Source organism: Crotalus tigris, unplaced genomic scaffold (genome assembly GCF_016545835.1).
Source record: "Crotalus tigris isolate CLP2741 ecotype Arizona unplaced genomic scaffold, ASM1654583v1 scf7180000019004.2909048, whole genome shotgun sequence".
NCBI lineage: Eukaryota > Metazoa > Chordata > Lepidosauria > Squamata > Viperidae > Crotalus > Crotalus tigris.
Genome location: NW_024097319.1, coordinates 2,608,838 through 2,897,195, shown reverse-complemented (window position 1 = coordinate 2,897,195; position 288,358 = coordinate 2,608,838). Strand labels below are relative to the sequence as shown.

The following is a 288,358-nucleotide window of genomic DNA, read 5'->3' as shown; positions in this document are numbered from 1 at the left end:
GTGGTGCTCCAGTTGTTTTGGGATTGCACCCAAGGCGCCTATGACTATTGGTACTACCCTTGCTTGCTTTTGCCACAGTCTTTCTATTTCTATTTGTAGGTCTTTGTATTTTGTTATCTCCTCCAGCTCTTTTTCTCCTATTCTGCTGTCTCCAGGCACTGCCACATCCACTATCCAGACTTTTTTGTCTTTCTTATTGACAATTGTTAAATCTGGGGTGTTATGTTGCAGATGCTTGTCTGTTTGAATTCTGAAGTCCCAGAGCAGTTTAATTTTATCATTTTCTATGACTTTCTCTATTTTATGATCCACCAGTTTTTGCTTACAGGCAAATGATATTTTTTGCAGATCTTCCAATGCACCATTGTTGCTACTTTGTCATGCCGCTGCTTGTAATCAGTCTGTGCAATCTTCTTGCAACAGCTTACCAAGTGGTCCACTGTTTCTTCAGCTTCTTTGCATAGGCGGCACTTACTGTCTGTTGCTGTCTTCTCAATTTTGACTTTGTATGCATTTGTCCTTAAGGCTTGTTCTTGTGCAGCCAGAATTAGTCCCTCGGTCTCTTTCTTCAATTTTCCTGCTCTTAGCCATTGCCATGTTTTATTATTATCTGCTTTCCCAGCTATTTTTTTAATGTATTGGCAATGTAGTGCTTTGTCTTCCCATGCCTCTATTCTGTTCTTCATTTGGTCTTTTTTGTAGGCCAGTTTGGTCTCTCCAGTAGTTAGTAAGCCTTCCTGATATACTAATTTCAGTGCATCTTCATCATTGTTCTTCAGATATTCTTCCAAAGTCATTTTTTCTTCTTCAACCATCTGATGTACTTGTAGCATTCCACGCCCACCTATTGGCCTTGGTAGATAAAGTCTATCAATGTCACTGCGTGGATGAAGGGCGTGATTCATTGTCATTATTTTTCTGGTCTGCCTATCCATTGCTTTTAGTTCTGCTTGAGTCCAGTCCACTATTCAAGCTGTGTACCTAATGACTGGGATTGCCCAAGTGTTGATTGCCTTTATGGTATTTCCTCCATTGAGTTTGGATTTTAAGATCTTCTTCACTCTCTTGATGTATTCACCTCTAATCTTTTTCTTGACTTCAGTGTGCTTGATGTTGTCAGCTTGAAGGACACCCAAGTATTTGTAGTAATCTTCCTCATCCAGACTCTTAATGTTATTTTTGTGGGGCATCTTGATTCCTTCAGTTTTTACTATTTTTCCTTGTTTGATAGCAAGTGTGGCACATTTGTCCAAGCCAAACTCCATAACAATATCTTGGCTATATATACGGACAGTGTTGAGCAGCGATTCTATTTCAGATGATGTTTTTCCATACAGCTTCAGATCATCCATGTAAAGGAGATGGGATAGTCTGGCAGATGTTTTTGATGTTTGATAGCCATGTCCTGAGTTATTCAGTATTGTTGACAGAGGAAACAGTGCAATAACAAATAGTAATGGTGATAATGAATCTCCTTGAAATATTCCTCTCTTGATATTAACCTCTCCCAGCCTCTCACCATTGATCAATGGAAGATCTGTGTCTTCCATTGTGCCATCGATCTTTGCACAAATTTTTTGATGTTTCTACTGACTCCTGTTATTTCTAGGCACTTTATTATCCAATCATGTGGCAGAGAGTCAAATGCCTTTTTGTAGTCAATCCATGCCACATTCAGGTTGGTCTTCCTTCTCTTGCAGTTTTCCAAGATCATTTTGTCTATTAGGAGTTGATCTTTTGTTCCTCTGCTATTGGGGCGGTTTCCTTTCTGCTCAGGTGGAAAGAGATTGTTTTCAACTAGATGCTGTTGCACTGCATCAGCTACTACACCAGTTCGTAATTTGAAAGTTGTTGGTAAGCAGGTAATTGGCCTGTAGTTACCTGGTGTTGCCCCTTTTGCTGGATTTTTCATTATTAGGTAGGTTTTCCCAGTTGTTAGCCACTTTTCAATTTCTCCTCCTTGTAGTATATTGTTGAACTGATTGGCAATGAGTGGGTGTATAACAGTTAGATGTTTCAACCAAAACCCATGCAGTTCATCTTCACCTGGTGCTGACCAATTTTTGATTTTCTTTGCTCTTTTTTCTACCATTTTTGTTGTTATTACTAGTTCTTTCATTTCAACTTCTGTTTTATTTGCATCCACCTCTTTTAACCAAGCCGCATCCTTGTTGTATTTCTTTGGGTTATCCCATATCTGCTTCCAGAACTGCACTGTTTCTTCCTTGTCAGGTACTGACTGATTCTTGCAGTTTCTCCATTGATGGATTGGTAGAAACGTTTCTGATTGGATTGAAATTGGAGGTTCTGCCTATAGTTTGCAATTCGAGCTTCATATCTACTGATTTTCCTGGCTATAGCTGTTATTTGTTGCTTTATTATTTCCAGTGCTTCCTTGATCTTCCTTGTTTCTAAGTGGTATTTCTTGATTAGGTATTGTTTGGTCTTCTTGTTTTTCAGCTTCTTTTCTTTCATCTGTTCTAGCTTGCTTGCATGTGATCTTAACTTGCTGATCTTATTTTCTAGTCTAACCTTCAATTTTTCTGGTGCACTGTTTGTTTGTTTTTCTTTTTTGTTGATTTTACATCCCAGGTATTCTGTTATAACTGCAGCTGTGCTGTCAATTAGTTGGTTTTGTTTCTCTTGCAATGAATTGGTGCTTATACTTGATCTTGCATATGTGCATCTTTTAAGCTTGTGCTAAGCGAATTTCTTGACAAGCCTTCAATGCAGGTACTTTTCTTGTTGTTTTTTGTGCTGTTTCTAGATGCTAGTTTATTCTTTTGTTTCGATTCTTTTATTTCTTTAGTTGAGGGTTTTTGTTCTTCCTGAGGTAGAGGTGCCCTTGGTTTCCAAATGAGAACAGTTGTATATCTCTGCTAGATTCCTTCACTGCCAACTCCCCCTGGTTTGCCTCTACATTCTGAATTACTTCATTATTATTATTATTATTATTATTATTATTATTATTATTATTATTATTATTATTATTATTATTATTGATCATCGCACAGTTAGCCAGATGTTCAGACTGGATTTGGCATTTTGTCTACCTATCGAGTCCTTACCCAGGACCTGGGATAGGCAGATGTGGATGTTTGATGGTATTACAGATATCGTCGCAGGATGGAAGCAGTTCCTAGTAATGCCGCCTTTTGCAATTGACTAATAGCGAATTTGTCAATGCCAATGGTGTTCAAGTGGTGCTCCAGTTGTTTTGGGATTGCACCCAAGGCGCCTATTACTATTGGTACTACCCTTGCTTGCTTTTGCCACAGTTTTTCTATTTCTATTTGTATTTTGTGATCTTCTCCAATTCTTTCTCGTCTATTCTGCTGTCTCCAGGCACTGCCACATCCACTATCCAGACTTTTTGGTCTTTTTTATTGACAATTGTTAAGTCTGGGGTGTTGTTGTTGTTGTTATTATTATTATCTCCAGTGCTCTTTTTGTAAAAAAAAAATAAAAAGGTGCCGGAACTCACACATCATACAACCCGCCTTGCCTACCCTATAAGGTTCCATCCAAAAAAGGTGTTGGAACTCCGTTTTGGGCGTTCTATGACAAAAAAAAGCCCTGATTATCTCCAAAATCCCTTCCATTGTTCCAATTCTGTTATTCTGTCTGGCACACACAAGGCTCAGCTGGGTAAACACAAATTTATATCTTCACACCATATAGATAATCAAGTCATTAAAGACCTAACAGTTTTTTCTTGTATACTTAAAAAAGCTTCCTTAGTTGTGCCTTGGTTATATTTTTTTTTCAGGATTTAGCAGATTATGATAATTGACATATCATTCAGTTTATTGCACAAAGCCAGAAATGGGCTATTTTTACAGTCTTCAATATGTCCTGTCTCAAGCTTCAAACTCAGACTCACACAGTTTTACCAGGTGAGAATAGCAATATACTCAAGGCTGAGTAGATAACAGGCAGACAAGAAAAAAGAATATAACTCAAAACAGAGCTGTGAGAAAGAAAGTTTACATAGATAGTTTTGCTTTCAACAGAAATGCACAGGAGAGAAGTCAAAATCCAGTCCAAAGTTCAGAGAGGCATGACAGGCTTGTCCAAATATCAGAGTTTCCTGATTCATGAGCAGAATTCACAGGAACCAGATACCAGAGCAGGAGATCAGACTGTTCTTTCCAACAAAGGAACATGAGTGAGAGCTACTTCTTGAATCAGGCTGCAGCCACTTAATTTTGAGTTAGTTACTCCCTTGCTTGGCAAGAAGCTTCACTAAAAGCCTTTGTTTTGCTTCCCGGTCTGTTTACTGAACCCGTGCCTCATCATCTGACTGCTCCAGCTGTTCTGATGGTGCCTGTATTTGAGCAGCCTCAAGTGACGCTTGGCTTGGCGTCTCCTGAGACTGGCATTCTACAGGTTCAACTGGAGCAATTGTTTTCAGAGTCAGTCTTGAGTCCTGGGCTATGACACTCATGAGAATGAAGGTAAATGTACAAGTCCCAGGATAATATTGCAGGATCCAATCTGAGTCAGTCACTGGGACCAAAGGTTTATTCTTCCAAGCTTTTGGGCTTAAGCTGGAGCCCATCATCAGAGAACTTCTCTCCCCTAAAATATGTGCGCTAGGGTATTCTACATGTTGTATTTATATAGTACCTTGTTGTTTAATTAGGGTGTTAATGGCTGGCTATTAATTGTTATTTCCTTGCGCTGCTGTGCCCAAAGTCACACAGCCCAGAGCTGGATAGGAGACTGAGAAACAGAATTAAGATAGTCACTTACTGCATCCAGTTTTGGTCACCATGATGTAAAAAAGATGTTGAGATGCTAGAAAGAGTACAGAAAAGAGCAACAAAGATGATTAGGGGACTGCAGGCTATAACATATAAGGAACGGTTGCTGGAATTGGGTATGTCTAGTTTAACGAAGAGAAGGACGAGGGGGGACATGATAGCAGTGTTCCAGTATCTCAGGGGCTGCCACAAAGAAGAGGCAGTCAAGCTATTCTTTAAAGCACCTGAAAGCAGGACAAGAAGCAACAGGTGGAAACTAACCAAGGAGAGAAGCAACCTAGAACTAAGGAGAAACTTCCTGACAGTTAGAACAATTAACCCGTGGAACAATCTGCCTCCAGAAGCGGTGAATGCTCCAACACTGGAAGTTTTTAAGAAGACACTGGACAGCCATTTGTCTGAAATGGTATAGGGTTTCTTGCCTGAGCAGGGGGTTGGACTAGATGACCTCCAAGGTCCCTTCCAACTTTATTATTATTATTATTATTATTATTATTATTATTATTATTATTATTAACAGACTTTCTCCCTGTTGATTCATTCCTAACCTGGTTTTTGAGGTCTTCCAGTGGTGCCTCCATCACAGCTATAACTGAATCCATCCACTTCTGAGTATGTTCTACTGCAGTGGCCCCCAACCAGGGACTGGTTCCGTGGAGAGAGGTTTTTCTGAGGGAATGGTTGCGCGTTCTGCCTGGATCCCTCTGATGGGGCTTTTCTTGTTTCCACGGCCAAGTTTCTGGCATGCTGTGGATCAGTGGTGGTCCACAGACCAGGGGCTGGGAAATCCTGCTCTACTGCTTAAAAAAAAAAAATAAGGAGGAAAGCTGCAAAAGGGAAGAATCCGTAATGCATTACAATTTAAATTGAGTTTTTGTATTCTGTTTGCTTGGATGCTTTGATCATCCAGCCTCTCTAAACAAAATGATTCAATAATTGCAGTAGATGTTTACTTAACTTCTCAGAAAAAGAGACAGTGCTTTGACACAGTCATGAGATGCTTTGACAAGGATCTGGAAAGAGATGAGTTTAAAAATAAATTTAATTGGTCACACCAAAATAGCTGGAAAATTATTCCGGGGATTTTTTTTTTTTACCTTTTGAACGTTGAAACAAATATCTCTTTTTTCCCTTGACATTCCCACAGACAGATAGTCCTTAAGATATGACAGGCCACTTAATGACTGTTCAAAGTTTCAAAAATAGATGCTCCAAAATTATATACAATTCTATTTCAAAGTTATGATGGCTGCAGCAACCCCGTGGTCATTTGCCCTGCAGATATGCTGCAGGGCCTCCCATCACCCCATCTTGCCCCAGTGGGATCCTGCAATGCTTGGGCCTGCTCCCCACACATCTCAAAAGTACCCGCCATTTTCAGTACTTCAACAATCCCTTGCCGAAATGATGACTGCTTTTTGCCTTGATCAAATGGCCGTCTGGAGGCTGCAAACTTTTCCTGGCTCTTGCTAGGCTTTGGGAAGGTGGCAAGTTCACAATGAGCTGCCCAAAAACTTTCTCTTCCTTAATCCCCTCCTTCCCCTAGAAAGCCAAATTTCTTCAATAAAGAAAACAAAGAAAGCCTAGAGCAGTGATGGCGAACCTTTTAGAGACCAAGTGCCCAAAACCTGCCTCCTGCCCCACCCCTGCTCCGCCCCATCCCACCTCATCCACACTCCGCCCCCCCACTCCTACTCTGTGCTCTGCCTCGGCCACAGGGCCACCCACCGCCTCCATGGCCTGCCGCAGCACATTGCTCAGGAGGCCCAGCAGCACTATGGCAGCCACGCCCTCCACCCACACCCCACAGCACCAACTATGCATGATGGGGCACAAGGACAGAGTCTTGTCCCCGCTGCCTGGCTGCCATGTCCTTGGCTGTGCTGCTCTGCACGGGCCACGCCCGGGGGCGACTTTCCCCCGGGGGGGCTTCTGGTGAGGAGGGGGCCGTGGAGGGAGGTGGAGATGGTGTAATGGCGCATGTGCCCACAGAGAGGGCTCTGAATGCCGCCTCTGGCATGCGTGCCATAGGTTCGCCACCACTGGCCTAGAGCAGGGGTAGGCAACCTTGGCTCTTTTATGCTGGCTCAGGTATTCTGGGAGTTGAAGTTCACGAGTCATAAAAGAGCCAAGGTTGCCTACCCCTGGCCTAGAGGAACAGATTTGATTATCTTTCTTCCCTACGCCATCAGATGCTAAAACTAAGCTCTCCATCTTTGCCTTCCAATCTCTATCCCTTTTTTAAAAAACACATTGGCTAAATTGCTGCATGTCTAGAAAAAAAGTGACAAAATGTCAGAGCGTGCTCAGTCTTATTGCGCGAGTTAACCCAGGAGTAAACACAGTAAACAGTGGTCTATAGTAAATGGTGGTTTATCTTACACTATCTACAATATCATACACCAGGAACAATATACATACACTTGCTAATACAGCAGGATCCAACAAACCACAGTTACAGCAGGGAACAGAAGAGAGAGAACACATCAGCAGAGCCTTCCCTTTATGCAAAGGCTCTTAAAGAGACGCAGACCCTGCTGAGTCATTCCCATCATTACATCTTATATCTTACATTACATAAACTGGTTAGCTGTTAAATCAATACCTTGACACAAAATCTGTAGGTTACTTACTTTGATCCAGGCTAGAGAGTAGAGGAAAGAAGCAAGCAAGCAAGCAAAGAAAATCTTTTGCAAGCTCCATTATGGTCATAACTCGAGGACTACCTATAAGAACTTTCCCTGGATAGAATGGTCATTATTTTACTCTGTAATGTGGAATATTGGCTCTTAGAGATGTCTTTGGTTACACATTTGTGGAAATGTGTTCTTGGCTTGTCTGTCCTTCCTTCTTTCCTTCCTTCCTTCCTTCCTTCCTTCCTTCCTTTCTTTCTTTCTTTCTTTCTTTCTTTCTTTCTTGTCCCACATATATTATTTTTATAAACAACTCAAGGAAGTAAGCCTATCTAATACTCCCTCTTCCTCCTATTTTCACCATAACAACAATCCTGTGAGATGGTTGGGCTGAGAGGGAGGGACTGGTTCAAAGTCACCCAGCCACTTTCATGCCAAAGGCAGAACTAGAACTCACAGTCTCCTGGTGATTGGCTTGAAGTCCCCCACTGGGTTTTCATGCCAAGATGGGACTAGAACTCACAGTCTTCTGTTGATTGGCCCAAAGTCATCCAGGTGGCTTTCATGCCTAAGGCAGAACTACAACTTACAGTCTTATGGTGATTGGACTAAAAGTCACCTGGCTGACTATTTGTGTCTAAGGTGGGACTAGAACTCACCGTCTCCTGGTGATTGGACCAAAGTCACACAGCCACTTTCATGCCTAAGATAGGATAGAACTCATAGTGTCCTGGTGATTGGCCTGAAGTCACCCATCCAGTTTTTATGCCAAGGTGGGATTAGAACTCACAGTCTTCTGGTGATTGCCCTAAAATCACCCAGATGACTTTTCTGCCTAAGGCGGGACTACAACTCACAGTCTCCTGGTAATTGGTCCAAAGTCACCCAGCTGCTTTCATGCCTAAGGAAGGACTAGATCTCCTGCTTTCTTGTCTAGTAACAATCCACATTACCTGTTCCCCAGTAGACTTGTCTTCCTAATATCAGCATCCAAAGCCAGACAAGAGGCCTCATCACCACTCGGTGTTCCCTCCCGCTGACTAATAGTTGAAAATGTCATAAATAATCATACTCCATTACTTAATGCAATTCCCAGAGTAAAAAGGATCACACAGAAGAAGGTCAAGATGTCCCCTTTTGCCATTCAGCTGCACAAGGTGGAATTATGGATTTCAAGTGCAATGAAGAAAATTTTGATTGAATGCTAGAGGGGAAAAAAATCTCAGTTGTAAGAACAATTTAGCAGTGGAAACCTGACCTGGACGGATGACGGTTCTCCTTCATTAGACATAAAAAGAGAGATTGTGGTTTCTGTTGGGCTTGATCACCTTAAAAAAAAAAATTCCTTTCAACACTATATAAGGAACGGTTATATAAACAGCAGTTGCTGGAATTGGGTCTGTCTAGTTTAATGAAGAGAAGGACAAGGGGGGACATGACAGCAGTGTTCCAGTATCTCAGGGGCTGCCCCAAAGAAGAGGGAGTCAAGCTATTTTCCAAAGCACCTGAAGGCAGGACAAGAAGCGACGGATGGAAACTAATCAAGGAGAGAAGCAACCTAGAACTAAGGAGAAACTTCCTGACAGTGAGAACAATTAACCCGTGGAACAACCTGCCTCCAGAAGCTGTGAATGCTCCAACACTGGAAGTTTTTAAGAGACAGCCATTTGTCTGGAATGGTATAGGGTTTCCTGCCTGACAGGGGTTGGACTAGATGACCTTCAAGGTCCCTTCCAACTTTATTATTATTATTATTATGGATCATCGCACAGTCAGCCAGATGTTCAGACTGGATTTGGCATTTTGTCTACCTATCGAGTCCTTACCCAGGACCTGGGATAGGCAGATGTGGATGTTTGATGGTATTACAGATATCGTCGCAGGATGGAAGCAGTTCCTAATAAGGCCGCCTTTTGCAATTGACTAATAGCGAATTTGTCAATGCCAATGGTGTTCAAGTGGTGCTCCAGTTGTTTTGGGATTGCACCTAAGGAGCCTATTACTATTGGTACTACCCTTGCTTGCTTTTGCCCCAGTCTTTCTATTTCTATTTGTAGGTCTTTGTATTTTGTTATCTTCTCCAGTTCTTTCTCGTCTATATTATTATTATTATTATTATTATTATTATTATTATTATTATTATTACTACTACTACTACTACTATTACTACTACTACTACAATCCTGTGAAAGATCCCTTAACCCTTGCTCACTTCAGAAAGAACAAAGAGCCAATCATCAGCCTTTCCAAAAGCAAACTTATTTTCAGTACATTTTGTGTGCATTTTTGTGATCACTTGCCAATAAAATCCTGTTTGGCTGCACCTATAAAGTTGTTACTCTTCTATGAAGGCATCATTTTTGCTTCTTTTAAACACCCCTTGAAAGCTGTAAACACTACGAAAAACTATTTACACATGGGGTTTTCCACTATAAAAAACTCCACATCTCCTTTTTAAAATCCTGAAGTGAGTAATTCTGTCTACCTCCAATCTTGGAGTTTAGCACTTATAAACAAGAAATTGAGGCCTCATTTATCTCTTTGTCTGTCTGTCTTTCCATCTTTCTCTTTATCTATCTTTATCTTTATTTATCTCTATCTATCAATTTTATATCTATGTCTATCTGTCTGTCTCTCTCTCTCTCTCTGCCTATCTCAAACTTTAGGTGATGCACAAAGATCAATTAATACAAAAAATGCATGAAACCAATATTATTAAAACTATACAGGTCCTCAAATTACAACCGCTCATTTAGTGACAGTTCAAAGTTACAACAGCACTGAAAAAAGTGACTTATAGACATTTTTCACATTTACACCATTACCGCATTATGGTCACGTGATCAAAATTTAGACGCTTAACAACTGGCTCGTATTTATGACCGTTGCAGTGTCCCAGGGTCATGTGATCACTTTTTGCAACCTTCTGATAAGCAGAGTCATGGGGAAACCAGATTCACTTAATAATCATGTTACTAATTTAACACGTGCAGTGATTCACTTAACAACTGTCGGAAGAAAGGTCATAAAATGGGGCAAAACTCACTTAGCAACAGAAATTTGGGGTCAATTGTGATCGCAAGTCGAGGACTATCAGTATATTGTTATTAGGAGACAGAAGAAGATCCATATTCTGGACAGAGAGGATAGCTGGTTTGAAAGAGGGGTCAAAGAGGCTACTCAGTCAGACATGTCAAACTTGCGACATTACGTGACATCGCGCAACATATTGGGACGGTTTTGCCATTGCTGGCAATGGGGTGGGCGCGGCTTCTGCATGACGCATCTGGCCCTCACGCCGGCAGTTTGACACCCCCGATCTAGGTCAAAACTGAACAGCCCTCCCTCAACAGAGGGGGAGGGATACAGCATCATCTATCTCCAGTCTACAACACAGTCCTTTCAGCAGTTCTAAGAAGGTCCACACCCATTTGCACCACTCAAGTGACCCTGAGGACACGGATAAACCTCCAAGGGGACTCAACAACTCTAAAAGAATGCAGAAGACCAGCTCTCTGCAAGGAGTATAAATCCTTCCATTCCTCACCATCCAGTCAGAGCCGAAGAAGCTTCTTGGATGAGAAGCGAAACTTCTTCAAAGAAAAACAAGAAAGTCCAGTTGCCTCCTGAAAAAAGCATCTTTGGGACAACCATGACCTGGATGACTGAGAATCTCCATCGACATTTAGCTATGCACTTTGGGATGAACGCCCTTCGAATGGTGCGGGAGTGTGAATGGATGTCCAGAAAATATTGCAGGCTACAGGAACCATTTGCGCTTTAGTTTGAGATGCAGACAACACAGACTCATCCCCATCAGCCCGTGCCTGTCTTCAACGGATAAGGGACCCAGGGCAGAAAAACATCCTGCAGCCAAGAAGCTCCACACCCATTTGCACACTCAGGTGACCCTGAGGACACAGGTAAACCTCCAAATAGCCTCAGTGACTCTCTAAAAGAATGCAAATGACCAGCTGTCTGCAAGGAGTATAAATCCTTCCATTCCTCACCATCCAGTCAGAGCTGAAGAAGCTTCTTGGATGAGATGCAAAATGTCTTCAAGAAAAATAAGAAAGTCCAGTTACTTCATGAAAAAGCACCTTTGGGATAACCTGGATGATTGAGAATCTCCAGAGACAGAAAAAAAGTATAATTCTGAACAGTGAATCACTGGAGCAGCAGCTAAAACGCATCTGAGAATTTGATTGTTACTGCTGCTGATATGGAGAGTACATTTTGCTGTGTGTTATGAGTTGTGAGCTCCATCACTGAAGGTTTTTAAGAAAAATTGGACAACCATTTGTCCTGGATGTTATAAGGATTCCTGCCTTGGGTTGGATTAGAAAACCTCCAAGTTCCCTTGGAGCTCTTTGATTCTATTCATTTTTTAATCAGGGACTAAGGTTCATACTAACTCTGGGGAAAATTAATCACATCATTATTTCCTCGTATCTTCAAGAAGAATGTTTTAAAGGACTGTTCCCTCTGGTCAAGAAAATATTTCAGAAAATTCAGTAAAACCAACTGCTAAACTAAAAGTGGGGTGTGTGGGGGAGAGAAATATAGTATTGTTCAATTTTTTAACAGTAGGGAAACATCGGCTCTCATAAATACAGCTCTTACAAGGAAGAGGAAAAGGTATATAATTCTGATCTGCAGAATTAAAAAAGCAGTGGAAATGATTTTGTGATAAAGGCTATCTCTTTCCTTGCCACTGGAGTTGCAGGTGAGTGTGGAGGGCTGGGGAAGCAATGGAACTTTATTGGCTGGTTATTTTATAAAGACTAGAAATAACCTGGGTCCTGAGGAAGTAATTGCATCTCACAAATGCTTGCAGCCAATTGTCTGAACTGCTTTTTTAGCTCCGATGGACCCCAGCATGTTCGTAGAATGAAAATCATATAGTAGCACAGTTTCTGTTGCTCACTAGCAACCACCATAAGAGAGGAGGAAGATTTAATGTTCCTAACATCAATGAGTAACCAAACTGGGATTCATCCTGTGGACTGCTAAGCACTTCCACTAAATGTTTCAGCAGACTAAATGTTTGGCCACAAAGGCAATTGTTTCCAAACAATAAGATGCTGAAATTGTTGCACGGGTCTCTGTAGGTTTCAATGTCTATGGGTTTACAACATTATGCTCTCATCCAGATATGGCTGGATGCCTGGTCTATATATGACTGACAGTTGGACTTTTGAACAAAAATCAAAACATGCTCTTGGGTCAACCACACTCATAGAAGAGAATATTCGTAGCTCGGGGTTGAAATGTGGGGTCCTTGGTGCTCTCTGCATGTGGTGGTGGTTTTCTTGCAGACGTTTCATTACCCAACTAGGTAACATCTTCAATATTAGAAGGGACTGGAGTTTGCTTGTTTGTCTGAACTGGTAGTTTTTTGATTGTCAACAGCTGATTATATTACTCTTTGGAGGCATGAGAATAATTGCAAAAAAATATTGCATCTCTTTCCAAGCCAGACCTGAATGGAGAGATGAAATTTTTTATAGAGAAGAAGGATCTTTTGTGGGTGACAGAATGGATGGATGTATTTGATTGAGATCTTGCATGGAAGTGATTGAATCAGATAGTGCTGGCATTCTGGCCATCAAATCAAGACACAAATACATGATCGTGTTCCCTTTGGCAATGAAATATGTGTCGTTTTTTTTGGTTTGCTTGTTTGTTTGGGGTTCAACTGAGTAATGTGCCCAGTGTAATACTGGGAGTCCTTGACTTACAACCACAATTGAGTCCAAAATTTCCGTTGCTAAGCAAAACAGGTGTTAAGTAAGTTTTGCCACAGGTTTTCACCGGATTGTGCAGTCATTAAACACATCTGGCTTCCCCCGTTGACTTTGCTTGTCAGCAGCAGGAAAGTTATAAATGGTGATCACATGACCCCAGGACAGTGCATCTGTCATAAGTACATGCCAGTTGCCAAAGGCCCGAATTTTGATCCCATGACCATGAGGATGCTGCAGTGGTCATTGGGGTGAAAAATGATCATAAGTCTGTTTTTTCAGTGTAACTTGGAATGGTCACTAAACAGATGTTTGTAAGTTGAGGACTACTTGTATACGTTAGGTTGTAGTTAATGTATTCTGTTTTTCATTGTATAGTTGTTGATAACCTGAAAGTAGGCCACTGAGGGAAAATCTTTCAGCTTGACCTTCCTTAGTGATTCTGTCAAAAAGGGTCCTCTAAAATGGTTTATTGCTAACACCTATTGCAGTGGTTCTCAACCTGTGGGTCGGGACCCCATTTGGGGTCGAATGACTATTTCACGGGGGTCGCCAAACCACGCTGCCCGCCATTTTTTTCCCATTTCTCTAGCTGTCCTACTCCCTCTTATTGGTGGCCACACCTACTTGGGGGTCACCACAACATGGGGAACTGTATTATGGGGTCATGGCATTAGAAAGGTTGAGAACCACTGACCTATTGGAAGAAAAATCAGGTCCAGTTCCAAGTAGGGAATAAAATGGAGGCTGCTTAAGAAAGAAGCCGTATTGATGAGCAGAACCAGCAACAGCATGCAGTTCTGGGACAGCTGACAAATTGATTTGATGAGTACAAGGATTTTTATACAGTTTTACAACATTTTATAATTTGGAGGCTTGCTTTGTGTGCTTTTGTTATTAGATTTGTTTAGCTTGTTTCACAAAAGCTAGCAATGGGTCTAAAATACTGGCTTTCTTGGGTTTTAATCCTGTCAAAGAAACATAATCAATTTTACCCCCTTATCTTAAGCCTCCATTGAGTTTTCTTTGTGAATCAACAGGCTTGATTCAACATTTCCACTCTTCGCAATAGCCAGGGGTTTTCATGAGTGAAATATTATTTCTGTATTTCTTTTTCTGAGCTTTATTCTTGTGGTTTGGGGGGCATAGTAAAATGGATTGGGGGGTGAGTTTTTACCACACACCCATGTTTAAGAGTTTGGGAAATATGCAATAAACAGGCCCCATGTTATAAATGTTCCAGAAAGCCCCATGCTATTTATCTTCAATACCATCTCTCTTGTGACACTACAGTTTATTTCATGGCTCTGTCTTAAACATAAAGAATTTTGGAAGTGTTCTTGCAGTTTATGATATCTCTGAAGCCCTAAGTTAATTCTTTTCCATCATGAAGAAAATACTATCATCTATCACCATGTTTTCAACAACCAAAAAAAGGCCATGGATGTATTTTAAAGCTTACAGAACACACAGGAGTAAGCAGTTGTCAATAAGATTTAAGCTGCCCAAAGAGCTAAAGACATGAAATAGTGTGAGGTTTTAATAAAATAACCTATTATAGATGTCAAGACACGAACAGTGCTTTATTGGAGTACCCTGCAAAATATAAGATGGATTGACTGATTTCATAGAGTTGTGTGCAGCCTTACTGGTTTCTAGAATTCACGGGTGCTATTCAGACAGAGGCATTCTGAAATTGATAGCATTTAAATCTGCCGTTATAGCTCGTTATTTCTTCATTGGTTTCAATGGCACTCTCATGACTAATTTAGCTGAGAATTATTTCTTCATAAACAACAATACCAATTTTGAAATGGTACATTAAAAAAGAAAATGGAAAAAAGTGAAATAACAATAGAATTCCAGATGATTTGGTAGATGGCAGTTAAAGATACTTTTAAGGGAGGGGAGGAGGAGGAGGAGGAGGAAGAGAAGGAGGAGAGGAAGGAAGGAAGGAAGGAAGGAAGGAAGGAAGGAAGGAAGGAAGGAAGGAAGGAAGGAAGGAAGGAAGGAAACAGATGGGAAGGAAGGAAAGAAGGAAGGAAGGAAGGAAACAGATAGGAAGGAAGGAAGGAAGGAAGGAAGGAAGGAAGGAAGGAAGGAAGGAAGGAAGGAAGGAAACAGAAAGGAAGGAAGGAAGGAAGGAAGGAAGGAAGGAAGGAAGGAAGGAAGGAAGGAAGGAAGGCAGGCTACTACCCTAGAAGGCAAAAATAAAAATCAAAGCAACCTTGAAAAGTTGGAGAAATGATATTAATTTCATGCATACAGTGTAAAATTCTTCATTTAGGAAACCCTAACTGACCTGGAATACCGTGTTAATGGGTTGGTCATGATGCTCATGGAAAAGATCTTGGAATAGTATAGCTGAAGGTAGAATAAATATGAGCCAGCAATGTGCAGATAGTCCTTGGCCTACAGCCACAAGAGCCACCAGTTTTTTGTTGCAAAGTGAAACATTTGTTAAGTGAATTTTGCCCCATTTTATGACCTTTTGTATCATAGTTGTTAAGTGACTCACTGCAGTTGTTAAGTTAGCCACATGGCTGTTAAGTGAATCTCGCTTCCCCATTGACTTCGCTTATCAGACGGTCACCAAAAGTGACCCCAAGACCCTGGGACACTGCAACCCTCATAAATATGAGTCAGTTGAGGACTAACTAGAGTGGGGTTAGAAAGAAGGAAAACGCAACATAGGCTGCATCGACAGAAATAGAATCTCCAAATTAAAACAAAACCGTGTTGTTGTCTCCATTTATGAGCAATCAATTTTAAGAGGGGCTAGAAATTAGAACTGGTTTGGAGAAAGTAATCTGGGAACATGAAACTAAATTATAAAGAGGGAGCTGGATATGTGTAGTCTTGAGAAAACAGTTGTGACATCAGTAAGCATTTTGCTCATGTTTTCATGTTTTATAACAGTAATGGCAAACCTTTTAGAGACCGAGTGCCAAAAACTGGCCCCGGCCCCGCTCCACCCCCTGCCCCGCCCCCACCCCGCCTGCCCACAGGGCCACTCACCGCCTCCAGGGCCCACCGCAGATCACCCAGGTAGCCCAGCAGTGCCATGGCAGCCATGCCCCCTACCCACGCCCCGCAGCATCAACTGTGCAGGATGGGGTGTGAGGGCAGAGTCTTGTCTACGCTGCCTGGCTGCCATGTGCTTAGCAGCGCTGCTCCATGTGGCCCACACTTGGGGGCGACTCTCCTCACAGGGGCGCTGCTGGTGAGGAGGTTGTGGGGGGAGACGAGGCTGGGGCAATGGCACATGTGCCCACAGAGAGGGCTCCGGTGCAGCTTCTGGCACGCGTGCCATAGATTCGCCACCACTGTTTTATAAAATTATGAAAAATATCACAATTTTGGAAAACCAGCTAGAATGAACTTTGGAAAAAATGTTAAATATGGAAGAAAGCAAAGTTAAAAATGAGAGGGGGGGTGGGAGGGAGGGAGGGAGAGAGAGAAGGAGAGAGGGGGGAGGAGACTGACTTTGAATTATTATTCACACTGCCTGTTTCCTGGGCTTAGAGAGAAGGACTCAAGCTCACGCAGCTGGCTTTGTGCCTTAGATGGGACTAGAACTCACCATCTCCTTGTGATTGGCCCAAAGTCACCCAGCCAGCTTTCATGCCTAAAGTGGGATTAGAACTCACATTCTTCTCATGATTGGCTCAAAGTCCCCCAGGTAGTTTTCATGCCTAAGGTAGGTCTAGAACTCACAGTCTCCTGGTGATTAGCCTAAAAAGCCACCCAGAAGGCTTTCATGTCTAAGATGGGTCTAGAACTCACCGTCTCCTAGTTTCTAGGCTAGCACCTTAACCACTACACCAAAGTGGCCCTTAAGCTTTGAGTACTTATCTTTAAAATGTCCAGTGTTGAAATTTAGCTATTTTTTTACAAGATTTCTAATCTTTAAAAGTCACCTAAGAGTAAACATCAAACTCCCCCTCCTTACTGTAGTTACTGTAGTGCTAGGCTGCATTAACAGAGGGATAGAATCAAGATCACGTGAAGTATTAATACCACTCTGCAATGCCTTGATAAGGCCACACTTGGAATACTGCATCCAGTTTTGGTCACCACAATGTAAAAAAGATGTTGAGACTCTAGAAAGAGTACAGAGAAGAGCAACAAAGATGATTAGGGGACTGGAGGCCAAAACATATAAGGAACGGTTGCTAGAATTGGGTATGTCTAGTTTAACGAAGAGAAGGACAAGGGGGGACATGATAGCAGTATTCCAATATCTCAGGGGCTGCCATAAAGAAGAGGGAATTAAGCTATTTTCCAAAGCACCTGAAGGCAGGACAAGAAGCAACGGGTAGAAACTAATCAAGGAGAGAAGCAACCTAGAACTAAGGAGAAACTTCCTGACAGTGAGAACAATTAATCAGTGGAACAGCCTGCCTCCAGAAGCAGTAAATGCTCCAACACTGGAAGTTTTTAAGAAGAGACTAGACAGCCATTTGTCCAAAATGGTGTAGGGTTTCCTGCCTGAGCAGGGGGTTGGACTAGATGACCTCCAAGGTCCCTTCCAACTTTACTACTATTACTATTACTATTACTCCATTGGATTACATATGTGAGACTTTTGGACATGCATTTATATCCATGGATTTCTTAAGAAGTGGGATTCAAAGAATTTGGGATCAAAAACCAATAAAAGTAAGTGGAAATGATTCATACATCCTACTGCAACAAATCCTCAAAAACCTAAGGAGATTTTTAAGAAGAGTCACTTGTCTGAGATGGTATAGGTTCTCCTGCTTGAGCAGAGGGCTGGACTAGAAGACCTCCAAGGTCTCTTCCAGCTCCTATTCTATTCTATTCAACCTATTTGTAAGCTGAATATTTTTTTAAGCAAAGTAGGGCAATGTGGGATACATTAATGCGCTGAGACAAAATTGCAGGAACAACGATCAAACAGACAAATTTTGTTGGAGGGATCTGAATGGATAATTAGGCAGAGTTTGTTGATTTTTATATTCCCTTATTGTCTTCATTACACACCAAAAAGCAGACCCGAAATATTTTATTCAGTACTGCTCTCATCCTTGGAGAATTTTTAGCAGTCGGTCTCTAAAAGGATCGTGTGAAATGGATTTTAGCAACTGTTTAAATTATATTCCAAAGTAATTGGATGAAGGTTATTTAAATTAGTTTCAAAACCGTTTAAAACTGCACTGCAGATTTACGAGGCAAATGAGCTGCTTGGAAGAGTGTATCTTCTATTAGAGTTAACCCCAATTTCATCCCTTTGGGTTCACCAGTCTCACCCCACCCACCCCTGTCCAAACTAGGTGTTGGATTTTATAAACACTAGATTTTTATAACCATTATGTTAATCTGATCAGTGCTGATCTTCCTGGGCACAAAGTAATTAAATCACTGACTCCTAAAAGCTGTCATTAAATCTTAAAATAAAACAAAAAAACAAGCAGCTTTTTTGGACAAGGTGCAATAAATTTGAGTTATAGGTGGCCGAGATTAGTATAATAAAAAAAAGAATAAACCAGCAGCTGTGACTCAAAAATTATTAATATTGTAAAGCTCTGCCTTACTTTGTTTGTTTAGTGGATTTTTTTCTGTCCCACCTATATTATTTTTATAAATAACCCAAGGCAGTGAATATTCATAATGCTCCTATTTCTCCTCAACCTCCTATTTTTCCCTCAGGAACAACCCTGTGAGGTGGGCTAAGCTGAGAGGGAGGGACTGGCCCAAAGCCACTCAGCTGGCTTTCATTCCTGAGGCAGGACTAGAACTCACTGTCTCCTGGTAATTGGCCAAACCAAGATATTCATAATGCTCCTATTTCTCCTCAATCTCCTATTTTTTTCCCGAGCAACAACTCTGTGAGGTGGGTAGGTCTGAGAGGGAGGGACTGGCCCCAAGCCACCTAGCTGGCTTTCATGCCTAAGGCGGAACTAGAACTCACAGTCTCCTCTGATGTCTAGGCCAGCACCTAAACCACACGTAAAACTGGCTCTCTGCATACATGCTGTTGAAGGAAAAGTCTTCATCGTGGTTCAGTCCAAGCCAGGAATAAACAACATGGCGGCTCCTTTAGAAAGGAGAGCCAGACAGAAAGATGGTGCTGGAAGAAAAAAGAGAGAGAGCACATGTAGGGAGTGGGTTTTTATACCCTCTGGAGCCTTTTGTTTGGAGTTGTTCCTGTGGCATGAACTTTGACCTGAGTCTGAGTGTGCCCTTTGTGGGTTAATCCTATTATGTCTTGTCTTAAGAGTTTGGGTGGGGTATGTAGATTTTAGGTGTCTCTATCTTCCTAAGCTTCTAACTCAGGGCTTCCAACCTTCCTGGATTATTTACATCTGCATTTCTACAGAGCTGGTTTCTGCTTGGGGGAGGGAGACTTGGGGCTATTAAGAAAGACTGGGCATGCTTTTCTGCCTCTTTAAGATCCTTTGAGGAAATATATTTTTCTGCCCTTTTAATATTTCCTTCTTTGGGAGGCTGACTTCCCACAATGCCAAAAGGCTCACTACTGGGTAATAGATGACAATTTTATTTCAGTTAATGAAAGAGTCACAACCTTATCATTTGAGGTAAAGCCAAGTCATGATAAACTTTGGAGATAAAAGAACTGAACAGATCGTGCAACTCACTTTTCCTATCTGAAGAAATGTCCTTATTTTTGCCAAATATTTCTCTCGTTAGGGGAAGTAGGGAAGGTAGCAGAAGGACTTTTGGAATGTATAGATTTAAGAAGTCCTGGTGCTCTCTGAGCTTGGTTGTTTGCCCACCGTCAAGGACTTCACAGTTCAGCTCTGAGTTATAAATATTCTCCACTATTGGAGGTATGGGTTGTCCAGAAATACCCATCTCGGCACACGTAGGCTAGATTTGCCTATTGGAAAAAAAAACAGCAGTCCCGAGCATCTGTAGTTTTGTGGTTTCTTGCAGACATTTCATTACCCAATATCTGAAGGGCTGCCACAAAGAAGACAGGCTCAAGCTATTCTCCAAAGTGCCTGAAGGCAGGACAAGAAGCAATGGATGGAAACTAAGGAGAGAAGCAACCTAGAATTAAGGAGAAATTTCTTGACAGTTAGAACAATTAATCAGTGGAACACCGTGCCTCCAGAAGCGGTGAATGCTCCAACACTGGACGTTTTTAAGAAGACACTGGACAGCCATTTGTCTGAAATGGTATAGGGTTTCCTGTCTGAGCGGGGGGTTGGAGTAGATGACCTCCAAGGTCCCTTCCAACATCACCACCACCACCACCACCACCACCACCACCACCACCATCATCATCATCATCATTATTATTACCCTACTAGGTAACATCACTAGTGCTAGGAGGGATGAGTGGGTTATTCCATTATCTAGTATTCTGGGATAGAACAATACTATATATTGAACCAGAAGCTAAGTAAGCAAGCTGGGTCTTAAAAAAAACTTGCACTGAGCAAGTTTATAAGCTTCTGATTCATCTGGTTGATCATCCCTAGATATGATGAGGCATGTTATAAAAGAATTCTGCTGGTCTCATTCAACAAAATCAATGTAGAGCATACAGCAGTGTTTCTCAACTTCGGCCACTTTAAGACATGGCGTTAATTCCCAGAATTCCCAGCCAGCATGTGGTTGGGGAACCTATGAGCTTCCCTACTTATGTGGTCACTATTTGATGGCATATAATCAATCAATAAAGGAACTTTCCTTCCTTCCTTCCTTCCTTCCTTCCTTCCTTCCTTCCTTCCTTCCTTCCTTCCTTCCTTCCTTCCTTCCTTTCTCGGGCAACCATTTGTCTGAAATGGTATAGGGTTTTCTACTTGAACAGCAAGTTGAACTACAAGACCCCCAAGGTCCCTTTCTATTCTATTCTGTTCTGTTCAATTCCATTCCATTCTATTCTATTCTATTCTATTCTAAGCTTTTTTTCTTTCCTTCCTTCCTTCCTTCCTTCCTTCCTTCCTTCCTTCCTTCCTTCCTTCCTTCCTTCCTTCCTATCTACTGTATCTATCTATCTATCTATCTATCTATCTATCTATCTATCTATCTATCTATCTATCTATCTATCACTATGTTTCTACCTACCTCTGTCTGTTAGTCTATCTTGTCTGTCTGTCTGTCTGTCTGTCTATCTATCTATCTATCTATCTATCTTCTATAGCTATCTACCTATCACTATGTTTCTACCTATGTATCTACTTATCATCTTTATCTATCTGTCTTGTCTCTCTTGTCTGTCTGTCTTTCTGTCTGTCTATCTATCATCTATAGCTATCTACCTATCACTATGTTTCTATCTACCTACCTCTGTCTGTCTGTCTATCTATCTATCTATCTATCTATCTATCTATCTATCTATCACTATCTACCTATCTATCACCAAGTTTCTATCTACCTACCTCCTGTCTGTCTATCTGTCTGTCTATCCTGGCCAGGTATCCATCCATCCATCCATCCTCCAAGAACTGACACCAAGTTGATGGTGCATAATCAATTAACCAATCGCTAAGATTTTCTAGGCCTGCTTGTACTTTTGTCAAGAATTACTTATTTTTCATTTCTTTTCTTACCTCCCCTGCTTTTAGAAAACAAAGAAAAAGTACAAAAATGTATTTTTAAATATTGCTGTCTTATAAAACTTTTGTATGTGTCAAACTCCAATGGATTTTTTTTTCCCCTCCTCCTGAGAAGAAGGAACACTGTCGCTCTAAGAACTCTTGAGATGGAATCTGTCATCTTTCAGACACAAAATACAGAGAGAGTTGTGACATTTTTGTCAATCTCCCAGTTTTTTTTTTCCTCCTTTGAAGATGGAGAGAAACACATATACTGCATTCCTTTTTTGCAGCTGAAACTGTTGCTAAGTTCTGAAAAATAAGTTATGAGGTTCTTGATGAGATGGCTTCCTTTACTTGATCAAGAGAAGTACCTAGCTTGACTTTTGCAGGTTTTGGATTATATGGATGGCAAAATTACCCTTTCTCTGAATAGGTGACCTTTTGTGACCTTCTGATAAGCAAAGTCAATGGGGAAACCAGATTGACTTTACAACCGTGTTACTAGCTTAACAACTGTAATAATTCACTTAACAACTGTGGTAAGGAAAGATCATAAAATGGGGCAAAACTCGCTTAACAACTGTCCTGCTTAGCAAAGGAAATTTTGGGCTCAATTGTAGTTTTAAGTCAAGGACTACCTGCACAAATGGTTAGCCTAGATCAGGGATAGGCAACCTTGGCTCTTTTATGACTCGTGGACTTCAACTCCCAGAATTCCTGAGCCAGCCACGCTGAGGGAAAAGGGAGAGGTTTCCATGCTGAGCCATGCTGGCTCAGGAATTCTGGGAGTTGAAATCCACAAGTCATAAAAGAGCCAAGGTTGCCTACCCCAGGCCTAAATATTTGAGAAGAAATTATTTATGTTTTGCTTGCATGATAGCAGAGTTCTTATATCTAAGAGCTTCCATAAAGAGGAGAGGGTCAAACTATCCTCCAAAGCACCTGAAAACAGGACAAAAAAGATGGATGGAAAATAATCAAGGAGAGAAGCAACCTAGAACTAAGGAGAAATTTCCTGAAAATAATTAATCAGTGCAACAGCTTGCCTTCCGCAGTTGTGAATGCACCATCACTGGAGATTTTTAAGAAGAGATTGGATAACCATTTGTATGAAATGTTGCAGGGTTTCCTGCTTGAGCAGGGGGTTGGAATAGAAGACCTCCAAGATCCCTTTCAATTCTTTTTTTTCTGTTCTGTTATTCTGCTTCTGTAACTGCTGAACAAGATTAGAAAGCAATCAAGATGTCATGAAGAATAAACACCTTCAAGGATGGCCAACTAGGATGTAAGGTCAGCTTTTTTTTTTCTTTAAAATTTTCACTAGATCACTTTCAGAAAAGGTGGTTTGGCAATATAGAGTCTCCCATCATGATGTGTGCAAGACCCATTTATGTGATGTCTGCAAGGCCTATGCCTTTATTAAACATTTTTAATAAATCCCTCAGAAATGCCTGCAATTTCTGAGATTGCCAAATCCCATCAGATTTGAGGCCTGCTTCAATCTAAAACTCAAGATTTGGGATGAAAGAATCAAACTGGTGACACCTGAGTCATTTTAAAACATTTTGTTCTTCTAATTTTTTTTCTTGATGCCTGTAGACCCATACTGATGTCTCTATGAAATCTTCAGTAGTCTTACCTTGACAGACTTGAACACTGGGCGCTATCTAACAAAATGAAATTCAGTGCTGAAAAAAGTAAGGTTCTACATTTAGGCAAGAAAAACCAAATGTACAGGTACAGTATAGGGGGTACCTTGCTCAATAGTAGTAACTGTGAGAGGGATCTCGGAGTCCTAGTGGACAATCACTTAAATATGAGCCAGCCGTGTGCTGCAGCTGCCAAAAAAGCCAACTCAGTGCTGGGCTGCATTAACAGAAGGAAACAATCAAGATTACGTTAAGTGTTAATACCACTTTACAATGCTTTGGTAAGACCACACTTGGAATACTGCATCCAGTTTTGGTCACGATGTGAAAAAGATGTTGAGACTCAAGAAAGAGTACAGAGAAGAGCAACAAAGATGATCAGGGGACTGGAGGCTAAAACATATAAGGAACGGTTGTTGGAATTGGGTATGTCTAGTTTAACAAAGAGAAGGACGAGGGGGGACGTGATAGCAGTGTTCCAGTATCTCAGGGGCTGCCACAAAGAAGAGGGAGCCAAGCTATTCTCCAAAGCACCTGAAGGCAGGACAAGAAGCAACGGATGGAAACTAATCAAGGAGAGAAGCAACCTAGAACTAAGGAGAAACTTCCTGACAGTGAGAACAATTAATCAGTGGAACAGCCTGCCTCCAGAAGCTGTGAATGCTCCAACACTGGAAGTTTTTAAGAAGAGACTGGACAGCCATCTGTCTGAAATGGTATAGGGTTTCCTGCCTGAGCAGAGGGTTGGATTAGATGACCTCCAAGATCCCTTCCTATTTATTATTATTATTGTTGTTGTTGTTGTTGTTGTTGTTATTATCTTGAACTGAAATTAACTTTACTTACTCGTTCTAAAAGAAGCCAAACTAAGTATGTGATAAAGCATGAGACTCTGGCATCAACTTTTATTTTCAAGAATGCTTCCTAGCTCCAGGACATTCTTAGAACTTGTTATAGGAAGCATCCCAGGAGAATATTGGAGAGTGGAAACATTCCCCAATTTTTCCTTTGATAAACAAGCATTGTGAATCTGGGTACTTGTGAATCTGGCAGTGTTTTGTAATGGATCCCGTGAGACAATCTCAGAATTACCCTTGTGGTCAAAAGATTTCTCCATCCCATTTTCTTCAACAATATTTTATTGCCTGGTATAAAAATTCCCTATTCAGATAAAATATATTTATTTATGTATGGCTGAGATATAGAAGCTCACAACTCCAAAATTATTCTGGGCAGTTTACAGCAACCCAGGTCAAAGCAGGAAAGAATAAAATCACAAGAAAATGTTGTGCATCTGAAGAACCCACACTAACCAAAAGCTATAGCCCTGGTGGCGAACCTAGGGCACACGGGCCACAGGTGGCACGCAGAGCCCTCTCTGTGGGCACGCGTGCCATCACCCCAGTCCTAGGCCTCCGCCACCATGTGCAAAAAAAAAAAGGTTCAATCAATCAATTTCAACTTTTCGCGAGGAAAAAAAGGTCTCACAAAGGTGGAATTGCTTGATTGAACTTTATTTTCAGTCCCACACAGTAGCGGAGGATTTACGCGTCAGAGCTGGAAAAAAGGTGCCGTGTGGGGATGGGGGGAGCGGCAGGAGCAGGGCACTCCATGCGACGGGTGGGGCAGGGCCTGTTGCCTCCCTCCCCTTGCCAGACACCTGCCGAAGCCGTGCAGGGTAAGGTTGCTGGGCCTGCCTCCGCCCAGATCAGTGGTTCTCAACCTGTGGGTCGGGACCCCATTTGGGGTCAAACGACCATTTCACGGGGGTCACCAAACAACGCAGTCCGCCATTTTTTTCCCTTTTCCCTAGCTGTCCTACTCCCTCTTATTGGTGGCCACACCCACTTGGGGGTCACCACAACATGGGGAACTGTTTTATGGGGTCACGGCATTAGAAAGGTTGAGAACCACTGGCCCAGATGCCCTCGCCTCCCCCAAGCATTTTTTTACTTACCTGCCTTTCAGCTGCATTATACATTTCTCTATTCGCTTCTCAGCCTTCACCACGTGTTTGTGGGACAAAAAAAAAAAAAAGTTCCATGAGATTTTCTAACTTCTCGCAAGATCTCGTGAGAAGTTAGAAAGTCTGATGGAACTTTTTTTTTTTTTACCGATAGTCCCACAAACACCTGGCGAAGGCTGAGAAGCAAACGGAGAAACAGAATGCAGCTGAAAGGGAGGTTAGAAAAAAAAAACGCTTGGGGAAGACAAAAGCACCAGGGCGGGGGCAGCAACCCTATCCTGCATGATGGCAGGAGGGATAACAGCGGGCAAAGGGGGCCCAGGAGGAGCTGTGCAAAGCAGGTGGAGGGGAGTCCGGGCAGATTGCAGGCGCCAGCAGCAGCAGCGGCACGGAGGCCAATCGCAGGCATGATGGGACAGCTGTGCAGGGCAGAGGTGCTGCCCCGGCCTGGAGGAGAGGCGGATTGTGGGCGCCAGTGGCAGCAGCAGCGCGGAGGCCGATCACAGGTGTGATGGGACAGCCGCGCAGGGCAGAGGCCCTTCCCGGGGCTGGAGTGGAGCCGGCAACGAAGTCCCGCCCAGCTCCGCTCCGTTCCAGCCCCAGGCAGTACATCTGCCCTGCGCAGCTGTCCTGCTCACACCTGCAATCGGCCTCCGCACCACCGCCACCTCTGTAGAAATCGCACAATAAAAACATTGATAGAGATCTCTTCCATTCTCAGGAACTAAAGGCCACTTTCTTCCCTTGAGCTCAGCATGGTCATCTCCTACAGTCATTGAATATTTGAACAGTCACTAAACAAATGATTGTAAGTTGAGGACCACCTATGATAGCAATTTTACTGGAAAGAATGGATCCCACCAGTGCCTAAATCTCTAATCTCTTCTCTCCCCTTTAGATGCTAACAAGATTTCTCTATTTTTTTTTCCTCTCTTCCTTTCTGATCCAGGTCAACGTCTTCATCTCCTTCGTTTTCCCAATGGCCATTATCTCCATCCTCAACACCATCATAGCCAACCAACTTATCATCATGTTTAAGCAAGCGGCCCAAGAAAACCAAGTGTGCACCATTGGAGGACAGCAAACCATGCTTAGCATGTCCATGGAACCTGGGCGCGTTCAGACCTTGAAGCACGGGGTTCGAGTTCTACGTATGTACCCCTCTGATTGGAGGCCACCTTCCTGTATCTGATATTCAATTTATGCGTACAGCTTGAGGTCTGGCCCCTGTGGCCTGGAAATGATGCATTGTTTCTTCCAGAAAAGAAACTTCCAATACTCCCAAACTACCTGGGAGGTTTTTGAACTGGTTGGGTTAGTAATAATAATAATAGTAGTAGTAGTAGTAGTAGTAGTAGTAGTAGTAGTAGCAGTAGTAGTAGTAGTAGTAATGTTGGAAGGGACTTTGGAGGTCATCTAGTCCAACCCCCCTGCTCAGTCAGGAAATCCTATACCATTTCAGACAAATGGCTGTCCAATCTCTTCTTAAAAACTTCCAGTGTTGGAGCATTCACAACTTCTGGAGGCAGGTTGTTCCACTGATTAATGGTCAGTGGTTGAATCCAAGTAGTTCTTGATGTCTGATTGTGGCAATCCATAATGCCCAGTGGTGCACTTCCTGCTCAAGAGGTCATCCTTGGATCCAACCGGGTCACTACAATATAAAAAAGATGTTGAAAGAGCAACAAAGATGATAAAGAGTCTGGAAAGTGTATTATTGTTGTTGTTGTTGTTGTTGTTATTTAGCGTATCTAAATGGCATCTACAGAGGTCATGCAATCACTGATATACAAATATAAGTTTAAATAAAGCATGTGTGTGTGTGTGTGTGTGTGTGTGTGTATAATACATATATATCAAATATAAGTATATATATATCAATATAATTATATTTGTATATCAGTGATTGCATGACCTCTGCAGATGCCATGTAGATATGCATAATAGTAATAATAATAATAATAATAATAATAATAATAATAATAATAATACCCAAATACTTGGGTATCCTTCAGGCTGACAACATCAAGCACACTGAAGTCAAGAAAAAGATTAGAGGTGAATACATCAAGAGAGTGAAGAAGATCTTAAAGTCCAAACTCAATGGAGGAAATACCATAAAGGCAATCAATACCTGGGCAATTCCAGTCATTAGATACACAGCTGGAATAATGGACTGGACTCAAGCAGAACTAAAAGCAATGGACAGGAAGACTAGAAAAATAATGACAATGAATCATGCCCTTCATCCATGCAGTGACATTGACAGACTTTATCTACCAAGGCAAATAGGTGGGCGTGGAATGCTACAAGTACATCAGATGGTTGAAGAAGAAAAAATGGCTTTGGAAGAATATCTGAAGAACAATGATGAAGATGCACTGAAATTAGTATATCAGGAAGGCTTACTGACTACTGGAGAGACCAAACTGGCCTACAAGAAAGACCAAATGAAGAACAGAATAGAGGCATGGGAAGACAAAGCACTACATGGCCAATACATGAAAAAAATAGCTGGGAAAGCAGATAATAATAAACCTGGCAATGGCTAAGAGCAGGAAAATTGAAGAAAGAGACCAAGGGACTAATTCTGGCTGCACAAGACCAAGCCTTAAGGACAAATGCATACAAAGTCAAAATTGAGAAGACAGCAACAGACAGTAAGTGCCGCCTATGCAAAGAAGCTGAAGAAACAGTGGACCACTTGGTAAGCTGTTGCAAGAAGATTGCACAAACTGATTACAAGCAGCGGCATGACAAAGTAGCAACCATGGTGCATTGGAAGATCTGCAAAAAATATCATTTGCCTGTAAGCAAAAACTGATGGGATCATAAAATAGAGAAAGTCATAGAAAATGATAAAATTGAACTGCTCTGGGACTTCAGAATTCAAACAGACAAGCACCTGCAACATAACACCCCAGATTTAACAATTGTCGATAAGAAAGACAAAAAAGTCTGGATAGTGGGCATGGCAGTGCCCGGAGACAGCAGAATAGACGAGAAAGAACTGGAGAAGATAACAAAATACAAAGACCTACAAATAGAAATAGACAGACTGTGGCAAAAGCAAGCAAGGATAGTACCAATAGTAATAGGCTCCTTGGGTGCAATCCCAAAACCACTGGAGCACCACTTGAACACCATTGGCATTGACAAATTCGCTATTAGTCAATTGCAAAAGGCGGCCTTACTAGGAACTGCTTCCATCCTGCGACGATATCTGTAATACCATCAAACATCCACATCTGCCTATCCTAGGTCCTGGGTAAGGACTCGATAGGTAGACAAAATGCCAAATCCAGTCTGAGCATCTGGCTGACTGTGCGATGATCAATAATAATAATAATAATAATAATAATAATAATAATAAAAAAGAGGTGGATGCAAATAAAACAGAAGTTGAAATGAAAGAACTAGTAATAACAACAAAAATGGTAGAAAAAAGAGCAAAAAAAATCAAAAATTGGTCAGCACCAGGTGAAGATGAACTGCATGGGTTTTGGTTGAAACATCTAACTGTTATACACCCACTCATTGCCAAACAATTCAACCATATACTACAAGGAGGAGAAATTGAAAAGTGGCTAACAACTGGGAAAACCTACCTAATAATGAAAAATCCAGCAAAAGGGGCAACACAGGTAACTACAGGCCAATTACCTGCTTACCAACAACTTTCAAATTACTAACTGGTGTGGTAGCTGATGCAGTACAACAGCATCTAGTTGAAAACAATCTCTTTCCACTTGAGCAGAAAGGAAACCACTCCAATAGCAGAGGAACAAAAGATCAACTCCTAATAGACAAAATGATCTTGGAAAACTGCAAGAAAAGGAAGACCAACCTGAATGTGGCATGGATTGACTACAAAAAGGCATTTGACTCTCTGCCACATGACTGGATAATCAAGTGCCTAGAAATAACAGGAGTCAGTAGAAACATCAGAAAATTTGTGCAAAGATCGATGGCACAATGGAAGACACAGTTGAAGATCAATGGTGAGAGGCTGGGAGAGGTTAATATCAAGAGAGGAATATTTCAAGGAGATTCATTATCACCATTACTATTTGTTATTGCACTGTTTCCTCTGTCAACAATACTGAATAACTCAGGACATGGCTATCAAACATCAAAAACATCTGCCAGACTATTCCACCTCCTTTACATGGATGATATGAAGCTGTATGGAAAAACATCATCTGAAATAGAATCGCTGCTCAACACTGTCCTTATATATAGCCAAGATATTGTAATGGAGTTTGGCTTGGACAAATGTGCCACACTTACTATCAAACAAGGAAAAATAATGAAAACTGAAGGAATCAAGATGCCCCACGAAAATAACATTAAGAGTCTGGATGAGGAAGAGTACTACAAATACTTGGGTATCCTTCAAGGTGACAACATCAAGCACACTGAAGTCAAGAAAAAGATTAGAGGTGAATACATCAAGAGAGTGAAGAAGATCTTAAAATCCAAACTCAATGGAGGAAATACCATAAAGGCAATCAACACCTGGGCAATCCCAGTCATTAGTTACACAGATGGAATAGTGGACTGGACTCAAGCAGAACTAAAAGCAATGGATAGGCAGACCAGAAAAATAATGACAATGAATCATGCCCTTCATCCACGCAGTGACATTGATAGACTTTATCTACCAAGGCAAATAGATGGGCGTGGAATGATACAAGTACATCAGATGGTTGAAGAAGAAAAAATGGCTTTGGAAGAATATCTGAAGAACAATGATGAAGATGCACTGAAATTAGTATATCAGGAAGTCTTACTAACTACTGGAGAGAACAAACTGGCCTACAAGAAAGACCAAATGAAGAACAGAATAGAGGCATGGGAAGACAAAGCACTACATGGCCAATACATGAAAAAAATAGATGGGAAAGCAGATAACAATAAAACCTGGCAATGGCTAAGAGCAGGAAAATTGAAGAAAGAGACCGAGGGACTAATTCTGGCTGCACAAGACCAAGCCTTAAGGACAAATGCATACAAAGTCAAAAGTGAGAAGACAGCAATAGACAGTAAGTGCCGCCTATGCAAAGAAGCTGAAGAAACAGTGGACCACTTGGTAAGCTGTTGCAAGAAGATTGCACAGACTGACTACAAGCAGCGGCATGACAAAGTAGCAACAATGGTGCAGTGGAAGATCTGCAAAAAATATCACTTGCCTGTAAGCAAAAACTGGTGGGATCATAAAATAGAGAAAGTCATAGAAAATGATAAAATTAAACTGCTCTGGGACTTCAGAATTCAAACAGACAAGCACCTGCAACATAACACCCCAGACTTACCAATTGTCGATAAGAAAGACAAAAAAGTCTGGATAGTGGATGTGGCAGTGCATGGAGACAGCAGAATAGAAGAGAAAGAACTGGAGAAGATAACAAAATACAAAGACCTACAAATAGAAATAGAAAGACTGTGGCAAAAGCAAGCAAGGGTAGTAACAATAGTAATAGGCTCCTTGGGTGCAATCCCAAAACAACTGGAGCACCACTTGAACACCATTGGCATTGACAAATTTGCTATTAGTCAATTGCAAAAGGCGGCCTTATTAGGAACTGCTTCCATCCTGCGACGATACCTGTAATACCATCAAACATCCACATCTGCCTATCCAGGTCCTGGGTAAGGACTCGATAGGTAGACAAAATGCCAAATCCAGTCTGAACATCTGGCTGACTGTGCGATGATCCATAATAATAATAATAATAATAGTCATACCTTTTTTAAAATCCAAGCAATGATCAAATGGTTAAGATTTTATATATATATTCACCATTTCAGCATTGCATGGATTAATATATATATTATTACACACACTTTCTAAGCAAATAAATACATCATAAAATTCAAAGAGATACAAAATTCATTAAAAAAATGGAATCCAGACACGTATTAATTTATTAATGAAATTATGTTAAGATGCCTAAAAGAAAAGTCAGTAATGTAATTTTCAGTCATGCCTGCATAATATTGTTGAAATAATGTATCCAAGGACACAGAATCCTTGCTCTCCTTTGATCTCTCACTCTTTCTTTATCGGCAAATTCATTTAAGATACAACCAATGGCACAGTTTCCCCTGATTACAAAGTGTTAAGAGCAAGGATTGCATAGAATATTACAAATTAACATAAAGACACTGCTAATTGATTACTCATTTACTGAGACCTGGATATTTGGATAGATGAGTGAATAAAATATAAGATTGTGCCTAATAATACAGTATCAGCGACCCTAAATAAGCAGAAAAAAAGCCTCTTCCAGATCATCCAGTTCTGTCTTCTAAAGAGGCGAAATGTGAAAGACATAATAACAAATGCAAAACCAAGATTAGGTTGAATAACGTCATTTCATCATGTCTCCATCCTGATCCAACCTTTAAACAATTGTTACGAAATTTTAGTCTGTTTCACAGAGAATTAATTATTGCTTTTTTCTCTTACGGAAAATCATAATCAATGTTGGAATTATATCTTTTTAAATTCATTTATTTATTTATTACATTGATTTGCCGTTTATCTCACTGCAAGGAGACTCTTTTTATATAATATAAAAACTTTTTAATTTTGTGCTGAATTGTCTGTACAGTTCTGTATAGACAGATGGGGAACTCATCAAATTTGCAGATGACATCAAGCTGGCAGGAATAGCCAACACTCCAGAAGATAGGCTTAAGATACAGGAGGATCTGGACAGACTTTCACATTGGGCGCAATCTAACAAAATGAAATGAAATGTTGGAAAAAGTAAGGTTCTCAGGAAAGAAAAAATAAATGCACAGCTATAATATAGGGTGGTACCTGACTCAAAAGTAGAAATTGTGAGAGGGATCTTGGAGTCCTAGTGGACAATCATTTAAATAGGAGCCAGCAGTCGCCCAAAAAGCTAACGCAGTTCTAGGTTGCATTAACAGAGGGATAGAATCAAGATCACGTGAAATGTTAATACCACTTTACAATGCCTTAGTAAGGCCATACTTGGAATACTGCATCCAGTTTTGGTTGCCACGATATAGAAAGGATGTTGAGACTCTAGAAAGAGTGCAGAGAAAAGAAAGAGGGGACTGGAGAAGGAGGATAAAACCTACAAAGAACGGTTCCAGGAATTGGGCATGTCTAGTTTAATGAAAAGAACTAAGGGTGACATGAGAGCAGTCTTCCAATATCTCAGGAGTTGCTACAAAGAAGAGGGAGTCAAGCCATTCTCCAAAGCACCTGAAGGCAGGAGAGTGATCAAAAAGAGAAGCAATAGGAGAGGAAAGAGAAAAGAGTAAAGGAGGAGAGAAGGAAGTAGGAAGGTTGGAGGAGAAGAGGAGAAGTAGGGAGAAAGGGGAGGAGAGTGGTGAAGGAAAGAGAAGAGGAGAGGAAGAAGAGGGAAGTAGAGAAGAGAAGAAAGGGAGAAAGAAGGTAGAGAAGAAGGAGTGTGGATACAGTGAAAGGGGAAATGGGCGAGCAACACCAAAAGTCATGTGTATGTATTTATTTTATTTTATTAAAAGTATCTTATATATGAATGTTAAAAGAATGTAAGTTAACATCTGATAAATATCATGGCATATGTATGGGGGAGAGTTTGGAAAAATAAAAAAATATTTTAAAAAGAGAGAGAGAAGCAACCTGGAATTAAGAAGAAACTTTCTGACAGTGAGGACAATTAACCAGTGGAACAGCTTGCCTCCAGAAATCGTGGGCGCTCCATCACTGGAGGTTTTTAAGAAGAGACTAGACAATCACCTGTCTCAGATGGCATAGGTTCTCCTGCTTAAGCAGGGGGCTGGACTAGAAGACCTCCAAGGTCCCTTCCAGCTCTATTCTATTCTAATCAAGGAGAGAAACAACCTAAAACTAAGGAGAAATTTCCTGACAGCTAGAACAATCCATCAGTGGAATGTCTTACCTCCCAAAATTGTGGGTGCTCCAACACTGGAAGTTTTTTAAGAAGAGATTGGATGACCGTTTTTCTGAAATGGTATACGGTTTCCTACTTGAGCAAGAGGTTGGGCTAGAAGATCTCCAGGGTCCCTTCCAACTATGTTCTGATAACTTTTCTGTTTCTCTTGAAACCAGTTTGCATGCAGGAATCAAACACAGATCTAAACACTAAACCTCTATTATGCAGGGCTACAGGTAGGTCCTCAACTTACAACTGGCTGCTTAGCCAGCAAAGTTACAACAGCCCCAAGAAAGGGGACATGACTCAGATTTGGAACCCCTCTGTGATTACATGATCAAATTTTGGGCACTCAGCAACTTGACTACATTTTCAGCTGGTTGCAGCATTCTGCAATCATGTGGCTGCATTTTACAATGATTTTACCCCAAACCGGCACTTACTTTCAGTTTTTGTCAAAACTGAGTTCTTAACGAACCATTGCTTCATTTAACGACCACCATGTTCACTTAACAACCACCATAAAAGTGTCATAGACTTTTATGACCATCATGACATACAACCATAATGGGCAGGCTCCTTAATGGTCAGATGTCATGGACTACTTCCGGGGGTAGGCAACTTTGCTCTTTTATCACTCGTGGACTTCAACTCCCAGAATTTCTGAGCCAGCCATGCTGAGGGGAAAGGGAGAGGTTACCATGCTGAGCCATGCTGGCTCAGGAATTCTGGGAGCTGAAGTCCACAAGTCATAAAAGAGACAAGGCTGCCTATCCCTGGACTAGTTGTACCGTCTTGACCACCAGAGGGGAGCAGAGAGTTAGATGTTTATATCTCTTTGCTGCCAATGAGTGGCCATCTCAAGAACTACAGCCCAGGTTTGTAACCCTTAATGAAGTCATTTGAACATGACCCAAAAGTCATTCTCTTTTAAAATCTGACTTTGATTGAAATGCAATGTTGACAATGTCCCTGAGCAAAAGAGGGAAAAAAAGCTGGCTAAAATTCAAATGGAGAGATGGGTTTTTTTCACGGCAATGTGCCATTTGGAGTTCCATAATTGAAATCAGGAGCTGCAATTCTGACAGGTTTCACACTTCGGTAGAGAAACAAATCACCAGCTTGCATTCCAAGTGGTGGAATAAGAGGTTAGTGCCAAATACCAACAATTCTTGCCAAAAGCGTTACCATTGGCAGCATCTGATAAAGAACTGAACAGAGACTGAATAGAGTCAGATCAGAGTCTGACATGGATAGGAATCAACCAGCGAATCCTAGGATTCTGGACTAGATGGGGAAGTTGAAAGCAAACAGACAAATATCAGAGGTAGTGGTAAATTACAGGGCTAAAATATCATCCCTATAATGATTATACAGTCCTCAACTTATGACCATTTATTTAGCGACTGTTCGAAGTTACAAGAATCCTGAAAAAGAGACGACTGCTCCTTGCACTTAGAACCACTGCAGCATCCCTGTTGGACTAGAAGACCTCCAAGGTCCCTTCCAGCTTCTATTCTATTCTATTCTATTCTATTCTATTCTATTCTATTCTATTCTATTCTATTCTATTCTATTCTACAATCTGTTTATTCTATTCTATTCTATTCTATAATTATTCTATTCTATTCTATTCTACAATCTGTTTATTCTATTCTATTCTACAATCTGTTTATTCTATTCTATTCTATAATGTTTATTCTATTCTATTCTATTCTATTCTAATTACGTAGACTGTGTATATATGTTTACTTCTCTTCCATCATGTTCTCCTCATATGCTAAATAAATAGTCTCTGCTTGAGCCCCCAAGCAGTCTGATCCATTGCAGAAATAATTCAAATGCCTCACTGCCTTGACAGGAGACCATTACTCCAGACATAGGGACAATTTAAAAGATTAGCAATGCATTGTTCACCCCTTGAAAATAAAATTTCAGCTGCATTTCACAACAGAGCCTTCAGAGTGTCTTCTGATTGTGTTCCTCTTTCTCCTTGGCATGGATTGCTTCTCTCCTTCATTAGTTTCCATCCGTTGCTTCTTGTCCTGCCTTCAGGCGCTTTGGAGAATAGCTTGACTCCCTCTTTTTTGGGGCAGCCCCTGAGATATTGGAATACTGCTATCATGTCTCCCCTCGTCTTCTCTTCATTAAACTAGACATACCCAATTCCAGCAACCGTTCCTTATATGCTTTAGCCTCCAGTCCCCTCATCATCTTTGTTGCTCTTCTCTGTACTCTTTCTAGAGTCTCAACATCTTTTTTACATCGTGGTGACCAAAACTGGATGCAGTATTCGAAGTGTGGCCTTACCAAGGCATTGTAAAGTGGTATTAATACGTCACGTAATACTTCATGCTGGCCACATGACCACAGAAAAGTTTTCGGACAACGCTGGCTCCCTCAGCTAAGCAATAGCAATAGCACTTAGACTTATATACTGCTTCACAGTGCTTTACAGCCCTCTCTAAGCAGTTTTTACAGAGTCAGTCTATTGCCCCCAGCTATCTGGGTCCTCATTTTCTCGACCTTAGAAGGATGGAAGGCTGAGTCAACCTTGAGCTGGTTAGGATCGAACTGCTGAACTGCTGGCAGACAGCAGACAGCAGAAGTGCAGTACTGCATTCTAAGTGCTGCACTATCAGGGCTCTAAGAAGCAGAGATCAGCACTGCCCAGCTACAGTCGCACATAATAGATCAGGGGAAACCTTTACCTATGTTTTTTCACCTTACAGACTGGGTAGCTAACTTCATTATTCCTTCCTTCTCCATTTCAGGTGCCGTTGTGATTGCCTTTGTGGTGTGCTGGCTTCCCTATCATGTGCGGCGGCTTATGTATTGCTATATCTCAGAAAAACAGTGGTCAGAGTAAGTGATTTGATTCCTATCATTATTTTACAGAGATCAGCAGGCCAATGGTCTAGACTTTTCTCCCAAAACATCTTGAATGTCGTCTGTGGATTCCTCTTTTGCTAGTGAGTCATAAATGCCATGGCCAATCCCAACTCATGAGTATTTGGGGGGGGGGACTCAGTTATACAATAGCTGGGCAATGGGCTTTTTTAAGTTCTGGTGCAATTTGAAGATTTATCTGAGAGGTCCTTGGTGCTCTCTGAGCTGGGTTGTTTTCTTGCAGGTGTTTCATTACCCAATTAGGTGACATCAGAGCTGGGAGGGAGGGAGGGAGGGAGGGAGGGAGGGAGGGAGGAGGAGGAGGAGAAGGAGGAGGAGGAAGATTGTGGGGTCCTTGGTGCTCTCTGAGCTGGGTTGTTTTCTTGCAGATGTTTCATTACCCAACTAGGTAACATCATCCATGCTAGAAGGGAGTGGGACTTGCAGAGAGGAGGAGGAGGAGGAGGAGAAGGAGGATTGTGGGGTCCTTGGTGCTCTCTAAGCTTGTTTGTTTTCTTTCAGACATTTCATTACCCAACTAGGCAACCTGATCAGTGCTAGAGTGTTCTTGGTGGTTCTTGGAATTGGGCTGTGTTTACAGTAAGGGCAAGCCACTTGTATAATTCTTGAATTCTACTCCACTGAGAACATCTTCCTCTTTTTGTTTCCTCCCAGCTTCCTTTATGACTTCTACCACTATTTCTACATGCTGACAAACATCCTCTTCTATGTTAGTTCAGCAATTAACCCGGTCCTCTACAACTTGGTCTCCACCAACTTCCGCCAGATCTTCTTTTCAACCTTCATTTCCATATGCCTGCCGTCAAGAAAGAAGAAGAAGAGAACCAAGTTCAACAGAAAATCCAACAGCATCTCTAGTAACCATACTTTTTCTAGCCAGGTCACCAGAGAAACTATCTATTGAGCTTTCGGTACTGCCAAGAAGGAAAGGAAGGAAAAGAAGGAAGGAAAAAGACAGGGCTCTGTCCTGCTTTCAGACATGGCCTCCAACTTCATCACCGCATGAACATGTCTAGCTGATTGCTGTCCATTGGAATGAATAGGTGTCTATGGTCAACGTTGAGGTGATGTTCCTGCCTTGGCCTCTGGCTTTTGTGAGTTATATCTCCATGTTTTGTCATGTCGATCCAGCATAGAAGTTGCCTGTTGATGTTCTCCAGGAAGCTTTTTCATCCATGGAGTCAATGTTGGCCAAGCTTGAATGCCTCTTTTACCGTACTCACTTGGTTTCTTGGTTTCGAAGTGCCATCAGCAAGGAGATTAAGATCACTTATCCTGGTTATCTTGAAATTATAGGGAGGAGGCAAAGAATTAGCAGGATTTTATTTTTCTAGGAAAGAAGAGGGTTGTGGTTTTATATAGAAGGAGTCCTCGGCTTACAACCACAGTTGAGCACAACATTTCTTAAGCGAGACCTTTGTCAAGTGAGTTTTGCCCCATTTTACGACCTTTCTTGCCGCAGATATTAAGTGAATCACAGCAGTTGTTAAATCAGTGACTCGGCCGTTAAGTGAATTCTGGCTTCCCCGTTGACTTCGCTGGTCAAAAGGTTGCAAAAGGATTACATCGCCCCGGAACGCTGCAACCGTCATAAATATGAGTCAGTTGCCAAGTGTCTGATCACATGACCGTGGGGAGGCCACAACGGTTATCAGTGTGAAAATAACGGTCCTCAGTCACTTTTTTTCAGTGCCGTTGTAACTTTGAACGATCACTGAAAGAACTGTTGCAAGTCGAAAGACTAACCTGTATTTGTCTCATTTTTCTGCACCAGGGCTTCACTTCTTGATCCCACTCTCAGACAGAGATGTAATACATACGATGCCTAAAATAGGAATTGCTTAGAGGAAGGGAGCTGGGAATGTTCACTAGACTGGAGAGATGAAGTATAGAATGAATGAGTTAATTGCTTAATTAACAAATAAGCATCCAGATGTCTGCTATAAAGAGAGGGTATTTCCCCCACATACACAGTTTTAACACTAACTTAAGGAGAAAAAATCTAGTTACTGTTAATTAGTGATAATTGCTTCTGCTACAACTGATCTCACAGCAAGCACAGGGGCAGGGGGAAAATATTCTGGATCCTCCATAGTGTGGAGGGTTATATTTAAGACCTAAACAAGCAAAAAAACATGGGAAACAAGTTATTATTACAAGTAGACCTCGACTTAGGATTGCAATTCAGCCTGAAATTTCTGTTGCGAAGCGAGACCTTTCTTAAGTGAGTTTTGCCTCATTTTACAACCTTTCTTGTCACTGCAGTTGTTAAGTTAATAACACAATTGTTAAATGAATCTGGCTTCCCTTTGACTTGGGTTATCAGAAAGTCACAAAAGGGGATCAAACCCGGGACATTGCAACCATCATAAATATATGAGTCAGTTGCCAAGCATCTGAATTTTGAGCACGTGACCATGGGGACGCTGCAAAAATGGTCATAAGTCCCCCCTTTTTAGTGCTGTTGTAACTTTGAACAGACACTAAGTGAACTGTTGTAAGTTGAGGACTACTTATAATTGTATAATTATTTCAAAGTAGGATATACATACTGCAATGAATTGTGAGGCATGCTCACATGGCCGTTTGTAATGATGGAGCGCATGGATCAGTAAGGCCACCTGTGTTTCGAGCTGCTGGATGCTACATGATCCGATGCTATTTGCTCAAAGTTCTGGAGATGTTCTACAACTTCCCGCTCACCTGCTGCTCCTTCTCATCAGGCCTCCCTGATGATTATTAAACCTACCAAAGCTTTAATAATTACCATTGCTCAAGCATTATAGCCCCATGGACATACTCACCTATTCCACTATAGAACTGATATAAGGGTTGGGGAAGACAGAAACACCTCATAAGCGATACTTGCATTCACAACTGGGGTCCTCTGTCAAGACACAATGACTTCGTTCATCCTTTGCCAACCCCCTTAGTAGTACAGATAGTCCTTGACTTACGACCACATTTGAGCCCAAAATTTCTGTTACTAAGCGAGACAGCAGTGGAGTGAATTTTGCCCCATTTTACAATCTTTCTTGCCACAATCTTAACAATCTAGTTAAGCGAATCACTGCAGTTATTAAGTTTAGTAACACGGTTGTTAAGTGAATATGACTTCCCCAATGACTTGGCTTGTCAGGAAGTTGCAAAAGGGGGTCACCTGACCCTGGGACACTGCAACCGTCATAAACATGAACCAGTTGTCAACAATCCAAATTTTGATCATGTGACCGTGGGGATGCTGCAATGGTCGTAAGTGTAAAAAATGGCCATGTCACTTTTTTCAGTGCCATTGTAACTTCAAATATCACTAAATGAATGGTTGTAAATCAAGAACTACCCATATTCCATAATGTGTCATTTCAGCTATTTTATTTTTCAGTATTCATGCTGCTGCTTCTTGCTGGGAAATCCTTATGAGGTCCAGCAGCCAGAGTGTGCAGACTATTTAGTTGTAACTAACTCACGTTGCCTGAGATGGCCAGTCTCCATTGCACCCCAGTCTCCATTGCACCCCAGTCTCCATCGTACCCCAGTCTCCATTGAACCCAGTCTACATTGCACACCAGTCTACATTGCACACCAGTCTACATTGCACACCAGTCTACATTGTGCCCCAGTCTACATTGCACCCAGTCTACATCGCACCTAGCCTACATTGCACCCAATCTACATTGCATCCCCAATCTCCACTGCACCCAGTCTACATTGCACCCCGTCTCCATTTCACCCCAGTCTACATTGCACAGTCTACATTGCACACCAGTCTACATTGCGCCCCAGTCTACATTGCACTCAGACTACATTGCACCCAATCTACATTACACCCAGTCTACATTGCACCGACCCCAGTCTACATTGCACCCAGCCTACATTGCACCCAGTCTACATTGCACCCCAGTCTACATTGCACCCCAGTCTACATGGCATTCATCTTCAGAACTGAAGAAGTTTCTTGGATGAGAAGCAAAACATTATCAAAGGAAAAGAAAGTCCAGTTGCCTTTTGAAAAAAGCACCTTTGGGACAACCATGACCTGGATGATTGAGAATCTCCACAGACATGTAACAATCTGGTATGAACCTTGCCTGGGTCTTCTGGGGAAAAAAAAAAGATGGCAATTACAAGTAGTAAAGTAATCTTTGTTTCCCAAAAAGCATCTGTATGCTGGCAAATTCCTGTACTCGCTCAATGTAACAGCTTGGCTCTCATTCTATTTTTGTGGCAGAAATACAAAAACGCGTAATTTAAAGAAACAATGGAGACCTCATATTGTCAGTCGTCTGAAGTGTCCATCATTGAATAAAATGAAATAATCATGAGTGCTGCCATCTCCCTGTTAATAGTTTGTGTTTTAAAGAAAACAAAGCAAGGGACAGGGTGTTTTCTCTTCCCAGTTTATCAAAAAGAAGTGGTCTTACAAATATAACCATCCCATGTTTAAATAATGGTTATTTTCTGCTATTAACCTTTGTACTATACGGTACCATTTGCTCTTTCATTGAACTTCAACAATAAAACAGCCCTGCATTTCTTATTTATGATTGTGGCAGTTGCTTTTTATGGGATCGTGGCTTAACTTCATCTTTTAAAAAATAGCTGTCATGATTCCGACAGATGAAACCCTTCAAAATAACTTTGAGGTATTGTTTACCTTAAAGAATCTTTTATTTGAGTAGCATAATATCGGCACTGCATAATCGAAGCCAAAAACTGAATTCCCCTCCCCTGAGCACATAGTATCAAAGCACAATTCCTTCCTCCAATTAACAGTCATAAATCACATTCCCCAATTAGCTTGAAGTGCTGGCTTCCTCTCCAGTTCTCCAGCCCACCAATTCTTTATCAGTTCTGAGCTCAATAACCTTGATTCTCACACTAAGTTTAGTGTTGTTGTGTCCAGCTGGACTCTCATTCACATCCCCCCCCCCCAGCATCATCTAACTCTAAAAGCAAAAGGTAAAAGATGGCTATATTTCCATCTATTGCCAATGCAAAAACATTCAATGTTAGCAGCATTGACAATAGCAGTGTCTGCTTGCTAAAAGCTGAAATTACACTGAAGGCTTCGGTAAGATTATTTTTGTTGCCACTCATCCAGCAATGTGATATGAGTAACTCTAGTGTTGCCACATTCAGCATTTAATTTGTTTTCTGTTATTTAATAATAATAGTAATAGTAATAGTAATAAAAAAGTTGGAAGGGACCTTGAAGGTCATCTAGTTCAACCCCCTGCTCAGGCAGGAAACCCTATACCATTTCTGACAAATGGCTGTCCAGTTTCTTCTTAAAATGATGATATTTTTCTATACAGTAGTCTTCTATTCAATTTTGTCCAATTTTTGGAGACAGTCTGGACCAGCCCCTGCAGTTTGCTTGGCAAGTTGGGTTTCAGAATTGGTTTGCCATTGCCTCCTTCCTGGGGCTGAGAGAGAAGGACTGGCCCAAGGTCATCCAGATGGCTTTCTGCCTAAAGTGGGACTAGAACTCAAGGAGGTGAACATGTTCAATACATCTTCCTCCTCCTATTTTTGCCGCAACAACAACCGTGAGGTGAGTTGGACCCTGAGAGAGTAACTGGCCCAAAGTCACCCCACCAGCTTTGTGCCTAAGGCAGGACTCAGCATCTCCTGGTGATTGGTCCAAAGTTAACCAACCAGCTTTTATACCTAAGGTGGGACCAGAACTCACCATCTCCTGATGATTAACCCAAAGTCAACCAACCAGTTTTTATGACTAAGGCAGGACTAAACTCACCTCTCTTGATGATTGGCCCAAAGTCATCCAGACAACTTTTATATCTAAGACTAGAACTTACAGTGTCTTGATTTATAACCTGGTGCCTTAACCGGTCAGAAGACATTTGAAGACTTTTAAGAAGAGACTGAACAGCCACTTGTCTGAAATGGTGTAGGGTCTCCTGCTTGAGCAGGGGGTTGGACTAGTAGACATCCAAGGTCCCTTCCAACTCTGTTATTCTATGTTCTGTGCTCTATGTTCTACATGATGAAAATAGCAATAGCAATAACACTTAGACTTATATACCACTTTACAGTTCTTTTACAGCCCTCTCTAAGCAGTTTGCAGAGTCAGCCTATTGCCCCCAACAATCTGGCTCCTCATTTTACTGACCTCAGAAGGATGGAAGGCTGAGTCAACTTTGAGCCGGTGAGAATCGAACTGCTGAATGGCTGGCAGTCAGCAGAAATAGCCTGCAGTACTGCATTCTAACCACTGCGCCACCATGGATCAAACCACTTAATGGCACCATATGTAAACAACAGTAAACAACAGTCTAGTCAAGGAACCACCTAGAAAACTGTCAGGACAAGCCATTTGTATATAACATGAGAGCAATCCCCACTCCCTTCTAGCACTGATGATGTTACCTAATTGGGTAATGAAACGTCCGCAATCAAAGAACGAAGCTCAGAGAACACCAATGACTCCACCCCCCATTTCAGCCAGGAACCTTGTGCTACTCCATTTCTGTTCACAACAAGGCTCATTAGAGCAATAAACATTTGCAGAAAGCATATCCAAACCCTTCAATATAAATATGCAAAAGTCTCCAGGGGAGAGATTGATAAGGACACCAGGATAGGTTTGCAATAGATGGGAACTAATCAAGGGGAAATCCAACCTAGAACAAAGAGAAATTTCTTGACAGTGAGAACAAAGAATCAGTGGAACAACCTGCCTCCAGAAATTGTGGGTGCTCCGTCACTGGAGGTGTTCAAGAAGAGATTGGACAGTCACTTGTCTGAAATGGTATAGGGTTTCCTGCTTGAGCAGGGGGTTGGACTAGAAGACCTTCATGATCCCTTCCAATTCTGTTATTCTATTATTCTGCACACTCAACACTGAATCATAGAAATGTATAATTTAAGATTTGGAAGGGACCACATGAAAATCATCTCGTGCAATTCCTATCCTACATAGGAATCTCCTACCTGGGATCCTTCATAGTTTTCTATCCTGTTTAAACACCTCCAAGTGAAGAACAGTCCATCATGTTGCAAAGAAAGTTGAACTCCATTAGAATTTTTATTTACAGTATTTGATGCCTGCCTAAAATCTACATCTTTCTAGTCTAAATCCAGTGTTTCTTGTCCTGGTGTAAGAACCCACCCCACTTTGCATCTTAGGAAGACAGAACTCTTGGAATAATTCTTCCAACAGGAATCCTTTATTAAGAGAAAATGGTTGCAGGCATTCTAGACAGGACTTGGGGTCCAAGCTCTCCCATTCAAGGTTTTAAGGTGTTCCCCAGTAGTCTCACCCAATCACCCCCCTCTTCCAGCGACAGTTTCAGGCATCACAATCCCACCCCCTTTTCCTTTCTGCCAGCTGGATGGAGACTTCAGAGAAAACTACATGAAAGGTAATCGCCTCCTTTGTTATGATAAGGCCTTTTGGTGCTATCCACATTCAATCCCTTTGAAGTTGTACCGAAGGAAGTGAGGGCCATAAAGCCCCTTTGTTCACCCCCTTCCCTTTCTTGTATGACAAAATCCAGAGAGGGCAGAAATGGGGTTTTCTATAGCTGATAACTGGAGATGAAGTATAATTGGATTCTGACACCTGGAATAACTTCTGAACATCTTCTGCCCCACCTTACGTAGAATACGACAATAGAAAATTATCACTCCTTCTGCAAGTTTTCTCTTTATCCAGTTAAACCTATACCATTGCTTCAATTATTTTCAATTTTTCCATTCAGGCCCTTTTTCATCTCAGCTACTCTTCCTTGGACAAGCTCCAATTTGTGGGTGTCTTTCTTAAAAAACTAAGAATGGAATGCAATTTTCTAAGTGCCATTGAGACCAACACGAAACAAAAGGAAATAAAAATGGTCACAGCAAGCCGAAAAGAAAATTAAGGGTAGAATCTCACTGGCAAAAACAGCTGTTGATGCATCTGTACAGATCAGCCATTATATACAGAAGATCCATCTTTAGATCAGATGTAATTGCATTTTTTTTAACTTTTGCCATTTCTCAAATATACATATGAATGCTTTAGTTTTATATACCTGCTAAGCCAAAAATACTTGATTTCTAATGCGTCTACTTCTGTGGATATATATATATATATGGCTTGGCTAAAAGTAAATTCTTGGTCAGTTTGCTGTAGTGGTTAAGGTTCTGGGCTAGAAATCAGTGGGGTGTGAGTTCTAGACCTACCTAGGCATAAAACAGTTGGAAGACTTTGAGACTGTGAATTCTATTCCCATCTTCGGCATGAAAGCCAGCTGGGTGATTTTGGGCCAGTCACCAGGAGACTGTGAGTTCCAGTCTGCCTTGTGCATGAAAGCTGATTGGGTGATTTTTGGATTAATCACAAGGAGACTGTCAGTTCTAGTTCTGCCTTTGGCATGAAAGTTGGCTGGCTGATTTTGGGCCAATCACCAGGACACTGTGAGTTCTAGGCTGCCTTGGACATGAAAGCTGGGTGGGTGACTTTGGGCCAATTATCAGGAGACTGTGAATTCTAGTTCCGTCTTCAGCATGAAAGCTGGCTGGGTGACTTTGGGCCAATCACCAGGACACTGTGAGTTCTAGGCTGCCTTGGGCATGAAAGCTGGTTGGGTGATTTTGGACCAATCACCAGGAGACCGTGAGTTCTAGTCCTGCCTTACCCATGAAAGTTAACTGAGTGACTCTGGACCAGTCAGAATCTCTCAGTCCAACCCAACTCACAGGTCTGTTATTGTGAAGAAAATAGGAGGAATTAGGTATATTTACCACCTTGAGTTATCTATAAAGTAATAAAGGTTAGTTTAAAAAAAAATAAATATCTAAGTCTTTCTGAGACTTTCAGCTGGATACATGAACTTTTCAAATCCCAGATAAAGATTTATCCAGTGGCTGAGTTAGAAGGAAAATAGAAACGAAGGGATGTTGTAATCTAAGGGAAATAACATTGTTTCTCAAAGAGCAAGAAATGATGAAAAAAACATCAAATAATTTGAGAGATGCACTTGATTACTATTCTATAAAATCGATCAAATGTTGAAGAAAATAAGACGAAAGGAATGCAGAATTAATTCTACAAAACTGGAGTGTTGTTGTTTTTTAAAGGAGAACTAAGGAGAAATTGTCTCCATTTTCGGTAAGTGAAAATAGCACAAAATAGATTTTTATTCTGAGATAACGAAAGTCAAAGCTTGTCTAATTAGAAAAAAATGTAGCTGGCTTTTTGACTATTTTAAAATGAAAATAGGGAGAAACTGAAATAGGTCCAATTCTTAATATCTACATTAAACTTAATTTTATCTTATTGGTGCCATATTATACTGTAAAGAAGCCAGTTCCTACATTATCCTGCTTATAAATGTCACAATTACAGAAGGTCCCAGTTACATTGTAAATTAATCTGTTTCATGCAATTTATTATTTCTATGCATTATCTGAATGAATATAAAGCTGTAAAGATGATACCAACATAATTAAAGATAAAATACTTTCACCATAATCTCTTCAGGGAAGAATCAGTTGCCAGTTAGGAGATAATCTAGATTTTGGTAATGTTTCTAATTGGGTATTTTTCTTTTCTCTCTCTTTTTTTTAACTAGAGTGAATGCAAAAACTATAGGGGATTGAGCTTGGGAAGGAGATTGGCAAAATAATAATAATAACAAAAACAACAACAAGAAGAAGAACAACAACAACAACGACAACAACAACAACAACAACGACAACAACAACAATAATAATAATAATAATAATAATGTTGGAGGGATCTTGGAGGTCATCTAGTCCAACCTTCTGCCCAGGCAAATAGCTGTCCAGTCTCTTCTTAAAAACTTCCAGTGTTGGAGCATTCACTACTTCTGGAGGCAGGTTGTTCCACTGATTAATTATTCTAACTGTCAGAAAATTTCTCCTTAGTTCTAGGTTGCTTCTTTCCTTGATTAGTTTCCATCTGTTGCTTCTTGTCCTGCCCTCTGGTGCTTTGGAGAATAGCTTGACTCCCTCTTCTTTGTGACAACCCCTGAGATATTGGAAGACTGCTATTAAGTCCCCCCTCCTCCTTCTCTTCATTAAACTAGACATCCCCAATTCCAGCAACCATTCTTGATTTGTTTTAGCCTTCAGTCCACTGATCATCTTTGTTGCTCTTCTCTGTACTCTTTCCAGAGTCTCAACATCTTTTTTACATTGTGGTGACCAAAACTGGATGCAATATTTCAAGTGTAGCCTTATCAAGGTGTTGTAAAGTGGTATTAATATTTCACATGATCTTGATTCTATCCCTCTGTTAATGCAGCCCAGCACTGTGTCGGCTTTTTTGGCAGCTGCAGCACACTGCTGGCTCATATTTAAGTGATTGTCCACTAGGACTCCGAGATCCATCAGTACATGACCAAATGAATGATTAGATCTATAATTTACCTGGTTAGAAGTATTATATAAAGCACATCATTCACTTTCAGCTCAACATATCTCACAAAGCTTTTGTTGGGGAAAAATCTGAGTGTTGTGAGCACTTCTCTTGAAACTCTAGACTAGCCTCTTAGAAGAGAAGAGAAGAGAAGAGAAGAGAAGAGAAGAGAAGAGAAGAGAAGAGAAGAGAAGAGAAGGCAGGACAAGAAGCAATGGATGGAAACTAACGAAAGAGAGAAGCAACGTAGAACTAAGGAGAAAATTTCTGACAGTTATTTATTTATTTATTTATTTATGAGACTTATATACCGCTTTAAGTGCAAGCACTCTCTAAGCGGTGTACACCAGTAAGCAATGTATATATATATTTACATTGCCCCCAACAATCTGGGTCCTCATTTTACCTACCCCGGAAGGATGGAAGGCTGAGTCAACCTTGAGTTAGAACAATTAACCAGTGGAACTGCCTCTGGAAGTGGTGAATGCTCCAACACTGGAAGTTTTTAAGAAGAGACTGGACTGCCATTTGTCTGAAATGGTATAGGGTTTCCTGCCTGAGCAGGGGGTTGGACTAGATGACCTCCAAGGTCCCTTCCAATATTCTTATTTATCATCGCACAGTCAGCCAGATGCTCAGACTGGATTTGGCATTTTGTCTACCTATCGAGTCCTTACCCAGGAGCTGGGATAGGCAGATGTGGATGTTTGATGGTATTACAGATATCGTCGCAGGATGGAAGCAGTTCCTAGTAAGGCCGCCTTTTGCAATTGACTAATAGCGAATTTGTCAATGCCAATGGTGTTCAAGTGGTGCTACAGTTGTTTTGGGATTGCACCCAAGGCGCCTATTACTATTGGTACTACCCTTGCTTGCTTTTGCCACAGTCTTTCTATTTCTATTTGTAGGTCTTTGTATTTTGTTATCTTCTCCAGTTCTTTCTCGTCTATTCTGCTGTCTCCAGGCACTGCCACGTCCACTATCCAGACTTTTTTGTCTTTCTTATCGACAACTGTTAAGTCTGGGGTGTTATGTTGCAGGTGCTTGTCTGTTTGAATTCTGAAGTCCCAGAGCAGTTTAATTTATCATTTTCTATGACTTTCTCTATTTTATGATCCCACCAGTTTTTGCTTACAGGCAAATGATATTTTTTGCAGATCTTCCAATGCACCATTGTTGCTACTTTGTCATGCCGCTGCTTGTAGTCAGTCTGTGCAATCTTCTTGCAACAGCTTACCAGGTGGTCCACTGTTTCTTCAGCTTCTTGTTGTTGTTATTATTATTATTATTATAAGAGAAGAGAAGAGATATATCTCAGCACACAGAAGGAATGGGAGAAGAAATCTCAGAGGGACTCTCCCCTAGCTCTCTGGAAAAGAAAGGGGAGAAAAAAGCACCTTTGGGGGGGGGGAGTAAAAATAAAGTCCAGAAGAGCCTTTATATTTCCAGCATCTAACTAATCAGATAAAGTTGAACTAAATATGTCTGTGCAGACACAGCGGAGATGGTTTCAGAAGCCTTATGTTGGATGTGGACCTGAGTAGCAGTTTAAGGCTGGGGAGGTACCCATCAGATCTCAAAATGTGTGGCTATTTTGCCTTGGGATGTAAAAAACTTTTTCATGTTTTCCAAACTAACTCCAGATGGACCGTAAAAAAATGATGCTGCCACCTCCAAAGCTCCATTTTTAAGCTCTCTGTGATTTTCAAGCTCTGGCAGGGTTCCAATTTATGCAAAATGATGCTTTGATTTCAGGACTCGATAAATATTCATCTTAAAGAGAAACGTTGTCTGTGTTCTCTTGCCTAACCCGTGCCTTATTTAATCCAGCCATGAATTGCAAATCAAGTTTTAATAGGTTTAAGGAGAGACCTTGAAGGAAGAAGGCTGTTGCTCAGAAAGGAATGTTTCTTGGGGGAAATAGTTATATCACAAGCTCTGATTAGGCTGCCCTTAGAAAAGGAAGGCTGAAAGTGATCCCTGAAGGCAAGTGCTGCTCAGAATTAAATTCAATTAAAACAAATGTTTTCTGCATTCAAAATTACAGGCGGGAACCACTATAGTAATAAACATCCACTGCTAAAAGACACTGGGTATATTTGAAAGTACACCCAGGTGGCGGGGAAGTATTAATTAGATTTCCTGCTTCTTTCTTAAGGGGTAAATACTATTGCATATCTCTTAATTAGTCATCTGTTCTTTATTTTTTTTTTCCATTTGTTCCATTTGCACCTGCCTTCAGAAGCTGTGAATGCTCCAACACTGGAAGTTTTTAAGAAGTTTTTCTGACAGCCGCTTGTCAGAAATGGTATAGGGCAGAGGTAGGCAACCTTGGCTCTTTTATGACTCGTGGACTTCAACTCCCAGAATTCCTGAGCCAGCCACACTGAGGGGAAAAGGAGAGGTTTCCGAGCTGAGCCATGCTGGCTCAGGAATTCTGGGAGATGGAGTCCATGAGTCATAAAAGAGCCAAGGTTGCCTACCCCTGATATAGAGTTTCCTGCCTGAGCAGGGGGTTGGACTTGATGATCTCCAAGGTCCCTTCCAATTTATTATTATTATTATTATTATTATTATTATTATTATTATTATTATTATTATTATTATTATTATTATTATGGATCATCGCACAGTCAGCCGGATGTTCAGACTGGATTTGGCATTTTGTCTACCTATCCTTACCCAGGACCTGGGATAGGCAGATGTGGATGTTTGATGATATTACAGATATCGTCGCAAGATGGAAGCAATTCCTAGTAAGGCCGCCTTTTGCAATTGACTAATAGCAAATTCGTCAATGCCGATGATGGTGTTCAAGTGGTGCTCCAGTTGTTTTGGGATTGCACCCAAGGCACCTATGACTATTGGTACTACCCTTGCTTGCTTTTGCCACAGTCTTTCTATTTCTATTTGTAGGTCTTTGTATTTTGTTATCTTCTCCAGCTCTTTCTCTTCTATTCTGCTGTCTCCAGGCACTGCCACATCCACTATCTAGACTTTTTTGTCTTTCTTATCGACAATTGTTAAGTCTGGGGTGTTATGTTGCAGGTGCTTGTCTGTTTGAATTCTGAAGTCCCAGAGCAGTTTAATTTTATCATTTTCTATGACTTTCTCTATTTTATGATCCCACCAGTTTTTGCTTACAGGCAAATGATATTTTTTGCAGATCTTCCAATGCACCATTGTTGCTACTTTGTCATGCCGCTGCTTGTAGTCAGTCTGTGCAATCTTCTTGCAGCAGCTTACCAGGTGGTCCACTGTTTCTTCAGCTTCTTTGCATAGGCGTTTATTATTATTACTATTATTATTATGGATCATCACACAGTCAGCCAGATGTTCAGACTGGATTTGGCATTTTGTCTACCTATCGAGTCCTTACCCAGGACCTGGGATAGGCAGATGTGGATGTTTGATGGTATTATTATTATTATTATTATTATTATTATATTATTATTATTATTATTATTATTATTATTATTATTATTATTATTATTATTATTATTATTATTATTGAGGCATGACAGTAGGTATGAAAGCTGGCTGGATGACGTTATGCCAATAACCAGGAGACTGTGAGTTCTAGTCCTAGCTTAGGCATGAAAGCCGGCTGGGTGACTTTCAGCCAATCACCAGGAGATAGTGAGTTCTAATCCTGACTTAGCCGTGAAAGCCGGCTGGGTGAATTGGGCCAATCACCAGGAGACTGTGAGTTCTAGTCCCGCCTTAGGCATGAAAGCTGGCTGGGTGACTTTTGGCCAATCTCCAGGAGATTGTGAGTTCTAGTTTCACTTTAGGCATGAAACTGGCTGGGTGACTTTGGACCAATCACCAGGAAACTGTGAGTTCTAGTGTTGCCTTAGGCATGAAAGCTGGCTGGGTGACTTTGAGCCACTCTCTGTCAGCCCAACTCGCTTCACAGGGTTGTTGTTGTGAGGAAAATAGGAGGAGGAAGATGTGTTGAATATGTTCGCCACCTTGTTTTTTATAAAAATAATAAAGGCAAGATACAAATAAATGAATAAATAGATCCACACCCAGGATTGAGAATTCTGATGCCAGATTTAAAAATTCTGCTTCATTCTCAGTTTGCTAAAATAAAATAAGTTCTTACAATCCCCAATTAATTTGTTCTGAGTGGTTGGTTTTTACCTTGTTAAACGGTCTTCTTTTTAATACATATATATAAAGAGAGAAGAGATGGGGGGAGGGGACAAGCAGACATATGATTATCCAAAGATCTACTCTTTTGAATGCTGATGTGAAAATGAATGTTTTCCAATTAATTCCTGCGTTACCCCACTTCAGAGGAAGGTAAACAAGTTAAAAAGACTATTTCGTATCAAAATAAGCTTCTCGGCAGACTCAAATTTTGTCAGGTTTTTTTTCTGAATCTGCACATCTGATACCAATTCATAAAAAATTAACATAAAGTACAAAATAATCAGGGTTGCCTAAATTAAATTTAGACCTTTCTGCCCGAATCCTCTCAACCAACATTTCTCATTTAGAATGTGTGAAGTTTGGAACATTTTGTACATTCTTCGTACCCTCCAGATGTTCTAGCCTACATCTCCCATAATCCCTCATCTGTATTGCCACAATGATTAACATTTATCTCCAATCCATAAATTTTGAAGTCTTGTCCAGGATCGAACTCTTGACAATGGGCAGAGTTTGCCTGCAATACTGCATTCTAATGCCTGCACCTCCAGGACTCTGGTGCATTTTAAAAATAATAATATGATTAATTGGGGAGTGGCAGATGTCATTTAAAGAGGGGAGAGGCACAATGGTGGTGCCATCTCTACCCACAGAGGCTATGTTTCCGTTTTAGCCAACCTACTGCCTTTGCAGAGTGTGTATACCCTGCCCCCCCCAAAAAAAGGACAACACCAAACTAATATCTGTACAACCAGGTTACCAATGACAACAATATTTCAAAGCAATTATTAGTTAAGATGATAACCTCAATTCCAATTTGCAGAGTGGCAGGAGTTCATGGCACATTAGCCATGGTTTACTGGAGCGGACAGTTTTGACCCCAGCATGCTAATAATGTTATCAACTGTCTTGTATGTTGGCACCCAGCGAGCCTGATGCATTCTGTCTCTCATTGATTTAAGCAATTTTTCAAGAGCCGTGAAGTCTCCGGGGAAAACACCCCACATATGTTTTGTAAACTGGAACAGAAAACAGAAATGGCTCCTTTTCATTTGAGAGCACTGCCTGCTTTGTTGTCGTGATTTAAGTTCACATTTAATTAGCACAAAGCTCATTAGCACAATTAGCACAAAGCTGCATGGAGCAACAATAAATGTCCATCCAAAGATTAGATCCATGATGTCAGGGATGACATCATGGGATACTGAAAGAGCACAGACTGGCTAGCCCTGAAAAGTAAATGGTTCAGGTCCTTTTGATTTTATTTTATTTTATATAATTATTTACCAGATTTTGAAATTAGCCCTCTCTTCTGTGAACCCTAAGCAAGGCCGCAGAGCCATCTAATGCCAGAAGACCAGGAGAGGGGGGACCCCCCCATCTCTGAGGGGAGAATGTTCCACAGGGTGGGGGCAACAGCAGAAACACTCTATCCATGAATATAGACTTGAATTCCCCTAAAGTCCAAATTCTTAGAAGATGGAGTCCACTACGTATCTTGCCTGTCTGTCTGTCTGTCTATCTATCTATCTATTATCTATAGCTATCTACCTATCACTGTGATCTACCTATCACCTCTATCTATATCACCTCTATCTATAGCTATCTACCTATCACCGCTATCTGTCTATCTTTCTGTCTATCTGTTTGTCTGTCTGTCTGTCTCTATCTATCTATCTATCTATCTATCTATCTATCTATCTATCTATCTATCTATCTATCTGTCTATCACTATCTAAAGAGAAGAAGAAATAGGGGTGACATGATAGCACCATTCCAGTATCTGAGGGGTTGCCACAAGGCAGCGGGGGTCAGGTTGTTCACCAGAGTACCAGAAGGAAGGACGAGAAACAATGGATGGAAGCTGATCAAAAAGAGAAGCAACCTGGAATTAAGGAGAAACTTCCTGACAGTGAGGACAATCAACCAGTGGAACAGCTTGCGTCCAGAAATCGTGGGCGCTCCATCAGGAAATGGAAATGGAAATCTTCAAGAAGAGGCTGAACAATCATCTGTCAGAGATGGTATAGGTTCTCCTGCTTGAGCAGGGGGCTGGACTAGAAGACTATATAGCCTTGAATTCCCCTAAAGTCAGAATTCTTTAGAGGATGGAGTCCACTTCGTATCTTTATCTATCTATCTATCTATCTATCTATCTATCTATCTATCTATCTATCTATCTATCCATTTATCTATATATATATATATCGCTATCTACCTATCACTATATTTCTACCTACCTCTGTCTGTTAGTCGTCTATCTATGTATCTATTTATCTATCTATCTATATAGTTATCTATCTATCTATCTATCTATCTATCTATCATCTATAGCTTTCTTTGAATACTAGAAATACAATTCTTAAGTGATCATGCTGCTAAGAGGAGACACATTGCCAGGCCCAACTCATCTGCAGACTGGAGAAAGTTGATCTACTTTCTATCTTTCTTTGATGCTTGAGAGGAAGCTAGTTGGGAGTCAGGTAAATGTCATGGCAGCCAGAGAAATTCGTCTCTATTCTCTTTCTGAGGAGACAGAATTTCCTGTCAACTTCTATTCCAAAGGAGAAGATGTTCCAATGGAACAACCTGCCTCCAGAAGTGGTGAATGCTCCAACATTGGAATTTTTTAAGAAGAGACTGGACAGCCATTTGTCCAAAATGGTATAGGGTTTCCTGCCTGAGCAGGGGGTTGGACTAGATGACTTTGAAGGTCCCTTCCAACTTTTTGATTATGATTATGATTACTATTATTATTATGGATCATCGCACAGTCAGCCAGATGCTCAGACTGGATTTGGCATTTTGTCTACCTATCGCGTCCCCACCCAGGACCTGGGATAGGCAGATGTGGATGTTTGATGGTATTACAGATATTGTCGCAGGATGGAAGCAGTTCCTAATAAGGCCGCCTTTTGCAATTATTATTATTATTATTATTATTATTATTATTATTATTATTATTATTATTATTATTATTATTATTATTATCGATCATCGCACAGTCAGCCAGATATTCAGACTGGATTTGGCATTTTGTCTACCTATCGAGTCCTTACCCAGGACCTGGGATAGGTAGATGTGGATGTTTGATGGTATTACAGATATCGTCGCAGGATGGAAGCAGTTCCTAATAAGGCTGCCTTTTGCAATTGACTAATAGCGAATTTGTCAATGCCAATGGTGTTCAAGTGGTGCTCCAGTTGTTTTGGGATTGCACCCAAGGAGCCTATGACTATTGGTACTACCCTTGCTTGCTTTTGCCACAGTCTTTCTATTTCTATTTGTAGGTCTTTGTATTTTGTTATCTTCTCCAGTTCTTTCTCTTCTATTCTGCTGTCTCCAGGCACTGCCACGTCCACTATCCAGACTTTTTTGTCTTTCTTATCGACAATTGTTAAGTCTGGGGTGTTATGTTGCAGGTGCTTGTCTGTTTGAATTCTGAAGTCCCAGAGCAGTTTAATTTTATCATTTTCTATGACTTTCTCTATTTTATGATCCCACCAGTTTTTGCTTACAGGCAAATGATATTTTTTGCAGATCTTCCAATGCACCATTGTTGCTACTTTGTCATGCCGCTGCTTGTAATCAGTCTGTGCAATCTTCTTGCAACAGCTTACCAAGTGGTCCACTGTTTCTTCAGCTTCTTTGCATAGGCGGCACTTACTGTCTGTTGCTGTCTTCTCAATTTTGACTTTGTATGCATTTGTCCTTAAGGCTTGGTCTTGTGCAGCCAGAATTAGTCCCTCGGTCTCTTTCTTCAATTTTCCTGCTCTTAGCCATTGCCAGGTTTTATTATTATCTGCTTTCCCAGCTATTTTTTTCATGTATTGGCCATGTAGTGCTTTGTCTTCCCATGCCTCTATTCTGTTCTTCATTTGGTCTTTCTTGTAGGCCAGTTTGGTCTCTCCAGTAGTTAGTAAGCCTTCCTGATATACTAATTTCAGTGCATCTTCATCATTGTTCTTCAGATATTCTTCCAAAGCCATTTTTTCTTCTTCAACCATCTGATGTACTTGTAGCATTCCACGCCCACCTATTTGCCTTGGTAGATAAAGTCTATCAATGTCACTGCGTGGATGAAGGGCATGATTCATTGTCATTATTTTTCTGGTCTGCCTATCCATTGCTTTTAGTTCTGCTTGAGTCCAGTCCACTATTCCAGCTGTGTACCTAATGACTGGGATTGCCCAGGTGTTGATTGCCTTTATGGTATTTCCTCCATTGAGTTTGGATTTTAAGATCTTCTTCACTCTCTTGATGTATTCACCTCTAATCTTTTTCTTGACTTCAGTGTGCTTGATGTTGTCAGCTTGAAGGATACCCAAGTATTTGTAGTACTCTTCCTCATCCAGACTCTTAATGTTATTTTCGTGGGGCATCTTGATTCCTTCAGTTTTCATTATTTTTCCTTGTTTGATAGTAAGTGTGGCACATTTGTCCAAGCCAAACTCCATTACAATATCTTGGCTATATATACGGACAGTGTTGAGCAGCGATTCTATTTCAGATGATGTTTTTCCATACAGCTTCAGATCATCCATATAAAGGAGGTGGGATAGTCTGGCAGATGTTTTTGATGTTTGATAGCCATGTCCTGAGTTATTCAGTATTGTTGACAGAGGAAACAGTGCAATAACAAATAGTAATGGTGATAATGAATCTCCTTGAAATATTCCTCTCTTGATATTAACCTCTCCCAGCCTCTCACCATTGATCTGCAACTGTGTCTTCCATTGTGCCATCTATCTTTGCACAAATTTTCTGATGTTTCTACTGACTCCTGTTATTTCTAGGCACTTTATTATCCAATCATGTGGCAGAGAGTCAAATGCCTTTTTGTAGTCAATCCATGCCACATTCAGGTTGGTCTTCCTTCTCTTGCAGTTTTCCAAGATCATTTTGTCTATTAGGAGTTGATCTTTTGTTCCTCTGCTATTGGGGCGGTTTCCTTTCTGCTCAGGTGGAAAGAGATTGTTTTCAACTAGATGCTGTTGCACTGCATCAGCTACTACACCAGTTAGTAATTTGAAAGTTGTTGGTAAGCAGGTAATTGGCCTGTAGTTACCTGGTGTTGCCCCTTTTGCTGGATTTTTCATTATTAGGTAGGTTTTCCCAGTTGTTAGCCACTTTTCAATTTCTCCTCCTTGTAGTATATTGTTGAACTGTTTGGCAATGAGTGGGTGTAGAACAGTTAGATGTTTCAACCAAAACCCATGCAGTTCATCTTCACCTGGTGCTGACCAATTTTTGATTTTCTTTGCTCTTTTTTCTACCATTTTTGTTGTTATTACTAGTTCTTTCATTTCAACTTCTGTTTTATTTGCATCCACCTCTTTTAACCAAGCCGCATCCTTGTTGTATTTCTTTGGGTTATCCCATATCTGCTTCCAGAACTGCACTGTTTCTTCCTTGTCAGGTACTGACTGATTCTTGCAGTTTCTCCATTGATGGATTGGTAGAAACGTTTCTGATTGGATTGAAATTGGAGGTTCTGCCTATAGTTTGCAATTCGAGCTTCATATCTACTGATTTTCCTGGCTATAGCTGTTATTTGTTGCTTTATTATTTCCAGTGCTTCCTTGATCTTCCTTGTTTCTAAGTGGTATTTCTTGATTAGGTATTCTTTGGTCTTCTTGTTCTTCAGCTTCTTTTCTTTCATCTGTTCTAGCTTGCTTGCATGTGATCTTAACTTGCTGATCTTATTTTCTAGTCTAACCTTCCATTTTTCTGGTGCACTGTTTGTTTGTTTTTCTTCTTTGTTGATTTTGCATCCCAGGTATTCTGTTATAACTGCAGCTGTGCTGTACATTAGTTGGTTTGTTTCTTGCAGTGAATTGGTGCTTATACTTGATATTGCAGTATTTGCATCTTTTAATGCTTGTGCTAGCTGTTTCTTTGGAACAAGCTTCAATGCAGGTAGCCTTATTCTGTTGTTTTTGTGCTGTTCTAGATGCTCAGTTATTCTTTGTTTCAATTCTTTTATTTCTTTAGTTAGAGGGTTTTGTTCTTCCTGAGGTAGAGGTGCCTGGTTTCCAAATGAGAACAGTTGTATATCTCTGCTAGATTCCTTCACTGCCAACTCCCCCTGGTTTGCCTCTACATTCTGAATTACTTCTGGTAAGGCTTTGATTTCTTTGCCCTGGGTAAACCTTTGCAGTTCGTCCAATTCTGTTTCTGTGAATATTTTATTTCGTGTTATAAATCGGCGTTGATCTGCTAGTCTCTGTTCTGTTATTTCTGATTCTGGATGTTGTTCTTTCCAGAACTGGTGCATTCGTTTTAGATATCCTCTTCTTGTTGGACTTGATCTGTAGTAACAGATCATTATTTCTTTGTTTTCCATCACTGTGTATCTGCGACGGGTAAACACCTTTTCTTCCAGTAGTTCTGCAGCTGCTGGCCCTGGTTGCTCAGCCAACAGTCCTGAGTCCTGTAACCCATTTTTCACCAGATATCCAGGAACTCCAATATCTAGTGCGGACCTTGTTAACCCGGGCGACGTCCGAGCCGGTATGGCATTCTGAAATTTACGTCTCACCATATTTTTTATGGGAGAGACACTCTTTGTCTGACTCCTCTGATGAAACCTGTCCAGTATGGTTGAACCTCTGGCATAGCTCTCATCTTTCTCAGAGTACACAAGCCCCACAACCACGTCAAGGTAGTGTCTCACTGGGGGTTATTATTATTATTATTATTATTATTATTATTATTATTATTATTATCAGGGTTGGAGTGGGATCTTTGTAACACACATTGACTGCCCCATTCAACAGGCTTGACTTGATGGCTGAATTGCACCCTATTCAGGATTTGCACAAACAGGTAGTCTCGACTTACAACCTTAAATTTAGTGATCATTCAAAGTTACAATAGCACTGAAAAAAAGTGACTTATGAACATTTCCTCCACTTTTGACCATCACAGCATCCCCAGGGTCATGTGATATAAAATTCAGACACTTGGCAACTGACATGTACATATGACAGTTGCAGTGTCCTGGAATCATGTGATCACCTTCTGGCGACTTTCTGACAAGCAAAGTCAATGGGGGGAGCCAGATTCACTTAACAACCATGTTAGTAACTTCACAAGTCCAGTGATTCGCTTAACCGCTGTGGCAAGAAAGGTAGTAACATGGGGCAAAATTCACTTAAGAAATGTCTCACTTAGCAACTGAAATGTTGGGCTCAATTGTGGTCGTAAGTTGAGAACTACCTGTACCACATGTATCTCTTACTAAGTAACAGGGCTGATTTGAGCCAATATGTTAAAACTGCAAACAAACTGACAAAGTTGCCATTCACCCTATTTATGAGAATATCTCCATTAAGTTTCCCACTGACTTGGTGAAATGAAGGAAACGATATCCATCCTGCACTGGGGTGAGTTTGTGTGACATTTAGAAATAGTAATTGCATTAATTTAATTGGAGGGTTGCGACTGAAAAAAATAAACAAGTACATCGTAGCCAATACGCACATAAAGAGAGAGCTAAAATGATTAATTAAGATCTAAGAAACAGAAGGACATACCAAGGAAATGAAAACAGAGATCACACCCTCCTCTGTATCTGCTGTCATATCTTGCTGTCTCTGATATAAATACTCTTTATATTTAACCATGTTATCACATAAAATTTGGGAAAATTGGGAAAAAGAGTGTGAGAAGTCAGCCCCCCCAGAGAAGGAAATATTAAAAATGGCAGGAAAACATATTTCCTCAAAAGATCTTAAAGAGGCAGTTTTTGTTTTTTTTTTTTTTTTTCTTTCTGGATAGGAGAGAAGATTATGAAGATTGAAGGAAATATGTACTTACTTTAAGTTCTTTAAGAGTATTTAGCTTTAATGGTATAACAAAGATTTGTATGTTTATTTTTTCGTTTTAGGATAAAGAAAGAGGGAGAAATTAGATTTTATATTATAGATATAGATATTCAAAGAAAGTAATGTTTAAATTTGTGTTTTTGGAGGGAGCTTATATAGAATGATGATTGTATTTAAATTTGTTTAGGTTTTAAAAGTGTTTTAAGTTTTTTTTTTTTTTTAATTAAGCCTGTACTCAGCTCTGGGAAGTCCAGGGGAGGGTTTGGGAGGTTGGGAAGGGGGGGGGGGTGAGGTAGGGGGGGGTATGGGAAGGGGATTTGTTTTTGTAAAATGTAAAAATTTTCAATAAAAAAAAAAAAAAAAAAAAAAAAAAAAGATCTTAAAGAGGCAGGAAAGCAGGCCCAGTTTTTCTTAATAGCCCCAGGTCTCCCTCCCACAAGCAGAAACCAGCTCTATAAAAATGCAGATGGAGGCTCCAGCTAGAAGATCAAGAAGACAAAGACACCTAAAATCTACATACCCCACCCGAACTCTTAAGACAGGACATAATAGGATTAACATAGAGATACCAAAGTGCACACTCAGACTCAGGTCAAAGTTCATGCCATAGGAACAACTCCACAAACAAAAGGCTCCAGAGGGTATAAAAACCCACTCCCTACATGTGTTCTCTCTTTTTCTGCCAGAGCCATCTTTCTGTCTGGCTCTCCTCTTCAATAAACTGTAACCTTCTTTCTAAAGCAGTCGCCATGTCGTTTATCTCCGGCTTGGACTGAACCATGATGAAGACTTTTCTTCCAACAAGAAGGAGCCTGTAGTTGGAGAAATAAAAATGTTTCTTTTTGTCCTATTTGGTGGCACTTTGGATATACAAGATGAGATATTTGGAAGCTTCCTTTTCAATGAATATTCTGTTAGTAAAGAATTTTCTGCTTTTCATCAAGAGAAAGATAATATCGTAATTGCCCTTTCATTCCAGACATTTAATTTCATCACTTCTAGAAAGCAATCTAGCTCTGCTGAAGTAATAGGAGGGACATTTTTTTGAAAAAAAAAAATTAATTTCCACTGATCAGATTAGGCTAATGTTAACAGGTTTACTTTTGTTCAGTTGATCAGATTAGACTAATTTTAAGTGACACACAAATGGGTTGTTTTTTTTTAAATTTCAGGCTATTTTTAGATATGCAACACTGATTTTTTGAAAAAAAAATAAAATAAAAGAGATTTACTAAGCACTTCCTAAAAGTTTTAAATAGTAAGTCATGCCCTTTCGATTTAACTGAACATTTTCAAACTCTTCAAAGACCAAACTGCTATTTAAATATATGATGTTGAGTTTTTTTAAAAAAAAAAATATGAAACTAAATGTTGTCCTTTGCTTATATCTTATTTCTGGCATCATTCTGTTCTTCTTTAGGAGTAATGGACTATTCATAACGAATAAAGAAATTAAAATTATTTTCAGAATTGGCACTTCCTACTTCTTTTCCATTTCCTTTCCTTTTCTTCTGCATCGCAAAGTTGAAGAGTAATTAATTATAGAAAAGACTTTCTGAAGAGTGTTGGGGGAAGAATCCAGAGAAAGGAATATTTGGGGAAATATTAAAAAGGCAGAATATATTTTCCCAAAGGAATAATGGAGAAGATCTTTAAAAAAGGACAGAAACCAGCCCCTAGGTAGAAGCCAGCTTTTAGAAATGCAGATGTAATAATCCATTCAGGAAGGCTGGAGACTTCCAGCTAGAAACAGAAAAAATTAGGAAGACAAAGACCCTTAAAATCTACATACCCCATCCAAACTCTAAGACAGGAGATAATAGGATTAACCCACCAATACCAAAAGAGCAATATACTCAGATTCAGATCAAAGTACATGACACAGGAAATACAAAGCCTCAAACAGGAACAGGAAACAACCTCAAGAGCCTCAGAAGGTATAAAGGCCCACCACTCTGCTCTATGGGGTCACTTTTTTTCCAGAGCCATCTTTCTGTCGGGCTCTCCTCTTCAATGAACTACAACCTTCTTTCTAAAGCAGTCTCCAGGTTTGTTTATTCCCGGCTTGGACTGGACCCTGATGAAGATTTTTCTTTCTACACTGTATATCTTCTACTTTTGTGTACAGATAATCCTTGACTGAAGCAGTAGGCATGAGCTTAAATGGACTCCAGAAGATGGTAGAGGACAGGAAGGCCTGGAGGAATGTTGTCCATGGGATCGCGATGGGTCGGACACAACTTCACAACTAACAACAACAAATCCTTGACTAACAATCATTCATTTAGTGACCATTCGAGTTACAACAGCATTGAAAAAAGTGACTTGTGACCATTTTTCATACTTATGATCATTGCAGCACCCCCGTAGTCATGTGGTCAAAATTCAGACACAGGCTCATATTTATGATGATTGCAGTGTCCCTGGGTCATGTGATTACCTTTTGCAGCTATCTGACAAACAAGTTAATGGGGAAGCCAGATTCACTTAACAGCTGTATTACTAATTTAAGAAATGCAGTGATTTACTTAACAATCTGACTAGCAAAGTCAATAGAGATGCCACATCAACTTACTATCTTACCAACTAAACAACTGCAGTGATTCAAGAACTGTAGCAAGAAAGGTCATAAAACGGGGCAAAACTCACTTAACATCTGTCTCACTTAGCAATGGAAATTTTAGGCTCAATTGTGGTCGTAAGTTGAGGACTGCCTGCTCTCTGCAATGTCATCAATCAGGCACGTCAAACTCATGACGTCACATGACATCGCGAGACGTATCACGACTTTTTCCCCATTGCCGGCAATGGGGTGGCATGGTTTTGGCGTGAGGCATCAGGCCCACGGGCCAGCAGTTTGACATGCCTGTCATAAATGTTATATAATCTTCTAATAATAATAATAATAATAAAGTTGGAAGGGATCTTGGAGGTCATCTAGTCCAACCCCCTGCTCAGTTAGGAAACCCTATACTATTTCGGACAAATGGCTGTCCAGTCTCTTCTTAAAAACTTCCAGTCCCTTCCACACTGTACCTATTTTTAAAAAAGGCTTATGGTAATTTTTTCATGGGTAATAATTAGCCTGCCTATTTTGGTTGAATAAGATTTCAAACAATTCATCTCCTAGTTATTAGAACTTTTCCTCCCCATCTGAGTAATTTTCCACGTAGGTAGAGCTATTCCTGTTTCTCTTTTCTGAAAAATACAACGTTATACACTTGATGCCACATATTTATAAATTTCTTTCTCCTGGCATATCCAATGTTCTGCCGAACTACAATGGGAAAAACATGGACTGCTGAGAATGTAATAACACGATTTGATTCTAGCTTCAACAATGTCACTGGCCCAATGAGGTTACCTTCCCTTTAGCTTGTGTTCATTCTGTCTCTGATTAGTTTGCACGAGTAGTTTCTGTGGCTCTGTAGCTTAGCTTGAAAATTAAATGAAAAGAAAATCCAATGGGTCCATGTTCTTTTCTTGTTTAACTTTCCCTTTCCTTTCTTTTCTCTATTGCAGGGGTTCTCAACCTTGGCAACTTTAAGACTTGTGGACTTCAACTCCCAGAATTCCTCAGCCAGCAAAGCAAAGCTGGCTGAGGAATTCTGGGAATTGAAGTCCACAAGTCTTAAAGTTGCCAAGGTTGAGAACCCCTGCTCTATTGGATGGCCCATCTCCAATTTTACATTGGGGAACACTTGTGTCAGAGCTTTGTGTGTATGTGTGTGTTACATACAAACATACACACACACACACACACACACACACGCATGCATGCACACAGATGGACAATAAATAGGAATATCCTAGAAAAAAAGTTTTCAACCACGTCGAGGTTATATTTCTGATGTTTGGAAAGAAGTAAGCCAGGTCCATCTCTGATCCTGCCCAAATAAATTCCTAAACTATCCTAAGCATCTTTTAACCTAGAACAGTGGTGGTGAACCTATGGCATGGGTGCCAAGGCGGCACTCGGAGCCCTCTCTGTGGGCACACGTGCCATTGCCCCAGCCTTGCCTCCCCCCATGACCCACTCCTCTCCAGCAGCCCCCCTGAAGGAGAGTCGCCCCCGAGCATGGCCCACATGGAGCAGCGCAGCCAAGGCCATGGCAGCCAGGCAGCGTAGACAAGACTCTGCCCTCACGCCCCATCGTGCACAGTTGATGCTGCAGGGTGCGGGCAGAGGGTGTGACCGCCATATCGCTGCTGGGCTGCCTGGACGATCTGCAGTGGGCCCTGGAGGCAGTGAGTGGTCCTGTAGGCAGGCGGGGTGGGGGATGGGGGAGCAGCGCAGGGGTGGGCAGGGGAATGGAGTGGGGGTTGGGCCAGTTTTTTGGCATTTGGTCTCTATAAGGTTCGCCATCACTGACCTAGAACCAGTATCTAAATATACTCTTATCAGTAGCTCGGTTCTCAGCTGCAGAGGCCTTCCAGGAAGGCCTCTGACTGTGAAATTCAGGCCGGGGGAGGCTGCAGAAGAAGTGGGCAGGTGAGGAGAGGCCTGGCTGCAAGGTAAGTGGGTGCAGGCACGTGGGGCAGCTCTACCCTCCCCCCCCCACACACACACATACACCTGTCCTAGCTTGATTTTTAGGCATGCGCCTGACCCCAAAACTAGGGCTTATTTTGGGGGTAGGTCTTACTTTCGGGGAAACACAGTATGATGGTTTCAGCATCATGGAATCACATGATCACCATTTGGGACTTTCCCAGCTGGCTTCTGACAAGCAAAGTCAATGAGGGAAGTCGGATTCGTTTAATGTGATTAAACGATCATGTGATTCCCTTATCAACTATGACAAAAAAGGCTGTAAAATCAGGTGTGATTCACTTAACAACCGCCTTGCTTAGCAGTGGCAATTCTAGTCCCAGTTGGGGTCATAAGTCAAGGACTACCTGTATATACCATCAAAGAGACACGTACAGGTAGTCCCCAAAGGAGCCCAAATTTTTTGTTGCTGAGGGAAACATTTGTTAAGTGAATTTTGCTCCGTTTTACGACCTTTTGGGCCACAGTTGCTAAGTGAATCACTGCAGTTGTTAAGTTGATAACACAATTGTTAAATGAATCTGGCTTCCCCACTGACTTTGCTTGTCAGAAGGTTGCAAAAGGTGATCACATGATCCTGAGACATTGCAACAGTCATAAATATGAGTCAGTTAATCAGTGGAACAACCTGCCTCCAGAAGCGGTGAATGCTCCAACACTGGAAGTTTTTAAGAAGAGACTGGACAGCTGTTTGTCTGAAATGGTATAGGGTTTCCTGCCTAAGCAGGGGGTTGGACTAGAAGACCTCCAAGGTCCCTTCCAACTTTTTAAAAAATTATTATTATTGTTGTTGTTGTTGTTGTTATTGTTGCCAAGCATCTGATTTTTGATCACATGAATATGGGGATATAGTCGACTCGTAAGCGTGAAAAACGGTCATAAGTAATTTTTTTCAATGCCGTTGTAACTTTGAATGGTCACTAAATGAACTGTCATAATTTGAGGACTAGCTGTACTGCAAGTGCTGTTTTAGGGGAAACGATTAATAGCAGAATCCTTGTAACAGGTAACCATGTATTGAATGTGGTCTATGCCAAGGGTAGGCAACCTTGGCTCTTTTATGACTCCTGGACTTCAACTCCCAGAATTCCTGAGCCAGCATGGCTCAGCTTGGAAACCTCTTCCTTTTCCCTCAGCATGGCTGGCTCAGGAATTCTGGGAGTTGAAGTTCACGAGTCATAAAAGAGCCAAAGTTGCCCACCCCTGGTCTATGCGATGCGTCCATGCAATTTCTCCTTGGCCTAGTTAAATGCTTTAACTTTCAATGTTTTTGAATGGTAAATAGAATGACTCACTCAAATCAGAACCAGTTTCTCCATATAAACTCAGGAAAATAAAGGAAACCATGCAAGCGTTGAATCAACCCTCTGAAATAATTTTGACTATAATATACAACTGGATCAATGAGAAAATAGGTTAAAAGGATTGAAATTGACGTCTGAAAGAGAATAACAGAATGACAGAGTTGGAAGAGGCCTTGAAGACCATACATTGAAAACATTTCGGAAGCTGTAGAATGCAGCTTCCGAGATCTGCATGTGGGCATTGCACACCACCCAGAGGCTACCATACGAGGACAAAATATGTGTTGTAAAGATCACTTGGAGGTGGGAGATACTTCCAATGTAATCTACCCAATCCCCTGCATGGATTGCCCCTGTAACTATGTAGGGCAGATGGGAAGGAAGCTAACCACTAGATTGCAAGAACACAAGCGAGCGGTCAGACAAGGAGACCCAAACTCACTGCAGTAAATAAGGACACACATTCAATTTTGCAACTACTAAGATTGTTGGATGAGCAGGCTCAAAAACAGCCAGGGAAGTGATTGAAGCCTGGGAAACAGGCCCCTTGTCAGTCAAGAAGCGTATTGATTTACGACCAGCCTATCAAGTACTTAGGAGGCTGGGCAGAATAAGCAAATGAGAGCCATCAACACACTCCAATCAATATCTAAAAAGCCACATACAATAGGCACCATATAAATACACATACAGAACAGCACACACTTGGCCAGAGAGAAATTCTCCAGCACAAGTCCAAAAACTCAGAAGACAAAATCTCTTGTCCCAATGATTGACCCAGATTGGATCCTGCAGACCTTAGAGGTCTTCTAGTCCAACCCCTTGTGCTAAAGAATCTTTATAAAACAATGAATTGACACGTCATACATGATGCCAGAGAAATTATCTAGAATATATAAAGGCACTAAATAATGTGAAGGGACATTTTATCACGCTTGGTGGACATGTGAAAAAGCTAAAAAAAATGTTGAATCCAAAAACACACTTTGACTCAGAGGATTTTACAGATTAATATTCAACTGAAGCCAGAATCTTTCCTTTTTAGGATTAATGGACAAGCAATTAGAAAAAAGCCATGGAAGATTATTTCAATATACGATTACCATGGTGAGATTGCTGCATGCACAGAGATGGAAATATTTGACCTTGACCAGTATGGAGGAATCATTGATGAAGTTGACAGATATTGCTGAAATTGATAAATTAACTTCTTTGATTAGAGAAAACATATTTACACTTACTGGTGACTCAAAGACTTTTTCAAAAGGCAACTGGACTTTTTGAAGACATTTCGCTTCTCATCCAAGAAGGAAAAACAAAGAAAAATCCAGCTGCATTTTGAAAAAGCATCTTTGGAAAGGAAGGGGAGTTTCAGCTGAAAAAATAATGCTATTCTCTCATATGTGCTCAGCTGGTGTGCTTCGCAATGTTCTTTCAAAATTGTTTCACATCAGAATGCCAAATGGGAAAACGCTCCTTGATGGCAATTCCCCGCCTATGAAAAAACATCAGAGAACCACGATTATGCATTAAGAAAACTACGGAAGCGTCAATCTTTCCAGCCACCTCGCTTGAATTGAGAAAAACTGGGGGGGGGGGAGTAATGTGGTTTCTCCAATCTGCTGTCAACACTGCTAATATCGGATGTTTTGCTTTGACAACAGTTAGAGATGAAACCATTTTCTTCTTATATTTTACTTTTAGAGCAGTGTTTCTCAACCTTGACAATTTTAAGGCATGTGGATTTCAACTCCCAGAATTCCACAGCCAGCATTGCCTTAAAAGTGTCAAGGTTGAGAAACACTGTTTTAGAGTTAGATGATGCTGGGGGGGGAGAGGAATGTGCATGAGAGTTTAGCTAGACATAATAATACTGGACTAGTGTGATGAACTAGGTTAATGAAATAAGAGATGATAAGAATTGGAGGGCTGGAGAACTGGAGGGAGAGCCTGCATTTCAAACTAATTGGAGAATGTGATTTATGACCGTTAATTGGAGGAGGGAATTGTGCTTTGATACTATGTGCTCAGGGGAGGGGAATCTAGTTTTTGGCTTTGACTGTGTTAGTGCCGATGCTATGCTACTCAAATAAAGATTCTTTAAGGTAAACAATGCCTCGAAGTTCTTTGAAGAGTTTCATCTGTCAGAATCATGACATTTGCATTATAGCCTCAGGATGGCTAGTCTGTCTGATTGCTCTGAATTTCATTACAGCTAGTTCTCGACATAAACCATCCATTTAGTGACCGTTCAAAGTTACAACAGCACTGAACAAAATGACCTATGACCATTTTTCACACTTACGACTGTTGCTGCATCCCCAGGGTCACGTGATCAAAATTTGGACTCTTAGTAACTGATTCATATTTTTGACAGTTGCAGTGTCCTGGGATCAAGTGATCACCTTTTTCTACCTTCTGACAAGTAGAAGAGACATAGTAGAAGTCCGGACAGCCAACAGTCCCTAGTCCATTTGTTGCATCAGGGCAACAGGGCAACACAAGAGGACAAACTCGCTTCACACCAGCTGGCCTTCAGCTTTTTCCAAGGAAGTCAGTTCATCCGGGACTTTTCTGCCAACCGCATCCAGGAAGATTCAGTGCCAGTTCCAGCACTCCAGCACAGAACTCGGCCAGCATTTTCCCACCACTGAAACATGACACCTGCTCGCAAACAGGTGGGCAGGAGCTGGGGCAAAAGGCGGGAGCTCAACCCATCCAGCAGAGCTGGACTCAAACCACCGGAGTGCTGGCAATTGCCCAGTACATCCAGCATCATTAAGCCTCTAAGCTACCGCATCCCCGATAGCAAAGTCAATGGGAAAGCCAGATCCACTTAACAACCGTGTTACTTAACTTAACAATTGTAATGATTTCCTTAACCAATGTTGGCTGCTTTAAGACCCATGGACGTCAACTCCCAGATTTCCCTACCCTGCACTAAAGGAAGTTTTACATGGGATGCGTAAGAGAAATTCAGATTTGATTAACACAACACCGCCTTCTTCAAAATGGCACAAGATGATCGTGCCCTTTATAAATGTCTGTCGGGGCATGTCATTTTTCATTCCTGCCTGTATCAATTTCCAATAACACTCACAGTGAGATAATGGAACTGAAGGGCTTCTCATGTCACCCCTGTTTACTTGGGTTGACATAAACTAGATGAATTAAACCAGCCCTACGGGCATGGGAATTATTAAATTCTTCAGGATATAGACACAAACATACATAGACAAGCTTGCAATCTTAAAAGAAAGCTTGCAGTGTGGATGATATTAAGAACAGAGTTTTCTTTGGGTGGCCAGCATTTTTAGAAGTGCTTTGTTCTTCTTCTTCCTAAGGCTGAGAGATAGAGAGAGAGAGAAAGAGGCCTAAAATACCTGTACCTATAACTAAACCCTAATTCCCACAATTATCAACCTGATAACCAGGAAGTTCACATTCTCAATTGATCTCTCCCATTATGTATTCTAGTTACGGATATGTGAATGGCTAAAAGTCTCTATTTGTTTTACTGCCTATACCAGGGGCAGGCAACCTTGGCTCTTTTATGACTCGTGCACTTCAACTCCCAGAATTCCTGAGCCAGCTACGCTGAGGGGAAAGGGAGAGGTTTCCAAGCTGAGCCAGGCTGGCTCAGGAATTCTGGGAGTTGAAGTCCACGAGTCATAAAAGAGCCAAGGTTGCCTACCCCTGGCCTATACTAACAGAATAACAGGGTTGGAAGGGACCTTAGGGGTCTTCTAGTCCAAGCCCCTATTCTGGCAAGAAACCTTATATCATTTCAGACAAACGGTTGTCTAATGTCTTCTTATAAATCTCCAGTGAGGGAGCAACAGTGGTGGAATTCAGCCAGTTCGCACCACTTCGGCAGAACCAGTAGCTAATTTTTTGTTGTCCAGGCCCAGGATGGACTTCCGGAAGCAGCATCCACACAGAGAACCGGTTGTTCACATATTTGAATCCCACCACTGGGGAGCCCCCACAATTTGTCATGGTTCCGATAGACGAAACTCTTCAAAAGAACTTCGAGGCATTGTTTACCTTAAAGAATCTTTTATTCGAGTAGCATAATATTGGCACTGCATAATCGAAGCCAAAAACTGAATTCTCCTCCCCTGGGCACATAGTATCAAAGGACAATTTCCTTCTCCGATTAACAGTCATAAATCACATTCCCCAATTAGCTTGAAGTGCGGGTTTCCTCTCCAATTCTCCAGTCCTCCAATTCTTTATCAGTTCTGGGCTCAATAACCTTGATTCTCATGCTAGATTTAGTGTTGTTATGTCTAGCTAGATTCTCATTCACATCCGCCCTCCTCCCAGCATCATCTAACTCAGTGGTTCTCAACCTTTTTAATGCCGCGATCCCCAACCGGTCGTAAGTCGAGAACTACCCAACCGGTCGCAAGTCGAGGACTTTCCCTGCCTGGGAGTGCCGCGCATGCGTGGTGCCGTCCCCTGCGCCAGCCGAGGCGTAGCTGGCAAGCGGCAAAGACGGCGCAGGGCGACCACCGGCTGGGCCACAGCTGGCCCAGTCCAAGGGAGGTAATGCACCCGCCAGGCCCCACGCGTGCCAGCAACCCTCCCTGCACCCGTCGGCCTCCCACCTCCCACCCCTGGCCCTCTTTTACTTACATTTTTAGTAGTTGCTCAGCAGGGAGGTGTGGAAACTTCCAGACAGCTCACCTTCGCTGCAGACAACTTGCAGCACCGTTTGCAGAATGGGACTTTTGGCAGGCTCAGCAGGGCAGAGACAGCCTGGACAATTCCTATTGGCTTTTGAAAGCCAATAGAATTAGACTCTATTCAAGAGAGTCTATTCTATTGGCTTTCAAAAGCCAATAGAATAAAAGGGAGTAGCACAGCTAAGGAAAAGGGAGAAAAAATGGCGGACTGCGTTGTTTGGCGACCCCCGTGAAATGGTCGTTCGACCCCAAATGGGGTCCCGACCCACAGGTTGAGAATAGTTAGAGTCTAACTCTAAAAGCGAAAGGGAAAAAGATGGCTACATTTCCATCTGTTGTCAATGCAAAACATCCGATGTTAGCAGTGTTGACATAATTTCTGAAGACTAATAGTTCTCATAGTCAGGTAATTTCCCCTTAGTTCTAGGTTGGAACTCTCTTTAATGATCTTCCACCTTTTACTTCTTGTCCTGCCACCAAGTGCTTTAGCGAATAGGTTGACCCCTTCCTCTCTCTGTGACAGGCTGTCAAGTATTGGAACACTGCTATTATGTCACCCCTAGTCCTTTTCATTAAATTAGACATACCCAATCATCCTAGTCCACTGCATTCTCCTGAGCATTTTTAAAATAAAGCTTGAAGAAAATGGCATCACTTCCTTACCTCGCAGGGATTTTTCACCCAACCTCTCCTAATTGACATAATGGTGAGCATAAATTGCCGCAACCCATTTCTAAAATCGAAGGGAAATCACCGCTCTTTCCTTCTTTCACATGTAAATTTCCATCATGGGCGACTTGAATGCAAATTGCTTCGCCGTAAGTTTTGAAAAGGAGGACTTGCATGGAACTTTTTTTTCCAATCTCACTCTGTGCACGTGAATATCTTTGAAACATGAACCAGTGCTAGAAGATTTTGCTGTTAATGTTCATGGGAGCATAGAAGAATGATAGCTTGACAGAACAAGAAAAGGATTGAATATTGAGATTTTACTAGTAGTGTTTACTTAATAGATCAACGTATTTGTTTGCTAATTGTTTTTAATATGTTACAGTCTAAGCTTTGCTAAAAATGGTTTAATATGATATTTACTCATTATTATGATCCAGATGGTTGCTTGTTTGTTGAAATATGTGATTGTACATATCCTTATTTTACCCTAATTCCTTATTTCCTTCCCCTCCCCCGTTCCTTCCACCCTTCCCTTTACCATACCTGTATTGTTCCTATTTTTCCTCATTTATATAAACTTAATAAAATTTTGTTAAAAAGAAGAAAAGGATTGAATACACCAATTTCAACCGGCTGCTTATTCCATGGGATCCATATTGAACCATCCCTGAGATAGCTGTCTACCTTCTACGAGTAAGTCCTCAACGTAGGATCACAGCTGAGCTCCAAATTTTTGTTGCTAAGTGAGACATTTGTTAAGTGAGTTTTGCCCTGTTGTAACTTTGATCGGTCCCTAAGCGAATTGTTATAAGTCAAGAACTACTTGTACTTGAGTGGGGTAGGCAATCTTGGCTCTTTTATGACTCGTGGACTTCAACTCCCAGAATTCCTGAGCCAGCCATGCTGAGGGGAAAGGGAGAGGTTTCCATGCTGGCTCAGGAATTCTGGGAGTTGAAGTCCACGAGTCATAAAAGAGCCAAGGTTCCCCACCCCTGTACTTGACCATGTCTGGAATTCAACACCTTTCTGACTTGATGATTCCATCATCATTGGTTCTAACAGTTAGGATTGTTCTTTTTCTCCTAATAGAAGTCCAGGATAGAATAGCATCTGTCTTCCTATAATTTAAATCCATGATTCCATTTACAGGTAATCCTCAAGTTACAGCAGTTTAGTTAGTGACCATTTGAAGTTACAGCAGCTGAAAAAAATGACTGATGACCATTTTTTGCACTAATGACCATTGCAGCGTCCCCATCAAAATCCAGATGCTTGGCAACTGGTTCATATTTGTGGCGGTTGTGGTGTCCTGGGGTCACGTGATCCCTTTTGTGACCTTCGGACAAGCAAAGTCAATGGGGAAGATCTACTTAACAACTGGCTTACTAACTTAGCAATGCAGCAATTGACTTAACCACTGTGGCATGAGAGGTGATCAAATTGGGCAAAACTCACTTAACAAAATGTCTCGCTTGGCAACAGAAATCTTAAGCTCCATTGTGGCTGTAAATCAGTATTGCACCCTGCAGTGATTGGAACAGATCTTGACCTTCTTCACTGTGACATTCCCTCCGTGTATTTGTAGGATGCTGTCATCTTCACTCGTTTTTCTCTTCTTCTCAATGTTTTTCAAGATTCCCTCTGGTGTTTTGGGCTGGGAAGTTAAGCGAGCCCCGATGGCTGCTTTAGCTCCTCTCTTATTGATCTGAAAACTGAATTACTTTTAGATGCCCAGCATGTATTGCACTGGTTGACTTTGGATGTTTACTTTTATTGGCTGTGTTGATTGTTCTTTGGGTTGTAATCCTCTGGTGAACAGTGTCCCTGCAGTAAGAAGGGAGGGAGGGAGGAAATAAGGAAGGAAGGAAGGAAGGGAGGGAGGGAGGGAGGGAGGGAGGGAGGGAGGGAGGGAGGGAGGAAGGAAGGAAAGAAAGAAAGAAAGAAAGAAAGAAAGAAAGAAAGAAAGAAAGAAAGAAAGAAAGAGGGAGGGAGGGAGGGAAGGATGGAGGGAGGGAGAGAGGAAGGAAAGGAAAGGAAAGAAGAAAGGAAGGAAGTGAGGGAAGGAGGGAAGGAAGGAAGAAGGAAAGGAGGGAAAGAGGGAGGGAAGGAGGGAAGGAAGGAAGAAGGGAAGGAGGGAGCAAAATAACGCAGCAAAAAAGCTGGGGAGATAGTTGTGCTGTAGTTAAATGCAAGGAAGAAAAATTCATAGTTGATCATTTATTTATGAGGTTGACTGGCACGGGGGGGACACTGAACTTCAATGAAACCAACCATAACCAACATTCTGGCTTAGACCACCCTAAGCAATTGACTGCTCTTTCCCTCCACAAGTTGCCTTTTCAAGCAGCCTGAGCCTGTCAGCACCAATCATTTCTTGTGACTTTTGCTGATTGAGAATTGCTATTCATAGAGCTTCAGATCAGTTTTATAATAGGGGAGCTTAGTCACCAGCACCTTGCCTGGTGTCAGGAGGGTGTTGCAGGAGATGTGCAATCGCAAGTCTGTATGTACTTGCCTAAATGAATACCTGCAAATAAACATTGGTTTCTGTGCGCATACACACACACACACACACACACACACACACACTAGGAGGAAAAGGGGGAAGGGGAAAGGAAAAGAGAAAGGGAACAAGGAAAGGAAACAAGCGAAGGGGGGGCTAAGGGAAGGAAAGGAAATGAAATAGGAAAAGAAACAAGGAAGGGAAGGGAAGGGAAGGGAAGGGAAGAGAAGGGAAAGGAAAGGAACAATGAAAGGAAACAAGGGAAGGGAAGGAAATAGGAAATAGGAAATGAAAGGGAAGGAAATAGGAAAGGAAATAAAGGAAGGGAAGGAAATAGGAGAATAAATAAAGGAAGGGAAGGAAGGAAAGGAAATAGGAAAGGAAAGGAAATAAAGGAAGGGAAGGAGAAGAGAAGGAAAAGAAAAAGGAAAGGAAAGGAAAGGAAAGGAAAGGAAAGGAAAGGACTAACACATTATATGTTCATAAACTAAGTCTCTGGTCAGGTCATTTATGGAGGACTTATGACGAAAAATATTCATCGTATGACATGGAATAGCGGGAAGGAATTAATCTTGCTTATGGATTCTGCAAAGAGAACAGCTGGTTTTTCTTGGCCGTCTGCCTCAACTTGCAAATATCCCCCCCTGCTTTTTCTGTTCTGTGATTGGCTGCATGACCTGAACCCATGCTGGATTGGTTGAAGGCTTAGAGTATCTCTCAGTCCTCTCTGTTGAGCAGGTGTTTGTATTTTGGCAAGCCACATGGAAAAATTGTAGAGATGAGAAGGCAGACTCAAACCCTGAACTGGCCACGATTGATCAGTATGCGACTGATTACCTTAGGTACACCCAAACGAGACCAGGGTCAAAATGTTGCATTTTGAAAACCTGGTTTTCTTGTTTCAGCTCCAAATTCCTGTTCCCTTGCTCCTTCTGGTTCCGATGAAAACTAGAATTCTACAGCTACTGAGCTGATTTATTGAACTACTTCTAAACCAGGGGTCTTCAAACTTGCCCTTTTTATGACTTGTGGACTTCAACTCCCAGAATTCCTCAGCCACGCACGTTGGCTGAGGAATTCTGGGAGTTGAAGTCCACAAGTCATAAAAGGGACAGGTTTGAAGACCCCTGTTTTAAACAGTATTTCTCAGCTTTGGCAACTTGAAGATGTATGGGCTTCAACTCCCAGAATACCCTAGCTAGCCAACTTCTGGGAGTTGGAGCCCATGGGTCTTCAAATTCCTCTGAATATATTGTATATTCTCACATGCTTGGTTGTGGGAGAAATATTTTGGATATTCAGAAACCCACGGTGAATCGACATATCCAGAAAGAATCCGTGTTTGATCAAAATAGCTGGGGAATTCTGGGAGTTGAAGTCCACACATCTTCAAGCAGCCAGGTTGAACAAATGACAAATGACTCTCCAATCTCTTCTTAAAAACCTCCAATGTTGGAGCACCTACACCTTCTGGAAGCCAGTCATTCCACAGGTTAATGGTTCTGACTGTTAAGTGATTTCTCCTTAGTTCTAGGTCAGTTCTCTCCCTGATCAGTTTCCACCCATTGCTTCTTGTTGTGTCTTCAGGTGCTTTGGAGAAAAGGTTGACCCCCTCACCTCTGTGACAACCCCTTAAGCACTGGAAGACCACTTTCTACAAGGGGACGATCGAGAGCATCCTGTCATACAGCATCACAGTCTGGTTTGGAAGCATCACTACTTCAGACAGGAAGGCGGTGCAGAGAGTGGTGAGGACGGCAGAAAAGATCATTAGCTGTTCCCTCCCTCCCAGGACGTAGCACAGAAGTGCTGCTTGAGCAGGGTCCGTAAGATCATCTGGGACACTACACATCCTCTTCACCACCTGTTTTCCTTGTTACCTTCTGGGAGGAGGGGGCTTTGTGGTATCCAAACCAGAACAGCCAGATTTAACCAGAGTTTCATTCCATACACCATTAACCTTGTGAACTCTCAAGCTTCCTCCCTCCGTTATATATTCAAGATGGACAGTATTTAATATTTATTTGTTATGTATATGTAGGGGTGTGGGTCTATACATATGATGTATATCGTGTGTTTAGGTGTGTGTCATGTATGTGTTTCACTTTGAGAACAGGCAACTAAATTTCATTTTTGATGTGTGCCGTTGTGCCCACAGTAAAAAAAATGATAATAAATCTTGTCTTGTCTTGTCTTACTTATCTTATCTTATCTTATCTTATCTTATCTTATCTTACCTTTGTTAGATTAGACATACCCAATTCCTGCAACCATTCTTCATATGTTTTAGGGTAGCGTTCCGATTGAGGAGATACTTGTTCAACTCCGTTCTTAGTAATGGACTGTCTGGCGAATTCTGGCAGTTGAAGTCCACACATCTTAAAGTCACCAAGCTTGGGAAACCCTGCTGGAAAAGCTGGTCAAGGACCTTAGTAAAGCTGTTTGAGTTGAGAATGAACCTCAAAGAATCAAGATGGAGGTCGTTACCATATGACCGAAGACCCGCCATCTTTATACAAGGGGAGGGGCTTGGATCATTATTTTACACAAATATTCTAGAACAGACATGTCAAACTCGCGATGTCACGTGACGTCATGCAACGTATTGGGACGGTTTTGCCATTGCCGACAATGGAGTGGGCACGGCTTCCATGTAATGCGTCCGGCCTGGGGCCAGGCAGTTTGACACCCCTGTTCTAGAACCCCTCCCCCCACTCCAGTACACAGAGAGAGGAAAACAGAAATGATTGTTACATTTCTTCTTAGATTTTTTTTTCAGCTCCATTGAATTATGAATTGGGTTTATTGTGAATTGAATGTTTTCTTACAAATGGAGCAAAAAGCTGCTAACTTTTAAGAGTGCAACTTTTAAGGAGAAGCAGGCAGACAAAAGTTGTGACTGAACACAGAAAAAAACAACATTGTTTTTTTTAAAGGCTACGCATTGTTTTTCACTGTGTCAGAATGATTCACAGAGCACCAATTTTCAAGGGAAACAACCAAGGAAGAAGAATGGATTAATAAAACTTGGGATATACATTTTACACATGAAATATTTTTTCAGGTCTGATGTTTCTGGATCTGGAATTTTAAGACTATGCAATTTTCTATTTTATCATATTCATGATCTTCTGAAAACAAGCTTCCCTCCTTTTTTATGTATTAATTTATTTCTTGATTTAGTATATTTTCCAGCTTATGCACCAGCCATTTCTGGTAGCAATACAAAAAATGTTAAAAACTAATTTTTGCACAAAAAGAAAAAAAGCTATTGTTTTCCCCTCTGCAATTTTTCCCTTTGTCAGTTTTTAATCTGAATTATATACCTTTAGGTTTGATTATTTAGGATTTGAAGATCATCAGCTGACTGGGGGGCTGGACTAGAAGACCTCCAAGGTCCCTTCCAGCTCTATTCTATTCTATTCTATTCTATTCTATTCTATTCTATTCTATTCTATTCTATTCTATTCTCTGTTTATTCTATTCTATATTTTCTATTCTATTCTATTATCTGTTTATTCTATTCTATTCTATTCTATTCTCTGTTTATTCTATTCTATTCTATTCTATTCTATTCTATTCTATTCTATTCTATTCTATTCTATTCTAAACCGGTTGCATATAAATAGCTCCTGTTGATTAGAATCTGTTTTTGTTTTTTTTTTTCAAAATGGTTACCACCTTGAATTATATATACAAAAATAATTAAAGTGGGATACAAACAGTAAAATCAGTCAATCAATCAGTTGCATTCTTATCTACAAAAATGAAGGCTAAAATGTGGCTTTAGCAATTACAGCTAGTCCTCAATTTACAACAGTTCCTTTAGTGACTATCTCACTTAGCAACAGAAAAGTTGCACTCAGTTGCAGTTGTAGGTCAAGTTGTACTACCTGTATAAAGCTGGAACTTTTAGTGTCAAATTCTTCATTGCAATGCAAAATGTGTGACAAACATGCTAAGAATCGTTTTAAAATAAACTTAATTAACACCTGGCTAAACTCACTGAAGGTTGTTTTTGTTTTTTTCCTAGCAAGACTATGTCTGGCTTAGATGGTTTTTTCCCCTTTCTTTCAGCTTATTTTTATCTTTAATTGGTCCCTATGATTCTTGTTAAAGGCTTAGGGGGAAAATCTGTTGATTGATTCAACAGTTGGATTCAAAAGTTGCAGTTTGGGAGACAGGAAAAATGCTACTTATTTATCCTCAGCTGACTTCACAGGTACTTCTCGACTTATGACTACAATCAAGCCCAATCTTTCTGTTCTTCTGTTAATTATAAGAGCAAATGTAGAAGCTATGGGGGGGTATCGAACAAGAGATGGCAGCGAATAAAAAAATTTTTTTCTCACAATGACACCCTTTTTATCATATCAGAATAGATATGACACGGTATTTGAAGGGCTGCTACAAAGAATTAATGGAATGGAATGGAACGGAACGGAACGGAACGGAACAGAACAGAACAGAACAGTACAGAATAGAATAGAATAGAATAGAATAGAATAGAATTATAATGGAATGGAATGGAAGAGAAGAGAAGAGAAGAGAAGAGAAGAGAAGAGAAGAGAAGAGAAGAGAAGAGAAGAGAAGAGAAGAGAAATTGGAGAATAGAATAGAATAGAAATACAGATTAGAGTAGAATAGAATAGAAATAGTAATAGTAGTAAAGTTGGAAGGGACCTTGGAGGTCATCTAGTCCAACCCCCTGCTCAGGCAGGAAACCCTACACCATTTCGGACAAATGGAGGTCCAGAATAGAATAAGAATGGAATGGAATGGAATGGAATGGAATGGAATGGAATGGAATGGAATACAATACAATACAATACAATACAATACAATACAATACGTTGGAAGGGATCTTGGAGGTCTTCTAATCCAATCTCCTGCTCAGGCAGCAGACCTTATACCATTTCAAACAAGTGGCTGTCCAAATCTCTTCATAAAACCTCCAGTCATGAAGCACCCACAACTTTTGGAGGTAAGCTGTTCCAATGGTCAATTGTCCTCACTGTTGGGAACTTTCTCCTTAATCCCGGTTGCTTCTCTCCCGGTCTTTTGTCTGATCAGCAGAACAGAGACAATGCTATCAGCAGCCCACTTCATGTTTGGCAACAGGAGTAATGTTCCTTTAATACCACATTTTTAAAATATGCATGTTTTGTTCTTTTAAGCATGCTCATCAAGTGGTTTATTTCTGTAAGTTATATGAGAAAGCAGGGTGTTTCAACTTCTGGGTATATCACAAGAGACAAATTGGATCTCAGATGAAAAATGGGAACAAAGTAATGATTGCACAACAGACACACCTCTCCTGTCACTAAGATCAGAAAGAAACGGAAGAAACAAAAGACATCTCTATCTGACAGTCTGATGGATTGAAGTCATCCCTTCAACTTAATTCTTTGATTCCTCTACAGAGAGGAACTGAGCAAGTGATGTCAAGAACAAATTACTCTATGGTGGCCTTAAAGGTGGATCATGCCTGGATGTTAGTTAAGCACTGAAAGCAAGCTCACCTGATTTTCCTGGCTTTTCTTCTATTGCTTATTGATAATCTATTAGAAGAGAATCTTTGTAGCTCAAGGTTGAACTATTGGGTCCTTGGTGAGCTCTGAGCTGGGCTGTGTTCTTGCAGACCTCGTATTACCCAACTAAATAATATCAGTGCTAGAAGGGTTTACAGTGGGGAGGAGGAGGAGGAGGAGGAGGAGGACTGTGGGGTTCTTGATGGTCTCTGACCTTGGTTGTTTTCTTGCAGACTTTTCAAGACTAGACTAGACTAGACTAGACTAGACTAGACTAGAATAGACTAGAATAGAATAGAATAGAATAGAATAGAATAGAATAGAATAGAATAGAATAGAATAGAATAGAATAGAATAGAATAGAATAGAATAGAATAGAATATTGAGTGGAGTGGAGTGGAATGGAGTGGAATGGAATAGAATAGAATAGAATAGAATAGAATAGAATAGAATAGAATAGAATAGAATAGAATAGAATAGAACTGGAAGGGACCTTGGAGGTCTTCTAGTCCAGCCCCCTGCTCAAGCAGGAGGACCTATACCATCTCAGACAAGTGACTGTCTAGCTTCTTCTTGAAAATCTCCAGTGATGGAGCACCCACAATATCTGAATTCAAGCTGTTCCACTTGTTAATTGTCCTCACTGTCAGGAAATTTCTCCTTAATTCCAGGTTGCTTCTCTCTTTGATCAGTTTCCAACCATTGTTTCTTGTCCTTCCTTCTGGTGCTTTGGTGAATAACAGGACCCCCTCTTCTTTATGGCATCCCCTCAATTACTGGAATACTGCTATCATGTCTCCCTATTTCTTCTTTTCTTTAGACTAGCCAAACCCAAGTCCTGTAGCCCTTCTTCATATGTTTTAGTCTCCAGGCCTTTGATCATCTTAGTTGCTCTTCTCTGAATTTTTTCCAAACTCTCAACATCTTTTTTGTGATATGGTGACCAAAATTGGCTGCAGTATTTCATATATGGTCTTCCTAGGGTTTTATAAAGCAGTACAAATATACCTCGCATGTTCCTGATTCTAAATCAAACTTGATACACATTTGACACTTCTGGAGGGTGCAAGTTATATCCCAAGGCTCTGACTTTTTTAAACAGTACAGGTAGTCCTCAACTTACGACCACAACTGAGCCCAAAATTTCTGTGGTTAAGTGAGACATTTGTGAAGTGAATTTTTCCCCCTTCTTACAACCTTGCCACAGTTGTTAAGTGAATCACTGCAGTTATTAAATTAGTAACTCGGACGTTAAGTGAATCTAGCTTCCCCATTGACTTCGTTTGTCAGAAGGTGGCAAAAGATGATCACGTGACCCTGGGATACAGCAACGGTCATAAATAGGAATCAGTTGCCAAGTTTTGATCACGTGACCACGGGAACGCTGAAATGGTCACAAGTGTGGAAAAAAACGTTTCTTCGGTCACTTTTTTCAGCGCAGTCATAACTTTGAACAGTCACTAAATGAACTGCTGTAAGTCGAAGACTGCCTGTATTTTGCTTCACTGCTTTGCTTTGCTGGGGTTGCCACTGTGAGGCAAGGCAGAGAAATGGAGTTCTCTTTCTAAAAAGAACATGAAAATGTTTGTCTGGACTTCAGTCCATAATTAATGGTATCTGTCCATTCTTGGTTGGCAAATGACGTGTCGCCGGAATATAAATGCACAGCTTGGGTCTCCACAGTTTAGCAACCTCTAGAGATAGGACAAGCGCCATGGCCACTAATCTTAGTCAGATTACGGGAAGATTGACAGTGAGGATTACTCTGCAAAATATTTTCAAACATTTCACTTTCTACTCCTCAGCTGTTACTTTCCTGAGACACACTGCCCTCTTCAGGTCATATAGACATGTTACACTAATGTAAGTGTACGGCAGGGGTCTTCAAACCTGGCCCTTTTATAACTTGTGGACTTCAATTCCCAGAATTCCTCAGCCAGGCAAGTCATAAAAGAGCCAATGTTGCCTCCCCTGCCCATTATCCTCTATCCTCCATTCCCTTCTTGGGTGATCTTTTCAAAGGACTGCAGTATCTCAACGTGATGAATGCGAACATAAAACTTTCCACACTGGTGCTCTTTGGCTTCTGTCTGAGTAATGTTCACTGCTTGAGCAAGTGCCCTTATGCTGGGAAGTGTGATATACAACACTCTCTGATTAGACACAACTTGTTACAGCCTGTCTGGCCATCTCCCTTGGAGGCCAACTCAACGAATGAGATGTGGTATCCATCACATCCAAACCAGGAGGATGGGAAGAGGGGCGGGGGGGGGAGGCTGATCCATTCAGTTGCCACATTTTCCATCTGGCTCTGAAAATTTTCATCCCCCAAACAAAGAGTTTTTTCCTTGGAGAACTGGTCTTCACTAGTTTTAAACCCTTTCTCCCCAGCTTAGCCAAGTCAACAGCTGATTCGAGTTAATTTCTTTGCCTTTAGCACATTGATATCCCAATTGGGTAGAATGGACAAGGTATTACATGGTTCCGACAGATGAATCTCTTCAAAAGAACTTTGAGGCATTGTTTTCCTTAAAGAATTTTTTATTCAAGAAGCAAATTATCGGCACTGCATAGTTGAAGCCAAAAACTGAATTCCCCTCCCCTGGCACAAAGTAGCAAAGCGCAATTCCGTCCTCTAATTAACAATCATAAATCACTTTCCTCAATTAACTTGAAGCATGGGTTTTCTCCCCAGCTCTCCAGCCCACCAAAACTCTATCAACTCTGGACCTAATAACCTTGGGTTCCCACAGCTGAGTTATCATTGTTTTGACTAGCTGGACTCTCATCCACATTCCCCCTCCCAGCATCAACGAACTCTAAAAGCAATAGAGAAAAAATGGCTACATTTCCATCTGTTGTCAAAGCAAGAACATCCAATGTTAGCAGCATTTACAATTAGATCAATATCAGAGGGATAGCCTCAAGATCGTGAGAAGTGATAATATTGCTTTATGCAGCATTTGTAAGGCCACACTTGGAATGCTGCATCCAGTACTGGTCACCACGATACAAAAAAGATGTTGAGACTCTGGAAAGAGTGCAGAGAAGAGCAACAAAAATGATTAGGGGACTGGAGAAATTCAGGACAAATGGCTGTTCTGTCTGTTCTTGAAACCTCAAGTGATGGAGCACCCACAACTTTGAGAAACAAGCTGTTCCACTGATGAATTGTTCTTATTATCAGGAAATTTCTCCTTTGTTCTGGGTTGCATCTCTCTTTGATAAGCTTCTACCCATTGCTTTGGACAATCAATTGACATCCTCTTCTCTGTGGCAGCTCCTCAAGTACTGGGTGGCAAACAAATCTAAATCCATAAACAATTAAGCAAATAAACAAATAATTTAAATTTTAAAAGACAAACGGTGAATCCGTTCCTCTGCCACTCGTCAGAAGTATTTAATGCCCGTGCCAAGCATTTTCTCTGCCTCGTTTACAGTTTTACCTATCTTATAAACAAAATTTCAAATAAGCTTTGTGTCTCGTTTTTGTTTGGTTTGTTAGTTTGTTTCGCAGAGAAAACTTCTCCCTGAAGATTTCAACTGGCAACAAATCCCATTGTTGGTCTTGGTTTAATCAGCTTTGTTTCTTGCCAAGCTCTTTCTTCCATTCTAGCTAATTTGGAATTATTATTGCAATTGTGTTCCTGCTCAGAACTGAATTGCCTGCAGAAGGTTAATGGAAAATTTTAGCATCCTGAGATAACCAGGAAGGATCCGGGCTGGTTGCCTATAAAGTTGATAGCAAGGCTGAACACATTCCTCTTTTTGGACAGAAGCAGGATTTTGGTTTGCTGCTGCTTAAGTAATTCAGACCAGCTGTGGGCTTCGTTTGAAGGTTGTCTTAATGCTGCAGCAAAAATCCTGAATCAAGAGCAGGAAAACCCAGGTTTCCATCCCTCTCAGGCACAAAAGGCCCTGTTTTCAAAAAAAAAAACAAAGAAAAGCTGAGTTGCTTTTGGGAAAAGCACCTTTGGGACAACCATGGCCTGGAAGATTAAGAATCTCCATAACCAACTTTGATTTAAAGGCTTCAGCCAGCGTTTGTCATCCTCAGCAACTTTAAATCGTGTAGGGAATTCCCTGGGGGATTCAAGGAGCAGATGTCTAGACCAGAAAAGATTTGCAGGAGAACAGGGCAAAATCGGGGTCTAGACCAGGGCTTTTCAACCTTTTCACCCACTGTACCACTTTTAGGATATGGTAACATCTGAGTACCACCAGTCGCCTAGCAAGGTGTCAAAAACTTGATGACCAAAAAAAAAAAAAAGGAAAAAAGTGATAAAGTACAGGTAGTCCTCGACTTACAACCGTTTGTTTAGTGACTCTTAGAAATTGCAGTGGCACTGAAAAAAGTGCCCCCCAAGCCACAGCCGAGCAAGACACCTGCCTGCCCACTCGGCGGCGCTCTTCCTCCTGTCTGAGGTTTTCATTGTTGTGAGCATTTCTGTTGAGGATTGGCAGTGGGGGTGGGGTGGGGGGGTGTTTGGTTTTTATTCCCCCCGTCTGCTGGGTGGTTGCAGCAGGTTTTGGTCACTTCACATGACCCTGGGACACTGTGACCGTCATAAATATGAATCAGTTGGCAAGCATTTGAATTTAAATCACAAGACCCTGGAGATGCTGCAACATTCCAGCTGATTGGCGCTTCCTCTGGGCTCAGCAGAAGCACCAGGATCAGCCTGGCACTGATCCTGATGCTTCCGCTGAGCCCTGACAGCCCTGCAGCTCCAGCCATCTCTCGCTCAAGCTTGTGCGGTGCTGCCACCGGTTCAGTTCATTCCCCTCCCCCGCTACCACTTTTCTAGAATGGTCGTGTACCACCTGGCAGGTGCCAATGTACCACAGGTGGTACCCGTACCACTGGTTGAAAAGCCCTGGTCTATACATCTTAGAGTTGCTAAAGTTGAGAAATGCTGATCAAACCTTTGCAAACTGCAGCCCACCCAAACTACTAGAGATGAGTCCTCATATTAGGAACATCAAAGCATCCCTCATCACGTGATAACCTTTTGGGTGCTTTGCAATGGGTTTGTAACAAGCAGAATTAAGGGAAACAAAGGTGTAAATTAAAAAAAGTAAATTGCCGTCACATACTCTTTTGCTTAATGTTTGCACTGTTCTCTTTAATAATTTGAAGGGAAAGTGAGGTTTTAACCCATCCCAGTTGTGGGATTTTGCACTTAGTGACTGTGGTGCTTAGCAATGAAATGGCCAGTCCCAACTATGGTTGCTAAGTGAGGACTACCATTTACCAAAGGACCTCCTAACCAAAGAGAGAAGCAACCTAGAACTAAGGAGAAATTTCCTGTCAGTTAGAACAATTAATCAGTGGAATGACTTGCCTCCAGAAATTGAAGGTGCCCCAACACTGGAGGTTTTTAAAAAGAGGTTGGACAACCATTTGTCTGAAATAGTATAGGGCAGTGGTTCTCAACCTGTGGGTCAGGACCCCATTTGGGGTCAAACGACCATTTCACGGGGGTCACCAAACAACGCAGTCCGCCATTTTTTCCCCCTTTTCCTTAGCTGTGCTACTCCCTTTTATTCTATTGGCATTTGAAAGCCAATAGAATAGACTCTCTTGAATAGAATCTAATTCTACTGGCTTTCAAAAGCCAGTAGGAATTGTCCAGGCTGTCTCTGCCCTGCTGAGCCCGCCAAAAGTCCCATTCTGCAAACAGTGCTGCACCAGTTGAGTAGTCCTCGACTTACGACCGGTTGAGTAGTCCTCGACTTACGACCGGTTGAGTAGTCCTCAACTCACGACCGGTTGGGGGTCGCGGCATTAAAAAGGTTGAGAACCACTGGTATAGGGTTTCCTGCTTAAGAATGGGGTGGAACTAGAGGACCTCCAAAGTCCCTTCCAATTCTATTATTCTGTTAATGCAAACAGCTTGAGAAAACATGCAATTGGCTAGTGCAGTGTTTGACAACCGTGGCATATTGGAGATGGGTAGACTTCAATTCCCAGAATTCTGAGAGTTGAAATTCACCCATCTTAAACTTGCCACACTGGAGAAACACTGGTCCAATGAGATGCTAGCTCCCTTTTACTTTGGCAAGGGGAGAGGTTAGATAGCCATCCCTCTGGAGTTCACTAATTTGCATTCCTGCACCAAGAAGAGTTGAGAATGTTCACTTTTGAATCTATGAGTTTTCATGGATGGGCCATGTTTTTTTTTTCTCTCCCCAGAAGAAACGGCTGCTGAGAGAATACCGTGTACCCATTATTTTCTTTTCAATTTACTTGCAGCTTCCATATGTTGTTGAGAGGGATAATGTGTGCGATGTGGCACTTTTATTCCTAAAACCCAAAGCGCCACTCGCAAAGAGAGGAAAGAAATAGCAAGTTGTTATTGTGCATTTGCCAAATGTTAGCAATTTTGCTAACTGCCTTTGCGACTTCCAAATGAAGGCATCGACAGCCTGCAAATACTGTATTTAGGAAAGCAATTGTAAACCTCAGCCTATAACATATTTTAAAATTAATCTACTAGGTCACAGCATGCCCGGAATATCATAATACTATCTACCAAGAGCTGCATTTAAAAGCTATTAAATAATGCTGCAAGATATTCTGATCACTCTTTATATGTAATCTTTGCTAGGATTAGCCAAATGCCCACAAAGGTTCACATGAAGTTGGTTGTTTTGAAATATAAACACTGTTTCGAAGTGTTGAAATAAAAATCAGGTCCAGTTCCAAGCTGGGAGTAAATAAAATGGAGGCTAAGACGCTGGAAATAAAAATGGAGGCTGCTTAGGAAAGATGGTTCCAGTTTATTGATGAGCAGAACCAGCAACAGCATACAGTTCTGGGACGGCCGATCAGTTGATTTGATGAGTACAAGGATTTTTATACAGTTTTACAGCATTTCATAATTCGAAGGATTGCTTTGTGTGCTTTCGTTATTAGATTTGTTTAGCTTGTTTCTCAAAGGCTAGCAATGGGTCTAAAATACTGACTTCCTTGGTCCTAATCCTGTCAAACAAATGTAATTAATTTTATCCCCTTATCTTTAGTCTGTCTAGTACCTCCACTGAATTCTCTTTGTGAATCAACAGGCCTGATTCAATGTTTCCGCTTTTCACAATAGCCAAGGGTTCATGAGTGAAACATTGCTTCTGTATTTCTTTTCCTGAGCTTTATTCCTGTAATTTGGGGGGGCCTAATAAAAAGGTTTGGGGGGTGCTGGATATCAAACTACACCTGATACAAAAAAATCTATGACTGAGCCTCTCTAACATTTGATTAAAGCAGGGGACTTCAAACTTGGCCCTTTTGTGGACTTCAACTCCCAGAATTCCTCAGCTAGGCATGCAGGCTAAGGAATTCTGGGAGTTGAAGTACACATCATAAAAGGGCCAAATTTAAAGAACCCCCCCCCCTCCATATTAAAGCATCTAAAAAGGAATAGCACTTCTCTGAATTTTTCTAGAGAAGTATTTATGAACTTTGGCTACTTTAAGATGTGTGGGCTCCAATTCCAGAAAAACAGTGGCGAAAATCACTGAACTCTGCATGGGTTTCCCCTTAGATATCAAAACCAGGAGATGGTGAGTTCTAGTCCCCGCTTAGGAATGAAATCCAGCTGGGTGGCTTTGGGGGCCAGTCACTCTCTCTCTCTCAGCTCAATTCAACTCAACAGGGGTGTTGTGAGAAAAATAGGAGAAGGAAAGTGTATTAGGCATGTTTGCCATTTTCAGTTATTTATAAAAATAATAAAGGTGAGGTATAAATAAATAAAGTCTTGACAGGCTTGGCTGTGTGAAATGGAGGCTATTTAGCACTTCTTGGTCCAGCTGTCTAGGCCAGTGAATTCCCAAGAACCAGTTTAATGGGGTGATTAAGGTGCTGGACTAGAACTTGGAAGACTGGAGACTGCCGACTGGAGAATTTTGGGAGCTGAAATCCATATCTCTTAAATGTCTATGGAGATTCTCAGCCATCCAGGTCATAGTTATCCCAAAGGTACTTTTTCAGGAGGCAACTGGACTTTCTTGTTTTTCTTTGAAGACGTTTTCGCTTCTCATCCAAGAAGCTTCTTCAACTTTTGGGGGTGAGCTGAAGAAGCTTCTTGGATGGGAAGCGAAACGTCTTCAAAGAAAAACAAGGAAGTCCAGTTGCCTCGTGGAAAAGCACCTTTGGGACATATATCTTAAAGTTTGCATGGTTCAGAAACACTGTTCTAGAGCAGGAGAGATGAGGCCACAGGGTATTATAATGGAATGAAGCTGTAGTACAGCGGTTCTCAACCTGTGGGTCGGGACCCCATTTGGGGTCGAATGACCATTTCATGGGGGTCGCCAAACAATGCAGTCCGCCATTTTTTCCCCCTTTTCCTTAGCTGTGCTACTCCCTTTTATTCTATTGGCTTTTGAAAGCCAATAGAATAGACTCTCTTGAATAGAGTCTAATTCTATTGGCTTTCAAAAGCCAATAGGAATTGTCCAGGCTGTCTCTGCCCAGCTGAGCCCACCAAAAGCCCCAGTCTGCAAATGGTGCTGCAAGTTGTCTGCAGTGAAGGCGAGCTGTCTGGAAGTTTCCACCCCTCCCTGCTGAGCAACTACTAAAAATGTAAGTAAAAGAGGGCCAGAGGTGGGAGGTGGGAGGCCGACAGGCGCAGGGAGGGTTGCTGGTGCGTGTGGGGCCTGGCGGGTGCCTTACCTCCCTTGGGCTGGGCCAACTGGTGGCCCAGCCAGTAGTCGGCCTGCACCGTCTCTGCCACTTGCCAGCTACGCCTCGGCCAGCTCAGGGGGCGGCACCATGCATGTGCGGTGCTCCCGGGCAGGGAAAGTCCTCGACTTACAACCGGTTGGGTAGTCCTCAACTTAAGACTGGCTGGGTAGTCCTCAATTTACGACCGGTTGGGTAGTCCTCGACTTACGACCGGTTGGGGGTCGCAGCATTAAAAAGGTTGAGAACCACTGCTCTAGTAGATGCTTATGTGAACAGGCATTAAAAGAATTACTACATTAGAAGTGAAAAGATTTGACTTCCTTCTATTCAAAGGAAAATCAGAAAGGCTTTGCCTTAAAGTCCTACCAGTATATGGGTTCTATATAACCAGTAATTCCTTTGCTGTCATTCCTATAATCCAGGAGTCTTCAAACTTGGCCCTTTTGTGACTTGTGGACTTCAACTCCCAGAATTCCTCAGCCAGGCACACTGGCTGAAGAATTCTGGGAGTTGAAGTCCACAAGTCATAAAAGGGCCACGCTTGAACACCCCTGCTGTAACCCCATCTCATTCTCTCAATACAGTGGTTCTCAACCTTTTTAATGCCGCGACCCCCAACCGGTCATAAGTCGAGGACTACTCAACCAGTTGTAAGTTGAGGACTACTCAACTAGCGCAGCACCATTTGCAGAATGGGACTTTTGGTGGGCTCAGCAGGGCAGAGACAGCCTGGACAATTCCTATTGGCTTTTGAAAGCCAATAGAATAAAAGGGAGTAGCACAGCTAAGGAAAAGGGGAAAAAATGGCAGACTGCGTTGTTTGGCAATCCCCGTGAAATGATCGTTCGACCCCAAATGGGATCCCGACCCACAGGTTGAGAACCACTGTCTCAATAGATCTTGCTAAAGAAAACTGTGAAAACCAGGCCACTTTTGGTTTTAGGAGCTGTCCAGCAGCCTGATTTCGTGTAATCCCAGGCAACTGACTAACATTAAACTGTAGTAGCAATGGTTTAAATTCCATGTGTTTTGAAAAGCTACAACTACAGCCCTGTTTCATTTTTCAGTACCAACATAGTTAGCCTCATTTTTCAGTGGTGGCATCATGGTTATCCATTCCTCCAAGCATCAATCTCACTTCCAACATGTACTTTCAATTTCTCACTACTGGCAATTGAACAACATGTTTCTTAATCATATTTTATTCTTCCCTTCCTAGGAATCTGGCTCTGAAATAGATTTTCTGTTGTACATGGCTTCGTTCTGTACTGATTCTAATGTACCTCTAACTTTCTCATTTATTTTTGCTCAGTCATTTTGATTGTGCATTGATTTAAGTCCCTAACCTTTGCATGGATTGACATTGACTTCATGCATAATGCAAGGCGGTGTTTGTGTATATTATGAAAATTATTTTCAGAGTTTCTCATCCAGACCTCTTTCTTTCTCTTTCTCTTCTTTTCATTTTACAAAGGTTGCTCCAGAGAAACATATTATGGTAACCTCTTTGAGGTACTGCATACTAAAAAGCTGAATTACTTCACCTAATGAAAAATATTGACAGCATGAAAGGCCTGCCCTTACGAATTACCTTATTTTTATTTTCATTTTCTTTCCCTCTGCACCTTTGACTTTACTAATCTGCCATTTGAATGTCATTTTTGTAATGCATAATGGGGATTGTAGAACACTTAAGGAGCAAAAAGAACAGATTTACATGCTGCAAATTTGGATAATAACTGTAATTTGCTTTAACCCAGTAGTTTTCAAACAGGGAAATTCCTCAGGAAAATTACATATCACTTTATGTAATTCTTTTCTTATTAATGCAATGATCTTTATACTCATTTGAACACCTGAATTGCCTGATTTCCCCAGCTTTTGACAATTAAGTATTTTTGTTGAGAATGGTAAAAATGGACCAAGCTAACCAATTTGGAAATCTGTTTATTACAATAGTCAGATAAAATATCCAGAGAACTTTTTATCAATATAACTTTTTTGTTCTGGTTCCACCTGTTTTAGGAGGGGAAATCAGGCAATTCAGGTGTTCAAATGAGTATAAAGATCATTGCATTAATAAGAAAAGAATTACATAAAATGATATGTAATTTTTCTGAGGAATTTCCCTGTGAGTGTATATGTATATTGAGTTACAAATATGAGTAAACTTTACAGGTAATCCTTGACTTTCAACCACAATAGGAATTTCCATCACAAGTCGGTGCAATCATAAGTCATCGTGTGACCAGACCTGATTTTATGACCATTTTTACGATGGTTGTAAAGTGAACTACTGTGGCCATTAAGCAAATCATATGGTCATATAAGCAAATTGCACGGTTGTTAAGCGAATCCAGCTTTCCCAAATGACTTTTGCTGGAAACCAGCTGAGAAAGGGACAAATCATGGTCACATGACATCAGGACATGACAATCTGAAAAAAGTAAATTGTCCTCTATCAAGACTGTCTGGAAGGAGGAGGAGGAGGAGGAGGAGGAGGAGGAGGAGGAGGAGGAGGAGGAGGAGGAGGAGGAGGAGGAGGAGGAGGAGGAGGAGGAGGAGGAGGAGGCACCAGAGGGCAGGATAAGAAACAATGGATGGAAAGGAGAGAAGCAACCCAGAATTAAGGAGAAACTTCGTAATAGTGTGAACAATTAACCAGTGGAACAGCTTGTCTTCAGAAGTTGTGGGTGCTTCATCACTGGAGGTTTTTAAGAAGAGACTGAACGGTCATTTGTCTGAAATAGTATAGGTTCTCCTGCTTGAGCAGGGGATTGGATTAGAAGACCCCCCCAAGGTCCCTTCCAGGTCTATTCTGATTGGACTTCTGCAGGGCTTCCACTGTATATAGGATTAATGCTTAGTTACACACATCTATGGCTTTCCTACCAATGATCCTACTCTTTTTTAACAACTGCATTAAGGAAAATATTAAACCAGGGGTAGGCAACCTTGGCTCTTTTATGACTCGTGGACTTCAACTCCCAGAATTCCTGAGCCAGCCATGCTGAGGGGAAAGGGAGAGGTTTCCAAGCTGAGCCATGCTGGCTCAGGAATTCTGGGAGTTGAAGTCCACGAGTCCTAAAAGAGCCAAGGTTGCCTATCCCTGCATTCCATCCATCCATCCATTGATATCCTTCAGTCTCGAGAGACTATGGTATCGTGCTCTGGAAAGAGGTCCTAAGGCAGCATCTGGTGTGGCTAAAAAGACTAATTCGAGAATGGCAGTCCCTTCCACACTGAGGGCAGATACAATCTGTCCCCTGTCCAGCCCCCAGATTTTGCTGGTTCTGGGACTGCCTCTTTGGCTCAGCCTGCCGCACAAGTATCTCTTCGAATTGGAGAAGGCCATGCTGCGTCTTTAGCCTCCAGGCTGAACGATCAGAGGTCAAGGATTCCCAGCTGTTAATGTCCATTCCCAAGGCCTTTAGGTCCCTCTTGCAGATCTCCTTATATTGCAGCTCAGGTCTCCCTCTGGGGCGCTTTCCCTGCACTAGTTCTCCATACAGGAGATCTTTCGGAATCCGACCATCAGCCATTGTCACGACATGCCCAAGCCAGAGTAGACGTCGCTGTTTCAATAGTGTATACATGCTAAAGATTCTAGGACTGCGCTATTTGGGACTTTGTCATGCCAGGTGATGCCGAGAATATGTCGGAGACAGCACATATGAAAAGTGTTCAGCTTTCCTTCCTGCCGTACGTGAAGAGTCCAAGACTCACTGCAGTACAAGGGTGTGCTCAAGACGCAGGCTCTATAGATCTGGATCTTTGTATGTTCTGTCAACTTCTTATTAAGCCATACTCTCTTTGTAAGTCTGGAAAATGTGGTGGCCCCTGCATTAAACCAACCCACAAAAAGTGATCCTTTGGTCAACAAACATGATTATACTATATAAGATTATTCAAGGTAAAGCAATCAGCAGCAAGGGCAGAAACAGAGGGCAGAATAAATGCAATCCCTGTTTAGACTCAGGCTGGTACAGCATCTTAAAGCATATGTAATAAAGAAGTAATACTGAAATGGAAATTTGAAAGTGAATATCACAATAACTTAAATTTTCAGCCTTTCTTTATTGGATCAAAAGATGGGACTGTAATTCAGTTTGCCAGTAGAGACTTTTTTTTTTAAGAAAGAAGAAACAGGAAGAAAATGGAATACACAATTCAACCCTACAGGGAGTTTACTATATTATTGTCAAGAAATGCAATCATCCAGAGAGCCCGTAGCATTATATATCCTGATTTAAAAATGGCAAGGAACAAACTGTCTGCTAATGAAAATGACTAGAACAACATTAAAAATGTTCTGGACTTGTATTGTGAAAAAAAAAAAAAAGATAGACTAAGCAGGGTTTTTTTAAAAAAAAATGAAAAACCTAAAACCCAATCATTACAGTTCCACTTTAAAAAAAAAAAAAGCTCCCTCACTAATAGAAGGCTACAGCAGTCCATTTACTTAAGAACAGATTTACCAGTATCTTTAAAAGAATATATATTTTGAATTGTCAGAGCAATTTGGCAGTAAGAGATCTGCAAGATAGGTACTTTTAGAAATTCTGGGATATAGGCCAGCCAGGGGTCAGGGTACTGGAAATAGGAAATGAGCAAACAATTAAAGCAGTGCTTATATTTGTTTAACAAATACAGCAATGCTTTTCAACACTGGCAACTTGAAGATGTGGGGACTTTGACTCCCAGAATCCCTCAGCCAGATAGTGTAGGACAGGGGTAGGCAACCTTGGCTCTTTTATGAATCGTGGACTTCAACTCCCAGAATTCCTGAGCCAGCACAGCTGGCTCAGGAATTCTGGGAGTTGAAGTCCACGACTCATAAAAGAGCCAAGGTTGCCTACCCCTGGTGTAGGAGAACAGCAGGCAGAACTGAATGAAGGGCAGAGTTAAGTGTGTCATCAGCTTAGAATTGTTACATTGTCACAAGCGCTCCAAATCCAGCCCCTCCTGAATTCCATTGACCTTTATCAAGTGCCAATTTAGTGTTGAACTTTAGTTGACCAGATTAATGTCAGGTAGAAAGAATTAGGGCCATTCGTAAGGACCACTGCAGCATAGAAGATTTATTCAAGTTTATACACAAGAATCTGGTCAATTAAAGTTCAGCACTAAAGATAAGAGTCAAGGAGGGGTTGGACTGTTTATGGAAATGTAACAACTCTAAGCTGATGACATGCTTAATTCCACCCCCGCCGCTCTGCCTGTTCTTTTCCTGTTAATAGTGGATGCATATTCAATCAATCTATGTTTCTACACACAATCAAATATTTACTGTCATATGCAATTATAGGTACAGTTTAGTTTACAAAATCATGCCCCTTTTTAAGTTGCTTCTGTTGCCTCAGACATGATTTTGCAAACTAAACTGTACTTATAATTGTATATGGCAGTAAGTATTGGATTGTGTGTAGAAATATAGATTGATTGGATGTGCATCCACTATTCGTAGGAAAGTAGTTTTTGACTTATGAATACAACTGAGTTCAGAGTTCTGGTCATAAATCTTTGCATAAATCTTTACAGGTCTTTGATTTTACAAACACTTTAATGACAATTGTTAAACAAGCCATCCTAGCCATTATGTGAGTAACATGGTCATTAAGGAAATCACATGGTCCTAGGTTTAAATCCAGTTTATCCAATGGATGTATTTTGCCTTTTTTTTTTTTTTTTTGGTCAGAAAGAAAAAAAAATCACAAATTAGATGACCATGGGACACTGCAATTGATTGCAATTGAATACTGCATCCAGTTGTGGTCACTACGATGTAAAAAAGATGTTGAGACTCTGGAAAGAGTACAAAGAGCAACAAAAATGATCAGGGGACTGGAGGCTAAAACATATAAGGAACGGTTGCTGGAATTGGGTATGTCTAGTTTAACGAAAAGAAGGACGAGGGATGACATGATAGCAGTGTTCCAGTATCTCAGGGGCTGCCACAAAGAAGAGGCAGTCAAGCTATTCTCCAAGGCACCTGACAAGAAGCAATGGATGAAAACTAACCAAAGAGAGAAGCAACCTAGAACTAAGAAGAAATTTCCTGACAGTGAGAACAATTAATCAGTAGAACAACCTGCCTCCAGAAGTTGTGAGTGCTCCAACACTGGAAGTTTTTAAGAAGAGACTGGACAGCCATTTGTCTGAAATGGTATAGGATTTCCTGCCTGAGCAGGGGTTTGGACTTGATGACCTCCAAGGTCCCCTCCAAGTTTATTATTGTTATTATTATTGTTGTTGTTGTTGTAATTAGGGGCTGCCTACCAAGCACTCAAAATGCAATCACATGAGCAGAGGGGCAGAGCAGAAGTTGTAATTTCAAGGACAGGTTGGAAATCATTTTTTCTGGGTCAATTATAACTTTGAACATTAAATGACCTGTCATAAGTCAAGGACTATCAAACAGTTTAAGAGAATTGCATGCTAGTCTCTGGTTTTAATCATGAGAAAAATTTATTCTATCAGCTCTAAGCACATCTTTGTTTGTAATTCAGATCTGGTATACAAAACTTGAAAGCTGGAACATCATGACCTCTTCAGTCTTGCAAAGGGGTTCATAATTTATTTTTTTACTGATCATTACCATTAATAGCATCATTAGGCGATGGTTTCTCCTACCTCATTAAATGCTTTAGAGTGTGCAGCGCAGTAATAAGAAATATGACTGATAAGTTTATCTTTTGAGCATCTAATGAGGACAGTCTGATGCATCCTCACTCATCATACATCCTAGACAATAATGGCTTGAGGTCATCCAGATCACTGTTCATATTACTTAGCTTCACAGCCTTGAGATTAGAACACTGTTGGAATATTCATGAGCAGGAAGAGTAATGTGGTAACTCAGTCAGCCAATGTGAAGAAAGTGCTACTGAGTCTGTGCAAAAGGTATTGAGTTAGGAGCTGGATTTTTTATTCAGTCTCAGGTCTGTCTCTGTATCTCTCTGTAAGAAGTCTTCATTGAGCTATGTTGCTTTAAAGAAGAATGTATGGTATTGTAAATATTTTGATATGAATATAAAGAAATTTATTTGAATCAGCTAAATGCAGTCAACTGTGAGAGCTTCTGATTTATTTTTCACCAAGAGAGAAATTAAAATTCTCTAACAAACACAATATTACCTGATCGGATAAAACTGTGCAAAAACATAGCTGAATTTATCTGTTCAAGATAGAACCAGCGACAAGCTAAAATTAAAATAATCTGATTTTTTTCTGAATTAGAGGGTTGAAGGAGTAGAGAAATATTGAAAATTCCATGGGCAGTAACGTTTTCATCTAAAATGAGCTTTAGGATCAATACTTCCATCTTGTCCTGAAGGCAGGACAAGAAGCAACGGATGGAAACTAACCAAGGAGAAACTTCCTGACAGTTAGAACAATTAACCAGTGGAACAACCTGCCTCCAGAAGCTGTGAATGCTCCAACACTGGACATTTTTAAGAAGAGACTGGACAGCCATTTGTCTGAAATGGGACAGGGTTTCCTGCCTGAGCAGGGGGTTGGACAAGATGACCGCCAAGGTCCCTTCCAACTTTATGATGATGATGATGATGGTGATGATGATGATGATGATGATGTATTTTCACCTTTTGCAGCCCACTAACAAACCTGGAGCATGAAGAGGCTTTCATAGAAGAGGGGCTTAGAAGAGGAAAAAAAGACGCAGAGTTCATAAAGCAAACTGAATTAACTCATTTTCTGGGTCCGTCCAATACGGGTAGTCCTCGACTTCCAACACATCATTTAGTGACCATTCAAATTCACATTGACAACCATTGCAGCATCCCCATGGTCATGTGATCAAGATTCAGACACTTGGCAACTGACTCATATTTATCATAGTTGCAGTACCCTGGGGTCATATGATCCCCTTTTGTGACCTTTGGACAAGAAAAGTCAATGAGGAAGACAGATTTACTTAACAACCATGGGACTAAATTAACAAATGATTCACTTAACAGTGATTCACTTAACAATTGTGGCAAGGAAGGTCATAAAATAGGGCTAAAGTTCACTTAACAACTGTCTTGCTCAGCAACAGATTTTTTGGGGCTCAATTGTGGTCATAAGTCAAGGACTACCTGTATGTTAGGACATAGTATTTGAAGGGCTGCTACAAAGAATGAATAGAATAGAATAGAATAGAATAGAATAGAATAGAATGGAATGGAATGGAATGGAATGGAATGGAACGGAACGAAGTGGAGTGGCGTAGAGTAGAATGGAACGGAACGGAATGGAACAGAACGGAGTGGAGTGGAATGGAATGGAATGGAATGGAATGGAATAGAATAGAATAGAATAGAATAGAATAGAATAGAATAGAATAGAATAGAATAGAATAGAATTCTATATTGGCCAAGTTTGATTGGACACACAAGGAATTTGTTTTCACTGCATAAGTTCTCAGTGTACATAAAAGGTATAAGTGATAAATCATGATCATAGTCACCATAAAAACACAATCATCATTTTCCAAAACACCAGAAGGCAAGACAAGAAACAATGGATGGAAACTAATCAAGGGGAGAAGCAACCTGAAATTAAGGAGAAGCTTCCTAACACTGAGGACAGTTAACCAATGGAATGGCTTGTCTCCAGAAGTTGTGGGTACTCCATCACTGGAGACTTTTAAGAAGAGACTGGACAGCCATTTGTCTGAAATGTTATATGGTCTCCTGCTTGAACAGAGGGTTGGACTAGAAGACCTCCAAGGTCCTTTCCAGATCTATTCTGATTGAAATGAGACACCAATTTTAAATGTTGCATTCAGGCTCGTGTCACTATCTGCTTTGAGGAAAGACTATGTTGGCTATTAAGGAGGACTTTTGAGAGAGACTTAAAAGGTAGCATTTCTTTCAAGATTAACTCAAAGTCTAGACCCGTGGTGGCGAACCTACGGCACGGGTGCCACAGGTGGCATGCAGAGCCCTTTCTGTGGGCACGCGCGCCGTTGCCCCAGTCCTATGCCTTCAGCGGGGTTTTATAATACCTTTTCACTTTAGGCCTCCACCGCCATGCGCAAACAAAAAAAAGGTTCGGTCAATCAATTTCAACTTCTCGCAGGAAAAAAAAAGATCTCGCAAAGTTGGAATTGATTGATTGAACTTTTTAGTCCCACCCAGTCTGCCATTACCACTGCAGCCATGCCCACTCAATAGGCCACACCCACCCAATGGGCCACGCCCACCTGGCACCCAACAATACATAAGTGTGTTTTGGGTTGCAGTTTGGGCACTTGGTCTCTAAAAGGTTCGCCATCACTGGTCTAGACTATAGAAGTACTTTTGTGCATGTAGTGATCTTTTAAATATATATTTTTATCCTACCATTATTTGTATAAATAACTCAAGGCGAACCCAAAGGGGCTTTTCCAAAAGACTTTCTTGGTTTTTTCCCCTCTATTTTCCTTACTTTTCATCCAAGAAGCTTCTTCAGTTCATTCCGTTCAGTTCAGAACTAAAGAATCTTCTCGGATAAGAAGCAAAATGTTTTCAAGGCAAAAAAAATAAAACTAATTATGTTTTTGAACTACAACCTGCAATAGTGTGACATTAACACAATACAAGTAGTCCTTGACTTATGACCACAATTGAGCCCCCAATTTCCATTGCTAAGCACGACAGATGTTAAGTGGGTTTTGCCCCATTTTATGACCTTGCTTGCCACAGTTGTTAAATGAATCACTGTAGTTGTTAAGTTAGGAATACAGCTGCTCAAGTTAAAACATTGAAATGATGATGAATGGCTGATTGAAAACCGCAGATTTTTCTTAGCTTAGATATCTTTTACTTGGCAATTTCTTTCATTTACATAACTCAGCCAAGGCTCCAATAAAGAAAATAAGTTATTTAAACAGAAGCTGTCACCATAATAGAGCAGGTTTTGAGGTTTAATTCACTTTCAGATACAAAGGGATGATTTTGCCAACATGCCTTCATTTTTCTTTAATAAGTTCATTTTACTGCCCTGAAGTTTGGTATTTGTGGCATTAAGAGTATAACATGTTATTATTTAATTTAATGTCAAGTGGAGGATTAAGATTTAAATTAATAACAAACCACAGGAACACTTAATCTCCACAAGATGACAGATGCTGCTTCATGGCTATAAATCAAAATCTAAATGAAAGAATAGGGGTATTTTTTGGATTATATACACAACTTTCATTATAAACACTTATAATACACACTTTCGCCTGGAAAGAAAACTTGGAGTGATTTATCAACTTTGCAAAACAAATCAATTCAAATATCCAACATTCTAAATGAAGAATTAATTTAGGCTTCTCTATCAGAATACCTGCGTATAAACCTGGAAGACAGCAATATTTATATTATATATATATATAAAAATGATGCTTGGTTCGTCACTCAGTCAGCCAGATTTTCAGACTGGATTTGGCATTTTTATCCATATATAAATATTTTCATATTTATTTTTTTATCAACAAAAATAAAATACAAAACAGAAAAATAAACATTCAACACTAACAACAAACAGAAAAAAAAAGTCTTGGGTACAAAAAAAAAGGAAAAAAAAAACAAATGTCAAATAGGTCTAACATTAAACATAAAGAATCCACCCTGGTTGGATGCTGAAAAATAAAGAAAGAAAGAACAAATAAATTCTCCTTGCCCTAGATTAGATTAGATTAGATTAGATTAGATTAGATTAGATTAGATTAGATTACCTTTATTGACATTTTTTACTGTCGGCACAACGGCACACATTAAAAATGAAATTTAGTTGCTTGCTCTCAAAGTGTACACATACATAACACACATTTAAAACATCCTATATACAACATATGTATAGACTTACAACCTTACATATAGGTAACATATAAATATTAATCACTGTCCATCTTGAATACATAACGGAAGGAGGAAGTGTGAGGGTTCATAAGGTTGATACTGTATGGAACTGTGGCTGAATCTGGATGTTCTGCTTCGGATACCACGAAGCCCCCTCCTCCCAGAAGATAACAAGGAAAACAGGTCGTGAAGAGGATGTGTAGCGTCCCAGACAATCTTGCAGACCCTGCTCAAGCATCGCTTATGTGCCATGTCTTGGATGAAAGGGAGGGAACTGCCAATGATCTTTTCAGCCATCCTCACCCCTCTCTGCACCGCCTTCCTGTCTGAAGCAGTATAGCATATCAGGTATAACAATAGTTATAAGCTTTCCCATCCCTATTTAACAAAAATGCTCTATTAAATAAACAAATACTCCAGATGTGGAAATCTGTCTAACCTAATTGACCCTACATCTAATCATAATGGAAGATGACATTATGATTGTGGAATTAATAATAGCAGTACATCAGTCAGTTGAAAAAGGCAGCCTTACTTGGAACAGTTTACATCCTGCGACGATAGCTTTAACCCCATCGAACATTCACCTCTGCCTCTCCTAGGTCCTTAAGGACTCAGGTGGATAAAAATGCCAAATCCAGTCTGAAAATCTAGCTGACTGAGTGATAAACCAATACTCTCATCATCCATTCTGACATCTTCCTCATGTCACAATGTTTGTTGCAAGGGTCTTCAAACTTGGCCCTTTTATGACTTGTGAACTTCAACTCCCAGAATTCCTCAGCCAGGCACATTGGCTGAGGAATTCTGGGAGTTGAAGTCCACAAGTCATAAAAGGGCCAAGTTTGAAGACGCCTGGTTTGTTGCAATAAAAATCCCTTATTCAAGCAGGAGCCCCCATACCATTCAAGACAAATAGCTGTCAAACCTCTTTTAGAAAATCTCCAGTAATGGATTAATTATCTGCAGTAATTAAACCTTAAAATCTGCCCTGTTAGGGTGATAGTTTCTGTTTAAATAAATTATTTTATTTATTGGATCCTTGAATAAGTTAGTGAAGTGAGTTAGTGAAGAACTAATACATTTATTGTAGGATAAATGTTATAGTCTAGTGATTCTCAACCTGTGGTCCGCAGATCCACAAGGGGTCTGCTTGAAAAAATGTTATGATTTAAATCTTGAGTTACGTTTTGAGGGTCCGTAGCTATGGTCCATGGCCACAAAAGGTATTTAAAGAGACCCATAGTGAAGAAAAGGTTGAGAAGCACTGTTATATATAGAAATTTAATAAATGTGAGGTGTTATATATTTAACATAAAGTGTTTTAATTTTATTTTCAATGAAAGAAGCCGATAGGAGGCATCCCAATTTCGTGCTAGCTTCAATAGTCTTATAACATTTCTTAAATCTGCTACTTTCAAGGTGTGTCAAACTACGGTGCCCATCTCCCACACCCAACTGTGGCTGGGAATAACCCAAATGTGAGGTCCTTGATGCCCTCTGACCTTGTTTTTCTTGCAGATGTTTCATTACCCAACTAGGTAACGTAATCAGTGCTAGAAAGGAGTGGGATTTACTCTTATTTTTATATACAAATGGCTGGCCCTGACAATGTTGGTGGAAATGGTTTTAGTAGTTCCTTAATTAGGTTGTTGTTTGCTGTTCCTTGATTGGAGTTCAGCTCTGAACTACAAATATACCCTTTTATCAGTATAACCCAAATGTATTTATTTCTTTGATATATATATTCCTCACCTTTTTTTTAAGGAGTTCTAAGCAACAAACATAGCTTTCTTCTGATTTTTTTTCAAACAACAACCCTGTAGGGTAGATTGAGCTGAGGTAAACCTGATTGGCCCAATGATATTTGGAACTTGGGAAGATTTCTTTCTTTAAAAAAAAAGACAGTCTTGTACTCCCAACAACAACCCTGAGAGGTAGGATAGACTTAGGACAGAATATGCCTGGCCCAGACTCCCCAGGGAACTTCAGTAATTATGGAAGACCTTGAAACTGGGTCTCCTTGCTCCAATTCAGATCCTTCCCCATTACACAACCCTGGCTCTCCAACAATAAATTACTCAAAGCCTTCAAGAGAGGAAATGTGTCACCTCCCAAATGTTGAATTGTCCCACTGGGTGTGATAAACAGAAAAAGTATTGGGATAAAAAGAACAACAAATGTAGGAGAAGGAGAGGCAGAGCCTGGGGATGGAGTCAAGAGAGGAATCAGTCTGGAGTCCTTAAGTTCCCACAAGCGATCAAAGTCCAACCTTGAATTCAACCAAAAAATCTCTAAGACCACCCCAGGCCAAGCCACAACATTACAGGCAGTCCTAGAATTACGACCACAATTGAGCCCAACATTTCTGTTGTTAAGGGAGACATTTGTTAAGTGGGTTTTGCCCCATTTTCCGACCTTTCTTGCCACAGTTGTTAAGTGAATCACTGCTGTTGATAAGTTAGTAACATGGTTGTTAAACAAATCTGTCTTCCCCATTGACTTTGTTTATGAAAAGGTCACAAATATGGGTCAGTTGCCAAGCATTTAAATTTTGATCACGTGATTATGGGGATGCTGCAACGGTCCTAAGTGTGAAAAATGGTCAGTTACTTTTTTCAGTGCTGTTGTAACTTTGAATGGTCACTAAATGAACTATACAGAGCTACCTGTATAAAACGAGAGCAAACTTTACTCTCTGACTAGCGGTGACGATGTTACCCAGGTTGGGTAATGAAAGAACCAAGATCAGACAGCACTAAGGACTCCTAAACCCATAATCCACTCACTCGCCTCAAAAGCTGGTGGGAGCGGATCCTCAGCCATTGATGCTGCAGCCCCGCGAGGCCGCCAGGGGGCGCTGGGCCTCCGGATGGGCCTCGGCGGCGGCCATGGGCGAAGCGGAGAGCTCGGCCGGGGTGGCGGAGGTGAAGCCCCCTTGCCCTGGCCTGGGCTTTGGGCCTGCTCCGGCGGCGATGGAGCCCGGGCCTCAAGCGTCGTCGGAGGACGCGGCGGCTGCAGCGGCCGCTATCGCTTCGGCCGCGATGGCAGCCACGTCGGCGGGTCCGCCGCCGCCGCCTCCGCCGCCGCTGCTGCTGCCGTTGCCGGTGGTGTGGAGCCCCGAAGTGGAGGTATGCCTCTTCCACGCCATGCTGGGCCACAAGCCAGTCGGTGAGTGCTAGGCGGGGCGGGGGAGGGGGAGTGGAGAAGCAGGCTGCAAGGCGAGCCTCGGCCTCGAGTAGTGGCTCCAGCCGAGGCGGGCGCGAGGAGGCGGGCGGGATCCTTAACGGTAGCGCGGGGTCTGGGCCTTCCACTTTCGGCCCGGGACTTTCTTTCCAAACCGGCCTATTTTCGCTGGATTGCAGTTATTGTCTGGCCGGAGGCAGAAGATTTTCTAACTTTTCAGGCTTTAGTAGTGAAAGGGGTCATTTGGACTGAAAATGCATCTTTTTTTGTTTTCTTCCAGAGCAAATTGCAGGGCAGCCAGCTGCCTTTGACTTTAAGTAGCTGAGCTGGCCTTGGTTATTACTGGTTATTATTGGATGGGAGACCACCAGGAGAGCCCAGATTCAATGGACTGGAATGAGGGAATGATCTGTGTTCTTGTTTAGAGCTCATTTTAGAGGACTCCTGAAATATTTAGTTCCACTGGAGGAAGCTTCTGGCTTTGCTTCTTTCTTGGATTGAATTGAGAAGAAAGTGTATTGGATGTTGGAGCCCTCATTTTATGAATGTGGAATTTAAATCCAGACCAGCTCCCCCAGAAATTCACAAACCCCAAATTAGTGCTAAGATCTTGCAGGCAGAAGCAGATTGTATTTGTATTGTTTGTGTAGTTGCTGTATATTCCATCGTGATTGTATGTTGGCCTTTACAAGAGAGTAAGCTTTGGCTAAGAAGACCTTGGAATCTAAATTATTTGTGTATGATTTTTTTTCCATCAGGTTTTGCTTTCCTTGATTGCAGCCTGGAGGGTTTGTTTTTGTTTTCCATGTTAACTTGACATAAGGAGTGTGATCTGTTACTTTATGCATACCTTCACAGAGACAAAAATGGCTGATTTGTTAACTCTCATTTGCCCCACAAACCCATTTATGCTTGGTGGATAAAGCATGTCATTTTTGCAAAAATTTCCCTTTCTCTTATCAAAAGCACTTCTTATTTCCTTCAATCAAATCAGCTGATAATCTATATGGCAAGTTGTATTCTTGATCCACTGTGGAGTTTTTAAACTAGGCATCTTGGGAAAGAGATTTGTATTGCAGTATTTATAAAGTAGTTTGTGGCCTCAGCAGGAACTCTGTTTGGACATGAAAATTAAACAGGAACAATTATGGATAATAACTAAATTAGAGACTTCCAGGGAATGCTAAAAAAAATTAAACGTCTGTATAACATCCAAAGAGAATCATGGATGTGCCCATTAAATCAGTGTTTCTGAACTTTGGAAACTTTCAGGTTTGTGCTGAATTCCCAGAATTCCTCATTCTAGGTAGGGAATTCTGGGAGTTGAAATCCATGCATCTTTAAAGTTGTCAAGGTTGAGAAATACTGCATAAACCACCAGGAGTTAAGTGTGACACAAAAGAGGCTTTCTTTTTGTGTTAATTAATTAATGTAGTATTTACTACTCTCTATCATTCTAACTCTTTATTTCTCTTTCAGGTGTGAATCGCCATTTTCATATGATCTGTATCCGAGATAAATTTAGTCAGAATATTGGGAGGCAAATTTCTTCCAAAATTATCTGGGACCACTTGAGCACAATGTATGACATGCAGGCACTGGTAAGCATTGACAGGTGAAAAACAGAGATCTCTGCTGAATTACAGCAATGAGGGCTGGTCATAGAACACCTGCTCTGCAACCCAGGTCAGGTGTAGAAATGATGATAGTTTGTTCTTTCAGAGGGAAACCATTGCTATGTGGTCCTTTCCATCCCCCATGCTCTATTGTGCATCAGAGCTGCAGTTGTGGGCAGACAAAAAGATTCCACGTGAGCTATTTTTTAGTCTTTGGGAACTCCTGACTTTGAGGCTGATAACAGTACCAAAGAAATTCTGTTGGGTCCAGAGCACTCTCTTGGAAATACGGGCTAAATCAGCAATCTTGCACCTTTTGGGCTCAGTGTGTCAAAAATTCAGAAAATGCCAAACTTGAACTCTGTTGACATATCAGCCCATCTAACAAAAGAGTTAATTTATTTTTTAAAAATTACAGTGCAATCGTGTGTGGTGCCATGTATTATGTAAATAAATGTCAAATAATTATAAACATGAAAGACAAGTGAAACCCATTTGTGGAACCAGACAAAAGCACACCCCATTTTTGTACAGCCTCCAAAAATCAGGGTGTTGGGGAACACTGGTGTGTCACCCAAAACATTGTGTCACCTTTGACATGCATGTCATAGATTCGCCATCACTGTGCTAGATGTTAGATTTGGGTATAAGAACCAGTGCAGTTCAGGGGTTGCACTATAAGTGGGGGAGACCCAAATTCTAGTCCTCCCTTTGGCATGCAAGCAGACTGGATCACTTGGGGCTAGTCACTAGATTGGGAAATCAAAAGAAAACCCTGTCTGTCCACCCACACTGGACAAACTGGGTAGATTATGGCCCCAACATTCAATAAAGCAGTGCTTCTCAACATTTGTGTGATGGCGACCCACATCCCACAAACGTTCTGCGCATGCGCGGCGCCCCCCATGCGCGACGCCCCCCATGCGCGACGCCCCCCACGCACGGCGCGCGTGCGCGGCTGCGACCCATGCGCATGCACGGCGGCGACCCATGCGCGGCGCACATGCATGGCGCCGCCCCCCATGCGTGGCGCGCATGCGCGGCACCACGAGGAATGGCGGATCGCCACCTTTGGCGACCCCCGAAAAATGGTCGATCGACCCCAAATGGGGTCGCGACCCATAGGTTGAGAACCGCTGCAATAAAGAGACCTTCATCCTGCAGTGAATTTATTTGGGTTGATACAATATATATGATTATATGCTTTATATCGTGCACACATTTATCCTTTCATCTTGTCCTTGCTTTTTAAATAGCTGTCCTGTAATCCCATATTAGGCCTGCAGAAAGCTCTGTATGTACTGAAATATTGTGATCAGAGAAAAAGCTTGGAAATTGAGAAGAGATCACAAGATCTAAAATTCATCTGAGAAGGCAATGGTGGTTTAGGTCTAGTTAATGTTTTTCTTATGCACATGCCATGTATCTGTAGCACCCATTTGGGGATTGTATAATATGTGGGAAAGATACACAAATTGCAGTTTTATTGTATATTTTCATTTTTAAAGGAAATTTTATTTGTTGATCTTCAGTATCATAGGCAACGGTGATACCACACAGAGTAATTTTGTACAGCATGATTGTAACACACAGTACAGTCATACAATAAAAAACAAAGACATAAGAGAATGAAGTAATATAAATGCAAAATCAAACATCAACACATACAAGTTTTAAAAACAAACTACTGAGAAGTGTTGATCTTATATGCTAAACGAGTTTAGAGCTCAGAAAGAAAACACACACACACACACACAAAGAAGGACTAGAAACAAAGCAGGAGCTATTTCTAAATATTATGCCAGGATTGCAAAATCGTATTTTGTATATGTTTATTTTGAAAAAAAAATCTAAAGGTTGGCATAATCAGTTTATTTAAAGATTTCTTGTTTTGTTTTTTAGCACGAGTCGGAGATTCTTCCTTTCCCCAATTCGGAAAAAAACTTCATCCTCCCTGATGAAATTTTTCAAGAAGTAAAAGAAGGTGAGATATTTGGATGTACGGTATATTTCTTACAAACAAGGATCTTACTGTCATGGTTCCAACTGATGAAGCCAACAAAGTAAGCACAGCTGAGACAGTCCAATCTCTAATGCAAAACTTTATTGAGTACATCACTTTGGCACAGACGAGAGGAAAGCTAGCTCTAACTTATTTGGCGCCAAACTCAGCATATAAAAGTACAGAACCCCCCCCCCTTTCACTAATAGTGCAGGTTACATTGTCCAGTTAAGCTTCAGACAGATGTTACGAGAGAAAGTCTTCAGTTCTTTGTAAACAACTAATAATAATAATAATAATAATAACAATAACAATAATATAATAAAAAGAACTGGAAAAAATTACAAAACTCTGCGATTATGGATGAAACATGTAACAGTGGTACCCATTGTCATCGGGGCATTGGGAACTATGTCCAAAAACTTTGCAAAATACATCAAGAAACTGCAGCTTCCTGCAATAACTCCAGCAATGTTACAAAAAACTGTGCTACTCAGAACATCTTATATTTTAAGGAGGTACCTGGTTGACACCTAGGATGCTGGCAGCAACCCGTGTCAACCATCAGCGCCAGCCAATTCGAAAGTTTAGTTGACTGAGGTTCATGTTTAATGAATAAAAGAATAATGATGATGATGATGATGTTGGAAGGGACCTTGGAAGCCATCTAGTCCAACCACCTGCTGAAGCAGGAAACCTTATACCATTTCAGACAAATGGCTGTCCAGTCTCTTCTTAAAAACTTCCAGTGTTGGAGCATTCACCGCTTCTGGAGGCAGGTTGTTCCACACATTAATTGTTCTGAACAACTGGTTAATTGTTCTCACTGTCAGGAAGTTTCTCCTTAGTTCCAGGTTGCTTCTCTCCTTGATTAGTTTCCATCGGTTGCTTCTTGTCCTGCCTTCAGGCGCTTTGGAAAATAGCTTGACTCCCTCTTTGGGGCAGCCCCTGAGATATTGGAACTAGTGACCTTGATTCTCACAGCCTGCTCGGAACTTGAAATCCACATTCCATTCCTTTCCCCTCTCCCCTGAGTTTGTAAGCAAGCTAAGAAGTAATAATGGCCGAAATAGCATGAGCATTCTTCTCACCTTGACACTATGCAAAGTTTGCGTAGAATTGCAGCCTAAGCCATTACACTGGAAGATACGTTTTCAAATGACCAAAATTCAGCATCAGGTAGTCCTCAGTTTGCATCCATAATTTTCAAAGCAAGCTGTGGCGTCTTTTTGAAGGCGTTCTGAAGACAGCGCAGGTGTATGGAAATGCCGCAGCTTGTTTTCTGCCGTCGTCCAAACTGGCATCCCTTTTTGAAGGCTTTCCAATGATAGCACAGGTAAAGCTTCCAGACCAAAATGGAGTGGCTTTGTAAACCTGCTCTATTTTCAACAAGTTTGGGGAAATTCGTAAACCTGAGCTGTCTTCGGAGCCTTCCAGATGTATCGACTTCAACTGCCAGAATTTTTTGCAGTGACCATGGTGTGGTTAAGGAAGGCTGCTGAATTTTGTCCTTGAAAAAAGAGCACAGCTCATGCCTTGAAGGGAGAGAGAAAATTTCCATCTAGGACGGGTAGGCAACCTTGGCTCTTTTAGGACTCGTGGACTTCGACTCCCAGAATTCCTGAGCCAGCATGGCTCAGCTTGGAAACCTGTCCTTTTCCTCTCAGCATGGCTGGCTCAGGAATTCTGGGAGTTGAAGTCCACGAGTCCTAAAAGAGCCAAGGTTGCCTACCCCTGATCTAGGAGGATGCTATTCATCTTTGGAGGAAAGGGAGCAATTAAAGTAAATCCGATGTTCCTTTCAATGTTTTCTGGATAGAAAAGGTACAGGTAGTCGCGACTTACATTCATTTTGTGGCCGTTCAGAGTTACAACAGCACTGAAAAAGTGACTTGCGAACATTTTTCACACAACTCTTGCAGCGTCCCCAGGGTCACGTGATCAAAATTCAGACACATGGCAACTGACTCATGTTTATGACGGTCGCACCATCCCCGGGTCATGTGATCCCCTTTTGCGACCTTCTGACGAGCAAAGTCAATGGGGAAGCCAGATTCATTTTACAAGTGCATTAACTAACTTAACAGTTGCAGTGACTCACAATTAACAACTGTGGCAAGAAAGGCCGTAACATGGGTCAATGCTCACTTAACCAGTGTCTCACTTAGCAGCATAAATTTTGGGCTCAGATTGTGGTTGTAAGTTGAGGACTACCTGTACTTTGAAAGCTGTTGACGTATGGGAAGAGGAATGGGCAGCGAGCACGGAGACATCCCTTTGCAAAACTATAGTTAGATTTAGGTCAATGGTGGCGAACCTATGGCACGTGTGCCAGAGGCGGTACTACGAGCCCTCTCTGTTAGCACATGCGCCACCGGCACCAGCAGCAGGTCTATCAGGCCGCCACTGCCGCCCGGAGCAGGAGCCCTGCCTAGCACAAAGGAGGTGAAGCAGCCAACTAGCAAGCTCAAGTAGAGGTGGTAGAGCAGAGGTCACCAACCATTGTCGATTGGTGGACTGGAAGAAAAGGGAGGGGGAAGCATTTTACATGCATGCATGCGTGCACGGGGCCGCGAGCACACACATGCTGCAAATGGGGCGGAGCTAGTGCCTGCATGATACTCACTAGCCCTGCCCCCGTTCTTGCATGGTGCAGCGCCTTGTATCTGTACCCCACGGCACGGCCGTTTTTGCGCCTTGCAACACGGTGGCCCATTTTTGCGTCTTCGGTTTTTGAATGCCAGAGGCGGCACTCAGAGGTGCCTCCCTGCCCCCCCCCCATGAGGGCACCACAATGCTGATGCGGCCCTGGCACTTTGCGATAAATAAGTGGGTTTTGGGTTGTAGTTTGGGCAGTCGGTCTCTAAAAGGTTCACCATCACTGACTTAGGTCATGATGGCATCAGTTTTAGAGATGGAATAGGAATGTCCTCTTTTTTGCGCCAAACAAAAAAAGGGGTTTTAGGACAGCACCGGTTGAATGTAAACTGAAAAAATACATATGACTTTCTACCATTTTCTTTGTATAAGTTTTTTTTAATTCGTTTTTTTCCATACATACAATAGTAATTTTTCAACCAACATGCTGTCTTGAGTTTACATACTAATACATATTTAATTCCTAATCCTTTCTTCGTTCCTCCAGCCAATGGTAAAATAAATTCCAGGTCCGATAATAGTCCGTTTCTTTTTTTTCTTTCAGTCTCATAGTCCATCTCTCCATCTCTGCGCATTCTAGTATTTTTTTAATTGTTTCTTCATCTGATGGTATTCCTTCATTTTTCCAGTGTTGCGCAAATATAATTCTTGCCGCTGTTGTGACATGCAAAGTCAAGTATAAGCTTTGTTTATTAGTCTTTTCTGGCATTATGCCTAATAAAAAAAGTTCAGGTTTAAAATCAATATGTTCTCCTAACATCTGTTCTAGCCAGGCATGTATCTTTTTCCAATAATTCTTTATCACATGTCCACCAAACATGATAATACATGCCTGACTTACGTTTATATTTCCAACATCTATCTGACATATTTTTAAAACATTTTTGCTAATCTTGCTGGTGGCGAATGCCACCTACTGTATAAAACAATTTGTATTAGTTTTCTTTATAGAAAGTTGACATTGTCAGTTTATAGTTTCTTTCCCATAAATTTTGCCATTTTTCTAATTCTGTGTTATAACCAAAATTTTTCTACTTTCTGCCATTTTCTACAAGCCCTGAAATTATTGCTCATTTCTTGCTTCTTTGCTTTAGGGCAGTGGTTCTCAACCTGTGGGTCGCGACCCCATTTGGGGTCAAATGACCATTTCACGGGGGTCGCCCAACAATGCAGTCCGCCATTTTTTTCCCCTTTTCCTTAGCTGTGCTACTCCCTTTTATTCTATTGGCTTTTGAAAGCCAATAGAATAGACTCTCTTGAATAGAGTCTAATTCTATTGGCTTTCAAAAGCCAATAGGAATTGTCCAGGCTGTCTCTGCCCTGCTGAGCCCGCCAAAAGTCCCATTCTGCAAACGGTGCTGCACCAGTTGAGTAGTTCTCGACTTACAACCGATTGAGTAGTCCTCGACTTATGACCGGTTGGGGGTCGCAGCATTAAAAAGGTTGAGAACCACTGCTTTAGGGGCTATGGATTGTTTTGTTTTGTTTTGTTTTCTCCAGCCCATGCTTCAAAAAAAAAATCTAGTTTCAAATGATTTGAAGGGCTTTTGGTGATAGCAGGAACTGGAGATGAAAATAATCTTTTTGCCCCAAACACACTTGGGAGACCTTCTCAAGGTCATCTGAAGGAAGACATTAAAATTCCCTGCTTTCCCACTGATCTGCTTCTCATTTTTTGCACAGGTAAAGTGATGATAGAAGACGATGTGAAGGAAGAAATAAAGGAAGAGATGGAAGGGCACTCAGCTGCTGAAGAAGGTATTTTGCTAGATGAAAGACACCTCTTCTATAAGACAGGATTTTGGCCCTTGTTAGTCCTCACATGTGCATGTCATGAAAAAAAATGTTTCAGAAGGCAGAGTGTCTACAAAGGATTGGGGTTGAAAGAGATCGTGCATTGTTAAGAGGTGAGAAAACTGGCCTGTTGCAATTCTTTTCAACTGTGGCAACCTTAAGATACGTGAACTTCAAGCCCCAGAAGTCCCCAAAACTATAACTCTATCCCTATTCATGAGATCTCAATATATATTCAAAATTCTGACGGTCGGGCTCTTTCTGTGGCCAAATTTCAAGTGTTTGGCAACAGCCGTTTGCTGTGTCCCCCAGTCATGTGACCACGTTTTTATGCCAGTTCTGCCAAAAACAAGCATTCCCAGTTTTTAGAAAAACACCCCCGTAGCAAGTCATTGGCTTGCTGAACAGCCATGGTGATTTGCTTAACGACTGCCACAAAAATAGTAAAACTGGCTCAGTCACACGACCAAACAACTCATTACAACATACGACCATGACGGACAGGTTACATTACAGTCGTATCGCGAGGACTACCTGTAGTTAACTAGATACAAAAAGAAGAATCGGACAAATTGTGGATAGAATGGCCACGTTTTATAGATTATAATAATAGTAATAATAATAATAAAGTTGGAAGAGACCTTGGAGGTCATCTAGTCCAACCCCCTGCTCAGGCAGAAAACCCTATACCATTTCGGACAAATGGTTGCCCAATCTCTTCTTAAAAACCTTTAGTGATGGAGTTCCCATAACTTCTAGAGGCAAGTTGTTCCACTGGTTAATTGTTCTCACTGTCAGGAAGTTTCTCCTTAGTTCTAGGTTGCTTCTCTCCTTGATTAGTTTCCATCCGTTGCTTCTTGTCCTGCCTTCAGGCGCTTTGGAGGATGGCTTGACTCCCTCTTCTTTGGGGCAGCCCCTGAGATACTGGAACACGGCTATCGTGTTCCCCCTCGTCCTTCTCTTCGTTAAACTAGGCGTTATGTTAAAGTATATTTCTTAACAAAAGCTACAATCGCATATGGAAAGAAGTGCGTGCAAATCCATTGCAGCCTGGAATTGGAGATGTCGTTCAAATCGTGGTCTGATCATTTTGTTTCAGTTTATGCTTCTCTGGGGAACCTGACAAAAGCCACTGAAAAACCCAGCAGTAAAGAGAAGGAACGAAGCTCCTCTGAGCCCGGATGCAAAGAAGGAGGAGATAAGAGAAAGCGGAACAGAGTCACAGAGAAGGTCTTAAATGCAAACAGCAATCCCTCCAGCCCCAGCGCAGCAAAAAGGCGCAGGACCTAAAGGATGGCAAAACAATCCTGCAGTGTACCCTGAAGTCTGAGCAGGGAAAAAAATGGTAGGTCCTAGTTAGCCCATCAGTGTTGAATGCGGGAGACAAAGTGGGGGAAACTGGTCATCGCCCCTCTAAAGGGAAGCAAATGGTAACTTTGTCCCCCAAATTTTAGGAAGAGAGGGAGGCTTTACAGCAAATGCACAAGTCCGACATTTCTTTTTGCTATCAGATGCAAACTACATACTTAGTATCACACCTGGATCTGTGGGAACCAAGGAGCATCAGTTTTTTTATTTACATTTTTAGAGACTTCCGTGTTTTGGACTGGAGCTACTCATTTTGGTGACTGCAGCACAATTCTACATAGCCAGAATCGGAACTTGCCAAAAAACAATGGAGTTTATATATCCTGGGATTAGTCAGGTGTATTGCCTGGTAGCAGAAGAGAGTACGCTGTATAGTTGTATGTATATATATATAGATATATGTGGGGATTTTTTTTATTCATTATTTAATTTACTGATTGTTTTAAAGAAGAAGTATTTTTTTGCAGAAATTCTTAAACAGAGGTTCGGGTAATTTTGCTATTTAAACTATTTTGGAAGTAGGTTTATGTTTTTACTTGAAAATGTGCTGAGTTTATACGCACAGGTGTTAAAAGTCGAACTCTCTTAGTGTTTCTCTATGATCCGATAGTAAAATTTTCTTGCCTGAATTGGGAGGGATTTAGAAAACATCTTTTGTAAGAAAAACAGTATCAGAACAGTTACAGTAAGATTCAACATTCTGTTTGAATAAATTTCTGCTGTTCGATAAAATGAGTTCTAGTCCATTTCGTTTTTCATTCCAACCCTTTTCATTTTACACCCTACATTAAGTTAGTATCAAAGTTCCGACTAATGGACCCAAACAAATCAGAACTCCGAGGCTTGAAGTTTCCTCAAAGAACATGGTTTTAGATACATAATATCGGAACGGTCAAAAGTGAAACCAACTCTAAATTTTGCCCCCTATCCCAGGGAATGGCAACCTTGGCTCTTTTATGACTCGTGGACTTCAACTCCCAGAATTCCTGAGCCGCCATGGCTCAGCTTGGAAACCTCTCCCTTTCCCCTCAGCATGGCTGGCTCAAGAATTCTGGGAGTTGAAGTCCACGAGTCATAAAAGAGCCAAGGTTGCCTGCCCCTGCCCTAGGAATTCAATGTAGCTAAGTGTTACACTTCCCTCCCCCTACTACGCTAATGAACACGCAACCCAATGAGGGCAATTGGCGGGCTCCGTGACACTTCTCCTTCCCCCCTTCCAGCAGCTGTGGGAATGACCTCGGTTCCCACGGGATCACTCTGTATTTAAGCTAGCAATCCTTTCGGTTTCTTCCACCCACCCAACCTGTGTGGCACCTGAGAACGACAAAGATGGCTTCAGCCAGGTTCGTTTCAGAACTTGACAGTTGGACTCCTTCAGGCGTTCTTTCAATAACACAGCGAGGGAGACCTACAGCCATGCACGTACACCTCCAACCTGTGTGGCTTCAGCCAGGTTCGTTTCAGAAGTTGAGAGTTAGGTTTATTTCACCGAGTTCTAAGAATAGCTCAGTTATTGATCAGCTTTTAATTCTTGCAAGCAGCCAGTGATTTTCTCCAGCCTCTTGTTGATTTCTCATCAATGCGATACAGGCCTGGTTCTCGGCCTATGACTGTAATTGAACCTGAAATGCAGACACGTGTCAGTGGGGAAGGGTGCCTGTCGGAACTTTGGAACTAGGTTATAAGTCCCTTTTTCTAGGGAGATTGTAATTTCAAACATTCGCTAAGCAAGCAGTCATAAGTAGAGGACTAGTTGTGTTCTTAGCCCAGTGGTTCTCAACCTGTGGGTCGGGACCCCATTTGGGGTCGAACGACCATTTCATGGGAGTTGCCAAACAAGGCTGTCCGCCATTTTCCCCCCTTTTCTTTGGCCACGCCCCTGGCACCCGGTGATGTATAAGTGGTTGGGGGTCACCACAACATGGGGAACTGTATTATGGGGTCGCGGCATTAGAAAGGTTGAGAACTACTGTCTTAGCCGATTGTATCATTTCTTTTAAGTGGTGGATGGCGGTTTAGAAATGGACTAATTACATAATTCATAAAACATTGTGGCCTTTGAATCTGAGGAACCACACACATTTGCATCCACGGGGCCAAAACACCTAACTGGGTCAGGTGACATGTATCACCAGAAATCAAAAAACCCCATGCCTTAACCTTTGCACATCCAATATCAGGAAACAAATATAAAGTTTGACTTTTGGTAACATGGCATGTGTCTGTCAGGCACAAGAAATCAGGAGCCAGGACAGAGTTCAAAAGTACAATGAATTTATTCCATGCTACCTACAGTATATGTAAGAATCTGATCTATCAACATTCAAGGCAAATTGGTACTAGATAAGAGTTAACAGATTTTTTGGGGAGGGGGGGCAGGACTTAGATCCCTGATGGTGGCGTAGAGAATCCAAACTGATGATGCATTTGACTCCGCCTTTGGGATCAGCCTGGTAACCCCCTACAATTATCCTCAATTCTTGCTCATCATCCACAGCTTTTTATTAGCTGTGCTAACTCAATGCACCTGGCTTTCGTTATAAAGTAAATTGATTTTTATAAATTTGCACCATACACCCAAGCACGAACTAACTAAAGAAACTTAAGATTACACAGAACGTTACAGCACAAATACCTGAAGAGAACTAATGTAGAGTTAACATAATCAACCTTTAGGTTAATAACAATGCAATCATTAAGTGTACTTAATTACATGCTCTTTTATTTTTTTATTATCAAATTTATTAGCCTCCCATCTTGCAGTTCAAAGGGACTCACATTATCACAGTGCAGTTAATTAAGTGTAATAAAATTAATTGGCTACATGTATTGAAGCTGGAGCTTTTCTTGATTCTGGCTCTTTTTGAGTTGTACTAAAGCCCTGTTTACGTATGTGCAGCCTTATTATTCTAGAAAAAACAACAACACAACATATCTCTTATCACCTTTACCAGGATCAACTAAAAACAGCAAAATTGCACAGGTAATCTTCAACCTGAAACCTTCATTTAGTGACTGAACTTAAAATGGCACTGAAAAAAGTGACTTTATGACTGTTTTTCATACTTAACAATCACTGTAGCATCTCTGTGGCCCCATGATCAAAATTTGGACGCTTGGCAACTGGCTCATATTTGTGATGGTTCCCGTGTCTCGGGGTCTTGTAAGATCACCTTTTGCGATCTGATCAGCAAAGTCAATGTGTGTAAACCAGATTCACTGACTTAAAACAAATGCAGTGATTCACTTAACTATCTTGGCAAGAAAGGCCGTGAAACGGGGGCAAAACCCCCTTAACCGTTTCACTTAGCAACATAAAGGTGCTCAATTGTGGTCCTGTCCAGGACTCCTTGTAAGCCTTTTGGGTCTATTTAAAACAACAATAGCCGAAAATAAAACATGCTCAGCCTTATTATCCAAATCTTACTGTGGGAATGGCATCAGAAACTCAGAAAAATAGACAAATGTTTTGCAAAATAGAAACCTTTCATATGTACACTTACCAAGCGGGATTGAAACCCTAAAGAGCTATTAAATGTATAGAGCAGGGGTAGGCAACCTTGGCCCTTTTATGACTCGTAGACTTCAACTCCCAGAATTCCTGAGCCAGCCATGCTGAGGGAAAAGGAAGAGGTTTCCAAGCTGAGCCATGCTGGCTCAGGAATTCTGGGAGTAGAAGTCTACGAGTCATAAAAGAGCCAAGGTCGCCTATCCCTGGTATAGAGTTTTTTTTTTAAACGTTGCAATATTCAGACTAGTTTTTTTGCTATAAAATCAAGTACACGCAGTCCTCAACCTTCGACCACAATTGAGCCCCAAATTTCTGTTGCTAAATGAGAAATCTGTTGTTAAGTGAGTTTTGCTCCATTTTATGACCTTGCTTAAGTGAATCACTGCAGTTATGTTAAGCGAATCTGGTTTCCCCATTGGCTTTGCTTGTCTGAGGATCACAAAAGGGGATCACATGACCTTGCGTTACCGCCAGCTTCATAAATATGAGCCGGTTGACTTTGATCATGTGACCATGAGGATGCTGCAACGGTCATAAGTGTGAAAACCCACCTAAGTCACTTTTTTCAGTGCCGTTGCAATTTGAACCGTCCTTAAACCAACTATTGTTCAGGACTACCTGTACTTTGTGCCATTTTCTTATTCTTCAACTCGGAAAGGATACAGATATACCTATAATTGCAATCTCCTCACATATCTGTGGGTAAATCTATTTTTTAAACACAACTGGGATTTTTTTTCCCCCATCTGAAAATGTGCTTTCGTGTCGCCCATTCATTCCTACTTCCTGGTATCGCGTCACGTCTGTTATTTGACTCTTAAAAGCCTGCACCGTCAGCACAATCCAGTAGAAATCCTTCCTGTTGTAATAATTACCGAAATAAATCGACTTAATGTAATGTTGGGTAAACAACACCCTTAGGACAAACCGGCCACACAGGCAGAGTTGGCGCCACTCGTTACAACGAAAGATGATGCATTCATTCGCCAATCAGGATGTCGTGGGAATACAATATTGCGTGTTAAGGGTGGTTCGGCGAAGGGTTAACAAGGAACGAGACACGCCCCGGCGGAGGGGGGGGCGGTGGTCTCTGTCAATCAACGCCTGGAGAGGGAAACCGAGCAGATTAACCAGTGGCGCCCCCCCCCCTCCGTGCTTCAGCATTCCATTCTAGAACGTAGAGGATTTCCCAACGTTCGGAAGGAACGCGGGCCAGCCAATGAGCGTGCAGCCCAAGCCGGGCTGCGGTCAGGGTTGGAGGCCGGCTCTTGCGCTGCCCCCTCCTCCTCCTCCTCGCTTTCCACCCACGTGCCTTTCACTTTGATCTCGCCGTCGCCTTCTTGCTTGCTTGCTTTTTTTTTTTTCCCGCGTCTCTTTCGCTTTCCTTTCTTCCGTGCCGGTCGAGAGGGCTGTCCCCTGCGCAGCCATGGCGGCTCGGGTGAGAGCGGGGAAGGAGAAGGATCAAGCCAGCGAAGGGGAGGAGGAGGAGGAGGAAGAGGAAGAAGACGGAGGTCTTTGGGAGTACGATTCCACTTGGGAAGATGAAGAGGAGGGAAAGGAGGAAGAGGAGGAGGAGGAAGGGAAGCGGGAGAAGAAGACCCGGGAACCGGCTTCTCGAGCCGCTCACCTGGAAGAATCCAAAGCCGGAGAGAAACACAGCTGGTGGCCGACCAACCCGAAGTGGGCCTCCGCTACCCAGGTGAGAGATTTCCAGGGAACAAAGAAGAGCAGGAGGCAGTCGTAGTTACGAGGACTTTCAGGGGGCTGTGTGTTGCGCCTGTTCCTAAATTGGGGGCCTCAGCCATCGGGCATTCAATCCCTAGTCGGTTCTAGGTTGGACTACTGTAATGCGCTAGACGTAGGGCTGCCCTTGAAGAGTAGCTGGATGTTTCAGCTAGGGCAGAATACACCGACTGGGGACGGTTCGGTATACAGGTAGTTCTCGACTTACGACAGTTCCTTTATAGCAGTGGTTCTCAACCTGTGGGTCGGGACCCCATTTGGGGTCAAACGACCATTTCATGGGGGTCACCAAACCATGCTGTCCGCCATTTTTTTCCCTTTTCCCTAGCTGTCCTACTCCCTCTTATTGGTGGCCACACCCACTTGGGGGTCACCACAACATAGGGAACTGTATTATGGGGTCACAGCATTAGAAAGGTTGAGAACCACTGCTTTATAGTGACCGTTCGAAGTTAACAGCAACACTAAAAAAAGTGACTTTGGACCGTTTTTTCACACTTAGGACCGTTGCAGCGTCCCCATGATCCTGCGATTAAAATTCAGGTACTTGGCAACTGACTCATATTTATGACTGTTGCAGTGACCCCGGGGTCACGTGATCACCTTTGGCGGCCTTCTGACCAGCAAAGTCAGTGGGGGAAGCCAAATTCACCTAACAGCCATGTTATTCTTAACAACTACAGTGATTCACTTAATAGCTATGGCAAGAAAAGTCATAAAATGGGGCAAACTTACTTAACAACCATCTCACTTAACAACATAAATTTGGGGCTCAATCGTCACAAGTTGAGAACTACCTCTACTCCCAGATTCCTAATTTGCGCTTGGGTCCAATTCAAGGTGCTGGTTTTAAACCTTTGAAGCATCTGCCTGTCCGTTACAACAATAAGTGAGTCACTTCAACAACTGGCAAAAAGGCCATAAAATGGGGGGAAACTCAACAAATGTCTTGCTTAGCAATGCAAATTTGGGGCTCAGCCCTGGTCATAAGCTGAGGACTCTCTGTACAGCATTTCTCACCACATTTAGGGACAATTCAAAACAATTGTAACAGTCCTTTAAGAGTAGTTGACACTCAAAAAACAAATAAATAAAAATTCGGCAGATAAGATTTTTTTTTCCCCTTTCTGTTTCAGACAGTCTTGTCCCTTTTCATGCAAATTCTAAGATTAGGGAAGAAAAATCCAGATTGTTTACTCTAGTTTAACAATAGTAGTAGTAGTAGTAGTAAAGTTGGAAGGGACCTGGAGGTCATCTAATCCAACCCCCTGCTCAGGCAGGAAACCCTATACCATTTTGGAAAAATGGCTGTCCAGTCTCTTAAAAACTTCCAGTGTTGGAGCATTCACCGCTTCTGAAGGAAGGTTGTTCCACTGATTAATTGTTCTCACTGTCAGGAAGTTTCTCCTTAGTTCTAGGTTGCTTCAGGCGCTTTGGAGAATAGCTTGACTCCCTCTTCTTTGTGGCAGCCCCTGAGATATTGGAACACTGCTATCATGTCCCCCCTCGTCCTTCTCTTCATTAAACTAGACAGACTCAATTCCAGCAGCCTTTCCTTATATGCTTTAGCCTCCAGTCCCCTAATCATCTTTGTTGCTCTTCTCTGCACTCTTTCTAGAGTCTCAACATCTTTTTTTACATCGCGGTGACAAAAACTGGATGCGGTATTCCAAGTGTGGCCTCACCAAGGCATTGTAAAGTGGTATTAACACTTCACATGATCTTGATTCTAGGGAAATGGAAAGTGAAACTTGCAAGAAAAATCTAGCAAGGAGAAATAGAAATGTTTATATTTAGTTCTGCTGAATGAGTGAAGAAACGAAACCAAATAAGCTCCCTGTACAATTTAGGAGTCAGAAGCTGTCATCTGAACCAGCTTGGTCTCTTAGAAATGACATCATTTTCCCACAATCAGGGACTAAAAATAAATGAAATAAAAGTCAATGGGTCCTGGCTAAAAAGGTTTGAAATGCTATTGCGTAAGAGCTAAATGGAGAAAAAAAAATATCACAGATTTTTCGCCTCCCTCGGATGCTGTTCCTACACTTATATTTTTTAAAAAGTGTTTTTCCTTCAGAAGTGGCGAAGGCCTTTCGGCAGGAGGAGTTAAAAAAATGGAAGGTGGGGAAAATTATCTTCTGGGGCGGGTGAGGGGATGGCTCTTAATCAGTCCTGCTGGCTGTTGGAACGCTCCTTTCCATATTCAGAAGCCAAAGGTGAGCTAAACCAGAAAGAATACACGGTCGTGGGAATACAGAAAGTCCTTGAAGTTGGGACCAGGACTTCCATTGCTAAGCAGGGTGGTTGTTAAGAGAGTTACGACCAATTTAAAAAAAAAATTGCCACCGATATTAAACAACTTGCTGTGGTTGTTAACTGAATCATATCTTAACTTGGGTTTGGCCAGTCTAAAGAAAAGAAGAAATAGAGGAGACATGATAGCAGTATTCTAGTATCTGAGGGGCTGACACGAAGAAGAGGAGGTCCAATTATTCTCCAAAGCACCAGAGGGCAGGACAAGAAACAATGGTTTGGAAACTGATCAAAAAGAGAAGCAACCTGGAATTAAGGAGAAACTTCCTGACAGTGAGGACAATCAACCAGTGGAAGAGCTTTCCCCCAGAAATCGTGGGTGCTCCATCAATGGAGGTTTTTAAGAAAAGGCTAGACAGTCACCTGTCCGAGATGGTATAGGTCAGGGGTAGGCAACCTTGGCTCTTTTATGACTCATGGACTTCAACTCCCAGAATTCCTGAGCCAGTTAAGCTGGCTCAGGAATTCTGGGAGTTGAAGTCCATGAGTCATAAAAGAGCCAAGGTTGCCTATCCCTGGTATAGGTTCTCCTGCTTGAGCAGGGGGCTGGACTAGAAGACTTCCAAGGTCCCTTCCAGCTCTATTTCTATTCTTAAAGTGAATCCAGTTTCCCTCATTGACTTTGCTTGTCGGAAGCCAGCTGGGAAAGTCATAAATGGTGATCATGTGATCCCAGGATTCTGCAACTGTCGTAAATACAGGTAGTCCTCGACATAGCAACAGTTCATTTAGTGTCCATTCAAAGTTACAGCGGCACTGAAAAAAGTGACTTATGACTGTTTTTCACACTTGGGAGCGTCGCAAGATCCCCATGGTCACATGATCAAAATTAAGAGGCTTGGCAACTGGCTCATACATATGACGGTCGCAGTGTTCCAGGGTATCACCTGATCCCCTTTTGTGACCTTCTGGCAAGCAAAGTCAATGGGGGAGCCCGGTTCACTTAATAACCGTGTTGCTGACTTAACAGCTGCAGTGATTCGCTTAAGAACTGTGCCAGGAAAGGTTGCAAAATGGGACAAAACTCACTTAACCAATGTCTCGCTTAGCCACAAAAATTTGGGGCTCGATTGTGGTCGTAAGTCGAGAATACCTGTACAGGTGGATTTGCTAAGTGTCTCAATTTTGGTCACGTAACCCTGAGGATGCTGCAACGGTCGTAAGCGTAAGGACTGGTTGTAAGTCGCTTTTTTCCAGTGCTGTCCTAACAGCGAACAGTTGCTAAATGGACTGTTGTAAGTCAAGGACTATTTGTATAACCTCTTTGCAGCCTTGGCCAACAAATGAACTTTTTTAGAGCACATACATGATGGATAGTGAGCTAAATGAAGCCTATGATAAAATATTTAGACTAATGACATATATACTGGTTTTTGAATGCACAGTGCGCGTATACGCAACACTGGGCTAAGGTGAACTAAAACAACAATGTGCCAAAGACCAGGAAATTAAAAAAAATCACACTGTGACCGAATAATAATAATAAAGTCAGAAGGGACTTTGGAGGTCATCTAGTCCAACCCCCTGCTCAGGCAGGAAACCCTATACCAGTGGTTCTCAACCTGTGGGTCAGGACCCCATTTGGGGTCGAATGACCATTTCATGGGGGTAGCCAAACAAGGCTGTCCACCACTTTTTCCCCCTTTTCTTTGGCCACGCCCCTGGCACCCAGTGATGTATAAGTGGTTGGGGGTCACCACAACATGGGGAACTGTATTATGGGGTCGCGGCATTAGAAAGGTTGAGAACCACTGCCCTATACCATTTCAGACAAATGGCTGTCCAGTCTCTTCTTAAAGACTTCCAGTGTTGGAGCATTCACCGCTTCTGGAGGCAGGTTGTTCCACTGGTTAATTGTTCTAATTGTCAGTTTCTCCTTAGTTCTAGGTTGCTTCTCTCCTTGATTATTTTCCACCCATTGCTTCTTGTTCTGCCTTCAGGCGCTTTGGACAATAGCTTGACTCCTTCTTCTTTGTGGCAGCCCCTGAGATATTGGAACTCTGCTATCATGTCCCCCCCTCGTCCTTCTCTTCATTAAACTAGACAACTAAACTAGAATAAAAGTAACAAGAATTATGGTGAGACCTAGACAAAGTCAACTATTACCAAACCATCCCCAAAACAATTTCAAGTCCTCCCTGCATTGTTTTCTAAACTTGAAACTATATTCTGTGCAAAGATTGATGAAAAGCAGCTGGCTGGAATCTAATGCTTTTGCAAGGCAATGCATACGACCTTAGGCTGAATATCCATCCTATCGTTCATTAAGTCCATTATCCATCATGAATGCTAAAAGAGGTCATTGGTTGGTCGTGCGTGCAAAGAGGTCATATTTTGATCATACATGGATTCTTTCTGGATACGGAGCTTCACCCTTGGTTTCTGAATATCCAAAGTATTTCTCCCGCAACCAAGCATGTAAGAATATGTGATATATGTAGAGCAGTGTTTTTCAACCTTAGCCATTTGAAGATGTGTGGACATCAACTCCCAGAATTCCCCAGCCAGCATGAAGTCCACACATCTTCAAATGGCTGAAAAACAATGTTGTGGAGCATAAGATACATTCGGCAGACCACAAGGTCATAAGTTGCTATGTGTGCATTGTTCAGTGTCTCTTCACCCAGGCTAGTCTGGAAATCTGGCATGGACCAAAAGTGTTGGGATTGAACTGCCCAGTCCACACGGCTCAACCAATCTCACTGACATTCTGCGCCGATCTGAGTGTGCAAAAGTGTGTGTGCATGCTTTTATGCACACCTGAATAGGGAGACTTAAGAGTCTGATTTATCGCTGAAGTGAAGTCTAAATCTGTTTCCTTGCGCAACAATTCCAAAGGGTGCCACCTGATCGGTAGGTGAGTGGGGGGGGGGGGGGCTAAGTCACATTCTACACCAGGGGTCTCCAAACTTGACAACTTTAAGACTTGTGGACTTCAACTCCCAGAATTACCCACCCAGCATGGCTGGCTGAGGAATTCTGGGAGTTGAAGACCAAAAGTCTTAAAGATGCCAAGTTAGAGACCCCTGTTCTACACAAAAGTATTATATAATAATAATAATAATAATAATAATAATAATAATAATAATAATAATAATAATAAAGTTGGAAGGGACCTTGGAGGTCATCTAGTCCAACCCCCTGCTCGGGCAGGAAACCCTACACCATTTCGGACAAATGGCTGTCCAGTCTCTTCTTAAAAACTTCCAGTGTTGGAGCATTTACTGCTTCTGGAGGCAGCTGTTCCACTGATTAATTGTTCTCACTGTCAGGAAGTTTCTCCTTAGTTCTAGGTTGCTTCTCTCCTTGATTAGTTTCCACCCGTTGCTTCTTGTCCTGCCTTCAGGTGCTTTGGAAAATAGCTTAATTCCCTCTTCTTTATGGCAGCCCCTGAGATATTGGAATACTGCTATCATGTCCCCCCTTGTCCTTCTCTTCGTTAAACTAGACATACCCAATTCTAGCAACCGTTCCTTATATGTTTTAGCCTCCAGTCCCCTAATCATCTTTGTTGCTTTTCTCTGTACTCTTTCTAGAGTCTCAACATCTATTGATTTAAATGTTCCTCAGTTCCAATGATTCTGGGTATTTTACAAAAATATAATAGCTAGATAGTGAGGAGAACCCGTGGCCTAGAGGTTAATACAGCTGCCTAACGTGCAAGCGGCCCGGGTTCGAATTTCAGAAGGGTATGGCTAGCTGATGAAAGCTAAATAGCTCGAAATAGCTATGCTAATCTCCCTTTAATTTTTTGTCTGCAAAAATCTCAATTTAACACAGAAATAGTTTATCGCAGTAGCGACTTTAGCCTGTAAAAAGCTCCTAGATTGGGGCTGAAAGGCAATAGTAATAGCAGAAGTCCCATATTTGGGTAGACCAGGTGCTCTCTATTAGACCGGTTTCACCGGAAAACACTTTAGATAGATAGGTAGGATAGATAGATAGATAGATAGATAGATAGATAGATAGATAGATAGATAGATAGATAGATAGATAGATAGATAGATAGATAGATAATAGAAGTGGTCAGTCTCTTTAAATGATCTGAGATACAAGGTAGATTTTGAGTATTCTAAACCGGAATACCGAGAGTCTGTCCAATTGAGTGGTTTCTGTGTCAATAAAATTAGAAAGGAAGTAATATTTTCACTATATTCAACTTCTAGAGGTGATTGCAGAATGTCACTAATCAAAGGAAATTATAATCAATTATATTTTCTTGTTTGGAAGATGGCTTATTTAAGATTTAGAACTTACAAATAGATTTCTTTTATTGTCTTTTTTTTTTTAATTAGAGCATAAGTAGGCGTAACTGGAACGCAGCCAGAGATATGCAGAAATATAGGCGGCATTACCCGGTAAGATTTCCTGTGCATTATGGTTACATTGATTGAGTTTCCATCGAGAGGGGCGTAATAGAAATTTGGGTTGGAATGCCTGTTCATTTTTGTTGTTGTTTTGAGCTGATTTTCCCCTGCTTACTGATCATACACCACCCTGAAATGCAATTATTCAAGTTGGGGATCCATAAATATTTACAAAAAAAAAAAAAAAAAGCTTGTGTTTGCTTTTTCTGATATAACTTGAATATCAGAATAGAGAGGCTCCTTGTATTGGGACCGGTGAAGCTACTCTGGCTGCATAGAAGTTTTTAAGAATGGGACAGCAAAGATTTATGGGTGGAAATAGCCCTTAAGAACTCCTGGTACTGGGTTTAATTGTGAATGGATTAATAATACCCCTGTTTGCTGACCATCTCCCTTCCATCTCTCTCTCTCTCTCTATCTCTATCTCTATCTTCCAGGGATTAACAGAAATTGAGGTCAGTGAGGAAGAAATGTGGAACCTGAGCTTTTACAAAAATGAGATTAATTTTTTGCCCCGTGGTAAGGCTTTTGAAACTGCTTGGTTTTCCAAGGGGAAAGGGTGAGGATCATAATTGGGTTTCCCTGTGGGCCTTTGACATGGCAATACATTGCATTTACTTAAAGGCTTTCCTTGTTTGCTTCCCTCCTTCCTTCCTTCCTTCCTTCCTTCCTTCCTTCTCTTTTTCCCTCTGTTCCTTCCTTCCTTTCCTCCCTCCCTCTCCCCATCCTTTCTTGCTTCCCTCCTTTCCTTCCTTCCTTCCCTTTTTTCCCTCTGTTTCTTCCTTTCCTCCCTCCCTCTCCCCTTCCTTCCTTCCCTTTTTTCCCTCTGTTCCTTCCTTTCCTCCCTCCCTCTCCCCATCCTTTCTTGCTTGCTTCCCTCCTTTCCTTCCTTCCTTCTCTTTTTCCTTCTGTTCTTTCCTCCCTCCCGCTCCCCTTCCTTTCTTGTTTCCCTCCTTTCCTTCCTTCCTTCCTTCCTTCCCTTTTTTCCCTCTGTTCCTTCCTTTCCTCCCTCCCTCTCCCCATCCTTTCTTGCTTGCCTCACTCCTTTCCTCCCTCTCTTCTTGACTTGCCACAGTTTGTACAGTGACTGTTTGAAGTTACAACCAGCGGCTGAGAAAGTGATTTATGACTGTTTTCATACTTAACAACCATTGCAGCATCCCTCTGGTCATGTGATCAAAATTTGGACACTGGGCAACTGGCATGGACTTAGGACCTTCCAACAGGCAAAGACAATGGGGAAGCCACTGAACAGCCGTGTTACTCACTTAATAACCGCCGTGATTCACTTAACAACTATAGCAAGAAAGGTTGTAAAATGGGGCAAAACTCACTTATCGACTGTCTCACTTAGCAAAATCCATGTCGGTCTAAATTTTGGTTGTAAGTCAAGGACCACTTGACCCAGAGATAGAATGAAGAGCAGCATGTTCTCTCCTCCTTTCATAGCTGCAGACACAGCTGTGAATAATTTGCTTTCTGTAACTGGAAACCAAACGAGTAGAAATAATTGCACCCCACAATGTTCGCTCTGGGATGTTTGTAGTTCAAGTGAGCTTTGCAAAAAAATGTGGTGTTGTTTTTTTTTTAAGTCTTATTTGGCAGCAATAGAAAATAATTGCAGTAAGCCAAATTCCCAGGCTAAATGTGCCCTAATTAGGAGGAAGCATTGAACTTTTAAGGGGGAGATGATGCTTGGCAGGGCTTCTAGGGTAAATTGCATAACAAGACTTGTAAAAACCAACATCTCATTTGAATTTCTTTTATACAAGCGGTCCTCGACTTTTACAATCGCAACTCAGCTCTACATTTCTGTTGCTAAGCGAGTCCTTTGTTAAGTGAGTTTTGCCCCATTTGCTTGTCAGAAGGCCACACAAAGTGATGATATGACCCCGGGGCACTGCAACCATCCTAAATATAAGTCAAGTGTCTTAATTTTGATCACGTGACCATGGGGATGCTGCAACCGTTGTACAGTAGTGGCCAAAAGTGTGGAAACCTTTTGGGAAAAGTGTATTTTTGAGGTTTGATGGCTAATAACACCCCTTTTTTTTGGAGTAGTACCATAAAATTATGTATCAATGGAAAGATAATTTAATCAAGAATGTAATGCAACAAAGTTTGTTCAATTATCTGTACTATATTCTATGAAAAGTTATAGCCAAATAACCAGAAAAAGGAAGCACAACTTGCTTCGGTTGATATCAGGTAGCTTTCCTTCATCCGATTGTAACCAATGAGCATGAGTGTTTAGAGAGCCAATCAGGTGTCATCTTGTTTTAATAATAATAATTTGGCCATGAGCCAATCAGATCACAGCAGGATTCAGTGATTGATGTCCTGTATTGAAGTTGAGAGGAGGACATGTGTCAGTGTTTGTGTGATGGCTATCAAGTTGGTTGGGGGGTTTTTTGTGTTCTTTCATTTAGTGAGCTTGTAAAAAGTAATAAAATTAAAGTCATGGTGCAAAGAGTTGACTGGTTGCCCAGAAAGCGATGTAAAATAGTATTATTAAGTGAACAAGGCTACAGTTACCGTATATGCCGGCATATAAGACGACTTCCGGAAGCGCTAAACTCGGCACCAAAGACAGGGGTCGTCTTATATGCCAAGTCGTCTTATACGCCGGAAATACTGGTAGTTTCCGGCGTATAAGACGACGTTCTAGGAATGCAGCTCGGCGATAAAGACGAGGGTCGTCTTATACGCCGGGTCGCCTAATACGCCGGCATATACGGTATAAAGAAATTAGAAGAAAAATGGGTGGAAACTTAACCAAAGGTGACATTTCTACTGTAGACTTTTCCCAAAAGGTTTCCACAATTTTGGCCACGACTGTAAATGGGGGGGAAAAATACTAAGTCATTTTTCTCAATGCTATTGTAACTTCAAACAGTCGCTCAGTGACAGTTGTAAGTCGAGGACTATATGTGATTCTGAACTTCATTTCCCAAGATCTAGAAAGTTGTTCTTTTCTAGCTGTAAAGAGATTTAGCGATAACCTTGGGGAAGGTATGAAGAGGCATTAAGGAGAGACTTGGGCCGACACAACCCACAGTCCAGAAATAGAAGCGAGAGTGAGAAAGAAACTCAAGATAATCCTACTTTGATGTTGCTTAGTGTCAAGAGAAATTTGGATAGGATTTAAAGATGCTACAATAAAGTGCCATTTCTGGAATCCCTGTAGCAGAGGAGAGCAATTAATTTTCCCAAGGAGCCACATGAGAAACCAGGATTGTTTTGACGGTCCACACCAACAGAGATATGAAGGTGTGTAGGAATGCACACATGCACATATGTAAATTGAAAAAAAATAGTGGTTTGCCTTCCAATTAAAAGCAATCCAAGCAGGCCAGACAGGAACACCCAAAGAACCATATGTGGCCTGCCGGTTGTAAAATGCACAAGTATAGTATAGGTGGTACCTTGCTCAATAGTAGTAACTGTGAGGGATCTCAGAGTCCTAGTGGACAACCACTCAAATATGAGTCAGCCGTGGAAAGGCCAACACAGTGCTGGGCTGCATTAACAGAGGGATAGAATCAAGATCACGTGAAGTATTAATACCACTTTACAATGCCTTGGTAAGGCCACACTTGGTCACCACAATGTGAAAAAGATGTTGAGACTCTAGAAAGAATACAGAGAAGAGCAACAAAGATGATTAGAGGACTGGAGGCTAAAACATATAAGGAACGGTTGCTAGAATTGGGTATGTCTAGTCTAAGAAGGACGAGGGGTGACATGACAGCAATGTTCCAATATCTCAGGGGTTGCCACAAAAAAGAGGAAGTCAAGCTATTCTCCAAAGCACCTGAGGGCAGGACAAGAAGCAACAGATGGAAACTAATCAAGGAGAGTTAGAACAATTAACCAGTGGAAGAGCCTGCCTCCAGAAGCTGTGAGTGCTCCAACACTGGAAGTTTTTAAGAAGAGACTGGACAGCCTTTTGTCTGAAATGTTATAGGGTTTCCTGCCTGAGCAGGGGGTTGGACTAGATGACCTCCAAGGACCTTTCCAACGTTGTTGTTGTTGTTGTTGTTATTACCCAGTAGAATCTACTTTTTGACCTGATCTGCCCTGAATGGCTGCCAAAATCAGAGTTGTCCATCAGCTGAAGAAAAGATCAGGCTTTCATGACTTACAAATAATCCTCAACTTAACAACCCTTCACTCAGTGACTGTTCAAAGTTCTATGACCCTGAAAAAAAATGACTAATGACCAGTTCTCACACCTATGACCGTTGCAGCATCCCCATGCTTACGTGATCAAAATTTAGATGCTTGACCACAGACTCACATTTATGACGGTTGCTGTGTCCCAGGGTCACGTGATCCCCTTTTGCGACCTTCTGACAAGCAAAGTCCATGGGGGAAACCAGAATTCACTTAACAACCGTATTACTAACAGCTGCAGGGATTCACAGAACAACTGTGGCAAGAACAGTCGTAAAGTGGGGCAAAACCCGCTTAGCAACTTTTTTGCTCAGCCACATAAATTTTGGGTTCAGTTGTGGTCGTACGTCAACAACTGCCTGTCTTCCATTTTCTTGGCCCCAGAAGAAAGTTCTATTTCGTAGCATATCTTAACATTCTTCCTCCTCCACAATCATAAGATAATAAAGTTGAAAGGGACCTTGGAGGTCATCTAGTCCAATCCCCTGATCAGGCAGGAAACCCTATACCATTTCAGACAAATGGCTGTCCAGTCTCTTCTTAAAAACTTCCAGTGTTGGAGCAGCCACAACTTCTGGAGGCAGGTTGTTCCATTGATGAATTGTTCTGACTGTCAGGAAATTCCTTTTTAATTCTAGGTTGCTTCTCTCCTTGATTAGTTTCCATCCGTTGCTTCTTGTCCTGCCTTCAGGCGCTTTGGAGAATAGCTTGACTCCCTCTTCTTTGGGGCAGCCCCTGAGATCATTCATATCTGACCTTGTTTTCCTTTCCTCCTCTTTCAAGGTCTCTACATTGAAGATCTCCTTGAGAACTGGCAAGATAACTACGGAGTTTTGGAAGAAAACCATTCATATATTCAGTGGTAAAATGATGTGCTCTTGTGCAATTGTTTCATTAAATATATGATGGGGTCCTGAAAAAGTCTTAGGAATAAAAATGCTAGAAGTTGGCACATTGCAGTCTGACATGTCAGTTTCCCAGTTAGAGGTAGTCCTCGACTTAACGGCCAGAATTTCCATGGCGGTTGTTAACTTGAGTCACGACCGATTTTATAGCCTTTTTGCCTTTTGTTGTTAAGTGAATTGCATGGTCATTAAGCGAATCTGGCTTCCCCTATTTGGCCTCGTGTGTCGGAAGCCAAACAGGAAGCTCGCAAATGGGGATCCCATGACCCTGGGACGCTGCAACCATTCTAAATACATGCCAGTTGCTAAACGCCTTGATTAAATAGTAATAAAGTTGGAAGGGATCTTGGAGGTCATCCAATCCAACCCCCTGCTCAGGCAGGAAACCCAAATCACAACCGTGCATATGTGCAAGGCCCACAAGCAAGTCATAAGTTACTTTTTTCAGTGCTGTTAATAACCTTTGACAGGTGGCGAAATGAATAGTTGTAAGTCAAGGAAGTCAATTGTTTTAGAAAAAGCACTTTCCCTAAGGCAGGGCTTTTCAACCAGTGGTACGGGTATACCACCTGTGGTAAATTGGTACCTGGCAGGTGGTATGCAACCATCCTAGAAAAGTGGTAGCGGGGGAGGGGAATGAGCTGAACCGGTGGCAGCACCGCACAAGCCTGAGCGAGAGACGGCTGGAGCTGCAGGGCTGTCAGGGCTCAGCGGAAGCGCCAGGATCAGTGCTGCTTTCCAGCTGATCGGCACTTCTTCGGGGCTGTCAGGGCTCAGTGGAAGTGCCAGGATCAGTGCCAGGCTCCAGCTGGAGCTTGGCACTGATCCTGGCACTTCTGCTGAGCCCAGAAGAAGTGCCAGTCAGCTGGAATGTTGCAGCATCTCCAGGGTCTTGTGGTTTACATTCAGATGCTTGGCAACTGATGCATATTTATGATGGTCATAGTGTCCCAGGGTCATGGGAAGTGATCAAAACCTGCTGCAACCACCCAGCAGACGGGGAGGAATAAAAACCAAACACCCCCCCACCCCACCCCCGCTGCCAATCCTCAACAGAAATGCTCACAACAATGAAAACCTCGGGTAGGAGGAAGAGCACCACCAGGTGGGCAGGCAGGTGTCTTGCTCGGCTGTGCCTTGGGGGACACTTTTTTCAATGCCATTGTAACTTCGAACACTTAAAACTAAGTGAACTGTTTTAAGTCGAGGACTACCTGTACTTTATCATGTTTTTCTGGGTTGGTTTGGTTTTTTTTTTTTTAATTTTTTTTTTTGGTCATCAAGTTTTTGACACCTTGCTAGGCGACTGGTGGTACTTGGATATTGCCATCTCCTAAAAGTGGTACAATGGGTGAAAAGGTTGAAAAGCCCTGCCCTAAAGCATGGAGTTTGGTGCGTAGCAAGTGTTTCTCCAGAGAAATGTCCTCTCCTCCTAGTTCAGTGATGGCGAACCTTTTAGAGACTTGAGTGCCCCAAAACTGGCCCCGCTCCCGCACCGTCCCTACCCCGCTTGCCCGCAGGGCCACTCACCGCCTCCAGGGCCTGCCGCAGATCACCCAACAGCACCATGGAGGCCACGCCCTCTGCCCACGCCCCACAGCATCAACTGTGCGCTATGGGGCGTGAGGGCAGAGTCTTGTCTACGCTGTCTGGCTGCCATGTTCTTGGCTGCACTGCTGCGCGTGGGCCACGCTTGGGGGCGACTCTCCTCCAGGGGGACTGCTGGTGAGGGGGTCGCGGGGGGGAGGTGAGGCTGGGGCAACGGCACGTGTGCCCACAGAGAGGGCTCCGAGTGCCGCCTCTGGCACCCGTGCCATAGGTTCGCCACCACTGTCCTAGAGTGTAATCTTCAGACACACCAGTTCCCTGAGGAGAACTTCTGTAGCAAAAGGGCTGTAATCAGCAGTGGATTGTTTTTATTATAGGTAACCCTCGACCTCCCATCATAGTTGAACCCGAAATTTCTATTGCTAAGCGAGCCAGTTGTTAAGCGGGTTTGGCCCCATTTTACGAGCTTTCTTGCCACAGTTGTTTTTAAGAGAACCGCTGTAGTTGTTAACTTAGTAACACTTTTGTTAAGAAAATCTGGTTTAGTAACATGGTCACAAAAGGGGATGACATGATTCTGGGACACTGCAACCGTCCTAAATATGAGTCGGTTGCCAAGTGTCTGAATTTTGATCTTGTGACCACGGGGCATGCTGCAATGGCCCTGAGTGTGAAAAACGGTCAAAAATCCCTTTTAGTGCCATTGTAACTTTGAATGGTCGCTAAATCAATTTGTTATAAGTCGAGAACAACCTGTAAAGCTCATTCCAGTTGGTGCTTTCTATGTTGTAATGCTTTAGCACAGGGGTCTTCAAACTCGGCCCTTTTATGACTTGTGGACTTCAACTCCCAGAATTCCTCAGCCAGGCACCTGTGCCTGGCTGAGGAATTCTGGGAGTTGAAGTCCACAAGTCATAAAAGGGCCAAGTTTGAAGACCCCTGCTTTTAGCATAAGGTTTTAATGCAAACATTCCTTGGCAATTACCCCATTAAAAGTTACAGTCCTAAGTCACATTTTTCAGTGCCATTATAACTGAGCAGTCACTAAATGAACTATTGCAGATCGAGGATGCCTTGCACATTTACTGTACTGCAAGAGTAAATTTATTGTGGAATAAATCGGACTAAAATAAAGATTTATGTGCAACGTAGAAATTTTGCAATTTTGATCCCAGGAGCAGGCTGAGCCTGATATGTGTGAAATGTCTAATTGCTAGAAAAAATATTGGGCAAACAAGTGGATTTTAAACCTGAACTTTTTCTACTAGGCATTATGCCTGAAAAGACTAATAAGCAGAAATTATATTTAATTTTACACATCCCCACAGCAGCAAGAATCATTTTTGCACAATACTGGAAGAATGAAGGATTGCCATCAGAGGAAGAAATAATCAGGAAAATACTGGAATGTGCAGAGATGGACAGATTAACTATGAGGTTGAAAGACAAAGAAGATACAGATTACTATCCAATTTGGAATTTATTTTATTCTTGGTTAGAGAAAAGAATGAAGGATTAGGAATTGAACATGTATTAGCAAACTCCAGACAACTTCTTGATTGGAAAAATTAACATATGTTGATGAAAAAAAATTAATAATTTTTTTTTAAAAAAAGGAATGTCTAATTGCTTCTTTTAGGGATGTGCAAAGTGTCTTGATCAAGATATTTTGCCCTTCTTTAACTTTTCTAAATAGCTGCTGCTCACTCAGGAGCATCGGCTAAGCTAAGCGTTTAATGCCGCTGTTTTGCTGCAGTGCATTTCATTAAAGCGAGTGTTTCTTTCTGATATTTTTTTTTTAAATCTTTTCTGACTGTCAGATGTTTTGTTCCTTCCAGGCTGTTTCCTTTACGTGAACAAGGGATGAATTTTCATGCCAAACGGCTCACATGCCAAGAAATTGAGGTAGGAAGATCTTTTCTCGTTTTTGTAATATTCCCATCTCATCCATGAAATTACGGTTTTTTATACTTTGTCTCATGGTATCCACCGTATTACCCCAGCTGCAAGCATCGCATTTTAGAATTCATTAACACATTTTATTGATTTGTAGGATGTACAGGAACAAGTGATTAGGACCTGTAATAGATTGAGGCCGAGAATTTAGGAGGGACATTTTTTTCAGGATCCAAACTGGATCGGTCGTTAGGACCAGAAGTTCCCACCCTCCCCCCCCAAAAAATTTGCTTCTTTCTTCACAAATTTTTTGACCCACTCTTTTCCTGAAGGAAACAATATGGGTAGTCCTTGATGTATGACCACAATTGAGCCTAAAATTTCTGTTGCTAAATGAGACCATGGTTACCTGAGTTTTGCCCCATTTTACGACCTTCCTGGCCACAGTTGTTAAGTGAACTGCTGCAATTGTTAATCGGGAACACGGTTGTTAAGTGAATCTGGCTTCCCCATTAACTTTGTTCATTCAAAAAGTCACAAAGGGTGATCACATGACTCGGGGACACTGCAACCGTCATAAATACTGGTAGTCCTCAAGTTACAACCGCAAATTGAGCCCAAAGTTTATGTTGCTAAGTGAGAATTTTTTAAAGTGAGTGTTGCCCCATTTTATGACTTTGCTTGCCACATTTGTGAAGTGAATCACTGCAGTTGTTAAATTAGTTGTCAACGCTGCTAACATCGGATGTTTTAGCTTTGGCAACACATGGAGTTGCAGCCATTTTCCTTCTTGGGTTTTACTCTTAGAATTAGAGTTAGAATTAGATAATGCTGGGGGAAAGGAGGAGAAGGAATGTGCATGGGAGTTTAGTTAGACATAACAATACTGTAGCTAGTGTGGGAACCAAGGTTATTGAAATAAGAGATGATAAGAATTGGTGGGTTGGAGAACTGGAGGGAAAGCCTGCATTTCAAACTAATTGGAGAATGTGATTTATGACTGTGAATTAGAGGAGGGAATTGTGCTTTGATACTATGTGCTAAGGGGAGGGGAACTCAGATTTTGGCTTTGATTATGTTAGTGCTATGCTGCTCAAATAAAGATTCTTTAAGGTAAACAATGCCTCGAAGTTATTTGAAGAGTTTCATCTGTCGGAACGACATTAGTAGCACGGATGTTAAGTTAATCCACCCTCCCCAATTGACTTTGCTTGTCAGAAGGTTGCAAAAGGGATCACACGACCCTGGGACACTGCAACTGTCATAAATGTGATCTATTGTTAAGCATTCGAATATAAATCATGTGACAGTGGAGATGCTGCAATGGTCATAAGTGTGAAAAATGGTCATAAGTCACTTTGGTCAGTGCCATGTAACTTCAAACGGTCACTAAGCAAACTGTTGTTAAGCCGAGGACCCCCCGTATATGCCAGTGGCCAAGCGTCTGAATTTTGATCATGTGACCATGGTCATAAGTGTGGAAAACAGCCATAAGTCACTGTTTTCAGCGCTGTTGTAACTTCAGACAGTCACTAAATTAATTGTTATAAGTCAAGGACTTATCTGTAAAGCTCATTTCAATTAGTGCTTTTTATATTGCAATGCTTTCGAATAATAGCAATAGCACTTAGACTTATATACCGCTTCACAGTGCTTTACAGCCCTCTCTAAGTGGTTTGCCCCTCATTTTACCGACCTCGGAAGGATGGAAGGCTGAGTCAACCTTGAGCCGGTCAGGGTCGAACTCCTGGCAGTCGGCGGAGTTCGCCTGCAATACTGCATTCTAACCACTGCACCACCAATGGAATGGAATGGAATAGCAATATCAATAGCACTTAGACTTATATACCGCTTCACAGTGCTTTACAGCCCTCTCTCTCTCTAAGCGGTTTACAGAGTCAGCCTATCGCCCCCAACAATCTGAGTCCTCATTTTACCGACCTTGGAAGGATGGAAGGCTGAGTCAACCTTGAGCCGGTCAGGGTCGAACTGCTGGCAGCTGGCAGTCAGCAGAAGTAGCCTGCAATTCTGCATTTTAACTACTGCGCCACCACAGTTCATAATAAAGCTTTAACACAAATAGTCATTGGTGGTTTCCCCATTAAAAGTTACATCCACCATATTAAACGGTAGAAATATAATGCCAAATAGCAAAAAAATGAGACGAAATAGCAAGTTACAATTGGGGTAGATATTTCACATGATCCTTTTTTATATGCCTAAGTGTACTGGAGGGGGTTGTTGATTTGATATTTGATATCTTTTTTTTTTTTAATATATAATATCTCAGGCCTTCAAGAAATCTAAAGAAGTCATGGAGAGGTTCGTCCGGGCTTATAAACTCATGTTGAAATTTTATGGCATCAGCTTAATCAGTGAGGAAACGGGAGAATTGAAAAAAGCTGAAAACTGGTGTGAGAGATTTGGAAACCTCAATCGGTGAGTTTCTTCAGCGATTATCTCTCGGCCTGTTTTCATCTGTATGCCTCATAACTGGCACCTTTACCTGACACCAGAATTGCTGCAGATGAATTGAAGCCGATAAGAACTAAGAGGAAGTGTCAGCATAGGCTTTGATGATGGTGCTCTCTGAGCTTGGTTGTTTTCTTGCAGATGTTTCATTGCCCAACTAGGTAACATCATCAGTGCTAGAAAGGAGGGTGTTTGGGGGGGGGAGGAGGAGGAGAAGGAGGAAGAAGAAGACGACTGTGGGGTCCTTGGTGCTCTCTGAGCTTGGTTGTTTTCTTGCAGATGTTTCATTGCCCAACTAGATAACATCAGTGCTGGAAGGGAGTGGATTTTAAACTTATTTTTATAGACTAGTCGCTTGCCAATCAGTGGTTCCTTGATTAGGCTGTTATATAATCATCATCATCATCATCTTAACAATTGTCAATAAGAAAGACAAAAAAGTCTGGATAGTGGACGTGGCAGTGCCTGGAGACAGCAGAATAGACGAGAAAGAACTGGAGAAGATAACAAAATACAAAGACCTACAAATAGAAATAGAAAGACTGTGGCAAAAGCAAGCAAGGGTAGTACCAATACTGATAGGCGCCTTGGGTGCAATCCCAAAACAACTGGAGCACCACTTGAACACCATCATCAGCATTGACAAATTCGCTATTAGTCAACTGCAAAAGGCGGCCTTACTAGGAACTGCTTCCATCCTGCGACGATATCTGTAATACCATCAAACATCCACATCTGCCTATCCCAGGCCCTGGGTAAGGACTCGATAGGTAGACAAAATGCCAAATCCAGTCTGAACATCTGGCTGACTGTGCGATGATCCATAATAATAATAATGATAAAATTGGAAGGGATCTTGGAGGTCATCTAGTCCAACCCCCTGCTCAGGCAGGAAACCCTATACCATTTCAGACAAATGGCTGTCCAGTTTCTTCTTAAAAACTTCCAGTGTTGGCGCATTCACTGCTTCTGGAGGCAGGTTGTTCCAGTGGTTAATTGTTCTAACTGTCAGGAAGTTTCTCCTTAGTTCTAGGTTGCTTCTCTCTTTGGCTAGTTTCCACCCATTGATTCTTGTCCTGCCTTCAGGTGCTTTGGAGAATAGCTTGACTCCCTCTTCTTTGTGGCAGCCCCTGAGATATTAGAACACTAATTTGCTATTTGATTATTTTTCTGCATTAGTATTTGTTTGATTTGGGTATTGCTTACTTCATTTTTGGTTCAGCGTTAGTCTCGATGTTAATCTCTGCTCATACGGGTATTGATTGCTGGTGAGGAGGTGTGCTAGACTTTTTGTTTCCTATGGGTTTTTTTATTGTCTCTTTTGAGTGACATGTAGTTGTTGTTTATGTACCTACTGATAGCCAATTTGTTTGAGTACCCGGCTCAGTACCACTCCCTTCTAGTAATAATAATAATAATATAGTAATAGTAATAGCAATAATAAAGTTGGAAGGGACCTTGAAGGTCATCTACTCCAACCCCCTGTCCAAGCAGGAAACCCTATACCATTTCAGACCAATGGCTGTCCAGTCTCTCCTTAAAAACGTCCAGTATTGGAGCATTCACAGCTTCTGGAGGCAGGTTGTTCCACTGATTAATTGTTCAGTGATGATGTTACCTAGTTGGGTAATGCAATGTCTGAAAGAAAATCACCAACTCGGAGAGCACCAAAGACCCCACAGTTCAACCCTGAGCTACAAAAATTATCTTTGATCAGACAATGATCACCTGTGGTTTTGCACAGAGTAAATGGTCATTTCCTACATGCGTAAGCTCCTTTGGAATAAACAATAAATGTAATAAACAATTCTTTGGAACTGGTTCTTTGTGAAGCCTTCAGGCTGTAGTTCTTGTGTGAAAAAAATGTCTAGCTCAAAGCATCCCATCTTGAGTTTGGAACTTTGGGTTAAGTTAGGACAACATCAAGGCACTCTTCTGTAATAACAAGGTTGAAAGGGATCTTGGAGGTCTTCTAGTCCAGCTTCCGCTCAAGCAAGAGACACTATATCATTTCAGACAAATGGTTGTCCAATCTCTTCTTAAAAGCCTCCAGTGTTGGAGCATCCCACAACTTCTGGAGGCAGGTTGTTCCACTGATTTAATTCTTCTGTCAGGAAATTTCTCCTTAGTTCCAGGTTGCTTCTCTCCCTGATTAGTTTCCATCTGTTGCTTCTTGTCCTGCCTTCAGGCACCTTGGAGAATAGCTTGACTCCCTCTTCTTTGTGGCAGCCCCTGAGATATTGGAACACTGCTATCATGTTACCCCCTAGACCTTCTCTTCATTAAACTAGACATACCCAATTCCAGCAACTGTTCCTTATATGTTTTAGCCTCCGGTCCCCTAATCATCTGTATTGCTCTTCTCTGCACTCTTTTTAGAGTCTCAACATCTTTTTTACATTGTGGTGACCAAAACTGGATGCAGTAAGTGGCCTTACCAAGGCATTGTAAAGTGCTATTAACACTTCACATGTTCTTGATTCTGTTAATGCAGCCTAGGACTGCATAGGCTTTTGGGGGGGGGGGGGTTGTCGGCAAAAGCATCATGAAACATGCTCACATGATTGCAGGATGCTGCAAATGTCCATGAATTAATTAATTAACTTTTCATACTGCTTAACTTGCTCTAGGCAGGCAGTGTACAATTTAATCATTAAAATTAAGCATTTAAAATGCTTAAATGCAGCTCAGTTTGTCGGCTGCCCAAAATTCAGTCATGTGACATCCGGAGGAGTGAGGCAACTCACCACTGGAATTTCATACTAAATCCAGATCATAAGTAGCCCCCACCCCATAGATCTGTCATAACTTCAAATGGTTGCTAAACAGCTGGTCACGATTCAAGAACTACCCGTAATACAGCTTTTATTTCCATTTTTCATGTCTCAATTGTACCTCATTCTCCTTCTCTTTCCCCCCCCCCCACTTTGAATGATTGCTAAGCAACTGGTTGTAAGTTGAGGCCTAGTTGTGATACAGATTTTAAATTCCATTTTTTTTTATATCTCAGTTGTACTTAATTGTCCTTCTCTTTCTCCTCCTCCCCCCCCCCCCAACATCTTGTCCTCCTCATTTTTTTATATATATTTTTGGTCCAGATACAGCCATAACAATTTACGGATCACTCGCATCTTGAAATGCTTGGGAGAGATGGGCTATGAACACTACCAAGTGCAGCTGGTGAAGTTCTTCCTGACAGAGACTCTGGTCCACCAGGTGTTGCCTCGGGTGCTGAGAAGTGTCTTAGACTACTTCATGTTCACCATCCGACACAAACTCAAACGACGGGAATTGGTCTATTTTGCCTGGCAGCACTTCAAGCCAAAGCACGAATTTGTCTGGGGTCCTCACAAGAAACTCCGGAGGTTCAAACCTCAGTCCTCCGAGCTTCTGAGTCATCCAGAAGAGCGAGAACACACCAAGAAAGGAGATGGAGAGGTTGTGGAGAAGGACAATGTTGAGTCACCCCAAGCAATCCTTCAGGGACTTACGGAAAGGAAGTCTTCTGAGCAGGAAGAAGCTAGGGAAGCTCTAGAAAAAGAGAAACATGGGTTGTCAGAGGAGAGCTGTGTTGCTCATGTTGATTTGGGTACAACGATACATCATAACCATATTGAGCAGCCTGTATCCAGCATTAGTGCCACGTTGAGCCTTTCAGCCAGTAACTCTATGCAGGACAAAGGTGTTGGGAGGAGAACAACCTCTGTAGAAGATGCTGACCTAATGCAAGATGGGGAGTTTGTAGAAACCCAGTTGAAACCCGTAGATGACTATAAGACTTCCAGAACAGCAAATCAATCTCATCTTGCCTTGGGAGAGAAGGAAGCCAAGGGAGACAGTGAAGAAGGCAGAGTAGCTTCAGATTGTCTTTTGGAAAGAAAGGATCATGCTGATGAGCGTGTGGGTGAAGCTGAGGAAGAAAACCTCAAGGAATCTAAGAAGAGGAAGCTGGAGCTGAACAGATTAAGTGGAGAAATCCCTGAGGCATCCAAAAGCTCCAATGACATTGAGAGGATCTCCCAAAATCTTGGCGAGGTGGTGATTACCAAGGAGGAGATTAACTTCTTGGCCCCCAAAGGTGGCAGTGAGGACTCCAGAGACGGGAAGATGGTTGAATCCCTGGATGCGGTGAGAAAGAGACGGAAAGTGGACATTGCACCCAAAGATGATTCTTCAGAAGTAGACAGTGAGGTGATCTCATCTAAAGACCAAGGAGCAAGTTGTAGTACTCACGAAGTTAAGGAGAAAGATCTTGTCTGCCAAGAAGAAACCAAAATGGCGGCCCATCCTTCTGAAGACACTTTGATAGGACCTAAGGCTGGATGTGTGGATGTGTTGGTTGATTCCAAAAAGAATGACCTCCCTGGGGATAGCTATCTTCTGGAGAAAGTGAATGAACAAGAAGCTACTGCTCCAACAAAAAGTGATGTCCCTTGGTTGTCTGAAACTATGACAGTTCATGAAAAGGATATAAGAAACAATGCAGGATGGAAAGAGCAGGACTTTAAAGAAACATCTGATGGTTTCCTAGAAAGGAATGAAATCTCCAAAATAAAGGAACGTGAAAACACCATGGCTAGACCGGAAGAAGAGTAGTCCTATCCCAGATCGGATGAAATTGTCCCAAAATTCTAGAGCAGTGTTTCTCAAACTTGACAAATTTAAGGCATGAGGACTTCAATTCCCAGAATTCCACAGCCAGCAACGCTGGCTGTGGAATTCTGGGAGTTGAAGTCCACATGCCTTAAAATTGTCAAGTTTGGGAAACACTGCTCTAGAGGTCCGAGCGGCGTGTATCTTTTCAAAAGCAGATCAAAATAACCCTTGCTTGGTTTATGGTTTGGTCTCTCCAGGTTTTTATAAATATGGGATGTAATTGACATCTAAGGGTAACGTCTTTAGGACTGAGGTGTGTGACTTGCGCATCTGATAGTCCCACTTCCAGAAGTCTTATATCTTCTAATTAATTGCCCAAGGGCTTTGTTCTTTTTTTTAACAGAAAGCACAGACCTGTTAAATACAATGTATGCAACCTTGCAGGTGTGATTTGCGGTGTTTGCTAGATGAGCCACAAGAATGTTATTTGCTAAATTAAGTTTGTCTTTGTTAAATAAAGATCTTTTAACTTTTTGAGGTGATATTTCTGGTTTCTTGTTGAAAAAGGAATGAACTAAACGGTCTTCCATAGTTCTGTGTGTCACCACTCTGCAATAGGGACCCCAGAGCATTAAGGAAGAAAAAATAACATACATCTACTCCTTGAATTACAACCACAATTGAGCCCAAAACCTATGTTGCTAAGCGGGACAGTTGTTAAGTGAATTTTGCCTCATTTTACAACCTTTCTGGCCACAGTTGTTAAGCGAATCACTGCAGTTATTAAGTTAGTAACGTGATTGTTAAGTGAATCTGGCTTCCCCATTGACTTTGCTTGTCAGAAGGTCACAAAAGGGGATCATATGACCCCGGGACACTGCAACCGTCATAAATATGAACCAGTTGCCAAGTATCTTAATTTTGATCACATGACCATGGGAATGCTGCAATGGTTATATATGTGATAACGAGTCATAAGTCACTTTTCCAAAGTCATTGTAACTTTGTAACGGTCGCTAAATGAAATATAACTTGAGGAATACCTACATCTGTATCTTAACTATTCCCAGTGGTGTTTGGGGACTGGCGGCACAGACTTCTGAAAACAGGCAAGAAGCTCGTAACTATTAACTAAAATTGAACTTGTTTCTTGTTTTATTGATCGCCTCCTATTAATCTTCATGGAGATCCTATGACAGATTGAGGATGGTGTGATGTAGTGAGAAAGAATGGTAGAACCTGGAGGTGGCATGAAAAGGGGGTTCAGCCTAGAATCCCTGAGTACCCACGATAGAACTAACCCCAACCCCCGTTGAGTGCCGTTAGATACTGTAAGCAGGTACCAACTATTAATTGAGGAGATTCCTATGCTTAGGTTGAGAAGATTCCTGCGCATAGGCTTTTAGCAATGAAGCATTTTAATGGAATCTTTACAAATGGACCTGGTCTTTCATGCCTAATAGGTAGGAAAGTTATGAAGGAGATTTAATCAAGAGATGGAAGGCAAATCCATTGGCATTTTATCTCATAAGCTTATCCCAAGTGCAGAGAAATCTGGAAAGAAGCATTTCAGATCACTCAAGGAATCTCTACCTGACCAATCCATAAATAAATGAGGATTGGAAATTCTTAACAGTTTCCAAGATTCTATACAGGTAGTCCTTGACTGACAACCATGCATTTAATAACCAAAGTTACAGTGGATTGCAATCTGCAACCTCAGGCAACCTCCAACAAAGTCAATGGGGAAAGCTGGGTTTGTTTAAGGACCATGTAATTTGATCATGGTGATTTACTTAACTGTTCACCGCAAATAATTGTAACACTGGGTGTCACTCACCTAGCCACTGTATCGCTGAGCAACAGAAGTTATGGTTCCACTTGTAAGTTTAGGACTGCTGTATTTTTCACCACCTCGAAGACTGGCATTAGTAAAATCTCTGGAGTTTTAATTCTTGCTGCCTTGACCTTGCCATCTGAGCTTATGATTAACCTGCTACATATAAAGGAAAAATGAACATGTGTTTTAGAAGAACAGAGCACATTGACCCAAAACACCAGGAAGTTTTACTTTCCCACCTAGATCACTGTCAACCCTTTAGAAGAAACCCAGAAGCCCTAGCCTTTTCTAAAAGCTTTGCAGAAAATAACAAGAAATGAGACAAATACATTTAGCCAGACAAACTGTAAGTTAATATGCATCATGATAGAAACCAGAAGTAGAGCGGTGTGGTGGCCTAGTGGTGAAGACACTCACCTCCCACAGAGTAGGTTGAGAGTTCAAACCTAGGTAGCAGCAAAGGTTTCTCCTAGGGCAGGGGCAGGCAACCTTGGCTCTTTTAGGACTCATGGACTTCAACTCCCAGAATTCCTGAGCCAGCCATGCTGAGGGAAAAGGGAGAGGTTTCCAAGCTGAGCCATGCTGGCTCAGGAATTCTGGGAGTTGAAGTCCACCCATCTCTTGAGTGGCCAAGGTTGAGAAATACAGGCCTAGGCCAGGGGTAGGCAACCTTGGCTCTTTTATGACTCGTGGACTTCCAACTCCCAGAATTTCTGAGCCAGCCATGCTGAGGGGAAAGGGAGGTTTTCAAGCTGAGCCATTCTGGCTCAGGAATTCTGGGAGTTGAAGTCCATGAGTCATAAAAGAGCCAAGGTTGCCTATCCCTGTCCTAGGGCATGAAGGAAAAAAATATCTGCTGTGAACTCTGCAGGGTGTCAGGAAGGGCATCCAGCCAGTAAATACTCAGCTCCATCCAGGTACTCCGACAAAAACAGACCCTATGCCAAAACAACAAGATTACTATTTTATACAGAAGCAAGACCTTGGTGTAAACTCGTTATCCATCGGTAGTCCTCACTTTATGATCATAAGTGATTATGTGAATCGTCTTCCCCCATTGACTTTGCTTGTTGGAAGCTGGCTGGGAAGGTTGCAAATGAAGAGTACATAATCCTGGGATGTCACAATTTCTATAAATTCATGCTGGTTGCGAACCCATCAAATCACAAGCACATGACCCAAGAATGTGGTGATGCTCCTTAAATGTGGGAACCGGTGATAAGTCACTTTTTTCAGTGCTGTTGTAACTTCAGATGGTTGCTTAAGGGGGTGTCTGATCTAATACTCTTGTGTTTATGAGTCTAGGCTAATTCCCTGTTTGAGCCTCCCCCTTTAACTGGGATGTTTGCTCCCCAACTCTACTATTCAGATGGCCACAGACAGGCCAAAGTATGCACCAATTTCAAGAAAGGATTTCTCCTTGATTAGTTTCCATCCATTGCTTCTTCAGATGCTGTTCTTTGTGGCGGTCCCTTAGATAGTGGAAGATTTCTAACATGTCACCCCCTAGGAGGGTGATGCTACCAATTGCCAGTCAACCTCACTATCTTGGACAAGTCATGATGGTGAACTCTCCCTTCATGTTGACTGGGAAATGCTGGGAGTTGAAGTCCACACAACATCATCAAGTTGCCGAGATTTAGAAACATTGCTCTAGACCAGGAGTGGGCAACCTTGGCTCTTTTATGACTCGTGGACTTCAACTCCCAGAATTCCTGAGCCAGCCATTCTGAGGGGAAAGGGAGATGTTTCCAAGCTGAGCCATGCTGGCTCAGGAATTCTGGGAGTTGAAGTCCACGAGTCATAAAAGAGCCAAGGTTGCCTACCCCTGCTCTAGATTCAGGGATGTCAGCCAGGAAAGGGTCAAAAAAAAGTCAAGATGGCATCCGCCACTGTGCATTTGAAACCCTGCCCTGTTTGTACATGTGTTGTGCATGCAGTGCAAGTCAAAATGGGGCAGGCCTTGGATTGCAGAGTGGCAGCTGCCTCTGGCTTTTTTGACCACTTCCTTAGATGCCTCTGCTTGGTTGGTTGCTACCTTGCATGCAAGCTGAATTGAGAAACTATCTTTTCAATCGGCATTCGTGATGGGATCCTCTTCAAGAGTTATTCTTGTTTTAAGCATCTGTTAGGCCAGTGGTGGTGGACCTATGGCACGGGTGCCAGAGGCAGCACTCAGAGCCCTCTCTGTGGGCACACGCGCTGTCGCCCCAGTCCTAGGCCTTCAGCTGGGTTTTATAAAACCTTTTCGCTTTAGGCCTCGGCCACCATGTGTAAAAAAAAAAAAAGTTCAATCAATCAATTTCAACCTCGCAGGCAAAAAAAAGATCTTGGAAAGTTGAAATTGATTGATTGAACTTTTTAGTCCCACCCAGTTGGCCATTATTACTGCCCACCCAATGGGCCATGCCCACCCAGTTGGCCACACCCACCCAATGGGCCACACCCACCTGGCACCCGGCGATACATAAGTGAGTTTTTGGTTACAGTTTGGAGCACTCGGTCTCTAAAAGGTTTGCCATCATTGTGTTAGGCTGAAGAAGTAACTTCCAGTCCATCAGTGATCCTCAGTTTCATCCTGCTGAGAAAGATTATGCCAGTAATAAGGGAAGAATTATGGGGCAGCAGGAGGGCTTTGTCATTGATCTGAGTTACCAGAAGGATGAATGGACTCATTTTTACATCTTTAAGCCTTCAACGGTTCAGATAATAATCACAGCATGTACTTACTAAAGGAAGATCAATTATCAGCCATTAGCTGGCAGGCTTTATGGACATCTTCACCATGAATTATGTGATATTTACCAGTATCACAGACAGCTTTATAGAACCAGGCTTAAAGATGATTTAATGAATAATCTAGGTCCTTAATTGGATGAACAGAGAAATTCAACCAACCTAGAAGCGAAGTAAAAAAAAAAAAAAGGCACGTAGGGCTGAATGGCTGTAGCAGGGTTTGTCAGCCCTGGCTACTTTAAAATGTATGAACTTCAATTCGCAGAATTCCCCCAGCCAGCCATCCATAGGAATCTAGATCTATGGGATCTAGATCCTCTGTTTCCTTCCCACTTTAGTTCTAGATTGGATGGTGCTCCCTTAGACAGAATGTGAGTGCAATTTGGTGGTCCTTCTAGATCAGCAGTGTCAAACTCAACCCGCAGGCCAGGCACGTCACCAGGAAACCGAGCCCACTCCATTGCCGGCAATGGAGAAAACACTTCGATACATCGCGCAAAGTCACATGACATTGCAAATTTGACATGTCTGTTCTAGATCCACAGCTCCTGTTGAAAGGGCAGGTGGCAGCTGTGACCAAAAAGATCTTTGCTTCCATTTCTGGATGTGGAGGCCCTTCTCACAATCATAATAATCACTTCAGAGTTGGATTACTGTAATGCGTTTTAGATGGGGCTGCCCTTGAAGACTCTTTGATCCAGAATATATTAGTTACAAGGACACCTCAGTACACCCATCAACATCGCTACTTTGCAAGGTAGGGTTACCAGTGGGCTTCTGATGCAAACCAAGCCCCTTCATGGTGGAAGACCTGAATATTTACAGGATTTGTTTTTCTCCAGTTGTTTCCACCATCTGATAACATCTGGCAAGGTTCCATCATTAATGCCACCTTATAGGACCCAGGAGATGTCTGCTCTCTGTTGCTGTGTTTGGTATAGTACCCCAAAGAGGTTCATGCCGCTGCAAATTTCCTGCCTTTAGCAGTCATTCAGCAAAGATGGAAGAACTGATTGACAGTCACGAGAAAACAACCAGAACTTGAAGAGCCTCAATAGTAGTTTTATTGCTGGGCAACTATGTTACAAGAATCTCACCAGAATGACTGCATTCCCTTGGGAATGGCCAGATAAGGTTTCAGGGAATCGTTGGGAAGTCAGGGCTGGGCTACTTTCTGCAAGGCAAGGATTCTACGCTTGTCCCCCTCTTGACACCGCCCTCCAATCTAACGGGAGATTCCACCAAAGGTAAAGGTTTCCCCTGTCCAGTCATATCTGACTCTAGGGGGTGATGTTCATCTCTGTTTCTTAGCCAAGGGAGCCAGCATTGTCCGCAGACATTTCCATAGTCATGTGATCAGCATGACAATACACCAAGGAACATGGAATGCCAGGGCTTTTTTTGTCACAGAACGCCCAGAACGGAGTTCCGGCACCTTTTTTGGATGGAACATTGTAGGGTAGGCAAGACAGGTTGTATGACATGTGTGAGTTCCAGCACTTTTTTTTTTTTTTTACAAAAAAAGCACTGTGGAATGCTGTTACCTTCACACTGAAGTGGTACCTATTTACCTACTCGCATTTGCATGCTTTTGAGCTGCTAGGTTTGCAAGAAATGGGAGTTCACCCAGTTGCGCAGTGCCTGGGTCTTGAAACCTAGCTGTCAGCTTTGGAGCTGACAAGCTCTGTCTTTAACCGTGGAGCCATTGCACCCCTTTGAGCTTCTACCACACTCTAATGCCTACATGAAACAGGGGAAAGCACAAATTCATTGGTCTTTGCGGAATCTGTTGAGTCCCATATCCCATTTGTCAAAAGATTGTTCTCATCAACTCCCCCAAGAACTGTATTCACTATCTCTTGCTGCCAATTTGGACAATTTATTCCTCATCCCACAAACCTCCAGACTAGAAGGAATGGGTTGGAATATCCGTGGATATGTTTGGCCGCCATTACTGCTCTGAGGGGCCTGCTGTGTTCAAGGGATTCTCCAGACAGTAGCTTAATATTTGTCCCCCCCCCAAAAAAAAACCTAAAGGAGGATCAGGACATTTTGCAAGGGGGAAATGGGTTCCCTTGAGCAAATAAACGATACATCAGCTAAACCAAGCCCTTTTTGTGTGTACAATGGGCCTCTTTTCCTGCCGCTCTGTAGCTGAAAGCACACAGCAGGGTCTAAAAAATCTTGAGCTGCGCTCGTGTCCGACTTTACAGTTGGACCAGCCCTTCTGCTCCTCCTTCTTTCTTCCCCACCTTTCTGAAGAACCTGGCCTTTTTCTTTCGCTGAAGGTTGCTCCTGATTGAGCTATCTGTCTCCCCTTGTCGTTCTGAAAATCTAGAAGGAAGGTGGGTTTCTCCTGAAGTAAAGGTGGATTGGATCAGCAGGGAAGGAGTTAATTAAAATTGGAAGGAAGAAGAAAACGTCTCTTGTGCCTTAGGACTGGAAGGAATTAAACAGAGAGCAACCATGACTGGTTTATTACTGTTTGGAATAGTTTTCCTTTCTCAACTTTTAACTATCACTTCTGCTCAGGTAAGAGTCTCTTTGATTTTTGGAAGACCAGAACTTCAGTCCTATAGCATTATGGGCTAAATAGTTTGTCTTACTTATGGATCCAACGTTCACTTTTAAAATAATTGATGACGATGCTATCTTGCTGTATATAACAGAATAACAGAGTTGGAAGGGGCCTTGGAGGTCATCTAGTCCAACCCCCGGCTCAGGCAGGAAACCCTATACCATTTCAGACAAATGGCTGTCCAGTCTCTTCTTAAAAGCCTCCAATGATGGAGCACCCACAACATCTGAAGACAAGCAGTTCTACTGGTTTATAGTTCTCACTGTTAGGAAGTTTCTCCTTAGTTCTAGATTACTTCTCTCCTTGTTTAGATTCCATCCATTGATTCGTGTCCTGTCTTCAGATGCTCTGGAGAATAGCTTGACTCCCTCTTCTTTGTGGCAGCCCCTGAGATATTGGAACACCACTATCACGCCACTTCTAATCCTTCTTTGTGTGTGTTTGTGTGTGTGTGTGTTTCTAACATTGCATAAACCTTTTTCTTCTTGTTGTGCAATATCCGTTATCGGACGTTGGCGATCATGTTAGCGATCCTGTTTTTATCAGCAGCTGCACGAAAAAGTGCTGTTGAGTTTTGTCCAAACCAGTCCCTTAGATTTTGAAGCCACGATGTTCTTCTTCTGCCTGGACCTCATTTGCCTTCAGTCTTTCCCTGGAGGATTAAATGGAGTATGCCATATTTTTCTGGGTGTCGCATCACATGTCTGAAATATTCTAATTTTCGTTTTTTAATTGTTTTGATGATTTCCCTTGGTTTTTCCAGGCGGCTTATCACCTCCTCATTTCTGATCTTGTCAACCCAGCTTATACGTAACAACCGCCTGTAAATCCACCTTTCAAATGCTTCTAGTCTCTTCAGGTGCCCTTCTGTCAGAGACCAACTCTCTACTCCCTAGAGCAGGATAGAAAAAATATAGCATCTGACAAGCCTGATTTTCAGTCTTAGGCTTATGTATAAACCTACAACATCTATTTTGTTTTTATTTATTAATAAAATTTATATGGTCACCCAACTCACTCACCAAATTCCATGCAGAAATGGCTGAGAAAAAAATTAATAGTGTTGAGACTTTTTTTAGAGCACCAAAGAAAGATCTGAATTATGTACAATTAATCTTTCCCATCCCTATGTATGTCCTGACAGTTTCATAGAGGTACATATAAATGGAGCTATTTTTCTAAGCCAATTTCATAATTGGGAATTTAGAGTAAAAGCTGGATTAATTTTACTGAGCTGGGCTTCCAAATAACATCAGGGTCAGATAATAAAAAGTTTTTAAGTCAGAGGCCTGTCATCAAACAGCCACACTGTAGTTAAAATATTTTCAGTCCCCTTTCTCATTCCTTAATGAAAAATAGGGAGGATTAAAAAAAAAAAAAGGCATAACGTCAGCTTGAAAAAAAATGCTTCAGGTGGAGGGATTAAGTTTCACAAGAAACAACATCTCCACTGTTCTGTATTTTCAGCTGCATTCACAATTTAGTTTAGTTCTCTATTTGCAGTGCATTTAAGGCAAATATAAATCATGGCATTTATCTTGTTAAAAAGTCTGTTTTAAAAGAGAGCCTAAAACAGATTAATGTGGCTGAATAATGGAGAACATATCCCTTAATTAGCAAATCAAAAGGCACAAGGTATTTTCTGCAGCCAAATTCAGGAATCTGGTATTGCCTCTCCTTAGATGTGAGCAAAACTTGCTATACAATGAAACCTTTGTAGGTCCAAATTGGTTGAAAGTTTTTTTCTGGGACCAAGGGGTTTTTTTTTCCCACATAAAGAAACCTTTATAGCATCGGGTTTTTTTTCCTGCATACCTAGAGCTGAAAATAAAACACTGCTGGCATTTAGAAAGTGGTGCCATCAGAATGAGCTGTGAAATTCATTGGGAATGAAAGAAACGCCTATACCCACAACGCTGTTATAAAGTTGTGAATTCTCCAACACTGGAGGTTTTTAAGAAGAGATTGGACAGCCATTTATCTGAAATAGTATAGGGTTTCCTGCTTGAGCAGGGGGTTGGATTAGAACAGTGGTTCTCAACCTGTGGGTCGGGACCCCGTTTGGGGTCAAACGACCATTTCACAGGGGTCGCCAAACAACGCAGTCCACCATTTTTCCCCCCCTTTCCTTAGCTGTGCTACTCCCTTTTATTCTATTGGCTTTTGAAAGCCAATAGAATAGACTCTCTTGAATAGAGTCTAATTCTATTGGCTTTCAAAAGCCAATAGGAATTGTCCAGGCTGTCTCTGCCCTGCTGAGCCCGCCAAAAGTCCCATTCTGCAAACGGTGCTGCACCAGTTGAGTAGTCCTCGACTTACGACCGGTTGAGTAGTCCTCGACTTACAACCGGTTGGGGGGTCACGGCATTAAAAAGGTTGAGAACCACTGGATTAGAAGATCTTCAAGGTTCTCTCTGTGGATGCCGCTTCCGGAAGTCCATTCTGGGCCTGGGCAACAAAAAATTAGCTACCGGTTCTGCCGAAGTGGTGTGAACCGCCTGAATCCCACCACTGGTTAGGATACTTTGAAGTTTGGGTTTCCTTAATTCCCGGGAATAAGGGCCTTCTCTGTGGTGGCTCCCTCCCTTTGCAACATCATTCCCCCAGTGATAAGATTAGCGCCATCTTTAATCACAAGATAAATTTTTTGCCGTATGGGAAAAATGGATAAATTTCATACAATACAAATTGGCTATAAAGAAATACCATCTAGCTTTTTCATAATTTGTATTTAAATTTGTATTTTATAGATTGTATTCTTTCTTTCTTTTCTTTTCTTTTATATCTTTTTTTTTCTTTTTTTAAGTATTTTTTTTCTTAATGTTTATGTTTTTATTGTTATATATATTTTATTGTTAATTATCTTATAAGTTGATTATTTTTTTTTAGAATTTTTAAAATTTTAATTAAGCCTATATTCAGCTCTGGGAAGCTCGGGGGGGAGGGAGGGGGGTGGTTTGGGAGGGTTTGGGTGAGGGTTGTTTTGTTTTTTGTTGTTTTTTTTTGTTTTGTTTTTTGTAAAACTTTAAAAAATTTTCAATAAAAAAAAAGATTAGCGCCATCTTTGTTGTTTTTCTGCAAGGACTGAAAGACGTGGTTTGTCAAGGGCTTGGGAATCCCATTTGAAGCTGAATGTCTGGTTATATCTCTAGTTGTGTTGTCGCCACCACAGAGAGAGAGATTTAAACTGGATTTTTAACTGGATTTTTAATGTTGTACACCAGGGGTCCCCACCCTCGGTCCGTGGACCAATACTGGGCCGCAGCATGCCAGCAACCGGTCCCCACAAACAAGCAAAGCCCCATCCATGGGATGCAGGCAGCACACAAAACCACGCACCCTCCGGTCCGTGGAAAAGCCTTTCTCCACGGAATCGGTCCCTGGCGCCCAAAAGCTTGGGGACCTCTGTTGTGCGCCACCTAGAACCACTATCTGTGAGCTGCAAGTTGGGAGGCCAGATTTATTTATGAAATCTGTTTCATAAATAAAAATAAATAAGCTAAAGGCAGTGACACTGAATCCTCCTGATTGGGTATCCTTCAGGTAAGTTTACCTATATCTCCTGGCAGGGGAATGACAACCATTGTAACTCAGGAGACCCCCAACTAAAGAAAACCCCACTTAGTAGTCCTTGACTTACAACATTCATTTAGTGATTGTTCAAAGTTAGAACAGTGCTGAAAAAGGGGGACTTATGAGCATTTTTCACATTTACGCTCATTGCAGCACCTCTATGGATACATGATCAATATATAGGTGCTTGACAGCTGGCATGCATTTATGACTGTTGCAGTGTCCCATTTAGAGCAATTAGCCAGTGGAACGACTTGCCTCCAGAAGTTGTGAATGCTCCAATACTGGAGGTTTTTAAGAAGAGACTGGACAGCCATTTGTGTGCAATGGTCTAGGACAGGGGTAGGCAACGTTGGCTCTTTTATGACTTGTGGACTTCAATACCCAGAATTCTTGAACCAGCCATGCTGACTCAGGAATGCTGGGAGTTGAAGTCCACAAGTCATAAAAGAGCCAGGGTTCCCCACCCCTGGTATAGGGTCTCCTACTTGAGCAGGGGGTTGGACTAGAAGACCTCCAAGCTCCCTTCTGACTCTGTTATTATTCTGTTATTCATATGACTGCCATTTGCAATCTCCTCAAACAAAGTCAACGGGAGGGAATTCAGATCCACTTGGTGACCATGTGAATCACTTAATAACTGCGGGAATCCGCTTAACAACCATAGTAAAAAAAATCAAGCACGACTCAGTTAACAACTGCCTTGGTTTCAATTGCGGTCGTAAGTTGAGGACTACCTCTAAGTAGGGGACAGAGCATTTGAAGCAGGAGGTCTATTTCCAAAATGAGACAGCCCCAAATAAGAAAACCCACCTGACAGATATTCTAAAGAAGAATAAGGGGGGAAATGTAAAGAATAGATTATCGTTACTTAATCGCTGTTAAAAAAAAGGGGGGGAGAGGAGTATATATTGTGTGTGTATGTGTGTTATGCTTTGTTTTGTTTTGTTTTGTTTTGTTGGTTAAAAATAAAATTAAAAGAAAGAAAAGAAAACCCACCTGACAGGAGGAAAAAAAAAAAGGACTGGGTGGCAATAAAATTCAATTCCTACTAGAATCTTAAAGTCTGAACATTTTATGTTGTTGGCTACCAGTTTCAACAATCTGTGACTTGTCTCGGAAGTGCCTAATTGAATTCTGTAACTTTCTTCCGATGTGAGACTTCAATTTTCCTCCCTCCAGAGGCCAGGATCACGAGGATTGCCCGGACCACGAGGACCTCCAGGGTCACCGGGTAAGGATGGCATTGATGTAAGTATCAAGAAGGCCAGCGCTGGTTCAGGGGAAAGAAGGTAGAGGGTTACTGTGATGACCTACTGACTTAACTGGATGATTTGTAGTGGATTTTACCAAGTTCTACATAGATTAGAATCCTCCCTTTCTTCTTTATGAGATTATCTCAGTCTGTCTTTCTTGAAGAGGTACCGAGAAAGGTCACTCAAAGCTTCTTCCTCAGGAGAAAAAAAAAAAAAAGGCCACAGTTGTTTTGCTGGGGCAGATTCAAGCCCTCATTCATTTAGAGCAGTGTTTCCCAAACTCGACAACTTTAAGACGTTTGGACTTCAACTCCCAGAATTCCCTAGCCACAATGGAAAAAAGAGCGTTGGGAAGATTAAAGGGCAGACTGGACAATTGGATATATTCTATCTCAGTGTTCCTCAGCGTCGGCAACTTAAGACTTGTGGACTTCAACTCCCAGAATTCCCCAGCCACAATGGAAATGCTGGCTGTGGAATTCTGGGAGTTGAAGTCCACATGCCTTAAAATTGTCAAGTTTGGGAAACACTGATTTAGAGACTTATGAAGAAATTAAGACAGAACAAAAACTTAATCGTGAGTTACTAAGATGAATGTTTAACGATACGATTCGTTGGAAAAGGCTTGTTTCACCCTGTGATCAACATTAGCGTGAATTAATGAAATGTTGGCAAAATCTGGCATCAGTCAAGCTTTTGGAACCCTGGGGGGGAGGGAAATCACAATAATACATTTTCATGAATAATTCACTCTAGCACAGTGGTTCTCAACCTGTGGGTCGGGACCCCATTTGGGGTCGAACGACCATTTCACGGGGATCGCCAAACAACGCAGTCCGCCATTTTCCCCCCCTTTTCCTTAGCTGTGCTACTCCCTTTTATTCTATTGTCTTTTGAAAGCCAATAGAATAGACTCTCTTGAATAGAGTCTAATTCTATTGGCTTTCAAAAGCCAATAGGAATTGTCCAGGCTGTCTCTGCCCTGCTGAGCCTCCCAAAAGTCCCATTCTGCAAACGATGCTGCACCAGTTGAGTAGTCCTCGACTTACGACCGGTTGAGTAGTCCTCGACTTATGATCGGTTGGGGGTCGCGGCATTAAAAAGGTTGAGAACCACTGCTCTAGCAAAACAATGTGCCACACTTTGGAGAAAATTTCTGTTAGGTTTAATATGGGTCCATCTCATGTTAATACTGCTCTCTTTTTCCTTGCCTGTTTAGGGAGAACCTGGCCCCCCAGGATTGCCAGGATCACCAGTAAGTATTTTAACACTATCTTTGTGTTGGGAGGGAATCTTCTTCAAGAAATGGGTACAAACAGATTTTAATAGGAAGGAGACCCAGGAATGGAAACAAAAGGGACTGCCATGTCTATGGGGATTCTCAGTCATCCAGCTCAAATCAAATCAGTTTATTACAGCCATACGGCCAGAAACAGTAAAATATCCTTGTAGGCTACTTACCAAGATCATGGCATCCGGCCCTCTCAATTCCTGGCAAATAGATGGGGAATAAATGGAGGTAGTGACAGATTTTACCTTCCTGGGCTCCAAGATCACCCCAGATGGGGACTGCAGCCAAGAAATTAAAAGACGCTTGCTCCTGGGGAGGAACGCTATGGCAAATCTAGACAGCATACTGCCAACAAAAGTACTCATAATCAAGGCCATGGTTTTCCCAGTTGCAATGTATGGCTGTGAAAGTTGGACCATAAGAAAAGCTGAGTGCAAAAGAATTGAGGCCTTTGAACTCTGGTGCTGTTGAAGACTCCTGCGAGTCCCCTGGACTGCAAGGCGATCAAACCGGTCAGTCCTAGAGGAGATCAACCCTGACTGCTCTTTAGAAGGCCAGATCCTGAAGTTGAAACTCAAATACTTTGGCCACTTAATGAGAAGGAAGGACTCACTGGAGAAGAGCCTAATGCTGGGAAAGATTGAGGGCAATAGAAGAAGGGGACAACAGAGAATGAGGTGGCTGGATGGAGTCACTGAAGCAGTAGACGTGAGCTTAAATGGACTCCAGAAGATGGTAGAGGACAGGAAGACCTGGAGGAACGTTGTCCATGGGGTCGCGATGGGTCAGACACGACTTCGCAACTAACAACAAGGCTACTTACATACATGCATATATAAAAATGCACTGACCATGACCGAATGATGAACAAGAACACGATAATAAAAATTAATTTTAAAAAGTATTATTTAAAAAAATGAATGTATCCAAACAAATGATGGTACACTTTCCTTGACTTGTTGCCATTTGTTTGGCAACCACTGCATTACAGCCAAAAGGCCAGCCCTATTAACTGTTAACCAGCAAAATAAAATGCCTCATTGCTAGTTGATATAGTCCTATTAAAGTTTAGATATATTGCACTGAGATGTAATAAGCGATGGCATCTGCACTTTTTGCAATCTCCTGTAACAGGGATCCCCAATCTCCGGTCCTTGGACCGGAACGGGGCCGCAGCATACCAGCAACAGGTCCACACAAACAAATGAAGCCCCATCCGCAAGACGCAGGCAGCACACAAAACCTCCCATTGTCCAGTCCGCGGAAAAAACTTTCTCCACAGAACTGGTCCCTGGTGCCCAAAAGGTTGGGGACCTCTGTCTTATAAATTAGGATATAAGTTATTAAACAGATTTTACTGCACAGGGGGTAGAGAAATGTGTTCCATCTTATTGATAAAAGCAGAAAAGAATCAAACAGATTCCAAATGGCTTGTAAATTTCGATAGAATTTAAACCAACGTCTTGAGACCCCATTGCCTCTTTCTTGTCTTTCCTGAAAAACGAAGTCCAATTGCCTTTGGAAAAAGTATCTTTGGGGAAAGGGACTGCAGGAAAACTGCTAAATATCTGGCCAACGTTTGAGGTGAGGGACCATCTCCAGACCATTTCCCACTAGCTCATTAGATGTTTTAAAGCAAAAGAGGAGACTTAAGACTGGAGGAAGCTTCAATCTTGAGACGTATGGGAATGTATAAGAAGCAATCCAAATATTTGAGCATGCAGCCCACTCAACAGCTGGTAATTCAGTTGGTTGTTAGAGCTCTGGGATTGTTGTATTAATAATGCTTGCCTATTTACCTGGTGCAGGGACCCAAAGGAACACGAGGGAAACCTGGGAAAAAAGGAGATGCTGGTATACCAGGCCTTCCTGGGGTAGATGTAAGTATACAAGCTTCCTGTGTTTCATTGTTTTCTTATCCCATCTCCCACTGGAGATAAATCTCTTTATCTGCTGGTGTGTTTATTAACAGAGTAACAAAGTTGGAAGGGACCTTGGAGGTCATCTAGTCCAACCCCCTGCTCAGGCAGGAGACCCTACACCATTTCAGACAAATGGCTGTCTAGTCTTTTCTTAAAAACTTCAGTGTTGGAGCATTCATTGCTTCTGGAGGCAGGTTGTTCCACTGGTTAATTGTTCTAACTGTCAGAAAATTTTTCCATAGTGCTAGCTTAGTTCTTTCCTTGATTAGTTTCCATCTGTTGCTTCTTGTCCTGCCTTCAGGCGCTTTGGAGAATAGCTTGACCCCCTCTTCTTTGGGGCATCCTGTTAGATATTGGAACACTGCTATCATTTTCCCCCTCGTCCTTCTCTTCGTTAAACTAGACATACCCAATTCCAGCAGCCGTTCCTTATATGCTTTAGCCTCCAGTCCCCTAATCATCTTTGTGGCTCTTCTCTGCACTCTTTCTAGAGCAGTGGTTCTCAACCTGTGGGTCGGGACCCCATTTGGGGTCGAACGACCATTTCACGGGGGTCGCCAACCAACGCAGTCCGCCATTTTTTTCCCCTTTTCCTTAGCTGTGCTACTCCCTTTTATTCTATTGGCTTTTGAAAGCCAATAGAATAGACTCTCTTGAATAGAGTCTAATTCTATTGGCTTTCAAAAGCCAATAGGAATTGTCCAGGCTGTCTCTGCCCTGCTGAGCCCGCCAAAAGTCCCATTCTGCAAACGGTGCTGCACCAGTTGAGTAGTCCTCGACTTACGACCGGTTGAGTAGTCCTCGACTTACGACCGGCTGGGGGTTGCGGCATTAAAAAGGTTGAGAACCACTGTTCTAGAGTCTCAACATCTTTTTTACATCATGGTGACCAAAACTGCATGCACTGTTCCAAGTGTGGCCTTACCAAGGCATTTTAAAATGATATTAACACTTTAATACACACATTGTCATCTCTGGATCCAAAAGTGCCTTGGCACCTGATCGCTGCCCCGACACATGGCAAAATAAATGGTTCTCCAAGTTTTCAATCTTACTTAGACCATTAAGATTTTCTTGTCAGTCTTGTATGCAAACATAAAAAGTGGTCACACTTTGGTTTAGGAGAATGATTGTTCTTCTATTTCGAATTTTCTCCCAATTCCTATTCTCACTAATATCTTCTAATATTCTGCCTAATATCTTCTTCTCACTCATTCTCAGGGTTTAACAGGTTTGGACGGCCCACTTGGACCAACAGGATCCCCCGGAGACAGAGTAAGTAATCATTTCATTGATCCTGAAGCTCATTATTATGCAGATTTTAGAACAGAGCAGAACAGAATGGAATAGAATAACAGAGTTGGAAGGGACCTTGGAGGTCTTCTAGTCCAACCCGCTGCTCAGGCAGGAAACCCTATACCATTTCAGACAAATGGTTGTCCAGTCTCTTCTTAAAAACTTCCAGTGTTGGAGCATTCACTCATAAGAACTCATAAGGATGTGTCCAGCATGAACTTTTTAAAATGCATTGTTATTATTGTTAAGATAATAATAACAATAATAGTAGTAGTAGTAGTAGTAGTAGTAGTAGTAGTAGTAAATTTGGAAGGGACCTTGGAGGTCATCTAGTCCAACCCCCTGCTCAGGCAGGAAACCCTATACCATTTCGGACAAATGGCTATCCAGTCTCTTCTTGAAAACTTCCAGTGTTGGAGCATACACCGCTTCTGGAGGCAGGTTGTTCCACTGGTTAATTGTTCTCACTATCAGGAACTTTCTCCTTAATTCTAGGTTGCTTCTCCCCTTGATTAGTTTCCGTCCGTTGCTTCTTGTCCTGCCTTCAGGCGCTTTGGAGAATAGCTTGACTCCCTCTTCTTTGTGGCAGCCCCTGAAACATTGGAAGACTGCTATCATGTCCATACAAAACAAGATTTTTCAAACTTGACCTGTGTGCACTTCCACTCCCAGCATTCCCTATGTCAGCATGCTGACTAGGGAATTCTGGGAGTTGAAGTTGACACATGTTGGCTGTGGAATTCTGGGAGTTGATGTTCATACATGCAGGCTGGGGAATTCTGGGGTAATTTGGGGAGTTGAAGTCCACATATCTTAAGGATGCCAAGTTTGAAAAATACTTGTGTAGGGGAACTTGTTTAGTTTTGGTTTAATTGACAGTTCCCCCAACATTCCCTAATAGGATTTTCATCGGGAAAGATTGAACATTAATTAAATTTCTGCAAATTAGGGGACTGAGCTCAGAAAGGGTTAGGATTGGGTGGATGACTTCTTATGAGAACTGACAGCCATGTTTCACAACTTTCCACTTAGAAAATGAAATTTTCCCCTGCAGAAGCTATCACAAAGTAAAGCTACACAAACAATTATTTTCTAACCAGCCAAGGTCACGGGTAAATAGTCTGAAAAAAGCATAAAATAATCTTTAAAAAAAATTAATCTGGCCTTTCTGAATGGATGTGAACTTTAAAAATTTGCAGCCGATGTTTGAAGGCAGGTGGGAGCTAATTACAATTTTTTGCTTTCTTTATATGCCCTTCTACATAAAAGGTTATGTTTAATAGAGAATAAAAATATTGCTAATCTTGAACACAGTGCTGAATAAATGCCAATCTATTGCTATCCAAATAAAATGGCAGTTTTATTCCTATTACAAGACTAGTAAAATATTGCTAGTCTTGAGCACAAGTCTAAATAAATGCCAACCTTCTGCTATCCAAATTCAATTGAATTGCATTGAATTGAACTGAATACTTTACTTGGCCAAGTGTGATTAGATGCATAAGGAATTTTTCGTTATTTTTTGAAAGCACACCTATTTCGTTCAGCTCCATGTTTCAGTACAGTCTTGTACGCTTCTCTGCCCAAAGCACATTCTTAAAGGCTTTAGTTAACGAAATTGAATGGACTTTGACAGCTATTCAAGGGCCAAATTAAAGGCAAGCATTCCAACTTGAATTCAGATTCTGAGAATTTGGTCAGGTGGAAAGGAATTAAAATACCTGGCCATATGGCAGAAAGGAGAGGCAGCAAGGAAAATTACACGAAATGTGAAATGTGAAAATAACTTGAGGCGGAAAACAAAATGGCTGCAGTGGGTGCTGACAGTGGATTTATCAGTCTAAAAGGGGGAAATCAGTCAGTTATAATTTGACCGTTCCTCGTGTGTCCAAACACAAACTTGTTTTGATTCCATTTCATAGCATTTTCTCCCATTAATCCACTTTATGTATACTGTATATCTATCTATCTATCTATCTATCTATCTATCTATCTATCTATCTATCTATCTATCTATCTATCTATCCATCCATCCATCCATCCATCCATCTATCTATCTAAGCCAGGGCTTTTCAACCTTTTCACCCATTGTACCACTTTTAGGATATGACAATATCCGAGTACCACCAGTCACCTAGTAAGGTGTCAAAAACTTGATGACAAAAAAAAAAGGAAAAAAGTGATAAAGTACAAGTAGTCCTCGACTTACAACAGTTCGCTTAGTGACTGTTCGAAGTCACAATGGCCCTGAAAAAAGTGCCCCCCAAGGCAAGCCGAGCAAGACATCTGCCTGCCTGCCCGGCAGTGCTCTCATTCCCCTCCCCCACTACTACTTTTCTAGGATGGTCACATACCACCTGCCAGGTGCCAGTGTACCACAGGTGGTACCCGTACCACTGGTTGAAAAGCCCTGATCTAAGCAACTGTGAGAGGGATCCTCAAGCAGGAGTCATGAGTCCAGGAGAACCCTCAAATTGCTGTTTGGATCCTATAGTAGAATCCATACTTTTCCTACCATAGTATAAATGTTTTTACAAGTGATTTTCCGATTAAAATACATTTCCGTAACCAAGGCTTTTTGTGTGTTTTCAAGTTTCTATTAAGATAAATATGGTTTGGAGTTGTAATGTGGACACAACACATATACTGAGCAGCAGCATTGTGTAGTTTGACCATTATGTTCACTGGTGTAAATAAGATCTCCTTCCATGGACCTCAACCATTTCTCCGTGTGTATTTTATTTTTGTTTTTGTTTTATCTATCCCACTCTTCTTCTGAGAGCTGAAGGATTATTCTTGTATCAGCAGTCTTTCTAAGATGGAGAATATTAATGTTTGTGTTTTGCCCTCCTAGGGAAGTGTAGGACCAGCAGGATCTGTTGGACCAGCAGTAAGTGACGAAATCCGTGTCTGTTTCTCTCATTAGTAATGGATATTGGCCTGCAAGCTTTGATAAAGATTTAATCACAAATCTTGGGCTTTGCAGAGAAAGAAAGTTTAGTCCTCCACATCAAACAGATGTTTTAGTGGCTCTATCATCCCAGTGTACGAATCAAACCCGCCACACCCCCCCCCCCAGGGCAACCACAATGCTGATGCAGCCCTCAATGAAACTGAGTTTGACACCCCTGCTGTAAAGGAAGAAGAATGGGTGGGAGAAGCGGATTCCCAAATGACCAGCTCTTCTGGAATTGTGCCATTTTAACCATGCATTTTCCTTCTCATTTCAGGGTAAAGGACCGGCAGGGCCACCGGTAAATTTTTATTTTTATTTTTTAGGGAAAAAAATAAATGTGGATCCTGTAGCCATTCTCTGCTGTCCTTAAAGGGCTGCAGTGACCAAAGAATTTGGGGCAGAACAGAGAAATTTGGGGTTCCCTCCACTTCCCTGCAGAATAAACAGTAGCATTTATTTGTCTTCTCTCTTTTAATAGGGACGTTCAGGCACCAGTGGTCTTCCAGGAGGAAACGGTCAGAAAGGCTCACCGGTAAGTTTCCTTCTTTTTCTGGTTCTTGATGTAGCCAGGGCAGAATTTCATAATGGGATAAACAAGGATATTCTTATCATGCAACGTATGGAGGCAATTTCATCTCACCCTTTTGCCAGTTGGAGAGCAGCTGAACAACACAGAATAGAAGTTTAAGGTCCTTCAGGTCCTGCTTGTGTTAGAAGAGAATATTTGTAGCTCAAGGTTGAACTGCAGAATCCTTGGTGGTCTCTGAGTTGGTTGTTTTCTTGCAGACATTTCATTACCCAGTTAGGTAACATCATCAGTGCTAGAAGACAGTGGGGTTTTGCTCTCTGTTTATCTGCAGTTGTTGGTGATAGTGGTTCTTGGTGGTTCCTTTATTAGGCTGTTACAGAAAGGGCAAGCCACTTGTATATAAACAGACAGCAATCCCCATTTCCTTCTAGCATTGATGATGTTACCTAGTTTGGAAATGAGATGTCTGCAAGAAAACAACCAAGCTTAGAGAGCACCAAGGATCCTACTGTTTGTGATTTTCCCAAAGGTTGTCCTCCATTAGAGGCTGGCAGCTGGGCCTTTGGACTAAAGCTGAGACATTTCAGGGTGGCCTTGAACCACAAGATGAGCGGCTATAAATTTAATAAGTAATAATAATAACTTAATATCCTGGCTTATAGATTGTGTTGTGTCAGAGCATACACAGTCTTATTGCACTGAGATAACCCCAGGAATAAACACAGTAAACAGTGGTCTATATTAAATGGTGGTTTATATTACACTATCTACAATATCATACACCAGGAATAATATACATACACGTGCTAATACAGCAGGCTCCAACACACAGCAGTTACAGCAGGAAACAGAAGAGAGAACTTAGCAGCAGAGCCTTCCCTTTTTATACAAAGGCTATTAAAGAGACACAGACCCAGCTGGCTCTTAAAGGGATGTAGACCCTGCTGAGTCATTCCCATCATTACATCATACATCTCACATTATACAAGCTGGTTGGCTGTTAAATTATTATCTTGACATGTTGTCCTTTAAAAGAATTGGACTAAGATGACAGCTTTTATTTGCATTTCTGGAAATTGCTACAGGTAGTTCTCCACTTACGTCCATTCATTTAGCGAGTGTGTATCATTACAAAGGCATTGAAAAAAGTTCTCACACTTACAACCATTGCCGCGTCCCCATGGTCATGTGATTGTGATTCTGGCATTTGGCAATTGGCATATATTTCCAATAGGTGCGGTCCCAGGATCAGATGATTGCTATTTGTGACTTTACGGTTGACTTCCAACAAGCAAAAAACTGGCATGGAAGTTCATAAACCATGATCATGTGATGTCTCACTTAATGACCATGGCTGAAAAGTTCACAAAATCGGATCTAGCCATATAATACCTCACTTAACAACCAGACCACTTAACAATGATTTTTTTCCCCAGTTCCAGTTATGGTCCTACCTGTGCTAAGCCATATGGGAAGGCCTGAAAAACACATTTGCTCAGAAATAATAAGTAAAATATAAATAAACACAGATCCCATTCTGGCAGCCAGTGAAGTAGGTAAAGATGTTTTTCATAAATGATTGAATATAATGTAAGTTGAAAGTGTCTGTTTCTATTTAGGGACCGTCTGGACTTCCAGGGTTTCCTGGATCACCAGGACCTCCGGGACCACCGGTAAGTTAAGATTTGTTTTAGATCAAGCGTTGCTGAAAGTTGCTAGTACAGCTGCCCAGAATATAGGCCTCTTTCTTACGATATCAGGTCTTAAACAGAAGAATTTCCTCCCAGAAGTAAAACACTAATCCGTAATCAAAAGCCGCAAAGCACTTCAAGACACATCAGTGCTGCTCAATTAACGCTAACGCACTGGTGAATGAAATGTGGCTGATGGCTTCAGAAGTGGCAAGGAGCCTGGCCTGGCTTCTCAATACAAACCACCTGGGCTCTTTTATGACTCGTAGACTTCAACTCCCAGAATTCCTGAGCCAGCATGACTCACCTTGGAAACCTCTCCCTTTCCCCTCAGCGTGGCTGGCTCAGGAATTCTGGGAGTTGAAGTCCACGAGTCATAAAAGAGTCAAGGTTGCCTACCCCTGGTCTAGACCAGTGGTTCTCAACCTGTGGTCTGTGGACCCCTGGAGCGTCACGATCTCATCCCGGCGGGTCAGCAAAAGGCTTGAAGAAATGTTATGATTTAAATCTAAGCCTTGGGGGTCCATGCCCACAATCCATGGCCACAAAAGGTATTTAAAGGGGATACGTGGTGAAAAAAAGGTTGAGAACCACTGTTCTAGATTGTAGAGGGAGGGAGGGAGGGGCCATATCAAAACGGAGGGTGGGCTGCTATTCTGATTCGTGCATATTATCTGCAGTTGCATTCTTGCAATAGACACACAACCTGGTTACTGAATTAGCTTCTCTCTCTCTCTTTTTTTTTTTTTTTTTTTGCATTCTCAACAATGCTGTATACCAACAGGCAGCGCGTAATGGCCAATGAGTGCCGGGCGGGGGATGATGCTTGAGAGGTGGCTACTGAGTGTGCGGCACCATTGTGGCTGTCAAGCCCCATGGGCTCGACATTCCTATGAGGGAAGGGGCCCATGCAGCTGGCTGCTGAAGCATGCAGCCGGCCTCCAAAAACTCCATGCAGGAAAAACAGCTGACGGCAGCCTACCGGGCGGTGTGTGGGACTCCAGTGCACCCTAGGACGGCCCGCCGGCGCCTGGTTAGAGCAGCTAGCCGGCACCCCATTGTGGCCGGCTCCGGCGGGGCAGGGATTTCCTGGCGTCACGGAACGCAGCGCAGCAATATCACCAATGGGCGGGGCATCCTGAGGAGGCCGCCGGTGCCTGGTTGAAGCAGCTGGCTAGCACTCCATTGTAGCCGGCTCTACTGGCGGCAGCATGGATCCCCCACAGTTTGCGGCTTCTGCTGCGGTGCCCGGATCAGTTTCCCAGCATGTGGGCATTGGAATGTTCGATCGGTATCCCGGTTGAAAAGCCCTGGGACAGAGGATTGGTGTCTCGGTTCCTAAGACCATCGGAAATATGTGTTTTCCGATGGTCTTAAGCGACCCCTGTGAAAGGGTCGTTCGACCCCCAAAGGGATCGTGATCCACAGGTTGAGAACCGCTGCTATACAGGTAGTCTTTAACCTATAACAGTTCACCTAGTGACCGTTTGGAATTACAACGGCACTGAAAAAAAGTGACTTGTGACCGTTTTTCACACTGTCGCAGCATCCCCGGTGGGCATGTTGTTAAAATTCAAGCGCTTGGCAACTGACTCATCTTTATGACCGTTGCTGTGTCCCAGGGTCACACGATCCCCTTTGGCGACAACGTCAACAGGGAAGGCAGATTCGTTTATAATAACCCTGTGACTAACTTAAAACGCCTGCAGTGATTCACTTAACGACTGTGGCAAGAAAGGTCATAAAATGGGGCAAAGCTCACTTGACTAATGTCTCAGCAACGGAAATTTTGGCTTGAGTTGTGATTGTGAGTCAAGGACTTCCTGTATATCAAATCGGTTAAGCAGGTTGGTTGGGTTTATGCAACCTGGTCAAAAAGAAAGAAAACTAATTTAACCAAGGATAGTATGGTGACAAGGCTTGACTTGGGTTAAGCATACTACATGTGCTTTAACAATGCTGGGTCTCTGGAAGCTATGCTTCATATGTAACATGCTGCATTCTCCCTGTTGCAGGGTCTCCCTGGAGTGTTTGACCACACTAGAGATCTTCAGGTACAGATTCTTCCACTTTTCAGCTTTCTGTGTGAGATCTCATTGAGTTGCATATGCCAATGTCAAGGTTATTTATTTACTGACACCAGGGTTTCTCAACCTTGGCAAAGTGAAGTTGTGTGAACTTCAACTCCCAGAATTCTTCAGCCAGCCATGGCTTTGGGTGTTGAAGTCCACACATTTTGAAGTTGCCAAGGTTGAGAAACACTAATTTAAACATTAAGCAAGGTCTCTTGAAATTAATATCCTTATTCAAAAGTGCAAAATGGTACCTTATCAATAGACGAGCCTATCTGTAGCTCACGAGTGTACTATATCGGTCCTTGGTGGTCTGTGAGCTTGGTAGTTTTCTTGCAGTCATTTCTTTAGCAAACTAGGTAACATCAGTGCATCATCAACAATAACAACATGATCATCATTGATGATGTTATTTCACCTTCAGTGTTTGCTTATAAAATGTTTATAAAGTCTGGATTGGATTGGATTGGATTGGATTGGATGGGATCGGATGGGATGGAATCAAATTGAATCGAATCAAATCGGATTGGATTGGATTGGATCAGGTTGGCTCAAATGAAATTTGAACTTCATAGAAATTAATTGGCATAGCCATCCAACTGGTATAAGGATTTCCACTGCCTTTATCTGGGCTATTTGGAAGATAACTGGGAAAGCCAGTTTGGTGGAGTGACTAAGGCAGGGGTCTTCAAATTTGGCCCTTTTATGACTTGTGGACTTCAACTCCCAGAATTCATCAGCCAGCATGCCTGGCTGAGGAATTCTGGGAGGTGAAGTCCACAAGTCATAAAAGGGCCAAATTTGAAGATCCCTGTATTAAGGCACCAGGCTAGAAAGCAAAAAAACTATGAATTCAAGTCCTTCCTTAACCAAGAAAGCAAGCTGGATGACTTGGGCCAGTCACCAGGAGATTGTGAGTTCTAGACCCATCATAGGCATGAAAGCTGCTGAGTGACTTTGGACCAATCACCAGCAAACTCTTAGTTTTAGTCCCACCTTAGGCAAGAAAGCCAGCTGGGTGACTTTGGGCCAATCACTCGGAGATTGTGAGTTCTAGTCTCATTTTAGGAATGAAAGCTGGCTGGGTGACTTTGGGCCCATCACCAGGAGAGAGTGAATTCTAGTCCCTTCTTAGACAAGAAAGCCAGCTGGGTGACTTCAGGCCAGTCATTCTCTCTCAGCCCAACTCACCTCACAGGGTTGTTGTTATGGGGGACATAGGAGGAGGAGGAAGGTTAGATATGTTCATTGCCTTGAATTTTTTTTTTTTTAATAAAGGTGGGATATAAATAATCAAATAAATATGTCTTCAGTTCTCCTGTCTGGGATGATAGAATTGAAGAAATAACCCATCCAAATATTAATCAGGTCTGACCCTACTTAGCTAGGGATCCGAGACAAAGTCAGCAGTGCATAGCCAGCTCCTGTGACAAAATAGGAAATCACAACGAATTGTTACCTCACAGGATTGTGGACACATGAAGGAAAGCTGATAATTAGTGCTGGAGAGCCCAAGATAATCAGCACTGACAGCTGTTTTAGGATGCTTGACTGAGTAGGAACACCTTATCAATTATGGTGAGATAGGCAGCAAATAATAATAAGAAGAAAAAGAAACAGTGGACCACCTGGTAAGCTGTTGCAAGAAGATTGCACAGACTGACTACAAGCAGCGGCATGACAAAGTAGCAACAATGGTGCGTTGGAAGATCTGTAAAAAATATCATTTGCCTGTAAGCAAAAACTGGTGGGATCATAAAATAGAGAAAGTCATAGAAAATGATAAAATTAAACTGCTCTGGGACTTCAGAATTCAAACAGACAAGCACCTGCAACATAACACCCCAGACTTAACAATTGTCGATAAGAAAGACAAAAAAGTCTGGATAGTGGACGTGGCAGTGCCTGGAGACAGCAGAATAGAAGAGAAAGAACTGGAGAAGATAACAAAATACAAAGACCTACAAATAGAAATAGAAAGACTGTGGCAAAAGCAAGCAAGGGTAGTACCAATAGTCATAGGCGTCTTGGGTGCAATCCCAAAACAACTGGAGCACCACTTGAACACCATTGGCATTGACAAATTCGCTATTAGTCAACTGCAAAAGGTGACCTTACTAGGAACTACTTCCATTCTGCAACAATATCTGTAATACCATCAAACATCCACATCTGCCTATCCCAGGTCCTGGGTAAGGACTCGATAGGTAGACAAAATGCCAAATCCAGTCTGAACATCTGGCTGACTGTGCAATGATCCATAATAATAATAATAATAATAATAATAATAATAATAATAATGATAATAATAATATCAGAGAAAAGAGAATAGGTATTCTTGTTTAATAGGAGAAATCTGCAATCGTTGTGAACACCCGGTAGGACTGTATATAAGATGGGCAGCCTTATAGGTCTTTTAAAAAAAAATTAAATATGTAAATAAGAGCAACTCTGTCATTTTAGTTTAAATTATGACCTTTTCTGCTTGAGCAGTTGGTTGATTATTTTTCACTATGAGGTTTATGAAGTTATTTTTTTGTTAATGTTGCAAGCTGCCCTTTGTGGCATTTGGTTGCGCCAGAAAGATGGGAAATATATGCCCAGAAGATGAATCAATATGTTTTCAAAAGAGATTCAGAATGTGGATTTTGAGGTAGTATAACTTCCCTCTTTCTCTTCCTTTTCTCTTTCCTTCTTTTCTCTGTCCCTTCCACTTTTTTTATTTCCTCCCTCCCTTCTCCTCCTTCTCCTTCACCTTCTCTCTCCCTCCTTCCCTTCCTTCTTCCTTCCCTTTCCTCCCTTTTTTTCCTTTTCCTTTTTCATCCTTTTTCCCTTCCTCTTCTCATTCTTTCTTCTCTCCCTCCCTCCCTTTTTGTCCTGCTTCTGCTTTAATGACAATCCATTCTCCTATTTTTAATAAAGCTTCCTTCCTCCTTCCTTCCCCCCTTCCTTCCTCCTTTTCTCCCTTCCTCTTCTGATTCCTTCTTTCCTTCCTCCCTTCCTTTTGTCCTCCTTCCTTCCTTCCTTTTTCTGTTCCTCTTCTTATTCCTTCTTTCCACCTTCCCTCCTTTTTTGTCCTGTTTCTGCTTTAATAGTATGACAATCCATTCTCCTATTTCCTTCATTCCTCCCTCCCTTCCTTCCTTCCTTTCTCCCTTCCTCTTCTCATTCCTTCTTTCCTCCCTCTTTTCCTTTTGTCTTCCTCCCTCCCTCCCTCCCTCCCTCCGTTCCTCCCTCTCTCCCTTCCTTCCTTCCTTCCTTCCTTCCTTTCTTCTTTCCTCCCTTTTTGTCCTGCTTCTACTTTTTTCTTCCTCCCTCCCCTTTTGAATTCACCTTGGAAATTTAAAAAAAAGGTCAAATGTTTTGCTATATTTTTCCCATGAATGATAACAACTTTCCATGGGCAGAGGCCTGCTGTGCTTTATATTTTAAGCAAAAACATTTTGATTCTTCGTGATTAAATAAACACGACTAATGGGAGATAGCAAACAGCATTGGAAGACTTCCCATCTGTTGTTTTGACAACCTCTTCAGCTTCCTAACTGGGACTCAAGGAGAAGGGGATCATTTCCTTCCACCTTACTTTTTTCTTACTGAAAAAAAAAATACAGAAGTTGGGCAGAAAACAGCAGTGATTCTCTTCTTTCTTTTCTGCCTGAAAATAAAATATGGTATTATTAGTACAAATACTAACGTAGTATTTGGAAAGGAACGTTGCTAGGAAAAATTCAGCAAGGAAATATAAATGCATCTCATTTTAAAGCCCTGCAGGTTGTAGATTGGCTCACTGGAAATCCTAAAACTCATAATCCAGCAGGAATAAAACTAAATGAAATCTACAGTAAACCAATTATCTTGATTGCCTTGTGACTGAATTACTACAGGTAGTCCTCACTTACCGACCGTTCATTCAGTGATGGTTTGAAATCACCAGAATGCTGAAAAAGGAGATTTATAGCTGATCCTTAAACTTAACATCACTCTTAATGACCCCAAGTGATTCACTTAATGGCTACAGCCAGAATTAAGTCAGCAACGGTCAAGTGATGTTTCACTTAACAACTGTATTGCTTAGTAATGGATTTGCTAGTCCCAACTGAGGTCAGTAAGTGAGCACTACCTATGGATAAAATGTGTAAATCTTGTGGATCGTTTTATAACCATGGTATTAATTTCCGGTTTGTTTGGAATACAGTGTCCATCGCTCTGTCCACCGGGCCTTCCGGGACCACCGGGACTACCCGGATTCAAGGTACGGCATGCTTTCGAATTGAAGTGAGGATTATCTGAAATATATTTTCTATCTGGGAAATCTTTATCAGATTTTAGCGGATCAATAGGAGGAGTCTGTGTGTCAGTCCCGCCTCAGCTTGAACCTTTAAGTAAGAGCGATCCTCAACTCCCTTTGTTGAGAAAGTTATAGTGTTATGGTTCTGGCTAATGAAACATTTCAAAGAACTTCCAGGCATTTATTTTCCTGAAAGTCTTTTATTGTTACAAAATGTCGGCACAGGCACAACGGAGGGATGCTAGGATCTAAGTTCTCTTCCTCTGAGCAGTTAAATTATCAGCATGTTCCCTCCCTAAATTAGCCGTCATATCTCACATTATCCAATTAGTGTGAAGGTCAAAGGTTTCCTTCCTCTTTCTTTCCCAGGCTTTACCCCCAACCCACCTTCTGCTCTGTATTAACCCCATAATTACCAGACGATTCTGCATATTGTCAAAAGCAAGAATATACAATATTTGCAGCGTTGACATATAGTTTACTAAAAGTCCAGTGGAAAACAGCAAAGCCAAGCCAGGAGTAAAGTTCACACACCAAAATTCTAGGTATAATTTCCCCCCCCCCTCTTGGTCACATCCCATTGCTGGTTCCTGCCCCCCCATCATCCAATCAATTTCAAAGAAGATGGGTTTGAAACAGACACTCTGAATGTAAGCGGTCTTGCAGCTGCATTCTTCTACCAGGGAAATAACCTTGAAGTGCTTCCCCCGAGGGGCATAGTCATTTCCATTACTTTCACTTTCCCCCAAGCATTTCCTTTTTTCCTCTCCCCCAGGGTCCAGGGTTTTTTTTCTCATAGAATGCCCAGAATGGAGTTCCGGCACCTTTTTGGGATGGAACCTTGTTGGGTAGGCAAGGCGGGTTGTATGACGTGTGTGAATTCCGGCACTTTTTTTTTTTTTTTACAAAAAAAGCACTGCCAGGGTCCATGTCAGACTGGGTGCAAAACCATAGGAGACTGCAGGTATGACACTGTGATTTGTTTCTTCTGGCCTGTTTGTGAACTACCATGTTTCCCTGAAAATAAGGCCTATCCCAAAAAGAAGGCCTAGCTTGATTTTTATGTGTGCACCTAACACAGGGGTAGGTAACCTTGGCTCTTTTATGACTCGTGGACTTCAACTCCCAGAATTCCTGAGCCAGCATGGCTCAGCATGGAAACCTCTCCCTTTCCTCTCAGCATGGCTGGCTCAGGAATTCTGGGAGTTGAAGTCCACGAGTCATAAAAGAGCCAAGATTGCCTACCCCTGATCTAACACCTACCCCCAAAATAAGCCCTAGTTAAGATCTGCCCACTCTGTCCCACCTCTGGTTTACAAGGTGGGGCAAGGCGCACGCATAAAATCAAGCTAGGGCAGGAATGGGGGAGTAGAGCTGCCCCATGTGCCCCATGCCTGCTTACCTCAGGCACTTGCACCCAGGACTCCCACTCCCCAACACCTGCCTTGCTTTATGGTAGCAGCACCAGCAGCAGCAGCAGCCCCATCCAGCAGGAGCCTATGTGGACACTGGCCCACTTCTTCCGGTTGCTGGCAGCCGCTCGTGGCAGGATGCCATATGGAAGTCACGTTAGTGCCACCATTCATGTGAGAATACCACATGGCATTTCACGCCGGTGCCGCAGCACGAGCAACAGCAATGGTGTGACACCAAGGGGCCTCCTGCCGCAATGGCATGACAGGTGTTGGGGTGTGGGAGGCCTTGCTGTGGCGGTCCTGAAGTAAGCGGGTAAGACATCCCCCAAAAATAAGACCTAATGCCTTTTTGGAGGCAAAAAAATATAAGACCGGCTCTTATTTTTGGGGAAACCCAGTATTTGGAAGCATCTAAATCAGGGGTCATCAACCTTGGCAACTTTAAGATTTGCAGACTTCAACTCCCAAAATTCCTCTGGCTGAGGAATTCTGGGAGTTGAAGCTGCAAGTCTTAAAGTTGCCAAGGTTGATGACCCCTGATCTTATTGATCTCTGTCAGCAACAAAAGACTCAGCTAGATACATAAATCTTCTTGATGGGGAAGTAACAGAATCCTAGAACTTACGGGTGCCAATCGCTTAACAACTGCCTAGCTTAGCCACAGAAATTGTGGTCCCCACTTGTGGTCATAAGCCGAGGCCTACTTGCAATGCTGATCTAAATAATTTACAATAGGCATAAAGGCTGATGGCATCTTCTGCCTTGTCAGTTCGCTATTTCTGAACGTTCACATCTGAAATAGAAAGGAAGTTTCTTCTTCAGTGATTCTGTAGACATAATAATCACCTCTTTTTTTGTTTTCTGAACAGTTTCTGATCTTCAGAAATGGGATTCTGATTCCTTTTACTTTTCATTTTAGGGGCACACTGGTGAGAAAGGAGAATTTGGAGAAGCCGGCAAAGATGGGGAGAAGGTAAAGATCTTCACTGCATCGTAGGGTTTGTTTCCAATGGAAAGATCTGTGAAAGGTGCTACCTACATCTGGCCTCACCAAAAACTGTGGTACCTGAACATGGGATAACTGCTTCTGTCCCTAAAAACAGTTCAGAGCAAAAACTGAGATATATTATAAAGTTGCAAGAGATTTAGACATTGTGTCATGGTTTCGACAGATGAAACTCTTCAAAGAACTTTGAGGCATTGTTTACCTTAAAGAATCTTTATTCAAGTTGCATGGCATCGGCATGTACATGGTCGAAGCTGAAATCTGAATTCTCCTCCCCTAAACACATAGTATCAAAGCACAATTCCCTCCTCTAATTAACAGTCATAAATCACATTCTCCAATTAGTTTGAAATGCAGACCTTCCCTCCAGTTCTCCAATCCGCCATTTCTTATCATCTCTTATTTCACACAACCTTGAAAAACACTCTACTACGGTGTTGTTATGTCTAACTCAGGGGTAGGCAACCTTGGCTCTTTTATGACTCTTGGACTTCAACTCCCAGAATTCCTGAGCCAGCCATGCTGAGGGGAAAGAGAGAGGTTTCCAAGCTGAGCCATGCTGGCTCAGGAATTCTGGGAGTTGAAGTCCACGAGTCATAAAAGAGCCAAGGTTGCCTACCCCTGGTCTAACTAATTCCCATACACATTGTTCCTCCCCCAGTATCATCTAATTCTAACTCTAAAAGTAACACACAAATTAAGGGGAAATTGGCTGCATCTTCATATATTGTCAAAGCAAGAACATTCGATGTTAGCAGCGTTGACACTTTGTTTTTTTTCATTTGTCTGCAATGATATAGGGTTTCCTGCTTGAGCCGGGGGTTGGACTAGAAGACCTCCAAGGTCCCTTCCAACTCTGTTATTCTGTTATTTTTCCCCCACTGCAATTCAAACTCTGAATGGCAGAAAACAAGCTAACAGTGACAATTCAGCCTTCCATAAAGTTGCTTCGTAATTTATGATGGGTCATTTAGAGGCTGTTCAAAGTTACAACTGACTTGAAGAAGGGGACTTGCGAACTGGATCCAAAGTTCTGATGGTCGGGTCCCCCTCCATAGCCACATGACCAAAACAAAGACCTTTGGCAACACATTCACATTCATAGGCATTTGCAGCATCTTATGGTCAAATGATGATAATTTTGCCAAAACTGAGCACTTCCAGTTTTCGGCAAAGCCTCATAACAAACCAGTGGTTCACTTAATGACTGTAGTGTTTGTTTAACAATTGCCACATTTGCTTTAGTCACTGCAGAAAATGTCGTATAAATCAGGTGGGCAATACGATTGACCCATTTTACAATCATTGTGGCATACAACTGTAATGGGCAGGTTGCACTGTGTTTATAAGTCAAGGAGTACCTGTAATAATGCTATTTTGAACAATTAGGTTCACCTCTGTGGAGCCCTTGGTGTTCTCTGAGCTTGGTGGTATTCTTGCAGACATTTCATTACCCAAGTAGGTAACATCATCAGGGTTAGTAGGGAGTGGGGTTTGTGGAATGGAGGTCCTTAATGCTCTCTGAGCTTAATGGTTTTCTTGCAAATGTCCCAAAGGTGCTTTTTCAAGAGGCAACTTTCAAAACTTTGGTTTGAAAGAGGGGTCATAGAGGCCATCTATCTCAAAATGGAACAGCCCTCTCTCAATAAGGGGGTGGGGATACAACATCATCTATCTCCAATCTACAACACAGTCCTTTCAGTGGTTCCAAGAAGGCTCCACTCCCATTTGCACCACTCAGGTGACCCTGAAGACAGACAAACCTCCAGTTGGCCTCAACGACTCTCTAAAAGAATGCAAATGATTAGATGTCTGCAAGGAATATAAATCCTTCCATTCCCCAACATCCAGTCAGAGCTGAAGAAGCTTCTGGGATGAGAAGTGAAACATCTTCAAAGAAAAATAAGAAAGTCCAGTTGCCTCCTGAAAAAAGCCCCTTTGGGACAACCATGACCTGGATGACATTTTCTTGCAGATGTTTCATTACCAAACTATCACAAGTGATATATCAGTATTAGGTTGTGTAGTTTGGCAGCGAAATGCCTGCAAAGGAAACAATCTAGCTCAGAGAGAACCAAAGACCCCACAGTTCAACCCTCAACTACAAATATTTTCTTATATCAAATTCACCTTTCTTCACACAGCCCCACTTTGGGCTTTTTTAACTGCACAGAATTCTGGAGCAAAACTGGACTGTGGTCAGAGGCCTCCACAGGGCCTCAGCCTTTTGTCACTACAGCAACACAGATAGTCCCCATCTTACAGCCATTCATTTAGTGACTGTTCAAAGTTACAACGGCACTGAAAAAAATGACTTAGGATGATTTTTCACACATATGACCATTGCAGCATTCCTGTGGTCACATGGTCAAAATTACGACACTTGGAAACTGGTTCGTGCTTATGACCGTTGCCATGTCCCGGGGTCATGTGATCCCCTTCTGTGACCTTCTGACAAGCAAAGTCAATGGGGAAGCCAGATTCAACCAAATGACTAACTTAACAACTTAACAACCAAATGACTAACTTAACAACTGCAGTGATTCACTTAACAACCATGGTGTCATGGTTCTGACAGATGAAACTCTTCAAAGAATTTCGAGGCATTGTTTACCTTAAAGAATCTTTATTTGAGTAGCATAGCCCCGGCACTAACATAATTGAAGCCAAAATCTGAATTCCCCTCCCCTTAGCACATAGTATCAAACACAATTCCTTCCTCTAATTCACAGTCATAAATCACATTCTCCAATTAGTTTGAAATGCAGGCTTTCCCTCCTGTTCTTCAACCCGCCAATCCTTATCATCTCTTATTTCAAGCTCTGAATTCACACACTAGTACAATATTGTTATGTCTAACTAACTCCCATCACATTCCGCCTCCTCCCCCAGCATCATCTAATTCTAAGAGTAAAGCATAAGAAAGAAAAAGGCTGCATCTTCATATGTTGTCAAGGCAAGAACATTCAATGTTAGCAGTGTTGACATGTGGTAAGAAAGTTGTAAATGAGGCAAAATTAATTGAACAACTGTTAAATTGCTCAGCAACAGGAATTTGGGGCCCCTTTGGGGTTATAGGTCAAGCCACCCCTATGGTTCATTTGCAAGCCACATCAGGGCACACGGAGAAAGGAGGCAGATCCTGCAATGGCACAATATTGTGCTCTTTTGGTACGTATGTGATGCACATGCCGAAAGTTTGCATCACAGCAGTACCACACAGCTTTCAACATGTGCATCCACCCCACCTCTGCAAAAGGACACTGCATTGAACAAAATATTCCGATCGTGGTCTCAAAGGCTTTTTAAATTGTGAATTAAAATCGGGCAGCCGATCTGCATTTCAAAATAAAAGAATACCAGAGTTGCAAGGGATCTTGGAGGACTTCTAGTCCAACCACTGCTCAAGCAGGAGACCCTATACCAGGGGTAGGCAACCTTGGCTTTTTTATGACTCGTGGACTTCAACTCCCAGAATTCCTGAGCCAGCATGACTCAGCATGGAAACCTCTCCCTTTCCCCTCAGCATGGCTGGCTCAGGAATTATGGGAGTTGAAGTCCACATAAAAGAGCCAAATTTGAAGACCCCTGGTTTAAATATTTAAATATTTTTTTCCTCATAGTCACATGATCAAAATTCATGCATTTGGGCAGGGCTAGGCAACCTTGGCTCTTTTATGACTCGTGGACTTCAACTCCCAGAATTCCTGAGCCAGCATGGCTGAGCTTGGAAACCTCTCCCTTTCCTCTCAGCATGGCTGGCTCAGGAATTCTGGGAGTTGAAGTCCATGAGTCATAAAAGAGCCAAGGTTGCCTACCCCTGCCCTATACCATTTCTAACAAGTGGCTGTCCAATCTCTTCCTGAAAGCCTCCAGTGATGGAGCACCCACAACTTTGGAGGCAATTTTTTTTTTCAAGGACTTTTGACTGACTCTCATCATAACTCGTTTTCTTATTTTTTTTCAGGGTTCGAGAGGACTGCCAGGCCCAGCAGGACCTCCTGGAAATATTGGCCTGCAGGTAAAACAAGATGAATATTATATATATAATATATAATATATATGTAGGCGTAAAATTGGAAGTGTCTTAGCGACGAGAAAACCCGAATAACCAAAGACCTACATACAAACATCCGCAAAAACCTCAGAAAACATATATATATAAATAATAAAGGTGGGATAAAAATCTAATAAATTAATAAACCAGCCATGCTTTGCCTCATTTCCAGGGCTCCCGAGGATTAACCGGAGGAGTTGGGCCAATCGGTCTCATTGGCGACAGGGTGAGTTGGAGACCCTCCTTAATTTTCTTAGCCAAAGTTGCTTGCAAGAGACATCTGGTTAACGGGACAGAAAAAGGGAAGTTTTCAAGTTCGGACCACAATTTGGCTACTAACCTATCTAATGATCTGGGGCATCCCTTTGTCTAGTGCCCTTCCATCGGCATTATGGGGATAGTAAGAGGAGGAGGAGGAGGAGGAGGAGGAGGAGGAGGAGGAGGAGGAGGAGGAGGAGGAGGAGGAGGAGGAGGAGGAGGAGAAGGAGGAGAAGGAGAAGGAGAAGGAGAAGGAGAAGAAGAAGAAGAAGAAGAAGAAGAAGAAGAAGAAGAAGAAGAAGAAGAAGAAGAAGAAGAAGAAGAAGAAGAAGAAGAGAAGAAGAAGAAGAAGAAGAAGAAGAAGAAGAAGAAGAAGAAGAAGAAGAAGAAGAAGAAGAAGAAGAAGAAGAAGAAGAAGAAGAAGAAGAAGGTTAAATTGATCTTAGAATTCAACTAGACAGGCACCTGCCACATAACACCCTGGACTTAACAGCTGCCTGGATAGTGGCTGTGGCAGTGCCTGGAAACAGCAGAATAGAAGAGAAAAAACTGGAGAAGATTACAAAATGCAAAAACTTACAAATCAAAATAGAATGACTGTGACAAAGGCAAGCAAGGGTAGTACCAATAGTAATTTGGATGCACTCCCAAAACAACTGAAGCACCACTTGAATACCATCGGCATTGACAAATTCACCATCAGTCAATTGCAAAAGGCAGCTTTACTAGGAACAGCTTCATCCTGCGACAATATCTGTAACACCATCAGACATCCATATCTGTCTATCCCAGGTTCTTGGAAAGTACTCAGTAGGTGGACAAAAATGCCAAACCCAGTCTAAACATTTGGCTGACCGTGCAATGATTAATAACAACAACAATAATAAAAACAACAGTAAGGTGACCAACTTTTTTACAATGAAAAGGAGGACACAAATAAATTGAAGAAAAAAATATCGTAAATAAAAGAAACATTTTATTCATTGCAACAATAATACAGACAACTTGCATGTGCAAAGTTTGCCGGCCGGGTGTTTTGGCGCACACAGCAGCAATTCCTATTGGCTTTCGAAAGCCAATAGTGGGAGTAGCACAGCTCATGCAAAAGTTGAAAAAAAAAACCATCAAAAAAAGGTGCCGGAACGCTGTTCTGAGCGTTGTATGAGGGGGAAAAAAGCCCTGCGGATTAGTCTTCAAATATCGAAAAGGAGGACATGAAGGAGGACACTTTTCGAGGGAGGACAGAACTTACAAAAGGAGGACTATCCTCCCTAACGGAGGACGGTTGGTCACCTTAGTAACAACAACAACAGTAGTAGTAGTAATGGCTTCTTTTACAGCAGGGGCCTTCAAACCTGGCCCTTTTAGGTCTTGTGGACTTCAACTCCCAGAATTCCTCAGCTATGCACACTGGCTGAGGAATTCTGGGAGTTGAAGACCACAAGTCCTAAAAGGACCAAGTTTGAAGACCCCTGTTTTACAGGAAGGACACAAAATATCTCTGTGTCCCTTTCTGTTAATATATTAAGTTTTTTTCCCCTGTTGGGCAAAGATTTTATCATCCTGTCTTTTTAATTTCAGGGAGACATTGGATTCAGAGGGCAACCTGGAATGCCAGGACCTCCAGGAAAAGTGGTAGGTTTTCTTTTTATATTGCATTTTCCCCCCAAAGAGCCCATATTATATCCAAGACATGACATAGCAGTATTCCAATATTTGAGGGGCTGCCCCAAAGAAGAGGGAGTCAAGCTATTCTCCAAAGCACCTGAAGGCAGGACAAGAAGCAATGGATGGAAATTAATCAAGGAGAGAAGCAACCTAGAATTAGGGAGAAACTTCCTGACAGTGAGAACAATTAATCAATGGAATGATTTGCCTCCAGAAGTTGTGGGTCTCCAAAACTGGAGGTTTTTAATTGGACAACCATTTGTCTGCAATGGTAGAGCACCACAAACTACATAGTTCAGCTCTGAGTCCAAGATATTTTCTTCTCTTGGAATCTCCTCCAAATACTAAGATGGAAAGACCCCACTTTTTCTCCATCTACGTTGTTTTGAGTGGGGAGGGACACCAATTAAGATTCAGTACTCTTAAGAGTACAATAATGTTTTACTTCAGTGTAAATCAGAGCTTGGCCAGCACTAGGAGTTGTTGTTGTTGTTAATTGCGAAGTCGTGTCCGACCCATCGCGACCCCATGGACAACGTTCCTCCAGGTCTTCCTGTCCTCTACCATCTTCCTGGAGTACTAGAGGGAGTACTGATGTGTAATGGATTCTGTTTAACCATTTCAGGGGCCCCGTGGTGATAGGGGCCATCAAGGTTTCCGAGGGCCGAAAGGTGATGTGGTAAGTATAATGAAATTCCTACTTTCCATATGTATGTTGTTGTTATTGTTGTTTAAAGTGGTCTGAGTTGTGTGCCTAACAAGCACCTAACCTCTACTCGCTTTAGAGATAAGCAGTGTTATGCAGAAGGTGAAAAAGAAGTACTCCAGAACTTAGCAGTGCAAGAAAAGAAAAATAAAAGATATAATGCAAACCAATTTATCTTAAAATTCAGTTTACACCAGGGGTCCTCAACCTTGGCTCTTTTATGACTCATGGACTTCAACTCCCAGAATTCCTGAGCCAGCATGGCTCAGCATGGAAACCTCTCTTTTCCCTCAGCGTGGCTGGCTCAGGAATTCTGGGAGTTGAAGTCCACGAGTCATAAAAGAGCCAAAGTTGCCTACCCCTGGTTTACACTAAAGATAGTCCCCGATTTACAACCATTTGTTTAATGACCATTCAAAGTTACAACAGCGCTGAAAAAAGTGACATGCCCATTTTTCATACTTAATGACCGCCATAACATCCCCATGATCACATGATCAAAATTCAGATGCTTGGCAACTGATTCATATTTATGACGGTTGCCGTGTCCCAAGGTCATGTGATCCCCTTTTGCGACCTTCTGATAAGCTGAGTCAATGGGGAAGCCATTAACTGAAATGATTCACTTAACAACTGTGGCAAGAAAGGTCATAAAATGGGGCAAATTCACTTAGCAGCTGTCTTGCTTAGCGAGAGAAATTTTGGGCTCAGTTGCAGTCGTAGGTCGAGGACTTTCTGTATTCACTGCCTTTGCTAAAGGACTTGATAGGTCTTCTTTGGTTGTGATTGATGTTTTCTAGAAAATTCTCTTGTTTTCTTTTTCTAGGGGCCACCAGGTCCAAACGGAGTTCCTGGGAGTGCTGGACCTCGAGGAGATCCTGTAAGCCATTTTAAGTTCCTTGCTAGCTATAGGATTCAAACAACGTGCGGGTTGAGTTCACACGACACACAGAACCTGCATCTAGATTAAGAGAATAAAAATGATGCTGTGCCCCCCCTCCAAATTGAACTAAATGAGTTGATATCATCACAGAGGGATAGAATAAAGATCACGTGAAGTGTTAATACCACTTTACAATGCCTTGGTAAGGCCACACTTGGAATACTGCATCCAGTTTTGGTCACCACGATGTAAAAAAAATGTTGAGACTCTAGAAAGAGTACAGAGAAGAGCAACAAAGATGATCAGGGGACTGGAGGCCAAAATATATAAGGAATGGTTGCTGGAATTGGGTATGTCTAGTTTAATGAAAAGAAAGACGAGGGGGGACATGATACTGTTCCAGTATCTCAGGGGCTGCCACAAAGAAGAGGGAGTCAAGCTATTCTCCAAAGTGCCTGAAGGCAGGACAAGAAGCAACGCATGGAAACTAATCAATGGTGTAAAGTGGTATTAACACTTCACATGACCTTCATTCCATCCCTCTGTTAATGCAGCCTAGCACTGTGTTGGCTTTTGCTGGCTCATATTTAAGTGATCGTCCACTAGGACTCCGAGATCCCTCACAGTTACTATTATTGAGCAAGGTACCCCCTATACTATACCTGTACATTTGGTTTTTCTTGCCTAAATGTAGAACCTTACTTTTTTCACCATTGAATTTCATTTTGTTAGATAGTGCCCAGTGTTCAAGTCTGTCCAGATCCTCCTGTATCTTGGTGTTCTCTGTAAATTATAATTTTTTTCCTTACATTTTTTGGGGTTGGGATAATAAAAATCATCCTTGCGTGAACCATTGGCTAACATGTCAGAGAGAAAAGTGCAAACTGGATGTGCAGACATAGAAGGTATATAATTTTTATCATCACTGAGCCCAACAAAGCCATACCTTCCATCCATAAATCATTCTTTCTGCCTATTCATCCTGTTTCAGGGCATACCTGGAAAAGACGGAAGTGACGGAGCTCATGGACTGGATGGTGAGAAGGTTCGTAGTCCCCTTTAAAAGTCTTCAAGTTCTTACTTATAAAGGAGGATATTTATAGCTCAGGATTTATAGGAGAGGTCTTTGATGCTCTCTGAGCTTGGTTGTTTTTGGACAGCCATTTGTCTGAAATGGTATGGGGTTTTCCTGCTTCAGCAGGGGGTTGGACTAGAAGATCTCCAAGGTCCCTTTCAACTCTGTTATTCTGTTATACGTTTCATTACCCAACTAGGTAACATCATCAGGACTAGAAAGGAGTGAGGTTTGCAGGGAGGGGGGAGGAGGAGGACGTCTACTGTGGAAATAATAATAATAATAATAATAATAATAATAATAATAATAATAATAATAATAATAATAGGTAGACAAAATGCCAAATCCAGTCTGAACATCTGGCTGATTGTGCGATGATCCATAGTAATAATAGTAATAAGCGCCTTCCGTGCAATCCCAAAACAACTGGAGCACCACTTGAACACCATTGGCATTGACAAATTCGCCATTAGTCAATTTCAAAAGGAAGCCTTACTAGGAACTGCTTCCATCCTGCGACGATATCGGTAATACCATCAAACATCTACACCTGCCAATAATAATAATAATAATAATAATAATAATAATAATAAGAAGAAGAAGAAGAAGAAGAAGAAGAAGAAGAAGAAGAAGAAGAAGAAGAAGAAGAAGAAGAAGAAGAAGAAGAAGAAGAAGAAGAAGAAGAAGAAGAAGAAGAAGAAGAAGAAGAAGTTGGGACTTTGGAGATCATCTAGTCCAACCCCCTGCTCAGGCAGGAAACCTGATGGTGGTCTCTTGGTGGTCTCTGACTTAGTGGTTTTCTTGCAGATGTTTCAGTGCCCAACTAGGTAACATCATCAGTGCTAGAAGGGAGTGGGATTTACCAGGAGGAGGAGAGGAGGAGGAAGAGAAGGAGGAGGACTGTGGGGTTCTTGTTGGTCTCTGACCTGGGTTTTTTCTTGCAGATGTTTCATTACCCAACTAGGTAACACCATCAGTGCTAGGCAAGAGTGGGATTTACGAGGAGGAGGAAGAAGAGCAGGAGGAGGAGGGAGGAGGAGGAGGAGAAGGAGGACTGGGGGATCGTTGATGCTCTCTGAGTTAATCAAGGAACTGAAAGAGCAAACCACTAGTATATAAACAGAGAGCACATCCCACTCCCTTCTAGCACTGATAATGCTACCTAGTTGGGTAATGAAACATTGTAAGGAAACAACCCAGGTCAGAGAGCATCAAGAACCCTTCAGTTCTTATTTACCATTACTGGTTCCAACCAGCAATCCTTCCACTTTGTATTTGGGTCTTAGATTTAGTCAATTCCCCCCCCCCATCCTTTTGTTAAAGCTCACGATAAAAATAAATGGAAGGATGTGTTGATGTAACATGACTTTTCCCAAGTGAGCTTAAAATACAAGCATTAATTCTTGAACCCAGATTTGGTTATACCTGTATGCTTGCATGCTTGTCTACAAATACAAATTGTCAGAGCAAGTAATTGAAAGCGGGGGCATCTTAAAATAAATAAGACTGCAATTTTCCATGTTCGCTTACCCATCATAGATACACAAGACTATCTATTTATGAAATGCATTGAGTTCTGCGGTTTGTGAACCTGGTTAAAAAAAATTATCTTTGTAATGGATCAGAAGAGTGTGCGCTGTTGTTGACAGAACTTTTACAAAAAAAGATCTTTAAAATTCACTGGAGCCAGCAATACTTTACTCTGACTTTAATGGGGGGGGGGGAAGTGTTTTGCAGTTTTCTCATTTTTCAGTGTTTCATTTCATTACATTTTTCATTTGTTAAACTCCCATTTGGTTTGTGTTGATGTATATACAAAACCCAAGAAGTCTTCTGCAGCTTGTAAATGTTGTGTTTTGGAATCAGACTATAAAGTATTTGAGAAGACTTTGCTAGGTGTGCAATTACAATGTTTTTGTGTAAAAAGAGAGGAGAAAGGCATCCAATAATTGCCTTTTTCTAATTTTAGAGGCATGAACCTTCAGGCACTTGCCTTCCTCCAAAGCTCAAAGCATATTATTATTATTATTATTAATAATAATAATTCAAACAGACAAGCACTTGCAACATAACACCCCGAACTTAACAATTGTCAATAAGAAAGACAAAAAAGTCTGGATAATGGACGTGGCAGTGCCTGGAGACAGCAGCATAGACGAGAAAGAACTGGAGAAGATAACAAAATACAAAGACCTACAAATAGAAATAGAAAGACTGTGGCAAAAGCAAGTAAGGGTAGTACCAATAGTAATAGGCTCCTTGGGTGCAATCCCAAAACAACTGGAGCACCACTTGAACACCATTGGCATTGACAAATTCACCATTAGTCAATTGCAAAAGGCAGCCTTACTAGGAACTGCTTCCATCCTGTGACGATATCTGTAATACCATCAAACATCCGCATCTGCCTATCCCAGGTCCTTGGTAAAGATTCGATAGGTAGACAAAATGCCAAATCCAGTCTGAACATCTGGCTGACTGTGCGATGATCCATAATAATAATAATAAAGTTGGAAGGGACCTTGGAGGTCATCTAGTCCAACTCCCTGCTCAGGCAGGAAACCCTATACCATTTCGGACAAATCTAAGTTTCAAAAGTAGTTCTCTATTTTACAAGTAGTTTCAAATATCATAGAAATCCAGGTAGTCCTTGATTTACAACTATTTGTTTAGCAACCATTCAAACTTACAACGGCACTGAAGAAAGTGACTTACAATCAGCCCTCACAGTTACAACTGTCACAGCGTCCTCATGGTCATGTGATCAAAATTCAGGCCCTTGGCACCCAGTGTGTATGTTTAACACTTGAAACATCCCGGGGGTCATGTGATCACCATCACCATGTGACCTTCCCAGCTGGTCTCCGACAAGCAAAGTCAATGGGAGAAGCTGGGTTTGCTTAACCGTCGCATGATTCCCTTAAGGACTGCAGTGACTCACTTAAGCATGGCACAGATGTTATCACTTAACGACTGCCTTGCATAGCAATGGACATTCTGGTGCCAATTGTGACAGTAAATTGACAACTACATGTAGTCATAATCAAGAATTAATCAACCTGGGCACCTTCATGCTTTCTTACACAGGAGTGTGGGTAGGGAAGGAAAGAAGGAAGGAAGGAAAGGAAGGAAGGAAGGAAGGAAGGAAGGAAGGAAGGAAGGAAGGAAGGAAGGAAGGAAGGAGATGGGAGGGAGAGTGGGGGAGGAAGGAAGGAGGAGGGAGAAGGAAGGGAGGGAGGAAGGAAGGAAGGAAGGAAGGAAGGAAGGAAGGAAGGAAGGAAGGAAGGAAGGAAAGAGATGGGAGGGAGGGTGGGAAGAAGGAAGGAGGAGGGAGGGAGGGAAGGTGGAAGGAAGGGAGGGAGGAAGGAAGGGGGGAGAGTGGGAGGAAGGAAGGAGGAGGGAGGGAGGGAGGGTGGGAAGGGAAGGGAGGGGAAGGAAGGGGGGAGAGTGGGAGGAAAGGAAGGAGGAGGGAGGGAGGGTGGAAGGAAGGGAGGGAGGAAGGAAGGAAGGAGATGGGAGGGAGGGTGAGAGGAAGGAAGGAGGAGGGAGGGAGGGAGGGTGGAAGGAAGGGAGGAAGGAAGGAAGGAGATGGGAGGGAGAGTGGGAGGAAGGAAGGAGGAGGGAGGGAGGGTGGAAGGAAGAGAGGGAGGAAGGAAGGAAGGAGATGGGAGGGAGAGTGGGAGGAAGGAAGGAGGAGGGAGGGAGGGTGGAAAGAAGGGAAGGAGGAAGGAAGGAGATGGGAGGGTGGGAGGATGGAAGGAGATGGGAGGGAAGGAGGAAGGAAGGAAGGAAATGAGAGGGAGGGAGGGAGGAAGGGAGGAAGGAAGGAGATGGGAGGGAAGGAAGAAGGAAGGAAGGAAATGGAAGGGAGGGAGGGAGGAAGGAAGGAGATGGGAGGGAAGGAGGAAGGAAGGAAATGGGAGGGAGGGAGGGAGGGAGGAAGGAAGGAAGCCTTATTAAAAATAGGAAAACGGGTTGCCATACTATTAAAGCAAACTCTTAATATTGTCTGTAGTAGTCATCAGAAATTTATACATCATAATTTCTTGACATTCTTAGGGCACTGCTGGCCATTCTGGTGCTCCCGGAGAGAAAGGCCCTCACGGACTCCCTGTAAGTTTTCTTCCATGAAATTTAGATCAAAGATATCACAGGGTGATTCTCACCTTCTCCTGAGACCTCTCCGACCTGCTCGAGGTCAAAGAAACTATTCTGCGGAGAGATTGGTTTCCCCTACTGCAGTGTTTCCCACTCTTGGCAGCTGGCAGAGGTGTGGACTTCAACTCCCAGAATTCCCCATGCTGGCTGGGGACTTCTGGAAATTGAAGTCCACACCAAGCTCCCACGGGCGAGAAACATTGCTCTACTGATTTCCAGGGACCTAAAAACGTGACAATTGCCCATGGTGATTTTTTTCATTCCCACCCCGTTCCATTTTTGAATCAGGGTCCAGTTGTAGGAAGAGAGGATCCTATCCTGCAACATATGATTATATTCAGAGAGCATTTCCACTTGCTTATTTCTTTTATTCCTACTCCATCCTCCTACTTTGTGAAGGACTGTGAAGGAATCCCAGGAGAGCATCCAATCCTTGATGGGCTCCCATAATCGTGTAGAAAGGAGGAAAGAAATGAGACCTGGAGTTAATGGAACCATCTCCCCCAGCCCGGTGCCCATCAAATATATTAGATTTCCATCATCTCCCACAATCTGCATTGGCTGAGGAATTTAGAGGACTTGGATCCCAAAAGTGTTTTTTCAAAAGGCAACTGGAATTTCTTGGGGTTTTTTTTCTTTGAAAATGTTTCGCTTCTTCAGCTCTTCTTCTTGGATGAGAAGCGAAACATTTTCAAGGAAGAAAGCAAGAAAGTCCAGTTGCCTTTTGGAAAAATCACCTTTGGGACAACCACGACCTGGATGATGGAGAATCTCCATAGACATATAGGAACTTAAGGGACAAGGAAAGCTGATCTTAAAAGGAGATAGCAGAGGACAAGAGATCCATTTTTCCTGTGCTGGTCAGAATATATAGCCATCTGGTCAGAGCATATAGCTAGCATATGAATTAAAAACTGTTCCCTTAAGGGATAGCCTTCTGGGTAATGTAGTTTATGTTACTTGATCATATCTGTGTTAGGATTGAGTCTGGGGAATCAGAGGAGGAGGAAGAGGAGGGGCCTGAAGAACCATCAGAGTCAGAGAGAGGCTCTGATGAGCTGCAGGACTTACAAACTAATGAAGAGGCTGGTCCTTCCACTCGTGATCAAGCTGAGAGCCAGCTGTGCTGGGAAGCTGAGTTGGACTCGGAGGAAGCACAGCTGGAAGACCTCAGAGACGTTCGTAAATGTAGACAGATCACACGAGTAGGACAGAGGGAGGCAACGGGACGTCTCCAGGGGGAGAAGAGAAAGCAGTGAGAAGCCACACCTTGAGGGCTGTGTAACAAAAAGGGAATGTGTGGGCAGGGCTGGTTGCTGGAGGCAAGTGTTTGCAAAGAACTTCAGTGTCAAGAGATCATGGTCTGTCTATTTTGCCTGTGAGTTATTTCCTGTTTGACTCGTGCTCCGTTTTGCTTTTGGACAAGGTCTCATTGGAAAAGTGTTCTGTTGCTTTTGTTTTCTGGGACAATTATCAGGTCTGTAACTCAAATAAAAAGGGTTTATTTTCCAGTCTACTGTTAAAAGAGGGGCTATCTTTGTGAAGTAACAGGACATACGTAGGCTGGGACAGAACATCAGGAAGAAGACATCATACATGTATTTATTGACTCTGTTTTTCAATATTAGTGACCCCTTTCCCCCTATCAGGGACTACCTGGAAACATGGGCACTAAAGGAGAAAAAGGCCAAGCTGTAAGTAAATTGTGCTATATTATTATTATAATAACAAAATTTGCATGGCTGCCCAACTCACTCATGATGGCTTACTGAAATAAAACCCCATTGCAAAACCAATGAACGCCTACCCCCCCCCCCCCGGTGACAACAACCATACCAACCTTTTGATGGCCCCATATCACCCAGGGGCTTCAGAACCATGATGGCAGGGCCTTTTGAAAGAGTGTCAAGGTGGGGGCCAAACCTATGTCCACAGGAATGTCCCAAAGATGCTTTTTTTCTGAGAGGCAACTGGACTTCCTTGTTTTTCTTTGAAGATGTTTCGCTTCTCATCCAAAAAGCTTCTTCATCTCTGACTAGATGGTGGGGAATGGAAGGATCTAGTCCAGTGGTTCTCAACCTGTGGGTCAGGACCCCATTTGGGGTCGAACGACCATTTCACGGGGGTCGCCAAACAACGCAGTCCGCCATTTTTTCCTCCCTTTTCCTTAGCTGTGCTACTCCCTTTTATTCTATTGTCTTTTGAAAGCCAATAGTAGAGACTCTCTTAAACAGAGTCTAATTCTATTGGCTTTGAAAAGCCAATAGGAATTGTCCAGGCTGTCTCTGCCCTGCTGAGCCCGCCAAAAGTCCCATTCTGCAAACGGTGCTGCACCAGTTGAGTAGTCCTCGACTTACGACCGGTTGAGTAGTCCTCGACTTACGACCGGTTGGGGGTCACGACATTAAAAAGGTTGAGAACCACTGATCTAGTCAGAGCTGAAGAAGCTTCTTGGATGAGAAGCGAAACATCTTCATAGAAAAACAAGGAAGTCCAGTTGCCTCCTGAAAAAGCACCTTTGGGACAACCGTGACCTGGATGACTGAGAATCTCCATAGATGTCCATAGGAAGGATGTTCCACAGGGAGGGAGCCACCACAGGGAAGGCTCTTCTTCTGGGTCTCACTAGAGGGATCTTCTTAATTGAGGGGGCCCCATAACATACCCTGCCTCCCCACTCTGGTGGATTGGGTAGATATAACTGTGAATAGATGGTCCTTCAAATAACCTGGCCAATGGCCATGTAGGGATTTAAAGATGACAACCAGCATCTTGGATTGGTACCTAGAATAATCTGATTCTTCAGGGTATGAACTGAATTAAGTCAGAGGCCACTGTTAACTCCTGTAAATGGTGAAGGATACAATAAGTGTGAGGAACAGTGCAAAAGTCAGTGGGCTATGATGGGGGATGAGCTGAATAATATTGGTGCAATTCTTGTGTTTGGGAAATTTCGCTTGTGCCCAGTTTTTTTCTACAGTTCATTTTTTGCTAATACTTAACACTACTTATTTCCTTCTAATCCCCACTTCAAAATAATGTGAACCCCTGGCGCAGATTTTTAGCAGTTGTGGTTGGAACTTGCTTGGGAGGAATGTATAAAAGTGGTTTAGGGAATCAACAGATGGGCTCTGGAGATTCAGATTGCCCACTCATCAATTCAAGAGATACATGGATGCTTTGAAAAGACATCCCCTGGTGTCAGAAGCAAGCAACGAGAACCACTCGTGGATAGTCTCAATTGGAGACTTTATTACTAGTCAACTATGTTGTAAGAATTTCACCAGAGTGTCTGCATTCCCTTGGGAACAGTCAGATAAAATTTCAGGGATTCTGTGGGAGGTCAGGCCTGGGCAACTTTCTGCAATGCAAGGATTCTAAGCTCGTTCCCTTCTTGACATCGCCCTCCAGTCTAGCTGGAGATTCCACCACACCTGGGGTCTTCTAGGTAGGTGAAAAAAAAGTAACTGATTTGAGATGTGGGTGATTTTTCCTTTTCCATTTTAAACAACTTTATTAAATTTCAGAACAAGATAAAATACAAAATAACTGAAAAGGGGGGAAAGGAATCAAAAGGGGTAAAATGTGAGAAGAGAAAGAAAAGAATAGAATGGAATTCTTTATTGGCCAAGATAAATTAAAAAAAATGAAAAAAGAAAGGATTCCAACTTTTCTCAGTGCAGATACAAATATATAATCAGGTAATCCCTTATTGTAGGTTAAACATAACATAACCGATATGTAACTCTACGCTTAACAACATGTACAATATTTCTACAATCTTAAATCTATTTATCAATCATTAATTCAAAAATACGTATCCGTTATTATAAAGCAAAATTATAAAAAATAATCTCTAGTTTAAAAATGAATCTCATTTAGCCTATGAGTGAATTTTAGAGTATTATTATATTATTATTATTTTTAGTATTAGCATTGTTTAACTATTTGGGGACTGTATTGTTTAATAATTAGGATATTACTTTGTTTATATTCTCATTATTATTATGTTCACTTTTAATTTGTTTATATTTATGTTAAAGGGGAGTTAAAGTGCATTATGGACTTGGTTATTTATATAGTTGGTAATGTTAGTTAGATTATGATTATCATATTTGTAACCCTGTATTCAGCTCTGGGAAGTGAGGGAGGGAGAGGGGTTTTTTTGGGTGGGTTGATATTGTAATCTTTATATAACTTTTTAATAAAAAAAAATGAATCTAAACAAAATCTTAAAATAACCAAAATAGACAATTTCAACATCTCCATCAATTCATTCATGTATTCATTTTCCTTCAGTTCATTCATTCATTTTCCCTCCTTCATTTTATATTCATTCAGTTCATTCATTCATTCACTTACTTTCCTTCAACTCATTCATTCATTTTGTTTCAATTCAGTCATTCATTCATTTTATTTCAATTCATTCATTCATTTTCCTTCAGTTCATTCATTCATTTTCCCTCCTTCATTTTATATTCATTCAGTTCATTCATTCATTCACTTACTTTCCTTCAACGCATTCATTCATTTTATTTCAATTCATTCATTCATTTTCCTTCAGTTCATTCATTCATTTTCCCTCCTTCATTTTATATTCATTCAGTTCATTCATTCATTCCTTCAACTCATTCATTCATTTTATTTCAATTCAGTCATTCATTCATTTTATTTCAATTCATTCATTCATTTTTCATTCATTCATTCATTCATTCATTCATTCATTCATTCTTTTTTCCTTCCCCTTTTTCCCAAAGGGCAGCCCTGGAGAAATGGGAGAATCTGGTCCTTCAGGAGAACCAGGTGTACCTGTAAGTATCTCCCCACTATTGGTTCAATATCTTTTTCTCTATCTCTAAGGATGCATTTAAGCTGTCGTCATATCACAGGTTACATTTTGATTATCCTCTTAGACAACACAGAATCGGCAATTTTGCATTTCTCTTTCTAGGGAAATCAAGGTATCCCTGGTGAGGAAGGTCAACCTGGTCCAAGAGGTTCTCCTGTAAGTAACTGCTCTAATCATTCCATTTGTAAGACCCAAACCCACCATTATGGCACTCAAAAAAAACCACCTGAACCAGAATTCTGGAAGCTCCATCTGTGGGCTTGGTGACCGTAAAAAAGTTAGATTTCTGTTCCAAGGTGATTGGAGCCTATAATTATAGGCTAAGGAAAATGACTTTGACATTGATGTGCAAGCTCTGTTGCCAAGACAACAAGGGATGATGAAACAATTTTTAAGAATAAAACATCCAGATAACATATGGGCGCAATCCCGATCCCTCCCTAATTCAATGAAGTATAAGGGAGAGGAGGTATAACACAGTCAGATTTGCAAGATTCTGTTATTCTAGCTCGGGGTGGGGAATTCTGGGAAGTCCACAAGTCTTAAAGGTGCTGTCAACTGTCCTGTTAGCATATGGAGCAAAAGAAACTCCTGGGACGTTATTTTACCAAGAGTATAACTGTTGCGATTCCGTGCCAGCCTGTGCTCCCAACAGCTGAGTCTGAGGAATCTGAGGAGGAGGTGGAGGAGGCATTTGAAGGGCCATCAGGGGCAGAGGGAGGCTCTGATGAATTACAGGACTCACAGTTTGATGCAGAGCCTGGGCCCTCCAGTCGTGTTCCTGATGAAGCTCAGCTGTGTGAGGAGAATGAGTCAGACTCGGAGGACTCACACCTGATGGACATGCTAATTGATGCTTGCACACATCGTCAATTAGCGAGAGTAAATCAGCAGCAGTCAATACAGCAACTCCAGGGTAATAGGAGAAGGCACTGAGAGGCAACGCCTTGGGACTGCTGTATAAAAGGAGGAGGTGTGGGCTGTGCTGGTTGCTGAAGGCAACCGTTTGCAAAGTACTTCTTTGAAAGAAGTCTGGTCTGTTCGTCTTGCTTGTGACTACTCTTCTGTTTTCATCGTGTTTCCTGTGGACTATTTCCTTCATTTGGAATTGAGTTTTGCTGTTTGTGTTTTGGATTATTTGGCAGGTTTGTTACCTATATTAAAAGGGGTTTGTTTTGTTTTAAAGTCTCTAGCCTATTTTATTAAAAGGGGTTTGGTCCTTGTGCCTTTAACAAGGGACAGCTATAGGCTGGGATAGAACAATAACTTTACTGATAGATCCATACAGGCACAGAAGAAGCGAAGCTGGCTCTGGGTTTTTCGCATAAAAAAATTTCCCATTTGGGTCACCCATCGTCCACTCTCCATCAATCCAACATGTTCTTTTTATTTTGGGAAAACATTCTGCGCCTTGGGAAGGTTCCCATCCCACGGCCTTGAAGTGCCAGGTGTTTCTTAGGCCGCAAACTGCTCGCATAAATTCCTCACCTCCCTCCTATCTCCCAACACATTTCAAGCATTCCCCTCCCTCCCTCCCTCCCTCCCTTATTTATTTATTATTATTATTATTATTATTATTATTATTATTATTATTATTATTAAATTTTATTTATATGCCGCCCAATCCCAAAGGACTCAGGGCGGCGTACAGAGTTAAAACAATCATAAAACAATAAAATAATACAGTCATACCGCGAGTCCGATCATATCCCCCCCCCCCCGGGGACATCAGCCCCAGGCCTGCCAGAACAGGAGAGTTTTAACGGCTTTCTTAAAGGCCGGCAGGGTGGGAGTAGTTCGAACCTCGGGGGGAAGTTGATTCCACCAGGTCGGAGCCACCACAGAAAAGGCCCTTCCCCGAGGGCCCGCCAGCTGCCATTGTCTGGCCGACGGGACCTGAAGGAGGCCCAATCTATGGGACCTCACCGGTCTCTGGGAACTGTGCGGCAGAATGCGGTCCTGTAAGTAACCAATTTACAGTTGTCCAGCTGTGAGTAGAGGTGCATTATGAGTCAGCCTTTCCAGTTGCCAAGTATGGAGACCCCTGGATTCAAGCCAATTTCAATAAAATAATTTCAGCCTTCCTCAGGATTTAATTTCCGGACCTACTGGGTTTCCCCCAAAATAAGACCCAACCAGAATTAAGCCCTAGCGTGATTTTTCAGGATGCTCATAATATAAGCCCCACCCCAAAAATAAGCCCCAGTTAAGATCGTCAGCCAGACAGACACATTTAGCACCGCATTTCCCCGAATATAAGCCCTAACTGGAAAATAAGCCCTAGTGCATCTTTTGGAGCAAAAATTGGACAGCACTCCAGAATTGGATAATCTTCCTTCTCCTCAAGAATTACATTTTATCAGGTCATTGGTGTGGTAGGGCTGAAGCCAACACTGGGTTGGATCCCAGAGTCAAAATGGGTGAAGATGTCCATTTTTTTTCTTTTCTTTTTAACATTTTCTTCTCTTCCCCCCCCCCTTCCTCCCTCCCTCCCTCTCTCTCTCTCTCTCTCTCTCTTTCTCTCTCTCCCTCCCTCTCTTCTCTCTCCTCTCTCTCCTTCTTTCTCTCTTTCTCTCTCTCCTTTCTCTCGCTCTCTTTCTCTCCCTCCCTCTCTCTCTCCTTTCTCCTCTTTCTCTCTCTTTTTCTCCCTCCCTCTCTTCTCTCTCCTCTTTCTCCTTCTCTCTCTCTCCTCTCTCCTGTCTCTCTTTCTCTCTCTCCTTCTCTCTCTCTTTCTCTCCCTCCCTCCCTCTCTTCTCTCTCCTCTCTCTCTCTTTCTCTCACTCCTTCTCTTTCTCTTGCTCTCTTTCTCTCCCTCTCTCTCTCCTCTCTCTCCTTCTCTCTTTCTCTCTCTCTCTCCTTCTCTCCTCTCCTCTCTCTCTCTTTCCCTCCCTCCCTCTCTTCTCTCCTCTCTCTTTCTCCTTCTCTCTCTCTCCCTCTCTCTCTCCCCTCTCTCCTCTCTCTCCTTGTCTCTCTCTCCTTCTCCCACTTTCTTTTTCTCTCTCCTTCTCTCTCCCCTTCTCTCTCTCTTGCTATCTTTTTCTCCCTCTCTCTCTCTCTCTCTCCCTCTCCCTCTCCCTCTCTCCTCTCTCCTCTCTCCCTCTCTCTCTCTCCCTATCTCTCTCTCTCTCTCTCTCTCTCTCTCCTTCTCTCTCCAAAGCAGGTGAATAAAAGTACTGGTAATCCTTGACCAGTGGTGGGATTCAAATAGGTGAACACCCGGTTCTCTGTGTGGATGCCGCTCCGGAAGTCCATTCTGGGCCTGGGCAACAAAAAATTAGCTACCGGTTCTGCCGAAGTGGTGCGAACTGGCTGAATCCCACCGCTGTCCCTGTCAAGGACTACCAGTACTTTTTGAGCCAAAAAAAATCTGTTGCTAAGCAAGATAGTGGTTAAGTGAATTTTGCCCTGTTTTGCAACTTTTCTTGCCATAGTTGCTAAATGAATCACCGCACGTGTTAAGTTAGCAACATGGTTGTTAAGTGAATCTGGCTTCTCCATTGACTCTGCTGGTCGCACAAGGGGATCACGTGACCTCGGGACACCACAACCGTCATAAATATGGCCCAGTTCTCAAGTGCCCGAATTTTGATCACCTGATCACGGGCACGCTGCAACAGTTTAAGTGTGAGAAATAAGTCACTTTTTTCCATGTCACTGTAACTTTGAATGGTCACTAAGTGAACTGTTGTAAGCCGAGGACTGCCTGTAACATTTTGCAAGAGGGCTTGAAATTTATTTATTGAAATGGTTTTAAGTTGAGGGCTACCTGTAATGGTTTTTTTTTTTCCTTACTTTAAATATTGTCACCCTGAAATTGATGTTCCTGAAGACAGTACTATCTGCCTTTGACACCCCCCCCTTTTTTTTTTTTCAGGGAGAAGCTGGTCTACAAGGACCCATCGGAGCAGCAGGTGTAAGAGGTTTCCAGGTCAGTCAAATTCAAAAGATAATTTTGGGATGGAAAGAGTAACTGTTCCCACAAAGGGTGAGCAGCACAATTTGTATCCGTATCCAGCTTGTAGCGGCACTGCCAAGGATTTTATGTTGTTAGCAGATCAAGTAGATGTGGACCAATGTTTCTCAACCTCTGCAACTTTAAGATGTGTGGACTTCAACTCCCAGAATTCCCCAGCCAGCTATTTTGGGAATTGAAGTCCACACGTCTTAAAGTTGCCGAGGTTGTGAAACACTGAGGTAGAATGTATTCAATTGTCCAGTCTGCTCTTTAATCTTCCCAACGCTCTTCTTTCCATTGTGGCTGGGGAATTCTGGGAATTGAAGTCCATACCTTCTTCAAGTTGCTAAATTCTAAAAACCCGTGTAAGTGAAAGTAGCAAAATAAGGCAAGGTTCTGCAAAACTAAAAGGGGCTGGAGAGACGGAAAACTACTTATAGGGATCTACGATGTGGAGATTTGCAAGCAATTTTTTTAGTTAAAAGCTGGCTAAGATGTTGTTTTTCTCTTTTCAGGTTGTTTTAAGCCATTGTCTGAAATGTGTGCTGATTTTGAGTAACTGAACAGTTTGATTCCAACGTGAGATCTAATCCCTTCTCCCTTTTTTCAGCTTTTTCTCTTATTTCTCTCTTTTCGTCTAACTTTCCAGGGTCGCAGAGGACCAAGTGGGGAGATGGGCCGACCTGGTGCCACTGGGCTACGGGGTGAATCCGGCGAGCAGGTAAATCCTCTGCAAAAGTGAACAATTGATCTGATGAGGCTTTGATGAATATCACTTTGATGAGTGCAGAATTCTTTTGGATAGGGCTGTAACATTTAACGTGTTCGTTAATCAGTTCCGTAATCTAAGTTACAGAATCAATTTAAAATATTTCCACTGAGGGAAGAGGGCTGCAAAGGAAGATTTTTTTTACTGCATAAAAGTTAGATGTTTCTATTAAGTTACTTTTAGTTAGTTACAGTTAGATGTTATCGTTATTAAATTAACAATAATAGTATAACAGGGTTGGGAGGATCCTTGAAAGTCTTCCAGTCCAACCCTCTGCTCAAATAGGAGATCCTATACCATTCAGGACAAATGGCTAGCCAAGCTCTTTTTTAAACCTTCTTAAAAATAATTAAATGTCCTTTTTTAAGACCAGTTGTTCCAAAATATCTGTTGGGTGGAAGGCGGGGCTTGGTGGTGGCACCACCCACACTGGGATGTATGGATTCATTGCATTTGATGTCACTTTAGAAGAGGGGTCTTCAAACTTGGCCCTTTTATGACTTGTGGACTTCAACTCCCAGAATTCCTCAGCCAGCATGCCTGACTGAGGAATTCTGGGAGTTAAAGTTCTTCTTCTTCTTCTTCTTCTTCTTCTTCTTCTTCTTCTTCTTCTTCTTCTTCTTCTTCTTCTTCTTCTTCTTCTTCTTCTTCTTCTTCTTCTTCTTCTGCCATATCCATTATCGGGCATTGGCGATCATGTTGGCGATCCTGTTTTTATCAGCAGCCGCACGAAAAAGTGCTGCTGAGTTTTGTCCAAACCAGTCCCTTAGATTTTGAAGCCACGATGTTCTTCTGCCTGGACCTCATTTGCCTTCAATCTTTCCCTGGAGGATTAAATGGAGTATGCCGTATTTTTCTGGGTGTCGCATCACAAGTCCGAAATATTCTAATTTTCGTTTTTTAATTGTTTTGATGATTTCCCTTGGCTTTCCCAGGCGGCTGATCACCTTCTCATTTCTGATCTTAACCCAGCTTATACGTAACAGCCGCCTGTAAATCCACCTTTCAAATGCTTCTAGTCTCTTCAGGTGGCCTTCTGTCAGAGACCAACTCTCTACTCCATAGAGCAGGAGATAGGAAAAATATAGCATCTGACAACAGCTGATTTTCAGTCTTAGGCTTATGTCGTGACTGCAGAAGACCTTTTTCATTTTGAAGAATGCTGTTTGGGCTTTTTCTATCTTGTCTTTACTTCAACAGTCATGTCCCAGCTTTCATGTAAATTAGAACTGAGGTGCGTGATCCTCGGATCCAAGATGAGTTGAAGTCCACAAGTCATAAAAAGGCCAAGTTTGAAGACCCCTGCTTTAGAACATGAAACAGGTGGAGCTTTCTGCCCACGGCTTCTTCCTCTGCCACGCATTTACCACAGTGTTTCTCACCCTGGGTGACTTTAAGCTGTGTGGACTTCAACTCTCTAGTCAACCAGGCTGAGGAATTCTGGGAGTTGAAGTCCACACAGCTTAAAGTTACCCAGGGTGGGAAATATGATCTATTGCAAAAGTCTTAAATTTAAGCAATAAATTTAGTTAGATGTTATTGTTTTGAACTGCCTTGTGCCAAGGTGGGCAGCAAACAAATTTAATAAAAATAATAAAAAAGAAAAAAATTCAGATGTAGACTCACCTAATCTAAAAGCTACTTATTTATATTGTGTTCCTGCAACCGGTTAACTCTTTTTGACCCTTGGTGGAGTTTTTTTCATGCTTCTTCTTTACTTATTTCTAGGGTCCTGCTGGCATTTTGGGACCCAAAGGTAACCAGGTAAGATAAAGATCTCAATCCTCTGGATGCATAAATCCTACTAAACCATGGTTTGTCTTATCCTGGTTTACAGAATAAATCTCAGTGGCTGGTCTCATGCAATAAGCTTGGCCACACAAACGACGTTATGGTGTAAAAAATTAGTTTATGCCCCTAACAGCGCATGCATAATACTAGAGTTACCCAAAGCAACACAAGTTCCATCTTTTGGGTCTGTGTGTTGCAACATTGCACCCATGTGTGAAAGGGGCAAAGCTGATGTTACAGAAGGAACAGACTACTTTTGTTATTTCGATCAAAACTTCAAATCTGACCAAGGAGTGAGCTGCAATGAGTGAAGTCTGGATTCATTTCCTTTAAATAGGCTACCATATTTGAGTTGGTAGTTATTTCAACAGTGAAATACGTTGAAGGAGCCTTGGTGGTGCAGTGGTTAAACCGCAGTATTGTAGGCAAACTCTGCCCATAGCCTGGAGTTTGATCCTGATGGGTTCAAGGTTGACTCAGCCTTCCATCCTTCTGAGGTAAAATGAGGACCCAGATTGTTGGGGACAATATGCAAACAATGCTTACTTTGTAAACCACCCACAGACTGCTATGGGGCAGTATACAAGCTTAAATGTTATTGCTGTTGATATAGAAGGGCAGCATAAAAATTTAATAAATAAATAAATACGGTGCAACTATCCAGACTATCATTAGATGGCAGCATATTAATTAAATTTCTGCCTCTCCACATTTCTTCCAGAGCACAAACTTAGTAATGTGCTGTAATTTTATTATAAAACCATAGGCTTTTAACAAAATGTAGAGGTAGTCTCTGACTTACAATCATTTGTTTAACGACCATTCAAAGTTACAATGGCACTGAAAAAAAGTCACTGATGACCGGCCCTTGTACTTATATGACTATCACAGCATTTCTAAGGTCACATGATCAAAAGTTAAGCGCTTGGCAACCAGGGTGTATTTAACACTTGTTGCGACATCCCTGAGTCACGTGATCAGCCATTTGCGACTGTCCTAGCGGGCTTCTGACAAGCAAAGTCAATGGGGAAAGCCAGATCCACTTAACGGCCACATTATTCACTTAACGACTGTAGTGATTCATTCACTTAACAACTGTGGCAAAAAAGTAGTAAAATCGGGTGTGTGGGAAGTCAGCCCCCCAGAGAAGGACATATTAAAAGGGCAGGAAAATATATTTCCTCAAAGGATCTTAAAGAGGCAGAAAAGCATGCCCACTTTTCTTAATAGCCCCAAATCTCCCTCCCCCAAGCAGAAACCAGCTCTATAGAAATGTAGATGTAAATCCAGGAAGGTTGAAGCTAGAAGATTAAGAAGACAAAGACACCTAAAATCTGCATACCTCACCCAAACTCTTAAGAGTCATCAGCCCCAGGGAAGCAGGATATGACCTTTGGGACATAATAGGATTAACCCATCACCATCAGAATACCAGAAAGGCACACCCAGACTCAGATCAGAATACATGACACAGGAAATTGCCTCAAACAGGAACAGGAAACAACTCCAAACAAAAGGCTCCAGAGGGTATAAAAACCCACTCCCTACATGTGCTCACTCTCTTTTCTTCCAGAGCTATTTTTCTATATGGCTCTCCTCTTCAATAAACTGCAACCTTCTTTCTAAAGCAGTCGCCATGTTTATTCCCAGCTTGGACTGAACCACGATGAAGACTTTTCTTACATCAGGTGTAAATTACTCAAGAACTGCCTGGCTTAGCAAGGGAAATTCTGATCCCTATTGCGGTTGTAGTTCAGGACTTCCTGTAGCTATAACTTAAAGTTTTGAGAACTTATTTCCATCTTCAGTTAAGTTTGAGGTTGTTTAATGTAACAGACATATTTTTGCACGCTTTTTCCTTAACACATTTGTTGATTCCATATGTTTTTATATACTCGTTCGCAAACCAGATTTAGAACCACACGTGGCCGTCTGCTCCATCAATTTGAGAAAGTGTGAATTGTGTAGGGCTGTAATAATACAAACTGAGCACATTTTATTCCGGTCCTTGGTAGTAATTTTTCACATACTTGAACAAGGAAGCCCTCTTCTGGTTTAAATGAGAAATTTTATTCTAAGCAAGAGCAGCAAGGGACTAGGTGTGTAACACATAAAAATTGTTGACAAGCATCCCATTAAAAAAATTGAAGGTTTAACCTAAAATTAAAGTCACTCCTTTGGGTACTCTTAGAACTCAAGGCATTGAATTCAGAGTCCCAAAGGTGCTTTTTCCAAAAGGCAACTGGATTTTGTTGTATTTTTTTTTCCCCTTGAAAATATTTCACTTCTCATTCAAAAAGCTTCTTGGATGAGAAGCGAAACATTTTCAAAGGAAAAAAAAAATACAAGAAACCCCAACTGCTTTTTGGAAAAGCATCTTTGGGACAACCATGAGTGAATGAGTGAGCATCTCCATAGACATTTGAGTTCAAAGCTTGGCTGTGCTAAAAAGCTGGATAATTAATTTGATTTGAGTCTTGGACAATCCCAATTTGTGCTAATAATTTCGACCTAAAAGACTTGATGGTGAATATGATTCAGCAAATGTATGAATGCACATTCATAGAATACTATTAATATAATTAGGGGTTTGTCATACAGTCAGCCAGATGTTCAGACTTTATTTGGCATTTTTGTCTGCCTAGTGAGGCCTTCCTGGGATGGCAGATGTGGAGGTTTTATGGCAAGGGTCTTCAAACTTGGCAACTTTAAGACTTGTGGACTTCAACTCCCAGAATTCCTCAGCCAGCCCTGGCTGGCTGAGGAATTCTGGGAGTTGAAGTCCACAAGTCTTAAAGTTGCCAAGTATGAAGACCCCTGTTTTATGGTGTTAGACATATCCTTGCAGGATAGCAGCTGTTCCAAGTAAAGCTGCCTTTTGCAACTGACTGATGGTGAATTTGTCGATGCCAGTGTTGTTTAAGTGTTGCTCCAGATATTTTGGGATTGCACCTATGACTATTGGTGCTACCTTTGCTTTCTTTTGCCACAGTCGTTCTATTTCTATATTGTTATCATTGCTAATAACGTTGGTGCTGCAAATGCTACTGTTAGTTAAAGATGTTTTCAGTAGATGACAGTGTTTGACTGATCTGATCTGGGTTTCAAGCTAAGCAGGCTTGGGGTTAATATTTGGGTGGGAGATCTACTAGGACAGTGGTTCTCAACCTTTTTAATGCCGCGACCTCCAACCGGTCGTAAGTCGAGGACTACTCAACTGGTCGTAAGTCGAGGACTACTCAACTGGTGCAGCACCGTTTGCAGAATGGGACTTTTGGCAGGCTCAGCAGGGCAGAGACAGCCTGGACAATTCCTATTGGCTTTTGAAAGCCAATAGAATTAGACTCTATTCAAGAGAGTCTATTCTATTGGCTTTCAAAAGCCAATAGAATAAAAGGGAGTAGCACAGCTAAGGAAAAGGGGGAAAAAATGGCGGACTGCGTTGTTTGGCGACCCCAGTGAAATGGTCGTTCGACCCCAAATGGGGTCCCGACCCACAGGTTGAGAACCACTGCAATAGGAAATGCCAGGAATGTAGGGTTAGTGAGCTGAGAGGAAGAGTGAGTTGAGAAACAACTCAGAAGAAGATGAAAGTAGACCTCATGTTGCCAAAAACATTGCACAGCATATGCAGGTAAATGACCTAAGGTTGATTAAGAAGGAGAATTAACATGGATCTTCGTTAGCCAAACAACTGTAGTGATTCTAAAATCTTGTTTTCTCTTTGATAAAAGCATTCTTCCTATTTTCATCTGCAGGGCATTGCTGGAGCAGATGGGCTACCTGGAAGTAAAGGAGAACTGGTATGTAAGGAAAGCTGGCTGGGTGACTTTGGGCCAATCACCAGGAGACCGTGAGTTCTGGTGCAGTCTTAGGCACAAAAGCTGGTTGCGTGAGTTTGGGCCAATCACTAGGAGACAGGGAGTTCTAGTCCCGCCTTAGGCATGAAAGTCTGGCTGTGGAATTCTGGGAGTTGAAATCCACACATCTTAAAGTTGCCAAAATTGGATAACTCTGCACTAGAGCTTTGCCTCTTGATTCAGCAGTCCTGGGATCTTTTTAATTTTATTTTTAAACTAATTCCTTCACAAGTCTGCCACTCCTGGCGCAGATGACCTCAGAACTGAAAATATGATACAAAATATGGTACAAAACTGAATCAGCATGATAAACTTTAATCTAGGGAAGACCCCACGCCATACACGGGTCGAAACTCATTCTTTATTTCTATCTCATCCCCGAGTAAGTTGTTCTGATGATAAATTTGGAGGGTGTGTTTGTGAGCTGCGGTGAAAAGCAATCGGGGTTCTTCACTTTCATTTCAGTGTCCTGCCTGGGATTGAAACAAATAACTTTATTCCAATTTCTTTTTTGCTTTTCTAAGGGCCATTTTGGACCTCCTGGGCAGAAAGGAGAAGTAAGTAGCCTATACTTTCCAGAGAAAAAAGAAAACCCATCACCTTCGTGTTTTTCATTATATGAATTTGCCTGGAAGGTTTTTTTAAAATAAATAAATCTGAGAGATTGCCATCGGAGGAAACTTTGCAAGAGAAAATGAAAGTCACCTATGAAAAGCTTCCTGACCGCTTGCCTGCCAATCCCATATTTCATTTAAAAGTCCCCACCAGTAGTGAAAACAGAAGGCCAACAACATAGCAGGCAGTGCTTTAAGCAAAAGCTGTCTGCATGTTATGATAGACCGAGGAACAGAGGAGAGCGGTTCCAATGGAAAAGGTGCTACCTAGAAGCCAGAAGACACTGAGTTCTAGTCCTGCCTTAGGCATGAAAGCTGACTGGGTAACTTTGAGCGAGTTTTAACCCATTGTCCTCCGCATAATAATAATAATAATAATAATAATAATAATAATAATAATAATAATAATAATAGTAATAAAATTGGAAGGGACCTTGGAGGTCATCTAGTCCAACCCCCTGCTCAGGCAGTAGACCCTATACCATTTCAGACAAATGGCTGTCCAGCCTCTTCTTAAAATCTTCCAGTATTGGAGCATTCACTGCTTCTGGAGTCAGGTTGTTCCACTGGTTAATTGTTCTAACTGTCAGAAAATTTCTCCTTAGTTCTAGGTTGCTTCTCTCCTTGATTAGTTTCCATCCATTGCTTCTTGTCCTGCCTTCAGGTGCTCTGGAGAATAGCTTGACACCCCCTGTCTTCTTTGTGGCAGCCCCTGAGATATTGGAACACTGCTATCATGTCCTCCTAGTCCTTCTCTTCATTAAACTAGACATACCCAATTCCAGCAATCATTCCTTGTATGTTTTAGCCTCCAGTCCCTTGATCATCTTTGTTGCTCTTCTCTGCACTCTTTCTAGAGTGTCAACATCTTTTTTACATCGTGGTGACCAAAACTGGATGCAGTATTCCAAGTGTGGCCTTACCAAGGCATTGTAGAGTGGTATTAACAATTCACGTGATCTTGATTCTATCCCTCTGTTAATGCAGCCTAGCACTGTGTTGGCTTTTTTGGCTGCTGGCTCATATTTAACTGATTGTCCACTAGGACTCTGAGATCCCTCTTACAGTTGGTACTATTGAGCAAGGTACCACCTATACTATACCTGTGTATTTTGTTTTTCTTGCTTAAATGTAGAACCTTTATTTTTTTCACCCTTGGTGTTAGATGCTGTTTAGATAGTGCCCGTGATGATTTCCAGCCAGTCACATCTCCAGACCACGATTAGAGATTTGCTCAGCTTCTGCAAGGCAGCTGTGTCCCTCGTGTGTTTTTAGGTCCAGTCTGGAAGCCACAGTTTCTCCATTTTGGGATGGTCTTCATTTTTCTTTTACAGGCTGGACAGAGAGGAGAGCCTGGCCCAAAAGGATCCCAAGGCCCAAATGGAACTGTTGGACTGCCAGGAATTCCAGGCCATGCTGGCAAAATGGGCTTTCAAGGAGAGCGAGGAATCCCTGGGATTGTGGGGAAACCAGGCCCTCCGGTAAGACGATCTGGACGTTACCTTGTGCAGTTGTTTGTCAGTCCTTGCCTTGTCTGCCCATTTTTTTTCCTACTCCAGTTTTAAAGCTCATTTTCATTGTGCTGTTCCTAATATAGGTGGTCCTTAAACGTATGACCACAACAGAGCCCAAAACTTCTGTTGTTAAGTGAAATGTTTATTAAATGAGTTTTGCCCCACTTCACAACCTTTCTTGCCCCAGATGTTAAGTGAATCGCTCAAGTTGTTGAGTTAGTAACCCGGTTATTAAGTGAATCTGGCTTCCCCCATTGACTTTGCTGGTCAGAAGATCACAAAAGATGATCACAGGGCCCCAGGACACAGCGACCGTCCTAAATTAGTGGGTCCATTAGTGGGTGAACGTGGCAAGAAGGTGACAAGCAACAGGGAGAAAGCAGAACTATTTAACTCGTTTTTTGCATCTGTCTTTACACAAAGGGAAAAAACAGACCAACCTATCGAAAATAGTGCCATAAAAAACAGAATAGAAACGCAAGTTAAGATAGGCAAGAAAACGGTAAGTGAGCACCTGTCCAGCCTAGACGAGTTCAAATCACCAGGACCAGATGGATTACACCCCAAGGTTCTCAAGGAACTGGCAGATGTGATCTCAGAACCACTGAACTATATTTTTCAAAGATCCTGGAGCACAGGGGAACTACCAGAGGACTGGAAAAGAGCTCATATAGTTTCCATCTACATAAAAGGAAAAAAAATGGACCCAGGAAATTACAGACCTATCAGCCTGACCTCAATACCTGGGAAGATCCTGGAAAATCAAACAACGAATCAACGAACACCTAGAGGCAAACAAAGTCATTACTAAAAGCCAACATGGGTTTGTCAAAAATAGATCATGCCAGAAAAACCTTATTGCATTCTTTGACCAAGTGACAAAATTAGTGGATCAGAGGAATGCTGTGGACATAATTTACTTGGACGTCAGTAAGGCATTTGATAAAGTAGATCACAACCTACTACTTGACAAGATAGAAAAATGTGGGGTAGAAAGCACCACCACCAGATGGATCTGTAGCTGGCTGACCGGCCGTACTCAGCGTGTGGTCCTCAATGGAACTGCATCTACATGGAGGGAAGTGTGTAGTGGGGTGCCCTAGGGCTCTGTTCTGGGCCCAGTGCTCTTCAATATCTATATCAACAATTTGGACAAGGGGTAGATGGGGAACTCATCAAATTTGCAGATGACACCAAGCTGGCAGGATAGCCAACACTCCAGAAGAGTCTATTCGAAGTTACAACAGTGCTGAAAAAAGTCCAGTCCTCACACTTTAGATTTAGATTTTTCATTTAGATAACCTTTATTGTCATTTTTTTCCTGTGGGCACAACGGCACACATTAAAAATGAAATTTAGTTGCTTGGTCTCAAGCATAACACACATTTAAAATATAGTATATACAACATATGTATAGACCTAAACCGGGGATAGGCAACAACCTTGGCTCTTTTATGACTCGTGGACTTCAACTCCCAGAATTCCTGAGCCAGCCATGCTGAGGGGACAGGGAGAGGTTTCCAAGCTGAGCCATGCTGGCTCAGGAATTCTGGGTGTTGAAGTCCAGAAGTCATAAAAGAGCCAAGGTTGCCTATCCCTGGGATAGAGGCACAACAGCTCAGCAGTTAAAAACTCTGAGCTTATCTGCTCAAAAGCTGACAACCGGGGTTCAAGACCTGAGCGCTGCATGGTGGAGTGAGTTCTCGTTACTTACCCCAGCTGTTGCCCACCTAGCAATTTGAAAGCATGCAAATGTGAGCAGATAAATAGATACCACTTTGGTTTCGTGCGTCTCGGCGTATAGTCATGCTGTCACATTACCATGGAAGCATCTTTGGACCATGCTGGCTCTCTCAGTTAGGAGATGAGCAGCGTCCCCTAGAGTGGAACATGACTGGACAGGGGAAACCTTTTTACCTTTAATTTTAGGGAAAAGAAGCGAGTGAAGAACGCATCCGAGAGCTCTGCGATGGAATGATCAGCGGTGAGTATGGCTTCAACGTCTTGGGCAAGGAAATAATGTTTATTTTGCTAAATGGATTGTCAGTGACAAGTTCTATGACCCGAGCAAATCCTTCGAAGAGATGCTTCTTGAAGTCAGAAGGACTGCTGAGAGACCTGGATGAAACCAAAAGGCTGCTTAGAGGTTCCCAGGCACCTTTTTTAAAAAATGAAAATAAAATTTGCACAACTGTTATAAAGAAGAGAAAACTTGCTTTTATCCACGCACCCCTTCAGTCACAGAGCTGTTGACTTTGGCTGTGGCTTCCTAGGGCCTCAGAAGGGAATTTATTTTTTAGTCGCCGATATTTTTGAATGGCATAATTCAGAAATTAAATATTGAATTTGGGGGACGCTTTGCATTTGTAAATGTTGTTTAAGGTTGCATTTTAAAAAATGAATGAGGCAACCCGTTTAGTTGTATTGATTTCCACTCCTTTTCATGGGCTTTCAAGTAGGAAAGAAGAATCTGACATTTCTGAGTAAGTACAAGGGATACTGGAATAAGAGGGATAGAATCAAGATTGCGTGAAGTATTAATACTACTTTACAATGCCTTGATAAGGCCACACTTGGAATACTGTATCCAGTTTTGGTCATCACGATGTAAAAAAGATGTTGAGACTCTAGAAAGAGTACAGAGAAGAGCAACAAAGATGATCAGGGGACTGGAGGCTAAAACTTATAAGGAACGGTTGCTGGAATTGGGTTTGTCTAGTTTAACGAAGAGAAGGACGAGGGGGGACATGATAGCAGTGTTCCAATATCTCAGGGGCTGCCCCAAAGAAGAGGGAGTCAAGCTAGTCTCCAAAGCGCCTGCGGGCAAGATAAGAAGCAATGAATGGAAAAAACCAACTTAGAAGTAAGGAAAAACTTCCTGACAGTGAGATCAATTATTCAGTGGAACGACCTGCCTCCAGAAGTGGTGAATGCTCCAACACTGGAATTTTTTTAAGAAGAGACTGGACAGCCATTTGTCTGAAATGGTATAGGGTTTCCTGCCTGAGCAGGGGGTTGGACTAGATGACCTCCAGGGTCCCTTCCAACTCTGTTATTCTGTTAATATGCTGACTGGGGAATTCTTGGAGTTGCAAGTCCACACATCTTAAAGGTTCTGAGGTTGAGAAACACTGCTCTGGTTTTTATCTATTTGGGAGGAATGAGAACTTAGACTATTTCCAGCTCAGCTATATATTGGGTGAGTGTCCCAGCTGGCACCAATTGTGCATGTGTGTGTATATCTATATCTCTCTATTTATCTCTGTCTATCTGTCTGTCTGTCTGTCTGTCTGTCTGTCTGTCTGTCTATCTATCTATCTATCTATCTATCTATCTATCTATCTATCTATCTATCTGTCTATCTATCTAATTTTGTCTGTGGTTTTTATTTTGCATTTTTTTTAAACAGGCTAAAGCCCACAATGGTTGTGGAGCGATTGGTTTAAATTCAGTCTTTAAAAAAAGTTAAACCCTTTTTTTTTATCCAGAATGGTTTGGCATGCTTTATTTTAGAGCAAGATGTTTGCAAGCTTCTCGGAATGCTTTGAATTCTTCCACTGCATCCATTGACAAATCAAAATCCACTCTGCAGTTTTCTTGTTTGCTTTTTAATTCCAGAGCACATTGCCCAGCTAGCGGCTAATTTAAGGAAACCCTTGGCTCCTGGACTCATGGGGAAGCCTGGGCCCGCTGGCCCTCCAGGACCTCCTGGGTCAATGGGAAGCATTGGACATCCTGGGGCTCGTGGCCCACCTGGCTATAGGGGATCCCCAGGACATTTAGGAACTCCTGGTCCCAGAGGTGAGTAAGCCCCAAAGAGATTACAGCTACTCCTCAACTTACAATCATTTATTTAGCGACTGTTCAAAGTTGCAACGGCCCTGAAAAAAGCGACTTATGACCATTTTTCACACTTATGACCATTGCAGCCTCCCCACGGTCACATTATCAAAATTTGGATGCTTGGCAACTGGCATGTATTTGTGACTGTTGCGGTGTCCCGGGGTCACGTGATCCCCTTTTGCGAACTTCTGACAAGCAGCGTCAACGGGGAAGCCAGGTTCACTTAACCGTGGTGTTACTAACTTAACCACTGCAGTGACTCACTTAACAACTGTGGCAAGAAAGGTCGTAAAATGGGGTATAACTCACGTAGCTGTCTCACTTAGGAACAGACAATTTGGGTTCACTTGTGGCCGTACGTCGAGGACTACTTGTAGTGCATTAAAACTCGTGAAAGATTGGAGCTGATGCCTTTCTCAAATCAGCTTACAAACAGCATCCTTCTGGTGGATCAATTATATTTAAATTTTATAGGGGACCCTGGTGAGAAAGGAGACAAAGGGCTCGTTGGCAAAGGCATTGATGGGCCTGTTGGAGATCAAGGACCACAAGGTAAGTTGAATATTCTGCAGGTGAATATCTATGGAGATTCTCAATCACCCAGGTCATGGTTGTCTCAAAGATGCTGTGATGACCCAGGGCACAGCACAGAGGCAATGCAGTCAGCTGGCAATTCAAATTACCCTTTAATTGCTCCAAATTTTCCCCAAATGCTCCCACATTTCTGGCAAGCCTCCAAACAAAGGAAGACACACACACCTTCAGCCGCCTCTGGCTGCAAGGAGTTTCACATACAGTTTGATTAGGAGAGGAATTTACTCAAGGCCACGGAGATAGCAAGGAATGACATATACATCATAAACCTAACGAGTCTGTGTGAATACACGCTTGCCTGAGCAGTTTCAAAAGGGAAGCCAAAATACAGTCCAAGATCTTTGAACATCCAAGCAACGTTGTCAGCCAGTCCAATAGTCAGAACAAGAGATCAGCAACAACACACACAAAACTCCCAAGGAATCAGCGTTTGTTCCCGACAAATGCCTCTCCCCACAGCGTCTCCTTAAATCTCAGTCTCCAGGTGTGCTTTGTGGAGAGAGATGGGATGCTCTCCTCCCGAGTAGTTGAGCCTGCCGTATTGTTCCCTCCTTCTCTCCACTCTCCGTGCTCTAAGATCAGGTGGGGATGTCTCTCCTGTCCCACTCCTGAAGGTCCCTCGCCTGCCTCAGCCTGCTCTTCCCCACATTCCTCTGAAACCACAGACACCTCTCCCTCGACCTCCGTAGGGTCCTGTTCCAGCTCATTTTCCTCCACAGATTCAGGCTCCGACGGAGGCATGACAGGTGCTTTTTAAAAGGCAACTGGACTTTTTTGGGGGGGGGGGGATTTCCTTGAAAACGTTTCACTTCTCATCCAGGAAGCTTCTTCAGTTCTAATTGAATGGTGGGGAATAGAAAGATTTATAGTCTTTCCAGTCTTCTGCTTGTTAGCACTCTGAAGGTTGTCCATTAGCTCTCTGAGAGTGATTGAGGCCACTTGGGGATTTATCTGTACCCTCAGGATCACTTGAATCAGAGTGCAAATGGGTGTGGAAGCTTGAAAAGCATCTTTGGGACATGCTGGCGATTGGTTCCTACTTTCCTAACCACCAAGGCTGGATGTTCATGTTTTTTTCTGGAGGCTTTACCTTTTTGTTATAAATTAAGAAGGGCTTTAAATACGTTTTCTCTGGATATTGTAGAGTTTTAGCTTTTTTCTTTAACAGTTTCTATTACTATACATATAAATACCTAAAAAAAATATTTTTGAGTCGTTAATGGGAGGGGGCACCTTAAGTGAACCAAAACTTAAGCCATAATTCAAAATACACAGTTCTCTACATTTTGTAACGAAGCTGGACAATTTTAAAATACCGGTACATAGAGCTTCGTGTCTACATATATTCATGAACGTTAAGACATTGAAATGATTTATAACATTTCTCGTGCAAATTAGATGTGTCGGGTAAAATTGGGACATGAACATATATTCGTTTGGGGAAAAGCATACCATAATATGTTCAAATTTTGTTGTGAGATGTAGGGGGGGGGGGGAAATAGCCAACTTAAGGAACCAAATGGCAATTTGCAAAGGTGAGAAATTGAGAGGAGCTGAAAATGATAGGTTGGTCCATGTCAACCAATCTAGAGCAGCGGTCTCCAAACTGGCAATTTTTGAGACTTGTGGACTTCGACTCCCAGAATTCCCCTGCCAGCATGGCTGGCTGAAGACTTCTGGGAATTGAAGTCCACAAGTCTTACAGTTGCCAAGTTTGGAGACCCTTGATCTAGATCAGGGGTGTCAAACTCGCAACGTCACGTGACATGTCGCACAATGGGATGGGCGCAGTTTCACCATAACACATCCGGCCCGTGGGCCGGCAGTTTGACACCCCTGATCTAGATCAAGAAATCAGCAATCTAGATCATTGTCTAGATATGGAGGAAGAAAAATGGCCCTGAGAACGCACTTAAGATTTAAAACCAAACCAAATAAAAAAATGGGGCTTGTTTGCATAGCTGATGGTTTTGTCTTTGGACATATGCCAAATAACATGCTGAACCCTTTGTTTTTCCCCCTGCCAAGGAGCACCAGGTGTTCCTGGAATTAGAAAAGATGGTCGGAATGGTGCACCCGGTGATCCTGGGTTACCAGGGGATCCTGGAAGACCCGGTTCAGCTGGAGCACAAGGAACTCCAGGACTCTGCGATACATCTGCCTGTATGGGAGCTGCTGCTAGAGGGAAATTCAAGAAATCGTAAATCTGCCTGAAGCGGAATGAATGAAAGGAGGAAAAGGAACACGACATTCAATGGCATTGTTACCAGAAGAGAATATTTGTAGCTCAGGGTGGAAACTGCAGGGTCCTTGATGCTCTCTGAGCTTGGTGGTTTTCTTGCAGATGCTTCATTACCAAACTAGGTGACATCTTCAGTGCGTTGATGATATCACCTAGTCTGGTAATGAAATGTCTGCAAGAAAACCACCAAGCTCAGAGAGCACCAAGGACCCCATAATGGAATTGTTCATACACAATGAAACATTGTCCTGATTGGAGGGGGGGGGGAAGTGAATAAAATGGATGCTATATTTCAGTTCCTTTGAGGGGGAAAAAAATCAACTTATGTAAAATGGCCCCTGTAGTTAATTCCGATTTCATGCAAAATATAAACCAAATAGGTTCTTTGAAGAGACATACTATTATTCCCGAAGTATTTTCCAGTTAACAGTTTCCTTCTTCCTAAGATTCTACCTGCTTTTGCAATGACTTCATTTGGCACTGTTCGATGTTTATGAATCTTGTTTTGCTACTGGTAAAATAACAGAGGTAAACATTTCATGTATTATTTGTCAGATGGTCCAACTGTAGATACCTGGGCAGGTGATTCAGACAGAGAATACAGACGTAGACCCATTAAATGGCTAGGAATTGGGATACTTTGTAGAGCTCCCTAAGGCAGTGTTTCCCAAACTTGACAATTTTAAGGCATGTGGACTTCAACTCCCAGAATTCCACAGCCAGCAATGCTGGCTGTGGAATTCTGGGAGTTGAAGTCCACATGCCTTAAAATTGTCAAGTTTGGGAAACACTGCCCTAAGGTGTCTGGGATTCACAAATGTAAAATGGGCGAATTGAATCAAACTGGATGATTAAAACTACCGTTTATAAAACGTGCATAATTCAAAGATTCCCTTGAAATTCACTCCCTAAGATTTTGTGCCCACAACAGCTTAATCTATTGGATCAAAAGCCACGTTGGACATCCATCTGCGTTTTTGTGGGTGTTGAGTTGACCACAACTGCACTGGAAACAGATTCTGCAAATGTAATATCATGATATAGTTAGAGCTCACTCTGTGATGTGAATGCTTAGCAAATGTCCAATTCAAATGCATGGTTTATGAGGGAAAAAATGTCCATGCCATCTGTTTCTTAAGAAATGAATTTAAACATTTCTCCCTTATTATAAAGTATATTCAGTTAATGACGCATTATACCCTTTCCACATTAAGTATTGATAAAAACCCAACATACAGAAAACAAACGCCATCAAAACTGAGTGTACAGATTATTGTAAACATAAATTTAAAAACTCTAATATTGTGCCTGCCTATTTTATAATAGGCTGATTCTGTTTTGTTGCTTTTTCTTTTGGTGATTGAAAATAAAGGGCCACACAGGTGTGAATATCCGTGATTTAAACAGTATTTATTTTGTGATAAGTTCTGTACAAGAATACTTATTAGCATTATCTGTTCTGATAAAGCCACTGTCAATTAAATATGCTAAATATACTTTCCTAACAAATATAAAGCTAATAGTTATCTTTTAAAAAAGGAAAAGGAAAAAAAAAGGAAAAAGGAAAAAAATATCTGCACTTAAAATTCATGTATTTTTACAAAATACCACTTTTGCACTAAAAGGATGGGAATTGTCACATAAAACACCAAAGAAGTTAATGAGACTTCCATCAGAACTTACAGCTGCATTTTTTTCTATCCATTTATGGACGTTTGTGCAAAATATAATCCTAGCCTTCATCCTGTAGGAGAAGTTGTTAAAGGAAGTGCAAAACATATTTAAAATAGTAGTGTATTTGCAACGCATAGTGAACAGCTTTTTCTATAGGTTTTAATTTTACAGGGTATGAACTTTGACAAATGAAAAATCTGAGTTACTATATACAATTACCATTTTTATATAGTTTATAAATTAATTACATTTCTTCTTCCAATAGCAAAACTGGTTCTTGTGGCATTTCTATTAATTTATATAAATATGAGCATGCTCAAGAGGGAAAAGAACAGGTTGCTGCATATATAGCGTTTTAATTATTATATGTTTTGATAAAACAAAATCAAAAATAGAAATGGAATGGAGTGTGGCATTTACTAGCCTTGAATGCTATTTTTGCCCTGCCACAAATGAAAAACTCTACTAAATTAACATTGTTGGTTTTGTTCTTTTTTTCTTTGTGTTGAATAAACTTGTCATTTCTTCAGTGCATATATATATATATATATATATATATATATATATATATATATATATATATATATATATATATATATATATATATATATATATCTTGTCAACCATGTTATAAGAAAAGTCCAGTGGGTGAATTTCGATTTTGACATCGTGGATCACTTTTCATATTATTTCATGTCCGTAGATGTACTGTTCTGTGTGATCTCCTGGGCTGCACAGGTTGCTATGGGATCTGATCTTGTTAATTTTAGTCTTCTGCCTGTTTTACCACAGAACACAGTTTCAAATTCCTAAAATCCCCCCCCCCCAAAAAAACAATTCCAAGATGAATGAATAAAGATTTCAACAACTCTATGCACATAGATATCCCTAAAGCCAGTAAATACAGTGAAATCTAAGGTTATCTTAAAAACTGTTTGCAGTCTTTAAAGGTCCAGTACATACAATGTACTTGGTCAATACAAATTGTTTTAATAACAGTGATGATAGCTACTTTATTTAGGTCTGGTAGAACTGCTGAATGTAAGGAGCAGCTGCAAAAACATGAAGCTGATCAACTTTGGCTGGCCATTGCCTCTTTCCTAAGGTTGAGAGAGAGTTACTGGCCAAGGTCACTCAGCTGATTTTGTGCCTAAGGTGAGATTAGAACTTACAGTCCTCCCCCCCCCTCCACTCTCTAGCCTGATGTCTTCACCACTACACCAGTCTCTGAACTAAAATTATGCCTGTTCTTTTGCCCGATTGCAGTGATGGTGAACCTTTTAGAGACCGAGTGCCCAAACTGCAACCCAAAACCCACTTATGCATTGTCGGGTGCTGGGTGGGTGTGGCCCATTGGCTGGGTGTGGCCAATTGGGGGGGTGAGGCCCATTGGGTGGGCACGCTGCGGTGGTAACGGCAGACTGGGTGGAACTAAAAAGTTCAATCAATCAATTCCAACTTTGCAAGATCTTTTTTTTTTCCTGCGAGAAGTTGAAATTGACTGATTGAACCTTTTTTTTTTTTTTGCACATGGTGGTGGAGGCCTAAAGCGAAAAGGTTTTATAAAACCCAGCTGAAGGCCTAGGACTGGGGCGACAGCACGCGTGCTCACAGAGAGGGCTCTGAGTGCTGCCTCTGGCACTCATGCCATAAGTTCGCCACCACTGCCTTATTGAATATAGTTCAAAAACTAAAGAACCTGCAACTAAAGGAAACATATGCTTCCTAGCTTCTTATCTGCCTGGTTCACTTTAGGAACATCTTAATACTGTAAGTTCAAGAATGAAATGAGTATTGGGTACTCCATAATTATTTGATTGTATCTTATTGTTTACTAGGTACCTGATTTCACAATGCTAGGGTGAAACCTTTGATTGACATGTCCTTCTAGTCTGGAACCTAAAGTTCATATTTGGTACCTCTCTTAGCTTCACAGCTTCACAGTATTATTCTATGTATAATATGATCTACTCAAAACAAAGTCAAATTCAGCCAAGCTTTAGTTTAATTTTGAACCTGTGTGTTGCGTGAACTCAGTCACTGGCATCCTTTCAGGCTGAGAATTTTGTGCAGATTCAGCCAATTGTATATGAGATATGCATGAGTATGTTTGCAAAAATTATAATTTAATGTAATCCTAAACAGTTTACAGCATGAACACCAACGGGAAAAGTTGATACAAAGTACAATAATACCAATTTCTTAAAATGAGAGAGCTGGAGGGTAATAGAATTGGTCTGCCTTCTTAAAAAAGAATATCCTGTCTGGTTTTCCATTTTACCAGAATTCTATTGTATCCTAATGACGTTTTCTTCTGATCTCTGGAAATGCTCTAAAACCTTGATTTTGGTTCTTAAAGAACTGAAAAAGCCGATATAGTGAGCGCTGATTGGCAAAATAAAGTATTTATTACGGTGCACTGCTTTTAAATATACTGCTTGCTTTTAAATATATGTGTTTCTTTAGATTATATTGTGTCTATCACTTCTGTCATCTTTTATATCATTTAAACGTAATGATAATAATAATAATAATAGTAAAGTTGGAAGGGACCTTAGAGGTCATCTAATCCAACCCCCTGCTCAGGCAGGAAACCCTACACCATTTCGGACAAATGGCTGTCCAGTCTCTTCTTAAAAACTTCCAGTGTTGGAGCATTTACTGCTTCTGGAGGCAGGTTGTTCCACTGGTTAATTGTTCTCACTGTCAGGAAGTACACTTCACTGTGTACTTTTTTTAAAAAAGCAGTGTACTTAGGTAGTAGTATTGCTGTTGTTCAGATACTTACGTAGTAGTATCAAACTTCCTATTTTCCCCTTTAAATACATGAAACATTCATGCTGTAACAGCTAAATCACATGACTTTCTTAGATAAAATATTTCCTGCTCAAGGAAACAGATGCTGGATCTCAATGCTGTAAGATGTGCTAATGGCCTTTAGCAGGAATGTCTCTGAAGGGCTGTGTGCATCCTACAGAACTAGCACTGAACATAAATCAAACGTTTTAACAATTTCAGCCAGTTTTCGCTCATTCTAATGTAAGAAGCATGTGGTGTGCAAACTCTAAAAGTTAGGAAAAGAACAGAATCTACTCCCAAATAGCTGGGGTAAAATAATAGTAATAAAGCACTACACTATACACAGAACATCATCTCCCCAGCTACCAAAAGATTTATCCAAGCCTATATAATGAGAAAAACATTGATGGCTGTTACTCATTGGGCTAATATTAGTGTCTACCTGTTTAGCTTACATACTATACCTTATACAACTTATAGGTTGAGCAGTTGAAGATGTACGGAATACGAAAAGAACAAAACAAAGGATCCTATGAATAATCAAATATTGTTCAAGGCCCAGTGAGGCATTGCTGTAACTTTCTTACTACAATGCTCTATATATTAACGTGAAGCTACTGACCTTTTTCAGAGAATCTCCATGTCGCTCTTGAATATATTTTAGAAATGCTGTTGTCCATTGTAAGGTTGTTGCCTTATCAGTGTCTGAAGTGCAGAATGGAACGAGAAGATTCAGTTCATCACAGCAAATCCTGATTCTGCGCCTAGAAATAGATATAATCATGGTCAATTCTTGAAACTGAAAAGGCTTTATACAGGTAGTCCTCAATTTTGCGACCACTCAAAACTATAATGCCACTGAAAAAAGTGATTTACGGCCAGTCCTCGCACTTATGACCATCGCAGCACCCCCACGGTCATGCGATCAAAATCCATGCCCTTGATAACTGGCACATAATTATGATCATTGCAGCATCCTAGGATTGTGTGAATACCATTTCCAAACTTTCCTAGATGGCTTCCAACAAACAAACTCAATGGGGGACGCTGGATTCGCTTAACAACTGTGTGATTCATTTAACAACTGCAATGACTCACTTAACAACAATGGCAAAAAAAAGTCTTAAAATCAGGCGTGACTCACTTGTTTACCAATGGAAATTCTGGTCCCAACAAGGACTGTACAAACTCCACATTACATAAGTAGTCAAACATGTTTGTAAGTTTATTACGCAATATTAAGCATTTTTTAAAAAAGATTTAAATATCCTCCTTTTAATTAAACTTGCCCCTTGCCCCTAACACCCAAACTCATTCATTTCTTGCACCGCTTCATCTGTTCTTCATCTTGATTCCTGGGAAATATTATTTTGCTGTTCTGCAAAAGTGATATGCTGATAGAAGTGTGCAAAAGATTCTTCTTAAATAAAAGTATGAAATTAGGGAAAGCATCTGCTACGAAAATAGATCACCAGTAAGTCTTCAAGGGATTGACAAATGAAAATTAATACTTTAATTATGTCATTCTAAAACCACCCTACGCTTGGTCAGATTATGCTCTCTGAGCAAAAGAATAATAATAATACTGGATTCTCTCTTCTGCCACTTTGCTAATCTCCCTAACTCTTTTCAGCATGGGAAATTCAGCAAAGGGAACCCAGAGGCACTGGTGAATTAATGACACCTCAGAACACCTAGTCCACCATAACCTTAAATACAGGTGATATTTTTGGAAAATCCCAGGTTGGTCTAGTATTGCTGCCTGTTGTTTGCAGTAAACTGATTTTGCTTAGTTTTGCTTTGATTTTTCATTGAAACAATGGGTTATGACCTAGCTCTCTGGAAAAGGCAGAGGGGAAGGGGAAAGGAAGGAGGGGGAGGGGAGGAAGGGGGGTGGTAACAAACACTGATTAAACTCTGTCACATTAATGGTAGGTCTAACATTAGCCTTGTTCTGCCCTTTTGTAAAGGTGTTGCTAAGAAAGTAAAAAAGGAACGATTGCAATATTATAATTCATATTGCACTATCATACTGTCTGCATTGCATAGTTCATTTGCTTTGAATGTGGAAAGAGAAATATTTTTTTAAAAAAAACAATGCAAACGAAAGAAAACACGAGGTAAGAAAGATGCCTTCTGAAAATCAGTGCGTGTTATTACAAACTGCTACGATCCTTGGCACCGTGACTTGCAGAATTATCGAACCCCTGTATTAAATTATGATATGTATTATTTCGAACGTGTACGCAGTCTTTATCATTTGTGTTTATGTGTACATCCTTTTTGATTCAAAAGGCTCGCAAAAAGAAATTTGAAATACTTCTGCAGAGAACGCCTGACTGAAGAAGCCACCGAGAGCAATTACCTTCTGTCTCTTTCCATCCGGTTGTGCCTCTCCCGGCGTTGGGAGATGCTGCCTTGGCTTCCACTGTGAGTATTTTGGGAGGGCTGGACTGTTTGCCACGAACTCTGAGCTGGGACAGCGTTTTGATTCTCACACACATTCTGAATGTCACCGAGAGGTCTGCGCTGTATGTTGGTATCCAAGGGATGGGTACGACTACGACTTCTTCTATTTATTGACTGCTTACATAAAGCCTCTCCTGTGCACAAAAGGAAAAAGAAAAGGGAGTCCTATTTTGCCATTGTTCGTGTATATCAAAACGATGGTTGAAAAGCAACCTAGAACTAAGGAGAAACTTCCTGACAGTTAGAACAATTAACCAGTGGAACAAACTGCCTCCAGAAGCGGTGAACGCTCCAACACTGGAAGTTTCTATGAGTATGACTTTGTTGTGTGGATAATCGATTGCCCTGCCACCACGTTGTTTCTTAAGCACTTGTCTGTAAAATGAAAAAAACCAATAAAACTTGTTTTAAAAAATAATAAAAAAAACTTCCAGTGTTGGAGCATTCACCGCTTCTGGAGGCAGGTTGTTCCACTGGTTAATTGTTCTAACTGTCAGGAAGTTTCTCCTTAGAATAGTTAAACCTTAGGGTCCCAGTTGCTTCTGACTACCACAGTACTATATACACCTATCTACTGTACATATGGAAGAAAGTGCTGTAGAACAGGGGTCTCCAACCCCCGGTCTGTGGACTGGCACCGGGCCACAGCATGCCAGAAACCGGTCCGCACATACAAGCAAAGCTCCATCCTTGGGATGCAGGCACTACATGAAACCACACCCCCTCCGGTCCGCGGAAAAACCTCTCTCCACGGAACCGGTTCCTGGTGCTCAAAAGGTTGGGGACCTTTGCTGTAGAGTCTGGCAAACTGACCTAAATTTCTTCTCGGAAAAAGAAAGGTTTTAGTTTGCTCAAGTCTGAGTAGATTTTCTGTTGCTTTTTCTTAGCACTGTACAAACAAAACACTAAAAAAGAAACAGTGTATTCAGTAAAATCCATTAATATCACAACATTCCCAGGGTCAGCAATTTGCCTGAAACATACTGTTAAAAGAATACTTTTCTTAAGGCGAGATCCTTAAGAAGCTAATAGCAACTTGAGAAACAATGTCACCATGTACCTCCCAATTTAATCCAAACATGTTCAGGTACAGCTTTATTTCTGGCACCAACTGTTTGTTTGCTAGTTTCAATTTCTTGCTGGTAACATACAGAAAAAGCTCGAGGCAACGCAAGGTCTTGATGTTTGACTGCTTCTACCACACTGGCTCCAGAGCTCTACATGGAAGAAGGAGAAAAAAAAACCCCTTAATTTGTAAATATTGTAAAATTAAAGCAAGAAAATAGATTGGATTAGATACAAAGCAAAAGAGAAGGCTTTGTTTTTTGTTTGTTTTTTTGCTCAAATATTTCCCATTTGGTTTTGCTGTTCTTTGGATCATGGCCAAATTTGCCACTCCCATCAAATAACATCCAACACGTGGCAGAAGCCTATATGATTCAAAACTCAAGAGTGTAAATCCCTATTATTGTCTTACTTTTTCCAGAGATCTGTAAAGCGTCAGCTGAAATATCAAAGCAGGAACAAAGTGAACATACAAACCTGTGCTTGTGCAGCATTAGTGCTTCCAGTTGCAGGAGAAACAGTGTTTGCTGTAAAGACTGGACATGTAAATTGCAATGCGGCCGTTGCAGTGGCAGCAGTCCTGTTTTTCACTAAAGTAGTACATTTGTTCTGCTGCTGGTGGAGAGGTACACCCATTGCTTCTGAAGGATGGCGAATGAGGGTTACTAAACTATGAATGAGATCAATAAAAGAATGGAGCTTACTTGAAATGAATCCATAATTTTTTACAATAATAGTCACTTCAGAATGCTAGTCAAGCGTACATCAACCATATACCAGACTAGGTATTTAACAGATAATTTTTTTAAATCCAAAGAAACACACTTGCTTTAACTTTTTGAAATAATAATGAAGTGCAGTAGAGATTTTTTTTATCAACATCTGCATACATAATACCTTAGTTTTTCAGTGCTTGAGCAGGTAAGATTTCCTATATAATTCCAAGCTAGTTTTCAAGTGTTCCCACTTTTTTCAGATTTTGATTTCCCTACCCCCCCCCCCCCATAGCCTTGTCACTACATGTTATGAGAACTTCATGTGAGTATTATGATGTATAGAGTCTGAGTTGAAAGGAAAAAAATCAAAGTTTGATGCCTGTGTCATTTATTTCATAAACAAAGTCATTCAATGTACAACAGGTCAATATGAAGAGGTTATTTCCTCAACTAGTCCAATCAATTCAGTTAAACAGATAACTAGGAACAAGCTATCTTGGGGAGACAAAGAGTAGGTTTTTAATTCTTTTTTTTTTTGTACTGTGGTATCCTGCCCAAATTACTAGGTTCTGGATGGTGAATAACAAATCCAGAAAAATAATTCTGGGATATGATAGCAATAATAATTTATAACAGGACTGACTTGAAATGCACTATGGTGGGTTTATCTCAAACAAAATGCATCCCTCAGTATATTAAAATGAATAAAAAGAGTAACTTTTATAGGAGCCATAAATAAAGCCAGTTTAGAATTTGAACAAAGTCTATACTATATTCTTATGAGGAAAATTTGGTAGTGAAATAATTCATTGGTAATTTACGGTATGTCTAATTATTTATAGGATCCATAATTGGACTATTGATTTCAACATATATAGATTGGAGGCCAATGATCTTGTAACAAATTTTGAGTATCAATCTAAACTTTTAATAGAAAATATGTAGAAAGTGCATATGCTTGGAAATCAGAACTCATTGCACCTTGAGTTGACCTTCACAATCCATGCAGTTGTCTTGAAAGCAACATGGAAGTCATTTGCTATTCCTTTTTCCAGCATGTAGTTTTAATCCTCAATCTAACTTGAAGCTTTGGAGTTTCTTTTGTGGTGGTGGATCCAAGTACAAACTAGTCTAAACCTGCTTGGTTTTCTGGTCAGACAAAATTGGCACAGAAATCTTTTTAGTGCAGGAATAGGCATCTGTAGGAAGGAGGCAAACCCACAATACACTTGTCATGACATCATCAGACAAAGGATGCAAATTATGTACTTGCATCATTAATGCATTTACATAATTACATAATTTGCACAATGACATTACATCATGCATGTCATCATTTTGACTTTTCTGTTTTTTGTTAAGAGATACCTGCAAGTGCATGAAACTAAAGGCTCAGATTCCTAAAGAGCATCCAAAGCTCCTATCTCTTAGGAGCGATTCAGCTAAAAGGTTGCATTATTCTAAAAGCAAGAGCACAAAACTAATATGGGGTAAGGATTCATATGGAAGTTCAAAATCATCCTTAATTAAATATAACTACCTTACTTTTAAAACCAAGGGAGCTGAAAATTGGAATGATTGTTCCTTGCTATATGTGTATACCAGGTGGTAAATACAATTATAATTAACTTGAATATAGTACTGATAATTTCTTTCTAGAAAAAAATAATACATAATTAACATATAGTAAATATGCGTCCAAACCTCAGCAATTCCCTGGTTTTATTGATGAATCAATATCACCAGAAAACTGAGTAATATTTTAAAAGAAAATAAAAATGAAACACACTTGTTAAGGGCTACTCCAGTTTCTTGAGTTTCTTGGCACCTGGGAATTTCAGTCTGGAGACTGTTGAATCGGTCTTCTAATCGAACACGTACTGCAGATTTGGCTCTGGATTCAGGAACTGCTGCTAAAGTTTCTGCAACTACATTTTCTTTATTTATCCCACCCGAGGTTTCACTATATTTTAATTTTACTAAATTTTGCCCGTTGATATCTATGGAGCTCCCATTAGGTGCTTTTTCAGTTTGGCCTGGTGGAAGGCTCGATTCACTAAGCAACATCATCCTTAGCTCTTGAAAGTCAATATGCCCTAGACACTGATTAGGTCCCGTGAAACTGCTGTCAGAAGTCAAGCCAGACTGGCAGATAATGGGGTAGAGAGACTGGTTTGCAGAGCTGTTTGATGAGAAGCCACCTTGACTGCTACTAGATGACAAATAATGGGACTGATTTGCAGCATTGTTGGCTGAGAAGCAATTTGAGTTTAACCTACTTTCCACTTCGTTTTCATTTGACTGGGCCTCCATATGGGAATAGAGTATATGCTGAAGTTGTGTGTATTCTATTTCCGTCATCTCCACCAGGCTGAGGTCTGTGGTGGTGAAGCTAAGATTGTGCTCACCAAAAGAGGAATCGGTGGGGCCTTCAACAACAGGACCAGAAGAAGTTTGATCTGTAACTACAGCCCGAGGTCCAGAGGCTTCAGACGCCTTGAGGGTTGTGTCTGACATGATTCTGAAGGATACCAAGGCCACCACGTTTGGGGAACCAATGAATATGCAAACCAGGAGTACCTCCGGTTTGATGCACCAAAAACTATGCAACGGTTGCAATCAAGGGCAAGCACTACGAAAGGAAGTCGATTGCTATACACAAAGAAACACCCTTTGGATCCTTCTATTAAGAGCCACCCCTTCCCAACAGAGCACAAACATGCCCAGTTCCGGAGAGCTAGTGGGAACAGCTGCACCATCCAAAACCAAGCGGTGCCATCCACACCTCTGGCATGAAAAGCTGCCCCCCCCCCAAACAGAAAAAGCTGGTGGTAGGAGGGCAGAGGAAGGGGTCCTCTTAAAACAGGGTCAAGCAGAGAAAATGTCTAGCCTAGCAATGGAGGGGGGGGGAAAGCACCCCAAAAAGGATTGCACACCCCCCTTTGAAAAAGCCCTATGCAGCCTATGGGTTAGTACTCTTTTTTTTTTCTTTTTCAATATTGTAAGAGGGGAACAAGAGGAGCGTCGTCAGCCGCTCGTTCCTGGGAGTCCAACAGCCTTCCCCCACATCTCGAGGGGAGAGGAGGGCAGCAGGATACGAACTCAGGGCCCTCCGACGCCCCCTTCGAGGAGGGCCACTTCAAGGAGGGAACAACCTGGCCAGCAGCCTCAGCCGCTCAGGACAGGTGAGTCCCCGCCGTCGCCATAGCAACCCACCAACGGGAGGCCGGCGGGGGGCAGGAGGGCCACGCCCACCCGCCTCCTTGGCCCTCGCGACCGCCGGTCAAACGGCCCCCGAGGTTTCCGGCGCGCGCCGGGCGACACGCCCCCCTCCCCACCCCCGCTTCCTTCCCCGCCCCCTTCCCTCTTTGCGCAGCCTAACGGACAAAACCGCAAGCAACGCCAGAACGCCGGAAGCGAGGAGGGGCGTGCGCATGGGCCCGACGGCTTTTTCTGGCTAAGCTCCGCCCCCTCCTCTCTCTCGGCGGCCTGAGGGGAGTAAAAGCGTCGTTTGCGGTATTATGATCGCTTCGTTCTCGCCGGCCTGTGTTTGCTCCCCTCAGCGAACAGCTACGGTTTCTTATCTGTCGTCGTAGTGGGCTTCCCTCCCCCCCCCCGCCGTAAGAAGCTATCTTGTCCAGCAAAAGCATTGGAGGGCTTTCCTCAGCTTCCCCCCCCCACGGAGGCTTTTCTGGCAGAAGAGCAGTGTGAAAGGCGGGTTGTTGTTGCGAAGTCCTGTCCGACCCATCGCGACCCCATGGACAACGTTCCTCCAGGCCTTCCTGGCCTCTACCATCTTCTGGAGTCCATTCAAATTCACACCTACTGCTTCAGTGACTCCATCCAGCCACCTCCTTCTCTGTCGTCCCCTTCTTCTATTGCCCTCCATCTTTCCCAGCATTAGGCTCTTCTCCAGTGAGTCCTTCCTTCTCCTTAGGTGGCCAAAGTACTTGAGTTTCAACTTCAGGATCTGGCCTTCTAAAGAGCAGTCGGGGTTGATCTCCTCTAGGACTGACCAGTTGGATCGCCTTGCAGTCCAAGGGACTCGCAGGTGTCTTCTCCAGCACCGGAGTTCAAAGGCCTCCATTCTTTGGCGCTCAGCCTTTCTTATGGTCCAACTTTCCCAGCCATACATTGCAACTGGGAAAACCATGGCCTGAACTATACACGCTTTTGTTGGCAGGGTGATGTCTCTGCTTTTTAGTATGCTGTCTAGATTTGCCATAGCTTTCTTCCCCAGGAGCAAGCGTCTTTTAATTTCTTGGCTGCAGTCCCCATCTGCGGTGATCTTGGAGCCCAGGAAGATAAAATCTGTCACTATCTCCATTTTTTCCCCATCTATTTACCAGGAATTGAGTGGGCCGGATGCCATGATCTTGAAAGGCGGGGAAAGGGCCTAATTTCCACCTAGGCCCGGCTGTTCGTACTATGGTTCGTCCTGGTGGCCTTCTATCCATATGGATGAGATTTTTTCAGATACTAAAATCCTTACTATACCACCTGAACTCAGATTACTATCTTAAGAAGAAATTTACCATCTGCTTTTTTTTTTTTACTCACAGATCAACAAGAATGCTGTCTTATTGGTTTATTTTGCAGCTCTGGAATGTCAAACCAATATTCAGATTCTTGCGTTTGCTAGTAAGGGCCAGCGAAGGAGAAATATCTTTACAGAAAAGCATTACTCCTGTGATAATGCTGAGAAATGATCGTGATAATTCCACAAACTGTTCAGTGCAACTGCTTGCCTCTAGAAGTTGTACGTGCTCCATCTCTGGAGGCTTTTAAGAAGAGACTGGACAGCCATTTGCTTGAAATGGTAAATGGTCTCCTGCTTGAGCAGGCAATTGGACTAAAAGACCTCCAATATCCATTCCACTTTTGTTATTGTATCTTCTGAGGATTGGTTGGTTGTGTACCCTTTACAGTTCCAAGCATGCGAAGAATCAAAACAGAGATGGATCAACATTCCATCCAGCATATGGCCTGGAAACCTTCAGCCAACACCACATTTATCTTTTATGCCAGATTTTAATTGTGAAAATTGTTTTGGCATGTCTTCTTTGTTTAAGGGCAAAAATGTTCACTTCCATCCATTCACTGAAGAAAAGAGCACGTATTCCAAAACGTCATTTCAAAAAATACGGTTACGGCTTTATGCGTTATTTTATCCTGTCTTGCCATCCCACCCCATGAAATACACATCTCAACTTTTCAGTGTTTCTAGTCTTCATGTATCTTAGACTGAAAAATGAGGCTGTAAGACTGACCAGACCAAAATAAAATCTCAAAATGAAGTCTGCAGATCCGTGTATACATTCATTTGTTCATGTTGTACTAATATCACTAATTTTAAAAAGGAGTCTGGTGATGCTTTTCTTTCCTCAAGTCCATTAACTAACTAATCTCTGCAGAGAGGCAGCCAGCAGGGGCCAGGTTCTCAGTCAAATTTTAGACCTGTAGGTGATGCAGAATTACCTACCCTAATTTTGGGAACCTTCCATGTATTCTTTTTCTTTGCTAGATATATCAGTTGTTTAGGATCTTCTTTTAATGTCTCTTAGTGGCATGCATATCTTTTTATCATTGTGGAATGTATGCTGAAATTCTCCTTTTAAGCTGCTGTAATAACTATGTGAATGTAATTTATTTCCTTCCTCCAATTGTCCAACTCTAAACAGTGTATAAGGATTAAATTTTGAGATTCATCCCGATTTTGAAAAGTGATATGCCTTTCCCCACCATGTCCATTCTTCTTTCTCCTTTGAATTAACTGGCAAGACTATGATAAAACAGAAAGGATTCAACCTGTCCACCATTAATATTCAGATCTACCAGACTTGCAGAACACAGAACCTCATATAAATGCAAAACTATTAAGATTGCTTTGGGGCCAGTCCTCTGTAATCAAGCCTTCTGTTACCTCAGTGGACAATGACCATAGGCACCTCCAGGGATGTCTAGCACAGGATGTAATGAAAAAGGGGCCAAGAGGGTGGGCAGCTATAATGATGCAATTGAAGCTTTGCTCATTTTTTATGGATATCACCCATGCAAGACACATCAAAAAGTGCAATCTTGGTATTTTTTTTTTCACCACACCCTGCAGATTTCCCTAGGCATATCAGACAGACTACATGCAATATCTTATCTCCCCATACTGGAAGAAATATTGACTCGGAATTAGTGTCTACCCTTCCTTCCTTCCTTCCTTTCTTTCCTCCTCCAATTGCTGATCTCTAAAAGGTGCAAAGAAAATAATACCGTACATAGTAACAGAAAATCAGGACACCCACTCAGAAGAATGAAGTAAATAGTTATAGCAAATAGTTCAAGCTGTTGAATTTCAATAGAGTTTGATCTAGTAATTAAGGCCCCAAGCTAGAAACCAGGAGACTATGAGGTCTAGTCCTGCCTTAGGCACAAAGGTTGGCTGGATGATTTAGGCTAGTCACTCTCAGCCCACAATGCCAGTCTCAGGTGACAAGCTGGTCAGCCAATTCTTGCTGCAACTGATGGATCAATATGTGGTTGATTCGGGAAAAAAAACTAGCTGCACTTGCAGAGGAAAACAATTCTGTATACTTGGTGAAGCAATTCTATCTTGTCCTGACAAGCTATTCTATTTCTTTCATACAAATCAAACATCCTCTTTATACCTCATAAACAAATGGAGACAATCAGAAGTATTCCTGAAGGTTTAGTTTAGTTGCTGGCCCAGATGAAGGAGCAATCTATTTCTCAGACTTGAAAATGGGTTTGCATGTTTAGCTATATGAATCACCAAGCCAGTCCTGGGTACTGGCAGTACCTTTCATATATGTTCATCCCTTTCAAAAATTGAAAACGATCCATGTTGTGATCAGATGATTGTTAAGCTACCTTAACCTGAAAAGATGCAGATATATAATGGAGCCTCACATAGAATTTCTTAATTGAAAACAACAATAAAAATATAGTATTTTTTAAAAATGTGAGTGAAGTATCTTTTGTTTTGCAAGATCTGGCCATGTTTCCCAGATCATACTGCCACATTACTTGATTAATGTTCTAATCAAAACCTATAAAACTATTCATGCCAAGACTTTCTGTAATGTTTATTTCACTTACAGTAACAAAAATCTATGAAGTCCCACATTTAATGTACAATGATATATTCTGAAATATAAAATACAATTTACAGAAACTTCTATCAAATAAACCTAAACAACACTTGATTTAGTATACTTACATGTATGGTTTTTAAGTTAGAAACTTTTTGAATAAAAAAATTACATCATAGGTATTTGCATTCTATATCACCTCTTTGGATGTTTTGCAAAATATTTTGTACATGGCATTTTTTTTTTAATATCAGCATGTCCATGATGTTTAAAGACTAAGATGTAGCAATATAAAGTATAACTATGTAGTGATTTATTTATGGGGTAGTACTATTTTTATTGTAGGTTTCAAAATGCAGATGTTACGAATTTAATTTTACATTTGCAAATGCTTACAAAAATATCAAAGTAACTGTTCATCCGTAAATGTATAAATCCAACTGGTAATGTTTTTCTATGTACTGTTTAGAATTATATTATGAACTTGAAGAATACAGAAAAAGTAATAGAATACTGTTTTTCATAGTAAAAAGCCTTCCCTTTTAAAGAACAGAATTGTTAGTGACGGCTTTATTTCTCCAATCTTTACAGAAATATTTACTTCCAATTGTATCACAGCAGCCATGAATTCAGGACATATTCCTATCAAAATTAAGAATTTCTGTGCTGTTGGTGTCAATGGGACAATTACCAGCATCCTGAAATCTCTCCTACTTAAGTTAGAATTTAAATGTTCTTAATCTTGGCTCAACTAAACTATCTTTAGTTCATGAATCTTTTTGACCAATAAACATAAAGAAAGTCAAACTGCTTCAACTCAGTGCTTGATGTATTAACCTTGATAACTCTCCTTCCTCCCCACTTTGTTCAGTCAATTCAGGTTAAAACAAAACAATACATGTTTTTTTTAAAGCTTAGTTGTATTGAGTACAGAGGGCATTAATTTTCATTACACCTTTCATAAAAATACAGAATTTTAAGAGTTTATTGGTAAGAAAGGTAGTGATCCATCTAGACATATATACTTCTTGTCTGGGCTCATAAATCAGTTGAAATTATATTCAAAATGCCCTCGTGTAAAATGAGTTTAGAAATTTAACATTTCTCATTCAAATACTCTGCAAATTACAAATAAGTAGCAACACTGCTCTTCCGCCATCATTTGTTAAGTACACAAAAGCCATCTATGACTAGATTAACTGAGAACAAAAATATTGTTATTTTTGCTGTAACGTAGGAACCTAAAACACTATGTGTTTGAGATGTAAAGTTATGGCTTCTAAAATCTTGCTTAAATTCTCATAAAATTACCAATTAAGTTAACTGGAAAACACAACTTTGAAACCTTTAAAAGCAATATGCTTTTTGAAGACAGTTCCCATTTTTATTTTTTTTTGTCTGCAAATGGAAATTCAAGATCATAAGGAGAACAAAGCCACGTCGTAGAACTGTTCGGTCCCAACCACGATCCTTCTCTTGGAGTAATAGGACTTCTTCAAAAGGCAAGAGCAGCGGTCCTATGCCCTACTGATTTCTTATCTGTACATAGGTGTTGGGACCAGTCAGGGAAGGACTGTGTCTTATGTGTTCTGTAAGAAAACTTTTATGAACAAAATGTATCAAGTCCGGGTTTTCCCCATTTCCTACTTTAATATACTGCATTTACAATTCAAAATTCGTCTTTTACGAAAGCTTTTACCAAAGTATTTTCTATCAGAATATACAACATATACAAGTAGTACACAGTCAATTCTTACACGTTTCCCCACGGGAAAATTCTTACGTTTCCCCAAATGACTCCTTGGCTGAAGGGTCTACTTAGCAGGAGCAGCTTCTGGATGTGATGGCTTTTGGCTGCCAGTCTGGGATTCTGGCTTAGAGTCTCTATCACATTCTGTACTTTTGCTCCGCTCCTTGCGGTCCCTTCCCCTATCTTTGTCGCGGTCTCTATCTCGGTCCCTCTCTTTCTCTCTCTCCCGGCTGCGGGCCCTGTCCCTGAATCTATCGTAGTCACGGTCTCTGCTTCTGGACCGGTTCCGTCTTCGATAAGAATCCCCTTCTCTGGCCCTGGTTCTTTCCCGGTTCCTTTCCCAATCTTTGACCCGGTCCAAATCCCTTTCCCTGTCTTTATTGTAGTTTCTATCTCTGTTTTTATCCCAGTCTTTCTCTTTGTGTCTCTCCCAATCTCTTTCCCTACCCCTATTCCAGTTTCTGCCCCGATCCCTTTCCCAACCCCAATTATGCTCGCGATCCCTCCGTCTATCATCGTTGCCTCGGTTTGCTCTATTGTCTGGTTTCTCTGGCTGATCCAAGGCTTTTTCCTTATTGCCTCCCTCAAATCTTTCCCTCTGCCTCCCGTCAAAAGCCGCCTGGCCTCTGTAGTCATTACTGCGACCCTCTCGAAAATCAGATGCTGGCCACTGAGCTTCTGATGAAGAACCCTGCCCTGAACTATTAGGATGAGAAGAAGACGGTCCAGATTCATCCCACATGTCTTTCCTGTGTTGTGGCGGATGGCTTGGAAGATCCAAAAGAGGCCTGGGGGATGGTTTCATGCCTTGCTGAGACTGTCCTGGAAAATTATGTCTATTAGGGGCAGAGTCATTCTGTTCTGAAAATGAAGCAGGTGCCTGCCCCCTTGGTCCTCCAAACTGGTGTGGGGCTGAGCCCCTCTGGTTGGGAAATCTGGGCGGTGGACTTCCTCTCCTCTCTTCAAATGGCGAGGGCAGAAGTCCCCTTGGTCCTGGCATGTGACCTGGTGCCGGTCCCCTTTGTCCTTCAAATTTATTTGGAGGAGGACCTCTTGTACCTCCAAAATTATTAGGCGGTGGACCTCTTGGTCCTCCAAAGTGAGCTGATGGGCCCCCTCTTTGATTTTTAAATTGGCTAGGTGGAGGCCTCCTTTGACCCCCAAAAGGAAATGGGGGAGGCCCTCTATTTCCTACAAACGGTGGAGGCTCAGATCCTTCAAACTGTCCAGGAGGACCGCTCATCTCACGATACGGAGGGTCTGAAAATTCTCTCTGTTCCCCTTGAGAGTCTCTGTGATCTTCAAACTGAGAGGGCGCTTTTTCCCTTGGCCCACCAGGAAATGATGGAGGAGGACCCCTATTTTCAGCAAAAACAGGTGGACCGTGTTGTGCAGAAAATAATGAAGGGATAGGTGCTCTCGGCGGTGGAAACCTATTTGGTGGTGGGCCCCTTTGCCCGTCATTATTTGGCGGAACATTATCCCCTTCATTAAATTGTTGGGGCGGGCCCCTTTGCCCATGGAAATCAGAAGCACCACACAATACTGGAGGGCCAACTTTTGGCCCTGCTGGAGGAAAAGGAGGACCCCCTCTGACTTCCTCGCTTTGAATCGTAGGAGTCCCCATCTGTTCGTAAAAGGGACCGGACTGAGGATTGACTTCACCTTCGTAATTCAACTGACCGGGAACTTTCTCCGGAGAGGCAAATGTTGAGCTTGAAAAAGAATCCCTCACGACCCCTGGAACGCTATTGTCCTGAGAGGCATTTGACCAAGGCATAGTCTGGGCGTTATTAGAGCCTGAAAAAATGGGCATAAAACATGGGGTGGGAGGGGTGGGTAGCAATACTTTACGAATGGGTGCACTGGTAGGCGCTTCAACAGGAGCCGGTTTACTTATAATTTCCGGGTGAATTGGTGGAACGTTTTCATAACCGATAGGCACATTTTGCTCCGAGGCAGCAGCAGAACCTGTTTCACTTGCAATCCACGTTTCGTTAGGACATTTCTCCTCTTTGTCAAATGCAGCTTGCAATGGAACTGAATAGCCAGACGGAGGAACCTGTCCAGCAGAGGGTTCTCCCTGTATCACGTGTTGCTTTATATTAAAGTCGGCACTTTCGTTACACTCCGTTAGAATTCTCCTAGCTTGGCGGGGATCTCTGCTTTGCCTGGGATCGTTTCCTTGGCCGAACAGCTGAGGCTGAACGGAGGGAGGAGGCATGTCGGATTTTTCAGAAATTGGTTTTTCGGGTTGGAATGACTCCGTTTTCGCTACGGCTGACTTGGGTGGCGGTGACATTAAAGCGTCAGAGACTGAAAAATGAGCCATGGATACGCCAACAGCTGCCCGTTGTTGCCTGAGCGCTTCCTCCTGTTCTTCGAGTTGCCTTTTCTGCTCTTCTATTTGTTTATTTAACTCCTCGAGCATCTTCTGTTGCTCTATCAAGGACGGTGCAGCAGCTGCATCGGGCACAAAGGGGGCAGATGTGGCCATGGAGTTGTTTTTAGACTCCAAATACATCTTATTAGGCAAATCCTCCACGGCGACTTTGGCTTCTTCTAAGATGGTTTCATCTTCTGGATCGTAGGCTTCATCTTCTTGCTCCGGCGTTTCACAGCCCTTCTCAAGTCGGCTTTGGCCAGCCTGCATTTCGAAAGCTCTTTCCGGAGCGTATTCTTCCTCGGGGTCGTAAGGTCTATCATCTTCCTCCTCCTCGATAGCTTTGTCTTTGGACATCTGTCCAAACTGTTGCACAATGGGATCGATTAGAGGAGCAGCAAGCGGTCCTTCGTCCATCCCAGCTGGTGCTTCGGGCTTCGAGGTATGAAGAGTAGCTTCCGATTCCTTGGCAACGGGATCGAAAGGCTTCTTTTTCCCAAAAAGGGTTTCCAAAATGTGATCAAGTGGCGTGGATGATTTTGAGGCTGGGGCATCAGTAGAAGACACAGGAGTGGTGGTAGCTCCTGACCTTGGAACATTAGAGGGTGCCACGGTGGCTGAGCTTCCAGCTTTAACTGATGACAATATTTTCAACACAGAAGGTGCCACTGTTGAAGGTGGCTCTGGAGGTGGATTTGGAGGTGGAGGTGGAGGAGAACTAGGTGGTGTTGTACTGATCGTCGTTTCTGCAGAATACAAAGAAAATTTTGCAGATTTCTTTTCTTGTGGTGGAAGCGTGCTGCCCTTGGAATATCCCAATACTTCCGTTTCTTCTTGAATCTGGACTCGGCTCTTCTTCTCATCGGGCTTTTCTGACTCCAAGACAGCTGCAGGACGCTTTGTTTTTTGACAAATCACTAATCCAAGAATTAAATTTGGACGGTTTGACTCAAGACCTAAGGAAAAATAGAAGAAACAAGAATTTTAGAATTTAAAGTGCCATTAAAAAAAATCATTTAATGTTTTAAGGTTAGGGAAAGCTACTAACCCTGGCGAGTACTTTTATTAAACTATAAAGCACAGGTATATTTGCTATTTTATTTATTCTAAGATACAGACAAAAGTTTACTGCTAAAATAATCGATTATGAAGTATGCTGATATGAGTAAAAAGTAAACATGTAATGCATCAGGAAAGAAGGTTATGCCATATAACATGCTAAAATATTAACAAATGCACCACGGCAATGATGTATTATCTCCATTAATACTAGATATGTAATAGAACTGTTGTTACAATCACATATTCAGTTACAGAATGATAACCAAGTGATGGTCTGTAGTTTAAAGTACCATAAATTGTTGAAAATCATGGCTATAAAATATACATAACAATTCAATATGTTTTATTCCATAAGTGTGGCAGTCACTTTTAAACATGCTACCTGTGTTATAACAATAACGTATGTTTTACATTTCAGGTTATTTGATTCAGCTTTCCAAATTCAACCATTGATTACAGTGAACATATTTCTTGGCCCATTATAGTTGAGCTAAACTATCAAACTGAAGCAGATCAATCATGGATAGCCTATCTATATATTTTTCATCACGGATCACATCATTTGGAAAATTGAAATTTGCAGCACGGATTAATGAAATTTACCTTAAAAGTTTATGAACTATTTTGAATTTTCAATATTTCTGCATTAATATGACCTAACACCTGATCTATTCTCCGTACGTGCTAAAACTAGATGAAAAGAACCCAATTAAGCAAAGTGCGTATAGTCCAGGCCATGGTTTTCCCAGTTGCAATGTATGGCTGTGAAAGTTGGACCATAAGAAAGGCTGAGCACCAAAGAATTGAGGCCTTTGAACTATGGTGCTGGAGAAGATTCCTGCGAGTCCCCTGGACTGCAAGGCGTTCAAACCGGTCAGTCCTAGAAGAGATCAACCCCGACTGCTCTTTAGAAGGCCAGATCCTGAAGCTGAAACTCAAATACTTTGGCCACCTAATGAGAAGGAAGGACTCACTGGAGAAGAGCCTAATGCTGTGAAAGATTGAGGGCAATAGAAGAATGGGACGACAGAGAATGAGATGGCTGGATGGAGTCACTGAAGCAGTAGGTGTGAACTTAAATGGACTCCAGAAGATGGTAGAGGACAGGAAGACCTGGAGGAACATTGTCCATGGGGTCGCAATGGGTCGGACACAACTTCGCAATTAACAACAACAAGCAAATGGGTCAAAAGCATTGTGTGGCAAGGGTATGTGAGACTCTAGGATTATTGGTACATTTCAAAGTGAAATGAAGAGTCAGGAGTTTCAATCAATGGGATGACACATCAGGTGTGCGTGTGGAAGATCCTGCCTTATTTAAAGAACAGAATTCTGGGAATTCACTATCAAAGCCTGATCTTTGCAACGTGGGTATGTGGAAATATGTCATGCCTGGAACTGAGAAAATTTCTCAGGACTTCCAAAAAACAGTTGCTCACCAAGGCCAGGAGAGGTTCCAAAGAATTTGGAGTCCACCAGTCTATTGTTGGGCAGATCATGTACAAAAGGAGGCAACTGTTAATCTCCCAGAAGTGATCAGCCAACCATAATCACAGAAAGAGCAAGGCATGTGATACTCCGGCAGGAGAAGCCCAGGGTAACATCTGACCAAACATCTTGCACTGTAGAATGTCAATGTTCTTGAGGCCATCGTGGTGGTGAGCCTGACAAGGTTGCAAGGAGAAAGCCGCTACACTACAAAAGAACTCAGCTGCTGTCTACAGGTTGTGAAGGGTCACATGGATGAACTGGAAGGGTACTCTATTGGAAGAATGCTCTGTGGATGGACGTGACCAAATTAGAACTTTTTGACTTGAGTGATAAGCAAGATGTGTTTTCGAGAGACAAACAAAGCATTCCAGAAGAACCTTATCTCAGCTGGGAAACGTGGTGGTGGCAGTATGACTTGGGCCTGGTTTTCTGCCTCTGGACCAGATCAGCTTGCTCTCATTGATGGCATTATGAATTATGCCAGCAAATTCCTGATGCTTGTGAAAAGAAGTTGGATTATACTATGTTTCCAGTTCAGGTGAGAAGACAGAGACACTATACTTTTGACGTCTAGATTTATCACTTCTGCAAGCTTTCCAAGAGATGATCCTCATATTAGTACTGGTCAAATGGAAACTCCTGAAGGATTGTGATGCTTCTCCTTTTGCCTCTGCCCCTTCCTCAACCCCAATGTCATCCTTTATTCCTAGCCGATATTCACTCCAACATCAACTTTGGTTTGCATCATCCCCCAAGATGGCTGCCGACTACCACACAAGTTTGAACTGGCATACAAGCAATATATTTCATATTTTGGAGGGAAATTATTAGCATAAAAGGAAAAATCCCCAGCTATAGAAAAGGTTTCATCAGCATGAAATAGAACTCCATTGTCTCATGCTGATACGGGTCAGAACTTCAGACATTGCTGATGCCACTGTGTCACCTGAAAGTTTTCCTTCTTAAACTAATCCTAAACTTTATTGCCGTGAAGATGCTACTCTTGAAAAGTGTACTGGTGGGGTTTTTGTAGGAATCTGATAATTCATTGGTGGATATGAAACCATACTAAGTTTCTGGACAATGATAAAGACTGCTGTTGTTTGAAGGCAGTGATAGCCTGTGGTACAGCAAGGTACACTACCATTCTGTTGTACATCCTTTGTAATTTAAATTCTAAAAGTGCTGGTATAGTTTTAGTAAGCAAAAGCCTTGCAAGAGCACCCTTTGAAACAGTGGTGGCTAACTCACATGGATTAGTTATTTTACTTCCCCTGCCCTACTGAGACAGGTAGTCCTTGACTTATGACCGCAATCAGGACCAGAATTTCCATTGCTAAACAATTTGGTTGTTAAGTGAGTCATGCCTGATTTTATGACCTTTTTTGCCACGAGTGTTAAGCTAATCAAAGCAGTGGATGAGTGAAACATGCGGTTGCTAAGCCAATTCAAATTCCCCCATTGTCTTTGCTTGTTGGAAGCTGGCTGGGAAGGTCGCAAATGGTGATCACACAATTCCGGGACGCTGCAACCGTCGTATTGAACACAATAGACCTTCTTAAAATTACGCCTTTAACATTTTGTAGTTTCCACCGTGGATGTATTAGAGCAAGAGATAATTATTGCTTGAGTTTGGATTCTAGCTTTTTTTTTTAAATAGTACTCTGGAATTCAAGTAAAACAACAGTTTGAACTTTAAAATGGAGACGACTGATGTAGACTATCCCTCGAATGTACTTGTAAAATAATCCTACTACATACTGCTAGCTATGTACAACTGATGCTTTATTGTAAAAAGATTTATCATACAAAACAGTCAATTGAAAGAGACAATTACCACTTTGTATAAAACACTTTTATTGAGATTATATAATGAAAGCAGTATTTCATTTTTGGGGCTGGGGAACATTTATGATTTTACATCTTTCTACACATTCATCCATACGACAAAGAACTAAGACAATTCATTCGGTGAAAATACTCTAGCTAATCATAGTCTTCATCAAAATTACAGGTATACAAATACTGTTCAGTGTTTCCTTTTGAGAAAGTGTGTTTTGAGAATTTCCTGGTCCTGGCCTGTATTAGAATTCCCATCTCTTAACTAGACTGACAGCTACAAATGTGATGTTGTGATTGCCAATATACTTGCATAAGAGTTGAGAATTTATTTTAAAGAGTACCATCATTTCATCCTCAGAAGTACATTGAAATGTGTACTGGTTGAACAATCCATAAAATTTGGAATATTCTAGGATGGCAAAGCAACCAATCAACATTAAAAAAAAACTGTGCAGAGAACAAAGTGACTTTATATGTGCAAAAAAAATGTAATGTTTGACTACCTAAGGCAGTGGTAGCGAACCTATGGCACGCATGCCAGAGGTGGCACTCAGAGCCCTCTCTGTTGGCATGGGCGCTACCGCCACCAGCAGCAGGTCCATCAGGCTGCCCCCGCCGCCCGGAGCAGGAGCCTTGCCCAGCTCAAAGGAGGCAAAACGGCCGACTAGCAAGCTTGAGTAGAGATGGTAGAGCAGAGGTCACCAACCATTGTTGATTGGTGGACTGGAAGAAAAGGGAGAGGGAAGCATTTTACATGCATGCATGGGGCCGCGAGCAAACACCTGCTGCAAATGGGGCAGGGCTAGTGTCTGCGTGATACGCACTAGCCCTGGCTCGTTCTTATGTGGTGCAGTGCCTTTTATCTGTACCCCGCGATGCGGTGGTGGCCATTTTTTGTGCCATGCAGCAAGGTAGCCCATTTTTGCGACCCTGATATTTGTGTGTCAGAGGCGGCACTCAGAGGCACCTCCCTCCCCACCCCCGAGGGCACTACAATGCTGATGAGGCCCTGGCACTTTGCGATAAATGTGGGTTTTGGGTTGCGGTATGGGCACTTGGTCTCTAAAAGGTTCGCCATCAATGACCTAAGGCAAAAACATAATAAACCCGAGAAACGTTCACACTTGCACAACGCACCTGAGTAAATGTTGTAACCATCCCAATGCTGGGATCTGCTCCTGTGGGACAGATCCAATGATTGGTGCTAAGTAAAATTCTCTCCCTGTTGGATCATTCTACTCATTGGATATGGAATCATTACTTCACAGCTCTTCCAAGTTGTTATGCCAAGAATTCTTATGTATATTTTCTGGAGCAAGGATAATTACGGTGATTTCTGACCTGCCTTTCAAGTTGCCAGAGACCCATTAGAGAATGCATCATAGCTTCCTTTTCGCCGGAATTTAAGTGAAATATTTATAACAAGGCAATCTGTTGCACAGGCTGTATTTTTAGACCCGATTGTTTTGGCCACCAAGTTATTTATTTGATTTAGAATGGTTCTTAGGAATTAGTTTTCCAAGGATACATGCATTCTTCAGAAGAATATCCGGAATTCATCAAGATGCTGATAATTTGTCCGTGGCTATGGATCTTTCCTCAAGAACACAGAGCATTTTGCCATGTTTAAGGAGTATTCCCATTTCTTGCCAGCTTCAAGATTTCCCCAATGGTCTTAAACTGGGTATTCTACCAGAACCAGGGGGGCAGAATTTTAATACTGAAAGCTGCAACTGGACTGCTCCCTGCCAGTGATTCATGGAACCAATATGTCCCTCTCACTTTCTTTCCTTTATCCAGTAGCTGCTGGAAGAAAAACCTCCTTGCCAAAATTGTAAATTGATGGTTGGTAGAAAGATTATGAATTTATGCTAAAAATTCACATGTGATATTTGGGTTGGCCAATTTAGCACTGGACTATGATTATATAGACATTTTCAGTGATTTAAAAAAAGACTGCAGAAAGGGGTTCAAAGATCCAAAGTAAGAACAGTGACTTTGGTAAAATGAGAACACTTCTTGTCTGCCAGCATTTCTCGATCCAGAGAATTTCAGAGCAAGCCGTTTGCCATACTAAATATTTAATTATTTTGCTTTATACATGTAGCATACAGACATTCTCTCTTCAGAATGGGCAGAACATCTGCATGATCTCTCAGAGATCAGAAATGTAGAAAACTATAGATATTTAACTTTTAATTTCTGTAAGTACATAAGAATGTGCAATGATGATGGTGATGTGCCGTCAAGGTAGAGTCGACTGTTAGCGACCACCTAAGATTTTTCTCCAGGATACTTGATAACATTCAATACTTGTTCAATAAAGTCTATTATTAAGTCCTAAGACCTATGTTCAAAACTAAGGAATGAGCTGTGATTCTAATATTTTTATTAGAATATTCCATCTATGTATCAATGGCGTGACTGAGGTGATGTCACAGGGCAAATTAGGCACTTGGTGTTATGCCTCATTTGCAACTTTAAAACTTTGGAGCTTTCCTCTTCCTTTATTTCACTTGGAAACTTTTGTACCCAAATCTAGAGATCTTGTAAGATTTGGGACGTGAGAGATCAAGCCTACTCAGAACATACCTGTTTATATAAAATGCCACTCAAAAACGGATAAGCAGATTCTACCGTTCAACCTGAATTTCATTGTATAAACTGCTAGGAAGATTCCACTCAAAGTTGAAGCATGTTATGTTGTGTATCAGTGTTGTAAAACATGGCTAAATATGTCTACAACTGTTTAAAGAGAAAGAAAAACCTTGTAGTTTAGGAAAACAAATTGTAGACACACACACACACACACTTTGTACTAAGAAAAAATATGTTGTTATGTAGTTTTAACTGTTGTTATGTTTGTACGCCATCTAGAGTTATATTTTTGAGATGGGTGAATATGCTAAATAAATGAATGCAGCGTGTCCTATCTGATTAATACTGGTAGTTGTTAAGTTGGGAACTGAAGGTATGTCGTGTTTCCTATAATTTATTGCTTACCTGGTCCCTCAAAAGGCAAAAGTTTGGATGGAATGGGATCCTTAGCCCTGAGGGGGATCAAATACAGGTCCTTGACATGCCTGTTGTTATTAGCTACAACTCCAAAGCGGCATCGGCTGCTAAAATAGGAGTAGAGAGAGATGTAGGCAGCTTCCTCCTCTTCTGTTGCTGGATGGAAACGAATTAAACACAATTCCTGGAGTATAAAAATATAAAGGAAAAATTCTGACTCTTGAAAAAAACAAAGAGCAAGTAAAAGCAACATACAGCAAGGGACCACATAGGTTAGAAAGAATTCATCCAGAATATTAATGGCAAAACTTAAAAAGTGGTGTAAAATTTTTAAAAAGTTGTCTTAACTAACTTTTCTTTAAAAAAAAAGTCCCCACCAATTTGTTAAACTCAAAGTAGTGAAAAATTATTAGTAATTCAATTTTTATTTCATTCTGATATAAAATGTTTTTTTAAGTTAATATTCGGTGGTATTTTTAAATAAAAGCCCAGCAAACATTCTTATTGGGATGGCTAATTTTAAATCGAAGATAAAAGATAATAATCTGTTAATTATCTTTTAAAAATACTCACAATACATATAATACTTATTTGCAAGGCTCACCAATAAAGCTTACTTTAGAAAATATGACTGACAGCTGCATGGCACAATTCTTTTAAAAGTTCCTGCTATTCAAAATATTTAGAGTGGAACAGATTAGCAATTGCTTGTGCCATAATTCAGACTGAACTTAACTCCAGCCTTGGGCAACAGAATCCCTATGAAGATGTATTTGGCCCCAATTGTTATTATGTCATCAGCCTTATCATCATTTCAAATGAATTACAGTACTGCCAAACTTGATTACCTTTGATACAGAGGATTTAAGTTTGCCAATATAATCCCACACTGTTTTTGGTGAGATCCTCCCTCCAATATGAATTGTGTCTGGTAAATCCTAAAGAGAAAACATGAAAAGAAGCCATAATTTGAAGGAATGTTTTTTGTCCATATTGTAACAGCAAGTCTATAAAGAAAGTCATATTGTGGGGCCTCTCTGAGCTTGATTGTTTTCTTGCAGAGGTGTTATTATCACTAGTTGGGTAGTGAAATGTCTGTAAGAAAGAACCAAGTTCAAAGAGTACCAAAGACACCACATTTCAACCTGAGCTACAAATATTATGAGAGTCGTATTCTTATTTTTATAATCAGGGCTATTATTCTCTCCAAAGAACTTAAGGACTTCAAGGTGTTGCTAATACGCAACATCCAACACTCTCAACAAGAATAACGACAGGTGACAGCTGTTAGGTAACATCCAGAAGGCCAAATGCTCTGACCTAGGACATGAACAGAAAAAAAACCTGACACTGCTTTCTTTTCATAAGAGTCAAAATGCATAATCTAGCTTTGTCTACATAAATAGGCAGTTTTTATGTATACAATTATTACCTTGGCATGGTATAGGGAAAAAAAACTGGAATCCTTAAGTTAATAATAATAAGGATAAAGTTGAAAGGGACCTTGGAGGTCATCTAGTCCAACCCCCTGCTCAGGCAGGAAACCCTATACTATTTTGGACAAATGGCTGTCCAGTCTCTTCTTAAAAACTTCCAGTGTTGGAGCATTCACTGCTTCTGGAAGCAGGTTGTTCCACTGGTTAATTGTTCTAACTGTAAGAAAGTTTCTCCTTAGTTCTAGGTTGCTTCTCTTCTTGATCAATTTCCATCCATTGCTTCTTGTCATGCCTTCAGGTGCTTTGGAGAATAGCTTGACTCCCTCTTCTTTGTGGCAGCCCCTGAGATATTGGAACACTGCTATCATGTCCCCCCTCGTCCTTTTCTTTGTTAAAGTTAGGCTATCATATTGCTAGCTTACTCAATACAAAGTGACTAAAGTTACCAAGTTATTAAATTTGCCTTTAGTTTTTTGCTAGATGAAAAATATATAGCATATCTACTGAACAGATGACCAGGGAAAATGCCAGCATGATGTGGTGATGTTGAACTAGGACTGTTAACTTTGGGAGTTGATGTTATAGATCACTATGGTTGGCTGGGGAATTCTGGGAGTTGAAGTCCACAAGTCTTAAAGCTGCCAAAGCCGGATACCCCTGCTATAGGCAATGCAGCTTCTCAGTAATTCACTATTACCATTACATGCTTCATGCTTAGTTTTATCTTTCAGAACACCCATCTGGAGTTTTTTGTTTGCTCTAGTGAGAAAAACATATTTGGGAGCGTTGGGAGGAATTCTGGCTATAGAATAAAAATATATATGCATGTGTGTGTGTGTGCATGTATACTTCCTAAATTTATTTCAATCTTGGAAATCCTTAAAAATCAAAGAAAGGCCTGCTACATGTGTTATAAATGATGAATTACCACCTGCGAGAGCCAAATTTAATAGCATTTTCAGCTCTCTCCCTCTCCACCAACTATGATTCACTTAAAACTCCTATCTTCCACCAGGTGTTCCCTGAGATAAAGTTCAGCATCATTTTTCCTCTGCTCCTTTTATATTTTATGAATGCTTTTAATTATTGCAGTTTTATGTTATTTTCTTATTATTACTTTTTTAGAAATCCAGTTTGCGAATCGCTATAACCCATCTGGAACCCAGAAAGCAATATGCAAGTGGGTCAGATAAGTAAATTCAGGCCTTCAGTCACAATAGGTGCAAAATATGGAGCTTCCCCCAAGAATCAAATATTGGAAACTGAACTTCTCGTTTCTGGATTGGCTGTTGGTGCAGTTGTCTTGTTCTAGAAGAAACTTACTTGCATCTAAGTAGAAACATTAAAATTCCTTTGTAAATATGTAACTATACTTTTCCTTCACTATTAAGTTTACCATCCAGGCCCGAATAACCGTCTGTTATTCCTATCTAGACCGAAATAATTTAAATCATTTTAAAATAATTGATTTCCTCAGCTCTCAGACTAATCTATACATAATGTAGTATAATAAAGGTGCTACATACAGTATTTTTATTTCTTAAAAGATGATTAGCAGTCCTCAATTTATGACGGACTCCAAAAGTTCCCAAAGCCACCCACCTGGTCAAGGGACTGCATTTTGGGGGCTCAGCAAATGACCTACATCTATAACCATTGCAGCATCCTACAGTCACATGACCATGATTTACAATTTTTTTTTTTTTTTGCTGGTAACCGACATTTACTTCAGGTTTCCAGCAAAAAAAACCTCACCCATTTCAGACAGTGGAATAGCTCAATGACCACTGTGTTTCCTTAATCTAATTTGCCTAACCGCCACGGTGATGCACTTAACAACTGCTACAAAAAGTGTCATAAAATCATGTCAGTCACGTGACAACCCAGAATGACTGGCACGAACTTAGGAGCATAAGTTCAATCTCAATTACAGCTGTTAAGTTGAGGACATTTTTTTACCTGTAATAAAACAACATTAGTTTCCAGAAGCGTCCACACAAAAAGCAATAAACATTTCAAAATCCTACCTCACTGAGATAATCAAAGCACCCGGAGACTGGATAAGCTTTGGTGACAAATTTAGCCACACTTTGCATGTTGATAAAGCCTTTCCAAATGGTATTCACGCGAGAAAGAAACAGGGATGTATCTCCTTCTGGAGGGGACCAAATCTCTGACATACTGCAAAATCAAAAAGAAATGTCCCAAAATGTTTCCCCGTAACAGCTTCTCCATTCCAAACATTTTCAATATTTCTCTCGTAACGCAACCATGTATTTTTAAGCTGATGCTTTTCAACCTTGGCTGGTCTAAAGAAGTATGCATTTCAACTCCTGGAATTCCCCAGCCAGTCTTGCACTGGGCTGGGGAATTCTGGAAGTTGGAAGTCTGCACCTTTTCAAGTTGCCACGGTTAAGAAACACTGCTTTAAGCTAACTCAATCAATGCATCAGAATTCAGTTGCAAAACAATTACTCAGCACTCAATCTAGCTTTCCACAATTTGCTGGTTCACATAAATAGACTGCTTTTCTATCAAAGAAAGTATTTTGATATGACAGGAGATGGACACTGTGATCTTCTGGCTGGGCCAGCACTTATGATTTGCTTGATCCACAGTCCTTTAATTATTTTGGATGGATGGATGGATAGATGGATGGGATAGATAGATAGATAGATAGATAGGTAGGTAGGTAGGTAGGTAGGTAGGTAGGTAGGTAGGTAGGTAGGTAGGTAGGTAGGTAGATAGGCAGGCAGGCAGGCAGGCAGGCACAGACAGACATATACATGCATGCACTAACACTTTGTGTTATAGGCTACAATCGTCCCCTAATTCCAGGATGTAGCATACCTGACATTTAAAGATGATGGACCTGCCAAGTATCTTGGTTCTGATGAAGATGGTTTTGTTAAAATGGACTTTGGAGCTGATAAAACAGGTCTTAATATTTCTGGCTTGCTCTCTGCTACAGAACCTTTGTCAGGAGTGGAAGTGGGATGCAATGGGGAAATCCCTGCAGAACCAGAAGCTGCAGAGGTGCTCACAGCCGTTCGGGGATCTTTGCCAGAAACAGTCACTGTTGTGATGACCCCAGCAGTGTAGAGTGTGGGATAGGCTGAATTCTCCGTGGACAGAGAAGATTCTGAGTTGTTTTGCACTTGAGATAAAGGAATGTAAGTTCTTTCCAAACTTGGCTGGGCCATTGTCTCAGTCGCACGTTCAACAATGGCTTTTGGGACACTCTCCAGATCTTCCTCTTTTACCACCTCCATATCATCTGCTGGTGTTGAGCTTTCCGGTTTGGACTTAGTTTCTGACTTTGGTTCTGTCTTCTTAGCAGCTGATGGTTTGGGTTTTTTTGAAGTCGATTCTTCATCAGAGGCAGAAATCTGACCTGCATTGTAATCAAAATTAATATGTATCACTGCAAAAGAGTTTGTGGCTATAACACATGGTTTCATGCACAGCGGGCACAGCATGATCCTTAAAGGGACAAGAAGTTACTCTTAAAGCTTCAATGAATACAGTAACATGACAACCTGATTATGGAACTCCCTCAGGACAGAATATTCCGCCCTTAATAACTTTATTTTTATTATGCCTGGTTTTCGTAGGTATCATTCAAGACTGAAGACTTTAATTCTCCTTAGTGTTGATGCGTTGTTTTTGTATTGTGCATGTTTTCTTAGTATTTTGTCCTTTTAAGAGCAGGAGGTGGCATAGAAATGTCTGCACAAAGAACAACTCATTTTGTAGGTTTGCTGTGAAAAAGAGAGATTCACAGAGACACGAGTCTCTGAAAGCATTATATAAAAATGTTAAAACACAAATAGTTCTAATCAAGTCATCGGCAAACATTAAGGGATAAAACGAAAGGGTTTTGCATTCTATATTTCAAGGTAGTTTTGTGGTAGTTTTTTTTTTGAAAACCACAGTAAAACTGCCACATTACTTCTGCCATGGAGCCCATTTATTTGAGGGATGGTCTGTTTCTTGTGGTTTTAGACTGACTGATAAGAGCCAAAGGATGAGCATGCTCCAGCCCCCTTAATCAAACACTTTCAGAATCTGAAGGTGTTTCAGGAGGCCTTAAAGATCTGGCTGTTCTCTCAGGTCTGGGATAGGGTGGATGGAACTCTCCCCCCCACACACACACTATGATTATATATTGCATCTATACTAATGTTCGCTGTTTCAGTTACCATTTTATCATTTCCTTTACAGGTAGACCTCAACTTACGGTCACTTAGCAACCTTTCAAAGTTGTAACCTATCTAAACAATGGGATTCAATGGTTGCTCCCCCCCCCTTGCGATCATGTAATCCAGTGGTTCTCAACCTGTGGGTCGGGACCCCATTTGGAGTCGAACGACCATTTCACAGGGGTCGCCAAACAACGCAGTCCGCCATTTTTTCCCCTTTTCCTTAGCTGTGCTACTCCCTTTTATTCTATTGGCTTTTGAAAGCCAATAGAATAGACTCTCTTGAATAGTCTAATTCTATTGGCTTTCAAAAGCCAATAGGAATTGTCCAGGCTGTCTCTGCCCTGCTGAGCCCGCCAAAAGTCCCATTCTGCAAACGGTGCTGCACCAGTTGAGTAGTCCTCGACTTACGACTGGTTGAGTAGTCCTTGACTTACGAACGGTTGGGGGTCGCGGCATTAAAAAGGTTGAGAACCACTGATGTAATCGCACTTGGGGCGCTTGGCAACATGGTCCAACTGTTTTACAATGGTTCTGCTGAAAATTAGCACTTGCTTACAATGAGTTCACCCTTATGACCACTGCATTTGCTTAACGACCGCTACAAAAATCAGCATAAAATCTGGTAGGTCACCTGACTTACCTATTTTATGACTGTAATGGGCAGGCCCCATTACAGTCATAACTCAAGGACTATCCCTTTTGCAATTTATTGTATTGTATTTTGTTTTTTTTATACTGTATGCCACCAAGAGTCACAGCAACAAAATCGAATCATATATCAATAAATAGAAAAGAATTATTTTTATTTGAAAGTCTAGCAACTCAACTTTTTTGAACTGGTCACTTCAGATCCTTAACTGTTTCTGAGCTTGTATTTGAGAGCATCTGACTTCAACTGGACCAGTTCAGTTTTTCCATCATGTGAGGATTCAAGCAACATCGTTAACCTTATACCCACCTGTGCAAATTTTGCAGTTCAGATCAAAAAGGTGGGCACGATGCTGACTTGTGGTGTCCTGCAACATACTGCTGAAAACATCCAAAACAGGAGCACTGCTCTTCTCAGGTGCTGCTCGATCAGATTCTTGCTGCTCCTAACAACATACAGAATACACAGAAAAACATGAGGTTTAGTTTGTTTTATTCACCTCAGCCATGTAGACAAATGCATTAATTCTTCAAGAACAGAACTGTTTGGTTTTTTTAAAAAAAAGTTATCCACATCACTAAGAAGCTGAAAGGGCAATAGGCATCTATCCGTAACTTAAGGATAACCCTCAAGTCTTGTTGAATTCTTTTTTTTTTCTTTTTGAACAGAGATAAAAGGAACATTCTTGGTGAATTTAAAGTATAATATTTTAGTGTTTTCTGTTGACAGATGCCCAAATCAGAAGGCCGTGGCTGATATCATTATAAAATTGCCACCCACAGTAAGTCTTGTAAATCCCACTTTTGTTTCCTTTTCTGATATCAAGATATACTGCAAGATTTGGAAACATGCCTATAGGATTCTCAGTTATCCAGGTAATGGTTGTCCCGAAAGTGCTTTTTTTTTTCTTTTCTTTTTCGAAACGGCAACTGGACTTTGTCTTCCCTTGAAGACATTTCACTTTTCATCCAAGAAGCTTTTTCAGTTCAGTTCTTCAATTCAGAACAAGCTTCTTGGACGAGAAGCAAACTGTCTTCATGGAAAAAACAAAATTCAGTTGCCTTTTGAAAAAAAAAGGGGGGGAAGCACTTTTGGGACATTTGGAAGCATGGTTGGTTTTTTTTAATTGCCTGGCATGTTTCCTTTTTATATTAAGAGCAATGTTTTCAAACATATGAGTGTAAATAATTTGGGTTGCAATTCTGGGCATTGTAAGGGCTATCTCCACTTAAATCAATTGGCTTTACCTTTAGATAGCTGAATTAGCAATGCATAATGTAGGATAGTTATATATGTTGAAGTCCTTTCAAGTGTAAACAGCATTCAGCTCTACGGTACATATTACTATGTGACCATAATCCTATAATCCAGCAATATGAAATATAGAGCATTGAAACAAGTAATAAAACAAATATCCACGTTAGCAGAAATAATAACAGGAAAATCAAAGCAGTCATGCCTCATATAATTGGCAGCCTTTAATAATGACATGTTGCAGTATATTGTTTTATTGACGAATAAAACTGGTGGCCAAAGGAAGGGCTAGATTTCATAATTTCATAATGATCAAGTTGCATAATTTCCTGCTGTCAGGAAGTTATAGAACAGAAATCCCTTTGAGAAGAGCAAGCTGGGGGGATGCTACCAAACACACGATGCAGAAAACCAGGTCTCTGAAATACAGAGTACTTACATCAGAATCAGACACTGGCGGGGAATCTTCCATGTTAATATCTGGGATAGGTTCTTGTTTCACAGCCATTTTTTTATTTTCAAAGGTTTTACGCCTAGATGCCATTATCTATGGAAGGGGGAAAAAAGATTATTTGGTTAGTTTATAGTAATAATAATAACAACAACAACAACAACAATAATAATAATAAAGTTGGAAGGGACCTTGGAGGTCATTGAGTCCAACCCCCTGCTCAGGCAGGAAACCCTACACCATTTCGGACAAATGGCTATCCAGTCTCTTCTTAAAAACCTCCAGTTTTGGAGACCCACAACTTCTGGAGGCAAATCATTCCATTGATTAATTGTTCTCACTGTCAGGAAGTTTCTCCTTAGTTCTAGGTTGCTTCTCTCCTTGGTTAGTTTCCATCGGTTGCTTCTTGTCCTGCCTTCAGGCGCTTTGGAGAATAGCTTGACTCCCTCTTCTTTGGGGCAGCCCTTGAGATATTGGAACACTGCTATCATGTCCCCCCTAGTCCTTCTCTTCCTTAAACTAGACATACCCAATTGCAGCAACCGTTCCTTATATGTTTTAGCCTCCAGTCCCCTAATCATCTTTTTAATCAGTACTCCAAACTTTCTCCTCTGGGGACTATAATTTCCAACATTTCAGGTTGATGTAGATGCTGTAGTCTCAATATAATTTATGTCCGACCTGTTCTCTCATAGTATCTGCCTGGTGAGGATTGGCACCAGTGGTGGGATTCAAATATGTGAATAACCGGTTCTCTATGTGGATGCCACTTCCGGAAGTCTGTTCTGGGCCTGGACACAAAAAATTAGCTACCGGTTCTGCCGAAGTGGTGCAAACCATCTGAATCTCACCATTGATTGGCACCCTCAAACCAAAGGAAGCCATTTTTTGAGCATTTCCTCTCTGGAATGAGATACCCACTGAGTTCTGGGTGGCTTTCCCTCAGTGGCATTCTGGAGCATCTTAAAGGCCTGGTTCTACTCCCAAGCCTTGGATTAGGCTAGTTGTGCCAAAGGTGCTTTTTCAAGAGACAACTGGATTTTCTTGTTTTTCTTTGAAGCTCTTGGTTGAGAAACAAAATGTCTTCATGGAAAAACAAGGATCTCCAGTTGCCTCTTGAACAAGCATCTTTGGGGCAGCCATGACCTGGATGACTGAGAATCTCCATAGACATTGGGTTAGTTGCAATCCCTTGTGTGGTGTGTGTATGTGGCTGTTGACTGGATTTGTCTGGATTGTATACTGCTGTTGGTTTCTATTTTGTGAGCTGCCTGGAGTAAAACTGGAGTCAGGCAGTGTCACTGTCAAATAAAATAACGAATATAACAATAATAACTAGAAGGCATAAGGCTGGGAATGACTACATCAGGGGTAGGCAACCTTGGCTCTTTTATGACTCGTGGACTTCAACTCCCAAAATTCCTGAGCCAGCCATGCTGAGGGGAAGGCAGAGGTTTCCAAGCTGAGCCATGCTGGCTCAGGAATTCTGGGAGTTGAAGTCCACCAGTCATAAAAGAGCCAAGGTTGCCTACTCCTGGACTACATAGATTGTAACTAGTTACAAAATCTACTGTAATTGCTACTTTGATAAACAACAACACCCTAGTATAGGGCATTCTTGGCTTATGGCTACAATTGAGCTTAGATTTATGGTAATAAATCATGCTGGACAGTTTGTGACCAACTCGATTTTACAAGTTTTTTTTGTGGTGATCATTAACCAAATCACAATAGTCCTTAAGCAAAACCACTGTTCACAAGGGGAGGGGTTTTTTTTTGCTGGAAATTGGAAATAAACATTGGTTTCAGGCAAAAAATATTGTAAACTATGGTTATGTGATGGTGGGACACTTCGAACAAATGTAAATACAGGCCAGTTGCCAAGTGCCCCAAAATGCAATCATATGACTGTGGGGGCATCCATTGTAATTCCGAATTTGGGTCATAAATACCTTTTGGAGGGTCTCTCTTAACTTTGAACAGTTGCTAAGTGACCATTTGTAAGTCAAGTACCACCTGTACATTCTTACCGATCATGTCCCCTAAACATAATACAAAAAAGCATCACAATTTTTACTTCATATGTAGAAAACAAATTATTTCGTACTGATTTGGCTGGTTTTTCTTTCCACGATGACAGCTCTTTAGATACGAGTTCTTCAGGTTTCATTCTTACAAGCCTTGACAAAGGAATATCTTCTCGAAGAACACGGTGGAAAAGACCCTAGAGAGAAGATTGATATTATTACATACTAATGAGAGAATACAGCCTTCTAGATAAATAAATGATCATAGCCAATTTAGATCATCCTAACTGTAGATCTAAAGAACGCTTATTCATTTTTTTTAATGTGGTTGTTACGAAATACAGCACTGAGCAATTTGACAACGCTGTATATGGTGAATGTCAACTATTACCTTTGTGCTTTTATGAAAAATCTTACATTTAACTTTATGTGCATTTACAAGGAATGTTAAATCTTGGATTTCAATATAAAATACAAATAACTTAATTAAGGTTTGATTAACAATCTATTATCCCTAACGTCATTAATCACCCTTTAAAATTATGCACATGAGGCTCAATACTGCCTTCTGAAGCTGAAAATATTTCAATATTAACAGTGTATTAGTAAATATTTTTGTTTGCAATGAATCTACAATACCAACCCAGTTTATCACACGACCAATTAGTGAAATGAGGGAAACCAATTTTTATTTACAATATATATACATTTATTCATCTACCAAATGTTTCTTAATCATTTTTTTTTTCAAAACCTAACAATCTGAGGTAGGGATGCATTGTATATTATGAGCAATATCTAATAATGTATATTAATTACTAAATTAGAGTTGAAAGCTGCCTGCAGGAAAATAAAACCAGTCAAAACAATAGCTCCTTCATTTCAGTACAGACTAACCTGGTTTTTGGGGTCCTTGAGGTTGAACATAATACTGCGATATTTACTCTTATATCGATTATCTGTAGCCTGGAATAAATTGAACAACTCCTTTTCAATATTCAGTGCAATCTTCCCCACTTCGTTTTCTGTCATGACCAAGTCATCACTGTCATTTACTCTGGAGTGGGGGGAAAAAGTCAGCACCATTAGTTTAATCTAAAGACAGCAAGGGAGTGTATGCAATCTTCTATAATTAGTCTTATTCTCTTCTATTGGGATTCTGCTAATATCTCTAGTGCAGTATTGAACTGATGGGTCCTTGGTGCTCTCTGAACTTGGTGGTTTACTTGCAAATGTTTCAATACCTAACTAGGTAATACCATCAGTGCTAAATGAGTGTGGAGTCTGCTGCCTGTTTACTGTATGGAAGCTCCGCCCTGCCAGTTTTAGTGGGAATGTGGTTTCCTCTTTAGAGTTTTCATTAGATTACAGTATTGATTACAGGTTGTCTGCCTGCTTAGCAAACTGCGGGCTGCTAGAGAGGATGGGTTGTACTCTATTTCCTTCTTAGGTTTTTTAATTGTCTTTGAATGATCAATAAATGTGGTTTTATCTCTATGTGTTTATTGACGGCTGATTTGTCTGAATGCCAAGCTTCCATTTCTGGATTTAGATTGCTAAAGAAATGTCTGCAGGCAAGCAAACAAGCAAGCTCAGAGAGCACCAAGAACTCCACAGAACATGGAATTGAAGAGAGAATGGCCCTTTTCTGATGGGGATTTCCATCCTTCATCACTGGCACATTTCAAAATTATTTGAAACAGCATTTCTCAATGTTGGCAGCTGGAAAATAATGTGGATTTTAACTCCCAGAATTCTGGGAGCTGAAGTCCACACATCTTCACGCTGCAATGATTGAGAAACACTGATTTAAAAGAACTGTCAACATATACGTTTATTTGTCTCCTACAAATTTATATTTGATGGAAGGGCTGCTAATGATTCAGGTCAATTTAGAGCGGCTAAGTCTCAACCAAGTCACCTTTCCTTTCTTCAGAATGTTCTGAAATAGAAAATCCTTAACGTGAAACTTGAAAAGTACTTCTTTCTCAACAGGAGCCCATCAATGAGCAATGCCGTAAATGGATTTCGTAAACCTCATTTGAAAGCTAACGCTGCGAAAGGGAAATCATAATAAACGCGCATCACCCATGAGGCTTGTAAGGTGCATTGCCTCAGGCGCACGTTACGGCGTTCCTACCTTTTCCACAAAATTTCTTTAAGAGACCTCCGTATGTTTTGTCGAATCTGAGAATTGGGCTGCGACTGGCTGGCGCTTGCAGCAGCTGGCTTGGCTTGTGGAGGGAATGAGGTGGCTGAAGAAGAAGCGGAATACATGGCGGGTCTCCTAAGCCCTGCCACTGTGCTAGAGGGGGGGACTGTTTTTTTAGCCATGGAAGAGGCTCCATAGGAGGACAAAGATGGCTTTAAGGATGAAAGGCCGCCTGAAGGAGGAGGACCCGTCGCAAGCGAAGACTTCTTGGGTATGACCCCTTTAAAACTTGCGGCCGAGTGTTTCACCGGGGTCTTGACCAGTGAAGTACTGGCAAACGGCGAGGGCTTCTTCAGGGGCACACTTCTTGTTTGGGAAGACCCGTGTTTCTCAACCACCGACGTCGGTCCAACCGTTTTCTTCAGCATCGCAGGAGGCTCTCCTGGTTTATCCTCAACCTTCCGCTCTTCTTTATGTGCTGTTAACACCAAAAAAATGCTGGCTCAATTATGACAATGATTAATGATTTATTAAACTCGTCTGCTGCCCGGATACTCAACCCTGCTATGCCTAAGTAACAGAAGGATTTAATAACTAACCACGGCCATCGATTCCATCAACCTGAAGGATGACTTACACTGATTTTTGGAAGAGAAGTGGCACTTCGTCAAATCAATGTTTAAAAACAGTCCCATCTTTGGCTGGCTGGACAGGTAGTCCTCGAGTTACAACCATGTGAGCTCCACTGAGCCAAGGCAGTTGTTAAATGAATCTCGCCCCGTCTTACAACCTTTTTGCCACAGTTGTTAAGTGAATCACTGCAACTGTTAAGTGAATCATGCAGCTGTTAAGCCAATCTAGCTTCCCCCTTTGACTCTGCTTGTCGGAGGGTAGCAAACGGGGATCACGTGACCTCAGGGCAGTGCAACTGTCAGAAGTACATGCCAGTTGCCAAGCACCCACATTTTGGTCATGTGACCGTGGGGATGCTACAATGGTCGTAAGTGTAAAAAAAAAACAATCACAAGTCACTTCTTTCTGCGCCGTTGCACCGTCACTAAAGGAACGATTGTTAAATCGAGACCTACCTGTCCTGAACAAAAGAAGGGTTTTGCATGAAAGGAATGATAAATGTAACAATTGGGCACAGAACAGCAGGCCAGCGATTGTAGTACTGCGGGTATGTTGGGGGTTGTTTTACAGTTGCTTTTAACTGGAAAGCAAAATGTGACAATATCTGGTGATTTAGCTAACATGCATGACAGGAAAAAGGAAGAGAACTTAGGCCTGTTAGGTTGTAAAGGGATCTTCAATACGGAGAGGTTGAATTCATGGTACAAAGGATTGCGACCCACGTGTATCAATCAGAAAGGGAATAATTTTTATAGCAAAACCACATTAAAACAGACAAAATAAAATCACAAATATTTTCATGTTTCAACATAAAAGAGGCTCCATCTTCAAAGATTGCACACACAGATTGAAATTAAGACTTCAAATTCAAAGGAAGTTGTCAAACAAATAACCATTATATTCCCCTAGGCCTAATTCTTATCCTTTTTTCCTTTCCAGAGAGTTAAAAAAATGTTTTAATTTCATTCTATGAAACCATCGTAACCCAGACATTCAGGCCGCAGGGAACAAAACATAGACCATTATTTAAGCAATTGAAATGTTTAAATGATCACCTTGAAATAATTAAAGACTAATTTTACTATCATAGTAGAAAACTTGCAACAACATGACAAATTATGGGTAAATCCGATCAATTGCTCAGAATCAGCTGAAGAAAGGGAAAGACAATATACCACTAAGGAGAGACTATTATCTTGATTGTTTATATGTGATTTCTGAAAAAACCCACAGCATGAAAAAGCAGCTCTATTCCCACCTCACAGGAAGATTTACAATTATGCATAGCACACAATATGCACTACAGAATGATTAAAAATGCAGAAATCTGATGGACTAATAGCTGTTGTGTGCACGGCAAAAATCTGTTATCTTGAACAAGAGATGGAATACATACATACATAACTTTGTTACTATTACAAAAGTTGACCAGGATGCAAGGCAGAACACACCATGCATCATTTGTGGAGGTGTGACGACGACTATAGGAGATAAACTCATGATGCTGTTAATTTGCACAACTAGATATTCAAAATCTATTTCAATCCAAAGATACCCATATCGTGGAGATTCACTTTATTTTATATTTTTCATAAACTATGCTTGCTTCATAAGAAGGCATGACTGAGCCTGAACAAAATAAGAAAATTGCTTTGCTATCTTCACTGGCAAAGGATTCCTGACTAAATTAAGCTTGTCACAATGTGAAATTAGTTTTGGTTATCTGTGTTAAGTCTTCTTGAAAAAACTTTAAAGTCTTCATTGTTTAAGTTCAATTGACCAAGAGTAAATCTGTAAAATAGCAGTCCGAGTACGCCAAGACACGTACAAAATTCCGTCAATGGATAAACTGCATGTTCATGTTCTTATCTGATACAAGATTGTAACTTCACATAAGTCTTTTGCAGTGAATCCATTATAGTCACCTAATCTCTTGTCTACTTCAAAGTATTTATTGACAGTGACTTGGGGGGGGGGAGGAAGACTTCATACAGGTACTTTTTTTTTTTTTAATAATCCTAGCTTGGGTTTTTTTGAGCAGTTGTTATCCATGCAAGAATTCAAACAAAGAGCCAACTGAAAAATTGGAAGTTTTCTCCAGATTTGAAAATATTGTGCTATGTAGGATCAAGCAATTCCATCCTAATAAATGCATTTACTGATAACTGATTCATAGTTCAATGTTGTAAGTGACTGGCATTAAGAAGCAAGAAAGTAATATATAAACTTAGAAAAGCAATTAAAACTTTTGAAATTTGAAAAGATCTGGCTGCTGCTGCTGCCTGAAAACAAAGAATGGGACCAACAAGGTTCAAGCATTTCTAGGCTCACAAAGCTGGTTTGTAACTTTTAGAACCTGATTAAAATGGGCTTTCATAGATGGAATATCCATTTGGAAAATAATTATGAAGCTATTGATCATTTATCATTTGTAATTCTTGGCTACACTGGCTTTCAAGTACAGAGATATAAAGTATTTATTGAACATGCAATCATTTTCATAACATGCTAGCACATAAATGCTTTTAATAAGGGTTTTGAGTTTATTAAGCAAAAGGATACCCAGGCCTTTTTCCATTCACACCGCCAAACCCAAAACACCGGAACTACAGTTCAAAACCGTTCATATTCGTAAAATAATCCTCTTTACAAAAACACTACTACTTTGCCAACTATAAATGACCCGGGAGTTATTTTCATCAAGAAGATACTACAGAAGACCCTGACTCAGAAGAAAAATGTCATCAGCTCTTAGATCTCTTTGGAATAGAAATTATCTAAGCATGTTGTAATTGCTGCATTTGCGCACATTGTACTTCTGGCCGACACGAATCTTACTGCTCAACCGAAATGAAAGTTTATGATAGTTACCTCTCCAGGAACCCATGGTCAGTAGTAATCAAAGATGGTACAGCCATGGTCAAATATATTGATTAGTTGAAATAATCATTCCCAACCAACATTAGATAATATGTTGAGTGATCATTTAACTGCAGGAAAAATCCTAGAATTGATATAACACAATATGCTTTGGTTGTTATGCTGTAATAGACTTAAAAGTGAAAGTTCTCATTAACAAATGTTCACCCATGTCAAATTATCATCTGCGCATGGACTTACAAATCCCTATAAGCCACTGGGCAACTGTTTTTAATTGAATGAGATGCAAATGCTGTGTCATGAATAAACCAGTTCCTGGATAATAAAACATGTCATAGTCATGCTATCGGCTTACTAGTAATAGAGGTTGTCATGACAGACTAACAGGACACTGAAGTTGCTTGTAGTTGTTCATTTCTCCCAAAATTATCAGTCAAACACTTGTTTCCCAACTGCCAAATTCATCCTGGTTTATTTAAACACCGTATAGCCAGTTGCCAGAATTATTGCTGCTCATCTCTTCCTTTCCCTGACACAATGCACAAGCTTTCATGTTCTGATGTGGAACTGGGTGAGCTATGGTTGCACCATCCATATACGCCCAACTGTTTCTGATATTTTGTAAGGCACAAACAGAAACATGTAATGCAAATTAGGAAGTTCATTCCTTTGTGCTTAATTCTCCTGGCAATTATAAAATGCAAATAAGCTAAAAACAAAAATCAAGTTAAGAATCTGCATTATATGCCACTTTCCTTCGCTTAAGAATCAAGATAGGGTGGAGCATATGGTCCCCCACCCCCCCACCTTTTATTGCAGGTGTGTAAGACCAAGCATCAAGCTTTGGGATTGCCTTGATGGAGGTAAAGCTGCACCATCAGTTGAAATTTCATTCTGAAAGTTTGCTGCCCGTTGTTAGTCATATGTAACTGCCAGCTTCTCCAGGTCCCGGGCATTCAAGGACAATCACTTAAATATGAGCCAGCAGTGTGCTGCAGCTGCCAAAAAGGCCAACACAGTGCTAGGCTGCATTAACAGAGGGATAGAATCAAGATCATGTGAAGTATTAATATCACTTTACAATGCCTTGGTAAGGCCACACTTGGAATACTGCATCCAGTTTTGGTCACCACGATGTAAAAAAGATGTTGAGATTCTAGAAAGAGTACAGAGAAGAGCAACAAAGATGATAGGGGACTGGAGGCTAAAGCATATAAGGAAAGGCTGCTGGAATTGGGTAGGTCTAGTTCAATGAAGAGAAGGCCGAGGGAGAACATGATAGCAACGTTCCAATATCTCAGGGCTGCCACAAAGAAGAGGGAGTCAAGCTATTCTCCAAAGCACTCTGAAGGCAGGACAAGAAGCAACGGATGGAAACTAATCAAGGGGAGAAGCAACCTAGGAGAAACTTCCCTACAGGTAGAACAATTAACCAGTAGAACAATCTGCCTCCAGAGGTGGTGAATGCTCCAACACTGGAAGTTTTTAAGAAGAGACTGGACGGCCATTTGTCTGAAATGGTGTAGGGTTTCCTGACTGAGCAGGGGGCTGGACCAGATGACCTCCAAGGTCCCTTCCAACTTTATTATCTCTAGCATAGATAGCTCTGCCCAGTAATTAATGGAAGCAGTGATCTGGCATGCAGCATGATACTCATCAGCGCACGATGGCCATTGCCACTGGATAAACATTGTGTCTTCTCTCCCTTGATGCATCTCAGCCACTTCACAGCACTGTGGATGTGGCCAGAGATATGATGTGAGCACTGCATTCTGCTACGAAACAGCACCAGCCCTGGTTGGTCAGCCAGGGGCATCACCTTGCAATTGTACTGACACCCCCACCCCCAAAATCAGCTGATGAGAGATCCAGTTAGCACACTCTGCTGACTGCCTCCCATCGGGAAATGTGTCAGGACAATAATTCAAGAAAACCCAGGCACTAGAAATCCAATTCTGATGATCAAAGTTTACTGGCAAATTACAGTATGAACTGGAGTGGTTTCATTTTATTTTTACACTCCCTTTTTTGTTCTGAAGTAATACAGAGCCAAAATGATTAAATACAGTAGCTTGCAGTACTACCACTGGCACTTGGCATACATGGAATAACCTAAAATGTTTAAATTGAACCTAGCATTATTACTTGATATGTAGAAGAACAAGCAGCACATCATTTTAGTTCTTTGCCCTTTGTTTCTGATGCTCAGAGCTGCAGAACACCTTTGAATATGCTTTACCAAGCTTGGGAAAGGTTTTCCAAAGTGGCTGTGCCACCAAACACAGCCCTTTATTTTCTGAGAAAGACTGCCCAAAGATTGTCATACTGGGGAGATTTCTAGCACCCCAGCTATGTTTAATAGCGTCTACTCTTTACTTGGATGTTTAAATATTTTTTTAAAAAAAATCCTGACATTGCATTGACCATACCTGACTAAACCATTAAAATTGTGGAGAAATGAGTAGATTTGGGGTTTTGTTTTTATTTCTCAATGAAAAACCAGTTGCCACACATTAGTTGAGGCTACTTATAAAACAATAGAAGCATCATGTAAGAGATATTAAGTCATTTTACATTTTTGCCTTACTCTAAATACGTTGGGCAAAGTTAATTCACATTTTGGCTTCTTTAAAATCTAGTTTTAAGACAGGCAGGAGTGGCACCAGGCTTGCAAAGGTCCCTTCTTAGCAGATGCCTTGACAAATATCCTTGCTAGCTACCGGTATTACTTTCTCCTTGCTAAACCTGGCAGTCAACAAGATCAGAGTTGTTTTCACTCAGCGGAAACTTTCCATTGTTCTGTTGCTGCCCCTGTAAAAATGAACCCGGGTTCCAATTTGCAGAGTGATATGCGCAAGTAACTCCAAGATGATTTCATTTGAAATTCCTCAATACACACACACACACACACACACACACCCCTCCATCGCATGTATTAAAAGTTTGAGGCTGAACTTGCCTGATACAGAAGTATTGGAACTAGGCAGGTGTGAACCTGCAGAGTCCCTGGAGTGGCAAATGCTGATTGGGCAAGAATGCTTTAAGAATAACAGGGAGCCTAAACAACACAATATAATAAAAAATTCACTATAATAAACTATTATTAATAATAACAATATTCTAAAATTTATTCATAAAGTAAATGGAACATTTTAGTCCCATATTTATTCTGAATATAATCTATCCATCTTCTCCAAACCGAAATATATCTCTTGTGAATGATCCTTCAAATAAGCCGAAATTTTTGCCATTTCTGCTAAATTTGAGACCTTAAAGGTCCATTCTTCTATAGTCGGCAAGGAATTGTTTATGAACTAGGATTTTAATTTGTTTATATGATCAAGTTTATTTGCAAATTGTTTATTCTGTTAAAGGGGAGTTAAAGCGCATTATATTTGTTTATCTATATAGTTGGTTAATGTTAGATTATGATTATTATATTTGTTACCCTGTATTCAGTTCTGGGAAGTGGGGGAGGAGGAGGGGGGGTACAGGGGTGGGTTTTGGGGTATATTTTGTAATTTTTGTAAAACTTTTTAATAAAAAAAATAACAGGGAGCAAGGTAAATGAAATAAAATGTTAGGACAGCCGATCCCAATCTTACTGGGAGAGGGGTCCCCAACGGGAGGAATGAAATTCAGTGAGGATTGCCCCCTCCTGTGGGCTCATCTTCACGATTCTGCTGCTGCTCATCATTTTACACCAACTAAAGGAGAGATGAGCTCCTAAGAGGCAAGGATCCACTTTCCTCCCCGTTAGGAATTCAGATTGGTGGTCAGCATCTTGAAAAAAGCAGGCCAGGAGAAAAAAAAAAGAACCAGGCTGCATCTTCAAATACCATTCGTATGCAAACAACCCCCCCTTCCAAACCGCCCCCCCCAAACCCTCCCATCAGGGAGCAGATTAGGTCTCAAATTGCACCCAAGCCTTTTTTTTTTTAATGCTTCCATTTCAGGAAATGGGGATCAGCTCTTGAAAGACCAGCTGAATAGCAGAGGTGAGCACAAGCAGCAGCTGTAGACTTCAGCCTTGACCCAGCAATTGTGAGAAGGAAACTAAGGCTTGAAAGTCGAGGGAGGGAGGGATGTATAAAAACAGTTCATGAAGAAGTCCAATGGTGATTGTACCTCCCAAGGCTCAAGATGCCGGGTGGACAGCTGACCAGGAATAGTGCAACCAGCCAGCATAAATTAATATGATTATTTCCATTCAGACAAGTCCAATCTGAGCAAGACAAATTTAACACTATTTGGCAGTCTGGCATTTGAGCAGACAAATCATAAATTATGGAAGTGGTGACATTTGCTACATTTACAGTTTCTAGGAATAAAATAGAAAGGCCATCCCCCCCCCCCTTTTGGAGTAAATGGCGCCATGGGTGGCCAACTTCCAGGGAGAGGGACGGCTTTAAAAAAATTTCTTTTCCCTTTAAGGAGAAACAGCAGCTTGGGAACTGGTAATGAATCCTTCAGGGATTCAAGAGGCAAGAGGGATCATCCATTTGCCTGCCAAAAAGAACTGCATTTTGGAAGTCTTGAAGAAAAATTCCATTCTTCGCATTTTAAAGATGTTTGAAAGACACAGTGCAATCTTTTCAAGGGACGACTGTTAGCACTTCCAAAAGTCTTGTGAAAAGGAGAAAGTCACACTGCATTAACTGAAAGAAATATGGTTGCATTGGCTCTCATTGAAATTCAGGGCTTCAGAAGTCCACAGGCATGGATAGCAGTGGCCAGCTTTTTAGGTAAACGTGCTACAAATCCAAAGATGAACGAATGGCACTCTAATATATAGTAAGTGGTATTAACATGGGGGAGGAGGGGGAGGGGTTGGCCAACGGCCAAGGTTTTCTCCAAACATCTGCCAAATGCCTTTGTCCAGCAATGACAGAGAATGCCTGTTGTTCGCTTATGGCACCCGGTGCAGAAAGTCTTTTGTCAGTTGCATTTCAGGATGAGTGAAAATTAATTCTTGAGTAGATTTTTTTAAAGAGAGAGAAAAGAAACCTTTCCATCGCTAACTTTTAGCGCAGGGAATTCCTTTAGCTCTGAAAGGCATAACTGCCTCTCTGCGCAGATGGAACACAGAAAGGCCCTGGCTGTGAAGGGCAGTTTTGAATATGACAGCAGGGAAATGGGAACTAAAATTATATAAGTTAAGGATTGCAACAGTACAATTAAGATGAATCTAGTTTTGGTTCTGGCCCCGTCAAGACGGCACCCACCCTCCCCAGCATGTTTGAATAAGTCCCAGCCTGAGGCACAGGGGCTCTCCCTGACCCTGAACTGAGGGGGGAGGGCTGGTTTAGCCTGGATTGCAGCTGATGAGAATCAGACTGTTTTTCTGACATTCCTTCACAGGAAGCAGCAGGCCACAGCTGCCCCAAGACCAGGGTCTGCGCATTCAGGAAAGGAACAGTGCAGAGGAATGAACAGGAAACTAATAGCAGTGTTGACTTTGCTGCTTGTCAATGCCAGGGACAATTAGGAATCAATGAACTGCGACAGCCTTGCCTCTTTCTGCACTCTCAGGCCCTGTCCCCATTCCTTATTTTGAGGAGTTTGGAAGTTTTGTCATTACTGCTTCAGATTAACCAGTTTGCCGTGTTACCCACCTTCTAACTATGGCTACATCTCTGTAAGGCCCAGATGCGACCCCCCAAAAGCTCACTCTTTCCTTTGCCTGCTCTTTCAGGGAAAGACCAAGCGAGCTAAAACCACCACCCCAACTTTTAAAAGGGAGCAACTTAAGTGTATTTTGAACCATTCGCCCCTAGGACGCATAATTGCACTTCTGCAACAGGGAAAATTGTGGTGAATTGAAGCAAGATCTGCACAAAAATGAAGTCAGAGGGTTAGAGAGGAAGGGAACGTGATTCCACAATAAGCCCCAAGTCACACCAAGCCACTACTACTGCTGCTTCACCCTTTCAAATGCAAGTTGGCATCATAAACTTTAAAATATACAGGCCAAAGGGGCCTTAAATGTTTGTTGGCTAGCATCCACTGAAAACTGAAACCTGCCCTTTGATTTAAAGTGTGATAGGTTTCCATTTAAAAAAAACAAAAAACAAATAAGCACTTTCAAAATCTTGAGGCGATGGTAGTGCCACAATCTGATTTTACATTACTGGATGATGCCACTGTTAGAATGCAACTCAGAACCTTAGGTATTTGGGCTCCCTTCGGTCAAAATTTTTGAGCCATTGCCCTTGGGCGCTTTCTCTGAGAAAGGAAGCCTGTTGCTTTTCTTCTGCTGTTTAACGACAATGTGTGTACCTGCATCCCATACACAGTAAGGACAAAGGGGGAGGTCTGGTCAACACGGCAGGTTTTCAGTTTCTAAAGTGCAAAATACAAAAGAGGTGGTTTATCCTTGCGTGGGACACACAGGTGATTGTGGTCAGTCCTGAAGCAAGCCATTTTCCATTGCAAAGTTGCACTCCGTAGCCTGGCTAATAAAATGGGAGTAGACAGAGCTTGGCTCAGACAGCACAAACTTCTCTCTAAATAAATTTCCCTGTAACACAATCACCTTAGCAGATCTACTGAGCAGCAGACTGCTGTAGCCAAGTATTCTTACGCTTGGAGCTAAATCCAATTATTTTTATTTTGATAACTATACAAAACAATCAAATATACTTCAGGGAGATTAGGCATGCCATGAACACGCTTGTAATTTGCTACACAGTACTTTTAAAGCATGCTCTTTCTTTGGAGATCGCTTTAATTATCAGGTCCATGGCATTGCTTGGGCTTCATTTGTAGCCAAACAGCCTTCTTAAATCCCATTAGATCAACTACACTGCTTATTTAAGCTGGGAGGTGGGGTGGCGTTGCCGTTTCAGCTGCCAGCCCATTCTTTTAAAAGCATGCAATTGCACCCATCCTGAACAGCCTGACAAACCCACACTATTTAGTTTTTCAACTTCAGAAAGTATTCACCACTTTCGTGGGGATAGGTGGATCATGTTATTACTCTGGGGGACAATTAAGTTCTGGCAGATAGAGATTTATTCATCCTGTTGCACTTTATACTCTTTCCCAGCCAGAATAATTAGCACAAGAATTTTCATGTCCAAACTGACATGCTGTGAAAGTGCCCCTAAAGCCGAGAATGATTTAGGAGAGGGGAGAAAGACAGTCATAAAGTTGCCTTCAACTGACACTTCAGTTCTGGAACTTCCGATATTCATTCGTAATTCTCATTTTGTGACATCATCTTGGGTGATATTCCAGCCACAGAAAGAGGCTGGGTGATCACCGTAGAGCAAAGCCAAGAGGAACAGCAGACAGCCTGCCACCGATTCAAAGCATCTTCTGGATGCATGGCCCAGATTAAGCTAATTGGCTTTAAGTGGCAAAGCAGGGCAAAACAATCCTATTCTGTGACTAATTCCACTGTGGGAACGGTTGCTATGCTGAACCTGACAATATTGAATGGTTGGAAAGTATCTGAAGATCGAGTATTAACCTTTGAAGGGGAGATACCTTTCTCTTAATTTCCTTTCCTCCTTAATAAGCAGACCCAATGAATTGGATTTGCAGATTTTTGTGGAGATCCACCAGGTAGAGAGCATCTGATCATTCTTAGGTTTGATTCCTTGCATGAGATCCCTTTTCCTGGAGTGGCAAATCCGATTCCTAGATTTCATCTCATCCCATGGACAGAAAGCCACTTGGCCTCTTAGTTACATGCTGAAGTGATATGGTCCCTCATGTTGAGACAGATCTGTGCACAATCCATGGAGATAGTCCACAAGATGGTGATGGATTAAAGCCCAGACCTGGTTTGTGGGTGTTTCAACTGCTACCTCTGCATAAAATGGCTAACAATTGGTCTGTGTCTACCTGAGTCAAGACAAACTGAAGGTATTGTAACAAATTATGCCCATTTTGAGAAGTATGAAGGCAGCCTTTGTATCTAAGCTATGTCTTTTCCAAATCACCCCCTGATTCACTGAAGACAAATTTCTTAAAAAAAAAATCGCAATTAAATCAAAACACCTAACCTATTCCAAGGTGAAGCACCACTGGGACAGGATATGTTAAGCATTTTGCGGATTCAGATGGAATTATAATCATCTTTAATCTTACATTTGAATATGGGTAACCTATTCTGCTCACAGAACATTCCCAGAATTATATATCTAAAACAAAAACACACTGCCAGATCAGTGCAGCAGACACTATTAATATTCTGAGAAAGAAAATCAAAATGGCTACTTTTGAAGTGGATAAGTCGCACACTATTGTCAAAAATCATGCCTTATAAACCATACTACTTGGATTCACACATTAGCTAAGCCCAGCAAGGAATTTTCAATTTACTGTAGGGTGTGTTTAGCCTTAGTTTTTTGTTTCAGGTGGAATCATGGCAACAAATCAAGAAAAAAAAAGAGGAAAAAAAAATGAAATGTCTTGCTGACAATACGACTACCATTAATCTAAACCAGGGGTAGGCAACCTTGGCTCTTTTATGACTCGTGGACTTCAACTCCCAGAATTCCTGAGCCAGCATAGTTGAAGTCCACGAGTCAATAAAAGAGCCAAGGTTGCCTACCCCTGATCTAAACTATATAGGAACTGTTTGTACACAAGACGGGCCTATTTGAATTCTGCTATTTCATCCTCTTCAGTAAAATATACATTAGTAGCAGACCTGGTGACATCTTGTTGACCAGCACACAGAACTGCTTTGTTACAAGGGCTTGGTACATAATCTGAAAACCAGCAACAGTGCAAATGTGAAATGAGAGGCAAGGGCCAAGAGAATGTGGTAGGGTAGACACTGCACTGGAAAAGATCAATGAGATCCTACAATTCAGAACATCGAAGCTTCCAAAGTACTTCTGAAAGGAAACCACGAAAGAGGGGATTTGGCAATATAGGAAAGAGGACTCGAGGATGCTTGTCATCTATTTTCAGGGTTTTTTATCATCTATTTTCAGGGTTTTTTGGTGTCAGCTTTACAAAGGTTGACTGAGATTTTGCGCACCAACTGACTTATAAAATAAAATGTATTTATTACGTTGATTTCTGGGGAAAGATGTGTGCTATTTATCCATCTAAAATGATCTGCAATATTCTCGGGGCAAGACGGGCAGCAAATAAATAATCTGCAATATTCTAATGATTTCCACAGTAGCTGGTTCGTGGGAATCTCAAGGTTTTGTTTTGTTTTTTTATCCCCCAGGTATCCATTCTGTAAAGCAGGGAGTAGTGGAGAAATATGCAACAGACTTAAAACCCCTAGAGGCCTTATTCCAATTCTGCTACAGCCAGGATACAAGCAAACAGCTCACAGTGCTGAGAATCCTGAATTCTGACCCTCCTCTCAAAAATGAGCCAAGCCATCGTCTTTGGACTGTACCATTACCTTCTGGGGAATGAAACACTGGAATGCTGGCTAAGCTAATGGACTACAGCAGGGGTAGGCAACCTTGGCTCTTTTATGACTCGTGGACTTCAACTCCCAGAATTCCTGAAGTCCACGGGTCATGAAAGAGCCAAGGTTGCCTACCCCTGGTCTAAAGGAATAGTCTCTCTCTCTCTCTCCCTCTCTCTCACACATACACAAAGAGGGTGCTGTAAAAACATGCACTTCACATCTGGTTACTCAGGAGCCACAGCACTGGCTTGTCTCTTCAGGGTGTCTGGCTCAGGAATTCTGGGAATTGAAGTCCACGAGTCATAAAAGAGCCAAGGTTGCCTACCCATGGACTACAGACACAGAGCCCCCCTTCAAGTGCCGATAGTCTGAGTAGATCGCTCTTTTGCCATGCTGCTATGATTTGAAGTTGAAATTTTCCTCTTTCGTTCTGGCCTCTAAAACATGAATGTGTTTAATTAAATGTGGTTAACAGTTGACTTCCCACAGTTTTGTTTTTATTTATGTACTGACAAGTTATAAAATTATACCAATCTATTTTAACACAGGTTTTTTTTTTTTTTAATGATCTGTACACACATGGAATGAAATAAGACTCCCAGAGGAGTGAATAAAACCTGGGGGACCAAGAGACTTCAAAACCCACCCAAAATTATGAAATGAGCAGCTCGAACTTTGGCTGAAGGGGTATTTTACTCACAAAAGGAAGCCTCTTCCATGCACTTCTATTCACCTGAAAAACAATCTTAGACAAACAAACAGTGTAGACACTCTACAAATTTACTTACCACAAGCAGCTTTTCATACTGCGCCTGCATGGGCACTGTATTAGAAGATGCACATCACACTGCAGAGCCCAATTCCTATATCAGCATGCTTGAAAAGGACTTAAATATCTCTTGCAAGCCTAATGTTTAGCTTCTGCAGATGTCACCCTCACCTGCAGATGTCAGAGGTTGGAGGAAGATACTACTAGGGGTTGTGCTTTTCAAGGTAGCCCTTGACTGTATCCTCCCACCAAGCCCTCATGCAACTTGAAAGCAACACCAGTTTGAACCCCTCCAAGTATCAGGCACAACATCCGACAAGACATTATCAGATTCATGCCCAGATCTCCTTATAAAAAGCACAATGAAAGAGATATGTGTGTAGGAGCATTTGCCTAATTCCACACCACTCATGTTCATTCTTGATTCAAGTCAGCTTTGGTTGTTTTTTGTCTCTAGTTTGAACAAATGGAACCCATAACCATTGGTTGAGTTGGGGAGGCTACAAACATTAAAAACTTAATTAAATACATCTTTGCCATTACATACATTCAGGTTTGATTTCAGGTTTTTGCATCAAGGCATTGCTACTAAAACAAAAGGCATCAACTTCTCTATGCTTCACCCACCTTTAAAACAGAGGAATGGCACTCTGCCTCCTCCCCCAACAGGGAGCTACAGAGAGGTGGATGCGTAACAAAACAGAGATAAGCTATTGCTTAAATAGTATGTCCATGTTTCCCACAGGATTTCAAAAACAGCAGAGGTACCCGTTTTCAAGTCAATTGGAATAATGCAAGAGGTTGCATGATTTTTACCGAACGTTATCATCGGTGTCTTACTAAACACAGGAAAGGAAGCCTGGTTTTCCAAGTGAATCACTCAAGACCCACACCAATTACAAAACACTCAATTGGTGCCTCTTGGGCTGAAGGTGGTCTGGGGCCAAGACTATATGTCTTCCCGGAATATTCAAAATATTCAGTTGTTGGCCTGTGGGGTAAGAACGATCTATATACTTTTCTTTCCCACCCACTCCCAGTGCAGATTTGTGTGTGATTCTGCAGCTGGTACACTTCACCCCCACTATCTGGTGCAGCCCACCGCTTAAATTTCCTCAGGTAGGTCTTGAAGATGTTGCTCCACGGAGGGCCTCTTCAGCTTCCATTCGCTGCTTTCGGGCACAACAGAAGCCACCACAGCAGTCTGGATCTGATTCCTGGTCTCTAATACAGGATATACGATACACCAGCATGGAGAACCCCTTTTACTTGAGGGGAAGGAAGAGGTGAAAGTTTTCTAATGACTTATTCAGCCAGCTTAAGAAAATGATAAAAAAACAGAACATATTATACATAGTAATAACATTCAGCATTTGGCTAAGAAAAGGCTCAAAGACGCCTCAAATAATTTGAGCATTCCTGAAAAATGTAATGGAGCAATTCATCCATTCCCTTTGCTCCCAAGTGCACTTGTTTAGGTAAAAATTTAACCCCGATTCTCTTTAATCCCATTAAACACCGTGTTTTTAATAATTTCATATCAATCTTTGCATTCTGCCTGTAGTGCTCCAAGGTGCAGAACTTTTTAAGAATTAACTTGTAAAGAATTAAGTTATAAATTTCAAGTTATAAATTTGATGTCTCTGGAAAATGCTGATTTCCTGTCCTTGAACACAGCGTTCAAAGAGCCTCATTATTGTTAGATGTAGGACTGTTTCCTGTACCTCTGAATATTCAAGCTAAACCTTGAGAACTTTCCTACTGATCTAGTCACTGTTAAGTTCCAATTATAAAGGTAAATGTATAATAGCACTCTGATGTCACCACTGATTCTCTAATACAAATTAACAAAGGCAACTCAACTGTCTCTAAACTATTTTCAGAAACAAAAATTAAGTTATTCTTAGGTTTTATGCACAGATTATTGTATTGATTCCTAAATGCTACATAACTCAGAGCAACTATAAGCATGTCCTAAGGTAAGATACATTTAGTCCCTGGAGTATTTTCTGTCAGGGAATAATATCTTATTATCCTAAATGTTATCCTTACTATCCTATCCCAGCTCCATCTTAGAATATGCTAGAGTCCTGGTAGCACAGTGGATAGAATGCTGTATTGCAGGCTGATTCTGCCCACTGCCAGGAGTTTGAGCCTGACCAACTGAAAATTGACTCATCCTTCCATCCTTCCGAGGTCAGTAAAATGAGGAGTGATATGCTGACTCTGTAAACTGCTTAGAGGGTTGTAAACACTATGAAGCGGTATATAAATCTAAGTGCTATTGCTATCTTATAAACCCTCCATATAGAACATTTTGTTATGCAAAACCGTAACAGAGAGCAAGGTACTGTTTGTGATGATAAAGGATCAGAATTTTTACTGCTTGCTTCTCCAATAAAGACAGACTTAATCTGGATTAGCACAATGATTTCTTTTCTTTAAAATATTTTTTTTGTCTTGTGAAGGGTTTATTTCCTACTCTTAATTGCGTATCTGTTTTAGTTTGATTTATCTAGCTACTTATAGCCTCTTTTAGGTTTTTTTTTACAAAAAAAAACAGCTTTTCAATTATTTTAAAGCATTCACTGCAATTTTTTCTTTCCTTTACATATCTGCCCTTGACTTTTTTTTTTTTTTTTACTCTAGGCAGCTACTGATTGTTGATTCTAGTCATACTACAGATTTCCCCTTTCCCTGTGTCTGAGAAAATGAGATGTGAAATGAGATTAAACAATCTGGACAGCCAGAATCAAAGTAATGAAAACAGTAGAATGTGGGATATTTTCCTCCCCAGTGGGTGGCACAAGTCTTATCCTTGGGATATACTGGCTGGATTTCCAATTAAAGCTTATTACCATGTTATGATTTTGTCCATTATTTGGATGCTCAAAATCATCATTTTTGTGACTACATTTATCCCAAGGCCATGTCAAAGGCTAAGAAGCAATGCACCTGCAGAATGATACAATAAATAAAACAACACCCTATTTCATTCACTAATGAAGAATAAAGAGCAGCCCCTGAAATACTAATACAAAATAAAAGATACCATTACAGCAGGGACAAGTTGTGACTTGTCTTTGCTTTTATAGTGCAGCTGTGCTAGTATTTGGGAATTCCATTCCCTAATCTAATCAGCATATTCATTTGTTTTGACATAAATTCCAGAACTGTGGAATAGCTTGGCAGTTGGTTTTAGATATAAGGAACTTACATTCATGGTCCAAATTAAGTAAATGATTCACTACCTCTTGTATCATTGTAAAGGATATTATAAAATACTAAATTAACCTCAAATCGTAAATGTTATCTAATTTCGTAACTTTCTTAATGACTTATTAGGCAATCCTTTCAAGCTAAATTTAAGATAGAATTTAGTGTTCCAGGCCTAATAACATGTTGATGCACTACTGTGCTGAAACTATTCTGCCTTCTCTTCTAAAAGCATTATTGACTTTCCTTGATCTACTAGGAAAAAATATATATGGTGTTTTTCCTCTCAAAGAACTGACCACTAGAGTTATCTGTTAATTCTTCTCATTTGTACCTCTATCAAGAACAATTTTTTTAGAATTAAGCATTAGGCTACCTGAGATTTAGCTCAGCTGGATAATACAGTTCAAAGATGTAACATCTAATTAAGATTAAAGTCTTTTCCCCCTCTCAAAATAAAAATCACAACAACCCTGAAGTCCAGATATTACAGCGGAGATCTTCCCAACACTCTGAGGACATTAGTGTCCAGTTTAGGTATCAAAGGCACACATTTTAAGTTATTTTACATATTTGTGAATAATAAACAGGGATACAAATGCAACTGGAGCCAGGTTATTCTGTTATTCAACTATGGCAGGGCTGTCAAACTCAATTTCATTGAGGGCTGCATCAGCATTGCGGTTGCCCTCGGGGGTGGTGGCCAAGGGGGGTGCGATCTACTGGGTGGGCGTGGATGGAGTGGGTGTGGCCTACTGGGTGTGTGTGGCCAGCTCTACATCATTCGTGTCAAGGGGGTCTGTGGGGGCCTGTGCAGGGGTGGGACAGATCTGAGGGTCTCTGGCAGAAAGGGGTGGGACCAGGGCAGAGCCCGGATATGTGAAGTAGGCGAGGGCCATTTGCTGGCCACTTCCAGGCGATGGTGCATTTCTTCATTCCTCACAAAGGGTGACACCTTTCCAGCATGCACCCAGAGGGTGGGGCCGACGCGGCAGGGTTGGTTCCTCGCTGTTTCCAGACGGCCTTGTGGAACTAAGACTGAATGCGTTTCAGCATAGATGGCCACCACAAAATTGTACATTGGCTCCCGGCCAGCCTGGGCCAGGGCCAAGGCAGCGGGGGCCATTCCCTCACTGTTTCCAGGATGGCTTCACGGGCCACATGAAACCACTTCGTGGGCCGCATCTGGCCCCCGGGCCTTGTGGTTGACATGTCTGAACTATGGTTTCCTGCCCGAGCAGGGGGTTGGACTAGATGACCTCCAAGGTCCCTTCCAACTTTACTACTATTACTATTACTAACAATCCCCTGTATATGGTTAATTCATACTGTACTCACTATACTAACCATTAATGACTAATTACAAATATTGCTTAACTCTCCTACACTAAGAGAAAGAAGTAACTCTTTCTTGGACAACCTCAATCATTGCAGGATAACAGAGCTAATTTAATGTATGTATGTATGTTTATTACAGACATAAAGAACTTCAAGACAGCAATTAACTTACCTTCAAAGTCAAGCCAAAATGTCTTAAAATGGTGGAAGTTCTTCACTAAACATAAACTGAATTGAATGCATTCATTTCTGTGTCCATCAGCGACCGTAAAAACATGACCAAGCTACAGATCTCGTTTTAACTTTAGAAAGTTTAGGTCTTTTTAGAAAAAGGCTCCAATTTTGTTATTATCCTACTTATAAGAATACTTATATGAAAAATATAATTGTTAGTGCCCAAACTGCCCAACAAGTATACAGTTATGAGAGTAGCAGGAAGGGAAACCCATGTATGCTGAAAAACAAGCGCTACTTTCAGGCTGCTGCTGTAACAAATTTACTAATATGCATACAGAAGGGATCAATTCCTTTTGGAAATGTTCAACTGGTCGTCTCAATTAATGAAAAGACGGAGAAAAAACTATTTGAGGTTGGACTGGAAGACTTCCAAGGTCCCTTCCAACCCTATGATTCTATGACACTCCTAGAAAATGTCATAGGGGTTTAAAATAAGGGTTCAAGATTCACAAGCCTTAGAAACAAAGTATTTCTTCTTATGACCATCAAGCAAGAACTGTAAACATGGAGGACTATACCCCTCGTGTGAAGGGGAACAGGAAGATATTCTGGATAGTTTCTCGTCAAGCCTAGGAACTCGATTGCTCCGGGGGGGGGGGGGTTCACCAAAGTCATCTTCCAATGGTTATAAAGATGTAGCCAAACTCAGCCATCAGAGGTTATGGAAAAAATGAAGTCAATTCTTTTGCATGCCCAGAATCCTATCAAGGTTCGCATTGATTTAAATAATACATCAGAAATGAAAAATGCAAAATCCAGACTGCAACATATTTAAACAGAAGGGTAAAAAGTTCTTAAAATAATGGTTTTACATTATCAAGCATCCATTTACTTACCTTCATAAGCTACCAAGATGTTAAAGATATTCTGTATACTTATATATAAGATGAGAATTCTCAGTCTACTTTCCTGTTCTGAAGAGAACTTCTATAGCACATAGCTTTCATGTTTTTTAAAAAGCAAAAAACAAAAAGAAGCATCTGGATTTATGCTGGGCTTCTGGAATCACTTCAGGAGATTCATTTTCTTGGTAGGAGTTTTTTCCTCAAAACTGATAAAAAGGTGTGTTTGTGTAAAGAGGTAAATTAATGGTTCAAATCCCTTAAAAGGGATTTTCCAAGTCAAAATGCAAAGGACTAACAAGGGCCCAATCTCAACAGTCGATACAATTACTCTGTATATTACATAATAATATTAATATTGTAAATGATTTTACCTACCTTCTGTTAGACTATAGCTACCATCTATGGAGTACATAGAGAAAACTATGCCTGCCGTTGCAGATTAAATTCCAATTACATACAACTAAACGAGAACACCCGAGTTGCTATTAACACTATGCAAGGAATTTTCCCTGAGAAATATGTGTGTCAATCTTTGAAGATAGAGCAAGGGAGCCATTAAAATCCCTTTCCGTTTTTTTTTTTTTTTTTGCTGGCCCCAAAATTGAAAATGTATTTATAGGAAGAATAAACGACTGCAGAAGAATATCCCTGGAAAATACATACATTTGAATAACAGTGCTGGTGAAATGGCAGGAGTCTGTTCTGGCTTTACTGCATTATAATTATGATCGCTGGCCCAGGATGGCGTGCTGCTCTCTGGGGTTGGCTCTTTAGCAACTGTCTGAGCGTTCGCTTCTGTCTTAATAATGGCCACTGGTGTTTTCTTCATGATCATCTCTCTCTTCTCAGCAACTGGCCTCTTCTGCATGGACAAAGGTTTGGTACCCGCCTGTATAACCAGCAGAACCCCCTAATCACTATATGTTGCAATGACAAAATCATCATGACACAGGAAGAGGGCAAATCATTTTAGATATACCGGAAATATTGTTATGCAAAAAGATACACTATACTTTTTCAAGCAGAAATCACATCTCATTCTGCACATATCCTTAAAATATTTCCTGCTGATAAGTGTTTGACTTTCTAGCAGACTAATCCAAAAATCTTTACCTACCAACTTGAAATCACTTCTGACACACATTAATTACCCTTAAATAAAGACAAAAACATTTCACTAAGTGTTTGGCTTAGCGAAACCGTTGATGCTGCTACTCTGATAGCAATCAAGATCTAATTATACCTTCAATTATGAAGAAAAATGTGAAGCTTGACCAAAATCTTCAATAATACAATAAGCATAAGAATTGTCCCATTCAGGAATATGCTAAAAAATTTAAAATTTACTATACAGTTGTTGTAAAAACAAACTTAATTCAAAAAAATCTGTCCGGGGGGGGGGGGGGAATACATATAAGAATGGCTTGGTGATGGGGTTTTTTCCTACCATTTGATGTATTAAAAAATATTTATATTCATGAATCTGTTAATCAGCTGCTCTGAAAACTTGTTAAAAACAGGGTGAGAAGAAATATAAAGGAACACCTGTAATGATTGAGATAATGTACAGTATATTATTTTTGTTGCAAAACTATTAATGTTGTTAAATGTTATATCCAGATGGAGAGAAAATACTGGACAATGATTCTTTATGATCAAAAACTCCATGATAAAATTGAAAAATGTTTAACAATATATATACATACATATACATATATATATATAAATATATATACACACACACACACACACACACACACACACATACATATATATGTATATGTATATAGTTTTCTTAATCTTTAATTATTTTGAATTAAACATAAAGTAGATTGGATTTTATTTACTTATATTTTTGTTATTTATACTCATTATTTTCTAGAATTTTTTCTTTTGTGCCTTTTCTCCTAAGCAGTATGATGCAGGATTTTTTTCCTTTTAAGAAATACATTATCTTTTATACAATAGTACAAGAATGTATTCATATTGCTCCTTAGGTTGTATCCAATACTATGTTGCAAATGAATGTTTTTATTCATGTTTACTTTAAAATGAAAGTTTTAGAAAGTAATACTGCATTATAAATGCATTTATAATGTTCATTATTAATTTATTTGATGTTAATATTTACATAATATTGAAAAATGTATTTCATTTGTATTTTTATATATTAATACTCTCCTTTTTTAAAAATACAACTATACATGATAGAATTCCACACAAGACTGGCTGGGGAATTCTGGGAGGTGAAGTCCACACATCTTAATATTGTCAAGGTTGAGAAACACTGCACTAAAGCTTAATTCAGTTGTCCTGGTTGGGGAATTCTGGTTGTTTAAGTCCACATCTTAAAGTTGCCACAATTGAGAAAACTGAGCTAGCTATTTCAATGCAACAGCAGGATGAACATCCCTTACAGAATTGCCTGGATCATCAAAATTATAGCTAGTGTTACATAGCTATGTATTCAATTATGAAATTATATTGGAATATGAAACTGTTATGTCAGAGAAGAGTTGGAAGCATTCTGGAATAATTACGCAGGTTTCAGAGGGCTTTTAAACAGGGCACTAAATACTAAAAGTCATACTAAATGCATTTTCCAGGAAAAATATTTTTTATATACTTTTTCTCTTTGAATGTGGTAACCTTTAAAAAGACAAATGACCTTTCTGTGACCAACACTTTTTTTTCCTGTTTGTAATCTTTCTCACACTAATGGCTTTACAATAGTAGAAACCAAGAAAAGAGTGACGTATCCAGGATTACATGAATACAGGAAGCACTGTGTTTAAGTGCATACTAAACGGCAAAAGTAATTTGCACAGAGGTTGGGCAAATAATAAAAAATATTTTGCCATACAGGGGCATTTGTCTTCCGAAATCAAACAATCACCAAGAGACTGCAAGTAGTCTTTGACTTATGACCATAATTGGGACTATGGTATCTGTTGCTAAGCAGGGCAGTTGTTAAGTGACTTGTGCTTTATTTTATGACCTTTTTTGCTTGTTAACTGAGCGTAACTGCAGTTTTTAAGTGAATCCCAGGATCATTAAGCGATCTATAGCTGTCCCCAAATGACTGTCAGAAGCCAGCTGGGAAGGTTGCATATCATGATCACATGAACCCGTTGATGCTATAACGATCATAAATATATGCCGATTGGAAAGGATCCAGATCTGTATCATTTTACTTTTGAGGACTCTGGGATGGCCATAAGCGTGAAGGTTGGCTGCAAGTTACTTTCTTCTCTGCCACTGCAACTTTTAACAGTCTCTAAATGAATGGTGGTAATTCAAGGACTACTTTTATGTGATTTAAGGCGAATCCAGACTTACCATAGTCTGAGGTTTTATCAGAGCAGGCTTGGGCCTGGTTTTCTCTTTGGGTTTTTGTTCTTTGCCTTCACTGAGGAATTTCATGGTCGCAGCAGCATGCTTAAGGATGCACTCGTTCCCACAGTATACTGAACCTGTCTGAGCCACCTTACAGCATCCTGGGCCAATGCAATTGGCTGCTTCGGGATCTTCAACCACCTGAAACGTAGCATACAGAAAATATTTTATGGCCGTGTTTACAATAGAGTTTACTTAGCTCTATAACAATGCAGAATTTAATTAGCTTACTAATACTTTTATATATAGCCCTCTGAAAATGAAGGTGTCAACTGTTTGGTTTCCTTCCAAATAGGTCAATTTCTTTCTTTATTAAAGGTGTTTGCAAGTAATTATAGGCCTGTCTGTCATTGTCAATGTCTGGCTTCTAGCATGCAAAAATTGTAAGAAATAAAATATAGTTTTCCATTGCTGTTCTCCCCATCAAATTCTACTTCTTGTCCTTTCCTAGGGTAATACATTATGCTAAGCAATAACATAAGCCGTAACAGGACAAGAAACAATGATTGGAAACTGATCAAAGAGAGACGCAACCTGGAATTAAGGAGGAGCTTCCTGACAGTGAGGACAATTAGCCAGTGGAACAGCTTGCCTCCAGAAATCGTGGGCGCTCTATCGCTGGAAGTTTTTAAGAAGAGGCTAGACCAGTGATGGCGAACCTTTTAGAGACCGAGTGCCCAAACTGCAACCCAAAACCCACTTATGCATCATCGAGTGCCGGGTGAGTGTGGCCCATTGGCTGGGCGTGGCCCACTGGGTGGCTGCGGTGCTAACGGCAGACTGGGTGGGACTAAAAAGTTCAATCAATTCCAACTTTGCAAGACCTTTTTTTCCCGCTAGAAGTTGAAATTGACTGACTGAACCTTTTTTTTTTTTTTAACACATGGCGCGGAGGCCTAAAGCGAAAAGGTTTTATAAAACTCAGCTGAAGGCCTGGGACTGGGGCGACAGCGTGCGTGCCCACAGACAGGGCTCCGAGGGCACCTCTGGCACCCGTGCCATAGGTTCGCCACCACTGGGCTAGACAGTCACTTGTCTGAGATGGTATAGGTTCTCCTGCTCGAGCAGGAGGCTGGACTAGAAGACTTCCAAGGTCCCTTCCAGCTCTGTTCTGTTCTGTTCTGTTCCCTTCTGTTCCATTCTATTCTATTCTATTCTATTCTATTCTATTCTATTCTATTCTATTCTATTCTATTCTATTCTATTCTTAACATGGTGGAATGATTTGTCTCAGCAAAGAACTATGACAAAATAACAATCCATGGGACTGGAGGCCTGTATCATATAGGCTTTTTTCCATGTAGATTTTACATTATTATTTTCATTGTATTACCTTTAAAAAGAATAATAGGCTATTGATTTTCAGCAATTTATTTATTTATGAGACTTGTATACCGCTTTAAGTGCAAGCACTCTCTAAGCGGGGTACACCAGTAAGCAATGTGTATGTGTGTGTGTGTGTGTGTGTGTGTGTGTGTGTGTGTGTGTGTATATATATATATTTACATTGCCCCCAACAATCTGGGTCCTCATCCCCGGAAGGATGGAAGGCTGAGTCAACCTTGAGCCGGTGAGATTTGAACCGCTGACCTGCTGAACACAGTCAGCTAAAGTGGCCTGCAGTACTGCACTCTAACTGCTGCGCCACCTTGGCTCAGCAATTGTGTTCAAGAGGGGCTTAGAACCTTGGATTGTGTATGATGAAAATTAAATTCACAGAACAAGTAACTGAACCCCTAATCAGATACAAAGGTAAACGCGAGCTAAGAATTATTTCCCACAATGGAAAAATGGCCAGAAAAAGTAATGGAACTTGCAGAGATGGCCAAATTAACTGCTTCAATCAAAGAAAATAATGCATCCAATTTTCTTTCTAGTAGGGAACAATTTCTAGATTTTTGTGCAATAATTGAATCTCTGACTTTTGGATTTGCTGATTAGAAAGGTTTGTTGTTAGAGAAATAGCTAGCATATATTAAGGATGCAAAAATAAAAAGTTGAGGCTGTATAATGTTACCACTTTTATTCTACTGCAGTTAATAGGAGTTGAAAGCTAATGCCTTTTTTTCTTTTCTCTCCTTCCCTAACTTCCCACTTTCTTATTTTTACTTGAATTTTATATTTTTGGTAAGTTTAATAATAATTATACTACAAAAAGTCTTATTTTACAAGACGTGTCTTGCTCTTTTCTAGGGTGTCAGAACTTGAACATTTTATATGACATTAACACACACATACATATACTTAGCAGGTAACTCAGAATGTTTCCACCAGAAATTTATCAATAATTCAGTAAAATTAAATTAAGTAATTTGAACACTCACAGGCTGAAATATTTTGAGTTTTTTCTTTCCACTTGGATTTGCAGCTTTCTCAATACGACCCTTGATGCCTTGATCCTCAATGGACTTTTGTTCAATAGTTCCTATGCTGGTGAACTCTGTGCCATCACCTGTTACCTGTCCCAGCAGAGTTCCCTGTCGATCTGTTTCCGTAACTATTTCATCTTGCACTTGCAAAATGGTGCAGTTTGGGCAGATATAGTCTTCTCCATTTCTTTCCAGTAGGCGCCCACGGGCCTCTGAAATACCTACACAATTCCCGTGAAACCATTCCTCACATCTATCACAACAAATCATAAACCTTTAAAAAAAACATTAAAAAATATCAGTAACATATATCAAACAGATTTGGTATATGTAGCATGCCCTGCTGTACATATCTTTTGAAGTTAAATTAATTTAACCAACAAGTCATAGAAAAAAATTTTTTACTCCCAAAAGAGTACAACTTCTTTCTTTCTTTACAGAATTTAGTAAAAGATGAAATCAAGTTTTGGCTTATATTAGGATTTCTACTGAGGTGTCCACCCATTCATAGCTTTGTTCTCTTTGTATGCCACCTACATATATCCCATAAGAACAATGTTCCTATGGCCTTTATTTCCATTTTTGAAACTAGCTATTTTTTCTGCCAGCTTTGGCTATATAGCCTCTTTCTGCATTCAACGTCTTGAGTTTTTACTACGGTACAATACAGTCAGCGAGAAACCAAACTGTTTCAGAAATGACCTGAAGTGGCAGTGAAATTTAAAACATGCTATTGTTCTCATACATCTAAATTAATAAGCAGTTGTTTCCATCATCATTTAATTCTCCATTCTCCCCTTTCTATCATCACTATCTATAGCATTTGTTGGTAAAAGCACTAAGATGAAAACTGTGTTTTGATCTTTAATAAAGCATTCATTTAGAGCAGTGTTTCCCAAACTTGACAATTTTAAGGCATGAGGACTTCAACTCCCAGAATTCCACAGCCAGCAATGCTGGCTGTGGAATTCTGGGAGTTGAAGTCCACATGCCTTAAAATTGTCAAGTTTGGGAAACACTGATTTAGAGTAAAGTCAAATTTCTCAAATGTTTACTGGACCATATTATGAAATACTTTTGACATTATTTATAAAGAATACCTGTTGTTGTGAGGCTGTTGACAGATGCAGTAAAGCGTACTGGGGTCGTATACTTCTGCTTCCGATTTGCCCTTTGTGCATTCTTCAAGTTCATCGATGATCTGTGAAGCACATTTTATTTCTTTCTTAATCTGACCTGCTTCACTGGTTTCCTTGGAGACAGGCCCTTGTTCTCCAGCCTCAGCATTATCTGTAGCTCCTGGTTCTTGCTTTACAGTCATTTCATGCTTAATTTGGCTGCTGGTCTGGATATCTGCTGCCTCAGCAGGAATCTGTTCTTGATGTTTCTTCCTGAGTTGATTCTGCATCTCTTTCAGCGTCAGCTCCGAGGGTTTCTCTTCAACCTGTTTCTTTCTCAGACGGTTCTGCAACTCTTTCAAAGTTAACCCATCGCTATCGGTATCAGAGGTATTTTCCTCATCGTCTTCCTCATCGTGCTCTTTCGCGCTTCTACCTTTTCGAGCCAGCTGGCCTTTGCTGTCATTAGAACGGTTCTTTTGAGGTACGTTTTTTATATCAGGCATACTGTCTACACTGCCTTCAGAAGCAGTTTCGACATCGGTCACATGGCAAGAAGCGGGCTCATTGAAGTCCTCAAGAGTGGCGGGAAGATTCTTCCGCCCTCTGCGCCTCACGGTTGTGAGAAATTCTTCCACCCGTTCAGTACGCTTGGGCTGTCGTCCACTACGGCGAGGAGCCAGGTTTTGCTGCTGAGGAGATGCTTGTTCAGCAATGTCCATCTCGGCATCCCCTAAGCCTTCTCGCTTTGCAATGGTAGTTCTACGAAACCCCCACGTTTTCCTGAACTCCTTGCTAGTGGGTTTCACAGTTTTTTGTTCATCCTCATTGCTTTGTTCATCTTTGTCATCTGCAGCTAATAAAGGGAAAGAATGATGTCTTTTATAAATAGAGTATCACTTCCATAAGCCACAGCACACTGGGAGAAATATGGAATACTGCGAGTATTCTCTGTCAAAATGCTTTTAAGGGCATAATATATATATATATAGCCTCGCTTCACTTATAGTGTATGAAACTAAATATACCTTCTTATCCCATCATTAGAAATACATCCTCGACTTACAAACAGTTCATTTAGTGACCGTTCAAAGTTACAATGGCACTGAAAAAGTGACCATTTTTCACACTTATGACCGTTGCAGCATCCCCATTTACAGTCGGATGCTTGACAACTGGTTCATATTTATGACAGTTGCAGTATCCCGGGGGTCATGTGATCACTTTTTGCAACCTTCTGACAAGCAAAGTCAATGGGGAAAGCCAGATTCGCTTAACAACTGCAGTGATGCCTTTAACAAACGTGGCAAGTCGTAAAATGGGGCAAAACTCACCTGACCAATTTCTCACTTAGCAACATAAATTCTGAGCTCAACTGTGGTCATAGGTCGAGGACTACCTGTACCTCTTTGAAAAATTCAACTACCTGATGACCCCATTCTAATGTTTTTATAAAGGACAGAATTTGATTATTGTTGGGGGGGGGAGGGCTACTTCTGATTCTTGATGCCTGTGTACACAACCTGAAGCCGCATCATCCTTATCAGTAAGGAAAGTGCAGTCACATTACCACGGTCATAGTCGGCATATGATTACAACAGTTGACTGTCCTGGCAATAATGATCCAGAAAATATGAAGGGAGAATGCCTGATGCTGTTGTATGGGTATGTAAAAGTCAGTTTCTGAATGATAAATTCAGAGTTAGGGCTAAACTCCTATGTTCCCCTAGAACAGGAGTAGGCAACTTTGGCTCTTTTATGACTCGCGGACTTCAGCTCCCAGAATTCCTGAGCCAGCCATGCTGAGGGAAGAGAGGTTTCCAAGCTAAGCCATGCTGGCTCAGGAATTCTGGGAGTTGAAGTCCACGAGTCGTAAAAGAACCAAGGTTGCCTACCCGTCCTAGAAAGAATAGGTACTCCAAACTACTAGAATCCAAACCATTGAGTTCATCAAAAGCAGCCAATGCAGTGATGCAATTTTGGCATTCGCAGACTAAGCAAAAGAGTGGGAATAATGCTTAGCTCCTATTAAATTTTCTGCCCTAAATAAAATAATTTACCAAGAGAAGAATTTTCCATGTTAGACTGAGATTCCAGTGTCACAGATTCCAAATTATCTTCTTCCATAGTACTGATATTACTGTTCCAAAAAGTCACCTCTGAAAACAGATAAAAAGTAACAATCAGCATATGTGTATGTTTGTGTGTGAGCACATGCCTTCAATTCATGGGTGACTCCTGGCAACTGCCTGGAGAAGTCCCTGTAGTTTTCTTGGCAAGATTTCAGATGTGGTTGGCCACTGCCTCCTTGCTAGGCCTGACTGGCCCAGCGTCATCCAGCCGACATAAATGTAATTCTGATATAGCCTCATTTATTAAATTTCATTTTAAATAGCAAATTAACTACACAAGCATTTTAGTATCCGTTTCATCATGTCTATTAGAAAGATCCTAATTCTTAAGTAATTGGTCTATTATTAGAGTTTTTTAAATGCACCGTTATCAAATGTTCTGAAATATTTACAGCTTGTCTTTCAAAACAAGACCTGCATGAACAGGAGATAGGTTACAGTAAGTATACTGTGAAAGAAACACACATAACAAAAACATATTCTTAGTAAAACAAAGTCTTACATCCGCATTCTCTCTCCTCTCACAAAATTATCATAAATACTGAAGATAATTTAAACATAACTTGATAACTTGCAGTTTCCGGACATCTCCACTCTCTCAAAGGCTCAGACTTCACTGTTAATTTTCTAGTAAATATTTAGCAATATATTTCCTTACGTTACCATCATTTCTGCTTTACCTGATATGGGCATAATAATTGCTCCTAGTGGAAAAAAAATCCCCAAAATCACAATACCACCCAATCAGATTGCAGATTTTTTTCTATTTGTGACCCAGTTGTTTTGTGTCCCTTTATCTGCGGAATATAAGGGATTGGCAACCTATGGTCTGCATGATGAATGTGGTCATGATTATCTGACTCATAGTTGCAAAAAGAAATATATTCCTCTGGCCTGCGAGAGAAGGAAAGAGTGCCACCACCTCCTCACGTGACTTGTGGTTCCTCGCCAGCCAGTGGACCTGGCAGCTGAGTCTGAGGAATCAGAGGAGGAGGAGCCTGAAGTGACATCAGAGTCAGAGGAAGGCTCTAAGGAGCTCCAAGACTTACAGTCTGATGAGGAGCCTGGCCCCCTCTACTCGTGCTCAGGCTGAGACACAGCTGTGCTGGGAGTTGGAGTTGGACAGTGATGAATCACAGCTGGGAGATATCCAGGATGCAGGAAAAACCGGCAAGAAAAGAGAGTAGGACAGAGGAATGCAATGGGGTGCCTCCAAAGGCAAAGGAGAAGGCATTAGGAAGCCATGCCTTGGCTGCATACTAAAAGGGAAGATGTGGGAGGTGCTGGTTGCCGAAGGCAGCTTTGTGTTTTGTTTGAATTGTGTTTGTTTGCCTTAGACATCCACTCAGGTCTGTGAATAATAAAAGGGGATTGGCTTTTTCCTGCCGTTCCAGCCTGCTTGTTGGAGGAAGGGTTTCTCCTTGTGAGTTTAACAAGGACTTACATAGACTGGGACAGAACATGACTATTTTGGTGACAGCTTCATCTTGGCACAGGCAGAGCAATGAGCAATGTCCCCTGGAAATGGTGGTGGTAGCATGGTTTCTGGCCTACGGACAAGAAGGTAACCGATCCCTGCAGTACACTTTGCATCGTTGAACTCTAGTCCTTTATCTTGGGATCAAGTCATAATGAAAGATATGACTGCCTTTGGAAGCAGATGGAAATCATTATGCTAATGGTAGTTTGACAATATCACAGTGCCTGATTTGGCATTAGCAGATCTAGGGTAGTCCTACCCAAGATCTTGGGAAATGATTTCTGCCCTATAATGCAGTGTAAGTTTAATAGCTTTTGATGCTGGAAGCACTGAATACTGGGACCAGAATGGCACCTAATGTTTCTTGCTCATGATACGAGTTCACATACAACTTTTCTACAGCTTTCCACTTGACAATGCTAGGTTTTACCAATGCTCTCTCAGAAAACAGCTTTTCTCCTTTCAGCTTATAACATTGCTATCACATAACAAAACAGCATGCCACCCTTTCTCTCCCAATATGTCAATCATTTGTCCTCAGGTAGCCCTCAGTGAAATTTAAAACCTCCAATTTGGTTTAATGTCACACTACAATTTCTGAAGAAAAAAAAAAAAGGGTGTGGTACAGTATTATCACAACATGCAATTGACATTTTAATGAAAGGGTTTACCTTTGAAGGTGAAGAAAGGTTAACAGTACAGACGAATCCCGTCTCCACATTAAGCAAGAGAAACAGAAGAGTCTTCACTATCCTCTAAATGCTTTTTACCTGACACAGCATTAGAGGTTGCTGGAATTAGTTCTTCCTGTCCACTTAAGCCAAGGAGGAATCACAGGAGGGCAGAAGTAAATCAGAGTCATTCAGCATAATCCCAACAACAGATGCTATTCTGGAGAAGCCAGAAGAGTAATGGTCATCTGGATGCCATCCTGAAGACTCTGAAACCAGCAATGCTCCACTCGAAACAGCTGCCTGTTACAGGAAAATTTATTTATAGTTTTCTTCACCTAAATTACTGCTTAAGTTAGAAAACTATTAAAACTTTCATCAGTAGGTTTACTAGTTAATTTAAATACATTACAAGCAAGATGGGATCTAATACATATTAAGCATTTTACTAGGCTACAACAGGGGTGTCAAACTGCCGGCCCATTGGCCAGATGCATCATGCCAAAACCGCACCCAACCCATTGCCAGCAATGGAAAAAAAAAGCTGTGATACGCCACAAAACATCACATGACAACATTGCGAGTTTGACACTCCTGGGCTACAAGAATCACTTTATCCTTTTATCACTAATTTACAGAAAAGCAACCACTAAGACCTCGAGTATGTTTTTGGTATTAAAAACAATACTGGCATAATTTATAGAACCAAAGCAAAATATTACACATAAAATACATGTTCACTCAATTCAGTAAATGATTCTCAGAATAATCTGTGTTCCAGAGGATTTGTCTTTAATTACTGTTGGATTTCTTATTTCTAAACATTTGTTTATATGGCACCAGCTATCTACCTCTCTGCTCCCCCCAGCTATTATTAATGTAAATGTGGTATTTCCCAACTGACAAATCCCAGCCACCACAAAATCAAACATCTGAAAATTCTAACCCATTTCCCTTAAAGGGATAGCACAGGAAATGTTTTGCTATTGACTTTTGATATTCCCAGAAAATTAGCCACATTTTAAACAATACCCTGACTTTTGTATTTTGGTTCAATGGCTACTGAACAACACCCTTAGTTATTACAATGTTTCCCATTTATTTGTAATATTTTGTAGTTGCCATCTGGATACAATAAATTTTAACCTAAAATTAACTCTAAAATTCACCCAATTATATTTCACAACTGGCTTATTATCCAGTAATTTGTAAGGTTAAAACAGCCATTTTCCTCTATTCATATACATTGTTTTCACATTAAAATGTGCTGCATGATGAATAAATCCACACTGAAAGCTATCTAGATATTATGAAGGATAAACCAATAGAGAAAAGACAGGATGCTCTTGCTACACCTGAAACAACATTAAGGTACTGGATACCTTCACTAAACTGCCTTGTGGTCCACTGCTTGAAGCAGTAACTACATCCCAGGAATCAGAGGTTGATGTCTGAAGAGATTCTGAGCTTAAAGAGCTTCTTTCCACGATGCTGCTTTGTAATAACCTCTCAATCTCCCTGTTCAGAATCTCCAACTCATCACACATCATGCAATTTTAAAAAATCTGCCAGAAGAAGAGGGAAAAATTGGCTAATCATTTCTTGTTCAATTCACACACACGCATGCACACACAAACCTTTACTTTGCATAATATACAATTCAGAAAGAATCAATGGAACTTAAGGCTATTTATGCTAAGAAACCTACTCATATTTTACTTACATCCCTATCATGCCTCAGTCTGAATAAAAACAGACATCACATCAAGAGCAGCTAGCAAACACTGACTTCTTTTTTGAAGCAACAAAGAAAAGAAGGTTCTGCCTTCATCTCTCCCTTCAAAAGTGGAATGCAAGAAAATAGGCTAAAACACTGCAGCACACAAAAGCCTCTCCATTTCCCATCTTGTAACTCATTCCTGAAATATGTATTAAAAAAGAAAACAATTCACTCTGCATGGAGTAATGGGAAGCAGATCCCGATTACCCACCCATTCCTTGCAATGTCCCTTCCCCAACAGCTTCTACTTGTGTTGTTAGAATAGGTCTGTGAAACTCCTTGGAGGATAAGAACTACACCCATATTTGAATCTAATTAATTCAGGTGGCATGGCAACCTTGTGGATTTCTGTTTTAATTAATATTGTAAGAAATCACACTTCAGCAACTCTAAAAGTAAATCTGAAAGAAGAGTATTGTTGGCTGCCTTTAAAATAGCAGAAAATGGGGAAATTACTCCAGTTGAAGCTAATTAATGTATTACAAAAATAAATGTAGATTCGTAAGTATTTCATTCATGTATTTAAATTTGTATCACTATAGAAATACATGACACAATGCATTAATGCAGTAATGACTGAGTGGCATTGCAGCTTTGAAATGCCAAAGTGATTTCAGCCAATTTTCATTCTGGAATGGATCTGCTTTTGAATTTGTCACACTAGCCAATGCTTTTTAAAAAGAGCCACTCATACTCTTACTGAACTCTAGTTTATGGCAGACAAACATTTTGATAATGGAACATTTAATATTTAGATATTTACTTAAATATTTAATATTTTGGGGGACTAGACTGGAGGTGGTGGAATCAGCTCTATGTACACAGCCAGTATTTTTTGCTGGAGGCTGAGAAAACATCTGAACATTTCTTTATTTTTCCTTTCATTATCCTGAGTCTATACTGAATGTTATAGTTTTTATATATCACCTATCTCAAAATGGTGGGAAGCCATGGAAGGAATTGCTCTGTATACTCACTCATGATCTCATAAATGATACTGTTGATATATGCCTTATGGAACTGAACCAATCGTATTTGGCCCCAATTTTGCTAATTTAATTTTACTAACACAAAAGCTATCCTTTTGTCACGTATCATAAATCTCATATGCTTCAAATACTAGAAATAGCAAATTAACTTGAAATATTATTTAATTACTATTATTTATGACTACAAATATTTTTCCTACAATATTTTTTAAACTACTACCAGCATAATATGTTATGAAGGGTAAATACTGCATCTTCAGCTTTAAGAAAACAGGACATGAGTGTCTTATTGGGAACATCTGGAAGACGACAGTAGACTTGGCAGACCTGCATCACCCTTTTCTCTTCCATTTTGCAGCTAACAAGCAATAAAACGTTAGGGAGAACATGATTTCCTTGTGTTTTCTACATAGCCATGGATTAAAACTATACCCTTTACTGAAGCGGTCTTCAAACTTGGCCCTTTTATGACTTGTGGACTTCAACTCCCAGAATCCCTCAGCAAGCATGCCTGGCTGAGGAATTCTGGGAATTGAAGTCCACAAGTCATAAAAGGGCCAAATTGGAAGACCCCAGCTTTACTGTATTTCTATTAACAATGTTTTCATTAAATGTAATTTTAAGATAATTATACTTAAACCTACTCAATATTACAATATTACTGAAACTCAAATACTTTGGCCACCTAATGAGAAGGAAGGATTCACTGGAGAAGAGCCTAATGTTGGGAAAGATTGAGGGCAATAGAAGAAGGGGACGACAGAGAATGAGATGGCTGGATGGAGTCACTGAAGCAGTAGGTGTGAATTTAAATGTACTCCAGAAGATGGTAGAGGACAGGAAGACCTGGAGGAACATTGTCCATGGGGTCGCGACGGGTCGGACACGACTTCGCAATTAACAACAACAACAACAACATTACACTGTTCAAGGTGAGTAGATCATTTATTTATCTACTTACTTATTAGATTTAATAGTGCCTGACTCCAGAAGGACGGCTTTTGGTTTCCTTATACTATGAAAGTACTAATAGGTAGAAGAAACCATGCAAATCAAAACAAACACAGTCCAAATACTACTCAAAACATACTCATGGGCTCAACAGCTCCCCTTTGCTGGGCCTGGAAAAAGACTGTTTTTTAAATAGTTCCAGAACATTAAATGTTTCCAGGACTATAGATTTCTGGGGTGGTGCTATTCCAAGGAGGGTAAATACTGCAACAGAGACGACAAACTTCGTGAATGGCAGTTTATTGGAAGGTGTGCACATCACACTAATTCTTCCTGATCCGAATGGAAAGATCTGGTGTTAAATTATAAATTTAAAAAAATCACAATTTCTAGATATGCTAAACTACAAGTACCATAACTGATACCTAGAAACAATCCAAGGGAAGGCCACTTGCCATAAATAATGGACTAATATGAGAGTGATACTAAAAGTTACTTTAATCATAAAAAGAAGTCACTATGATTACAGGTTTTCACTAAACCCAGCATCTATAATACTCTACATTTGATTGCAAATACCATTAGCATGTATTTTAGGTTGCCTGCCTATATTATATTAAGCAATGTGTCCTAAGTCTTTCAAAACAATTGTTTTTTTTTCTGGATTTGCAAATATTAGAATACTTGTCATGTAAACATTTCAACATTATTTAAAAATAAATACTGCAGCTGAAGTGAAACAGGGACTCTGGGGTTCATACGAGGAGAACATAGCGACCAATGGAAAAAAATTGGTTTTCAAATTTCTAAGTGTTTATGAAGAATCCAATATATTAATTCAAACCAGACTGAGCAAGTCAAACAATGCAACTCCCTTTGTCTATCTTTTCCTACTTATTCTGGTAGTGCAGTGGCTACAATGCAGTATTGCAGACTAACTCTGCCCACAGTCTGGACGATCCTGAGAGGCTCCAGGTTGACTCGGCCTTCCATCCTTCCGAGTCGGTAAAATGAGGACCAGGATTGTTGGGGGCAATATGTTAACATTGTAAACAGCTCAGAGAGTGTTGCAAAGCACTATGGGGCAGTATATAACCTAAGTGCTAATGCTAGTGGTGTGCTATTCTTTTCCACAGTAACAATAACAATGAATAAACATAGAAAGATCAATGTTTTGGTTAGCCAAAGAGAGGCATGGTTAAATTGCTTTCTGACATTTCTCTCCCCCTCAATATTTTGAAAAAGTTAAGTTTCTCTCCAACTGGGAAAGCAGAAAGAAAATTTGGTGAAGTTTATTCAATAAATGTATAAAGTATGTGGATGTTAAAAATTAATTAATCTGGTTATTGGAATGCATCATGTAGGCAATGAAGGAGCCACCTTAAAAAAATGGAAGGGATTAAATAGAGACGTATCAAATGCAAAAGAATGAATATTTGTTATACAGGGAACTCAAACCAAAAACCTTGCACCAAAAATGAAATTTTGTTAGTTTGGTTACCAACAGCAATGTAACTGAATGTAACACCCAAATCCAGAATTAAACAATTAAAAGTGCAAGATGGCAGCCATATAAGTGGATATAGATTGATCTAATAAAGAAATAAACAGAATTGAATAAAGTCCTATGATAGTCTTAATTTTTAATATTCCCTTAAAAATTGATACAGTACTACAACATCCCTAACAGAATTACTACTGCAAGAAGCATGCCTCAAAAACGACAGCATGGAAACATAAGGAGAAAATGTCTCCAAATTCATAGATGGGAAGCATTATCAGAAGCAACTAAAATGACAGAGACTTTTCAGATTCCAAATTCTTTCTCATGTACGTGAATTAGAAAAAAGAATTTTTTTTACTGCTATTATCTGTACAAATAACACTATCTGATAAAGAGATGGAGAGCCTGTTGAGTTTGCCCAGGTACTGAGCAGAATCAAGATTGTACCTAAATCTTGTTTCATCGACTGGATTGTGCAGATACAACATGCCTTTTTTTTCAGCTGGCTAAGGAACGATGTGGATTTGGGCAGTAAAAGATGGTTACATAAATTATCTCTTAACACTAGTTATTCTGAAAGTACATGGTCTGTATAGCATTAAGGCAGTATTTTATCTGTACAAAATATTATTTAAAGCTGGCAAGAACAGCCGTCAGTATTAGCGATGCTCCTGGGCACCAATGTAACTAATACAAATACATGCAGAATCAGTTGGATAATATAAGCACCTCCACTGTAATTTAGCTCTCTATAATATATTTATATTTAAATATTGAGAAATAAGACAATATGATTGACCAGAAAAAAAACTTGAAAATTGAAGTCCAGCTAAATCAAAACTACAAGTGATGTAAAATAGTGCAGGAAATCACAGTAAGAATAAAAAGACAAGCATATTTATTTATTTATTTATTTGTTTGTTTGTGACTTATATACCGCTTTAAGTGCAAGCACTCTCTAAGCGGTGTACACCAGTAAGCAATGTATGTATATATATACATTGCCCCCAACAATCTGGGTCCTCATTTTATCTACCCCGGAAGGATGGAAGGCTGAGTCAACCTTGAGCCAGTGAGATATAGGTCAGGGGTATCAAACTCAATTTCATTGAGGGCCTCATCAGCATTGTGGTTGCCCTCAGGGGGCCGGGTGGGTGTGACCAGAGTGAGTGCGGTCTACTGTGTGGGTGTGGATGGAGTGGGTGTGGCCTACTGGGTGGGCGTGGCCAGCTCTAAATCATTCGCATCAAGGGTGCCTGTGGGGGCCTGGGCAGAAGTGGGATAGATCTGAGGATCTCTGTCAGAAGGGGGTGGGACCAGGGCAAGTGCCAAGGCATGGTCCATTGGAGGAGCCTCACTGTTCCTCTCAGGCCATGCGGGAGGAGGGGCTTATGGAGCTAAGACTGAATGCATTTCAGCATACATGGCCACCACAAAATTGTACATTGGCTCCCGGCCAGCCTGGGCCAGGGCTAAGGCAGAGGGGTCCATTCCCTCACTGTTTCCAGGATGGCTTTGCGGGCCACATGAAACCACTTCGCGGGATGCATCTGGTCCCCGGGCCTTGTGTTTGACATGTCTGATATAGGTCCATGAAAAACTTTTAAAATTAACTAGTTTTTCGACCAAAATGGTCATGGTGTGAACATTTGAGTGCTCCTTAAAGCAGGGAGGGAGGAAAGATAGAATAGCATAGTTACCAAATTTAAAAATCACTGCTCTCTGAAGTCTTAAAGAAATGAAATCAATCTGAGAACAACAAACAAACATCAAACCAAAACTTAAGTAAGGACAGATTATGCTCTAGCCTTTTAATAAAGCTTCTTTGATCTACATTATGGTCTTTGGAACCATAAAAAGATAATCCACTTCTGAACTGTAACTGGTTTTGACTCTTCCTGTCTACTTTGTTCCACACAGTACTTCCTGCTGAAAACAAGCCAATAATACAGTAATATTTATAATCCAAGCTTCTTTTTTTTTAATTTTTATTTTTGACCAACAAGACAAAACAGAACAAAGCAAAACATAACACACATACACATACAATATATATATACTCCTTTTTTTACAGCAATTACGTAACGGTAATCTTATATTTACATTTCCCCCTTATTCTTCTTTAGAATATATAATGTATAATAATGTATAATAATAATAATATGAATTATTCTTAGTAAGAAGTAGAACATGAAGGAAGAAAAATGTAAATAAGAAATAACGGGGCTATAAGGACAAATATTCTAAAGAAGAATAAGGGGGAAATCCAAGCTTCTTTTTATACATATACACAGACCCAATTTCTGGACAATTCCTTGTTCTTCTGGCATAGTATAACTTAACAAAAGGCAACACTTACGTGAAATTATCTGGGCTCAGAAGCTAAACCTAATTAGGCCAAATCAGAATTTGGAGGAAAGACCATAATAGAATACAACCATTGCAGTTTAAACCAAGAAATAAAAACAGATGGTGACTAACCGGCCTTACATAGTTGTCAAGAAAACTGTGACTATTAGTGTCCATGTAGTCCCTAGGAGTCAAACTTGATTTAAAGGAGACTGAACGCTTTCTCCTACAATCCAGGGGAAGATAGATACTATTAGGACAAGTGACAAATTTATTAAACCTAAAAAGAAGGGGAGAGGGAATGTCAGAAATTGCCACCAAAAACTTCTAGCCATGTTTATTTATAGCTGCAAGAAGGAAGTTCCATAAACCTAGATTCATTGCTACCATATATTAGTTCATAATAAAAATTAACTATTTCAAACAATTATTGCTTATCTGGAAAGAATAGGAGGAGGCTGTGAGACTTTTCTATTTTTGAATTCCAGCATTTTTCTAGAGTCCAGTTCCCACTGAGGTATTATGTAATACCTAAACATAACTAATTCTTATTTGGAAAATAGGAAACATGATACTTAAGGAACTTTTTACAGACTAACCATATAGGCATGTTTAGGTAATTTAGTAAGCATACATGTAATACATTTCATGCTCATTGAGTCCAGCATAATTGTTGAGTTTTCCACTCCTTCCTTCCTTCCCTGCTCCCTTCTCTCTTGCCATAATTCTAACTTTATTTTCTTTTACCATTTTCACTCTCCTCTGTTTATCTACCTATCCCTTTCCTTACCCTTCTTCCTTTCTTGTTTTAAATTTTCTACTAAAAAGAGGGAAGGGGAATTGTGTGAAAAAGAATAGTTGGTAATCTTATCTGAGCCTCTATCTTTGCATTACAAACTAGGTGCCTTATTTTACAGGCAATTCTTATTTACATTATTATTAATTCAAATAGTAGTAGCTTAACCTTTTGTGGTGGCCGTTTTTTTTTTAGAGGAGAGTGCAACCTCTAAGTGTGACTTTATACTGATATAAATAAATGTGTGTAAGCACACTACATCCACCCATTTACTGGGAGAAAAATCTCTAAGTTGGGTAATATATTAATTAGGATGTGCTTATACATATTTTTCCTTGCCAGTTCAGAGTTACATCACTATTCCATAATTATTAAACCTGCCTAGTAGAAAATTACAACAGATAGATCTCAAGCTTCAAGTACAGTTTACCCAATCTCACCGCATGAACAGTAACAGAGATCAGAGTTTGTGGATTAAGCAACGTTGGATCAAACAAAAAATTTAGCACATAAACTCTCTGCCATGCAACAGGATTATCCACACATTAAATATTGAAAGCTACATCGCTGTTGCTGGCCCAGAGAAGCAACACCACAGAAGTAGAAATCAGCAGTATACCTTCATGTAAAAGAAAAAAAAACCCCTCTTTTGAGGAAAATAACGTCCATATTTTGGACAAGGAATAAAAATGATCTGAGAGGAGTGAAGGAATCCATTTATGCCAAAGTGGGAAATCCTTCCGTCAACAGAGGTGAAGTTCTCAGACACAACCTGTCCCCATTTTTTATGCTGCTCTTGCATTAGTCCCCAGGAAGATTAAGACCACCTCACAGGTTCACCAGGAAGATAATCCTTAAAGGATTTAGGAGTTGGAACATTTATATCCCACGAAGTCTCTGCCTACTCACCTAAGGAGCCTATCCAGATTAGGTGAGACATGAAACTTCTCTGGTGGACATATATGGGATTCCCCTAACCAACTTGCTCAAATTGAAGAAGTTATTTAGATAAGCAGCAAAACATTTCAAACCAACAAGAAAAGAAGTCCAACTGCCTCAACTTCCAGATTAGACAAGAGACTCTTTCAAGAATTGACCATCAGCAATCTCTATCATATATAAAAATGACCACTGACCCATTTTTATTAGAAAGTAAATAGATCAAGATCAAGTTAAGGCATCAATGATTTGTCTTGCAGAACATCATTTTTTGCTGTACAGTTAGTCGACTTACAACCACAACTGACTCCAATATTTCTATTGCTAAGAAAGACAGTTTCTAAGTGAGTTGTGCCTCATTTTATGACCTTTTTCTGTAGTTGTTTAGTGAATCACTACAATTCTAAAATGAATCTGGCTTCCCCCACTGACCTTGCATGTCCAAAGCTAGCTGGAAAGGTTACAAATGGTGAGCATATGATCCTAGGACAGTGCAAGTGTCATAAAAATTTGCCAAGTGTCCAAATTTTGATCACGTGACTATGGGGGGAGTTGCAATGGTCATAAATGTGAAAAACAGTTCATAAATCACTTTTTTCCACTGCTGTTGTAACTTTGAATAGTCACGAAATAAATGGCTTTAAGTTGAGAACAATGTCTTCTGCTTAACTGAAAATGAGAATATGGTATAATTGGCCAAGATAGGGATAGTAATGGAGGATGATTTGCCTTTTAGAGTATTTTAAAGAACAAACAATAGTGTGTGAGAAACTTGCATACATTTTGTGGAGGGACAGCAAAATCCACCCAAACACACAACAAGGGAAGTACTAATTTAATAGGGTTCTGTCAATAAAGTGGTTTTTTTCTCCCCTTCCGTTCAATCATGTCTGATTCTCAGAGACTGCCTGCAGTTTTCTTGGCAAGATTTTTCACAGGTGGTTTGCCATTGCCTACTTCCTAGGCTGAAATAAGCTAGCCCAAGGTCACCAGCTGGTTTTGTGCCCTAGGCAGGAGTAGGACTCACGTCTAGTCTGATTTATTTATAATTTTTATTTAGTTTCTATCTTGCCTTTATTATTTTTATAAATAACATCAGATGGTGAATATATTCAATACTCATTCCTCCTCCTATTTTCCCCACTACAACAATCCTGTGAGGTGGGTTGGACTGAGAGAGAGGGATTGGTCCAAAGTCACTGAACCAGCTTTTGTGCCTAAGGCTGGACATAGTTTCCTGGTTTCTATCCTGATGCCTTTACCACTAGACCAAATTAGTTTTCCAGTAAAGTGTACAAAGCAAAGTCTCAATAAAGTATATACTCAATACCCTTCTGAGTTTTTTGGACCAATTCCAATAAGCCCAAACCAGTATGACCAATATTAAGTAACTATAATGCAAAATGGAGACTGAGGGAAGAAAATATAGGGAAGGGTACTACATTGGACTTAATGACTGACAATTGTTAAAAGTCAAGATCCAGACCATATTATTATAAAATTTTAAAGTGAATCTCCTAATAGAGAATTTAACTTCTTAATCAATTGAATAACTTACTTTTAGCTAGTTTTTTTTAAAAGCTGAATTCATACAATATATATTGCCTGAACATAGTTGGTAAGTTTGTAGCTCATTATTATGTGAACCCAGGGAATGATCACTGAAAACTTATAAAAAAGCATATAATGAATACAGTCACTATACTTCTCTTACTTAACAACACAGATCTATGCTTTTCCTTACTCTCACCCTTCCCACCCACCCCCCATATGTTAATGAATTAGTTTAAATCTATTCTTGGTCAGTAGGGGAACCAAGGAAATTGGTATACTCCATTTTTAAGAGACTGCTTAATTACTATCTGATCTTAAATAATCTGATAAAAAAGATTGTTAACACTGGTATTTTTCACAATGTTTTATACATAAGACAACTAACAAAGAAGAAATATTAAAACATGAAGAAGAGGCGTTGTCTTACCTGAACGCCTTTTCTCAGCATGACAATGGAGAATCCACCAATGGGTTATGCTTGTCTTCTACCCGTAGACCAGTGGTTCTCAACTGTGGGTCGGGACCCCATTTGGGGTCGAACGACCATTTCACGGGGGTCGCCAAACAACGCAGTCCGCCATTTTTTCCCCTTTTCCTTAGCTGTGCTACTCCCTTTTATTCTATTGGCTTTTGAAAGGCAATAGAATAGACTCTCTTGAATAGAGTCTAATTCTATTGGCTTTCAAAAGCCAATAGGAATTGTCCAGGCTGTCTCTGCCCTGTTGAGTCCCATTCTGAAACGGTACTGCACCAGCTTAGTCCTCAACTTACGATCGGTGGAGTAGGCCTCGACTTACGACCGGTTGGGGGTCACGGCATTAAAAAGGTTGAGAACCACTGCCGTAGACTAAGTCAGCTAATTTTGCTCCGCCTCTTCCTGGGACCTCCATTCCCCAGTTCTCGACTGAGGCGAAGTTGCTAACTAAAATTTTGTTTGTTGGCTCAATCCTCTTCCCTGCACCGGACTTGACTGGCCCTAAGGGTGGGGGTGGATTCTCCATCGTCATGCTGAGAAAAGGTGTTCAGGTAAGACAACACCCCTTCTCCAGCATGACGAGTGGAGAATCCACCAATGGGACATACCAAAGCCTCACTGTCCCTGTGGGTGGGGAGCAGTCTGGGCCTCTGTCCCACTTTCTGGTACTATGCACTGGAGGACCGTCCTGCCAAATGAGGCCTCCACAGATGCAAACTTATCTAACTTGTAGTGTCTTATGAAGGGGGAAGGCGACGCCCACATTACCGCCCTACATATTTCCTCAATCCGTGCCTGAGTCGCCCACGCTGCTGAGATGGCAGCGCTGCGAGTGTGCGGTGATTTGTCTGGGGACTACTATCGACTGTCCCTGCTACGCCATTGCTATGCACTTCCTGATCCATCTACCGATTGTGGAAGCTGTGACCTTTTGATCCCTTGTGTGTGAGTGGAAGGAAAGGAACAGGGCCTCCGACTTGCGGAAGGGTGCCGTTCGCTTAATGTATTACCTTAAGGCCCTCCAAACGTCTAAGGTGTGCCATTTGTGCTCCAATTCATGGGAGGGCTGAGGGCAAAAATCTGATAGAACCACCTCCTGTGTTTTGTGAAACAGGGAGTTAATCTTGGGAACGAAGGAGGGGTCTACTCGTAGGACCACCCTGTCCGTATGGAAGGTACAGAGATCCTCTATAACTGATAGTGCTGCCAACTCTGAAATGCGCCTAGCTGAGGTGACTGCGATCAGGAATGCGACCTTAAGGGTCAAAAATTGTAATGTGCATGTCCTGACAGGTTCAAATGGAGGTGAGGTAATGGCTTGCAGGACCTTGGACAGATCCCAGGAGGGATATCTATGTACCACGGGTGGTCTGCTGTTTGTTGCGCCCTTAATGAAAACCCGCATTGCCGGATGTTTGGCTAGTGGTTCAGAGTTGCCATATGTAAAGATAGAGGATAGGGTGGCCACCTGCCTACGAATTGTGTTTGGTGCCAAACCCTTGTCCAGACCCTCCACTAGGTAGTCTAAGATCCTCGGGATAGAAATACTAAGAGGGTCTAGCTGCTGCCTTGTGCACCAGCTGTAATAATTTCTCCAAGTGGAATCGTAAATTCTGTTGGTTGAGGACCTTCTTGAGGCCAGAAGTGTCCTAATGACTCTCTGCGAAAAGCTTTCCCTTTCTAGGAGGCTCCGCTCAAATGCCAGGCGGTTAATTGGAGCCACTGTGGTTCTGGGTGAAGTAGCGCCCCCTGACTGAAGGAGATTTGATCGTGCGGAATCCTCCATGGTGGGGATGCAGAAAGACTTATGAGGTCGGTGAACTACGGCCGTCTTGGCCAGTGCGGTGCAATGAGTATCATCTCTGCTTGTTCCTGCAATATCTTCCTGATGGTTGCCTGAATAAGAGGAAGTGGAGGGAAGGCGTATAGTAACCCTGGGCATCTGCTCTCTCTGCTCCTGGAGATGGAAAGCGGGATAAGAATCTTGGGAACTGAGCATTCTTGGGGCTGGCAAACAGCTCCAGTATTGGGTGACCGAACCGGGCTGATGCTTCCCTGAAGAGAGTAGGGTGTAGGCTCTACTCTGAGTGGTCTATTGTTGCCCTGCTCAGAGAATCCACCTGTTAATTTGCTTCTCCTGATATGTGCTCTGCCCTGAGAGAGGCTAGGTTGTTCTCGGCCCAGGTTCCCAGCAATTTGGCCTCGGTCATGAGGGCCCTCGACCGTGTGCCCTTGTCGGTTGATGTGGGCTTTGGCCACCACGTTGTCCATGAGCACTAGAACGTGTTGATCCGTCAC

General features: G+C 41.3%; 5 protein-coding genes and 1 long non-coding RNA gene across 11 annotated transcripts; 4 read left to right on the top strand and 2 right to left on the bottom strand.

Moving 5' to 3' along the window:
* The first annotated feature begins 25,699 nt into the window (after window positions 1-25,699).
* NTSR1 (neurotensin receptor 1) lies at window positions 25,700-38,418 on the top strand. The gene is made up of 4 exons (XM_039358200.1): window positions 25,700-25,798; window positions 26,191-26,443; window positions 35,986-36,076; window positions 36,776-38,418. The coding sequence occupies exons 1-4, from the start codon at window positions 25,700-25,702 to the stop codon at window positions 37,023-37,025; spliced, it is 693 nt and encodes a 230-aa protein (XP_039214134.1). The 3' UTR covers window positions 37,026-38,418.
* Window positions 38,419-100,098: 61,680 nt separating this feature from the next.
* On the top strand, window positions 100,099-110,625 carry LOC120314764 (MRG domain binding protein). 3 transcript variants are annotated; one of them, XR_005558524.1, is made up of 6 exons: window positions 100,110-100,440; window positions 101,935-102,056; window positions 103,974-104,055; window positions 108,415-108,489; window positions 109,625-109,870; window positions 110,114-110,625. XR_005558524.1 is itself a non-coding variant. In XM_039358195.1 (5 exons), the coding sequence occupies exons 1-5, from the start codon at window positions 100,142-100,144 to the stop codon at window positions 109,813-109,815; spliced, it is 729 nt and encodes a 242-aa protein (XP_039214129.1). In that variant the 5' UTR covers window positions 100,099-100,141; the 3' UTR covers window positions 109,816-110,625. The 3 variants fall into 3 exon arrangements, 2 of the variants coding, with proteins under 2 accessions (XP_039214129.1, XP_039214128.1); XM_039358195.1 differs by having other exon boundaries at window positions 100,099-100,400; window positions 109,625-110,625; XM_039358194.1 differs by having other exon boundaries at window positions 100,111-100,440; window positions 109,625-110,625.
* Window positions 110,626-114,519: 3,894 nt separating this feature from the next.
* Window positions 114,520-204,852, top strand: COL9A3 (collagen type IX alpha 3 chain). Of its 4 annotated transcripts, XM_039358183.1 has the most exons (36): window positions 114,520-115,103; window positions 121,756-121,818; window positions 122,265-122,346; window positions 126,787-126,865; window positions 130,295-130,361; window positions 149,330-149,398; window positions 150,623-150,658; window positions 152,503-152,574; window positions 153,838-153,891; window positions 156,767-156,802; window positions 157,143-157,166; window positions 157,347-157,400; window positions 159,017-159,070; window positions 161,104-161,142; window positions 165,356-165,412; window positions 167,783-167,836; window positions 171,837-171,890; window positions 172,099-172,152; window positions 173,766-173,819; window positions 174,478-174,531; window positions 175,385-175,438; window positions 176,433-176,486; window positions 180,576-180,629; window positions 182,324-182,368; window positions 185,432-185,485; window positions 185,626-185,679; window positions 189,398-189,451; window positions 190,128-190,199; window positions 191,976-192,011; window positions 195,797-195,841; window positions 196,423-196,455; window positions 197,847-197,993; window positions 199,956-200,010; window positions 201,645-201,827; window positions 202,344-202,421; window positions 204,492-204,852. In XM_039358183.1, exons 1-36 carry the CDS (start codon window positions 114,831-114,833, stop codon window positions 204,665-204,667), a joined length of 2,523 nt encoding a protein of 840 aa, XP_039214117.1. In that variant the 5' UTR covers window positions 114,520-114,830; the 3' UTR covers window positions 204,668-204,852. The 4 variants fall into 4 exon arrangements, with proteins under 4 accessions (XP_039214117.1, XP_039214119.1, XP_039214118.1 ...); XM_039358186.1 differs by lacking the exons at window positions 114,520-115,103; window positions 121,756-121,818; window positions 122,265-122,346; window positions 126,787-126,865; window positions 130,295-130,361 and adding an exon at window positions 144,163-144,528; XM_039358185.1 differs by lacking the exons at window positions 149,330-149,398; window positions 150,623-150,658; window positions 152,503-152,574; ... (26 more) ...; window positions 202,344-202,421; window positions 204,492-204,852 and adding exons at window positions 132,643-132,791; window positions 135,929-137,954 and having other exon boundaries at window positions 114,535-115,103.
* A 2,148-nt stretch (window positions 204,853-207,000) lies between these two features.
* TCFL5 (transcription factor like 5) lies at window positions 207,001-216,696 on the bottom strand. The gene is made up of 6 exons (XM_039358168.1): window positions 215,218-216,696; window positions 213,190-213,382; window positions 212,708-212,864; window positions 211,544-211,781; window positions 209,801-209,942; window positions 207,001-207,188 (listed from the first exon to the last, which is right to left on the bottom strand). The coding sequence occupies exons 1-6, from the start codon at window positions 215,943-215,945 to the stop codon at window positions 207,066-207,068; spliced, it is 1,581 nt and encodes a 526-aa protein (XP_039214102.1). The 5' UTR covers window positions 215,946-216,696; the 3' UTR covers window positions 207,001-207,065.
* Window positions 216,697-229,057: 12,361 nt separating this feature from the next.
* Window positions 229,058-277,963, bottom strand: DIDO1 (death inducer-obliterator 1). Its single transcript, XM_039358167.1, is given in 17 exon segments — window positions 229,058-232,258; window positions 232,923-233,012; window positions 235,538-235,691; window positions 236,361-236,904; window positions 238,674-238,809; window positions 240,058-240,165; window positions 242,177-242,293; window positions 242,994-243,153; window positions 244,237-244,726; window positions 264,221-264,446; window positions 266,897-267,094; window positions 269,278-269,596; window positions 270,423-271,296; window positions 272,501-272,599; window positions 274,823-274,876; window positions 274,879-275,026; window positions 276,106-277,963. Coding segments are annotated over 17 exon segments (4,092 nt in total). The 5' UTR covers window positions 276,274-277,963; the 3' UTR covers window positions 229,058-232,051.
* On the top strand, window positions 251,261-260,536 carry LOC120314751. Its single transcript, XR_005558520.1, has 2 exons — window positions 251,261-256,219; window positions 256,345-260,536. It is a non-coding gene; the product is annotated as an uncharacterized LOC120314751 (long non-coding RNA).
* Window positions 277,964-288,358: the final 10,395 nt, after the last annotated feature.

Bases quoted from the DNA above. Each gene is read 5' to 3' on its own strand.
- LOC120314764 (XM_039358194.1), top strand. From the start codon at position 100,161: ATGGGCGAAGCGGAGAGCTCGGCCGGGGTGGCGGAGGTGAAGCCCCCT. The intron at 102,057-103,973 runs GTAAGCATTGAC...TTTGTTTTTTAG, and splicing joins TGTATGACATGCAGGCACTG to CACGAGTCGGAGATTCTTCC. The intron at 104,056-108,414 runs GTGAGATATTTG...TTTTTTGCACAG, and splicing joins TTTTCAAGAAGTAAAAGAAG to GTAAAGTGATGATAGAAGAC.
- NTSR1 (XM_039358200.1), top strand. From the start codon at position 25,700: ATGATGGGACAGCTGTGCAGGGCAGAGGTGCTGCCCCGGCCTGGAGGA. The intron at 26,444-35,985 runs GTATGTACCCCT...TCTCCATTTCAG, and splicing joins GCACGGGGTTCGAGTTCTAC to GTGCCGTTGTGATTGCCTTT. The intron at 36,077-36,775 runs GTAAGTGATTTG...GTTTCCTCCCAG, and splicing joins TCAGAAAAACAGTGGTCAGA to CTTCCTTTATGACTTCTACC.
- TCFL5 (XM_039358168.1), bottom strand. From the start codon at position 215,945: ATGTCAGACACAACCCTCAAGGCGTCTGAAGCCTCTGGACCTCGGGCT. The intron at 212,865-213,189 runs GTTTGTATGTTC...TCTTCCATGTAG, and splicing joins CTAATGCTGCACAAGCACAG to AGCTCTGGAGCCAGTGTGGT. The intron at 209,943-211,543 runs GTAATTGCTCTC...ATCTATTTCTAG, and splicing joins CGGATGGAAAGAGACAGAAG to GCGCAGAATCAGGATTTGCT.
- COL9A3 (XM_039358183.1), top strand. From the start codon at position 114,831: ATGGCGGCTCGGGTGAGAGCGGGGAAGGAGAAGGATCAAGCCAGCGAA. The intron at 157,401-159,016 runs GTAAGTTTCCTT...GTTTCTATTTAG, and splicing joins ACGGTCAGAAAGGCTCACCG to GGACCGTCTGGACTTCCAGG. The intron at 185,486-185,625 runs GTAAGTATCTCC...TTCTCTTTCTAG, and splicing joins CAGGAGAACCAGGTGTACCT to GGAAATCAAGGTATCCCTGG.